The sequence below is a fragment of the Hemitrygon akajei genome, chromosome 20 (assembly GCF_048418815.1).
Source record: "Hemitrygon akajei chromosome 20, sHemAka1.3, whole genome shotgun sequence".
Lineage (NCBI taxonomy): Eukaryota > Metazoa > Chordata > Chondrichthyes > Myliobatiformes > Dasyatidae > Hemitrygon > Hemitrygon akajei.
The window spans coordinates 32,040,317-32,296,545 of NC_133143.1; the positions used below are offsets into that span (position 1 = coordinate 32,040,317).

The 256,229-nt window shown below is 40.4% G+C and overlaps 1 protein-coding gene and 1 long non-coding RNA gene across 4 annotated transcripts; one reads left to right on the forward strand and one right to left on the reverse strand.

The window, feature by feature from the left end:
• Window positions 1-76,626: 76,626 nt before the first annotated feature.
• On the reverse strand, window positions 76,627-85,867 carry LOC140713702 (uncharacterized). 2 transcript variants are annotated; one of them, XR_012095713.1, is made up of 5 exons: window positions 85,754-85,867; window positions 84,859-85,293; window positions 84,027-84,167; window positions 83,138-83,263; window positions 76,627-82,165 (listed from the first exon to the last, which is right to left on the reverse strand). It is a non-coding gene; the product is annotated as an uncharacterized lncRNA (long non-coding RNA). The 2 variants fall into 2 exon arrangements; XR_012095714.1 differs by lacking the exon at window positions 76,627-82,165 and having other exon boundaries at window positions 83,074-83,263.
• LOC140713700 (collagen alpha-6(VI) chain-like) lies at window positions 85,171-230,742 on the forward strand. Of its 2 annotated transcripts, none has more exons than XM_073024098.1 (38): window positions 85,171-85,252; window positions 87,360-87,454; window positions 97,374-97,988; window positions 98,936-99,568; window positions 102,412-102,975; window positions 107,215-107,775; window positions 109,078-109,656; window positions 115,757-116,329; window positions 122,292-122,647; window positions 134,715-134,793; window positions 141,887-142,032; window positions 142,299-142,391; window positions 142,515-142,568; window positions 146,763-146,834; window positions 146,932-146,958; window positions 147,052-147,096; window positions 147,180-147,233; window positions 149,839-149,901; window positions 153,622-153,687; window positions 153,804-153,857; window positions 156,192-156,227; window positions 157,475-157,537; window positions 162,680-162,742; window positions 171,496-171,558; window positions 173,395-173,457; window positions 174,662-174,712; window positions 184,470-184,505; window positions 184,591-184,653; window positions 188,664-188,726; window positions 191,712-191,747; window positions 191,847-191,883; window positions 196,212-196,226; window positions 196,326-196,819; window positions 204,360-204,441; window positions 205,565-206,230; window positions 225,915-226,011; window positions 226,098-226,150; window positions 228,712-230,742. In XM_073024098.1, the coding sequence occupies exons 2-38, from the start codon at window positions 87,364-87,366 to the stop codon at window positions 228,885-228,887; spliced, it is 6,882 nt and encodes a 2,293-aa protein (XP_072880199.1). In that variant the 5' UTR covers window positions 85,171-85,252; window positions 87,360-87,363; the 3' UTR covers window positions 228,888-230,742. The 2 variants fall into 2 exon arrangements, with proteins under 2 accessions (XP_072880199.1, XP_072880200.1); XM_073024099.1 differs by having other exon boundaries at window positions 85,226-85,305.
• Window positions 230,743-256,229: the final 25,487 nt, after the last annotated feature.

The window sequence follows — 256,229 nt, forward strand, 5'->3', positions numbered from 1 at the left end:
GATTTATAAGGGAACTTTGTATCCTTCAACCCTTTTCCATCTGCTTTCCTTGGATTTTGAATGACATAAGTAAACTGGGCAAAAGAAGTACACTGAATATTCATATTCTGGATGGGATTTGGAGGAATGTCACTGGAGAACATAAAAATAAATCCAAATCCTCAAAATTGTGAGCTTCTTGTTTGCCTCCTGAGCAATGCTGAACTGGTACCCCAAATGCAATTTGGAGATTCTTAATCTGCACAACTTGTTCACTGCCATAAAGGTCATTGGCATCTACCTGTACTAGCCCTGGTATTGCTTCCTATAGCACCTGGGTATCCTTTATTTCTGAGAACCTACAGAAAGGAAGGTAAGAAGAAATCCATTATGTTTGCACACATAGTCCTGTCACATTTACCATTAATGACCCAGGTCTATAGAAGGCAAATATAAGATGGAAGATGGCAATTAAAGGCATTCAGTTTCAAATTGAGACTAATGACCTGCAGACATAGCTACCTCTGCTTTCCTAATCCTTAGAGGTTTCTTTGGATAAAATGAATTGGTGACAGGAACGTGCAGTGATGGCTCAAGTGCAGAGGGAGAGACACTAAAGCAGATTGAACAGTTCACTGGATTTTTATAAGAACTGTGCAGAACAAAAGGACAAATAATAAACACTGGGCCGACAGGGCTGTTAACTAAAGCTAGTGCAAACATTGCAGCTTGGAAGCAGTAACCTAATTAATTCTGCTCTCTTACAGTGTCAATCTAAGGTGTAGTCTTCTTTCCCAGAACAAGGACTAAGGCAAGCAGGGAGTTCAGCCATCACTGTGCTTTGGTCAAGACTTAACAAGACTGAATGAAAGGAAGGGAGTTAAATACAACCACAGTGAAACGCTAATTGAAACTAATTGGGGGGGGGGGGTGTGACTGGAGAAAAGGGGGAAGAAGATACTGGCTTGAGCGGGGAAACATGAAACACTGAGTGAACCTTCATTGATGATGATAGTCACAGTTATAGCTGACTTGGTTGATAGTCTTCTCCATTACGAATGGTCCCATGTAGTATGGGCCAACCTGCAGCTCTCGCTTTCAAAGGAAGATGTCAGTTCTTCTCAGGTGGAGAGATGTTGCCTCACCCACTCATGCTCAATGGCTTAGCGATATTAAGTCCTGTTTAAACCATGAAAAGATTCATTATTCACCTCAATTCGGACATAAGGTTTCATAAGGTGTGGACACCTTTTCTTAAATACTTTCATAACTCCTCTTTAGATTAAGTTTATTCTTTTTTGTGTACCATAATCCCTTACTTCCAGCTTTTTTTGATGGGAATTACATTATAGTTTTGGTAGTAGGCATTATATTTTTCATGTGTATATATAAACCCCATTTCCAGAAAAGTTGGGATATTTTCCAAAATGCAATAAAAACAAAAATCTGTGATATGTTAATTCACGTGAACCTTTATTTAACTGACAAAAGTACAAAGAAAAGATTTTCAATAGTTTTACTGACCAACTTATTTGTATTTTGTAAATATACACAAATTTAGAATTTGATGGCTGCAACACACTCAACAAAAGTTGGGACAGAGGCATGTTTACCATTGTGTTACATCACCTTTCCTTTTAATAACACTTTTTAATCGTTTTGGAACTGAGGATACTAATTGTAGTAGATTTGCAATTGGAAATTTTGTCCATTCTTGCTTGATATAAGACTTCAGCTGCTCAACATTCTGTGGTCTCCATTGTCTGATTCTCCTGTTCATGATGCACCATTTATTTTCAATAGGAGATAGATCTGGACTGGCAGCAGGCCAGTCAAGCACACGCACTCTGTGTCTACAAAGCCACGCTGTTGTAGCCCATGCAGAATGTGGTCTGGCATTGTCCTGCTGAAATAAGCATGGACGTCCCGGGAAGAGACGTCACCTTGATGGCAACATATGTCTCTCTAAGATCCTAATATACGCCTGAGAGTCAATGGTACCTTCACATACATACAAATCACCCATGCCGTGGGCACTGATGCACCCCCATACCATCACAGATGCTGGCTTTTGCACCTTTCGTTGATAACAATCAGGATGGTTATTTTCCTCTCTGGCACGGAGAACTCGACGCCTGTTTTTTCCAAAAACTAGGTGAAATGTGGACTCATCTGATCACAGCACACAGTTCCACAGTCTTTCGGTCCATCGGAGATGAGCTTAGGCCCAGAGAACTCGCCGGCGTTTCTGCATAGAGTTGATGTATGGCTTCCTCCTTGTGTAATACAGTTTCAAGTTGCATTTCTGGATGCAGCAACGGACTGTGTTAAGTGACAATGGTTTTCTGAAGTACTCCCGAGCCCAGGTGGCTATAATTGTCACAGTAGCATGATCGTTTCTTAGGCAGTGCCGCCTGAGGGCAAGAAGATCACGTGCTTTCAACAGTGGTTTCCGACCTTGCCCTTTACACACTGAGATGTCTCTGAATTCTCTGAATCTTTTCACAATATTATGTACTGTAGATGTTGAAAGACCTAAATTCTCTGCAATTCTGCATTGAGAAATGTTCCTTTTGAACTGACTAACAATTCTCTCACGAATTTTGGCACAAAGGGGTGAGCCATGAGCCATCCTTGCTTGCAAAGACTGAGCCTTTGATGGACGCTACTTTTATACCCAGTCATGATACCTCACCTGCTACCAACTAGCCTGCTTAATGTGGAGTCTTCCAAACTGGTGTTACTTGAATATTCTGTGCACTTTTCAATCTTATTTTAACTCTGTCCCAACTTTTGTTGAGTGTGTTGCAGCCATCAAATTCTAAATTTGTGTATATTTACAAAATACAATTAAGTTGGTCAGTAAAACTATTGAAAATCTTTTCTTTGTACTTTTGTCAGTTAAATAAAGGTTCACGTGAATTAACATATCACAGATTTTTGTTTTTATTGCATTTTGGAAAATATCTCAACTTTTCTGGAAATGGGGTTTGTAGATATCAACCTCTGTGGGGTTGAACACTCTGATTAATTTTTCTTTTACATATTGTAATGGTTGGCTTGGAGTTTTGTAGTGGGAGGGTGGGGAGGATACTAACTTTATATGATTTTATTTTGGGTGCTTTTGCCTTATTGTTATGAATTATATATTAGACACATTTGTTTTGCACTGTATTAATCTCCATTTTGTTGATGGGTTTTTATTTTGTAGTTGTATTGTAGAAACTCATAAAAAAACTAATTTAAAAAAGGAAGATGTCTAGACATCAGCCAAAGTTTCTGTCCTGGCTTGAAAGGTGAAGCCGATCAGCCTGCCAGGCGTATTGTTTCAGATTGTGCAGCAGAAAAGACCTGGCCCATCTCTATGTGCGCTTGTAGTGTTATGAATGCAGCAGCAATGTATATGACACTGAGACAGGGTTTAAAACAAATCACAAGATTTATTAACCTCTGCTCAAAACTTAGAACAGTAAACAAACAAATAACTTAACCGGAAGTTAACAGTTAGGTGGCACAAACATTCAAACTTAGAAACTGTTCTTAATGAGTTCTCATCCAAGCACAGACTTTAAGTGATAAATTCAAAAGTCCATGTGATTTATACAGTCAGTAAGGAGAGACTTCCCCGAAATAAACGATTCCTTCGAAGTAACGATGATCTGCCGATCCCACGGCCGGGAGATGCCTTCTTCGCAGAAATAACGAGGAAATAAATGGAACTGACCTTTTGACTGGCGGGTGGCCGCTGCACAAACCTGCCTGACATTGCAGGGGTTCAACTCAAATGTGCATGCCACAATCCCTAAACAAAGTCAAAAAAAAGGTCGATAATTTCCAAGATGCTGAATGACATTAACTTTATCCAATCCTTTGAACTCGGATAACTTGGGTAATGCCTTCACTCTCCGATATTGGACTGTAAGAGAAAAATAAACATGCAACAAACAAAACCGGTGGAGCCTCCTCACCTCCGACCGGCAACAACAACGTTGCACAAAAATAAAAATGAGAACTGCATCATAGACTGTGGCTTTGGTTTAAATACTGTTTGGAACATGCCATCACGTGACATAACATCACCCCATGGTCATGAGACAATTACATCACCTCACTCACTAGACTATTACATCATCCCACTGTCCCGTGTTCAAACTGTGGGTATGTAACCGTAGCATTGTACCAACTGTTCAGCAGCAGGAACTCCCATATTGATCTGTTGGTCAGGGAAGAGTGGTAGCTAGAATCCCTTTTGGCATTCATACCAGAGGAGGACTACTGGACGTTATTTAGGACAATCTCTACTCAAACCAGTTGAGAGCTTCAGATTGTGGGGTTGGAAGAGGCAAGGCAGCAAGGGGTTGTCTCAGAGGTTCAAAGGTTCAAAGGTCAAATTTAATGTCAGAGAAATATATACAATATACATTCTGAAATACTTTTTCTTCGCAAACACCCTCGAAAACAGAGAGGTGCCCCAAAGAATGAACGACAGTTAGATGTGAGAACCCCAAAGTCCCCCCAGTTTCCCCCTCCCATGCGTAAATGGCCGCAAGCAATGATCCCCCTCCCCCACCAGCAAAAAAAACCACGCATCAATACCATCACTGAGCCCAAGAGAGTGCTAAGTAATAACAAAGACACAGACTGAAGTTACCTTAGAGGCTACGCACTTCATCTGAAATTCGACAAACCACATGTTCTCTCTCTCCCTGGCAAGGGAGAGGGAGGTGTCCCCCAATTTTACAGCGAGCAGGAGGCTTAACAACAACCCGCTGGTTTATGATGTTAAAAGTGCATTTCATTGTTTCTTTTTGAGCTCTGTGTCCGAAGATCGCGAAGACCTCAGGTCTTCGGGCCCACAGCAAAAGATTTTCTGATCTCCCCAATGACACACGAGTCTCCTGCTGTGACATTGACCCTCAATCCACCCGTCTCCAGAGCCCAGAGATCTTAGGCTTCTGAACATGATCGAGACTCTCAAGCCTGAAGCTTTAAAAAAATCCTTATCAGATAGCAAAGTTAGATTAAAGCACCAAAATCTATTTGTTTGAGGGAGACCAGGAAGGTTTAAAAGCACAGGAGCATGGTCTGAACAGCAATCTCTTTATATTCACAGGATCAAACTAATGGAATCATTTGACTATCAATAAAAAAAAAATCAATCCTGGAATATGTATGGTGAACATGAGAAAAAAATGAGTACTCCCTGTCTTCTGGATATAAAAAACGCCAAATATCAACAATACCACATTTGATTAGGAAAGACTGAATAAATAAAGCTGATTTGTTAAGGGTAGCTGGGTTGGAAGATGACTGATCTAAAACTGGATCTAATCAGCAATTAAAGTCTCCTCACAAAACTAATGAATAAAGACTCAAATCTGGCAAGAATGAAAAAAAACGCTCTAAGAATCCTGGCTCATCTATATTCGGGGCATACAGATTAGCGAATACCATTAATTTATTATCTAATTTTCCTGACACTATAACAAAACGCCCATTAATATCGGACACTACTTTATGTTGACCAAAAGGAACAGTATTATCTATAAAGATTGAAACCCCCCCTAGAGTTAGCTTGAAAAGAGGAATGAAAATGTGGTCCTTTCCATCTGCTAAAAAGGTGTGGATTGTCACATTGTCACATTTATGTACATGACTTTCTTGTAAAAAAATAATTGGGACCTTAAATTTTTTACTATAAGCAAAAATCTTATTCTGTTTCACAAGATGATTTAACCCTTTCACGTAAAGACTAAGTAAATTAATAATTTGATCCATTTTTATTACTAGTTAGAAGAAAGGTTAAGATAATGACCATACTGGAATGTATATTAAAAGCAGACATTGAACCTTGAGATAAGGTAACCAAGCAACAGATTTGGCTGAGAACCCAATACAGCTTCCAGAAAAAGAGCCCTTCCCTCCTCCCTCCTCCCAAAGCCAGAAAGCCAACCAATAGAAAGCCAGCAGCTACTACTAATAAAGTGATTCCCCCCAAAAAATCCTGCTGTTTTAGCCCCAATCTATATCAAGGTTAGTTGCATTTCAACCTAGACAAAACAACAGAGAGAAAAAAACTTAAACCTCATACCAAAAACACACAGAGATTAATTATTGTAATTTCAAAATGATAAAATAATAAATACCCATACTAACCCTTATTAATAGAGAAAATAACTTCAAAAATGTATAATATAAAATATAAAAAAAAATCAGAAATCAAAATACATGAACACTCAAGGTATTAGCTCGTTAAAACCTTATTCTCTTGGTAAAACACCAAAAGGTTCAAAAAAAGAGAGTTAGCTACAAAGGGTTACCAAGAGTAAGAGAGGCAGATATTCATGCAGAAAGATACTCAGCAATTAGTCTTCTGATTCCAAGAATTTTTGAGCATCTTCAACCAAACAGAACCACTTCTTTGAGCTGTCCTTCAGTATAATTCTGAGCCAGGCAGGATAATGAAGAGAAGTCTTGAAATCTTTGTTAAAAAGTTCCAGCATAACCTCTTTAAACTTAGCACACTCATTCATGACCTCAGATGAAAAATCCTCGATGATTCTAATCTTTTGGCCATTATAATCAATCATTCTTCTTCGACGGGATTCACGAATTAAAAGCTCCTTAATTTGAAATTCATTAAAACAGACTATGTCCGATCTGGGCCTTTCTCCAGGAGTGGGCTTAGGATCTATGCACTCAATCAACCATAGGCAAAGACGATAAAATTTCAGGAAATAATTGTGCCAAAAAACTTGCAAAGAATTTCGTAGGCTGATCACCATCAGTTAACTCTTCAAGGCCCAGAATTCGTAGATTGTTCTTTCTGCTTCTGTTTTCTAAGTTGATAATCTCCTGCAGTAATTTTCCATTAGTCTTTGATTGCTTTTTACAAAGCTTTTGTAATTCATCAACTTTTGCATCCAAAATCGTCAGAGTTGCTTAATTATCTTCAATTTGTTTATCAGGTTCAACTAAGGTTTTTGAAAGAGAATCCAATTTTGCATCCTCCTGTTTAATTTCTGATTGGAGCTGCTGGAATTGTTGCTGGAGCTCCTCAGAGGATTCTTTTCTACGTCTTCGAAGGAAATCCATAATAGATTCCAAAGATGCAGAAGGATCCTCTCCTTTTCTAGTACCTTTGGCACTCCTTGTAGTCATAGTGAAGCAATATCAAGTTTCAGAATAAGGTTTCAAAACAGGTTGGAAACAATGAAGTAAATGAAATAGGAACAACTTCAGAAAGCTGCTACTCCATCAGTGACCAGCAGTAAGCTGGGAATAAGTGAGGCTCCTTCAGACAAAATTAAAAATGCCTGGGAACAAGATTTACAGATTTCAATTTCTGAGGAGACTTGGAATAAAATTTTTAAATTGGTTAACATTTCATCGCTATGTGCTCGCCACTCCCTCCTACAATTTAAAGTGGTCTACAGCACATATATATCGAAAGTCAAGCTATCTCGTTTTTATCCGGATATATCTCCCTATTGCGATAGATGTAAAAATGGAGAGGCTTCACTAATCCATATGCTTTGGACATGTCTGAGTCTCGAAAAATACTGGAAGGAAATATTCCAAACTTTTTCTGTACTTTTTAAAGTAAATTTTAAGCCTAACTCTTTGACTGCCTCATTTGGGATTGTTGGAGAAAAAGGCATAACTTTGGAGACATCTGATTTGCATATATTGGCTTTTATTTCTCTTATAGGTAGGAGGGCGGTGTTGCTTAAATGGAAGGATGTTGCTCTGCCTACTCACGCTCAATGGTTACGTGATGTTATGTCATGCTTAAATTTAGAGAAGATCCGTTGTTCAATTTCTGATTCTAACCAAGACTTTCAAACATTGTGGGGACCATTCTTGAACTACTTTCAAAACCTTTGATATGGTGTTAACGTACATTTGTTGGCTAATAACATAAATCAGTATGTAATAAGGATTTTTTTCTGTCTTTCTTTCTTTACCATACAGCTTCAACTTTGGTAGTTTTTTTTATATAATACAATTATTACTATTCAAATTACAATTTAATTAATGTACGTGTTTGATTATGAATATAGGGTACTGTGATTGCAAGTGTGATTTAAATACAATATATTCAGTACTATTCTATTTTTTTTGATTCATAATATATATCCTCATGTACTCTATATTCTTCTATGTGAAAATTAATAGAAATATTGAAAAAAGAGAGTCTCAGGCCAAACCCTTGGCATGTCGAATAGTGGCCAGTCATAGAACCCTGAGAACAGGTCCTATTCCCGCAAAGAACCGGTCAGTGTGTAACTCCGGGTCAGGGTCTTCAAAAGAACCCTGAAATGGAAAAATAACAATATTAAAGGTAGAAATAGAGCTGCTTCCAAAGATGCAAGCAAAGGAGTCGTCGTTAGGTGCCATAATCCCTCCTAAGCTCCTGATTCACTTTGTCAGTCTGGCCATTAGATAGCATGTGGAAACCTGATGAGAGACTGGGTGTGGCTCCCAAAAGCAAACAGAAAGCCTTCCATAAACAGGAACATGAACTGTGGTCCTTGATCAGACATGCTATCCTAAGGGAAGCTGAACAGCCTGAACATGTGCTGAATCAGGAGGATGAAAGTTCCACGAGCCAACGGGAGCTTGAGGAGAGCAATGAAGTTGACAGCTTTAGAAATCCAGTCCACAACTACAAGAATGGTAGTGCTTCCATCTGATGGAGGCAGGCCAATGATAAAATCCACCGAGGGTTGGGACCAGGGATGGAGAGGCACAGACAGCAGACAAATCAGACCAGCAGTTTCTGATGTGACATCTTGTTCTGGGCAAAAGTGAGACAGGCAGAAGCAAAGTCGTGGACATCCTGGGACAAAGCCAGCTACCAAAATAATCTCTTTATAAAGTCTAGTGTCTGTTGAATCCCCGGATGGCCAAACAGATGGGAAGATCCGCCCCACTCTAACACTCTGGAATGCATAGTAGCAGGGACAAACAGCCATTAGGGAGGTCCTCTACCTGGGCTTGGATTTGACTGTTGGGCTGTCCTCAACTCTGCTTCTATTCCCCAAATCACTGGGGCAGCTATGCATGAGCGAGGATGGATGGGTTTTGGAGTGGTGTTGTCCTCAATGATATCAAATTGGTGGGTGAGAGCATCAGCCTTAGTATTCTTGCTGCCAGGACAGTAGGTGAAGGTGAAGTTAAACTAGGAGAAGATGAGAGCTCAACAGACTTGACAGGAGTTGAGTCTCTTGGTGTCACGGATGTAGGAGAGGTCCTTGTGATCTGTCCATATCAGAAAGGGATGCTCTGCCTCCTCCAGCCAATGTCGCCATGCCTCCAGAGCCTTGACAGCCAGAAGCTTTTGGTTCCTGATATCATAGTTACACTTTGCAGGAATCAAACACTGGGAAAGAAAAGCACAAGGGTACAGCTGATTACCTACAGAAGGAACGCTGAGAGAGTCCGTCTCCAACGTCAACATCTGATGCATCAATCTCAACAATAAATAGATAGGAATGGGTCTGGATGTTGCAGCACTGGAGCAGAGGTGAAGGATTGCTTTGCTCCAGAGAATTTTTGGACTGTTCACTTGTCCATAGGATTCCTCCAGTGGTCCTCTTTGTGAGTGAATTTATGGGGACCACGATGGAACAAGTTTCTGATAAAGTGGCGATAAAAGTTTACAAACGGCATGTAGAAACTCGTCTGTTTGGCTGTAGATGGTTTGAGCCACTCTGTGACTGCCTGAACTTCAAATCCATTTAAACAGTGGAAGGTGTGAGGATATGGCCAAAGAATGACACCTGCTTTCTGTGGAACTCACACTTCTCTGGCTTGGCATAAAGGTTGTTCTCAAGGAGCTGTCTCACCCCACCTATTGTTCACAATGCTGACGCTTGACTGCACTGTTAGAACCAGTTCAAACTGAATCATCAAATTCGCTGATGACACAAGAGTGGTCGGCTTGGACAAGAATGACAAGATGGCACACAGCGAGGAGGTAGAGTGGCTGGTAGAATGGTGCAAGAAGAACAACTTGAGTCTCAGTATGGACAAGACCAAAGGGATGAGTGTGGACTTTAGGACGGTGCAGGATGACCACTCCTCATTGCAGATAAATGGCTCATCTCCGGAGAGAGTTAGGAGCACCAAGTGTCTGGGAGTGCGTGCAGTGGATGATCTCACCTGGTCCCTCAACATCACCTCTTTGGTCAAGAAATCACAGCAGCATCTCCGCTTGCTGAGGAGATTGAGTTGGGTGGGTCTCCCCCTCACCCCCCAGTCCTACAAAGTTGTACAGGAGCACCATCAAGAGTGTCCTGACCAGCTGAATCACCATATAGTACAGGAACTGCAAGGCATATGGCCACTAATACCAACAAAGGATTGTGAGGACTGCTGAGAGGAGCATCATGTTCTCTCTTCCATCCATCAGAGATATTTATCATGAACACTGCATATGCAAGGCCCTTAGAGCTGTCCGTGATCCCTCTCCTCTGTCAACCAATCTCTCTGACCCCTATCATCAGGCAGGAGGTACCGTAGCCTTAGGACAAAAACTGTCTGTTAGAATGGGAAACAGTTTCTTCCCCCCAGGCCATAAGACTACTGAACACCCTGCCACTACCCAGGTCTCATCACGCATGTAGCACCAGTAGTGTTCTACTGTTTACTTTTTAACCTGTGTCGCAAATGCACTCTATTATTTGTTAATTTACCAATGGGAACATTACTTTATGTGTTATGTGTGTGAGTTATATGTACTGCGTTGTGCACCTTGGTCCAAATGAATGTTGCTTCATTTGACAATATGCATGGGTATTGTTGACTATGAACTTGAACCTTACCTTGTCTGAGTACCTTCTGGACATGTTGGATATGTTCCTGGTGAGAGTGGCAATACAGCAGATAATAATGTCATTCAAATATACAAAACCAGAATGACTCAGCATGTCCTGGAGCACATCATTGACCAGGGCATGTAAAACATCTGGGGTGTTGGACAGAGAAAATGGCATTATGAGGTACTCATAGTGGCCAGAGGAGCCGTTGAAAGCTGCCTTCCATTTGTCCCCTTCTCAGATGTGAGCCAGGATGTCAGCATTGTGCAAATCTATCTTGGAGAATAGGGGGTACTCCTTGGAGATGTTCAAAGGCAGAGGTGAGCAGGGGAAGAGAGTAGTGGTTCTTCACCATGATGCCATTGAGGGACTGATAGTCGATGCAGGAACAGAGCTTGTCATCCTCGCTCACAAGAAAGAAGCTTGCCCCTGCTAGCGAGGTTGCCAGATGGATGAATCCTCAGCCAATGCCTCCTTGACGTATTGTTCCATCAGGGCAACAGAGGGAAACAAACACATCCAACAGGTCCAGAAAATTCTCAGACAAGTTCAAGTTTGAGTTTATTGTTATTCAATGATACACATGTATACAGCTAAACAAAACAGCACTCCTCAGGGGCCAAGGTGCACAACACAGTACATATAACTCACACACATAACACAAAAGTAATAATATCACTAGTAAATTAACAAATAGTAAGGTGCATTTTTGGCACAAGTTAAAAAGTAAACAGTATAATGCTACTGGTATTTCATGTGTGATGAGACCTGGAGGGATAATACTAGGTAAGAGATCAATGGCATAGTTGTAATGCTGGTATGGCAGCAGGGAGATGTCCTTCTTACTGAGAAGCTCAAGAAGGTCAACCTACTCAGTTGGAACACCAATCAGGTCCACAGGACAGTATACACTGACAGAAGCTTGAGTTGGACCCCTGAAACAGTGGTCATGGAAGAATACATCAAGAGAGCATTGGTCTTAGGATGTATCCATCTGTCAAGAGGTAGTCGGGCATGTTGATCCCCACTCTTGGAGTGCCTTTAGATACCAATTGATCTGCAGGTTGTTTCGAGATAACCAGGGGAGGCGAAGCACTAGCAGCATTTCAGGAAAGTTGACAAGATAGGAGGAGAGTTGCTCCTTATAGTTGCCTTGTAAGGGTTCTGTGGAAAGGTGGATCTTGCTGCTGCCCCAGAGTCAATAAGTGCCTGAAGCTCATGAGTGAGGGTCTAACACGACAAGAAATTGGGAAGCATTTTGCAGTTAGGGGAAAATGCTTGTAGGGAGAATCAACCCATCAGAATTCCCCTTCCTGCTCATGGGTGTTGTCTTTTATTGGGTGCTTGGGACATGATACCTAGAAGTGTCCAGGAGTGCTACAATAGAGGCAGAAGCCTGTTCTCCTGTGCCAATCTCAATCCTCATGAGATAGGTGCATGCACCCCTAGCTACACAGTCCGTGGACTATGTAGTGGGTGATGAGGGAGAAGGTGAAGACAGACAGCAATCTAAAGAGTAGGAAGCTCGGGGCATTGTTTCTCAGTTCCTCGGTTGTCAATTTGACTGGCCGGATTTATCAGGTCATCCAGGTTGTGCTACTCGCCCCACACACTATGATCGTATGCCAGACTCCTGCGCTCAGCCCACGCTGGAAAGCAGTGACAAAGGATCTCTTGTCCCACCTTGTCTCAGCTGCAAGTGAACATGACGACAAACTGCTGGGAAGTCTGTGCTGCAGGGGAACCTTGTGCTCCTAGAGCCCTGAACAGGCTGAGCAGGCGTCCATCTAAGAGATTCAACATTTAAGCCAGTTTACGTGCAACCATCCTGGCTGGGCTTGGAAAGTCACTCATACTGGGTAATAAAACTCCAACAGCTGCTGGGGTCACTGGAGTGCCAGACTGGTGGAGGAATACTCGGTTCTTCTCCGGACACTGTTCTGCTAGTTGGGGCATTAGTAGCGGAAGCAGACGAGACTGTTATGGAGGAGGATGCGGGAGGTGCTAATGCAAGAAGTGGGACTGTCCTGGCTGAAGGCTGCTGAACTGCGGCTGCGAGACCAGTCATGTTTGCCGCCTGTTCTGGCCGATGGCACTGAGCTGATGAACAGCAGCAGTAATGGCTGCCACCTAATTCTGTCTGCCTGTGGTGAACTGACCTAAGAATTAATATTGCTTATCTTAGTATACTAACTCCACCATGGATGGTCCCAAGTTGTGGCGGGGGGTGGTGTTGGGCATAGAGCTAGCAACTCCATCCCGTAGAAAACCAGTGCTACAGAAATGCCAATAGAAGCTTCAAAACCCTAATCCTGAGTGAGGAAGGAATTGGACTCAGAATCAGAACCAGGTTTAATATCTCCTGTGCCAATCTCAATTCCATAGATGCTGCCTGACCTACTGAGTTCCTCCAGCATTTTGTGTGTGTTGCTCGGATTTCCAGCATCTGCAGATTTTCTCTTTTTTGTGATTAAATTATCAGCAGCATATGTTGTGAAATTTGTTAACTTTGTGGCAGTACATGATAATATAGAAAAAAGCTGTGAATTACAATATATATTTGTACGAGGGGTGATTGATAAGTTCGTGGACTAACGTAAAAGGAGTCAATTTTAGAAAACCTAGCACATCTATTTTTCAACATAGTCCCCTCCTACATTTACACACTTAGTCCAGCAGTCATGGAGCATACTGATCTTGGACCTCAAGAAAGAGTCCACTGTTGGGTGATTGATAAGTTTGTGGCCTAAGGTAGAAGGAGATGAGTTATACAGCTCTTGTCACATGCACATGCAGGTCAACTCTTTGAGTGATTATGCAGAAAGTTTGAAGTTAATAACTCATCTCCTTCTACCTTAGGCCACAAACTTATCAATCACCCCAATGAGTTATTGATTGATGAGTATGCTCCACGACCGCTGGACTAAGTTTGTAACTGTAGGGGGGAACTATGTTGAAACATAAATGTCCTAAGTTTTCTAAAATTAACTCCTTCTACCTTAGGCCACGAACTTATCAATCACCCCTCGTATATCAAATAGTTAAATTAAATACATAGTGGAAAGACAGAAATTAAAAAAAGTAGTTTGATGGTGTTCATGGGTTCAATGTCCATTCAGAAATTGGAAGGCAGAGGGGAAGAAGCTGTTCCTGAATTGCTGAGTGTGTGCCTTCAGGCTTCTGCACCTCCTTCCTGATGGTAACAGTGAGAAGACGGTGGTCCTTAATGATTGACGCCGCCTTTTAGAAGCACCACTCCTTGAAGATGTCTTGGATACTACCCATGATGGAGCTGACTAATTTTACAAATCTCTGCAGCTTACTTTTATCCTGTGCAGTAGCCCCCCCTCCCCCAACAAGATGGTGATGCAGCCTGTCAGAATGCTTCCACGGTATATCTGTTGAAATTTTCGAGTGTACCAAATCTTCGAAGATGGGCTACTGCTGGGGCCAACTTGAAAGATTGGCCCAAACAGACAACTCTGGCGAGCTGCTATCAGTGGCCTATGGCATAGCAGGGGAAATGGGCTTAGACGAAGAAGAATCTTAATTTACTTGATGAATGTAAAACAGTATTCTAGCTAATGCTTCAATATTTACCGGTAGGAGGAATTTGATGACAGACTGATATGCTGGAACATGTTGACGTTAAGAAAGAGGATATGTTGGAATGTTTGAAAACATTGTTATATTATGTTGAAGTTGCTTAAGACATTGGTGAGGCCCAATTTGGAATATCGTGTGCAGTGTTGATCACCTACCTACAGGAAAGGTGTAAATAAGGTCCAAAGAGTGTGCAGAAAATTTCCAAGGATGTTGCTGGGACTGGAAAATTTAAGCAGGAGGGAAGATTGTATAGGTTAGGACTTTATACCTTGGAATGTAGAAGATTGAGGGGAGATTTGATAGAGAGATACAATATTATGAAGGGTACAGAAACGGTAAATGCAAGTAGGCGTTTTCCACTGAGGTTGGGTGGAACTACAACAAAGGTCGTGGATTAAGGGTGAAAGATGAAAAGTTAAAGGGGAACATGAGGGTTAACATTTTCACTCAGAGGGTGATGAGAGTGTGAAATGAGCTGTGAATGCAACTAGTGCATGTGAACTCGATTTCAATGTTCAAGAGAAGCTTGAATAGGCACATGGAGGGTTATGGTCCAGAAGCAGGTTAATGGGACTAGGGCAGTTTAGATGGTTTGGCATGGATTAGATGGGCTGAATGGCCCCTTTCTGTGCTGTAATTTTCTATGACTCTATTAAGATATTTAAATCTCTGAGGGTTAAAAAGGATATACAGTATGTACCTTATTTACTACGGGAAGAGAAGAAAGTGATCACTGCACTTTGCATCCTCACCAGCCATAGGAATAGTACCAGATGACTGGTGAGTGGCAAGAATTTTTTCCTTTGATCAAGAAAGGGAGTAGGGATAAACTTAGGAATTATAGACTAATGATTCTTACTTCACGACTGTGCTAATTGTTGGGGAATATTCATAGAGGAAAGATTTACAAACATTTGGAGAAGCATAGGCTGATTATTTTTTGTAATTCAAATTTTTATTATTATTTATTCTTATTTTACAAAGCAGCACAGCATATCATAGAGCCGATACAGCACAGCATATTTATACAGCCATCCCATGACAGGAAAACATATAAAACTAAGAAACTGAAAAAAACTTCTAATTTAAGTTTAAATTAACCTACAACCAAAATTGGTCCCATGCGCCTTGCACTTTCCCCTCACTGTTAATTCTTCCCAACATGTGTTCATATGATGAAATCTTAACCATTTCCTCAGTCCATTCCCTCACAGTGGGACATCTGGGTTTTTTCCAGTTTTGCGTTATAATTCTTGCAGCTGTGATGAGACCCAGCTTTAAAATAGTAAATTTGTCATTGTTTACATTAGATATCATTGTCCTATCACCCAGGAGACAAAGCCGTGGGCACAAAGGGCCCTGTGGGATCCGATCAATTCCCCAACAAATCAAGAACTTTACACCAAACTGGACGAACCATGGAACACTCCCAAATCATGTGAAAATATGTCCCCACCTTATTTTTACATTTCCAGCATAAATGATTATCAACAATCCCCATTTTGTAGAGTCTAGTTGGTGTCCAATAATATCTGTGTACTATCTTATACTGAATAAATTTCCCTCTCACTTCCCTAATATGTCTACCCACATTTGATAAAATGTTTGACCACTCATTATCTTCAATATCGCTTCCAAGATCCTTCTGCCATACTGCTTTGAGATTGTTTCACGGTTCACCCACAGAGTGCTTGAACATTTTATAAAACACTGATGTTTTATGAACTTCCTGTGGTAATGTAAAGTATTCGGTTAAAGGATTACTTTGTGGGCCACCATTCTTGAATATGCTACTAACACAATGTCTTATTTGTAAATACTTCCAGAAATTCCCTTTATCTACAAAGTTATATTTCCTCTGCAAATCCACATACGACATAAAAATCCCATTCTCATAGAGATCACCTACTGTATTTACACCTTTAATCTTCCATTCTTTCCAGAACACCATTCTTTTCCCAATGCATATCACAGGGTTATTCCAGAATGAGAAGTATAACTGATTGAAATGTGACATTTTACAAGCTTTATGAATTGTACTCCACACACTCCTTGAGTGAAATAGTATAGGATTTAGATTAGTCTTGTTTTCCACATGTTGTGAGAGAATGTTAAGGGGAGAATGTGGTGCAGCCAAGCTCCGTTCTATAACTACCCAGTCTAAATCAACATCAACCCTGTCCCAATGTTTAGCTAACTTGGTCATTTCAAAGGATAATTTATATGCCCTGACGTCTGGTAGACTGAGCCCACCCCTGTCCCTGGACATACACATCTTATTCATTTTAATTCTGGGCTTCTTCTTATCCCATAGAAAGTCACTAGTAATTTTGATGTATTGCTTGTAGATCAAATCTGAAATATTTTAAGGAAGCATCATAGAAAGATAGTTAAACTGAGGTGCTATGACCATTTTAACTACATTGACTTTACCCCCAGAGTGACAGTCTCAGTGCCCCCCACTTATTCAGATTATTTCTTATCCTACTCAATAATGGATCATAAGTTAAAGTAATTATTTCATCCAAATTCTGACTGAGTTTGACCCCTAGATACTTCATTCCAACTGACATCCATCTGAAATTAAACTGAGATACTGAATTTGAATAACTCAATTTTGACATTGGCATAGCCTCAGATTTACTGCAGTTGATTTTAAAACCAGACACTTCAGAATATAATTGAATAGTTTTCATTAGTGTGGGTAAGGAGTTAGGAGGGTCACTAATCAGTAATAAAATATCATCAGCATATAGCATCAACTTATGCTCCTTTACGCCTCCCTTCTCCCCTCTAATATTTGGATCTGCTCTAATCATGATTGCCAATGGTTCCAAAAAAATCATAAATAACAGTGGGGTGAGGGGGCAGCCTTGGCATGTATCCTGTGAAATGTTGAAAAATGGGGATATGATACCATTTGTAATAACTGCAGCCTTAGGGTTTTTATACAAAATTCTAATCCATGATTTAAAGATAGAGTCAAACCTAAAGAAGGACAAGGCCGTGGTTAAAAATCTCCACTCAACCCTGTGTTACGTACCCCGTAACTGGGTCACTTACCAGCAAAGATAGAGAGGTCCGTTGAAGTCTGATGGTACTATTTTTAACAGTATTTATTGATAAAAATACACAAAAATAATATCATTGCAAACATACAGATACTATACGTCGTCAATACTAAATCTAAAAGCGCGGGTATAATAATAATCAATGAGAAATAGCTCTATTGTTGTCTAGGGGATAATGTATTGTCCGATGGAAATATAAAAGTCACTCAAGTTCAAGCAGGCTGCAGCCTTTGGTTGGAGAAAGACAGATTTTTAGAACTTGCCCGTTTGTCCTTTTTATGATGTCGATCCTTCAAAATGTTGTTGGGGGTGATCTCTTCTTTAGCTAAGCCGTCTTCCGTGGTAGGGCCCCAATCCCGGCAACGGGAAAGGACACACGTGGGCCCTCCACCGGCTGTCGCTATTAAACGCTGTCACGGGATTTCTAGCGTTTCTCTTGGTGCATCTGAAGGGGTTGTTCCCCAGACCCTCTTTTATCCTTACTCATGGGGTCTCAGATGTCAGTCAGGTTGGGATGATGCCATCCCCCAACCAGCCCACTATTGGTCATTTCCTGAGGGCTTCGATGAATAGCACAGTGCTCAATACACAATTCCGTCTCCAAGAGACAATGGCCGTTTCCCATGGCTTTGTATCGCTGAGGGGCCAGGACATTCCAAACCCCTTGTGGATTCTACGTGTCTTTCTCTCATTTCCTGGGTCTCCTGACCTGAATTAATAGCAATCTTGCGATTCTCAAAAAGGAGGGGGCTACTTTGTACCCTTCGGCCCCTCAGAGTTGGGGCACAGGCGTAACACCTGTCAAAGGCCTTTTTGGTGTCCAGGGAAGTGGCAGTAACTGGGATACTACTTGGGGAGTTCAGCCATATTAAGTGCAGTAATCTCCTTAAATTGTCAGTTGGGAATCTGCCTTTAATGAAGCCAATCTGGGCAGGGTTAATTATAGATGGCAGTACTTTCTCTAATCGCAAAGCCAGTATTTTAGTCAGTATCTAACAGTCCACATTAATTAAGCTTATAGGCCTATAATTGGAAGGGTCGATTGCATCCCTATCTTTTTTTGGGATCAACGATATTAATGCTTCATTAAATGTATTAGGTAAAGATTCCAAATTAAATGCTTCTGAATAGATCTTTGTTAGAATAGGAGCCAATATGTCTAGAAATTTCTTATAATATTCAACTGGGAAGCCATCCATGCATGGTGATTACCCCACTTTCATAGCCACAATAGCCTGTATGACCTCAACCTCAGTAATTGGGGCATCCAAGGACTCAGCTTGTTGTGGGGATAATGTAGGCAATTTTATGTTAGCAGAAAACTGATTCAGCTCCTCCTGGTCATGATTAAACAGTGATGCATATAGATGTTCATAGAACTGTTCAAAGACTTCATTTATTTCTTTAGATGATGCCACTAATTTATCCCCTTTCTTAATTACAGGTATAACACTATTCATATTCTGCTGCTTTAAATATCGTGCCAGCAGCTTACCAGCTTTGTCACCACCTTCACAGAAACTTGTTTTTAATCTAAATAATGCATATTCTGCTTCTTTGTTATATATGTTATTTAGCTGGAATTTCAAATTGCACAGATCTTTGTATAAGTCATCGGTATATTGTCTTGATAAGACCTTTTCCAATGTGGTTATTTCTGCCTCCAGATTTTTTATTTGCTCCATACTTTCTTTCTTCCTTTTAGATGTTTGTGCTATTTATTTTCCTCTTATATCCGCCTTGGATGCCTTCCATACCGAGGGCAGCTTTACTGTGCTCCCTACATTCAATTCAAAAAATGAAGTCAGTTTATCACTGAAATCGTCATCTTTTAAACATAAGCTGATTATTGATAGTTAACATAGCTGTGTGAAGGGAAGGTCATGACTCGTGAGTGACTGAATTTTTTGAGGATCTGCAAAAGCATGTTGATGAACGTACGGTAGAGGATGTGGTGTATATGGATTTCAGTAAGGAGTTTGATTAGATTCCCCATGGTAGGTTTTTTCAGAGCATTAGGAAGCATGGGATCCAGGGAAATTTGGCTATGTGGATTCAGGATTGGTATGCCCATTGAAGGTAGTTGTAGATAGTGTGTATTCTGCCTGGAAGTCGGTGACCAGTGGTGTTCTGCAAGGGTATGTTCTGGGAATCCCTGCTCCTTGTGATTTTCATAAATGACAGTTAAGGAAGAGGAAGGATGGGTTAGTGAATGAAGATTATACGAGGCCTGCTGCAGTTATGGATAGTCTAGAAGGTAGTCGTAGGTTACAAGAGGACATTGACAGCCGGGCTGAGGGGTGGCAGATGGAACTCAAGCCAGAGAAGCGTGAAGTGATTCTCTTTGGAAGGTTGAATTTGAAGGCAGAATACAGGGTTAATGGCAGGATTCTTAATAAGTGTGGAGGATAGAGGGATTTTGGGGTCTCTGTCCATAGATCTCTGCAAGTTGCTATGCAAGTTGATAGGGTGGTTAAGTTGGCAAACAGTGTGTTGGCCTTTATTTGTTGGGGGATTGAGTTCAAGAGCGCTATAAAAACCCTGGTTAGACCACATCTGGAATATTGAGTTCAGTTCTCCTTGCTTCATTTCAGGAAGGACGTAGAAGCTTTGCAGAGGAGATTTATCAAGATTTATCGGGAGATTAGAGAGCATGTTTTATGAGGATAAATTGAGTAAACTCAGGCTTTCCCCTTTCAAGTGAAGGAGGGTTAGAGGTGATAAGATGATAGGATTGATACCCACTCTCAATCTATGTATAAGATGATAGAAACTTTTTCTCCGGACAGAAATGGCTAATACTAGAGGGTGTAATCTTAAAATGATTGGAGGAAAGTATAGGTGGGATATCAGAGGTAAGGTTTTTTTACATAGCATGTAGTGAGGTAGATATATTATGGATATTTAATAAACTGTTTGATAGACATATGGATGATAGAGAAATGGAGGGCTATGTAGGAGGGAAGGGTTAGATTGATTTTAGAGTAGGTTAAGAGGTCGTCACAACATTGTGGGCTGAAGAGTCTGTACAGTTCTGTATGTTCTATTTCTATAATCATGTTTAGGTAGCTTCATGTTGTGACCCTCTAAATAATATTTAGTAAAAGATAAGTATTAACATTGATTGCTTAGTGCCACTCCCCAGTCTTGCTTAGACTTGCTTAAGAATGTTGTATTTTCAGTAATACTAACTCACATAGACTGAAGTATTAACAGATATTTTGGAAATTTTACACTGTTAGAATATATTAATTAAAATAAAGTGAGACATCATACTGTACAGTATCCTCCGTGAGGCATGAATAAATATCAAGTAATCTCTCTAAGCTACGAAGTGTATGCAATGTTTGTGAGACATCAAACAACTAAGGAAGTCTCTGGTTTCATTCCTTAAAGACACAATTTCACTGATGCATTAAAGTTGAGTGTAAATATTTTGATTTTTCTTTTCTTTCACACTAATTGTGTATTGGCCAGAGTGTTCACACACTAGGCCAGAATATAACAAGAGGCGATAACTAACATAAATCTGACACATTTATTAATGAAATATGAACCAACAAAAAGTGGCATTTGTTCATGGAAGGAAAATAAGAAAGCAAGCAAAATCTGATCAACTTCTTTTGTACATATTATTTATATATTTATTGAGTGTTTTTTTAGCATAAAGAATTTTAACACAAAATTGATATTGATTACTAACTTGATAGTAGTTAAGAGAGATATGGATGGTCATGTGGATGACAACAGAACCTCATTATGTTATATAACACCACTCATTGCTTGTAAATGTCACGTTGACAATCAGTGAAGCCCTGTCCTAGGCACACAAACTGTTAAAACTGTCATTTAAATTTATCCTGATTGTGTTTGATATTCACAAACATTATTGCTGACTTGTTAAAATTTTAAAAGTATTATTTAAAATGATTATGAAACTTATCCAATCTGGAACACTAAACTCTTGCAAATATACATAAAATATATGCATGTACACTTAAAACATTTACATTAAATAAAATAAATCAAATGGAATTTCTCCAGGCAGCGAATTCCTTACTGCATCCATCTTCGTAACCCAATGCTCTTGTAGCAGAATCACTAGATTCAGTGGGTCATCACTGTAGCCAAGGTGACTTGCTGCTGCTCTGCAGAGCAGGAGATAGTGTTGTAACTGCTTTGGGAGTAACACAATTGTAGCCTATCTCTTGGTAAATCCATGCAGATCTCCATTGAAGGTAAATCTTGATATAAATGAACCTTATGTGTGTGGTGTCTTGCATAAAACTCCAACAGTTCTTGCCTTTTTAAACTATAACATCTGTTGATTGTACAGTATGTTAGTTATCTTTCAGAGGGGTGAGGACTCATCTTGGATTTTATTAAGGGAAGGAGAACGGGATTTAGTCAATTCCCATAAGTCTAATCATTCCAAATAATTCTATATTACAAAATAATTTCCTTTCCTTTCTTTTGCAAAAATTTGTTTTTATTGCGATTTTACAGTCTGTTATTGATCTGGTAAATGATGGGGTGTGAGCAAGGAATGTTGCTGCTACTATACTGTACTTATTGTGTTCATTTGATATCCAATGGGAATGAATAAAAGCATACAATATTTAGGAGACCTCAAACTGGGTAAGAAATCTATAAGGAAATGTTCCTGTTGGCAATGAAAAACAATAACCATAAAATAATCAGGCAGCAGGCTCTAGAAACTTACAGCACATGGCACACTCCTTACTCCACTGGTCTTGCTGGCTGACCTGCACATTTTTGTTAAAATTTATGGTCTTTTGGCTCATTGGTGTAACCAGAGCAGTGTTTAGTTGTTTTTTTAAATGAAGACTACTTCTGCAGTTAAAGACATGTTTATTCCAGAAAAAAAAATTATCAAATAGTTGGAATTAAGCTAAAATGCAGGTTGATGAATGGTCTCAGCCCAAAATGTCAGCTTTTTATTTCTGTTTGACCTACAGAGTTTCTCCAGTAATTTTTGTATGTTATATTACAGGTACTTAGGTATTGAAACGTCAGATAATTTGAATAGGGGGATTTTAAGATTGTATTAGAATGTAAAAATATACATTGAGATATGAGGATGGAAATTGGGAAGCTAACAAGCATATGTTACAATCAATTTGAGGATTTTATTTCAGATACAATTCTGTTCATAAATTACAACTGTCAACAACAAAATGACACAATTTGAATTATTTTGCAATCCATTCTTTTCTTCCAAATATCAAATATCATATATCATTTTAAAAATATTAAACAGCCAAAAATCTAAAGCTGTTGAATTAAACATTTGGATCCTTTTGTTTTACTGAACAATGTACAAATATAATTTTTGCTTTGACCAAGGTTTTTATGGTATCTTTAGCAGCTGTTCTTTCAGGGTGAACCTGATTTGCATCAATGTTCAGGATCTTTGAATGAAAGAGGAAACCCAAGATGATTTTGGTCCTGATTTCTAAGAAACGGTCTGAGGCATTGGAAAGGATCCTGAGGAGATTTATGAGAATGATCGCAGAAATGAGAAGATTAATGTATGAGCAATATTTGATGGCTCTGGGCTTGTACTGGAGTTCAGAATAATGAAGGTAATCTCAATGAAATATTCTCATCAAATATTGAAGGATATTTAAAGACTGAGATAGAATGAATGTAGAGAGGATGTTTCCTATTGTGAAGAGAGTCTAAGAGTAGAAGGGCATCCCTTTAGAACAGAGAAGAGAAAGGATTTCTTTAGCCAGAGACTGGTGAATCTGTCATTGGCTATATTTAAAATGGAGGTTGATAGGCTCTTGATGAGTAAGAGTGTCAAAAGCATAGGGAGGAAGCAAGCAAATGAGTTGAAATGGAAACTAAATCAGCCACAGTCAAATGGCAGAGCAGAACTTGCTGGGCCAAATGGCCTAATTTTGCTGCTCTTATGATTCTGCTAGTCTTATGATTGATGCAATGTTTTAATTTGTTACCTGTCCAATCATTCATTGAAGTTTGCCACTTCACTTTATGAAATGAAGAATCATAACCGGTATCAGGAATTCGGAGGTCCCCCCCCCCAAAAAAAACGTGATCTGATGTTTCAATAATGGATGCTCCATCTCACACCATGTTGGAATTGCAGGCAAACTTGAAGGACCAAATTACCTAATTTTACTCCTATGTCTTGTAGTCTAAAGTTAGCAAAAGGAAGATCCTGTTTGTCTAACTCTTTTTTCATAGAAGTAATAACAATCTAGGATGCCCATCACAGCACACTCAATGAGCTAAACCTTAATATCAAAATGTATGAAATTTAGGTGATAGAGGAAAATTCTCAACCTTTGGCTCAACCCACCTTTTAACTGTTTCTTTTGGATTAACAGAAGGACATAGACACCCAGCCAAAGTACTCTGAGGAATCGAGTTGGACAGCCAAGTATTTTACTTAGATTGGCAGTCTGTATCCAAAAGCATTACCACCCTAGATCCACACCAAAATCATACCCCTTCACAGCCCCATTTCTATGTCTCCCCGATGCCTTCGATGTTGGCAATGGGAAGTCATCTCTTGCAATTGCATCTCCTGTGGCTCCCAGGTAGTATACTGTGAAAAGGGATGTGGATGTAGCTGTAAATGGGAGAGTGAGCAAGGCATTAGCAATAGAAGTGGTCTGTTTGGAATGTTGAAAGGTAAAAAGATATGAATATTTGTCTGGTCGAAGCTGAAGGTGATAGATATTATGACGGGTAATCTGTTGAATATCGGGCTGGTGATATGGAAGATGATAAATCCTATCCATCTTGGAGCGGAAGAAAAGGGGTGTGGGCAAAAGTACAGGAAATTGAACTGGCAGTTCAGAAATATAGTGAAAGGAAAACCATAGTTACGATAAAAGGAAGATCTCTCTGAAGCACTAGGGTAGAAGCAACAAGAAATTTGGGGAAAAAGGAATGGAAGTAGATTGGGAGGAAATTTAGTTAAGTTAGTTGTGGGAGACCATGGACTTATGAAGATGTTAGTTGTTAACCTATCCCACTTAATCTCCATCCTGTACAATAGGGCCTGAGAGTCCTCAGCTTCTCCCTTATAGTGGACGCAGGCTCATAGGATGCTGTGATCATACACTGTGATGGTTGCACAGTCATAAGGTTGGCCTGCCTTGTTGTTGCCTTTGGATTACTCAGTTGAATGCAGCACGCTGAGTTAGGATGCTGCTGAAAACACGTGTTGTTACAGCTGCTTTAAGTGCAAGTATTAGCTAATTTAGAGCAGGGAATTTTTCAGTTGCTATTTGTTTGGATTAGTTTTCTAGTCACAGCTGAGAAGGTTGAAAGAGTCACTCTTACTGAGGCTTCTCTGTGGGAGGTGTTTAGAGTTGTGTCACAGAGTCAGACAGTACAGAGACAGGCTGCCTACTGTACCTGTGCTGGCTCATTTACAATCCTCTACTAATCCTGTTTAATTCTGCCCATGTCAACTTGCCCAGATTTTAGGGATTCTACCAGTAATGGGGATAAGTTACAGTGGCCCATTACCCTCCCACCTTTGGAATGGAGAAGTAAACCAGGGTACCCAGAGGATTCTTAACAGTCGGTCACAACAGTTAGACTCTGTCTTGTTGGAAATGGTCGTTGTCTGACACTTCTAAGTGGAAATGCAAGCTTTTCACTGTACTCTTGTACAAGTAACAATAAAAAATCAATTGCAACTCTCATCCCATGTCCAACCATTTTGTCTTGTCTTGCTCCATGCAGGCATGGACTGCTTCACATACTAATTTATACATGGAACTGAACATTATGGCATCTTTGGTGAACATCCCCATTTCTGACCTTATGAATGAAAGAAGATGATTGCTAAAGGAGCTAAGGATACTTGGGCCGGGGACACGGCCCTGATGAATTCCTCCCATGTGATGTCCTGGGACTAGGATGATTGTTGTCCAACAACCAATCCATCCCTTTTTTCACTTGCTTATCCATTGACCAGTTTTACTAGGATTCCTTGTGGAAAGTGAAGATTGGCTGCAGATTCTGGAATCTGATTAAGTAGAACTTATCACTTATTTTCTCCCAGTCTATGCCTGTATTATCTCCCACCCCACTCCCCTTCTGGTTTCATCTGCCTATTAACACCTCCTCACCTGGATCCACCTATCACCTGCTAGTTCCTATCTCATCCCTGCCTCCACCTCATTATATTGGCTATCTATCTTCTATACTTTAAGTCCTGATGCAGGGTCTTGACCTAAAAGATCAGCCATTCCTTTGCCTCTACAGATGCTGCCTGAGTCACACCAACAAACTGGTTTTTACTCAAGTTGATGTACGGTCCATTCATTGCTGCATTTCATTCTTATATACTTTTCTATTTTGCATAAAGCTACATTTTCATATATTGCAGGTCATTCATATTTAATGTCAATTTCTTTTTGCTCTTCATGCAGCTGGGAATTCAAGAATAAGTACAGTATTTCTACTATATCTTACACAAGACCTTCAAATTATACAAGATTAATTTTTGAAAAAATATTGGACAATTAGAATTTTTATTTTCAAAGGCCTTATTGAATGATTGCAGCTTGGGAATAGCTCTGTAATGTGTCATAACTTTGAATTACAACACACACATTGGTAGACCTTATGGAGATTTAGGTAAAAATACATTATTGCAGTGCTTCAAAAAGTTCTGAACAATAAATCACAATTAGGTAAACATACTTACTTGACAGCCCCTTAATTATACATAGCTCAGTACTAAATGGAATGCAATGTTTTTTTAATGTTTGCAAAACAGCAATAGAGGAAATGATCACAATCTATATTAGTCACTGATAAAGACAGTTAATTCTATTTGGCGACTTTATCAGTTGGCTGCATAACTTCCAAGGGATTCAACTAAACTGGATTTCATTGACTAAAACATAGGGTTAGAACTCTCGCCTATTTGAGTATTGGCTGTAACTCATGTATTTGCATTGCAGCAGACACGTCCTTTACATAATTCCAATCAAGTCTTTTCTGATTGCAGAGTACATGTGGTCTTCCTGGAGCTCAAGGACTAAAAGGAGAAATGGGATTTTAAACTCTGATGGCTGGTACTGTGACCAAAAGACTTTTGCCTATTAGATTGTACTTTGCTATACAGCATAATATACCTACTAAGAAATTCAAGTGTTAATTTGAAGAATGGTGAAATCAGAGAGGTGGACTTTGTCCATATGGACTTTTGTAAGGCACTTGTCAGAATTCTCCATGCTGGTCCAATTCGGAACATTACAGCGTATAGGATCCAATATGAGCTGGTAAATTTGATCCAAAGTTGTGTTTTATATACACGAGGAGGAAGAATGGTTGACATCTGGAACACACTGCCAGAGGAGGTAGTTGAATCAGGTACCTACCTTTCAACATAAAACATGGAACAGTACAGCACAGTACAAGCCCTTTGCCTCACAATGTCAGTGTCAACTAATTGACACTAAATCTCCCCCAAGGTCAATCTAACCCTTCCCTCCTACACACCACAGAACTCTCCAGTTTTCTTACACTCATTTGCCTATCTAAGAATCTTTTAAACATCCCTCTTGTATTGGCCTTTACCACCACTGCCAGCAGTGTGTTCCAGGTATCTACGACTCTGTAAAAACATCTCCCCTAAAACTTTTCTCCACTCACTTTATAGGGATGTCCATTGGTATTGGCCAATGTCTGCTGTGAGAAATACGTGCTGCCTGTCCACACATCATCTTCTACTCCTCTATCAAGTGTTCTCTCATCTGCCTTTGCTTGAGTGAAAAGCCCAAACTTACTCAACCTTTCCTCAAAAAACATGTTCTCTAATATTATGTATTTATTTTATTTATTATTTGGAGATACAGTATGCTAACAGGCCCTTCCAGCCCAATGACCCCAGGCAGACCAACTGACCAATTAACCTACTAACCCATACATCTTTGGACTGTGGGAGGAAACCAGAGCACTCAAAGGAAACCCATGCAGTCACAGGGAGAACGTACGAACTCCTGACAGACAGCAGCAGGAGTTGAACCTGGGTTGCTGGCGCTGTAAAGTATTATGCTAACCGCTATGCTATTGTATTACCACAATCTAGGCAAGCTACTGGCAAATTCTCCCTGCACCTATTTTCCTATAATGGGGTGACCAGAACTGAACACAATACTCTAAGTGTGGTCTAAGCAGAGTTTTATGGAACTACAACATTATCTCACAGCTCTTGAACTCAAACCCTGACAAATAAAGGTCAGCACATTATATATCTTAGCCACCCTACCAAGTTACACAATAGCTATGAGGGACCTCAAGATTCCTTTGTTTCTCCACACTGCTAAGAAAGTTGCCATTAATTCTGCCTTCAAGTTTGATGTTGCAAAGTGTATAACTTTACATTTCACTGGATTGAACTCCATCTATCACTTCTCTACCCAACTCTGTATCCTGTCTATATCTCGTTGTAACCAATGATAACCTTCTACACTATCCACAATACCTCCAACTTCTGTGTCATCTGCCAACTTACTAACTCATCATGTCACTTCCTCTGCCAAGTCATTTAATAAGAAACACAATGAGCAGGGATTTTAGAAGATCCCATGAGTCAAGCAGAAAGTCATCAGGCATGGGGGAGCCTTGTGAAACACCTTACTAAAATCCATATACTACACATCTGTTAAGTTTTATAACTTCAACAACTAATCAAATAAAAACATGAGAGATGGGAGAATGTGTACACTTTACTTTTTACTTTAGTGAGGTGTACACATATGACATGGTGGCATAATAGTGTGTGCCATTCTTGTATTTTACATATGGCTTGAAATGAATTATGTAAACAATGAAAAATACCTAATCCACTGATATATTTACAATATTACTCTGATATTCTTTCCTGGTGTTCAGGACAGTAATGAAGGTCCTCATTCCCTGGTGGTGTTCGGGCTTTTTTCATCGTGTCAGTAGTTCAGTTTTCACTACCATCAGAAATGGTGGAGACTCAGAAATACCATAGCATTCAGATGTAGAAGGATTCTTCATTGCTGTTTCTGTAACAGTTTTGTTTTGCTAGTCAGGATTGTTAGCCCTGAACTGAACCCACGTACCTGGAGGACTAGTGGACCACTCTTAGTCTGGCCTCTACCCTTTGACCTGTTTGTATGGGTGACCCTACCAAGGGCCAAAGCAAAAAGCCCTGACTCCAGCCAACATAGCTCTCTGGGTCACTGAGGCATGCAAGCCTCCAAACCCTATGACAAGGTTGTGGTCCTCTTGGAGGACTCAGATATAACTGAAATAATAAATACACCATAATCCTCCCTAATTAGCTATAACTACCAACTACTACCACACACCCACACACACACACACACACACACACACACACACACACACACACACACACACACACACACACACACACACACACACACACACACACACACACACACACACACTATACTATATAATACAACTACTATTTATAGACACCTACAGCATAATACATTTTAGGCCTAAAGATTTAATCGTTGTGGAGATTTCTTACTCTTGCGTGATAATGTCTTTCCTGACAAAGAGGGGTGGGGGTCACTCTACTTGGTAGGAGAAACTTGTGATGTGGAACTATCTCAGGTTCTGTAGAGTCCCCTGTGGTGGTTGTAGGAGTTGTTTCTGGGACCGGAGGAGGTGGATCTGACAGCTCCGGACACCTTTTTTCTCCCTACCTCTCTTCACCTGATCGATGTGACATCAGATGCAAACTCCACAGTGTAGGACAGTGGTCCAGTTTTGTCCTTAATCCTTCCAAGTATCCACTGTTGATCACCTCCGTAGCCCCCTGGCAGGACTGTTTGCTCAGGAGTGAGACATTAAACCCACTTGTTTGAGGAGTACTCAATTTGTCTCAGCTGTTCGTCCTGCATACTCCTCCTGAGATAGTGTTTGAGGAGAACCAAGCGTGAGTACAAGGGACAGTCCAGGGACAGCACAGCTGGTGAATTGTTGGTTGTGGAGTGTTCTGCATTGAGATATGCAAGAAGGAAATTGGCGATTTAATGTTAGTGGTGAGTATTCTTCTTTGGGAACCTCCTCTGTTTTTGTGGATGTTTGAGAAGAAAACAAATTTCAGGATGTATATTGTATACATTTTTCCGACATTAAATGTGCCTATTGACATCGCTCACAGTACTTACTTTAGACTCTGGACAAACCTTTCTGCCAAATCATTTGCAGCTGGCTGATACAGTGGAGATGTAATGTCTTGTTCCATACATTTTCAGGAATGACTTAAACTGTTCTGCAACAAACTGTGGTCCATCATCACTGACCAAGAGCCCTGGAACACCAGTCTTTGAGAAGAGGCTTCTCAACACATCAAGGATGTAATGGAGGCTACTGGGAATGCTTCTGGACATTTTGTAGCCACGTCAACTACTAATACGAAATCTGTCTGGCAAAATCCACATGGATCCTCTGCTGGGACAATGCAGGCCATTCCCAGGGAGGGAGGGGCACTGTTCTTGGCATCTTCTGGATGGGTTAGCATCTCAAAGAATGCATAGCAAACTGCTCGATCTGCTGATTTATCCCAGGCCACTGGACAAAGCTTCAAGCCAACACTTTCATTTTGGCCATGCCTAAATGACTAGCATGTGGCTCCTCCAAAACCTTAGCCCTCAGCTTAGATGGTGCAACAATTCCCAGTCCCATGTAAGGCAACACCTGCACCCCCTCTGCACGCCATCAAGAGCAAGTTCATCCCAGCGCTGTAAAAATGGGTTAATTAGAATTTCTGCTGAATATTCCGGCAGACCTATTGTAGACCTAAGACAATGTTGGGGCTTTTCTGTTTTCCCTTTGGGTAAATGGGACAATCCATTAGCATGTCCATGATTAGTTATCCTCTTGAATTTGCTCTTGTAACTGTGTCCTCCAAGAAAGAGTGTCTATCTCTGCATTCATGCTGCTACTGCTCGTGGAACACCCTTCAATGATTTGAAAATGGACACTGGTGGTTGATGATCGGTAATGAGGGTAAACTTACACCCCAATCCAGACTCAAGGCCTCATTCGAGGTCTCTCTGTCAACCTGTGCACAATTTTTCTCTGCAGTGGTAAGCAAATGTGATGCTTAAGCTATGGGATGCTCACTTCCAACACTTATAACATGTAAAATGTCTGCACCTATACCATAAGGCAAGCTTCAATGGACGATATGGATCACAATGTGTGAGTACAGTGTCTGATGTCACCATTTCTTTTACCTTTTGGAAAGCTATTTCACATGTTATCTATTGCCACTTCTTCCGGATCTGTAGTAATGAATTCAAGGGATGATGCATAGTAACAGGAACTTGTTATAATAATTGAGAAATCGTAAAAAGGACCACAACTGTGGCATACAGTATCCTTTGGCCTTGGGACATCCGCTATTGCTTGAATTTTCTCAACACGCTTGTGGAAAGCTTGTGCATCAATGGTGTGACCAAAGCAAGTGATACCTGGTTTAAAGAATTCATTAGAATCGGAGAACCGTTGAAGAGTACAGCACAGAAACAAGCCTTTTGGCCCATCTTTTAGATTGCCTATTCCCATTGGTTTGCACTGGGACCATAGACCTCCATAACCTTACTCTCCATGTACCTATCCAAACTTTGCTTAAACATTGAAATCAAGCTTGCATGCACCCCTTGTGCTGGCAGCTCATTCCACACTCTCACAGCCCTCTGAGTGAGAAGTTTCCCCTCATGTTCCCCTAAAACTTTCCCCTCTCTTCTTAAACCATCTCCTCTGGTTGTGGTCCTCCTCAATCGCAGTAGAAAAAACCTACTTGCATTTACCCTATCTATACCTGTCATAACTCTGAAACCCTCTATCAAATCTCCTCTCAATCTTTGACATTCTAAGAAATAAAGTCCTAACCTATTCAGTCTTTCCTTATCAGTCAGGTCCTCCAGTCCTGGCAACATCCTCGTAAATTTTCTCTGTACTCTGACAACCTTACCTACATCTTACCTCTAGGTAGGTGGCCAAAACTGCACATAGTACTCCGAATTAGGCCTCACCAGTGTCTTATACAACTTCACATTACATCTCATTTCCTGTACTCGGTACTTTGTTTTATGAAGGCCAATGTGTCAAAAGCTTTCTTAATGACCCTGTGACGCCATTTTCAGCAAATTATTCAAGATTCAAGATTCAAATCACATTATGATCAAAAAATATATAAATTATATTCCTTAAAATATGTTCTACTTACAGGCGGCCATCTCAACTCAAAAAACATAGCATGTTGCTCTTCAGTCGTACACACACGTGTGTGTGTGTGTATATATATATATAGTTAGAATGCTAACTTAAAGAGTATATTTCCAATATTATTCAAATATTACTGAAATATTAAATACACAACATTTATTGCTCTACCTCCATTTAGTTATGTCACATCTTGGGTAAAACTCAGTTAGACTCAAGAGGTATAACTTGGCCCTCACAAAGCTATGCTGACTATCCCTAATAAGATAATGCTTCTCCCAATGATTATAAGTCCTGTCCTTAAGAATCCACTCCAATAATTTGTCCACCATTGACATAAGATTCACTAATCTATACACTCTGTGGCAACTTTATTATATACACATATACACCTGCTCATTAATGCAAGTATCTAATTAGCCAATGATCAAGAAGTTTAGTTACAGCAACTCAATGATCAAGAAGTTTAGTTACTCTTCAGACCAAATGTCAAAACGGGGAAGAAGTGTGATCTAAGAGACTGGTTGGTGCCAGATGGGGTGGTTTGAGTATCCCAGAAACTGTTAATCTCCTGGGATTTTCACACACAACAGTCTCTAGAGTTTACAGGGAATGGTGTAAAAAGCAAAAATAACATCCTGTGAGTTGTAGTTCTCTGAGCGAAAATGCCTCGCTAATGAGATTGGCTAATGAGAATGGCCAGTTTCAAGCTAACAGGGAGGTGAAAGTAACTCAAATCATCACACATTACAGCAGTGATGTGCAGGAGAACATCTCTGAATGCACATCAGGTCAAACCTTGAAGTGGATGGGCTACAGCAGCAGAAGACCATGAACAAACACTCAGTGGCCACTTTATTAAGGAATTCCTGTATCTAATAAATTGGCCACTGAGCGTAAATCCCAAGATTATCCCTATTACCTCTCCTGAACAACAGAGAAACATCTGTCATTCTCCTGTGCTCTGGTATCATGCATGTGGTCAGGGAGGGTACAAAGATCATAAATGCTCCAGCACCCTTTTCTCATTTCCCGTAGTAAGCTGAGGTATGTACGTCTGGCCCTGGGAACTTATCTATCTTAATGCTTTTTAGAAGATCCGACTCTATTTTTTGCCTCAACATGCTTCGGCACATTGGCCTTCTGTACACTGACCTCACCTTCTTCAAAGTTCCTTTCTTTGCTGAACACTGAGGGAAATATTCATTAAGAACTTCCATGACCTTTTCTGCCTTTAAACTGATGTTTATCCCTGAGTGCACTCAACCTCACTCTATTCATCCACCTGTTCTTCACATAGAAAGCCCTTTCCTTACTCCTGCTTGCCTTATGGTACTAGCTACTCTGCATTGGCTTCCTGTATCATTAGCAACTGATTTTCATGTTCTTTTACTTGTTTTTAAAGCTCTTAATGGTCTGGGACTGGATACGTTACTGAATTGTTCTTGTTTTATAATCCTGGTTGAGCTCTCATATCTTATTCCACTGGTCTCTTAAATTTAAACAATCTGCCTCAGAAAATAATTGGCAGGTCATCCTCTTTCAACTCCGCTTCTAAACTGTGGAATTCAAAATGTAAGAATATAAGAGATGCAGACTCAATTGACACTTTTAAATGCCAGCTGAAAACCTATTTATTTAACCTTGCTTTTAACAAACATCTTTTTGTCTTTTACTTTCATACTTATCTTTATTTTTAATTTTTAATTTTCATATTTGTACTTTTATCTCATTGTAAGGCATTTTGAACTACTTCATTTGTATGAAAAGTGCTCTCTAATAAAGTTATTATTAATATATCTGCCATGATTGAATGGTGGCACAGACTCGATGGACTAATTCTACTCCTATGTCTTATGGTCTTATGGTATTGTCGCCTTCTCATGTCCTCTTCTAGCTCTCCTAAGTCTATTCTTAAGTTTTTTCCTGGCTACCTTATTCTCAAGAGCCATGCCTGATTTTTGGTTAGCAGCAGAAATTCTTACCCCCCTTTCATTTGCCTCGTGATAGCATGCAACCCACAATCCTAACCAACGTGTCTACAGTAGGGTCAATCGCAATACAGATCTTTGATAAGCATCAGCATCTTAGTACTTCTCGCTGCAAATCTCAATGGAATAGAGCTGATTTACAACAATTCCCAGGGGCTTGGGAAGAGAAGCAAAATAAATGAATGTCTTCTCCATGATACCAATAACAGTCACTGCCTTTCAGGCTGACCCCATCATTACATCAAACTCCAGTTTCATCCTAATCTATATGTAATCTTTGATTTTCCCTGATTCTCCATATTCCTTCTGATGTTACTAAAGTGGTTTATGATCTTCTAGGATCACATCCAATTGCCCACCATATCTACCTCCTTCAACTGCTAGGTGGGGCTTTTTCTGAAGATCATCCTATCCCATAAATAACTATCAATAAGATTGTGTTCCTGAGTAATTCTTTGCCAGTGAGGAATTAAAAATCCACAGCCTTGGGTAAAACCTCTTTTCTCATTCCCTCCCCCTTGTATAGGTTCATACACCTCAGGTGAGTTTGCTGTTAGTCAGCTGTATTGCTGTGTCAGATGGCGGGGAAGCAAAAGAGAAAGCCCAAACCTATCTTGTTTTGATATGCCATCTACACACATCCAGTGAGGCTACCCAGATTGTGTCCAGGCTTGGGAGCCCAAATGGTCTTTTTATCCATCTCCAGAAAATCCCAGGGTAGATATCGGAGCCATTTGTTGCATCTGTTGTCAATTAAATTGGCGCAGATAAAGGTTCAACCAGTGACCCTGCTACACCTTAATACTTAATATCATACAAGTGTATGAATTAGGAGCAGAAGTAGCCCTCAGCCTCTTGAACCTACTCCTGCTTTACAATCTGAGCAACAAAGGGAATGACTGATTAATGTCTGAAAGTGCTGATGATAAAGGAAAGGATACAACAATCTCCTCAGGCTTTCATCACCTGACAGAGATTCCCCTCCCTCTTTTACTCATAGAATGGATACAATGTAGAGAGGCCATTCAGCCCATTGTGTCCACACCAGTTCTCTGCTACAGCAACTGACTGGCACCTTCTCTATAGCTGTACAACTTTTCCTCAGTATGTATTTATCTTCAGGCTGCAGTGGAACCTACCTTCACCACAGCGGCAGGCAAAATATTCCAGATTCTAACCACATGTAACATAAAAATAAATCATCATGTGTTTTAACCCCTCCCAGTGCAGTATATCACTCATTGTTAGGATGGGAGTCAGCAAACATGGTAATCTTCAAAGCTTCACAACCATATTGGATGAGAGTTCAATAGATCTTTTACTTACTGTCATTGTCTGATTGTTTATCATTTACTGCTTCTCTTCATTTACCAAAATGATTCACAATAAGTTACGGTTCAAATTTTGTAAGCATTTTCCAGTATATTTTTATATTTAAATCACCTCCCAACGCACAAGAAACCTAGCTCAGTGAAAATGTACGAAGAAATTCTACTGTTTATATTTGTTAAAGATAATTTTGTGGAAATAACCTCAGTTGAGTCAAACTTTGGAAGTGGAGTACAACACGAAGCATTTGAGTCCTTCTAATGCAGTGAAATTTCTTCATATTTCATTTGAACTTTTGTTCTGGCATAGTTTAGTTTTGACTCATTTCTATTCCCACAATATCCTCCATTGTGCTTCTATCACTGGTTCACACAAGGTTTAAGATTCAGTTCTGGAGACTCTTACTTTCTCAGATTCTGTTCTTCTGAAGAGCAATGAAAGGTAAGCTTTTGAAAACATGGATGGAATCTTTAATCCAGCTTTTTCAGATAACTTCCGATACCCAGGTCCATCTGTGTTTCGACTGCTGCAGAACTTGCTCACCTCTTTAAGTCTTCCAGCTTCTCCCTTTTTGTATATCAGGCAGAAGTAAATCAAGGTCACTGGACTTGTGTTGTCTAGAAGATGTTTCGCCACTCATCCGAGAGGCTTTTTCAGTTCTGATCCATGGTGGGTAGTTCTCCGGCTGATAAACTCTGTGAGTTGTTTAAAGGTATAGCGTCACATGAGGGTAATGAGAAATGCACTGATCTGTATATCAGTGAGACTAAGACAGCTTCACTTTATTTTACTTTACTATACTTTACTTTATTGTCACCAAACAATTGATACTAGAGCGTACAATCATCACAGCGATATTTGTTTCTGCGCTTTGCACTCCCTGAAGTACAAATCAAAGTAACTATAATAAAAATTTAAATTATAAATCATAATTAGAAAATAGAAAAGGGAAAGTAAGGTAGTGCAAGTCAGGTTCAGATAGTTGGAAGGTACGGCCCAGATCCGGGTCAGGATCTGTTCAGCAGTCTTATCACAGTTGGAAAGAAGCTGTTCCCAAATCTGGCCGTACATATCTTCATGCTCCTGAACCTTCTCCCGGAGGGAAGTGGGACAAAAAGTGTGTTGGCTGGGTGGTTCTTGTCCTTGATTATCCTGGCAGCACTGCTCCTACAGCGTGTGGTGTAAAGTGAGTCCAAGGATGGAAGATTGGTTTGTGTGATGTGCTGGGCTATGTTCACGATCTTCTGCAGCTTCTTCCAGTCTTGGACAGGACAACTTCCATACCAGGTTGTGATGCACCCTAGAAGAATGCTTTCTACGGTGCACCTATAAAAATTACTGAGGGTTTTAGGGGACAGGCCAAATTTCTTCAGCTTTCTCAGGAAATAAAGGCACTGGTGGGCCTTCTTGGCAGTGGACTCTGCTTGGTTAGACCAAGTCAGGTCATTTCTGATATTCACCCCGAGGAACTTAAAGCTTTTGACCTGTTCCACCTGCGCACCACCAATGTAGATGGGGTTGTGTGGTCTGCTACTCCTTCTGAAGTCAACAACCAATTCCTTCGTCTTGCTGACATTGAGGGATAGGTTATTGTCTTCGCACCATGCCACCAGGTTCTTAATTTCCTCTCTGTACTCAGACTCATCATTACCCAAGATACAGCCTACAATTGTGGTGTCATCAGCAAACTTATATATTGAATTTGATGGAAACTTGGCTACAGAATCATGGGTGTACAGTGAGTACAGCAGGGGGCTGAGTACACAGCCTTGTGGGGCACCGGTGCTCAGAGTGATTGTAGAGGAGAGCTTGTCCCCTATTTTTACAGCCTGGGTCCTGTCTGTGAGGAAGCTGAAGATCCAGCTGCAGATCTGAGTGCTAAGACCCAGGTTCCGGAGCTTAGGAATCAGTTTATTTGGAATGATGGTATTAAAGGCAGAGCTGTAGTCAATGAAAAGGAGCCTTACATATGTGTCTTTATTCTCCAGGTGTTCTAAGGAGGAATGTAGTGCCAGAGACATGGCATCTGCCGTTGACCTGTTGCTCCGGTAGGCGAATTGCAAAGCGTCGAGGTTGACCGGTAGGTTATGGTTGATGTGTGCCATAACCAATCACTCGAAGCACTTCATAGCAATTGATGTTAGAGCCACAGGTCGGTAGTCATTCAGGCATGCCACCTTGCTTTTCTTCGGCACCGGGATTATCGTTGCCTTCTTAAAACACGAGAGGATCTTAGACTGAAGCAGGGAGCAGTTGAAGATGTCAGCAAACACTCCAGCTAGCTCGCTTGCACAGACCCGGAGAACCCGTCCCAGGGCGCCATCTGGGCCCGTCGCCTTCCTTGGATTTATCTTCAGGAAGGCTCTTCTAACGTCTTCCTCGGTGATGATGAATCTTGATGCCACCAGGTCCGGTTCATCTGGAGGGGGCGGGACGCTCCTCTTCCGTTCGAATCTTGCGTAGAATACGTTAAGTTCGTCAGGAAGAGAAGCACTACAGTTATTGATATTCCCAGCCTTTGCTTGCGCCCAGTGATCTCATTTAGACCCTGCCATAGTCTACTGGCATCCCTGTGGTTAGCCAGGGCTTCCAACTTGTCTTGATATTGCCTCTTGGACCTAAAAGCCACAGCTCTAGCCTTCAAAAGGGACTGGACCTCATAATTCATCCAAGATTTCTGGTTAGGGAATACCCGAATCGTCTTGCGAGACACACAGTGCTCTGTGCATTTCCAGATAAAGTCCATGACAGCTGAGGAATACTAATCGAGGTTAGCTGCCGAGTCCTTGAATACTAACCACTCCACCGATTCAAAGCAGTCACGGAGGACCTCATCCGTTTCCTCTGTCCAACGCGACACCACTTTTGACACTGTGACCTCTCGCTTCAGATTCTGTTTGTAAGCTGGGAGGAGGAGTACGGCCTCGTGGTCCAATTTTTGAAGTGAGGTCGTGGGACGGAACGGTAGGCATCCTTGACTGCTGTGTAGCAGTGGTCAAGTATATTCCACTTTCTAGTGGAGCAGGAGACATGTTGGTATAACTTTGGCAGCGCTTTTCTGAGGTTGGCTTGGTTAAAGTCCCCGGCTGTAATGAGCAAAGCCTCTGGATACCTGGACTCGAGTTCACTGATGTTGGCATACAGTGTATTCACAGCACACTCCATGTCCGTCTGGGGGGGAATGTAGACCACTGTCAGTATTACCAAGGTGAATTTCCATGGCAGATAATAGGGATGACACTTCACCGACAGATGTTCCAGGTCCGGACTGCAGGAGCTTGTCAGTGCCACTGTGTCCAAGCACCACGCAGTGTTGATCAGTAGGCAGACACCACCTCCCTTCGTCTTGCCCGAAGATGCCGTGCGGTCCATCCGATGGATCAAAAATTCCTCTGGTCGGATGGAACAGTCGGGGGTGGCAGGGGAGAGCCAGGTCTCTGTGAAACAGAATACACAGCAGTTCTGCATCTCCCTGCAGTAGGTGAGTCTCCCTTTAAGATCATCTCCACCTTGTTCTCTATGGCTTGCACATTAGCTAGTAGAATGGTGGGCAGAGGGATCCTAAAGCCCCTCCGCTTCAATCTGACCAGCAGCCCAGCTCTTTTCCCAAGCTTCCTCGGTAATTTGTGCATCTTTCCAGATTTCCATCGATGCAGTGTGTTGTTGGCAGCTCTTTGAGGTTAGTGGACTCGTCCCGCGGTGATCGATCGGTAGGTCACGTCGTCGGACGCTCCAGGTCGGGCCGAGTGATGGGGGAGGCTCTGCTGCCACTTCTAACTGTCGAGGGCCTGGGTTGTCCATCGGGTCGGGCCCTGAAGCCGACACTTAATCCCAGAGGGCCAGGCTGCCGACTGAAATAAGACCGTGAACTGTGTCACGGTTGCGGAGGCCTCTGCTCCAACTGAGCCCCGGGCTCGATTTCTGAGGTCGGCGGCAGAGGCCTCACTTCTGGCAACTGTGAATGGCCACCAACGAGGCTCTACGGTGGTCGCTCCAGGGAAGTGTCTGGGGTATCTTGAGGTCTCCAACATCACTGGGTATCTTGAGGTCTCCAACATCACTTCTGTGAGGTCGTCTGTTTCGGAGAGGTGCTGGTTGGAATGGGCCATGTCTCCAGGCACTCCAACACGGTAGCAGACCGCGGGTCTCCGGGAACGTGGTGGATCTCGGACCAGGCCTCGGTGATCGGGTCCAGGTACAGTCTGGAGCTGAAGTAATTCTGGCGCGTCGATGATCTCCAGCTGGGTCAGTAGCTTCACCAGGGTGTTGTTGATCTTGCTAGATGTAGCAAATTGGAGGTTTAGAAGGGTTTCTCGGGTATAAGATAGTGTAGAAGGCAGTTTGCTCGGGAGAGCACGTGCAGAGTCGCCAGTTACTGGTGCCATCTTACTAAACAGATGGCCCAAATGGATGGCCCAGCATAGGAGGGCTAACACCCCAGGTCAAGACTTGGCTATATAACTATACCTAAAGGACAAGGGACACTTCTTTGATGATAATAATGTGCACATATTGGACAGGGAGGGCAGCTGGTTTGGAAGAGGGGTTAAAGAAGCCATCGTTGTCAAACTGGAAAACCCATCCCTGAACAGAGGGGGTGGGGTATGACACCTCTATCAGTTACTTACGATGTAGTCCTAACATCTCCAGCCCAGCATCTCCACAACAGTTCACACCCCTATTCATGCAAAGGTAAGACTCTCATTACCTCTACAACTCTTAACAACCCTCATGTGATTGCTATACCTTTAAACAACTCACAGAGTTTACAGTCTGGGAAACGACCCACCGTGGATCAGAACTGAAGAAACCTCCAGGATGAGTGGAAAAACATCTTCTACACAACAGAGCAAGTTCAGTCGCCTTGATTTACTTCTGCCTGATATACAATGACCTGGATGACTGAAAACCTTCATAGACATATTTTCCCTTACTGGTTTGGTGCGGCTGACTGCACTACAGTTTTGCAACGCTGGAAACTTGCCAGATATCATTCCACACTTTGGGAATCATGTCCCGACTAATCAAACTCACAGTTTTTGTGGATGCACATTCATTATGCAAGGATGAGATTACATGAATTCTCAACATTGACTGTCATCACTCTGCTGTACACACAAATTACTTTGCTGTTTACAGCTTTGCCACTGTTTACGGGAAAATACTTGGAGGACAATTAATTCCACAGGCACCAGCTGGGGTACTTTTAATCTTGTGTCCTGAAATATGAGTTCTCAGTCTATAATCTATACCCTAGTGCAGCTAGGGTTGCTTTTAGCAAAATGGTAGAACTATAAACACCTATACATAGTGAAAGAAAGGACTAAGTGCACATATATTTTGAGCGATCTATTGATGTAAGTGTTACATTAATTTGAAGAAAATGCATTCAAATTTTTCAGTCTTTCTATTCCATTTTGCTTTACTTTCTCTGTAATTTCTTACAGCCTGAACTCCTTGTAAGAACTATAATGCTCCAGTCCTGTCTTTTTTCTTTGATCACCACACTTTAAGTCCTTACTGTCAGTCATTAGTTGCCAGGGCACCAGATTCTGAAACTCTTTCCCTAAACCTTTCCTTTATGATTGACCTTAAAACCTACTGACTAGATTTTTAGCCTTGTGCTCTCATATCTACTTACATGGCTCAGCATGAAATCTTGTTTTATATGTTTCCTTGGAGAGTGCTGTGGGGATTATCTAAACACAAATTGTTATTGTATTTCAATGCAGCACTGTTTTGCTAAAACCTCATCGTCATGTGCCCGTCATTCCCTTCCACAATTTAAAGTGGTTCATAGGGCCCACTTGACTAAAGATAAGCTATCTCATTTTTACTCTGATATATTTCTCTATTGTGATAGATGTAACAATGGAGAAGCTTCACTAATTCATATGTTTTGGACTTGTCCAAGTCTTGAAAAGTATTCAAAGGAAGTATTCCAAACTTTTTCAGTGCTTTTTAAAGTAAAATTTAAACCTAATCCTTTGACTGCCTTATTTGGTATTGTTGGAGGAAATGATATTATTTTGGAGATACATGATTTGCACATTTTGGCTTTTATTTCTCTTATAGCCAGGAGGGCATTGCTGCTTAAGCGGACGGATGCCACTCTGCCTGCTCATACTCATTGGTTACACGATGTTATGTCATGTTTAAATTTAGAGAAGATTCGCTGTTCACTTTCTGAACATAAACAAGATTTTTTAACATTGTGGGGACCTTTTTTGAATTATTTTGTAAAATCTTTGATTTGCTATTAAACACAGATGTTGGCTAATAATATGTTTTACTGTATGATAAGGATTTTTTTCCTTTTTTTTAACCAAACAGCTGTTTTCTTTCTGGTAGTGGGTTTATTTTTTAATAATAAAATTTTCTCTTTTCAGTATTATGTTTAAATTTAATTTATATGGATATGGGGTAATGAGACTATATTTGCGATTCCAATATATTGTAATTGATATATATTATATATTATAGACAATAGACAATAGACAATAGGTGTAGAAGTAGACCATTCAGCCCTTTGAGCCTGCATCGCCATTTTGAGATCATGGCTGATCATCTACTATCAATACCCGGTTTCTGCCTTGTCCCCATATCCCTTGATTCCCCTATCCATAAGATACCTATCTAGCTCCTTCTTGAAAGCATCCAGAGAATTGGCCTCCACTGCCTTCCGAGGCAGTGCATTCCAGACCCCCACAACTCTCTGGGAGAAGATGTTTTTCCTTAACTCTGTCCTAAATGACCTACCACTTACTCTCAAACCATGCCCTCTGGTACTGGACTCTTCCAGCATCTGGAACATATTTCCTGCCTCTATCTTGTCCAATCCCTTAATAATCTTATATGTTGCAATCAGATCCCCTCTCAATTACCTTAATTCCAGCGTGTACAAGCCCAGTCTCTCTAACCTCCCTGCATAAGACAGTCCTGACATCCCAGGAATTAACCTTGTGAATCTACGCTGCACTTCCTCTACAGCCAGGATGTCCTTCCTTAACCCTGGAGACCAAAACTGTACACAATACTCCAGGTGTGGTCTCACCAGGGCCCTGTACAAATGCAAGAGGATTTCCTTGCTCTTGTACTCAATTCCCTTTGTAATAAAGGCCAACATTCCATTAGCCTTCTTCACTGCCTGCTGCACTTGCTCATTCACCTTCAGTGACTGATGAACAAGGACTCCTAGATCTCTTTGCATTTCTCCCTTACCTAACTTTACACCATTCAGATAATAATCTGCCTTCCTGTTCTTACTCCCAAAGTGGATAACCTCACACTTATTCACATTAAACGTCATCTGCCAAGTATCTGCCCACTCACCCAGCCTATCCAAGTCACCCTGAATTCTCCTAACATCCTCATCACATGTCACACTGCCACCCAGCTTAGTATCATCAGCAAACTTGCTGATGTTATTCTCAATGCCTTCATCTAAATCGTTGATGTAAATCGTAAACAGTTGTGGTCCCAATACCGAGCCCTGTGTCACCCCACTAGTCACCACCTGCCATTCCGAGAAACACCCATTCACCGCTACCCTTTGCTTTCTATCTGCCAACCAGTTTTCTATCCATGTCAATGTCTTCCCCCCAATGCCATGAGCTTTGATTTTACCCACCAATCTCCTATGTGGGACCTTATCAAATGCCTTCTGAAAATCGAGGTGCACTACATCCACTGGATCTCCCTAGTCTAACTTCCTGGTTACATCCTCGGAAAACTCCAATAGATTAGTCAAGCATGATTTACCCTTGGTAAATCCATGCTGGCTCGACCCAATCCTATCACTGCTATCTAGATATGCCACTATTTCATCTTTAGTAATGGACTCTAGCATCTTCCCCACTACTGATGTTAGGCTGACAGGTCGATAGTTCTCTGTTTTCTCCCTCCCTCCTTTCTTAAAAAGTGGGATAACATTAGCCATTCTCCAATCCTCAGGAACTGATCCTGAATCTAAGGAACATTGGAAAATAATTACCAATGCATCGCAATTTCCAGGGCCACCTCTTTTAGTACCCTAGGATGCAGACCATCTGGATCTGGGGATTTGTCAGTCTTCAGTCCCATCAATCTACTCAACACCGTTTCCTTCCTAATGTCAATCTGTTTCATTTCCTCTGTTACCCTATGTCCTTGGCCCATCCATACATCTGGGAGATTGCTTGTGTCTTCCTTAGTGAAGACAGATCTAAGTACTTATTAAGTTCTTCTGCCATTTCTCTGTTTCCCATAACAATTTCTCCCAATTCATTCTTCAAGGGCCCACCATTGTTCTTAACTATCTTCTTTCTCTTCACATACCTAAAAAAGCTTTTGCTATCCTCCTTTATATTCCTGGCTAGCTTGCGTTCGTACCTCATTTTTTCTCCCCGTATTGCCTTTTTAGTTAAGTTCTGTTGTTCCTTAAAAATTTTCCAATCATCTGTCCTCCCACTCACCTTAGCTCTGACATTCTTCCTTTTTTTTAATGCTATGCAATCTCTGGCTTCCTTTGTCAACCACTGTGGCCCCTTTCCCCCCTTTGAATTCTTCCTTCTCCGGGGGATGAACTGATTTTGCATCTTCTGCATTATTCCCAAGAATACCTGCCATTGCTGTTCCACTGTCTTTTCTGCTAGGATATCCGTCCAGTTAACTTTGGCCAGCTCCTCCCTCATGGCTCCATAGTCTCCTTTGTTCAACTGCAACACTGACACCTCCGATCTGCCCTTATCCTTCTCAAATTGCAGATAAAAACTTATCATATTATGATCACTACCTCCTAATGGCTCCTTTACTTCAAGATTGCTTATCAAATCCTGTTCATTACATAACACTAAATCCAGAATAGCCTTGTCCCTGGTCGGCTCTCGTACAAGCTGTTCCAAGAATGCATCCCGTAGGCACTCTACAAACTCCCTATCCTGGGGTCCAGCACAAACCTGATTCTCCCAATTCACCTGCATGTTGAAATCCCCCATAACTACTGCGACATTACCTTTGCCACATGCCAATGTTAACTTCCTATTCAACTTGCATGCTACTGTTTGGTGGCCTGTAGACAACACCCATTAGGGTCCTTTTGCCCTTACTGTTCTTCAGTTCTATCCACACAGACTCCACTTCTCCTGATCCTATGTCCACCCCCCCGCCCCCTTGCAAAGGACTGAATCTCATATTCTAATGTACTCTGTACTCCTGGACAGGTACATGGAGCTCAGAAAAATAGAGAGCTATGGGTAACCCCAGGAAATTTCTAAAGTAAGGACATGTTCAGCCAAAGGCCCTGTATTGTGCTGTAGGTTTTCTATGTTTCTATGTTTAACTTGGTGAAAAGTCACAGAGTTACTTGCAGAATGTGTAATCTCCATACATACAGCACTGAAGTTCTAGAGAGACAGCAACTTTCATGGAGTGTGTAAATCTCTGGAAAGCTCAATGAGAGAGGTGTCCATAGAAACGAGACTGTGGCTGATTCCACCATGGCTTCTGAGCCAAGAGGAGCAGATGTGTTGATTAGAAGATATTTCACCACTCATCTGAGAGGCTTCTTCAGTTCTGATCCATGGTGGGTAGTGTTCCAGCTGATAAACTCTGTGAGTTGTTTAAAGGTATAGTGTCACATGAGGGTAATGAGAAATGCACTGATCTGTATATCAGCGAGACTAAAACAGCTTCACAAATGGATGGCCCAGCGTAGGAGGGCTGACACCCCAGGTCAAGATTTGGCTGTATATTTATACCTAAAGGACAAGGGACACTCCTTTGATGATAATAATGTGCACATATTGGACAGGGAGGACAGGTGGTTTGGAAGAGGGGTTAAAGAAGCCATCGTTGTCAAATGGAAAACCCATCCCTGAACAGAGGGGGTGGGGTATGACACCTCTATCAGTTACTTATGATGTAGTCCTAACACCTCCAGCCCGGCATCTCCACAACAGTTCACACCCCTATTCATGCAAAGATAAGACTCTCATTACCTCTACAACTCTTAACAACCCTCATGTGATTGCTATACCTTTAAACAACTCACAGAGTTTACAGTCTGGAAAACGACCCACCGTGGATCAGAACTGAAGAAACCTCCAGGATGAGTGGAAAAACATCTTCTACACAACAGAGCAAGTTCAGTTGCCTTGATTTACTACTGCCTGATATACAATGACCTGGATGACTGAAAACCTTCATAGACATATTTTCCCTTACTGGTTTGGTGTGGCTGACTGCACTACAGTTTTGCAACGCTGGAAACTTGCCAGATATCATTCCACACTTTGGGAGTCATGTCCCGACTAATCAAACTCTCAGTTTTTGTGGATGCACATTCATTATGCAAGGATGAGATTACATGAATTCTCAACACTGACTGTCATCACTCTGCTGTACACACAAATTACTTTGCTGTTTACAGCTTTGCCACTGTTTACGGGAAAATACTTGGAGGACAATTAATTCCACAGGCACCAGCCGGGGTACTTTTAATCTTGTGTCCTGAAAGATGAGCTCTACAAGTTTTCTCAGTCTATAATCTATACCCTAGTGCAGCTACGGTTGCTTTTAGCAAAACTGGTAGAATTATTAACACCTATATATAGTGAAAGAAAAGTGCACATATAATGGGGCTACTCTATACTGCAGAAGTAGTATTTATGGAGTGGGAAATAGAGTCTTAGAGCAATACAGCAGACATATAGGCCTTTGGCCCAATGAGTCCATGCTGACCATGGTTCCCGCCCAGCTAGTCCCAGTTTACTGTATTTGGCTCATATCACCCCAATTGCCCCACCTCACCATGTATCTGTCTGAGCACTTCAGCATGGACTAGATGGGCCAAAGGGCCTGTTACATGTCTGTCTTCAGAAATGTTACTATTGTACCTGTCTCAACCACTTCCACTCCCTGGTTATTCCATATATTCACCAGCTTCTGTGTGGAAAAATTTGTCCTTTGGGTCCCATTTAAATTTTTTCCCTCTCATCCTAAATCTTTCCCATAACCAGCAGGATAGGAAGGCTGTCTTGTGTGTGGCTTCAACCAGATCACTATAGGAGAGATCAGATGTGCGATTTAGAATTGACTCATTTCACCTTTGGGGTGGGCAAAAAATATTGAGCCACCACTAAAGCTTCTTAGGTGGTTGAATGTCATCCAAATAAATCAGAGCAAACTGCAGTTTTACATCATGTTGACTCATTTAATTGTAACTCATTACAACTATAGAAGTATGGAGAGCTCCCTTGTAGAGCAAGGTAGATGTAACATGAACTTTTGTAAATGATTGACAAATTAGACAAATTCATCAAACCCCTGAAGCACCTATTCCTCACCATTCTCCAAACATGATACAACTCTGGATGAAAGCTACAGGTCTAGTCAAATTCATGTGAGTAACGGATTGAGATACAGAGTCTATTGATATACTGGGTTTATATTTTTTTACCCTGTTTGGTTTTATACTATTAAAAAAAGGATAATGTGATAAATATATTTATAATAGTAGGTACAATGGTATCATTTATGACAGTTTAAGAAGTTTGGCATGAGTCCCAAGATCCTAAGAACTTTCTACAGGGGCACAATTGAGAGCATCCTGACTGGCTGCATCATTGCCTGGAACTGTACTTCCTTCAGTCACAGGACTCTACAGAGAGTGGTGCGGACAGCCCAGCACATTTGTGGATGTGAACTTTCCACTATTCAGGACATTAACAGTGACAGGTGTGTAAAAAGTGCCCGAAGAAGTTTTGGGGACCTGAGTCACCCCAACCACAAATTGTTCCAGTTGCTACTATCTGGGAAACGGTACCGCAGCATTAAAGCCAGGACTAGCAGGCTCTGGGACCAGGCCATCAGACTGATTAATTCATGCTGACACAATTGCATTTCTAAACTATATTGACTGTTCTGTTGTACATCTTACTGTACATACTATTTATTACAAGTTACTATAATTTGCAATTTGCACATTCAGACGGAGACGTAACATAAAGATTTTTACTCCTCATTTATGTGAAGGATATCAGAATTAAAGTCAATTCTCTATATATATATCTAATATTGGTTGTATACCCCTTTAAGATTTATACCTTATGTCCAAGTATAACCGGCTGCAGCCAACTTCATATCTGAGCAAGCATTGATTCTCTCGGGAATAAACAAACATTGATCAATATTTTTGATCAATAAAGCACTTTGTCATTTTAACTAATCAGTTATACTCAGTATTTTGAGAGAGATATTGATATAAGTATTACATCAATATGAAGAAAACCCATTCACATTTTTTCTGACTTTCTATTTCATTTTGCTCTACTTTCTCTGTAATTTCTTACAGCCTAAACTCCTTGTAAGAACTGTACTGCTCCAGTCCTGGCTTTTATTTTTGATCACCCCACTTTAAGTCCTTACTATCAGTCATTAGTTGCCAGGGCAACAGATTCTGGAACTCCTTCCCTAAACCTCTCCTTTATGATTGTCCTTAAAACCTACTGACTAGATTTTTAGCCTTGTGCTCTAATATCTACTTACATGGCTCAGCATGAAATCTTGTTTTATATGTTTCCTTGGAGAGTGCCGTAGGAATTATCTAAACACAAATTATTATTCTAATTCAATGTAACACTGTTTTGCTAATACCTCATTGTTATGTGCCCGTCATTCCCTTTTTTGGTGCTTTTTAAAGTAAATTTTAAACCTAATCCTTTGACTGCCTTATTTGGTATTGTTGGAGGAAATGATATTATTTTGGAGATACATGATTTGCACATTTTGGCTTTTATTTCTCTTATAGCCAGGAGGGCATTGTTGCTTAACCGGACAGATGCCACTCTGCCTACTCATACTCATTGGTTACATGATGGTATGTCATGTTTAAATTTAGAGAAGATTAGCTGTTCAATTTCTGAACCTAGACAAGATTTTTTAACATTGTGGGGACCTTTTTTGAATTATTTTCAAAATCTTTGATTTGCTATTAAGCACAGATTTTGGCTAATAATATGTTTTACTATATGATTAGGATCTTTTCCTTTTCTTTTTTTTAACCAAGCAGCTGTTTTCTTTCTGGTAGTGGGTTTATTTTTTTTGCATAATAAAATTTTCTCTTTTCAGTATTATGTTTAAATTTAATTTATATGGATATGGGGTAATGAAACTATATTTGTGATTCCAAAATATTGTAATTGATATATATTTTACATCGTACTGTACTCTGTATTCTTTTATGTAAGAAACCAATAAAAATATTGAAAAAGAAAAAGCACTGTTTTGCTCCATCAATTCCACATCACATTTCATAAACTTCATTCTAATTGGCACCCTTCACTTACCAGTCCATCTGGAATTCTTCAGCAATTCAGTCTGGATCAAACTAATACTCATCTTCCACTCACTCATTCAAGGTGCCAGTCTCCCATCGCAATTGACAAGAGCCCTAATGAAGCACGGGAGCATCAATCATAATCTTAATCTCAATAAATGCATATTTTACATTTCCAGTATTCAAAGGTACATTTATCTTTGTGTTAGGAGAAATTAGTACAAATTACTTCAAAACATCAGAGTTCAGAATCACAGCCATGGATCATTAATGCATGCTTACACACAGCATTGTAATAGAAGGAAGTGATGCTACAGATGTTTGTAATGTGCGTTATACATTCTTCCTAAGTACCTTTGAAAATCAAACTGCTTTCTATCTTTCTAATGGTATGAGAGGAAACTACATGCACATCTGGTAATGCATTACTTTCCTGTTCAGCTCCAAAGGAGCTCATGTTTTGCTTTACAATTACTTTCTTTTGGGTTTGATTGAAGTTGGTACGAAATAGCAGGTATATATAGTAAGATTGACTGAACAGCACATTTTACAAAAAGTATGCCTCTTCGTAAATATTCTTATGCAATTTCTCTGTATGAGAAAGGTAAAAATATTCTTTGTACTTCAGGGGTGAAATCAGCAAAAAAATCAAGTCTCAAAAAAGTAGAAGACCAGAACATTAAAGCACATAAGACGGTAGACTGTTTCCTAACCAGTAGATAGCTTTTTCCAAGTTTTGAACACACAATGTAAGATAGCTTTGTGATTGATGTGTTATCATTATCAGGTAATTACCAGGAAATTACTATCATGGAAATGTTGGGGGACAAAGAGATAGCACAAATGATTATGGTACATAAATATATTTGTCTTTAGTAGAACTTTTAAATGATATATAAAATTCTAAGGTTAGCTTTTTCTGCCTAAGGGGTATATACAGCTGCAGATGTTAAGAAATAGAGTTGAGATAGAGTTATTGAGAATCAGGTTTGGAAACAGGCCATTCTACCCCCAAGATTTCTTCAACCAGAAAGCACCCATTTGAACTAATCCTTCATTACTACCATTTTATTCTCCCCACAATCTTATAAACTCCCTCTTCAAATTTATGTGGCCAATTAACCAACTAAGCTATATCTCTATGGGATGCTGGTGGAAGCTGGAGAACTCTTTCAATCCTGCTATTTCATTTTGCTTTACTTTTGTATCTGTGGTTAAAAAAGCATACGGTGCATTGGCCTTCATCAATTGTGGGATTGAGTTTAAGAGCTGAGAGGTAATGTTGCAGCTATATAGGACCCTGGTCAGACCCCACTTGGAGTACTATGCTCAGTTCTGGTCACCACACTACAGGAAGGATGTGGAAGCCATAGAAAGGGTGCAGAGGAGATTTACAAGGATGTTGCTTGGATTGGGGAGCATGCATTATGAGAATAGGTTGAGTGAACTTGGCCTTTTCTCCTTGGAGCATTGGAGAATGAGAGACGACCTGATAGAGGTGCACAAGATGATGAGAGGCATTAATCGTGTGCATAGTCAGAAGTTTTTTCCCAGGGCTAGAATGGCTAGCACAAGAGGGCACAGTTCTAAAGTGCTTGGAAGTAGGTACAGAGGAGATATCGGGGGTAAGTTTTTTTTTGTAGAGAGCAGTAAATGCGTGGAATGGGCTGCTGGCGATGGTGGTGGAGGTGGATACAATAGGGTCATTTTAGAAACTCCTGGACAGGTACATGGAGCTCAGAAAAATAGAGAGTTATGGATAACCCTAGGTATTTTTTTAAAGTAAGGACATGTTCAGCCAAAGGCCCTGTATTGTGCTGTAGGTTTTCTATGTTTAACTTGGTGAAAAGCCACAGAGTTACTTGCAGAATGTGTAATCTCCATACATACAGCACTGAAGTTCTAGAGAGACAGCAACTTTCATGGAGTGTGTAAATCTCTGGAAAGCTCAATGAGAGAGGCATCCATAGAAACGAGACTGTGGCTGATTCCACCATGGCTTCTGAGCCAAGAAAAGCAGAAGGTTTCCGTCAAACCCATAAGCTTAGCCCTTTGCCCATTCTGTGATCAGTGGATTTGCCCATTCTTGGAAACCCCTATTAACACACAATTCTCTTCCATCCAAATCCTCTATCTGATCTCCAATCTAAAAATCTTTCCCATCCCTCCCCAAACATCTGATATTTGTAGACCGTGTCTCCCACAATCTCCTAATCTTGCTATCTCAATCTTAACTGGAACTAGCTCCCTCCCCAGCTGCTTTCACTCCAGATAAGACAGCTGTCAGTGGATAACCTGCTGAATAAATATGAAAACCCTCTGCGAGTAAATTCCTGTCTGGAAATCCTCCTGCTTATTCTCAAGTCCATATTTTCTATTGCTATCCAGTCAAATCACATAACAACATTGGAGAGCACCATCACATTGACTCTCATGCCATGGACAAGTTAAACAGCCATTAAAATGGAAAACCAATAAAAGGTAAATTTATGTGTTATTTCAATCTTTACAATACTGAACAGCATTTTAATTTGCTAAACTACATACAACACAAATGTATTTCTCTGCACTTTGCTCAGTTAATCATATCTGCATGATGATTCATTCAGAAGTTTTGCTGACTAATGTAATTGAGCTAATGTGATCTGAGTGGTTTTTATAAGTCTGTTTCATTTTTCTGATTCTTTTAATTAATTTATTGAGATACAGTGTGGAACAGTCCATTCTGGCCCTTCAAGCTGCAATGGCCAGCAATCCCCCATTTTACTCCCAGCCTAAGCACGGGACAATTTACAATGACCAATTAACCTACCAACTGGTATATCTTTGGACTGTGCAAGGAAATCCATGTGCTCACAGGGAGAACGTACAAAGTCCTTACGGGCAGTGACAGGAACTAGATGTATATGCACGAAAATATAATGAAGGTGATAGCTACAATTCTGACGTACTATGACTCTTTAATGGTCTTGGCCTGAAGTGTTGATTGTTCACTCTTTTCCTTAGACGTTGCCTGACCTGCTGCGTTCCTCCAGCATTTTGTGTGCGTTGCTCTGGATTTCCAGCATCTGCTATATCTCTTGTGCTTATTGATTATAAATCAATTACGGTAGAACAGATTTGACATGACAGGAATGCAAGGTTCTCTCCTCTAGATGTCGTTCTTGATTGCAAATAAGCCATTTGCTATTTCATTACAGAATATAATTCAATAATATCGGTGCATAATACTTACATCACTTACAACAAACAATTACATGGTTACCTCACAATAAACTATCATGTGGTCTTCTGCAAAGCTATAGGAATATTAGGGACTGAGATAGTTCCCACAGTACTCCGATCATTGTCTCTGCTGCAGCTTCTCTCAAGGTACGGCTTTACTTTCTACGACTTCAGAAATGTTTGCTTTTTCAGGAAGTATTTGGTGGAACCCTCACTTACATTTCCTCCATTTCCTGGACATCTTCTCGCACCTCAACCACCCCAGACAGAACAGAGGTTTTTTTAAACCCACTAATGTTCAAATTCAGCACATCATCCTTTACTATTTCCACTAGCTACTAGGGGGTCCCACCTGTAGGCACATCTACTTCTCTTCCCCTCTTTCTGTTTTTTACAGGGAGCGCTCTCTCTATATCTCACTGGTCTACTCACCCCTCCCCACTCTTCTTTCCTAAGCTCCTGGCTCTTTCCCCTGTAAATACAGGAAGTATAACAACTGTCCTCTACCACCTCACCCACCCATCATCTAGGGCCTAAAAAGACCTTCAGAGATTCACATGCACCTCCCCCAACCTGTTCTATTGCATTGGATGAATTGATATGGCCTCTTCTATATCAGCGAGACAAAGTGTAAATTAGGCAAATGTTCAAATCAATTCAAGTTTAATTGCTATTCAACCATACATGACTACCCATGAATACAGCCAAGTGAGACAGCGTTACTCCGGGATCAAGATGCAATAGACAGTACCAACAGTCATACACAGCACAAAGCACACAGAAGACATATAAGATAGGAAGATACAGCCACTGAATAAATAGTGCCGAAATCTGCAGATGACCACAATAGAGCTTGTCTTCTGCCGAGCAAGCATTGGGAGGCAGCCACGCCACACTGCCCCTGATGGAGCGGACTGACTCTGACACGTCTCTCTCCTGGCAGCTGCAAACAGGCAACACCGCAGCTTGAGAGCTTGAGTCCAACAGAGGGCCACCGAAGTCTACAGTGGACATAAAATGGCTTGTCTTCCGCCAGTGTTTTGTAGAGCACGTGCAATCTCTCTGCCATGGCTCCTCTAGTACTGCTAGTTTCATGTCATGTCATCCCCTTCCCACCCCCACACTGTCACTCTCAGTCTCAGAACCTTCTCCACTGTCACAGTGAGACCAAACATAAACTAGAAAGATAGCCCCTCATCTTCCGTGTGTGTAGCCTATAACAGTGGAGGGTAAGTAGTAGAATACTGAATGGAGTGGAGTTTGGAGTATACATTCATATAGGAAGCAAGGTTGGCCAATGATGTGATTGAGAAACTAAATGAGATCTTTGCAACTTCCGCCATCTCCAAAGGGATCCTACCAACAAACACATCTTTATTTCCCCCACCCCTTGCTTTCTGCAGGAACTGCACCCTCCATGATTCCCTTGTCCATTCATCCCTCCTCACTAATCTCTCTCCCAGCATTCTCGGCAAGCAGCCTTTGTGCTACACCTGCCCATTCACCTCCTCCCTCACCTTCATTCAAGACTACAAACATCCTTCCAGGTGAGGCAACACTTCTGCAAATCTGCTGGGGTCACCTATTGTGTCTGGTGTACCCGATGTGGTCTCCTCTAAATTGGTGAGACCCGTTGTAAGTTAGGGGACTACTTTGCTGTGCACCTCAGCTCCATCTGCCAAAAGAGGAATTTCCCAGTAGGAAAAAAAGTTAATTCCCATTCCCATTCCCATTCTGACATGTCAGTCCATGCCCTCCTCTCATGCCTCAATGAGTCCACCCTCAGGGTGGAGGAGCAATAGCTTGTATTCCATTTGGGGAGCCATCAACCTGATGGCATGAATATCAACTTCTCCTTCTGGCAAAAGAAATACTCCCCTCTCTCCTCTTCTATTCTCCACTCTGGCCTCTTAACTCTTCTCACCAACCTATCACCCCGGTGCCCCCCCTCCTTTCCTTTCTCCTATGGTCCACTCTCTTCTCCTAACAAATTCCTTCCTCTCCTGCCCTTAACCTTTCCTACCCTCCTGGCTTCACCTTCTAACTATCCTGCTTCCCCTCACCCCACCCTTTTATTTTGTCATCTTCCTCCTTCCTTTCCACTCCTGGCCTGGGCTTGAAACGTCAAATGTTTTATTCATTTCCATGGATGCTACCTGACCTGCTGAGTTCCTCCTGCACTTTGTGTGTGTTGATTTAAATAGGATCTTTCCTTTTTTTTGCCAAAACATGGAATATAGGAACCTTCATTAGGCTACAACTTGAATATTGAATATAGCTCTGGTTAGATTAAAGGATAGATATAGAGAGCAGATTTAAGGCTGATTTATACTTCTGCGTATGGGCTACACTGTAGGCCTGATTTATACTTCTGCATGGGCTCTACACCGTAGCGAGCATGCGTTGGTGTGCGCCAAAACGCTAGTTGGCGGTGGGGTTTCTATGCCACTGTGTTGAGTTTCTTTGTGAGAGACATGGACGAGGAAGTGCATTTCAAACATTTTCGCATGTTGTCAGGTAGATTTGATGATTTGGTTCATCTATTTCGCATCGGTGTATAGACATGGCAGAGAAGAAGCAATTGGAAATGCGTATGATGAAATGCGATGTTGCCAAGCAGACCAATCACAGTTGTTGCGGTCTGCATCGCTGCGACTCATGAGTTACTTTTTTGGGGAGGTGCACGTCACCCTACAGCGTAGGGCACAGTGTAGGTACGGCGTAGGGTACATGGTACCTATGGCGTAGATGTGATGCAGAAGTGTAAATCAGGCATTATAAGGACGTTGCTAGAAATGTAAAATTTTAGCTTTGGAGAAAGATCGGATAAACTTGGCATTTTTTCTCTTCGGAACAGTGGAGTCTGAGTAGTAATGTAATTGACATGTATTGACTGGGTCTGAATGAAATAAATAGGAAGGCACTGTTCCCCTCAGCAGGAAATCTAAAAACACCATTTTTAAAGTAATTGGTAGAAGGAGTAGGGGTTTTATAAGAGATGTTTCTTTCACGCAGGGAGTGGTATGTTTCTGGAAAAGTGAGATAGAGTTAGGCACCCTCATCATAACCTAAACAGTGTATATATGATGTGCAAGTGAAGCATTGTGTCCTGCAGGGCTGTAAACTTTGTGTGTAAAGGTGGGACTATGCTGAGCAGCAGATTTCTGATCAACACAGAAACTACAGGCTGAATGGCAACTCTCCACAGCATCACTTTTCTATTATTCCATGTTTGGTCTGCATTTCAAACAGCCGATGCAGATGGGGAGCGGCCGATGCAGATGGGGAGCGGCCGATGCAGATGGGGAGTGGCCGATGCAGATGGGGAGCGGCCGATGCAGATGGGGAGTGGCCGATGCAGATGGAGAGTGGCCGATGCAGATGGGGAGTGGCCGATGTAGATGGAGAGTGGCCGATGCAGATGGGGAGTGGCCGATGCAGATGGAGAGTGGCCGATGCAGATGGGGAGTGGCCGATGCAGATGGAGAGTGGCCGATGCAGATGGGGAGTGGCCGATGCAGATGGGGAGCGGCCGATGCAGATGGAGAGTGGCCGATGCAGATGGGGAGTGGCCGATGCAGATGGAGAGTGGCCAATGCAGATGGGGAGTGGCCGATGCAGATGGAGAGTGGCCGATGCAGATGGGGAGTGGCCGATGCAGATGGAGAGTGGCCGATGCAGATGGGGAGTGCCCGATGCAGATGGGGAGCGGCCGATGTAGATGGAGAGTGGCCGATGCAGATGGAGAGTGGCCAATGCAGATGGGGAGTGGCCGATGCAGATGGAGAGTGGCCGATGCAGATGGGGAGTGGCCGATGCAGATGGAGAGTGGCCGATGCAGATGGAGAGTGGCCGATGCAGATGGGGAGTGGCCGATGCAGATGGGGACCGGCCGATGCAGATGGGGAGTGGCCGATGCAGATGGGGAGTGGCCGATGCAGATGGGGACCGGCCGATGCAGATGGGGAGTGACCGATGCAGATGGGGAGTGGCCGATGCAGATGGGGAGTGGCCGATGCAGATGGGGAGTGGCCGATGCAGATGGAGAGTGGCCGATGCAGATGGGGAGTGGCCGATGCAGATGGGGACCGGCCGATGCAGATGGGGAGTGGCCGATGCAGATGGGGAGTGGCCGATGCAGATGGGGACCGGCCGATGCAGATGGGGAGTGACCGATGCAGATGGGGAGTGGCCGATGCAGATGGGGAGTGACCGATGCAGATGGAGAGTGGCCGATGCAGATGGAGAGTGGCCGATGCAGATGGGGAGCGGCCGATGCAGATGGGGAGCGGCCGATGCAGATGGGGAGTGGCCGATGCAGATGGGGAGCGGCCGATGCAGATGGGGAGTGGCCGATGCAGATGGGGAGTGGCCGATGCAGATGGGGAGTGGCAGATTATTACAAAGGAAGCTGATGTTGGTAAAGCCAGAAACGGCAAGGCGCAGAAGACTGTGGAGCTCATAGTGTCTGGACATTGGAGTGGAAAGAAGGGAAAATGTCCTGCAGGCTTTGCAGAGACTGATGCGCAGAAGAAGGTGGAACTAGACAGCCTTGAAGATAAGTGCTCTAAAGATCTGTGCACACTAAGGTCATAGAATGCCTGTTCTCACCAACTGCGTCAGTAGCATTAGGCACTATTCAGGGCACCACGTTCCTTTACAGATTTCCCAATTATCTTAATTAATTAGGGCCCATATCCAGCTGTCACAAACTCAACTGCCCTCTTGCTCACATTTAACATGGTTGCAATTGACATTTTATGGCTTCAAAACATTGTCAATCATGATGACAAAATTGAACAAACACAAAGCGCACAAAACACAATGACATACTTCCCTCTCTTATGCAGGAAAAGTGGGTGCAGAACTCAATACTTTGAACAAGTATGTGCAGCATGTCTTATCTCCAATAGAAAATATAGTGCTAGTGCCTTTTCTACAATAAAAAATGATCTTGGGCGTTTTGTAAACATGCCATTTCTGAGTAATTTTTCACACTAACTGCACTGAAATTATAGGCTCAGGCCAATTCTGGAGTACAGGCTGCCAGTACTACAGCTGAGCTGTTGTCAGGTCCTGCAGCCTGTGCTGTAGTGGGTCCCACACTCACAGCTATTTCTTCATATCACTTGGAGTGGATTAACTTTATTGAAAAATTGGCTTCTAAAATGTTGTGACCACAGAATGAAGCTGGGAGGTATCATCCACTTGCCATTTCTGGTTGAATGTGGTTGAAAGTACCTCAGTGTTTTCATTTGCGCCAACATTATTGTGCATGTGGATTCTCAAAACTTCATTCCTCGGTAAAGTGATTAATTTACTACCATCAGTCATGACGTGATATTATAGTTCTGCAGATCTTATACTTTTTTCAGTCATATTCTGCTTTTGATATTTAGCAAGCATGCATTCCTGTTTTGCACTTCACTCAGAAGTCACCTCAACATTTTAGCTGCGCGCACACTCTTTCGTTCCGTCCACTTCCTCCTCTTCTTCCATAGGGGATCGCCAAACCATCGCTGGCAAGTGCGATGACACTGGCAAAGATGGCAGCACACAGAACACACACGCTCACATACACTTGATCACCCCCAGATTTTTGCAGAAGATGCATATATCGAAGCGTTTATCAGCATGCCAACTGTGGCTTCTACTGCATGCGTGAGCTGCACAGCACATTCAGGGGCTATATCAACAGGTTTCATCCAGCAGGTTTGCCGTGGTAGTTCAAATAGAATTGGCATTGCCAGCTGCTACAGATGGAAGGCATCTATTTGTCGCCAGGGTACCAGGCACCAGTTCAAGTTTATTTATAAGTTAAAGTTTAAATTTATTTTCATAGACGTATATACCCAGGTTATAAATGCTACGGACTTCAGCATTTTACAGCACCAGCACCATACGTTACAAGGCTTTTATAATTCATTGTTTTTGTTACACACCAGTTGGATGTTAGCAGAGCAGTAACGCATTTTGCTTAAATATGGGCTCGAAATTGCAGCACGTGCAAAGCAATCTGCATACATTTCATTTCATACATTGTCAATGCCTGGCAGTTACTTCAAAGCCACATATTTGTTTATTGGCAAGAAACTGAGCGAATATTGAGTATATATAGTCTGATAAATTCAAAATGAGTTATAGGATACGTGATCTTGCAATTGTTTAAGTATCAATCCACAAAAAATTTGGTGTAACAAAATGATAACCATTAAAAAAAGTTATACTGTGTCAGTTGATCTTAAAGATCTTTCAGTTTGGAGAGAAAAAGTAGGATCCATGGGCGACTTGTTGTGTTCACTAGCACATTTTCTATTTTTTTGTTGGCAAGTAGTGCAAACACTTCCAAAATAATGAATTTGATTAACTAAGATTCTGTTCAAAATCTGGCCTCGCTCCAAATGCTAAAAGGGCAGTGAATATTTTGTTCATATGTGGGAGTCAGTGGACTTTGTGTAGATATTAAATATACTTACAAAGTGAATTTTCAAAGAGCACAAGGGTTGGGTCACTATTCTGGGAGAATCAATTACCAAGTAAGGTTTACAATTCTACAGAACTAGATTTGTTAAGAATGTTGTCCATGGCAAGATTCACTATTTGCTCTTATTTTCCCTTGCACAAAAGCATGTTTTTATAAGACTGAAAACATCCATAAAATATTTGGATGATATTTTAATATCGAGTAAATGTTTCTGTACTAAATCAGAGTCATGTTTGCATGCTTGCAACCAAAATCTATTGAACGGGGTGAAATTAAATTAATGGAAGGGTGTACTTTAGGAAAAGATACAGTATCCCAAAGATTTGGTTTGATGGGGGTAATTTAAATCCGTTTTTAGTTTGCTTTTTCAGCAGAACAGCAATTCTGTTTAGATGAGAGTTTAATCTGTGCAAATTAACTGCTATGGTTCTGAAATGACATGTGACTAATTGCCAAGTATATTTAGCTGGCTGCACAGCACTTTGGTATAACCTGAAACTGTGAAAACTGTTATGTAGCCACAAATATCTATCTTAGTTTTGGTGTTGATGGGACTCCAAATTAATATTTTGTCTGAAAGATGGTAAAGGATAAATGGCTGCACACATCAGAGGAGTTCAGCTCATGGACCACTAAATATTGGTGCTTAGCCTTTTTATTCAGGCTTGTGACCACCTGCACTACAATCCAAAAGCAGATCCCTCATCGACAGCAATCTATCTTTAAAGCAACTCCCTTACCTACAGTAACTGACAGGAAACTGGGGAGCAGGAGGGAGTTGGGGTGGTTAGATAATGTCCATGACCCTATGGTACTATGGAGCAGAAGCAGCTCTCATATTCTTCCTGGCTTTAACTCCAATGTGAAAATGAAAATGGCTCGCTTCCATTTATGGTGGCAGCCATCTATCTTGCAATTTAGAGATCTAGCTGTGAACGGAATCATTTGCACTTTTGACATCAAGTACAATAGTGCACTAAAGAAAATGCTAGAGGAACTCAATAGGTCAAGTAGCACCGATGGAGGAAAATGAACTGCTGATGTTTGGGTTGAGACCCTTCATCTGAACTTCAGTGTTCAGCTCCTGGTGGCTGCTTTTCTGATAGGGCAATTATTTGAACACATCACCATGACAGTGGCTCACAGAGTGCAGGTTTGGTGAGTGAGAGTCATCAGTGAGGAGGATGATTGGTGAACAGCAACATGTGACGTTTTTATCTTTCTTTGTTGTCTTCATTAATTGAAGTAAAAGTAATGGTACTCACAGGTAGCTGACTGGTGAGTATCAAATACCTGTCCATTTTCAAGGAACTTAGATTATAGTAGATAGATTGAAGTTCAAAACATCCCTCATGTAACCAGAGGATGATAACTAAGAGCAGAGTTCCAATGGTATGGCAGAGGAAGTCAAATCTGGGGAATGCTCTTGCTACAACATATGGGAAACTATGTGAACAGGAAATGTGTCCAGCTCATAATTGACAGCATTGTACACTATAGATACTGAGGATATCATGCATAGCATGTTTAGTGAATTCATTATGCCACAGTTAGTGGCTGCACAGTCAGAAAAGCACTGGGTAACCAAGAGTACTAATGGGCTTAGGCTAGGGGTTCCCAAACATTTTTATAGCAAATCCATTAAATAAGGGGTCCATGGATCTCAGGTTGGGATCCCTGGCTTAGGCTATTATTGCCAATGTCCCCTCTGATCATTCTTCTCTCAAAAGAATCTCCCACATTGGATACTCTTGGAGGTGTTGGACTCTCAGGAGAAAGCAGCTCTAGCCAAGTTGTGGCACCAATGTTGGCTCATTTTAAATGTTTCTGTGAGTCAGATGAAGCAGGTTGTATACCTCTTAAAAGTTACATGATGAGTTTACTGTAAGCCTGATTACTTTCTTTATAACTTGTTTCTTGCATGTAGTTTTTATGTATCCAGTCTATCTGCAATTATTTGTAAATATTTAAGAATAATGTCAAATCTACATCACTTCAATAAATAGAATTCATAAAAAATTCAAAAGATCCACCACACCCATATTTTCAGAAATGCTGCAGTCACAGAATAGAAGTCCAACTACATAATCATGAAACCCATATTATTGAAACACCTTCCACACATATTGCTCCACCATTCCATCACGGCTGTTTTATTATCCCTTGTAACCCCATTCTCCTGTCTTTTTCCTGTAACCTTTGACACTGTTAGTCATCAAGAATCTATCAACCTCTGCATTAAATATACGTAAAGACTTGGAGTCCACAGCCATTTGTGGCAATGAATTCCACAAATTCACCACCATCTAGCTAAAGACAACCCTCCTCATCTCTGTTTTTAAGGGATGTTCTTGCATTCTGAAGCTGTGCCCTCTGGTCCTTGCCTTCCCCACCATAGGAAACATTTTCTCTATGTCCACTGTATCCAGGCCTTTCAATATTTGATAGGTTTCAATGCAATTCTCTTTCATTCTTCTAAACCCAGTGAGTACCGACCCAGAACCATAAAACACTATTCAAACTTTAACCCTTTTATTTCCGGGATTTTTCTTGTGAACCTGCTCTGAACATTCTGCAATGTCAATGCATCCTTTCTTGGATAAGTGGCCCTAAACTGCTTGAAATACTCCAAGTGCCATCTGACCAATGCTCTATAAAGTCTCAGAATTACATCTTTGCTTTTATATTCTCAAAATGAATGCTAACATGGCATTTTCTTTCCTTACGACCATCGGCCTAACAGTTAACATTGGGGGAATCCTTAACGAGGACTCCCAAGTCCCTTTGCACTTCTGATTTCTGAATATGCTCCCCATTTGCTCTCTGCTGACTCTCCTTTGTCTGTCCTGCCTGTTATTTCCTCAAAGAATTCCAAGAAATCTGTCAGGCAAAGAGTAAAACGGAGGGTGATAGCTGGTGGAATAGATGTGCTGGACTCAGTAATAAAGAACAATATAACAGCTGTAGAATCAGAATGCTATTGGCCAGCATAATGATTCAGTATTAACAGGGATTAAAAACAGATGGTAGACATCTGAAATACAAAAAGGAATAATACAGGAATATAATACTCGGCCAATTACAGAGCATCTGAGGAAAGAGAAATGGAATTAACATTTCCATTGGTTGTGATCATACCTTGCACAATGGAAGACGGCTGTGTTCAATGGAGAGCAGTCATCCTAATTCTAGATCACCACAGGAAGAGTTCTTCAGGGCAATAACCTAGTAATAACCATCTTCAGCTGCTTCATCAATGGCCTTTGTCATCATAAAATAAAAGAAGGAAATGTTTACTGATAATTGCAAGGTATTTAACTTCATAAAGCATAGAACAGTACAGCACTGGACAGGCCTTTAGGCCCATGATATTGTGCTGATTTTGATGCCAATTTAAATTAATGTCCTTGTCCTATCATGATCCACATTCCTCCATTCCTTTCACATTCATGTGTTTATCTAAAAACCTCTTAAATCCACTAAAATACTTGACTCCACCGCTACTCCACATAAACTATTCCAGGCACTTTCTGTGTAAAAGCTTTCTGTGTTTACAAAAATAAAAGAACAGAACCTGTGTTTACACGGTGGTTAGTGTTTCAGAAATTGCTGATCTCCTGAGATCTTCAGACACACTGGTCTCGAGAGTGTACAGAGGAAAACAAAAGCAAAAAAAAAATCCAGTGAGTGGCTGTTCTGTGAGAAAGGAATGGTCAGACTGGTTTAAGCTGCCTGGAGGATGACAGTAACTCAAGTGACATGTGCTACGACAGCGGCAAGCAGAAGAGCATCTGAATCCACAGCATGCCCAACCATGAAGTGCACGAGCTACAGTAGCAGAAGATCATAAACATGCAGTCAGTGAACATTTGGATAGACATTGATGTAGCAGCTGTATAAATACTTCGGCTTCACGTGCCGAGTGGAGTCTGTGATGAATAGTTCACCTCCTGGCATCCCAGATCCTTCCTGCTATCTGCAAGCTACAAGTCAGGAATGTGCTGGAGTATCTTCCGGTTGCCTGGAGGAACTCAGCACAAATAGTGCCTCGGACACCCAGCACCATACAGGGCCAAACTGCCCATTCATCTCATTCCATCCACAATCAGAAACTTTCAGTCTCAGCTCAGACACGGCACTGCAGTACGTACCATCAATGAAGTGCACTGCTCAGACTGCCCTGAAACACCACTAAAATTCATAACCTTTACTACAAAAGACAATGACAATATGTAGATAGGAGCATAACAGGTTCCCCTTGACCAAACACCGTCCTGACTTTGATAATCAACCCCATTCTTTCATCATCAGTGTATATAAATCCCAGAACTTCTGCCAATTTTTCGGACTACTTTCATCAGAAGGTTTATTATTTGCAGGGTTTTCCACTGTCGTTGGGTGGGATACAACTAGAGGTTGCGGGACGGGGTGAAAGGCAGCAAGTTTAAGGGGAACATCAGGAGAAATTTCTTCCCTTGGAAGGTTGTGAGGATGTGGAACTAGTTGCTGACACAAGTGGTGCATGCGAGCTCATTTTCAATGTTTAAGGGAAGTTTGGATAGGTACATGGATGGTAGGGGTATTCAGGCAATGGTCCTGGTGCATGTTGATGGAAGTAGGCAGCTTAAATGGCTTGGCAAGGACTAGTTGGGCTGAAGGGCCTGGTCTTGTGCTGTACTTTGATTCTAAGGATTGCTCCAGTTTAAGCTTGTAGCTCACTACCAGCATTATTTAAATGTTTGCAATTTCAAGTAAAATTAATGTGTATATGATTTTCCTTTATTAGCTTTAGATCAGAGGTCTGTCTTAATTTGGTATTAGCAGTCTTGTCTTTTATTCATAAGGATGTACCATCAAGACCTTCAATGGAGGAAATAATCCAACTGGATACTTCAGTGAGGAAATGACGATGCAGTGGAACGTTCAAAGTGCTAAAGAAGTGCAATTATTCTCCCGACTGATGAAAAAAAATTCCTGCACCTTTGGAGATAATCTTTGTGTCCTCACCACCCCATAGGATTACTGGCATAGGATTGGAAGTTGGAAAATTTTATTATTTTGTTCAAGAAAGGTATTAGGGATAACCCTGTGAATTACACACCAGTGAGCCTTATGTCAATGCGGTGCAAACTATTGGAAAGCATTCTTAAAGACAGGATTTACAAACTTTTTTTTTTAGTTTTGTTTTTTTTTTTAGCCACAGAAGTCCGATTGAATTCTTGGCGGATGTGGCAAATCTTATCAATGATGGTAGAGCAATTGGTGTGGTGTATGTGGAATTTAGTAAGGCATTTGATACAGTTCCCATGGTGGGCTCAGTGAAAAAGTCAGGAGGAATAGGGTCCATGGAAACGTGGCAGAATCGGTTTTCTCACAGAATGCAGATGGCGGTAGTAGATGGAGCATATTCAGCTTAGAGGTCCGTGACCAATGGCATTTTTGTAAATGACTTGGACGAGAGAGTGGAAGTGTGGGCTAGTAAAATTAGAAGGTTGTTATAGCTTACAGTGGGACTTTGATAGGGTGCAGAGCTGGGCTGAGAAATGGCAGGTGGAGTTCAATCTGTAGAAGAGTGAAGTGATTCACTTTGGAAGGTTGAACCTGAATGCACAACACTGGGTCAATGGCAGGATCCTTAACGGTGTGAAGGAACAAAGAGATCTTGGGGTTCATGTTCACAGATCCCTGAAAGTTGGAGTGCAAGCGGATAGAGCGGTTAAGAAGGCATACAAGTGTGTCGGCCTTCATTAATCAGGGATTGAGCTCAAGATCCATGAGGTGATGTCCCAGCTCTATAAAACTCTGGTTATACCACACTTAGAATACTGTGTTCAGTTCTGTTCATCTCATTATAGGAAAGTTGCATAAGTTTTAGAGACAGCACAGCGATTTACCAGGACAATGCCTGGATTAGAAAGCATGACTTACAAGAATAGGTTAAGCAAATCAGAGTTTTTTTCTCTTTGATGTGAGGGGGGATGAGTGGTGACTTGATAAAGGTGTACAAGATGATAAGTGGCACAGACTGAGTGGACGGCCAGAGTCCTTTTTCGAGGACGGAAATGACTAATGCAAGGGGGCATAACTTTAAGGTGTTGGGAGGAGAGTATGTCAGAGACAGGTTTTTACATAGAAAGTGGTGGGTACCAGCAGTGGTGGTAGAAGCAGGTACTTTAGGCACATGAATGAAAGAAAACTGAGGGCAAAGTGGGAGGGAATGGTTCGATTGATATTGGAGTGCCTTATAGCAGAACATTGTGCTCTGAATGGCCTACACTGTGTTGAATTGCTCGACGTTCTAAGTTGTATTTTGCAGTGTTCCTTAAAGGTGGAATAACGTAATTCAAACAAAAAAGATTTTCTTACCCCTTCATCCCGTAATGTAATTTAATGATAATGGAGAAAATTAGCTTTGATGAGCAAGTCTTTCTACAGTGTCTCTTTAACACTGGCATTATCAGAGTATATAAGGATTCAGCCAGTGAGACCTATACAGCATTAGTACTGCCTTTTAAGGCCTTGTCAAACTGTATACAACATGACATATTGCTGTTGTATGTCATACTGAGTATGAAGCTGGTGAGTGCCAAGTCAGTTATCCAGCCATTATACATAGATTAGTTCTTGTGTTTCACTGCATTTTATAATGGTGACTTTATTTCATCTAACTAATCAGAATCAGAATTGGGCTTATTCTGACTCTCTTGTGTGACAAGGAATTTGTTGTTTTGTACTTCAGAGTATGAATACAATTTGATTACCCTTGTGCATTTTGTTTTGCTTCCAACAGTTTAATAAATGATTTAATCTCTCAGTCAACGAACCTCATAAAACTTCATGCTAAACAGGTTCTTATATTTACTTTTTGTTTTAGTGTAACTCATTACAGTAAATTACTAACAAGCAATTCACCTGGGGAAAAAAAAAATTATAAACTCATTCCAGCATTTAGTCAGATCTCATTTTTTATTGCTTCACCATACTGTAAGGGTGGTTTGGATTTTTAAGTCCTGATGAAAGGTCTTCATACTCTTTCCATAGATGTTTCCTGGGCTGTTGAGTTCCTCCAGTGTTTCGTGTGTGTTGCTTTTATTTTTATCAGCTGTTCTGCAAAGAATGTGCTATATCATTTCACTCTTAAATGGGTGGGAGTAATTTTGTTTATGCTTGTTCAAGAAAGTAATTTATCAGCATTTTATCTTGCAAAAATTCTATTATTTTAACCACTCTATCTTATCAAGGAATTAAATGTGTGCATAGTATCTAGCCTCATAATTCTACCTTTTTACATCCTGGTGAATTTGTGCCATACTCCCAGTAAGACCAATATACACTCAATATCACTTTATTAGATGCACCTGTACACCTACTTATCAATGCAAATATCTAGTCAGCCAATCACGTGCCAGCATTGTAAAAGTATGGAGACATTGTCAAGAAGTTCAGTTGTTACTTAGATCAGACATCAGAATGATGGAGAATTGTGATCTAAGTGACTTCGACTGTGGAATGAATGCTGGTGCCAGACAGAGTGGTTTGAGTGTTTCTGAAACTGCTGATCTCTTGGGATTTTAACCACAACTGTCTCTACAGCAGTGATTCCCAATCTTTTTTTTATACCATAGACCAATACCATTAAGTAAGTGTGTGTAGACCTTAGGTTGGAAACCCCTGCTCCAGAGTTTACAAAGATTGATGTGAGAAACAAGAAAACATCCAGTTCTGTGGGCGATAACATCTTGTTAATGACAGAAGTCAGAGGAGAATGGCCAGACTGGTTCAAGCTGACACAGGAAGGCAACAGTAACTCAAATAACCATGCGTTACACCATTCGTGTGCAGAAGAGCATCTCTGAACAGGCAACATGTTGAACCTTGCAATGGATGGTCTACAGCAGTAGAGACCATGAACACTTTATTAAGTACAAGAGGTATCTAATTAAGTGGCCACCGAGTATGTTTTATTCTGCTCACAGTGCAAAACTGAGCTGTAGATTGTTGGAACAAAACAGAACTTAAAACATTTGTACACATAACATCTGTAAGTGCTATTGACAAATGAACATTCAAAACACTTGGTGCGTACATATTTATTCCAGTAAAGCTGAAGCTTTGTATCTTTTGCAGGCTGATGTTTTAACATGTAAGGCAAACCTCATCAATATTGGCTGTCAGTCCAAAAGCACAAATGCAGACAATTTAAAGGAAGTTTAACTCTGGATGAAATATCTGTTATTTTAGATATATTGAGGCCTGCACCCCTTTGAATGTTTGGATTAGCAATATTTTCTTAATTTTCTGTAGATCATTCCTACATTATATGTACCAAATATGATGAGGGCTAGATAAATTATTTCAAATTCCCTACTTACCTTACTTATTTTAAATATAGTAGCTTTTAAACATTTTCTATGCTTGGCCTGAAATATTAAATTTAATTAGATTTAATTTAAACGGTAACACACTTGCAGGGTTAGAGATTGCTTTTTGAAAATCCTTTATGGTACTCTGAACACTGGCGTGTTGAGTATCCCTGCCTTGTTAAACAAGGTCAATTCAAACCTGTAGTTGAGTTAACCAGTTTCGCATTACAAATAATGACAATCAAACAGCCTGCTGGGTAGTTCTCATGAAGATGACAACATCTCTGTGATTCAATCAATTATTCAATACCACAAAACTGTTTTAATAGCCACAGGCCCTTTGCTGTCCATGTACATACACAAAGTTACCACTTCTACCTGCATTACAGCATATGTAATTGTTTAAGAACAAACTTCTGTTTCATTTTATCGTATCTATATTCTGTGGCTATTCCATAGCAAGCATATCTGTAAGCAACATTTCAGTAAAATGTTTCTTAAACACCTTCATCTACTATATATTATCCTTCTTGCCATGTTCTGAGACATTTCTTATGATGGCATACTGACCAGGGGCAAGTGGATAGGGAGCTATAACTGTATAAAAATACATAAGTCAAGAAAATGCCTATCCATGCTACCTAACCTTTGCAGGAGGAGAGGGTTCATCAATCTCATGGGGTAAAAATTACAGTATCAGTTGTGATTTATAAATTATTTCTCAGCTTAATATCTGGCTCAGTATTTAATACTGTCATGCCTTCAGAACTAATCAGTAAACTCCAAGACCTGGGCCTCAATAACCCCTTGTGCAATTGGATCCTGGATTTCCTCAGCTGTAGACCCCCGCCAGTTCAGATTGGCAAAAGTATCTCCTCCACAATCTCTATCAGCACAGGTGCACCACAGGGTTGTGTGCTTAGTTCCCTGCTCTACTCACTTTGTACCTATGACTGTGTGGCTAAGCACAGCTCCAACACCGTATTCAAGTTTGCTGATGACACCACTGTTGTGGGCTGTATCGAAGGTGGTGATGAATCAGCATATGGGGGGGGGAGATTGAAAAACTGGCTCAACGGTGTCATAACAACAACATTTAATGTCAGCAAAAAACAAGGAACTGGTTGTAGACTTCAGGAGAGGGAAACCTGTAGTCCATGAACCAGTTCTCACTGGAGGATTGGAGGTGGAGAGGATCAGTAACTTTAAAATTCCTGGTGTCACAATCTCAAAGGATCTGTCCTTAATCCATCTTTTAAATGTAATTGCAAAGAAAGAATAACAGCGCCTCTACTTCCTTAGAAGGCTGTGGAGATTTGGAATGACATCAAAAACTGTGACAAACTTCTTTAGATATGTAATGGCAAATGTACTGACTGGCTGCACTGTAGCCTGTTATGGGAATACTACTGGCTCTGAGTGGAAAATCCTACAAAAGGTAGTGGATTTGGCCCAATACATCATGAGTATAGCCCTCCTAGTCCTCTACATGAAATGCTGTCATAGGAAAGCAGCATCTATCGCCAAAGATCCTCACCGCCCAGACCGTGCTCTTTTCTCACTGCTGCCATCAGACAAAAGGCAAAAATGCCTCAGGTCTCGGACCATTGGGTTCAAGAACAGTTATATGCCTCAACCATCAGGCTCTTGAACAAAAGAGTATAATTACACTCATCTATTGAGATGTTCACACAACCAATTATCTCACTTTATTAACTCTTTATCATGCTCTTGTTATTTATTGCTATTTATTTATAATTGCATTTCAAACAGTTTGTTGTCTTCTATGTTCTTGCTCTTTCGTTGATCCTCTTTACAGTTACTGCTCTGTAGATTTGCTGAGTGTGCCCGCAGGAAAATGAATCTAAGGACTGTATGTGGTAACGAGTACGTACTCTGATAATAAATTTTACTCTGAACTTTGAGTGACTTCTCCACGTGCTCAAATAAAGCAGTGAGCAAAGAAATTGAGCCTTGACTGATTTCTGTAAGTGCAAGATTGACTGAAGCCCACACCAAAATTAAACTAGATTCAATGTAGAGTAGAATTTGTCAATGGACTGTGGTTGTTGATATCTAAACAGTTAATTTTCTACCATGTCCACTGCTAAGGGACATGCTGTGTACTGCCCATCTCTTTGGAGCTAAAGAGTTATACTATTCCCTCCTTACAATGCTTGACGTTTCTAAGCTGAATCTCAGTCTGTACCTTAACACCTAAATGAATTTCAGAGAACTTAGTATAAATACATATTTCAAAGCAACACATGATTCATCTGAAAGAAGTTTAATAGCATCCTCTCTTACATCCATGTATTTGTTTCCCTAATTAATTTCCTTTAATATTGCCACACAATGCTTTTGCTGAGGGAAAAAACTGCAAGCCTGGTCTACAGTACATTAGTACCAATTAATTTCAGCAAAGATATCACTTGTCAGGTGTTATGTGTACTTAGCTCTTTAAATTTAGACTAGTCACTGAATATATTTTGTTATAAATTGAAACAATAGAAATGCACTGAAGATATTGTATACCTCTACTCGAGTATAACTTGATCTTGATATGTTTAGCCATCCTTTCTATGCACGAGCATGCTCTGTGGCAGAAGTTTCCTGCAGAACTTCTCTGTCCTTTTTTGACCAAAAGTGTTTTATCATTCTTTCTTTATGTTATTTTGACCACATAGTTGTGGTCCAGTTGACCACAACTATTTTTTCAGTACCTCTGGCAAAATGAATATTTTGATCTATAAATTAATTTGTTTTATATTAATCAAGTTGCAGAAATTGGCACTACATGGATATTATGGTTTGGATGCATATTTGAAAAGGTTGTCATGCTTTGCATTCCTCAACATGAATCACTGGTCTGTGCTTTGTAAAATTTAACGGGTTTCACTGCTCAAGTGGCCCATTGCTGAATCTTGGAATGACAAACGACAGCCCAAAATATAGCAGCCTGATTTATGTTTTAAACCAGGAGATCCACTTAGTTTAAGGGAGCAATGATTGTAATTGTAAGCATTGTAGACATGGTAATATGAAGAGTAGAAACCACGTATGATTTATAACTTGATGCTGAATACTGTGTACATCAGAGTAAAACAAATGAAAGAATTCTGATTCACATTTTCAAGAAAATGAACGTGTATTTCAGATAATTTCTGTACATTTGTACCCACTTAGGCATTTGGAACATGTCTAGAAGAAATATGTTATGAGAAATTGTGGTCAGCAGCTTAAACACCTATTGAAAAATTTTCTCTGTGAAATTGAGAGAAAGAATCCTAATTAGATTGCAAGAGAGGAGTTTCCCAATTATTGTAGTTCCATTTTCAATACTTGTCTGCAGGCTTCTTTGTTTCTTTTTCACTCTTCAGATGCTTTCATTAACCCGTCAACTCAATGACTTCTAGAACTTATCTCCACAGGGAATCTTGGGCTTACACTATCAGTGAACTATTTTTTACACTGGTAAACCAATTAGATGTAGATTGATAAAGTTACCATAATATAATCACCTGGTCTTTCTCATATTTGCCTGAAAACATAAAACAGCATTTCCCATGTAGTGATTAACAGTCTGGAACCAAATAAAGCTTTGCACTTCTAAGTCTGTCAAGTGGTACTTCAGTTAATTAACTCCAGATGTGCTGTTCAAAAGAAAATTGCGCAATGAATTTTAGTTCATTTGCATTCTTAATAGCACGTAATTGATTTATCAATTACAGTGAAATTTGATAGAGATGAACAATATTTTACTTTCATCTGTAGTTTTGTGTAGTTTGTATCAACCTTTCATAGATTACTTATTTGCTCCTGGATGCTTTTTTGATTCTGCAAAAATCTAATTGAGGGAGAACTGGAATTCTGACCTATGGTTTGGAATTGAATTCAGCATTAATATTGCTCAGAAAATATTCCTGTAGTATTACAAGTGTGATCTGCTTTGGAAACGGCTCACTTAAAAGAGGCAGCCTGTAGGCTGGTAATTTTTCATTGAATATTTCAAGCATCAGTTCATACCTAGTTTATAAATAAGAGCTATTGCAGCAGAAGTTTTACTGTGGCCATTTGAGGCCATTATATTAAGATAATGGTGCTGCCATTTATTTGCACAATATTGTGGAAGAAGCTGACATGGATTCATAGAATCAAACAGCACGGAAAAAGGTCCTTCAGTCAATCGTACCCATAGTGCCCATCAAGAACCCATCATACTGACATCATTTTCAGCACTTGCTCCTTCACTTTCTATGTTTCTTTTTCACTCTAATGTTATATAATTACACCTCAGCTACATCTATTAACCCATTGGCTCTATTTCATTTAGACCCCAGTTACGCACTGTTATAGTATTCCCTGTGTTCTATCCACCTTGTCCCTCCATTTCTACACCTTTAAACTGACTCGCTTTCTAGAGTTCTGACCTGAAACATAAACCCAGTTTCTCTTTCTTCAGATGCTGCCTGACCTGCTGATTATTTTCAATGGAAGCATCTTGGTTGCATTTTTACAGCTTTTATTTATAGTTTTCTTGTTCATAATGATCAAATAATTGCTACCTGGAAAATGCAATTCATTTTATAATCCCAGCACCTGGTAAGACTGGAAGCTATGTGTTAGGGCAAAGTACTTGTTATCTCGTTTAGCTCAGCAGACAAACCCAAGAGACTTGTTGTAATCTGCCAGACTTTGAACATCAAACTGCACTATGTTCAAACCAATATAAAGAACATACCCAAATACAGAATAATAATAAAAAGCTTATACCTTTGATAATACCTCACTGCCATTGGACTGAGATTGTATTCTAGTTATAACTATCAAATTACGTGAGTTTCTTTGCTCTTCATGGATTTGCTTCCCTTGACAATCTCAGAAAACACTGTTGTTCCAGTACCTTCTCATGACATAATTGGTGGCCATCAAGTTATACTGCTCTCAGAGCATTCCCATCAGTCCCATTCTCCCTGTCTATCTATTTTAGGTCACATACAAGGCAGCAGCTTCATGATTCTCTTGCTATTCACCTATATTAGATGGGACAAGAAGGCGACTTCTCCCAGCCCATCTGCAAAATAGTTTAAATTCTTCTTTCTAATGCCTTTTCTTTCCTTTTCAAGGAAGCTGTGGTCCTGTTGGAGTCCGTGATCTACAGCTGCATTCAAATGCCGGTTCTACATGGTGCTGGGTTCCTGTTCTTGGAGTTTGCTGATAGGCCGCATTTCATTATCTGTAAGAAGATGGGCGGCTTTGGGATGCAGCCCTGCAGATGACTCGATTCCCTGGTGGTGCTGCAACTGAAGCGTGTATATAGTGAGAGAGATTGCTGCCGATTCTTGAGTCAGTGAACTTGAAATTAAAAAAATGGCACTACAGGCCATTGAAATTGAAATGACATTGAAATTGTGAGCTAATGGTCACTCCTCTTGCTGTGGAGAGATTGATACCTCTCTCGGCCTTGTTGGTTTCAGAGAGAAAGTGAGAGAGTGAGAGAGGTGGGGTGCTGATGTTTTCTTCTGGAATAGAAGGGGGAGGGGGTAGTGGGGAGTGTTGATGCTTTTGCTGCTTGAGCGTGGGTGGGGCTTTGGGGTTTTTATTCTTTTCCTGTCATTTGTTCTTTGGGGGATTTCTTCTGTTTTGTGGATGTCTGCAGAGAATAGGAATTTCAGACTGTATATTTTATACATTCTCTGATAGAAAGTAGAATGGTTAAACCAGTAAACCACAATAGGGGTAATGGATTAGCCACCATCAATTCTTTGGGATGCTGAAGAATCCAAAAGGGGAGAATGCAGTCAGAGGGAAAATGTGCAAACTCTACACAGACAGCACCTAAGATCAGGATCAAACTGACCAGTTGGATTTGTGTGGCCAATGCACTAACTGCAGTACTTCCAGACCCAGCTTCTACTGAAATACCACTAGTATCATTTCCCCTTCTTAGAGAAGCAAAGCAAATCAAATATCTAACTTACAAAGTTAAAAGAAACAGGGATTCAGTCCCTGATGTGCATTCTTGGTATTAAGCAACAGCAATCATGGATTAGACCCAAGTATGGTGTTGGCAAAGAGCGTTCACTCCAAAGTCCAGCGCTGATGCCATTACGCCACCAGCCCGCCGTTTTATACACTCAGTGACCACTTTATTAGACACACCTGTAATCCTGCTCATCTGTGCAAATATCTAATCAACCAACCACGTGGCAGCAACTCAATGCAAGAGATTTGGTCAAGAGGTTCAGTTATTCAAACCAAGCACTAGGATTGGGAAGAAGTGTGATTGTTAAGTACGTGGGTTATGACCAAAGAAACAAAAATGGCTGGAGTCATTTAGCACTTTAGCGCAAAGGTGCTTATTAGATGTGTCAAAAATCAACTAAATTATTAAAATCAGCAAAAGTAATGAATAGAGAATTATCAATATTTACAAAAAGATATCTACCAGAAAATACAGTAATAGTTTTGAACTTATACTTGCCCAGCGTGAATACCTGGCAACCCCAATCTCTCTCTTCTACTGAGATTGGTGAGTAATTAGGCACTAAGGCATACCATGTTTAATTACCCACACAGTTAAATTTAAGACTACATGACTTAGAATATGATACAGCCCACAAAGTAGTTACAATCATACTACAAAATAAACAGATATATCTACCTTAAGTACAGTACACAAGTAACATATACATGTTTACACATCCCTGATACTAAAGAAATGGAATGGTGGGAAAGGCATGGTCCGACCAACCTGAGCACATCAGCTTGATGTAGTATGCATTGTGAGAGTAACCAGGAATGAGACTGAAGTTTGGCCACTCAGTGCAACGATAGCACAATGACAAGGCAATGCCTGTGTGTGTGTGTAACTGTGCGTGTGTAAGGAATGTGTTCACCGAGCGCTGTCTGTCACGTAAGCACCCTCCTCTCCTGGAGGAGCTTTTGGCTCAGGTAAAGGACAAGTCACCCTTCTCCAGGTTCTCCTTGGGCCAGCTCTGTTCCGATGCCTGCTCCTGAGGCCTCCACCTGGACAAGGAACCCTTTGCCACAGTCTGGTCAGGACTCTAAAGAACAGATGAAGAGCACATGTGAGCTTTAAGGGCTTGAAAAGTGTTTTCACACTTACCTGTCCACACCACTGGCTTGCTTACAAGTTTCCTAGTAAGATCAGTCAGAAGTGCAGCCAGAGTGGTGAATTGGGGAATGAACCTGCAATACCACCCTACCAGTTCCAGGATGGTCCAGGACTATCTACTCCTGGAGTAACAGATGGATGTGATTGGCTATTTCGCTTTCTCAGTAAGTCATGTAACAGGCAAATTTTTCCCTAGATTCATACCAACTGGTAGTTTCTCCAGCACCCCAACTTTCACCAAATACTGGTGATCATCCAGCTCAATTGTGTGAACTGCCAGTGACTCAGACTCCCATTCACCATGAACATATTGGCCAGGTGTTTGGTGGCTATAGTCAACACCAAAAGCAGGGGCAAGCGTTCTCTTAATAAATGACAGTGAAGTACCAAAATCTAAAAGTATTTTAATAGGTTTTTCCATTAGCTTTGACTATTATAAATATAGGCTCTTTCTGCTCACGTTCTGCTTGTATCTCATTACCATTCTCACAATCATTACGTCAGTATGATTATCATCACATTCTGCTTCTCTTGGTACTTTGCTCATACATGACAGTTTGGGCTTCTTGAGGGGACACACATTGGGCTTTTGACCTGGCTGCTGACAATGGTAGCAAATAAAATTCTTAGAAGCTACTACCAAATGTTCTTTGCCCTCTTTTCTCTCACTCTCCTATTCCACAGTTACCCTGAGATTCCCTTGGAAGGCTAGAGTCTTTGTTGCTTCAGAATGATGGCTGCGATAGCAACCCTTTGCGGGCAATGAGGTGCTGCAGGGCAAGTCAGGCCGCAGTGAGCCCATCTGCTTGATCATGCTCCTGGACCCATGTTCTGGTGTCTGGAGGAAGCACCCACAGCAGCTACTCCAAAGCAATGGCCTCACCAATCTCCTCCTTGGACTTCTGCTCTTCTCAAATCCATCAGTAGTAGAGACCCCTCAGGCAATGATATGTCTCAATGGGTGACTCCCCTGGTGGTAGAGTACAGGAACAGAAACGTTGGTGATAGGTTTCTGCTGAGATTATCAATTTTAGCCAGCAACCCCTCCTTCAGGTCAGCATAATTGTTGGGCCTCCCTTCATCCATTACAGTGTAGGCCTCGAGAGCTTTCCCTGTCATTAGTGGCATGAGCAGGACGACCCACTCCTCCACATCCAGACCATCCTCTTGAACCTGAGGAAATAGTTTGCAATATCATCACCTTGTTGATAAGAACCCTCTACAGTTCATTTGGAGTTCCTTCCTAAAAGCATCATCTCTCCTCTGTTGGGCAGACAAAAAGTCTCTGAAAAGATTTTCCAGGGAGGGTTCAGAAGTGGTGCCACCTGAAGGCCCTTCTGCTTCTAGCTCGAGTTAAATCCCAAGATGAAATTCTTCCTCCTCTGTAGTCTCCACTGTTTCCCAGGCATCTGCTTCATTTTTAGCCTCAGGGGTTTCCTGACTTGGGATTGCAATCCCACTCTTTTGAGTTAAACGCACCTCTTTGCGACTGGCCAACCACCGCTGCCACCATATGTTAAATACGTGCGTGTGACCAAAGGGAAAAAATGGCTGGAGTCACGAAGTACTTTAGTGCAAGTGTGTTTATTAGATGCATCAAAAATTCTGTGAATCAATGCCTGTGTGCTTGTAAATGCATGTGAACAAGGAGTGTATTCACCAAGCATGTATGCAAGGAGTGCATTCACCGAGCACTCTCTGTCACAGTGATCTAAGTGACTTTGGCTGTGGAATGACTGTTGGTGCCAGATGGGGTGGTTTGAGTATCTCAAAAACTGCTGACCTCCTGGGATTTTCACCCAGAGCAGTCTCTAGAGTTTGCAGAGAATGGCATGATAGACAAACCATCCAGTGAGTGGCAGTTCTGTAGGTGAAATTGCCTTATTAATGAGACAGGTTAGATGAGAATGGTCAGATTGTTTCAAGTTCACAGATAAGCAACAATAACCCAAATAACCATGCATCAGAATACTGGTGTGCAGAAAAGCATTTCTGAATGCACAACACAGCAGACCTTGAAGTGCATGAGCCACAGCAGCAGAAGGCCACAAACATTCACTGTGCCCACTTCATTAGGTACACATAAAATGGCCAATGAGTGTATAGTCGGCATTGATTCTAAGCAGCAGTGAAGGATAGATCTCATGCCTACCGAAATACGAGAATGTTGTCTTTATTTTTAAAAATTCATGAATACTTATAATTTCCATAAAGGATGGACAAGGCTTGTCTGCTATATCTCAAGAGAGTTGAAGGGAGAAATTGAAGATGGTGGAATTTAGTCACTTAACAAGCAGAATGATCTTGAAGGGATAAGTAGGTTCAGGTGAGAATACAGTTGCAAGAGCAGGATAGATGCTTAATTGTTTTCAAATGTTAGACCTTGCAGTAAAAATCAGAGAAAGGATACAAGCAAGTATGGAAACATGGGGAAGGTGTAATCAGGATCAGATTGTGATATGGTGTGGCTATGGGTGTGACCTCCAAGAGGATCACAACCTTGTCATGGCTTGGAGGCTCACATGCCTCAATGACCTGGCAGCCATGTTGGCTGGAGTCAGGGCTTTATGGTTTGGCTTTTGGTAGGGTGACCAATGTTAAATGGATCAAGGTGTGGAGGTCAGACTAAGAGTGGTCCACTGTCGTCCAGGTTTGGAGGTTTAGCTCAGGGGCTAACAACCCTGACTGGTAAAACAAATTTGTTACGGACACATCAATGAAGATTCCTTCTACACCTGTGTGTGACGGTATTCACGAGTTTCCACTCAGGATTTGCATATCTGTCAGTAGTGAAAACCGAGCTACTGACATGATGAAGGAAGCCCTGAACACCGCCAGAGATGGAGGACCTTCATTGCTGCCCTAAACACCTGTGGTGTAATGGGCAGAAAGTGAGAAACACATCCATTATCCAATATCTGATTTCAATATCCAGTATTGAAAGAACTTAAGTGATCTGCCAGATTCTGCAGAGATATGTACACAGTGAGCTCAACAACAGAACAATCTGCTAAAGCCGAGAAGGAAATACATGATTATTAATAAAGCTTTATTTTATAATATACATGATATTCATTGCCCAGGAGCAATGTAAAGAGCAGCTTAATTTTCTCTAAGAATTGAGATATATCACATCTTGCTCTGCGACCAGCAAAAATGAAGGCTTATATCGAAGGTCTTTATGTTTTCCCTTTCATTGTTATCTCTCTCTATTCCATAAATTTTGCATTATCTGGAGAGAGTGTTAAGTAAAGAGTGCAAGACATTCTTTCTGCAGTGCTAAGACATCACCAGAGGAGGGTTTACAATAAATCAATATGGAAAGAAAATCAATTTTCATGAGATACTTAGCTACTTTTTCAAAGCTTGGTCTTCTTTCCTTTGGTGATCTGAAAAGGTACAGGGATTCAGTCCCTGAGGTGCATTTTCACTACCCAGCACTAGTAATTATTGGATTAGACTCAAGCATGGCAATGGGAATATTAATGTGGTGGTCAATATATCTTCACACACTTTGCGAGTTTTCAAGTCATATCCTATATACTTCAACATATTCTGAGTATGTTACCACTCTGGTACCTATCAGTTTTCTGACAGCTACTGAAAATAGTTATATAGCGTAGGATTCTGATCTTATGGTGGTTGCTTAAGCCTACAGGTGGCTGGTAAGGAGAAGGGGAAGAATGGTGATCTTTAACAAGTCTAAATTTTCCATCTCTGATAATACCAACATCTATTCATCCTTCTTGTTCTTCTCCAGTCTCTTTGCACTCTGTTGTCTGAAGGTGAAAGCACTGAATTGTCAGAATGTAAGCTGTGTAAACCTGGAGCTGAAAGGCAGTGAAGGACAGAGCACATGGAACCCAATATACAGTATCGAAAGAGCTTAAATGACCTGTCAGGGATTATAAATATGAACATGGGGGCTGATATATATGAGCATAATATAAAGTTATTTCTTTGGTTGACTACATGGATAATGACCTTGTGAATATTTGTGTGAGTTGGAGGATGCTAGGAGAACATTCAACAAATGTGTTGTTTCTTTGTAACCTGTTCTAAAACAAAGATGACAAATGGTTCATCCACATTGTAGAATATTTGACCTCTTTATGGTACATTCTGAAACTAGGTGGCATCTGACTGCCAAACCTGGCTTTGAATGATCCCAACAAAGTTCTATATGAAGACACAGCAGAACTTTGTATACTATGTGTAAAACCATGAAATGAAATGGATTGCAACACATTGAGTAAGAAAACCTTTAACACTGCAACATCAAAGTTCCTAGGTCATCCAAAAGCTTGGGAATTCTGAGAGAAGAGACTTCTCTATGCTGTGAGTATCTTATAATCATTTTACCACAGGCAGCTGTGGAGGACAAGTCTTTAAGTATATTTAAGGCAGAGGTTGATAGATTATTGATTGATCAGGTCATGAAGGGATATGGGGAGAAGGCGGGAGAAAGCAGGAGATTGGGGCTGAGAAGGAAAACGGATTAGCCATGATGAAATGGTGGAGCAGACTTGATCGGTCAAATGGCCTAACACTGCTCGTATATCATCTGGTCTTAATTAATTGCCAACTCTTGATACTTATGGAAATAACATTTAGAGAGGAGTAACAAGCAATCTGCTGGAGGAAGTCAGTGGGTTGAGCAGCATCTGTGGGATGAGAGGATATGTTGATATTTTGAGTTGAAATCTCGCTTCAGAATTTACTGTTCAGTCTAGAGTCAGGCTTTAGATTCAACATGCTGACAATTACTGTTCTCTAGAAGCTTCTTAACCCACTGAGTTTTTCCAGCAGATTGTTGTTCCAGCATCTGCAGTCTCAGAAGTCTAACATTTAGAAGAGTTAGGTTAAAATAAAACAGGCTACAGAGACACTGTGCACGATGATGAGTAAATCGTTCTGTAAATCATCATAGTAACATTGGAATGGTTGATATTGTACAGCTTGGTGTTGGTTTTAAATGGCATTTGCACTGTGGATCACGTAAATAACTGTGAGGAAAGTGGAATTTATTTAGACAATACAGAGGTTATTGAGTTGAAATTTCTGGCCCTGTGGCTCAGAAGGGTAGGGAAGGGAAGAGGATGGTAGCAGTGATAGGGGACTCTATACTTAGGGGGGCAGACAGGCGATTTTGTGGATGCAAAAAAGAAACATGGATGGTAGTTTGCCTCCCAGCTACCAGGGTCTGGGATATTTCCGATCATGTCCAAGATATCCTGAAGTGGGAAGGAGAACAGCCAGAAGTCATGGTACATATTGGTACCAACGACATAGGTAGGAAAAGGGAGGAGTTCCTGAAAACAGACTACAGGGAGTTAGGAAAGAAGCTGAGAGGCAGGACCACAAGGGTAGTAATCCCATGGTTACTGCCTGTGTCACACGACAGTGATTATAGGAATAGAGTGAGGTGGAGGATAAATGCTTGGCTGAGGGATTGGAGCAGGGGCAGGGATTCAGATATCTGGATCATTGGGGGAAGGCGTGACCTGTACAAAAAGGACGGGTGCACGTGAATCCGAGGGGGACCAATATCCTGGCAGGGAGGTTTGCTAAGGCTATTGGGGAGAGTTTAAACTAGAATTGCTGGGGGGGGGGGATTGGGAACCAAACTGAAGAGGAGGAGGAAGGGGCGGTTGGCTCACAAATAGAGAAAGCTTGTAGGCAGTGTGAGAGGGAGGATAGGAGGTGATAGAGAAGGGATACATTCAGACTGATAGTTTGAGATCTGTCTATTTTAATGCAAGAGGTATCATGAACAAAGCGGATGAGCTTAGAGCGTGGATCAGTACTTGGAGCTATGATGTTGTGGCCATTACAGAGACTTGGATGGCTCAGGGGGCAGGAATATTTACTTAGAGTGCCAGGCTTTAGATGTTTCAGAAAGGTCAGGGAGGGAGGCAAAAGAAGAGGGGCATGACACTGCTTATCAGAGATAGTGTCACGGCTGCAGAAAAGGAGGAAGTCATGGAGGGATTGTCTACTGAGTCTCTGAGGGTGGATGTTAGAAACAGGAAGGGGTCAATAACTCTACTGGGCGTTTTTTATAGACCACCCAATAGTAACAGGGACATCAAGGAGCAGGTAGGGAGACAGATTCTGGAACAGTGCAGTAATAACATGGTTGTCATGATAAGGGATTTTAATTTCCCCAATATTGATTGGCATCTCCCTACAGCAAGGTGCTTAGATGGGGTGGAGTTTGTTAGGTGTGTCCAGGAAGGTTTCTTGACACACTTTCTAGATAAGTCTATAAGAGGAGTGGCTGTACTTGATCTGGTATTGGGAAATGAACCTGGTCAAGTGTCAGATCTCTCAGTGGGAGAGCATTTTGGAGATAGTCATCATAATTCTATCTCCTTTACCATAGCATTGGAGAGGGATAGGGACAGACAAGTTAGGGAAATGTTCAATTGGAGTAAGGGGAAAATATGAGGCTATCAGGCAGGAACTTCGAAGCATAAATTGGAAACAGATATTCTCAGAGAAATGAATGTAAGACATATGGCAAATGTTCAGGGATATTTGCACAGGTACGTTTCAATGAGACAGGTAAAGGATGGTAGGGTACAGGAACCGTGGTGTACAAAGGTAGTTGAAGATCTAGTCAAGAAGAAAATAAAAGCTTATGAAAGGCTCAAAAAACTAGGTAATGAAAAAGATCTAGAAGATTATAAGGCTAGCAGGAAGGTGCTTAAGAATGAAAGTAGGAACCAGAAGAGGCCACGAGAAGGCCTTGGCGAAAGGATTAAGGAAAACCCCAAGGCATTCTACAAGTATGTGAAGAGCAAGAGGATAAGACATCAGAGAATAGGACCAATCAAGTGTGACAGTGGAAAAGAAGTGTATGGAACCGGAGGAAGTAGCAGAGGTACTTAATGAATACTTTGCTTCAGTATTCACTACAGAAAAGGACCTTGGTGATTATAGGGATGACTTACAGCAGACTGAAAAGCTTGAGCATATAGGCATTAAGAAAGAGGACGTAGCTAGCCAGATTATTTAAATTTAATCCATATTTGAATGAAGCCTCGAGTATCTGGATGAATCCAAAGTTGAGTATTGGTAAATCCCCTTTCTTCTGGAGGGAATGGCAAGGGAAAGGGATAATTAAATTGGGAGACTTTTATAATGGTGACAGTTTAAAATCTTTTAATCAATTAACCCAACAGTATGCTATCTCTAGATTACAATTTTGGAGAGAACTTCAGCTGCATTATTTGCTATGTACAACTTTTTGTTCTACACACCAACCCCCTTAAGTTGCTACCATACTGTCTACTGCTCCGTCTGCATATGGTAAAGGTCATAAAGCCTCAAATTATTATTCAGCTTTAACACAAACCTCCGGGGACAAATTTCTGTTGGGTCTTAAAAGAGCAAAGGATAAAAAGATCTGAGTGTGATTTTTGAGACAAAAGAGTGGGACAAAATTTGCAAAAATGTCAAAACAATGTCAAGAGACCTGAAGGTGCGCCTTATTCAGTTTAAGATCCTACACCATTTTTATTGCACTCCATCAAAGTTACATGGACTAGGGTTGAAAAGTACCCCTGAATGCTGGTGCTGAAAGGCAGATAAAGGGGACTAGTACATGCGCTCTGGTCCTGTCCCAGAATTCAGGAATTTTGCATTATGATACATAAGTATATTGGTGAAGTTTCAGATATTCCACTCCCTTTCTGCCCCAGACTTTTTGTCTTGGGAGACACACTTGGGTTACTTGGGGATAAACACTCTCAAATTGGATCCAAACAAGTATAAAGGTGGGAAGACAAATTATACTTAGTGATATCTTACCTCTGGAAGAATTCCATGGTTGACTCAGAATGCAAGAGTCATTTAGCTACTGTCAGTAGGCTTGGACACAATTTGCCCTCTAAAATAGTACATCTTAAATCTTTGTGGTTTCATTTTCTTACAAGATACATCAGGAGTGTGATGGATGGGAGAAGTGATAATATAATGGCAAAGCCCAATACATTTCGGAACTAAGCAGCCTACTTAACCAGCACCTAATCACTGCCCAAAATATTCACTCCCACTGTCAGAATGGGCTGCTGGTGACGGTGGTGGAGGCAGGTACAATGGGGTCTTTTAAGAGACTCCTGGATAGGTACGTGGAGCTTAGAAAAATAGAGGGCTATGGGTAACTCGAGATAATTTCTAAAGTAAATATATGTTCAGCACAGAATTGTGGGTTGAAGGGCCTGTATTGCATTGTAGGTTTTTCAATGTTTCAAGAATTCTGTATGGAATTCTATCTAGAAGCAGCTGTCTGTGGAATTGCTTTTAGTTCTTCTACTTCTCATTTACTACATTAGCAATGTCATCAGACTTTCTTGGAGGCAACTTATGCAATAATTACCATCTGCCCTATTCGGACTAAAAGCACATGCAACACATTGCCAAATTTATGATGCAGTACTTGAAGCATAGTTGGCCACAGCGGCATAGTGGTATCCTCTCTGGACTTTGAGGTGAGTAGTCCCGGGTTCAAATCTGGCTGGCTCCTTGCACACTTTCCACCCATGCTGAGTTGAGCATCGAGCTAGCAAGTCGGCCTTGCAAAAAAAAAAAACAGATAAAACTGCTCAAGAAATAGCAAGACTGGGCATTTTTGTATTATACATTTTGGTTTTCTTGGATTTATTGGATTCAATTTGTATTTTTTTCACAACCTCTTTTTAGAATTTCAATGAAGCATTTTGAAGTCCTCCATACTTAATCATCCCTGATCTGTCACAGTGTTCCAGAGTCTTTCATACTATGTATGGTTTCATATCATTTTATTAGACCAGAAAGATGACTGTGAGGAATCTAAAAGATTAAGAGTTCTGTAGAGAGGGCTCACATTCCAGCTCTCAAGAGGCATACACAATGGGAAGCACAACTCCCAACCCAGTAATAATCTTATGTGTGCATGGCATATCTGCATGCATATTAGAGTTCTTAGCATGTGAGAAATTCAGATTTATTTATCATATTGAAACATGCAGGACAATGAAATGTGTTGTTTGCATTAACAACTAGCACAACCTAAAGATGTGCTGGGAGAAGCCTTCAAAAATTCCCCCCACATTCCAGTGCCAACACAGCATGACCACAGTGCTTAGTAGAGTAACACAGAACTCAACAAGCAACAAAACAACAACAACGAGTCCCTTTCTTCCCTAAGCTTTACCTACTCACTCAGACAGTCTTTCAATCCAGGGACAGGTCTCTGGGCCTTCAATTCACTTATGAACAATAGCCTTCCAGCTTCCCCAGTCTTGGCCATTGGTTCAATCTTCAGTATTGAACCCAGGACTAGCAGATGCTGGAACCACAAACTCCAGACCATGAACTCCGGGCTCGTCGACCTAACTGGGGGCGGGGGGGGGGGGTGGTGGTGGTCAATGGATCTAATTCTCCCTGCTTTATTGGACATCTGATCCCTGGACTTACCAACCTGGGGGGGGGGGGGGGGGGCGTGTCCTGTGAATCTGCTGGTCCACCAGCCCTCGTTCTCGCTAGTCTTCATCCATTGTGCTTACCAGCCCAACATTCGGAAATTGCACCATCTCGGATCGCAAGACTCTGCAGCGGATAGTGAGGACAGCTGAGAAGATCATCAGTGTCTCTCTTCCCGTCATTACAGCCATTTACACCACATGCTGCATCTGCAAAGCAAACAGCATTATGAAGGACCCCACGCACCCCTCATACAAATTCTTCTACCTCCTGCCATCTGGCAAAAGGCACTGAAGCATTTGGGCTCTCACGACCAGACTGTGTAACAGTTTCTTCCCCCAAGCCATCAGACTCCTCAATAGCCAGAGTCTGGACTGACACCAGCTTACTGCCCTCTACTGTGCCTATTGTCTTGTTTATTATTTATTGTAATGCCTGCACTGTTTTGTGCGCTTTATGCAGTCCAGGGTAGGTCTGTCATTGAGTATAGTTTTTTTTTTCTGTGTTGTTTTTATGTAGTTCAGTCTAGTTTTTGTACTGTTCCATGTAGCACCATGGTCCTGAAAAATGTTGTCTCGTTTTTACTGAGTACTGTACTAGCAGTTATGGTTGAAATGACAATAAAATGTGACTTGACTTGATCTATGCATGAACTTCATCATCCTATCTACGTCACTGGCTTTTATAAACAGAGCATGTAGAGGAGGTCCAGACTCCAGAGTGATCTCTCTCTCATCCACATCCCTGACCCTGTTCCCTACCTCCCCTTTCTGGCCCCAAAACCATCCTTATGAACTAAAATGCTAACAAATGAGTCAGACTGCCAGTACTTATCCCTTTTCAATCTTTCTATTCGAAACAATGAGCCTCTTGCCTGAAATACTAACTGCATATTATTCTTCAATAAATGCTGCTCATTCTGCAGAGGGTTTCCAGTATTTTCAGATATTATTTAAGATTCCCAGCACTTACAGTGTTTCGTTCATTTTTTGATGACTTTGCTTTGTTTTTTTTCCACATTTCATTTTTGGGACATTTATAAGTATTCATAGTTCTTGATAGTTAGAAAGCCAGTGAAGCTAGGATAGATTTTTCCAGTTCCCTGTGGATAATCTATGGAGAATCACAGAATGGTTTTAGTCCATATGCATGCTGCCTTTATATCAGATGAAACACCGTGTCTCAGCATTTTGGGTTGTACAGCACTTAGTAATATCTTACCTTTGGAAGAATTCCATGGTCGATTCAAGATGCCAGAGTCATTTAGCTACTGTCAGCAGACTTGGACACAATTTGCCCTCTAAAATAGTACATTTTAAATCTCTGCAGTTTCATCTTCTTACAAGATACATCAGGAGTATGATGGATGGGGGAAGTGATAATATAACGGCAAAGCCCAATACATTTTGGAACTAAGCAGCCTACCTAACCAGCACCCAATCACTGGCTAAAATATTCACTCGCACTGTCAGTTGTACACTGTACGAAGGTGCACTGGACCAAGTTGTCAAGGAAGTTTTTTACAGCACCATCAGACCTTCCATCTATCAACCATGGATTGAGCAAATGCATATGCATCCCTATTACCTCCACATTCCCTATAATGAATAGTTCAATAGTTTAATTTAATATCAGAGAATGTAAACGATATACCGCCTGAAATTCTTGCTCTCCACAGACATCCTCAAAACAAGAAAACCCACAATGAATGAATCATAAGAATCCGAAGTCCCCGTCCCCTCCCAAGCATAAGAAGCAGCAAGCAGTATTAACCCACCCCCACTTAACGTAAAGCATCCATTACCTGCCATGCAAGCAACTGCAAAGCCCCCAAGGTTCACAGATCGGAACTGTCTGTGTGAAGTTCTCTCAAATATTTGAGTCATGGGTCAGGCAAATGCGTACTCTCTCAACCATTCCTTCCTCCGTGGACATTCCGTTCTGATAGGCCAAGGGAGCAGTTCGCAGCTGGACCTCGTCACTTCATTGAAAGTACTCGCGAACTGAACCTCCAAGACTCAGGCAAGGTCGAATAGAATTCGTTAATTGGATGGCCACCTCCTTACATCGGGAAATACCGAGAGGTATTCGGGCGAGGGGGAGGAGCTTGAGAGCACTTTATTAATGTGAGGCAATTGCTTCAAGGTTTAAAGAACCTGCTGCATGCAGTGGACGGCACGACATCCCCTGGTGTGGTAGTGAGTAACCATGACATTTGAAATGGCCGTGCTCCGGGTTTCTGCAGAATAAAGTATGCCGTGATTGAAATGATATTGTACAGTGCAATCTTTACCAGCCGCCTGCGATTTCATTTACTTTATGCCATTAACTGATTTAGTTAATGCTGTTGCGCTCGGCTTTATACTAGTCTTGACTAAAACTGATTAAACGTAAAATTAGCCAAAAGACTTAAAGTCGGAGATCCTTTTTCCACTGTAGTTTAAAGCTTTACCTAGAGGAAAATACGCGGTCTTGTAAGTCATTAGGGCTTATGGCCAAACGTAGGTACTTATTTGGAACGAATACACCCGGCTTTGTAAAACCTTACAGCGATTCATGTTCCAGGGTGTCACTTGCCAACGTAGGTCAAGGATGCGGATTCGTTCTTCCCCACGAAGGAGTTTATTGAATTGTTCCGCTCCTTTCTGTCCGTGCGCCTACGAAGGATACGAGTTGCAATTTACTGTAAATGTACTCACCCAATCGCGGTCCTCAGTGTGATTAATTCTCCTTTCGTTATCAACACAAGGTTACTTCTTATTAGCTGACAGTTCACTGTCCTGTCCACGGAATGCAGCGGAAAGTATTCTCTTCCACGACTGAGGTGTGGAGCACGCAGTTTAGTGCAAGCAGTCCAACGGACGGAAACTAAACCAGTACTTGGTGAAACAGCAAGAACTTGTTTTTCATTTGCTCGTATTATACAGCCAGACTCAGACTGGCTTCACTCAGGCTCATACAAATACATTCTTACCGTTTTAGGCAATAGGTAACCTGAATGCACATTTACCGAATCAAGATGAGAACAGCGATCAAACGGGTGGTGGTGCAAAAAAAAATTATAACATTGACCAGAAATTACACATGTTAGCTACCGATAAAGGGGTCGCATTTTTCGCCGAATATAACTCGAAATCAATTAATGAAGTTCCCTTGAAAGGACACAGACAGGGGAATAACGACAACATAATTAAAATATAATCTGAAAATGTATACAGCTCGATTCTTGTCAAAGCATCTCAACGAAATTTACACCAGTGATTTTTTTTTGGCAGTAATATTGCACCGAGCACAGCGGTTCTATCTCGGGGGGTATCTCGGAGTCCCGCAGCCTCTGGTCCCAATTGTGCGTTTCACTGACGTCCTAAACATAATCAAAAGATAAACTGGTCAATCAGTTGTTTCTGGTATCACCGCTGAAGGAAAACTGGCCCGCCCTCTTTCTGTTAACCTACTGGGATAGTCAATTCCATTCGAATTAACTTCTGACTTAAATGTTGGCGACGTTTCAAACTCCACCAGTTGATGATAAAGCATGTAAAAACATACTTCCTTTGGTGTCCGGGCTCAAATTTGCTCAAGTCGTGGAATGAAGATTGAACCCAGACCTTTTGACTAAGAGGGAACTGCTGTGACTTGTTAGAAAAAATGGAAATCCAAAACGAAGCAACAAGTGTTGGAAAGCTAAAAGCACACAAAATGCTCAAAAGAGAAACGACTTGGGGTCTCAGGAGGAAGAACATTTGTTGCAGCTGAGAACTTTTAGTTTTTAAAATGAATTACTCTCGCCATGGGATTGACTATGCTTTCAAATTGCCCTTATTTCCCCCAGTCATTCTGCCATCACACCTGTTCTGCCTTTCCTCTACAGATTCCAACTAGTTATTGCTTCCTGAATCAATGTCTGTTATTCATATAATTTGATATTTATGTCTTTAAAATCATGTTTCTGTTTCATTGCAGCACTGAAAGAACTCAAATTCTATTAAATATATTGTTGTGTTGCTGTTAAAAATATTGCTGTGCTGATTACATTTCTTCCGGTCTAAACGTTGCCCGCAATGGTCATCTCACCTTCTCTGCCTCTTTGTCGTTCTTTCCTTAAAGAGGCACCCATGACCATGATTTTATTGTTTTAGGAAATCTCTCCTTTTTAAATTCAATTTTAATTTTGTTTACTATGAGACATTCTGGGATGATTCCGTTAAATGAACCCCATAAATATTTATTGTTTCTTTGATGTTAAAGCTTTGTTCCTATGATAAAGCTCAGTGGTAACTGATTTGTATAATATGTCTTTTTCAGGAAAATGCCTTGGATTTCTTTCAGCATGAGGCATTTAGCTATTACAGCATTCCTTCTGATTGTGCAGGTATATGTCACCAACTCGCAGCAGAATGGTATGTATCTAATTGTATATGGTTTTTCAAAACAATTTGTAATTAATTTAAAAAATCCATAAGTAGCCATCACAGATGATTTTGTTACAGTCAGCATGCTTTATATTTCAGAGAGAAAAAAATTAGCCTTACTTATGGGATTAGAGATGTGACGGAGTCAACCTCTTGTTACTGTTTGCTTCTCGAGGAATGCAAATTTTGAGTAACACCCATGTATCTGGAGCTGGTATTGTGGAACTCATTCAAATCTCATGAATTGTGTGTTGCAGTTAACTGTAAACTGTAAAGTGGTAAAGACTGAGTAGCGCGCGCGCACGCGCACACACACACACACACACACACACACACACACACACACACACACACACACACACACACACACACACACACACACACACACACACACACACACACACACACACACACACACACACACACACTTCCCTAAAGCTTTTTAAAATGCTTTCTATGTCATGAATGTTGGGTCAATTTATCACCGCAGCTGCATCTCTCCCTTATGCCTGTACACTTTGTGTACTTTTGTCCTTCAGTCTACTTATAAACACTGGATAACCTATACATTTCTCCTGTCTAAATGTGACTATGTATTAGCTCTTTCCTGTTGAACCTGTCTATAATTTTAAGACATCAATCAATATATCCTCTCATTAGGAAAAATGTTACATTTAGACCTTTAATGGTTTTATAAGTAAAAGAAAACTAATGCAACATTATCTGTAGCTGGGCAAAGTTCTCACTTCAAAATCTTTAATTGGTTGTTATTTTAAAATTATTTATCTTATGAGTGGCAATAAATCATGGGGAAAGGGATCTGGACTTGACCCAGGAGAGAATCCTGAGCTATATCCTTTAGTTTAAACTAACTAAATTTATTCTATAAATGAAGAAAGTATTAAGAAACATTTCCAAGCCTAATGCAAGTATTAGATATGATGTAGCCTCAGGAAAATACAGATGGCTTGAAAAGATTGCATCTTCTTAAAAAAAGAACAAAATAACAAATTCAATATGTCATTTAAGTCGTTGTGATGCAGTTCTTATATTTGTTTCAACTTCCCTTCTCACTTCGGGCTTTTAATTGGAAGGAATATTCTCAGTTTCCCTTACTTTTCAGCTTTCTTCAGAACTGTTGTATATCCTTGTAGTCAAATAAATGCTTTTGTTATGTCTCTATGCTAAACACATGATGTTTTTCATTTATTTTGAGATAGAATTTAGGAAAGTTTTGCTCAAGATGGTGGCCAAACTAATAGAGAGGATTCTCAGGGACAGGATCTAGGAACAGAATTTAGAGACACAGTCTTATTAGGGATAGTCACAATGGCTTTGTGAGTGCAGGTCATGCCTCTCAAGATTCAGTTTTGAAGAAGTGACAAAACAAATTGGTGGAAGTAGAGTGGTGGATGTGATGTTTATGGATTAAGTAAGGCATTTTACAAAGTTCTCCATGGTAGGCTCATTCAACAAGTCATGAGTCATGGGATCCATGTAAACTTAGCTGCTTGTATTTAGAACTGGCTTGCCCACAGAGGCCCAAGGATAGTAACAGATGGAACTTATTCTGCCTGGAGGTCAGTGACTAATAGTGTTCCGCAGGGATGTGTTCTTGGACCACTCCTCTTTGTGAGTTTTGTAAATGACTTGGATGAGGAATTGGAAGGTTAGCTTAGTAAATTTTCATTTGACACAAAAATTTGTGTGTATGGCGGATAATATTAAAGGTTGTTGTAGGTTACGTTGGGATACAGAATGGATGCAGAGCTGGGCAGAGAGCTCTTAGCTGGGAGTTCAATCTCAAGAAGTGTGAAGTGATATACTTTGGAAGATTGAACATGAAGGCTAATAGTGAGATTCTTAATGGTATGGAAGAACAGAGGAATCTTGAGGTCCACGTCCATTGATCTCTCAAAGTTTCAGGTGAGTTGATAAAGTGGTTAAGAAGGTGTATGGTGTGTTGGCTTTCATTAGTTGGGGGATATATTGTAGTTTGAGAACCACGAGGTAATGTTGAAGTTCTTAAAAACTCTGCTCAGCTAACTTTGGAGTATTGTATTTAGTTTTGGTTGTCTAATTATAGGAAGTAGGTGGAAGCTTTAGAGAGGTTGCATAAGGGATTTACAAGGATGCTGCCTGGAATAAAGAGCATGTCTTATCAGAAAAGGTTGAGCAAGCTAGAGATTTTCTCTTTGGATCAAAGGAAGATAAGAGGCATCTTGTTATAGGCATCTAAGTTTATGAAAGGGATAGTTAGAGTGGACAGTCAGCAGTTTTTTCACTGCATGGCAATGCTGAGTGGAGGAAAGTTTAGGGGAGATGTCAGAGGACTGTGTTTTACACAGAATTGCTGGATCTCACTTCCAGGGGTTATGATAGAGGCAGATATATTAGGGACATTCAAAGATACTTAGACAGGCACATGGATGTAAGAAAAATGGAGTGTTATGGGTTGTGTAGGAGAGAAAGGTTAGATTGATTGTGAAGTATGGTTTTATAGGTTGGTGCAACATCATGGGCCTACAGGTCTATAGTGTGCTGCACTGTTCTATGTTCTAAATTTTAGGTTTACCACTGAACAGTGATATGGTAACAAAGTTGAAAATATGTGTTTGAAGAAAGGTAGACTATGCCAGTGTCATAGTTGAACATTTAAGTTCTTTCTATAATTGCTTCAGTGTTTGAATGAACCATATTATAAACCACATGAATGAGTATGGAAATAATTGAAAAATCAATTGGAAAGCCAATTGGGGAAATGGTAATTATACAAGGCAATTCAAAATCAGTGCAAATGCATTAGATCGCAGAAGAGATCTCTTTCTAGTTTTCTCCATTGGAAAAATATACGCCACAACCTTTTGATAGGTTTTTGTTGATCTCTTATAGGATCTGGGCATAGTCCAGATTTAAATGCCATCTTTATTTATCTTTAAGATTTTGGTGTTGAGTTACTGGGATTGCTCCAGTCTATTTGGTGAAGGAATTCTCCTGAGGAGCTGAAAGAAATTCACCACTAATGGTGAAGTACCAGTGATCTATTTACAAGTTAACATGGTGTGCGTCTTGGAGGATAACTTGCAGGTGGTGTTCCATGCATAAACCTACTACTCTCAATTTCCTAGTTGGTAGGTGTGGGTTTTAAAGATGCTTTTGAAGTAATAACTACACTTGAAGTGCGCTTTGTAAATGCCTAATATTGTGGTAATGGAAGGAATGGATATTTGAAAGAGCACTTGATATTATGAGCAAATGATGTTGTTTTCTGCGAAATGATGTTGCGTCTCAGGAATGTAGTTGGACTGCACTTGGCCAGTGGAGTTAAGAATGTTCCATCACAATTGTGCTTACAAGATGTTGGGAAGTCATAATATTAAACATCTGGCATTGGATGCTTAAATTCTAGCTTGTTTTTGGTGCTCCATGTTTATTGGTTGCTCCAGTTAAGCTCATGCTTAATGCTTTCTCTAGAATATTGAAATTTGTGCTTTCAGCTATGGAAATATTGTTAAATATTCGAGTTGGAGACAATGGGGCATTTTTAATGGAGTGTGTAGTAGTTGGATTCATTTCTGTTGAAGGAAAAAGCCAAGGTGCTAGAATTGATGTGAATCATTGCCATTTCACTACCTCCGAGTGGACACATTTCCAGGATTTATGAAGATGCCATTAGGTGGCTGTAAAGTAAACTCAATGCCATCATTTGCAAACAATCATATTGCTCAATCTTACATGGAATGAAGGCCCAATTTTGAAGCACTTTAGGACAAATTTTCCTATGATGTTTCAGGGGTGAATTATTTCTAATTATCAGGAACTATCACAGTCAAAGGAGATACTAATACTCATTGACTTCAATTTTGCGTAGACTCTTTGATACCACATTTGTCAAGGAATATCATTCTGATCTAAAATTCAGCTCTTTAGCCAAATCTGAGATCTGGAGGAATTTATATTTCCTTAAAAAATGAAGTAGCCAATGTATCAATGCACCAACATTCTGAACAATTTTCCACTGTGGATGTGTAAACAGCAAGTCATGCTCAGATAACACATACAAAACAAATTGTTAGAAGAACTCAGCAGGCCAGGCAGCATCTATAGAAAAGAGTAAACAGTCGACGTTTTGGGCCAAGACCCTTCTGCAGGACTGAAGGGTTGACTGCTTACTCTTTTCCATAGGTGCTGCCTGGCCTGCTGAATTCCTCCAGCATTATGTTTGTGTGTGTGTGTTTCTTGGATTTCCAGCATCTGCAGATTTTCTCTGGTAAGTAATGCTCAGATTCTACATACATTATCCAATGACTAGCTTCAAACAGAAGGCATTCACTCTATCTCCTCTTGATAAGCAAAGCATCATTTCCAGATCCTCTACAACCACATTCTGATGGAGCAGAAACTTAGATTTAAACTACCTTTATTTGAAACACGTGTACATTAAAACATACAGTGAAATGTGGTGTTTGCGCCAAATCATTTCAGCAAGGATTTTGCTGGGCAGCCCACAAATGTTGCCACACTTCTAGCTCCAAGATTGCATGCACACAACTCACTAACCCTAACTGCATGTCTTTAGAATGTAGGAGGAAACCAATGTGGTCACGGGCAGAATGTACGAATTTCTTACAGATAGCAGTGCGAATCGAACTCTGATCCTACAGTAGGTGTTGTAAAGCATTGTGCTAACCACCATGCAACTGTGCCTCCCTAGAATAACTGGACTAACTACAGAGTATGTAAGAGGTCAGAAGCTAGTATTCTGTGGCAAATGACCTACCTCCTCACTGAAGGAGGGAGTAAGTCCGAAGTGTGATAGACAATTCCTTCTCTAGCCTTAAAGTTTTTTGCTTATGTTTGTTTTGGGAATGTGGGCATTACCAGAAAGACCAGCATTTATTTCCCAACCCGAAGAACCCCTGAGAAGCTGGTGCTGAGTGCCTTTAACCACTGCAGTCCTACTGGTGATGACAATTCCACAAAACAACAGGGTCTCAGCCTGAAGTATCGACTACTTTTTTCCATAGCTGCTGCCTTGCCTGCTGAGCTCCTCCAGCATTTTGTGTGTGTTGCTTGGATTTTCCGCATCTGCAGATTTTCTCTTGTTTGTGGTACTTTCACAACTCTGTTGGACAGGGCATTCCGGAACCCTGCTCAGTAATAGTGAAGGTTCAGCAATGTATTTCCATATCAGGACAGTGTGCAAACACGTGGGGAAAATGCAGGCGGTAATATTCCTACTTATCCACTGCTCTTCTTTATCTTGAAGATGGAGGTCATGGGTTTGGAATGCTCTGTCAGAATGGCCCAGGTGAATAACTGCAGGTCATTTTACTGATGATGTGCACTCATCCAGTGAGCATTGATGGTGGAGGAGTTTATGGTGGTTGATGGTAGGCTGATTTGTCCTGCAGAGTTTTGAATCTTTTTTTTTGAGAGCCGTCAGAAATGCACTCATCCAGCAGATGGAAGATGTTGCATCACACTACTCCCTAGTGTCACACTCTCAGTTTGAAGGCCTTAGGGGTCAGAACGTAAGTCACTTGCTGCAGAACACCCAGCCTCAAGGTTGTTCTCAAAGCTATGATATTTATGTAGCTGGTGCATGAGGTTGTGGGTAATGGTGATGCTGGTGGGGGCGGGGGGGGGGTTTGGCAGTGTTAATGCCTTTTCACATAGATGGATAGTTAACTTTGCTCTTGTTAGATACAGTCATTATCTGTGTTTGCAATAGTGTGAATATTGCTTGTCGTATACCAGTCCATTCCTGGATGTTGTCTGGGTCTTGCTGCATTCAGGCAGCAGTGCTTCACATGTTGATGAACTGAACAATGTAATCATCCAAGACATCCCACTTTTGACCTAACGATGAATGAAGGGTCAATGATGAAGAAGCTGGAAGTGGGCAATCACTCAAGGGTAATTGTCCAATAACCACAGCCATTTTCCTCTGTGCAAGTGGAGCATTTCCCCTTTGATGTCCAATGCCTTTCATGTCACCCTCTGCCATTTTGTCAAGGGTTTTAACTCTAATTCCACCTTTAGAATTGAGAACTCTGGACTATGTTGGGAGGCCTAGTGGTCCTGGGAAATTCCGGAGCATTGATAAGTCAGCTCTTGGCAGGTATGTGTTATGTAATAGTACTGTTGGTGACAGCTTCTATCACTTTACTCATGATTGAGAGGAGTTACCTGAATTGGATTTGTCCTGTAGTTTTGAGTCAGAACATACTTGGTTAATTTCCTCAAGTTATCAATTAGAGACACTTCACTCCTGATCTTTTCAATGACTTTAAGTTCACCGGCCCTGATCGTCTCATTTTTCACTATCGATGTCCAGCACATATACTCTTCCGTCCCTCATCAGGAGGGTATTAAAGTTCTCTGTTACTTTCTGGACAACAGACCCAACCAGTTCCACTCCACCACCACTCTCCTGTGAACTGGCTCTCACCCTCAACAATTTCTCCTCTGGCTCCTCCCACCTTCTTCAAACCAAAGGGATAGCCATGGGCATTTACATGGGTTCCAGTTATGCCTACCTTTTCATCGGCTATGTGGAAGCGTTCACTGGCATTGCTCCCAACCTCTTCCTAAGTTACAAAGGTGACTGCATTGGTGCTGCTTCCCGCTGAGCTCATCGATTTCATCAACTTTGCCTCCAACTTTCTCCCTGCTCTCAAATTTACTTAATCCATATTTGACACCATCTCCACTTTCTTGATCTCCCTGTCACCATCTCTGGAGACAGTCTATCTATTATAGATCCAATGACATCTAGACTCTACCTCTTCCCACTCTGCACTTGCAAAGAATGCCATTCCCTTCTGTCAGTTCCTCTGTCTTCACGGCATCTGCTCTCAGGATGAGCCATTTCATTGCAGAACAGCTAAGATGTCCTCCTTTTTCAAACAAGGGCTTCCCTTCCTCCACCATCAATTCTGCCCTCACCCTCAGCTCTTCCATTACGCGCACACCTGCCTTCACCCCATCTTCCAGTTACCCTACCAGGGATAGGGTTCCTCTTTCCCTCACCTACTACCCCAATGGCCTCTACGTCCAGCACATAACTCTCCATAACTTATGCCATCTCCAATGGGATACCACCACCAAATACATCTTTCCCTTCCTCCCACTTTCTGCAGGGATTGCTCCCTAAGCGATTCCCTTGTCCACTTGTCCCTCTCCACTGATATCCCTCCTGGCACTTATCCTTGCAAGCAGAACAAGTGCCACACATGCACCTACACCTCCTCCTTCACTACCATTCAAAGCCCTACACAGTCCTTCCAGGTGAGGAGACACTTAATCTGTGAGTCTGTTGGGGTTCCTCTACTGTATCCAGTGCTCCCGGTGTTTCCTGCTATATATCGGAGAAACCCACTTTCATTCCACTCCCTCAAAAAGTGAGATCTCCCACTGGCCACCAATTTCATTGCTACTTCCCATTCCTATTCCAACATGTCAGCGATATCTACTGCTGTAATGAGATCATATTCAGATTGGAGGAACACCAACTTGTATGCCATCAGAGTCGTCTCCAACCCGATGGCATGAACATTGATTTCTTGAACTTCTGGTACTTATGCCCACCCTTCTCCTTCATCATTCCCCATTCCTATTTCCCTCTCTCCTTATCTCCTTACCTGCTCATCACCTCTCTTCCCTTTCTTCCATGGTCTTCTGTCCTCTCCTATCAGATCCCCACTTCTCCAGCCCTTCTTCAGTTTCACCAGTCAAATTTCTAGTTACTTCCTTCAACCTCTGTCCTTTTCCTGGTTTTACCTATCATCTGCCACCTTGTGCTTCTTCCTCCCCTCCCTCATCCTTCTTATTTTGACTTTTCCCCTTCCTTTCCAGTCCTGATGAAGAGAGTCTTTGCCTGAAATGTCGACTGTTTACTCATTTCCATAGATGCTGCCTGACCTTCTGAGCATTTTGTGTGTGTTGCTTTGGATTTCCAGCATCTGCAGATTTTCTCATGTTACTGAATAGATGCCAGTGTTGCAACCAGAATAGATTAACAACAGGCACATCTACAAACTGCTCAGCTGGGAACTTGTATGGTCAGATAGAATTTGCATATCTAGTGCTCTCATTCCTGTTTTAATATCATACATTTACCTTACATTCTATTTATCTGAATTGTCCTGCAATATCCAACCCCCACCACCACCATTACTCCCATTTGTCCAGCCTGTGACTCTCACTTGACTTTATCTCTAAGGACCTGGGGAACTAACTTCCTCCATCAAATAACCATCTACCAAGTTCTGATCTGCCCATCGCAATAATGCAATTACCCATCGATCAAACATGCCAACCCCATGCTGATAACCTGTCTGTCAGCCAGCCCACTCTTCCGCTATTTCCAGTGGCTGATTTTCACTCCAATCACCCCTACTGGGCTCCCACTCCAATGAGCAGTGATTACTGCCCCAATGCCCGATTTCTGGTTGTTAAATCTGATCAATGCATCCAACCCTTTCACCCTTGTAGACTCTGCCATGCTACCACTCATTCCAAACTGTATAGCTCTTCCTTTCCTGATTCCCTTTGAGTTCCACACTGTATTAGCACCCAGCCCGACTGCTACATTTCCTGTATACGTGCAAAATCAGGCATATTGAAATAGGATGCAGCATTACCAAAGTCAATGATCCATTCAATCCAAACAACTGGATTCTTCCTGGCAATGCACTGTGGAAGAAGGAAATAGGGAGGGTATTAACATTTTGGTTAGCCATGGTAAAGCTAACTGCTGTCCAATGCTCATCCATGCTAACTATATCTACGCTTGGAAAAAACAGCTGAAACTCCATCATGAGAGGTTTCTGTAGCAACCACCCTTTAGAGTGAAATTTGCTTTCTGTTTAGTCCAACCTGTGTAGGTCCACTTGACTAAATCACAGTATCATTCTGCAGTAAGGCTGTGTCAGGGAGGAAAAGAATCATGTGATAAATCATCATCGAATTCAATTTTGGACATAATGGACTGAATCATGCTCATTTTGTGTTAGCAGTGTACTTCATCCCAGTCTGTCCCTTTGCTCATTCAAAACTCTGCTGATCTAAGCTTTATTGACCTTCCCAATCTCAGAGGAAGGCAGGAAGGCAATGTTAGGCAGGGATGCTTTATGATCTATTCAAAGAGATTTATGTATTCTAAGAAAAAAATATAGATTTAATAACAAATTGATATGTTAACAATGATTAATAAAATTAGTTTGATTTTTTAGCGTTATTGTACTTTATCTGAAAGTTAAGCAGTTGCCTTTCCTTAAAGCATGAAACAAATGCAGTCACTATTCCTCTGCCAGTCCTCTGACTGAAGAAAGTAAGTGAGATGAGCATTTGCCTTCCATCTTCACCACATCACTGTAATGGGTTTAATGGTGATTGCAGTGGTGGAGCTGAAATCAGATGTGTCAAAATCTGTCCATCAGCACATCTTTCCATTGAAAGGTTATCATCAACATTATTCAGCCAAATGTACTTTTCAGCAAAAAAATGTTAAAAACTTTTTCTTTTCTCTATTAGTTTGAAAAGTTTCTTTGAAATCTCATTTTAAAAGTTGGTTGTGCCTTACTCAGATAACACCATTTATTAATAATATTGATAGCCTGTAAACAATTATCAGTTTTCTACAACACAGTCAAAAATCTGGAGGAACTCAGCTGGTCAGGCAGCATCTATGGAAAAGAATAGATGAAATTTTGGGCTGAGACCCTTTGGCACGACTCGGCCCGAAACATCGACTGTACTCTTCCTAGACGCTGCCTGGCCTGCTGAGTTCCTCCAGTATTTTGTGTGCTTTGCTTGGATTTCCAGCATCTGCAGATTTTCTCTTGCTTGTGAACAATTTTCTACATAAACTTATTGTGTATCTCTTATTTTAAATTGACAGCCAAGGATCGATACTATTCTGATATTGTATTCCTCGTGGATGGATCTCGAAATGTGGGACAAGCCAGATTTCAATCTATCAAGAACTTTATTTTAAGGATTGTTGATCAGCTGAACATTAGACACAATAGATATAGGATTGGACTTGTTCAGTACAGTGGAGATGCACGAACTGAGTTCTTACTGAATACATTTCAGACAAAAGAAGAGGTGACAAAGTACTTACGGAGTAAATACACCTTCAAGGGTGGAGCAGTAGCAAGGATAGGACGCGGCATTGACTTTATGAACAAAAACCTCTTTGTCAATTCTGCTGGGAGCCGAAAAGATAAAGGTGTTCCTCAGATTGCCATAATTATTGCTGCTGCATCATCATATGATGAGGTTGAATCAGCTGCAAAGGCATTGAAAGCCAATGGCGTGATGGCTGTTTCCTTTGGTATAGGAACGACATCTGAAAGAGATCTAAACAAAATGGCCTTTATTCAAGCATACCCATTTGTAATCAAAGCTGTTGACTTTGATAGTCTTCAGCCAGTTGCTAATGAGATGGCCACTGCAATCAAAACAATAACGCGAAAACACTTTCTGCTAGAAGAGCTTGAAAAACCAGCAGGTAATGACTGTTTATTCTTTCAGACATACATTTTTCTTGAAGATATTGGGACCCAAGCGCTTCTACTGAGACTCATCATTAAGAGTACTGCAATCCGAGGAGAAAAAGATCAAGTTAAATTGTCTCTTATTATAAAATAAATCATCTGGAATGTTCCCATTATTACTTTTGAATTTTTATTTTAATTTCAATGAACAATTGCTTCAACCATTAATATTTGTGAAAAACTCAAAGATCAGCTAAACCTCAGCCATTTAATTAGGTAGACTTTTAATGATGTGTTAATTTTAACTTTTTTTCCTACTGGTGGTCCCTGTTACCTAAATTGGGGTCAAGCACACAGCAAAACTGAGTAATGTGTTTAAAGTCTTTGGGTACTGGACAGTTTGAGATACCAGTGCTTGAATAGTTAACACTGAGAGAAGATATATGACTTCGACAGATGTTTAAACTACACCCCGGTATATGCTTGCTTCTGAGTTGCCCAAATAATTTAAAACTATTTTCATGAAATGTCCTTGATAATTAGAAACATTAAAAGTTATGCAAAAATTATCAAAATAAATTATCTTATTAAAATAAAAGAATTAAAAATTCTAAAAGATTTGAAAAAAGCTACACTTTAAGTAATATATTTAAATTTCATTAACTTATAAATTAAAATATTCTGATATCAGAGTCTTACCTTATGTCATGCCAGAACATGGGCGACAACCTTCAACATGTTATCATTTTGAACAAATATTTCTTTGGGTCTCCCACACCAACATCGGACAGGTCAATTTTACCTTCTGATATTTGTGGGCACCTTGAGCAGAAGCTAAAGGTTGTCCCTCAATGTCCCATATAGCACACACTCTCAGTGTTCTTTTATTTATTAAATAAACATCTAGTCTTTTGGCAAATGCCACTAGATGAATTTACAATGTTTTCTTCTTTATTTTCAGTGTGCCGAATTGCTTCAGTTGCTGATATTGTTTTCCTTCTGGAGGAATCGTTCAGAACTGAAGCACCAGACTTCCAGCTCATCCTCGATTTTCTGCAGAATTTCATCTCAGCACTTGATATTGGCTCAGAGAAAGTGAGGGTTGGTTTGATTCGGTATGGAGCAGGTCCGACACCGGAGTTTTTCTTTACTTCATACCAGGACAAGGATGACATTTTAAACCATGTCAATGCGATTAAATTTACACCTTTTAGGGATGGAAAAATAAATGCAGGAGCTGCGCTGAACTATGTAAGAACAAGTTACTTTGAGCCATTGGCTGCTGGCAGCAGGCAAAAGCAAGGAATTCCTCAGGTTGCATTTATGATCACACATGGAAACTTTGACGATGATGTCAAAAAGCCAGCTGCTGCCCTTCGACGTATTGGTGTTGTTGTATACACCTTAGGAATGCCAAACATCCCAAGCAGTGAGCTTACAAACATTGCCTCATATCCTCCAGAAAACTTTGTTTTAAGTATAGAAAGTTTTAGAAATTTAGGAAGTATCGAAAAAATTATCCAAAAGAAAATCTGTGTTGGGATCGTCCATTTCACATCAGTAAGATCAGAACAAACAGATCAAGTACAGCAAAGTGAGTAGTATGTATGCTACTGAATTTTATTTGTGTGGGAATTACATGGAGGGATACCTTGAGTTCCCCAAATTGTTTAGAACTATTTTCATGAAAGCCAATATGTTAATTTCTTGGGGGAAGTGGGGTAAATATGAACATGAATAAGAAATTGGCTTAAGGTCAGATAAGAATTACTAGTTTATTTAGCATAAGGTCCATATCCCTCTACTCTCTGCATATTCATTTACCTATCTAAGAACATCTTAAACACTCTTCATCACTACCCCAATACTGTATTCCAGACGCTCACCATTCTATGTGTAAAAAAAAAGATGTCCTGCACATCTTGTTCTAATGTGCCCCCTCTCATACTAAATGCATGCTGTCTATGATCAGATATTTTGACTCTGAGAAGTGATACTGACTGTCCACTCAAACTATGCCCTTCATAATGTGACAAACTTCTACCCGATCTCCCCTCAGCCTCTGCTTCTCTGGTGGAAACAGCTCCAGTTTATCCACCCTCTCCTTTTAGCACATAAATGTCCATTAATCCAGGCAGTAGCCTGGTAAGCCTCTTCTGTACCTTCTCCAAAGCATCTACATCCTTCCTATAGTGGGGTGACCAGAATTGAATGCAATACTTCAGACGTGACCTATAAAAAATGTTTTATAAAGTTTTAACATAGCTCCCTGACTCCTGAACTCAGTGCCACAACTAATAAAGGTGAGTATCCCATGCGCCTTCTTTGCTACTCCATTCACCTATGCAATCACTTTCAGGGAGCCTTGGACTTGCATCCCAAGATCCCTCCATACATCAGTTCCATTAAGGGGCCTGCCATTAACAGTGTACTGGCGCTTTACATTTGATCTCACAAAGTGCAAAACCTCATACTTGCTTGTATTAAGCTTCTCATCTGCTATTTCTCCAACGATATCTGCAGCTGATCTAAACCCTACCATATCCCTTGGCAATCATCACCAATTTTTGTATCATCTGTGAACTTAATAATCCACCCATCCATATTTTCACATAGGCTACTTCACAAACAGTGCAAATCCCTGTGGAACACCACTAGTTACAGACCTCCAGCTAGAATTAGTCACATCAACCATTACCTTCTGATTTCTATGAATCCTATTGGCCAATTCACTGTGGATCCCATATGTCTTAATCTGATGAGCCTCCCATGAGGGATTTTGTCAAATGCTTTACTAAAACCCAAGAAGACAACATCAACAGTTCTATCTCCATCAATCACCATTGTCACATCTTTGAAAAGTACAACCAAGTTAGAAAGACATAATTTGCCCCACTCAAAGACAAGCTGACTATCCCAAAATGGGCCATGGTTTTCAAATGCTGATAAATCCTATCCCTAAGGATCCTCTGCATTAGTGAAACTCACCCATCTAGAGTTTCCAGTATTATCCCTTTTTCCCTTTCTTGAACACCAGGACAACTTTAGCTACTCATCAGTCCTCTAGGACATTTCTTGTGGCTAGCAAGAGCACAAAGATGTTGTTTGAAGCCCAGCAATCTCACCTCTTGCCTCTCTCAAACTGCTTTGTATCCTGACAGGCACTGGGGACTTATCCACCTTAGTGTCCTTTAAGAGACCCAAAACTACCTCTCTCTTAGTCTCTGCTAAAGTTACTGAGGATCTCACGGATCATTTGGAAGACCGACAGGTTGATTGACAAGAGTTTCAGTGAGGCAGCGACCCCTAAGTTGCCGGATATAGGCGAGGGAATGGGAATAGGCAGTCAGTGCAGGGTACTTATATGGCCAATCCCCTCAATAACAAGTATATCAATGTGGATACAGTTGTGGGGGATGACCTACGAAAGGGAAGCCACAGCAGTCAGGTCTCTGGCACTGAAGGGAGGTCAGGAGAAGAGGTGTATAGAGATGTTAGAGCATTCACTTGTTAGGAACAGACAGGAGATTCTGTGGATGAGAATGAGACTCCCAGACAGTGCCTTACCACTCAGGTGTCAGCATCAGAGACATCTCTATTTTAGTCTATAACATTCTTAAGGGGAAGGGTGAGCAGCCAGAGAACCTGACCTATTTCAGTGCCAATGACTTAGGCAGGAAGCATGATGGGATCCTTCAAGGTGAGTTCAGGGAGTTAAGTGTCAATTGAAAGGACAGAACCTTCAAAGTAGTGACCCCTGGGTTGCTACCTGTGACATACATTAATGCAGCTAGAAAAAGGAAAATAATGAGAGGGATATTGATGAATGTGAGGTCAGTGCAGAACAGGCTAATGTGAGGTTCAGGTTAAGATAGAGGCAATGTTGGAACTTTTAAAAATCACTTGTAAGACAGACACAGAAAGGCTGAGAATGGTGGGATTGATGTACTGAGTTGTGTATATTTCAATGGAAGAAGCATTGTAGGTAAGCAGATGAGCTTAGACCATGGGTAAGCTTGTGAATTATGATATTGTAGCCATTAGTTAGACTTAGTTTCAGTAGGCTCAGGACTGGCAATTCAATGTTCCAGGTTCGTTTGTTTTAGATATGATAATAGATATGATAGAAGAGGAGATGTTCAAGGGGGAGGAGTGGCATTATTCATCAGGACAAGTATTACCTCTTACCCTTTTCTCCTATTACCTCCCAGGTTCATAATTCATTCTGCCTCTCCCACCTACCTGGCTTTATCTATCTCCTTCCTCTCCCCCACCTTTTTCTGACTTCTTCCCCTTTCCAGTACTGATGAAGGGTCCAGGCCCAAAGCATTGACTGTTTATTCATTTTCATAGATGCTGCCTGACCTGCCAAATTCCTCCAACGCTTTGTGTGTGATGCTCGGTTTGTATTTAAATCCGTTTGCTTTGTCATTTCAGGTTGCATTGATACAGAGGAGGCTGATATCTACTTCCTCATGGATGGATCAGGCAAATTATCATCTGAAAATCTCAAAGACATCAAAGATTTCATGATAGAGATTGTACGTGTGTTCAAGATTGGCAAAGACAAAGTTCGGGTTGGTGTTGTCCAATATGGATATAATGCACAGACAGAATTTGACATCACTAAATATACAACTCAAAAGGAAGTAATAGCAGCAATTAACAAAATCAGATTAACTGGAGGGGAGTATTCAATGGGAGGCCAAGCACTGACATATATGAAGGCGCTCTTTTATGAAGCGGATCAAAGTCGTAAAAATCGTGTCCGTCGTTTTCTGCTCACCATCACAGATGGAAAATCACAAGATGAGGTTTCAAGAGCTGCTGCAGAATTAAGACAAAGAGGGGTAGATGTTTATGCTGTCGGTGTAGAACATGCCGAACGGTCTGAACTCCTACAGATCAGTGGAGAAATAGAAAGGGTCTTCTACACAAAAAACTATGATGCCTTGACAGAAATAAAACATGCTGTTTTGCGGGATATGTGTTCAAAAGAAGGTAAATGGTTTTTGTTTGTAGAAATGGTCAAACATAGGAAGCTTAGTGTTTTAGTATCATAAATATCAGGACTTGGCGTTATACTTTGTAACTTCAAAGCATAAAACTAACTGAAATGAAAACAAGGGAATCTGAGAGATACAAGTCTAACTTAGATTTTTATTTCAAGTGAGGTACGTCCATATCACATACTGGCTTGATGACATGTGACATTTACATACTTTTAAAGATATTCCGCAATGCTTTATGTAAACATCAAAGACTGCTTAATCAAACAATATATTTACAATATTATTCAAATATTTCTGAAATATTAAATACTCAATACCTGATGCATTCAGTTTTGTGCTTGTATTGAGACAAAGAAGCAATGGAATTTCAAATCTTAGGCCATTGCCACAGTTTTTGGGAAACAGTAGTGGAAAATTTAAGTGACTAAAATAGTAATCTTGAAATATTGACCAATAACTTTGAGACCTGAGCTCAGATTCCATTAAATTCAATTCAGTTCAAACAATCTGGCTGTTGTGATGTTATTAATGTGGAATTTGGGGAAGTAGTTAATCATAGTAACGATGGTTATTTAAACTACTGGATTGTTATATATATATATATATATGAAATTGTTTCCTTATCCAGTCTGACATAAGTGTAACTCACAGACCAATACCATTTAGATGGCTGCTAAATGGCTGAGCAAGACACCCAGTTGTACCTTCAGCAGTGTATTAAAAAAAGGGTAAACTTAGATCCCTCATCAGGACTGGAAAGGAAGGGGAGAAGTGTCGTGGTTACTTGAAATGACCAGGAGATGCAGAAAATTCTTCGAGAAATTTAAACCTTTATTTGCAAACAAAGGCTGAGGCAATCAATGAACTTGTCACCAAAAGCCCCCCGAGCTCCGGTGTACAGCATTCTTTATAGTAATTTCTTACCTTGATTACATTTTCGGTTTTATTAGCATACCCAATCAATTTTTAATTGCATATCATCTATACATTAACTAATCAATCGCTCTTGCCTAGCTCTCGGTGCGCCACCAGTATTTCTCTCCAGTTCACATTGGGGCCCCATTCCTGGCCAAGGTTATTTTTTCAGACAACCTCCCTCACATTACATTTCTTGCTCGTACCATCCTGTCTGTCACCGTTATCTCGTACTAAACAAAGGCTGAGTGTAATACATGGGGTACATTTCAGCTAATAGTGCTGCTAGCTAAACAGGTGTTCTGTAAATGCCACAGTATGCAGCTAAGAGAGTACAAAGTATCTAGTTAAAACAATACATAGCAAAATGTGTCTAGTAAAATAGTAATATTCAGTACCTGGAAATGATTACATTGTGATTACATAGTACAGTAAATAGCTAGTACATAGTGATTATATTTCAGGTATATATAATGCTTATGTCAGGTATATTTCTCAAAATAATTAATGATTATGTCAGGTATATTTCTCAATAGAAGTCAGAATAAGAAGATGGGAGGAGGGGAGGAAGAAGTACAAAGTGGCAGGTGATAGGTGAAGCTGGGAGAGGAGGAGGGGGTGAAGTAAGAAGCTCATGATTTCACCTATCACCTGCCGCCTTGTACTACTTCCTCCTCTCCCCCAACCTTCTTATTATGACTTCTCCCCTTCCTTTCCAGTCCTGATGAAGGGTCTCACCCTGAAGCATTGACTGTTTACTCTGTCCCAAAGACGGCGTTGCTTGGCCTGCTGAGTAATTCCAGCATTGTGTGTGTGCATTGCTTTGGAGTTTCAGCATCTGGTGCTTTTTTTTTTGTTAATAACTGGGACAGACAACCTGCCATCAACCTAGGCATTGAAAGTGGACAAAGCAAAATTGCTATGATTCTATGAGTTTTCTAATAACATTAATACTGTCGTACAGATTTGTTATTGTCACTTCAATGAATAAACACAGACTGTAGAATGACGTGCCCTAGGATAGCTTTGAAGGAGGATACAACACATGATCACAAGAGACTCTGCAGATGCTGGAAATCCTGAGCAACACACACAAAATGCTGGAGGAACTTAACAAGTCAAGCTGCATCTATGGAGGGGTATAAATGTTTTGGGCTGAGCCCCCTCTTCAGCACAGGGAAGGAAGGTGGAGTTGTTGGGGTAGAAGCCAGAATAAAAAGGTGGGGGAAGGGGAAAGCTGTTAAGTAATAGGTGAACACCAGGTGAGGGGGAAGATGGTGAGTGTGGGATGAAGTAAGATGCTGTGAGGTGATAGGTGAAGAGATAAAGGACTGGAGAGGGCATCTGATAGGAGAGGATAGTGGACCATGGAAGGAGATGGGGTAATGGGCAGGTGAGGAAAAGAGATGGAGTGAGAGGGGAATCAGAATGGAAAATGGAATGAGAGAGAAGGAAGGACTGGGGAGAAAATACTGGCAGTTGGAGAAATCTTTGTTTATGCATCAAGTTGGAGGCTACCCTGACGGAATCTGGGGTGCTATTTCTCCTACCTGAGTTTGGCCTCACCTCGTATTCTATCTGGTTAGTCTCTAACCATACTGTATTCATAACGATTGCTTTAACTTCTGGCAATACTGCCCCCTTTGCCTTTCCCTTCTTCTCTCTTTTTTGCATTCCCTATTCTGATTGCCCTCTCACCCTTTCTCTTCTCCTCCCCATCCTGCATTACCTGCCCATCACCCATTCTGGTTTCCCTCCTCCTTCCCGTTATTCCATGGTCCACTGTCTTCTATTAGATTCTTGCTTCTCCACCCTTTATCACTCCCACTATCACTTCCTAACTTCTCCCATACACCTTCCCCCTCATTTGGACTCACCTATTACCTGCCAGCTTGTACTCTTCCCCATCTCATACAAAATGCTGCAGGAACTCAGCAGGTCAGAGGGCAACTATGGAAATGAATACGACACCATTTTGGGCTGAGACTCTTCTTCAGGACTGGAAAGGTAGCGGGAAGATGGCAGAACATAAAGGTGTGGGGGAGGGGAAGGAGATAGATGAAGACAGATGGGTACAAAAGGTAAATGGCTGGAGAGGAAGGAATCTGATAGGAGAGGAGAATGGAGCAAAGAAGAAAGGAGGAGAGGAACCAGGTGGAGGTGATAGGCAGGTGAGAAGAGGTAAGAGGCAAGAATGGGGAAAAGAAGAGGAGATGAGGAAGAATTTCTTTTAAACCGGAAGGAGAAATTGATACTCATGCCATTAGGTTGGAGGCTACTCAGATGGAACGTGAAGTGTTGCTTCTTCATTCTCATTGTGTCACAAGTGGACTGGCGTATCAGAATAGGAATGAGAATCAGAATTAAGACCACCAGGAAGTTCTGCTTTTGTCTGATGGAGCAAAGGTGTTGACAAAGTGGTGCCCCACTTTATGATGGGTCTCACCTATGTAGAGTTGGTTGCATCGGGAGCACTGGACACAATGGGCAATCCCAGCAGATTTGCAGGTGGAGTGTTGCCTCCCCTGGAAGGACTCTTTGTGGCCCTGAATAGCGATGGTGGAGAAGATGAAAGAGCAGGTGTAGAACTTTGGCTGCTTATAGGGATAAATGCTGGAGGCAGATTGATGGGTAAGGATGAATGGACAAGAGAATCAGACATGTACAATACCTGCAGAAAGAGCAAGATGTGAGGAGGCAAAAATATGTCTGCTGGGAGGATCCTTTTGGGAATGTTGGAAGTTGAGGAGAACGATGAGTTGAGTGCAGAGACTTATGGGTGATAAGTAAGGCCAAGACGAAACCCTATTACTGTTAAGGTAGCACGAAGATAGGGGAAGAACTGCTTTACGGGAAATGGAGGCGATCTAGTTTTGGGCAGCATCAATGATGGAGGAAGGAAAACCCCATTCCTTGAAGAAGAAGGACATCTCTGATGTCCTGAAAAGGAAAGCTATGTCCTGGGAACAGATGCAGTGGTGATGAAGGAAACGAGAAAAGGGAATAGTGTTTTTACAGGAGACAGGGAGGGAAGAGGTATAGTCAAGATAACTGTGGGAAACCTTAGGTTCTTCCCCTTTCCTTTTCTGTACTGATGAAGGGTCTTGGCCCAAAATGTTGACTACTTATTTCCCTTTATAGATGTTGCTTGACCTGCTGAGTCCCTCTAGCATTTTGTGTTTGGATACAACACGATGCCTATAAAAGCTTTTGTTGTTTGTTATCAAAAAAGAAATTGGAAAAACATAACCAACTTAAAAAGTTAGTAATAACTGGCAACTTTGTAAACTTTTTTTGTTTCTTCTTCCAATAGCTTGCAGCAAACTGGAAGTGGCAGATATTATTTTCCTAATCGATGGATCAAGAAGCATATATTTTCTAGATTTCAACAAAATGATTGCTTTTATAGAGACCTTAATCAACAGGACTGAAGTTGGCCAAAACAGAGTCCAAATAGGTGTGATACAGTTCAGTACACAGACAAGGTTGGAATTTCAGCTTAATCAATATCATGATAAAAAAAATCTGTTGAACGCTCTTCGTGCCATTCAGCAGTTGAATGAGGAGACCAGTACAGGCCGTGCACTGAAATTTACAATAAAGTACTTTGAAAGCAGATATGGGGGTCGACCTGGTGAGCGGCAATATCTCATCGTAATTACAGATGGTCAAGCACAGGATGAGGTATACACTCCCGCCAAAGCTGTAAGGGAAAAAGGAATTAATATTTTTGCCATTGGTATTTTTGGTGCTAATAACAGTCAGCTCGTGGATATTGCAGGATCCCAAGATAAAGTTTATCATGCAGAGAACTTTGATGCCTTGAAAGACCTTGATAAGTTGATCTCATTTGAAGTATGCAGTCCATTTGAAGGTAAGTTTTAAATAAAAACTTTGAGGACCAACAGTATTGGTCTACTTGGTAAGGAACTTTTCATATGGAAGCAGTTTTGCACACAGCCATCAAATGCAGGAAAATCATTTTGTGTTCTGTCAGTTGCTTACTTCTGATTACTGAATTTAATCACTATGGGTCATACTCAGAAAATAGGCTTCTTTAAGTTTTCTGTTTAATTTCTCTTTTTCTAAAATTGATGAGTTATGCATGTTTTTTTATGACAATAGTCTATCTGATCCGAACCAAGTCACCTTCAGCAAGTCATTTAACTTTGGAAGCCTCAAGGCCAAAGTTTTTGTTCTCATCTGTGGCTCAACCATTTGTAAATCCTAGTTGTGGAAAGGGAGGCAATCATTACACCCTTCATTTCTTCCTACATGAAATGAACTCAATGTACTCGTGAAGTTACTAGAAATAATCCTCCAGCTTTACTCAACAAAAACTGGATTTCTGTCTTCAAATTTTTGTTTGAGCTACTCCAAATAACTTGCTAATTGGGTGAGGGAGGGATTGGCTTGAATTAGTTTGGAGAAAAGTGGAAGCAATTGTTTTCAAAAAAAGTGTTCCTTTTTTTAGTGCTTTTGGCATGAAACTATAACCCCCACCCCCCTTTTCCACTCCAAATAGTTTGGTTGCTGTTTTAAGTTTTATCATTCCTGTCTCCATCAGAGGAAGAAACAGCTTGTTTCTTACTACCCAAATAAATAAAATACTTTAATCATGTTAGATTATTTGTTTTATACTAAATGTAATTAAAGCCCAATTAAATCAGTCTGTTTCAATTTAACAGTTTTACTTATTCTGGTAAATCCACAAATAAATTCTCAAAGGCTTATAGGTGCCATTTGTACATGTAATTATTAAAGATGAAAGGACTTCAGGGACTTCAGACAAACTCTGAATGAACAAGCCCTATAGAATAAGATAATAAAGAGGAGGGGAAGAACAATACATAAATGCCATGACTCTAGTAACTAAAATAATTAAGAAACAATAAGAAAGGCTTTAAAGTCTACTGTAATTCAATGTATTATACTTTGCTATGAATTAGAAAATCTAATCCTTGACTTCTAGCTTTTGATCATTTGTTCCCTCAGTTCTTACCCATGAAGGATTAATCGCCTTGATAAACACTTAATAACCTGCAGAGTTCAATCTTCACCTGAAGCCATTAACTCATCTTCTCACAGTTGTGCTATTTCTTAATATTTGTTCTTATCTTAGATGAGTGTCATTTTCTTGTTTGTTTCTTATTTACTCTGGATTTTTTTTTGATAGCATGCAAAAGGATAGAAGTTGCAGACATTGTATTTGTACTGGATGGTTCAGACAGCATAACCACACTTCAGCATGAAAATATGATGAACTTTATGATGGCTGTGGTGAACCGTTCTGAAGTTGACAGCAATAATGTTCGATTTGGAGCCGTTGTGTATGGAAACAATCCACAGGCCATATTCCAGCTTGATACCTTCACGAGCAAAGCTGAGATCAGAGATGCAGTTTTGCAGTTTCAGAAAACGACACAGGGATCCAGATACACTGTAAAGGCTCTTCGGCTTGCAAGAGAGCTTCTAACTCCAGAAAAAGGAGGACGAAGCAGAACCAAAGTGCAACAATTTATTATTCTTGTTACTGATGGAGACGTCAGAGATTCAAAAGATATACCTGACATTGCTAATTCCTTGAATGCTGATGGTGTGGGAGTCTATGCCATTGGTATATCTGGTGCCAGCAAAGATGACCTTGTGGCAATTACAAAATCTGAAGAGAAATACTACTATGCTTTGGATTTTGGTGTTTTGAAAGGTTTATCTAGACCAATTTCTCAAGTGCTGTGCAATCAAACCAAACCTGGTGAGTAATCATATGTAATCAGAAATTTTGTAAGTGTTAGGTACAATGAGGAAAAATATTCATGACTTAAGTAGAAGTAAATGAGGTACTTAAGTTATTGTGCACTATTTCATATAACACCATTATATATTAAACCAGAGTGCTAAATAGTGGACATATTTTAATGGGAATTAAATGAAGGACATAATCTCTTCAATTTCTATTTCTGTAATAAATACCACAGGCATTTGTAAGGTAGACATTGTTCTGGTGACTAAAGCATCTGATTAAAGACACACATATACTGATCCCAGTTCACCTGCCTTCTCACCATATCCTTTGATGCCCTGACCAATCAGGAAACTATAAATATACCCACTGACTGGGCCTCCTCTGCAGTCCGTGGCAGGGCATTCTACAGATTCACTACTCTGTAGCTGAAAAATTCCAGTGAGTACAGGAACAAAGCTGTCAAACACTCCTCATAATTTAACCCCTTCATTCCCAAAATCATCTTCATGAACCTCCTCTGGATGCTCTCCAATGACAACATATCCTTTCTGAGATATGAGGCCCAAAACTGTTGACAAAACTTCAAGTGCAGCCTGACTGGTGTCTTATAAAGCCTTAGCATTATCTCCTTGCTTTTATATTCTATTCCGCTTGAAATAAATGCCAACATTGCATTTGCCACCTTTATCACAGACTCATCCTGTGAATTAACCTTCTGGGAGTCTTGCACAAGGACTCCTAGATCTCTTTACACTTCTAATGTTTGAATTTTCTACCCATTTAGATACCAGTCTGCATTATTGTTCCTTTTACCAAAATGCATTATCATACATTTCCTAACACTGTATTTCATCTATCACTTTTTTGCCCATTCTTTCAATTTGTCTAGGTCTTGCTGCAATCATTGCTTCCTCAGCACTACCTACCCTCACCTATCTTTGTATCACCTACAGACATTGCCACAAAGCCATTGAATCCATTATCCAAATCATTGACAAACATTGTGAAAAGTAGCAGCCCCAACACTGACCCCTGAGGAAAACCACAAGTCACTGGCAGCCTCTTTATTCCACTCACCTATGCTGCCTGTCGGCCATTCATCTATCTATACCAGTATCTTTCCTGTAACGTCCTAGCATTTTATCTTGTTAAGCAGCCTCCTGTTTAAGTAATGACTTTTTTTTGAAGTCTAGAACTCAGTCAGCTGTGCAGATAATGGAGATGATGTAACCTCCAGTGTCAGGTACTTCAAGTAAGATGATAGGCATAGCTGAGCATCCACTAATATTCAAGCTGATTAATGCCCTTATATAGGATTTACAGCTGGTTTGTAAGCCCAAAAGATGTACGAGTACTTTTCTGGCTCTCATGATCTCTTTGATTTGCTACCGCCAGAAAAGAGGTACAGGAGCATCAGGACTGGGTAACAGTTTCTTTCCTCAGGCTGTGACACTAATGTATACCTTGCTACCATCGAGATCTCATCACTAGGACAGCGAGCTGTTTACTGTTTGGTTTATTGTTCACTTGTGCTGCAAGCAGTTTGAATTATATTTTATTAACTTATTTGAGGTAATATTTTGTTTGATGCGCTGTGTGTGATATATGTTTTGTGGGTGGACTGTGATGAGGAGGGATATTGTTTCATTTGGTTGTATATATGTACAATCAGATGACAATAAACTTGAACTTGATAGAAATCTTATCAGAGCCCCTGCCATTTAGATCCACCTGCCTTCTAAGCTCTCCAACATACCACACCTTCCTGTACCAGTTTTAGGACTTGGTGCTGGCAGATATTCTACCAAAGCTCACTGCAGAAGTTCTATTGAGGGCTTGCTCGTGGAATGTGTGAAGCCCGTCACTATGGATATTGAATTGGTGCACAAAGGAACAAGGAGCGCCTAGTTTTCTTTCAGCTGAAAAATATTTAGAATATCACAATGAAGGAAAGGCACAGCAGAAAGAAGCAAAGGTAAGTTTAGGTTAAGGTCACATTAAAATAACTGGAAAAAGCTCCTGAACTGCACCCACAAGTTATGCAGGAAGATTTCTATTGGTTATCAATCGAGCATCATCTATAGAAGCCCAACTAAAGCTCTCATTATTTTCTCCTTCATGTAACATTCCATAGAAGTCATTTCATCATTTTCTCAAATTCTTTGTAATTCAAATTTTTATTATTATTTATTCTTATTTTACAAAGCAGCACAGCATATCATAGAGCAGATACAGTACAGCATATTTATACAGCCATCCCAAGACAGGAAAACATATAAAACTTGAACTGCTTTCATATTGTGCTCAATAAAGCACTGAGGCCACAGATTTCAAAAAGCAGCTTCCTTGGGAAATCTGGAAAAAACTTCCTGGTTTAGATAGCACAGCCCTCAATTTCAGAAGCCATTGTCAATGTCTCAGTACTTGGCATGGTGGAACATAAAATCAAGTTTAAATAAGCAGGTAAATGACATTTCTGAGATCATCTGATACATTGAATGCCCATTTCAAATACTTAACAGGAGATTTCAAAGATAAGTGTACATGCTTATTTAACATGGTATTGTTCAATGTTACATAAAATTTATAACTTCTGCAAGCTACCTATTATGAATTGAAATAGATACAAAACAATTGATAGCTGAAAGAAAATGCAGAGGTAAAATTCCTATAATCAAATTTCATCCTGAGATGTTTCTCATGATATTCTTTTGGCATGAATAATTAGCTTTTTTATTCTAGAGCACGTCTGGATCTGGCAAGGCTCGTATCAGCTGGAAAAGTACTCCAACTTACTTAGTTTTTACATTCTTCTGCTTTCTCAAGTTGGTGCTTTGCAGCTGCAGGGACATTATGAACAAAATGTGCTGATCTGTGACTCTAAATGTTGGCCCTAACTGTGTTTGGCACTGACCAAAATACTTAATGGCAATTCCTTTTAAAAATCAAGGCGGATCTTATCACAACACAATGTTTGTCCATCTTGTTGTTTGTGAACTTTTAAGCATTTGAGCATTCAAGCAGATATTTCCATAAGATATAAGAGCAGAATTAGGCCATTTGCCTCATCGAGTCTTCTCCACCATTTCATCATGGCTGATCCATTTCCCTCTTAACCCCATTCTTCTGCTTTCTTCCTTTAACCATTCATGCCCTGACTAATCAAGAACCTAGCAACCTCTGCCTTAAATGCACCCAATGACCTGACCTCCACAGCTACCTGTAGCAACAAATTCTACAGAATCACCATGCTCTGACTTCATTTTATCTTTTCCTGTGAATTTCCCTGGTTTTCTTGCACATGGTCAGGAGTAGCACATTGGTATGAATAGGGGATGCCTATGTAACATAACCCAGAAAATCAGGATGAATAGGTAATTTTTGGATTGGCCATTAGTAATTCGTAGGATGCTTTGGGAATCTGTGTTAATTTCTCAGTTAAGTACAATTAATTTAATGACTTTGATGAGGGTTTGGTTAACAAATTTACTAAAGGTACAAAGGTAGATGATTCAGCAAGTTGTGAAGATGCAAAGCCTGTGAAGGAGAAGAGATGTTAAGTGGGAAGATAGGAAGTTGGAGATGGAATATTGTGGAAACATGCAGCGAATCATTTTGGAAGGAAGAGCAAAATCACAAATATTATTTGAATAGAGCAAGACTACAAAATTTTGTGGCACAAAGGGATCTTGGAATCCTAGTACATTAAATGTGAAGGATTGTTATACAGGGGCAGGAAATTGTGAGAAAGGCCAATATCCTTTATTGTCAGATATTGCAAAGGTATGGAGCATCAGCGATGGTTGAGAACAAGTTAATTGGAAAGGTTCTTGGGATTAACGTGTTGATGTATTGATCAGGTTGGAATTATGTTCACTGGAATTTCAAAGTAGAATGCATAGTGATCTTTCTGAAATTTAAGATTCTAGGGCATATGAAAGAATAGATATTGAGTAGTGCAAGAGTCTCGAATGGAGGGTGTAAATTAAAGGATTACATATTTAATGCAGGTGTGGAGGAATTTCCTCAGAGAGTCAATAGTTTTTGGAATTTTGTATGTCAGAGAACCATGTAGAAGGAATTATTGAATATCTGGCTTACTGAAATGTCAAAGAGTATGGGGTGAGAGCAGGATTATGGTGTAGGGAGCAAGATTGGATTGGCAATGGTCTCACTGAATGGTAGAAAAGTTTCCAGAGGCTGACTGGCCCTTTCTTGGTCTTCTTCCTTGCGTTCCCTTGATCAACATTTCAGGTTTTTTATTATTCTATTTCAATCCTCTGATCTTACTGCTTGTTTTTTTCTGAAGTTCCTAGTCACTCTATTCCAAGCAAGGTGGAAGATTATCTCAAACACTGAATTAAATGTTCCAGACAGTTAGTTCGTGGCTGTTCTTTCTGCATTCCATTTTTTCCAATGCTAAGTTCTGGCTTGTCTAATTACCAGTTAATATTACTTTTGATTCTTTGCTTTACTGCATAATGGGCAATCATCCAGTAGCTTTGAACTGAAGTGCGTGTGAAGGATAAACTGGCTAGAAACAGTAGGGCTAATCTCCCCTGGGGGTGTTGTTCTGTTTTACTGCCCTCACTTTGGCTGAAGACCATGGAAACATGATAAGGTCTTGGTTAAAAACTGTGGAACCACAGTAACAGTCAATTCCCTATACTTTGTACTTAACTTTGGTTTATATATATTAACTGAGAGAATTTTCGAAGATTAATCCAGATTGAGATGAAGGACAGAAAATTTTTGGAGATGTGTAGATATGCTAAAACTGATACTCAGATTGCAATTTTAGCTAAAGCCAGTGGGGTGACTTACATTCAACTTATTAATTGTATATTTCAGTCTGGGATATGGGTGTCACTAGAAGTGCCTATATTTAGTATTAGTAGCATAAATGTATTGTTGCACTATGTTTGGGATCATGTTGAATAAAGGAATGATACAGTATGCATTGGCTGAAATACTCAGTTCTCAGCAATAACTTGAAGCCGTAACAGGTTAATTATTTAAAAACATACACTCGATTGAAGGTTAAGCAGTTTAAAAGCAGTGAGCTGCTGGTGCAGAAGAAATGGTATTTGAATGAACATCTTGAAATACATCAGGTTTCGTACAAGCATCATTGCTTCCTTTGGAGATTGGGAATGGCAGGATAAACAAGGGGAAACGGGCAGACCTGGGTAAGTTCTGAGGGTGAGAGAATGGCTCTTAGTAAATGGCCATACCTGCTCAGAGTGTTTAGCAAATAGTCATGTTGCCTACATTTTCATGATGACCAATGCCTGAAACACCTTTCCTTCCCAATTTACACAAACTAACTGCTTCCCATGGTAGAAATACTTTAGTTCCTACACTCAGTATGGACCTGCATCTGCTTTCACTGGCAGCTCTAATAATCCCTTCAAACATCTATTTGTACAACTGCTCCCTCCCCAAAATTCATATCCACAGGCAATTTTACTGAAAGCATAATGGAACTATATCTTGTTTCTCTCTTCATCACCCATTGAGTTGTCATATGAACATATAGGAGAGATTGTCCTGTGATCTATCAAATTCTCTCCTCTTTGCAGTGTAGTCTGTTAAAGTGAGATAGTACAGCCAAGTCTCATGGATGAGCCCTGAGATTTCTTCATTCTGTGAGGCTGGATTTCTCACTGCTGAGATAAACTGTACTATCAGGGAAAGAGAAACAGTTTCTTAAGTAATGTACACAGAGTAGGATCCTTAGGTTTCAGAAAACCCATGAGTTACCTACTATAAAATGCATGTAGCTTTTGTCCAAAACATGAAAATTAGCTTACTGATGTGAACTTTGTACTTCATCAAGTGCAAAATGATCTCTTTGTAACTTTAATAAGTAAATAAAATGTCTTGACTATCTTTTTGATAGCAGTCTCCTGCAATGCTTATGTTTTATCCAGCTCTAGATAAAACTTTACAGCCCATTTTCTCATTCTCATGAATGACCTACCATCACCATAAACATTGACCTACTTTTCATCTATGGATTTTAATGGGTTTCCGCTGTATTTGTTGCCTTTTAATGGTCATATTATCTTTCTATGCTCTAACTCCTTTCCACTTATGTTTATTGCAGGATGTGAAGTTGAGAAAGCAGACATTGTTTTCCTTTTGGATGGTTCATCGGTCATAAAAGAGAGTGACTTTCAGATGATTAAGACTTCCCTGAAAGAGTTTATTAGCTTGTTTGATGTTGGTGAAGATCATTTTCAGTTTGCTATAGCCCAATATGGCACTAAGCAAAAGGCTGAAATCTACCTGAATGACACTCATTCTCATGATACACTAAGAAGCAGAATTGATGATATGGTCCAGTTGAAGGGAAATACTGACACCGGGGCAGCATTACAATATGTGAGCAGGTTTTTCCAGCCATCAGTGGGAAGTCGAAAGAAAGCGAAGGTGCCCCAGTACCTATTGGTGGTTACAGCCGGGCAATCTAGAGATAGTGTGGTGGCAGCTGCTAATGATCTGAGGAAACAGCAAATCAATATATTTGCACTGGGTATTCAACACGCAAACCCCAACGAGCTTCTGACAATCACTGGAGCAGCAGACAGAAAAATATTTATTAAAGAATTTAAAGATATAAATAAAATTAAAAGAAGAGTCGTTTATAAAATCTGTACTCCTCTTCCTCCCATAAAAGGTAAGTCAATGAATGGTTTCGGGATATACTTGGCTGAGCATGAAAGCTACTGTCTCCACTGAATGTTGAAGTGAAACATGAATCCATTTGCTGATTGTTGAAAATAATTTGGCCCCTCCCCAGCTGTTCCTTTACAACAGAGAAACTTTCTAATTACCTTCCTCTACACCTTTGCCCACCCGACCATTTCCTGGGAATCATAAACACAGGAGAGTCTGCAGTTACTGGAAACCCAGAGCAACACACACAAAATGCTGAAGGAACTCAGCAGGGCAGGCAGAGCACGACTGCCACAATGAGGACACTTTCAGGTTGAAGGAGCAACACCTCATATTCCATCTGGGTAGCCTCCAACCTGATGGCATGAACAGTGATTTCTTTAACTTCCAGTAATTCTTCTCCCTCCCCCTTCTCCTCCTCCTCCTTCTTCTTCTCCTTCTCCTCTTGTTTCTTCTCTTCACCTGCCTATCACCACCCCCCTGGTGTCTCTTCCACCTCATTCCCTTTCTCCTATGGTCCACTCTCCTCTCCTATCCTTCTCCAACTCTTTACCTTTTCCACCTATCACCTCCCTGCTTTTTACTTTGTAACCCACCTGGCCTCGCCTATAAATTCCAGCTTGTACTCCTTCCACTCTCCACATATTCTGGCTTCTCCCCACTTCCTTTACAGCGCTGGTGAAGGGTTTTGGCTCAAAACTTCAAGTGTTTATTCTGCTCATTTCCTGGGATTTATTTTATATTTCAAAACTGTAGTTTATTCATAATAAAAACATACTGTATACAAAGGAAGAAACAAGTCAAATATATTTTACATTCTTTGTTGCTATATTCAATGGTGTTTTTCAAAGATTAGAAAGCAAAACAAGTTCTGCCTTCTTTGAAGAATATTTTCAGTAATTGATTGCAGTCTTTTTAAACAATTCTTTGAATTAAATTGCACACACTTAATGCCATATGCATAGTAATAATTCCATCACTGGTTTGTATAACTAAATTATTTCTGCAAGGCACATGCGCTATCTTAAGTTCGCACTGTTTACCTAGGGTTAGGGAAGTATGCTTTAGAATGTTATAGAGTCACAGAGCACTACAGCACAAAAACGGGCCCTGCACCCCAGTCCGTGCATGCAGCACTGTTACTCTGCCTAGTCCCATCAACCCACACTTGAACCATAACACACCCTTCCATATATCTATTCAAAATTCTCTTACATAAATGTTGCAACCAAGCCCGCAGCTAACACTTCTGCTGGCAGCTTGTCCCATGCTTGCATCACCTTCTGAGTGAAGAAGTGCCCCCTTAAGTTCCCCTTAATTATTTAATTTTTCACCTTAAACCTATGGCCTCTGATTCAAATTCAGGCAAACTCATTGGAAGAAGCCTGCTTGCATTTATCTTATTTGTACTCAATTTTATATACATTATTCAAATATCTCCTCATTCTCCTATTCTTTAGGGAATAAAGTCCTAAAGTATTCAACCTTTCCCTACAAATCAGGTCCTCAAGTTTTCGTAACATCCTTGCAAATTTTCTCTATACTCTTTCAATCTTATTGATTTCTTTCCTGTTTGTAGGTGAATAGAACTGCACAAGATGATCTAAATTTTGCCTCACCAGTGTTTTCTACAGCTTCAACATAACATCCCAACTCCTGTCCTCAATACTTTGATCTATGAAGGCCAATATGCCAAAAGCTCTTAATATAACCCTAACTATGACACCACTTTGAAGGAATTATGGATCTGTATTTCCAGATCCTTCTGTTCTTTAAAGTTCACTGTGCAAGTTCTATCACAGTTTGTCCTCTCACAAGTGCAATGCTTCACACCTGTCTTCATTAAATTACATCTGCCATTTTGCAGCCCAGTTTTCCAGCTGGTCCACTCCCCACTGTAAGCCCGGATAGCCCTCCTCGGTATCCACTACACAGTAATCTTGATGTCATCTGCAAATTTGCTGATCTAGTTTACCACGTTGTCATGCAAATGATTAATATATGTTGCAAACAACAATGAACCTAGCATTGATCCCTGCAGCACACCACTAGTCACAGGCTTCCAGTTAGAGAAGCGACCAATTACTACCACTAAGCCAATGTCAAGCCTAATTTACTACCTAGAACATTACAACGTACTTCACCCCACACTGTTGTTTAAACATTTTAACCTATTCTAAGATTAATTAAATCCTTTCCCCTAAATGCCAAATGGCTGAATTTTCTTAACCATCCTTCTCTACGGGACTTTGTCAAAGACCTTGCTGAAGTCTGTGCAGACAACATCCAACATCTTTACTTCATCAAATGTCCTGTTAACCCCCTTGGAAAGGTCTATAAGATTAGTTAGACACAATCTACAATGTACAAGGCCACTTAGGCCATCCCTATGTAAGAGAAATGGCTTGATTGGGAATCAATCTCAGGTTGCTGGGTCCAGCACTCTACCACTGTATTACAGAGAATTGTGAGAGAAACCAGTTGATGCAGACAGGAGTTGATGTGCAGATTCAAAAGCAAGCTTGACTTTCTTTTAGCCAAGATGGGCAAAACCAGGCAACCAGTCCAAGTGAAAAATGCAGTAATCCAAGGCTTTGATGCACAAATAAGAGCCAGAAATGGCAGGCAGTAAGCAGACATCAAGAAAACACTGAAGGACCCCCACAAAAAAGCATTAAAAACACAAAAAAAATCTGAAACATAAAACAAAATACACAGATATTAATTGGAAACATGTGCAGTCGATGATCAATAACAAGAGAGTCCAATCAGTTCTGAAAAAAAAAACTTTTATTGAACCATGTCTGGCCCTGTTGGCCAACCCCAGAATAGACCAGAGTCCAAACACCCTAAATATTTGTATATCCTGTCTCTTAGAATACTTCCAATCAGTTACCCACTACTGACATCAAGCTCACAGGTTTATAATTTCTCAGTTTATTCTCAGAGCCTTTTTTGAAAAATGGATCAAGATTAGCTGTCACCCAGTCCTCCGGCACTTCCCCCTTGGCTAAGGATATTTTAAGTACCTCTGCCAGGATCCCTACAATTTCTGCACTAGCATCTCACAAGGTTTGAGGGGAAGCTTGTCAGACCATCCTAATTTGCCTGAAGACTGTAAGCACGTCCTCAACTGTAATCCAGTTATGGTCCATGACCTCATTACTCTTCTGTCAGTTACATACACTCTGTTTTGTCACCTATTAAATTCAGATGAAAATATTGCCTTTAAGATCTCCCACATCACTTTTGACTCCATGCATAGACGATCGTGCTGATCTTTTTGTCCTTTACTATCCATTGGCTCTTAATGTATCTGTAGCTGCTCTTGGGATTCTCCTTCACCTAGTCTGCTAAAGCAACCTTTTTTTTAGTCCTCCTGATTTCCCTCAAGTGTTCTCTTAGTTATACTCAAATGCCTCATTTGTTTGTTGCTGTCTGTTCCTGCCATGCACCTCCTTCTTCTTAACCAGTGCCTCAGTATCCCTTGAAATCCAAGGTCCCCTAAGCCTCCTCACCTTGCATTTTATTTGAATGGCAACTCTGTAGAAACTCTGTGTTCCCAATATTTCACTTTTGAAGGCCTCCCACTGAATAAGCATCCCTTTGACAGTAAATACCCTGTCCTAATCCATACCTACCAGATCCTTCCTGAAGTCATCAAAATTGGCATTTCTGCACTTCAGAATATCAAATTGAGGATCAGTCCTATTCTCGTCCATAGTTATCATAAAACTAATGGAACTATGATCACTAGATCCAAAGTGTTCCCCTACACACACTTTGGTCAACCTCCCCTGTCTTGTTCCCTATTAGGAAACCCATTCTCTCTAGTCAGGACTTCTATATATTGAGTAAGGAAACTTTTCAGAAAACATTTTATGAACTCTATCCAATCCAGTCCTTTTACACTATGGGAGTCCCTGTCAATATATGGAAAGCTAAAGCTATCGACGATCACAAACTTACTTTTCTTGTAATTGCTATTTCTCTACATATTTGTGCCTGTAAATCCTGTTGTCTATTGAGAGGTCTATAATATAATTCCATTAACAACGTCATCTTTTTCTTATTCCTCAGTTCCACCTACACAGCCTCCAGTCAGTCCTATTTGATCTCTGCCATGACATTTTCCCTGATGACTAATGCCATTCTTTCCCCTTGAATGCCTCCCTCTCTCTCATGTCTAAACCAACGGAATTTTGGAACAATGAGCTGCAAGTCCTGCCTCTCCTGCAACCAAGTCTCACTCATGGCTGCAATATCATAATTCCACATGTATTTTTTGTGCTCTAAGTTCATCTATCTTACCTACAATGCCCCTCCTCCCCTTCTTACCCCATCCCTAATATATTTATTTTTCCCCACCTCCCTTTTTTTCTTTCTCTGTCTGCCCATCACTCTGCCTGTTCTCCATCTCCCTCTGGTGCTCCCCTCCCCCTTTCTTTTTCCCTAGGCCTCCCATCCCATGATCCTTTCCCTTCTCTAGCTCTGTATCCCTTTTGTCAATCACCTTTCTGGCTCTCAGCTTCACCCAACCCCCTCCGGTCTTCTATCATTTCGCAATTTCCCTTTTCCCTCCTACTTTCAAATCTCTTACTATCTTTCCTTTCAGTTAGTCCTGACGAAGGGTCTTGGCCCGAAACGTCGACAGTGCTTCTCCCTATAGATGCTGCCTGGCCTGCTGCATTCCACCAGCATTTTTGTGTGTGTTGTTTGAATTTCCAACATCTGCAGATTTCCTCGTGATTATCTACAATTCTGGTTGCATTGAAATAGATGCAACTCAGAACATTAGTCCCACCATGCTCAACATTTCAGTTCTTGTCTTTGTATGTATGAACATCTACTTTCCAACAACCCCTGTACCAGCTGCTTTAGCCCTCTAGTTCCCATCCTCCTGCAACTCTAGTTTAAACAAGAGAGCAGCATGAGTAATCTTTCCTGTGAGGATATTGGTCTACTTCCAGTTCATGTGCAAACAACCCTGTGTGTACAGGCCCCACTTTCCCTAGAAGAGAGCCCAATAATTTTGATGAAATACACATGTATTCATACTAGGCAGAGATAGGGTTAGGGCTGAAAGTAATTCTGTTCAGAATCAAATTAGAACAGACTTTTTCCATGTTAGCTTGCACTTAAGTTGCAGGTAGTGATGTTTGCTGATGAATGCATGATGCTGATTCGTCAGATATCAAAACTGTTGATATTTGTACATGGCAGAAGGTGGGCAATACCCAGACTTATGATGATTAGCAAACAAAAAATGTTTAGGCACATGTACAATGAATCAAAACATGAGAAATGAAGCATCACTATGGTGAAAAATAAAATAAACCATGTCATTGGTCAATTACAGGGTTTGCCTTTCTGAATATTCTATATTATGCATACATCATATGCTTTGGGACAATAGAAGTATCATCTGTACAGGGGTTTAAGATGTCTGAAGCTGTTGTCATCTTGGATTGATGGGAGTCCCTGTCAATATATGAAAACTATCGACTATCACAAACTTACTGTTCTTGTAATTGTCTACTAATTCTCTACGCATTTGCTCTCATAAATCCCACTGTCTATTGAGAGGTCTATAATATAATTCCATCAGCAATGTCATCTTTTTCTTATTCCTCAGTTCTACTACACAGCCTCCAGTCAGTCCTATTTGATCTCTGACATTTTCCCTGATGAGTAACACAGATTTTGATTGTTTATCTTTGAAAATTAAAAATAAATCTTGTGCAATTTACCCTCCATTCCTCCCTTTATATTATATAGTCATGAGAATAAAATTTCAGCTGTTTTGTCTGAAAAAGAAACGTGTGCGTGAGATAGGATTCTCTCCTATTCTCATAAGACAACTTTTTTTACTTTTCAAAAGTTATTTATGAAGTTACTTACTTTGAACTTCACTGGACAAAATTTATTGAAATATAACTAAGAATCCATTATTTAATTTATAGATGAACCAGCATGCAAGTTAGACATTGTAGTAGGGTTTGCTTTTGCAAGAAGAACTGGTGTACAGGACATATTCACTGACCAGCAAAGACTACAAGCAAAGGTTGGACAAATACTGAACGACATCACATCTGTGAAAAATATCAGCTGTGTACCTGCTTCTATGTTAAATATCAGAGTGGGCTTTCATATAATAAGCACCACTGGCAGGTCTATCTTTGAAACTGAATTTGAAGAGTTCAACCCATTAATTGTAGTTAAATTGCTGGACGTGCAAACAGATGAGAGAATTGAATTGAGTGCAGAATTACTGAAATCATTTCCAGAAAGATTTCAGGGGTCAACTGCAAATGCAAAGGTAAGAATATTATAGCCATTTATATGCAAATTCCTTTTAAAACTTCTTAATCCTGCCAGTAGCAAATGTGACACAGAGATGCATTGCAAAAGTGCTTTTTTTGGAGAAGACATCTATGTAATTCAAAGCAAAAATGCTCTCCAATTATTAAATTAAATATTACAATGTTCTCTCCACACATTATCTTGTTTACTTAAGCATTTGATATGCCTCATTAGTACATATAAATGCTCTTTAATCTGAGTTCAATGACTTCAAAGATATCAGTTTTGGCAAATCAAGAATTTTGAAACTAGACATAGTTAAGGAGACTTAGGAGAACAATAAAACAAACAATTACAAAAAAAAAATTCAAATCTTGCTGCAATTGTAATCTAAAAGAGGAAAAACTGTCTATAACCTATGTAATTGCCCGTAGCTAGCTGCAGATACATGCTTTTTCCTGTGATGTTACTATTTCATATTATTTAATAATTACATTTTCAAAATTCATGATTTGTAATTAATCTAATTTTCCTATAATTTTTGAATCTACACCAGACAATGTAACCATGTAAAGCCCCATTATTTTTGGTTGAGTTATTATTGTGGGTTGGAGAGATTACGAAGTGGGGATCTCAACACAGTGAGTTTCCTGAGTCTGCTGGGAAGCACACAAATTGTCACTGCCATATGGAGTGTAGGAGCCCCAAAAGGTAGTTACAATCCCTGCTTCATCTGCTGCACTTGAAGGTGGACTTAACTGTGTGTGTGTGTGTGTGTGTGTGTGTGTGTGTGTGTGTGTGTGTGTGTGTGTGTGTGTGTGTGTGTGTGTGTGTGTGTGTGTGTGTGTGTGTGTGTGTGTGTGTGTGTGTGTGTGTGTGTGTGTGTGTCTCCCCCCCCCATGAGCGTTGAGTGATCTTCCTGCAGGTACACTTGACTACACAGGATATTTGCAAGTCTTTGTCCTAATGAAGGCCTTTGCATAGTTTGTGGTTCCACTGACTGTGATCCTGTTCAACTCCATTTTCAATTGTTCACATTGATACCCAACACCTTAATGTCCCTTTTACAGATGTTTTCAAAGCACAAATTTGGGCGCTGAATTGACCTTTTCCCTGAAGTACGTTCTCCATTGAGAATCTCTTTAGGAATTCCCCCATCATTCATCTGATTAATACACCCTATGCATCACTGCCTGTGCTACATGTATAAACTACAAAATTAGGATGTGGGAATTTTGATTGAGTCTATCCATTCAACATAATTTCAGAATGTGTTGAAAGCAGTGCAGATGGTTCCTGTTCTACCCTATTTTTGGAATATTGCATCCAGATCTTACTGCAGCATCTTAGATAGCTGACAACACAGTTTTTGGACACACTGATCTGAAAAAATCATTTGCTATTCAACCACACGGGCTGGAAAGAGCTTTGGGAGCTTTCCCTCTAGGAAGTTAAGGGTCCTTTAACATTGTAAATGTGTTGAACAGATGAGCTACGGAGACTTGTTTGCACTTGTGAAACCTGGGAACTACACATCGAATATTGAATCAAACAGCAAACTGGAGCAATTTATTTACTTGGAGAGTGCTTAGAATTTGGAACTTACTGACACAGGGTGTATTGAAACCAGTTGCCTTTAAAAATTAATTAGACAAGTAATAGAGATGGAAAGGAATAAAAAGAAATATTTTCACATGCTAATCTAAAGTATATAGAATGGAAGGAGACTTATAGAACATAGAACAGCATAGAACTGGACAGACCATTTTGCCAATGATGTTATGCCAAAGTTGTTAAGCCAAACTTCCTCCTGTGTATCATCCAAATTCCTTTCTTCCCATGTGTCTATGTTGGGGCTCATCACCAACAACGATGAGATGGTTTATTGAGAGGAGGTGAGACTTGGTGCCAGGCAAATAATCTATTTCTCGATGTTCACAAGATATCAGCGGCACAGCGGGGAAAACTGTGAGCAGTTATGAACTCCTGAGAGTCCCAGAACACATCCTATAAAATCAGGAAAACCCACAATGCCTCTACTTTCTGAGGAGGCTGAAGAGAAATGGACTCTGCACATCTCTGCTCCATAAGACCATTAAATCATAAGACATAGGAGAAGAATTAGGCCATTTGGCCCATTGAGTCTGCTCCACCATTTAATCATGGCTAATCCTTTTCTTTTCCTCCTTGGCCTCACTCCCCGGCTTTCTCCCCATAACCTTTGATGCCGTGTCCTATCAAGAATCTATCAAGCTCTGCCTTAAATACACCCAATGACCTGGCCTCTACAACTACCTGTGGTAATAAATTCCACTAATTCACCACCCTCTGGCTAAAGAAGTTTCTCCCTATCTCTTTTAAATGGACACTCCTCTATCCTGAGGATGTGCTCTCTTGTCATACGTTCCCCCACCATGGGAAACATCCTTTTCACATCTACTCTGTTTAGGCCTTTCAATATTCAAAAGGTTTCAATGAGGTCCCCCCTCATCTTTTTAAATTCCAGTGAGTACAGACCCAGAGCCATCAAACGTTTCTTTGTATGATAACCTTCTCATTCCCGGAATCATCCTTGTGAACCTCCTCTGAACCCTCTCCAAAGCCAACATATCTTTTCTTAGCCCATAAATGTTCACAATACTCGAGGTAGGGCCTCAGCAGTGTCTTATAAAGCCACAGCATCACATACCTGCTCTTGTATTAAGAAAATAGACTGCACACTTACTTCTACTGAAGTTCATGACTATGCATTTTCCAACACTGAAATTCATTTGCCAATTTCTTGCCTATTCTCCGAATCTGTCTAAGTTCTTCTGTAGCCTGCCAGGTTCCTCAGCACTACCTGCCCCTCCACCAATCTTCATATCAACAAAGCCATCTATTCTATCATCTAAATCATTGATATTCAGCATAAAAAGAAGCAATCCCAACACTGACCCATGCGGAGCACTGCTAGTCACTGGTGGCCAACCAGAAAATGATCCTTTTATTCCTGTCCAGTCCTGTCAAAGAGTTTCAGCCTGAGATATTGACTGTATTCTTTTCCATAGATGCTGCCTGGTCTGCTGAGCTCCTCCGGCATTTTGTGTGTATTGCTACTTTTATTTCTACTTGCTGCCTCCTACCGATCGGCAATACCCTAACCATGCCAGTAACTTACTTATCAAAGGCCTTCTGAAAATCCAAATATACAACATCCATTGCATCCCCTTTATCTATCCTACTTGAAACCTCCTCAACAGGTTTGTCAGGCAAGCTGTTACCTTAAGGAAACCACGCTGACTTTGTCCTGTCTTGTCCTGTATCACCAAATCTCTATAACCACATCCTTAACAATTGACTCCAACATCTTTCCAACCACTGAGGTCAGGCTAATTGTTCAATAATTTCCTTTTTGCTGCTTTTCTCCTTTGTTAAAGAGTTGAGTGACATTTGCAATTTTCCAGTCCTATGGCATCATGCCAGAGTCCAATGATTTTTGAAAGATCATTACTAATGCCTCCACAATCTCTAAAGCTATCTCCTTCAGAACCCTAGGGTACGGTTCATCTGGTCTGGGTGACTTATGTACCCTTAGGTCTTTCAGCTTTTTGAGCACTTTCTCCTTGTAACAGTAACTGCACTCTTTTCTCTTCCCTTGTACCATTCAACATCTGGCACACTTCTAGTGTCTTCCACAGTGAAGATTGATACAAAATACTTAGTTCATCTGCCATCTCCTTGACTTCCATTATTATTTCTCCGACCTAATTTTCTAGTGGTCCTATATCCACTCTTATCTCTCTTTTATTTTCTTACATACTTGAAAAACCTTTTACTATTCACTTTGATATTGTTTGTCAGCTTGCTTTCATATTTAATCTTTTCCCTCCATATGGTTTTCTTAGTTGCTCTCTATAGGTTTTTAAAAGCTTCCCAGTCCCCTGTCTTACCGCAAATCTGCGTGATACTGTATGCCTTCCATTTCGCTTTTACATTAGCTTTGACTTTCTTCGTTAGCCACAGTTGTACTATTTTGCCATTTGAATATTTCTTTGTTTTTGGAATGCATCTATCCTACACCTTCCTCAGTTTTCCCAGAAACTCACACCATTGCTGCTCTACTATTATCCCTGCCAGCCGTTCCTTCTAATTTAATTTGGCCAATTCCTCTCTCATACCATTGTAATTTCCTTTACTCCACTGAAATACTGCTACATCAGATTTCCTCTCTATCAAATTTCAAGTTGAACTGAATCATATTGTGATCACTGCCTCCTAAGTGTTCTTTTACCTTAAGCTCCCTAATCACTGTCACTTCATTTCATAACACCCAATCCAATATAGCTGATCCCCTAGCAGGCTCAATGATGCATGGCTCTAAAAAGCTATCTCTTAGGCATTCAACAAACTCACTCTCTTGAGATCCATTACCAATGTGATTTTCCCAATCGATCTGAATGTTGAAATCTCCCATGACTATCATAACGTTGTCCTTTAGACATGCCTTTTCTATTTCCCAATGTAATCTGTGGTTCACATCCCAGCTACTGTTGGGAGGCCTGTGTATAAATGCCATCACGGTAATTTTACCTTGCACTTTCTTAACTCAACCCACAGGGATTCAATATCTTCTGATCCTATGTCACATCTTTCTACTGATTTGATGTCACTCTTTACCAGCAGAGCCATGTCACCTCCTCTGCCTACCTTCCTATTCTTCCGATACAATGTGTAACCTTGGACGTTCAACTTCCAACTATAACCATCCTTCAGCCACGATTCAGTGATGGCCACAACATCATACCTGACAATTTATAATAGTGCAACAAGATCATCCACCTTATTTCTTATACTCCATGCATTGAGATATAACACTTATAGTACCGTGTTTGCTACCCGTTTTGATTCTACATCTCTAATGTACTGATACTCAACCTGCTGGCTGCAATTTTGTCCTACTATCTGCCTGCCCTTCCTGACAATCTCATTGCATGCTAGCTTTGCTTTTTTACCATCCGTCCTGTCCTGATTCCCTTCAGCCCGATTTCCAACCCCCTGCCAAATTGGTTTAAACCCTTCCAAACAGCTATAACAAACCTGCCTGCGAGAATATTGGACCCCTCAGGTTCAGGTGCAACCTGTCACTTTTGACCAGGTCGTATCTCCACCAGAAGTGATCCCAATGATCCAAGGAGGAAGAGGCGGTTGACTCACAAACGGAGAAAGCTTGGAGACAGTGCGAAAGGGAGGATAGGCAGGTGATAGAGAAGGGAGGCACTCAGTCTGATGGTTTGAGATGTGTTTATTTTAATGCAAGGAGTATTATGAACAAAGCGGATGAGCTTAGAGCGTGGATCAGTACTTGGAGCTGTGATGTTGTGGCCATTACAAAGACATGGATGGCTCAGGGGCAGGAATGGTTACTTAGAGTCCCAGGCTTTAGATGTTTCAGAAAGGACAGGGAGGGAGGGGAAAAAGGTGGGGCATGGCACTGTTGATCGGAGATAGTGTCACAGCTGCAGAAAAGGAGGAAGACATGGAGGGATTGTCCATGGCGTCTCTGTGGGTGGAAGTTAGGAACAGGAAGGGATCAATAACTCTACTGGGTGTTTTTTATAGACCACCCAATAGTAACAGGGACATTGAGGAGCAGATAGGGAGACAGATTCTAGAAAGGTGTTATAATAACAGGATTATCGTGGTAGGAGATTTTAATTTCCCAAACATTGATTGGCATGTCCCTAGAGGGGTTTAGATGGGGTAGAGTTTGTTAGGTGTGTTCAAGAAGGTTTCTTGATACAATATGTAGATAAACCTACAAGAGAAGAGGCTATACTTGATCTGGTATTGGGAAATTAACCTGGACAGGTGTCAGATCTTTCAGTGGGAGAGCGCTTTGGAGATAGTGATCACAATTCTATCTCCTTTACCATAGCATTAGAGAGAGATAGGAACAGACAAGTTAGGAAAGCATTTAATTGGAGTAAGAGGAAATATGAGGCTATCAAGCAGGAAGTTGGAAGCATAAATTGGGAATAGATGTTCTCAGGGAAATGTACGGAAGAAATGTGGCAAATGTTCAGAGGATATTTGGGTGGAGTTCTGCATAGGTATGTTCTCAGGAACCGTGGTGTACAAAGGCTGCTGTAAATCTAGTCAAGAAAAACAGAAGAGCTTGTGACAGGTTCAAAAAACTAGGAAATGATAGTTGATTAGATCTAGAATAGAGATCTAGAAGATTATAAGGCTTCCAGGAAGGAGCTTAGGAATGAAATTGGGAGAGCCAGTTGGGGCCATGAGAAGGCCTTGGTGAGCAGGATTAAGGAAAGCCCCAAAGCATTCTACAAGTATGTGAAGAGCAAGAGGATAAGACGTGAAAGAATAGGACCAATCAAGTGTGACAGTGGAAAAGTGTGTATGGAACCAGAGGAGACAGCAGAGATACTTAATGAGTACTTGGCATCAGTATTCACTATGGAAAAGGATCTTTGCAATTGTAGGGATGACTTACAGTGGACTGAAAAGCTGAGCATATAGATATTAGGAAAGAGGATGTGCTGGAGCTTTTGGAAAGCATCAAGTCACCGGAACCAGACAAGCTGTATTCCAGGCTACTGTGAGCCTCTGGCGATGATCTTTGTATTATCAATGGGGACAAGAGAGGTTCTGGAGGATTGGAGGGTTGTGGATGTTGATTCATTATTCAAGAATAGGAATAGAGATAGCCCCAGAAATGATAGAGCAGTGAGTCTTACTTCAGTGGTTGGTAAGTTGATGGAGAAGATCCTGAGAGGCAGGATTTATGAACATTTAGAGAGGTATAATATGATTAGGAATAGTCAGCATGGCTTTGTCAAAGGCCTTACGAGCCTGATTGAATTTTTAGTGGATGTGACCAAACACATTGATGAAGGTAGACCCGTAGATGTAGTGTATATGGATTTTAGCAAACCATTTGTTAAGGTACCCCATACAAGGCTTATTGAGAAAGTAAGGAGGCATGGGATTCAGGGGACATTGCTTTGTGGATCTAAAACTGGCTTGCCCACAGAAGGCAAACAGTGGTTTTGGACAGGTCATATTTTGCATGGAGGTCGGTCACCAGTGGTGTGCCTCAGGAATCTGTTCTGGAACCCCTATTCTTTGTGATTTTTATAAATGGCTTGGATGAAGAAGTGGAGGGATGGGTTAGTAAATTTGCTGATGACACAAAGGTGGGAGGTGTTGTGGGTAGTGTGGAGGGCTGTCAGAGGTTATAGCGAGACATTGATAAGATGCAAAACTGGGCTGAGAAGTGGCAGATGGAGTTCAACCCAGAAAAGTGTGAGGTGGTTCATTTTGGTAGGTCAAATATGATGACAGGATGTAATATTAATGGTAAGACTCTTGGCAGTGTGGAGGATCAGAGGGATCTTGGGATCCGAGTCCATAGGACACTCAAAGTTGCTGTGTGGTTGACTTTGTGGTTAAGAATGCATACTGTGAATTGGCCTTCATCAATTGTGGGATTGAGTTTAGAAGCTGAGAGGTAATGTTGCAGCTATGTAGGACCCTGGTCAGACCCCACTTGGAGTACTGTGTTTAGTTCCAGTCACCTCACTACAGGAAGGATGTGGAAACCATAGAAAGGGTGCAGAGGAGATTTACAAGGATGTTGCCTGGATTGGGGAGCATGTCTTATGTGAATGCTTGGCCTTTTTTTCCTTGGAGCGACGGAGGATGAGAGGTGACCTGATAGAGGTGTATAAGATGATGAGAGGCATTGATAGTGTGGATAGTCAGAGGCTTTTTCCCAGGGCTGAAATGGCTAGCATGAGAGGACACAGTTTTAAGGTGCTTGGAAGTAGGTACAGAGGAGATGTCAGGGGTAAGTTTTTTACACAGAGTGTGATGATTGCGTGGAATGGACTGCCGGCGACGGTGGTGGAGGCGGATATGATAGGGTCTTCTAAGAGACTCCTGGACAGGTGCTTTGAGCTCAGAAAAATAGAGGGCTATGGGTAAGCTCTAGGTAATTTCTAAGGTAAGGACATGTTTGGCACAGCTTTGTGGGCTGAAGGGCCTGTATTGTGCTGTAGGTTTTTCTATGTTTCTAACCTGAATCCCTGCCCCCTGCACCAGCTTCTCAGCTACGTATTAATATGCCAAATCATCCTAATTCTTCCCTCACTGGCATGCGGCACAGGCAACAATCCAGAAATTACTACCCTGGAGGTCCTGCTTCTCAGCTTTCTGCCTAGCTCTCTAAATTCTCTTTTCAGGACCTCTTCGCTTATTCTTCCTATGTCATTGGTACCAATATGTACCAAGATATCTGGCTGTTCTCCCTCCTTCTCCAAAAGGCTGAGGACACGATCCGAGTTGTCCCTGACCCTGGCACCAGGGAGGCAACATACCATTCAGGTGTCCTCTTCACGACCACAGAATCTCCTGTTTATTCCCTTGACTACTGAGTCCCTTATTACTCCCACTCTGCTCATCTCCTCTTTCCCTTCTGCACTATGGTGTAGTGCCAGTAACCTGGTCTCCGTGGCATTCCCCTGGGAGGTCATCCCCCATAATAGTAACCAAAGTGGCATAATTATTATTGAGAGGAATAGATGCAGGGGTGTTCTGTGTTAACTGCTGACTCACATTTCCATTTCTCCTGATAGTCACCCAGCTACTCGTCTCCTGCAACTTAGGGGTGACTACTTCCCTGTAACTGATCGATTATCTCCTCACTCTCCTGTGCAAGCCAAATGTCATCCAGCTGCTGCTGCAAATCCATAACATGGTCTAGAACGAGCTACAGCTGGATGTATTTCCCTGAGAGACTCTAGATCTCCCAGGACTCCAATATCTGGCAAGAAGTGCACACAACAGCCATTTACTACACTAGGTACAGTAAGAGAGAAAAAAAGGGTACCTTAACAGAAGCTTACCCAGAGTCAACACCCTTTTCAAGCCGAAGCCTAATACTGCTACTCTCACCACTGGCCTGCTCCCAACAATGGCTGCCCTGGCACATGTGCACCTCACTTAAAGTAAACTCCAATTTACAACCCACATCTCTGGATTTCTAAGTCTTCCTTTGAATTAGTTTTGAAGTTAAAACATAACACTAGTAATGAGCTATTTTTAAAATGAACTCAAGATGACTACTGACCTGCTGAAGCACAGTGAGATGTTCAAACTAAAAAAAATTCAATGAAGAGTGGACAAATTTTTTTAAAAAGCAGCACGTGCAGAGACAGTTGAGTTAAAACCAGCATAACACAGTGCAGCACATCTTCTTCAGAAGGGAAGCAATGATTGAGTTTTAATAAAGAAAGGACATAAACCAGAAGAATCTACGGGTTCATAAAGAGTGACTACCAGATGATAATAATCATGAATAAAAGCAGAAATGGCTGGTTACATCAGAAAGATTGATGAAGTTGATTACACAACAGGTTTACTGAGCTAATTCAACAATATTTGAAGCAATTGAAATAGCCAACGAGAAATGAGTATTAATTTTTGGGGTGCATTTGCTCATACGGTTTGCTTCGAAGATTGACTGCTCCAACCAAACCAGCAGAAATGAGTTATGCTGATATTGTCAAAGGAATGGAAGCATATTTGGAATGAAAGCTATTGCTGATTGCTGAATCCTTTAGGTTTCATAAGCATAATCAAAAGGAAGGGGAATCCATTTCAGCATATGTGGCTGAATTGAAAAGATTGTCTAAACATTGTCAGCTCGGTAATGGGCTTAATGATGTACTAAGAGATCATTTTGTTTGTGGAATCTTTCAAGAGAGGATTCAAAAATGGCTCCTAACTAAAGCACAACTTACATTTAAAAGAGCAATTGAAATATTGTTTCAATGGAAACCGCAGACAGAGACACAATTGAGTTTTTAGTCAGGAACAAAAGAGAGCATAAACAAAATTGCAGCATCTAAACAGAAATTGGCCTGGCTGAAGAAAATTGTGTTACCATTATGGCAGGGATTCACAGATACCAGACGAAGGGTCTCGGCCCGAAACATCAACATTGCTTCTCCTTATAGATGCTGCCTGGCCTGGTGTGTTCCACCAGCATTTTGTGTGTGTTGTTTGAATTTCCAGCATCTGCAGATTTCCTTGTGTTTGCTCACATACAAAGAGCATGTTTATCAGACAAAAAAAAGTGGATTGCACAGAGAAGAGAAAAAGGTAAAAAAAAAGTCAAATTACATTTTCAAAAGAGCACTACTCTGAATGCTGTTAATGAAAAATCTGATAATGACGTGCGTGAGACAGGACTCTGCAGCCTTGGGATTTATAGTGTGAAAATTAACAATAGACAAGCAATATAGTTTATGCTGGAAGTGAATGGCAAATTAATTAAAATGGAATCAGACACTACTTCACCTGTTTCAGTCATTCCACAAAATTAGTGTTGAATGGCATTTGAAAGATAAAACAAACTGAAGCTTGCAGATATCCAGCTCAGAACTTTTACCGGAGAAAAGATAACTCCTGTGGGAATAACATCTGTAACAGTGAAATAAAACAAGCCACATTGAGATCATATGCAGAAGAAACAGGAGGACCAGCATCATGGGTATGTAAATGGATGAGACAACTACAATTTGATTGGAGATCCATTCACAGTTTGCTTGCCACGTTCCCTGCAATGGAGCCAACTGAAAGTGAGTTAAGAAAAATACTGGATGATGCCACAATTGTCTTCATGTTATTGCCCAACAGTGGAGAAACAGATGTTGGTGCCAACACTGGTGCCTCTGGATGGAAAACATATTGGACCAAGGAAGGACCATGCGGCTCGAAGGAATCGTGAAAGTGATGAAAATAGTGGTCTGATTACAATAGATTTTGTAGGCAACAGATTTGAAAAATCTTCTGATATATTGATCAAGCGGCTACTTGTGAAATGTGGCTTTGTTTTAAGCTGGAAGAGAATTCAAGGAGCTTCCAAAAAGTTGCAAGCATTCAGCTTTTTTGAGTCTAAAGAACCTGAATCTACTTTGCATACATTAAGCTTGTTGCATGAAATTCAAGTGAGGGATAAGCAGCTGTGCGTGTAAAAGTAGATGCAAAGCCCAAAACCCAGCTGGTTGAGTGGAAGGCCAAAAAGAAAGAGGTCACTGGAGATACAGAAACAAAGGGTTCATCCGGTGACGTTGTGGATGAGGAAACCAAGAGGAGAGACCACAAGTCTCACCCGCCAAGCAGAGTGATCTCCCTCGTGAAAAAAAGATGTTATTTCTTACAGTTGTTCTTACATACATGTATGTGTATATATATATATATATATATATATATATATATATATATATATATATATACAGAAAGGTGCTGGAAAAGGGACAGTCATATCATGAAGGATCACACCCACCCTGTTCCTGGACTGGTTGTCCCATTCTCATCAGGGAGCAGGCTATGTAGCATCCCTGCCAGGACCATCAAACTCAAATACAGATACTTTCCCCAAGAAGTGAGGCTGATCCACTCCTCCACCCCCTAACCCATCTCTCCACATTCCCTACCACCACTACATTATCATTTCCTCTCAGATACCTTATGTATAGACATTCCTGTGCCTAGTGTCATTTTATGTACATAAATCAATCTATACGTATGTATATAGGCTATCTTATTTATTTGTATTTATTGTAGTATTTTATTATTGTGTTCCTTATCTTTTTTTATGCTACCTCAGATCTGGGATAATGATTATTTTGTTTTCCATTACACTTGTGTACTGCAACTAACATAAAACAATCCTGAATGATTTTTTTTTGAACTTGAATTACCTGTAGCCTCTTCAATTTCATGACACTACCTTCTTCCACTATTACACCTGATGATGCAATCCAGGCACCTACCACTTTCTGCATAAAAATCTTGACCCTCACGTTGTCTAATGGGGGTTATAAATTCCTGGCTAGACCAGTCACAGTAATTGGTCTGTCTCTGTGTCCTAAAATCTATGTAAGTGCCTACAGTTTAATATTATTGTGGTTAATGGAAATGAAAATTTAACTAAACTTCTAAAAGAAGAAAGAAAGAAATATTTTATATTTAATTTAGCCGAAACAGCTGTGCATTTAATTATATTCTCTTCATAGGTGGTACTGTTATTCACAGACGGATGGCATGGCACAAGGGAAGAGCTTCATCAATTTCCAAATGTAATGCATGCTCAAGGTAAGTCCATTTTCATTTGGATCTGAAACGTTGACTGTTTTAGACATGTTAAATTAATCCATAAGAGATGAATTTATAGTTTTATTGGTGCACATATTTGATTCCAAAAGACAGCAAGGACATTGTACACCTAAAATTCAGCTGGAGAATTTGGCACATTAGTCGGTATGAACTAGTTGTAGTTCTTGACTTTACTGGTTGGAAATATTTACGTAATATGAACCTAGCATTATGACCTTCATAGTCATTTCGCCAGCTTGTGTTTGAAGCAAGTAAGAGCCAGACCCATGTATGAAGAATTACAATTTTAAAACCAGAATCCAGGGAACATTGAATTAATTTATGAGATGAAGAAATTAATTTTCTTATCCAAATATGACTGGATAAACTGGTGTATGAAAAAAGCTGGAAAACAACTAACTGTAGGATTTTCAGTGAATTGTCCAAGTAATGTTGTTTCTGCCAAATGAGCAACATGTGGTTGAACCTGGCCTTGAAATCTCTAGTTTACAGATATTGGACTGGGTGGAACCTACAGAACCTGGCGGAAGGTGCCCACCTCAAATAATTTCATTAAGTCACCTTGATATTTTGGCACAGTGTAAGTGGACAGTGTCATCTTCAAGCAATTTAGACAGGCTCATTCACCTAGATTAATATTTAAACGCATCTTAACAGTGCTGTGATAGCTGACTCTGTGAGAAATACTGCTCTTGGGAAAAAGGACTAAAAGGAAAAATTCAGCACCTGTTCCCACCCTCTCTAAACCCCACACTGTCCTATAGGGTAAAAAGAGAAAATGTCAGAAATGTTCAGCAGTTCAGGCAAAACATGTGGAGAGAGGAACAGAATCAATGTTTTATGTCTGGGAGAGAAGTCCAGTTGTTTTTTTAAGTTGTACCAAAAGTTGGATCAATAGAACAAAGGGAGTTTCTCTGATTGTGTGAGTCTAGGAATACCTTACTAGTACTGGATCCCAAGGACACATGTCTGTATTTTCTCCTCCTGGATTCAATTTTAATGCATGGAAAAATGGTACTAAATTGGTTTGGGATAATTTGATCTGGTGGTTTAAATTTGGTGGTTTAAATCCACTCTGTTCTTAAAACCCCGTCAGCATTTGTAATCCTCACAAAGAGCTACGCATGACATTTTCAGATCCTCCCTCCCTTCTGTAGGGCAGATGACTCTACTAACTCCACTTTTGCAGATAACCAGGCCAAGCCAGTTCAGTGTGGACAGTGATCTGTAGAAATGAACTTTAATCATGGTACCTAACCCATGCAAGTATTTGACAGTGCCAGAAGTAAGCTCAAATCTGTACAAAACCTTTTCCAAGTAACAACAGTAAATCCTGGGGTTATCACAGAATCATTTTCAGTACTACATGTGGTTTCAAACTTGCTTACTGCTTCAACCTTGAAGAAGAAGTACATGTTAAAATGTACAATTTAGCTGTCAGAGAAATGCAGTCATTTCTTTGCTGTGTGACATAGTGAGGACATCCTTACTGAAGTTTTGGTGAGGTTTTATTCAAAGAGTTTCTCCTTGAGAAATCTGGCAAGATATAGCCTGTAAGTATAGTGACAAGGTTTGGAACAAGCATTGCATTGGTAAGAGCTGTTAGATATTATTTGCCCATATAATGTTCTTGAGATTAATGAGATAGGATGTAACATTACTGGTTATTGTTGAGCAGACAGTGTGAAGAATCATGCAACAATATCTCCTGAGTTACCTAAGTCAGCACTTCCTACTCCCAAGCTCGAGGAGTCTACTCCAAACAGCAGGGAACAACTCTGAAGACCCCTGGTGCTCACAGTATGTTCTTCTCTGCAAAATCCTCCATTAATTCCAAATAGCAGCCCCCTCTCTCTCTCTACTGAAAGGATTTCCTTTCTCTCCTAAATCTAGTTCAAATCAAATGTATCAACATCTTCTAAGCCTTGTCTTTACAATTGCAAGTTCCAGTTGAATCACCTAAGTTTGTGATTCTGGTATGATCTTGGAGAACTGGAAGATTGCAAATGTCACTCCACTCTTTAAGAAGAGAAGAAGGCAAAAGAAATGAAATTATAGGCTAGTCAGCCTAACCTCAGTGGTTGGGAAAGTGTTGGAGTCTATATTAAGGATGTAGTTGCGAGAGACTTAGAGACAAATGATAAAATAAGTCAAATTCAGCATGGTTTCTGTGAAGGGAAATTTTGCCTGACAAATCTGTTAGAGTTCTTTGAGGAAGTAACAAGCAGGGTGGCCAAAGGAGAGGCAGTGGATCTCATTTACTTGGATTTTCAGGAGGCATTTGATAAGGTGCCACACATGACGCTGCTTAACAAGATAAAATCCTATGGCATTACAGGAAAGATACTGGCATGGATAACAGAATGGCTGAAAGTCAGGAGGCAGCAAGTGGGAATAAAAGGGGCCTTTTCTGGTTGGCTGCCGATGACTAATAGTGATCATCAGGGGCCAATATTGGGATTGCTACTTTTCACATTGTTCGTCAATGATTTAGATAATGGAATTGATGGCTTTGTGGCAAAGTTTGTAGACGATATGAAGATAGTTGAAGGATTAGGTAGAACTGAGGAGGCAATGCAATTGCAAAAGGACTTAAATTGGAAGAAAGGACAAAAAGTGGCAGATGGAATACAGTGTTGGGAAATGTATGATAATGATTTTGGTAAAAGGTACAATAGTGCGGACTATTATCAAAATGGGGAGAAAATTCAAACATCAGAGGTGCAGAGGGATTTAGGAGTCCTTGTGCAAGATTCCCAGAAGGTTAATTTATAGGTTGAGTGTGGTAAAGAATGCAAATGCAACATTGGCATTTATTTCAAGGGGAATACAATATAAAAGCAAGGAAATATGCTGAACCTTTATAAGACACTAGTCAGGCTGCACTTGGATTATTGTCAACAGTTTTGGACCCCATATCTCAGAAAGGATGTGTTGTCATTGCAGAGTGTCCAGAGGAGGTTCACGAGGATGATTGAAGGGGTTAACATATGATGATTCTGGGAATAAAGTGGTTAATATATGAGGAACGTTTGGCAGCTTTGGGCCTGCACTCACTGGAATTTAGAAGAATGTGGAGGGGGGATCTCATTGAAACCTACCCAATGTTGAAAGGACTAGATAGGGTGGAACTGGAGATAATGTTTCCTCTGGTGGAGGTATCCAGAACTAGAGGGCACAGCTTCAAATTTGAGGTGCGACCCTTTAGAACAGAGGTAAGGAGGAATGTCTTTTTAGCCAGAGAGTAGTAAATCTGTGGAATGCTTTGCCACAGACTGTGGTGGAGGACAGTGTATATTTAAAACGGAAGTTGATTGTTTCCTGATTGGTCAGGGGATCAAAGGACATGGTGAGAAGACAGGCAAATGGGTTTGAGTGGGAGCCGGGATCAGCCATGATGGAATGGCAGAGTAGACTTGAAGGGCTGAATCTGCTCCCATGTCTTATGGACTTGTTCCAAGATTCCGTATCTGCTTACTGACCTTCTGTTGGGAAAAACTCCTTTCTCCTCTTTCCTCCCATTAAGGCACCCCCTCCCCACCTTCTGAATAGGGAGGCCATTAGTGTCAGTGTTGTGGTCCTTTAAAAAGGCAAATTAATGGTCTAGTCATTGGTGACAATAGAATTGAAATTTATATAATTACATCTGTTTTAAAATGAATAATCGAATTGAACTTTATATAGTTGCAACTGTTTTAAAATGCATTTGTTTATTTATTACAGTAAGACCCAAAAGCATCAAAGCACATATGTTTTAAAGAGTTAATTTTCTTGAAAATACAGATTTGGTAACCTTTCAATTCTGGAGGATTCATGCTACCCACTCAGTAAACTACATATTTTTCATTATTATGGCAGACTGGGGATAATTTAAAAAAACTGTCTACAACTGCATTTCACTTCCACTGTGTCCCAAATAACAAACAGGAGGATATTACTCGAATACATTCCCATCCAGGCAGGAGACAAATATTTTAAATATCTTGCCTTAAAGTTTAACATGCAAAGAAGATAAACTAAAGCAATGAGGCTATAGATAAAATAGTTTTAATATTATCATCTGCATAAAAATCTTCTCCTGTTTGTTTTCATTTATGTGCACTAAATAGAATTAAGAATATCTCATAACTTCACATAGCAGTTTACTATTAAAACTTTTAAAGTAATAAGACTGTTTATATTATGCAGCTGATTTAAAGGAGTAGACCACACACAAAATCTATGAGTCAATCTAGAAAATTTGTCCAGTAATTTAGTTGAATCTATTTATTATAAGTTTGAAAGCATGGACTTTATAAAGACTTACTGTAAGAGTCAGAATGTAAATGTTCTTTGAATTATTCTGAAATAGTGACAGGGTTTTGGTCGAGAGCAAGGCTATGGTGTTTTATTTGCTTCTCTGCAGTCTCAAAAGGGGGGATCAGTCATCTTTCCCATCAACAGAAGGAAGAAAGCTGCTGCCTTCATGAAAGTGTGGCTGGAGGTAGAAGAGGATGTGAGCTGTAGAAACAATGTCCCCAAACTCAAGTGCCAAGGGGCTAGTCATTTTAACTAATCTAAATATATTACGTTAGCCTTTACTTATGATGTGTTTATGTCTGTTTTCTGCCTTTTATCACCCTCTTTTCCTCATTCTGCCTTGCCAAATGCTATGCATCATTTTAGTCTTCGCTTTCTATATATTTCCTCACAGCTGACACTCACTGCTTCTGCATGATATTCACTCACAGAACAGTTCTAGTAGGCAAAGAGATATCAACATTCGAGCAAATTTGATCGCAATTTAACCAGAACTGCAACAGCAGGCTATGAAAGAAACACTTCTGTCCTCCTATCAAGAGGAGACGAAGCACAGATGCCTGGCAACAGAAATAAAAACATCTCTGAAGAAGTGTATTGACTTTATTGGAACATTGAACTTAAAGAGCCTGAGTATATTATCTTCAAGTTATAAACACAAGAGATCCTGCAGATGCTGGAAATCTTGAACAACACACACAAAGTGCTGGAGGAACATAGTGGGTCAGGCAATATCTATGGAAGAGAATAAACAGTCAATGTTTTGAGCCAAGACCCTTAATGAGGACTGGAAAGGAAGGGAACAGAAGCCAGAATAAGAAGGTGAGGGGAGGGGAAGGAATACAAGATGGCAGGTGATAGGTGAAACCATTTAGGTGAGAGTGGGGGGGGGGATGTGCTAGGAAGTGATAGGTGTGATAGGTGGAAGAGTTTTCTGATTGGAGAGAAAAGTGGACCATGTGAAAAAGGGAAGAAGGAAGGACACCAGATGGAGGTGATGGGCAGGTGAGGAGAAGAGAGGGCTGATCAATAGCCTGTTGGTAGTCATATGGAACTTTACATGGTGCTCTTGTTCCCTGTAGGAGGTTCCATTCTGAAGTTATCAAAGAGCTTTGAAGGAAGTATCCCCTCGCCACTCATAATCAAGCTTTAATTCCTCATGCAAAAACATGCTTAGCTTCAGATTCTCACAGGATAATAGTATCATCACAGTTTCTGTGAAATCGTGTGTGTATCTGTATGTAGGTTCACATTAGCTGTGACAAATCCTTGTGATCGATAAAGATTCCTGTTCTGGTGCTGAAATCAATGACACACCATATCAGTGGGAAGATGGCTGAAGGAACTGTCCTCTTGTTCAGCAGCCGTCAGCAAACTCAACACAGGGCTTTCCGGTAATATGGCGGTGCACTCAGGCACGGCCGCCTCTCTTGGTTCAACCAGTGCTGTTATTATCTTTTTCCATACATCCTCTTTTTGATTGCAAGACATTGCAGGATGTTAAGAACATCGAGTACCCCATGAGCAGACTTGGTGTGGACTGTTTTGCCGCCTGCTACAGAAAGGCATTGGAGTCAATGCACAAAGGTGGTGTGCTGTTTAACAGCAAGTGATTGTCTTGGATGTTTTTCTTGTGATCTCAAGACCCTGTTGGACATTGGTAAATGTAGAATACTGCAACTCCGGTTTACTGGTGAGACCGAAGGCAGGGGAGATGCATGGCCTCGGTTGTAGCATGGACTAGGCTGTGTGCCGTGGATAGTCCTGTTCCAGCTACCCAGGAGGGAAGATGCTGGAGGCAGTGTGGTGTGGCATCCATTCTGTTCCTGATATTGGGCCACATAATTTCATCATAATCACATAGAATGCGGTCCCTAGTGATGTAGCAGGGGAAATACCTCCTGAAACACCTAATCCAGTCCTAGCAGTCTGACACCATGATCATCTTGACAAGCCTCGGTCATAGTGCTCCTCAACGGCACTTCTTATAAGGATGCTTGTCATAGACCTTCCATCTCCAGGAGGAAAAATACTCCGTTACAGGGTAGGGGAACAGGGAGTGTGGAGGAAGGAATTCATGGACATACGTGGATGGGACTGAACCCTGTTGTTCACTGCAGATGAACGGTAGAAAGATACATTGTCCCATATGATGGGATAATGTGGGCCATTGATCCTGGCATCCTGTTCCTTCTTGAATGCTGAAAGTAGTCTGTAAAGCCCACCAAGGAACATGATAAGACATGGGGTGATATGGCCCAGTCATTGGGAAATATGCCAGAATACCAACTTAATTGTACATACAGATATTGCAGTTCCTTAGTTCTATCACTGTCTCTATCAAAGGGCACTCTGTACATCTGTTTCCTTTCAATGTGGTGATGGTTCAACACCCTATCAATTGTCAATATACTGACCATATGAATATCCGAGAAGATGGTAGGTCTGCAATTACAGCTGTCTGTATTTCACACAACTGTATGACATTGCTCGCTAGCACAATCTGAGCAACTAGTGTCTCTTGTCCAGCATTGAGCACCTTAGCTCCCCCACCAGCTGGAGGTCTTCTTTCAATTCTTTGCAAACACGAATATATTTCCACTGAGTACTGAATTTAATCTTTATTATTATTTCCATTATGGTCCATTTTTGCACCTATTTTACAAAGTTTCTTAAAACTTTATTCTGCTACCTATCTTTCATTTTATCATCTAAATGGGATTTTCAATGTTACAGTAAAGTGCAGTAAAGAGCTCTTATTTTATAATTACAGGGATCAATGCATTCATTCCTGTGGTTCTGCAAGGTACTGTGAATATTGATGAGGTCTCTCTTCTTGACTTTGGGACCGGATCTGGATACAAACAACAATTGTCAATTGAAATGGAAGATATTGAGGACTCTTTGCTTAAACAAACAGTAAGTGGTCCTGATAAAAACAGGGCAGATTTGCTCATATTTTGTGTCACTTTCTATAGGAAAATAAGACCTGAAGCAACATTGAACCTGTTACTCAATGACGATTTAATAATGTTATTGTTTGAGATTGATCCTAATATTGATTTGTCATATATTTCTCTGGTGAAGAATCAGCTGTTCAGCAATAATTGCATTTAGAAATTAATTTTTCAATGCATTTCCTTTTCATTTTAAAAATTACTAAAGTTGTATTGTTTTGTTTTTAGAGTGCGGTTATAGAAAGAAAATGTTGTAAGGCCCTTTGTACGTGTTTTGGAGAACCCGGAGCAATTGGTTTGCAAGGAAGGAAAGGACAGAAGGTAAGTGAATAATCTATGCTTTTTTTAAACAGATTTTCCTACTATTTGTTCATAAAGTTCAAGTACACAAAGTACAATCCCGTTTCTCTTTCATCCCTTAATAGAATTTTGATGTTATTTTAGGCACATCAGGGTCCAAAGGGATATATGGGCTACCCAGGAGAAGAAGGAGCACCAGTAAGTTGGTAGTTTTAATAGCTATTTCTGAAAGATTGTCATCTGCTTTCCTTTTTTTCTTGGAGTGAAATTAAGCCGCTTTTGTTTCTTTCTGAGCTCTGTGGCATTTCTCAGGCAACACATTAAAGAAATTTTTGGCGTACACATCCATGCACAGTAAAGAAGCCAATGTGGGGACCTTCCAACAATGAATAGTTTAAATACATTGTTCTCCAGAATGTTAGGCCACTTCATACTTCGTTTCCTTCGGGGTTGATTTCAATTTGGGCAGCGGATCAATAGCATCTGCTTGACCGAGGGAGGTAATGGCTGAAACCATTTTGAGGCACCATTCCTATTTCAGGAGAAGGAGGAAGGTCTAGGCATTAACTGAGTGTCTGAGTAAAGTTTGTCAGATCCATGTCAGTTAATATCAGGTACCCTGATGGCTATAAATTCAATGCAAAGCAATTGAAAGGAAAAATAAACTATAGATGATGGAAATCTGAATAAAAACCAGAAAAAGCATCAAATAGTGTGGGAATCAATGTCAGTATTTTAGATCAATGACCATTCATCTGAATATTAAAGTACTTATAATGAAATATCATTATTAAGAAGTTGACTCTGCTTTTCTCTCTGTACCGCTGCCTGACTTAATGAGTATTTCTAGCATCCAAAGACTATGGTCAGTCCAGAGAGACATGGGTGTCAAAACTTCAGATTATTTTCTACTTGCTTTTAAAATCTTAACTTTAAACTTAAGTTTTAAAATCTACTCCACAATACATATTTAGCTCTGCAGCTCCTGACACTGATGAATGTGCAACATATGCTTAAATCAGTTGTGTTTATCCCAAACACTTTTTCCTGAACTATTAACTAAAGTTCAATGTGCACCATGCTTTATTGCCTTTATCTATTATAAGAAACCTTCTACCTCAGTATGTAAGTGGTTAGCATGCCCAGAGTTTAAAGCCTCTAAAAATGACTGACGACTGGCGCCGACAGAGCAGATATCCATTTGATAAAATACAGATTTTGGCAAGTTAAAATTTAATGTATTTTCTTCAAACTGGTTTGCGAAGTTCTGACAAAGTTTGCTTCACTGAAAGGAACTTAACAGACACAAAACTGGTGTTTCACAGAGAGCAAAAATAGGTGAGAGCAAATTTGTTTTCATTAATACAACTTGTTTAATTTCCCATTCATTTGAGGGGATTGAAAATTTCAGTAGATGTGAGCAAGGAGCAGTTTCTTGTTTGCTTTGATTTCAAGACTCAGTGATGAGTTAGTGGAATTGTTCAGTGTCTCGAATCAAATTTTTGTCATGCTTTTAATTTCAGAGTTTGAGCCAATGTTACCAAATGCCGAGATAAACAAAATTGTGTTAAAATAACACTATATTAAAATTAATACTATCAATGTTCTACATAATCAAAAATTATTAATACTAAATCAAAATCTCTTTTGTATTGTTAATTCTGTTTTGTTAAAATATACAGTTATTGCCAATAACATTAAGTGGAACAAATTTGCAGAGCTAATTTTCTTGATAGTATATATCTGGTTATCTGTTAGTTGGGGAGAATTCATACCATTCCCACGTCACTAACTCCAGCTTTTAGTTTTTAAATGGAGATAATTTGAAACATTGGGAGAATGTTAGGAAATGGTGTCTATTTGCATATCGCTCCTGTTGTGTCTCAAGTAACAATAGAAGATATTGCTGTAAAAATATCATAATCCAATCAGGAGAGAAGAGTACTAAATATTTTGAGTAGCAATGTTCAAAGAAATAAATGGGGAAAATTGGATTATAAACAGTTTGGCTCAGTATCACAGACCTAAAATAGTCTGCTACTATTCACTTGCATTGTGTACTGTACCCAAAATTGTATTTGAATTTCCCCAGTTTGATTTAAACAATGTACATAACACAACAATGAATGAAAAAAATATTTGAATTAAAAGCCATTTTACACTGTCAGCTTTCAATTAAGAGTCTATACATAAATCTCTGACTCAGACTGGAAAATCTTCCTCAATAACTAACATGAATCTATTTACAGAAGGCTATAATGGGCTTAATTACATATAAAAAGATTTATTTAGCTCAGAGCCAGATAGTAAACATCGGGCAAATTATTTAGGATTTTGTGTATGAGACAATTGATTCCTTATGTAACCGATGCATAGTAGCTGCTCTCACTTTGGAATTGCAGTTGATGTGGTTAAAAATATGCTAGAAGCAAGCCTTCATAAAACACATGCCCTTTGTGTTGTCACACAATTTTCAGTACAAGCTGTTTAGTAAACTTTTATTATCATCTGTTATTTTACGTGTCTAATGCTGTTGCTGACTCAATGCCCTCCCTGCTGTTAATGATTCAACTCTTAGCTGCTTGCAGACCAAATGTCTGACCATAATTAGAATTTATTTCTTCTTAGCTTTTCCCCGTACCCTCCCATCTTCCAACTTTTACCAACATTTGCATTCTACTTTGTTTGTCTTTCTTTGATCCCTTGGACATCAAACGCAGCTCCAGATGTGAATTCAATAAATGAATTCATGTCATAATGTCAGTCATACAGCACAGAAACAGGTCCTTTGGTCCAATTGCTTCATGCCAACCAAGATTCTAAGCTGATACCATTTGCCCACGTTCAGTCCATATCCCTTTTAAACTCTTCTTATCCATGTATCCATCCAAGTATCTTTTAAATGCTGTTAATGCACCTGCCTCAACCACTTCCTCTGACAACTCAATATGTATAATGATACCAACTGGAAAATGTACTGTATTCAATATTAACTCAGAAACACAATATGAGCAGATGAGGTGGGCTGGGATGCTTTGATACAACATGGCAAATGAAGTAATAAATTCAGCTCGTCTGAAAAGCTGCCTGCTCAGTAATTGCTGACAGTAGCCTTGATGAGAATCTTCATGATGTGAACTCGGTTTCAATGTTAGAAGAGATAATCCAAAGATTTAGAGGATCTCTGTAAGGAAAGAAGAAAAGACAAGGTATGGTAATGAATTCTGAATGCTCAAAGCCCATGCCCTGCTATCCGGATGGTTCTCTTGAGAACTTGCGAGGACTGTGAAGAATTGGAGAGAAATATATTTTCTCCACACTGAGGAGAAGACACCTGTTGCCACCTGAGAAAGGACATGGCAAGAGGTGAGTTAGGAAATTTATAAAGCGGACAGCCGCTGAATTCAGTGAGAAGTGACAAGCCCAGGTCAGGAAAGATGAGTACTCTGAAGGGTTTATTCAGCTTCTGTGCTTCAGTTATGAGGAGACCAAGGTTGAAGTACGTTTGTGAAAAATAATATAAAAAGCTGACAATTTAATATAAATACTTGTGATGCACCATCAATAACTCTTGGAGATGTGAGGCGAGATATAGGCTTTTATTGGCTGGAAGAAAGAACAAGCAGCAAGTAAACACCACACAACATCCTGGAGACTGAGGAAGGGGCTGTACCTCCCATCGCCTTTATACCAGGGTCTGTGGGAGGAGCCACAGGAGCAGTCAGCAGGGGTCTGTGGGAGGAGCCACAGGAGCTGTCAGCGGGGGGGGGGGCGTGTTCAGACAGGTATATTTAGTTCACCACAACTTGCACCTTCACGGAGTAAGGATAATAAATGCATGGTGTGTGGTCAAATGTTCTCCCCAAGCCCAGACTATCCCTTTTCTCTGTTTAGTGTGATTTCTTCTCTTTTGGTGGCTACTATAATAACTGAGTTTTAAGGAATTTATTCCATCATTCAGGACATACTCTCTTCTTACTACTGTCGTTGGGAAGGAAGTACAAGAGCTTTAGGTCCCACACCACCATGTTCAGGAACAGTTATTACCCTTCAACCATCAGGCTTCTGAACTAGTGCAGATAACTTAACTCACCACAACTCTGAATGGATTCCACAATTTATGGAGTTACTTTCAAAAACTCTACAACTCATATTCTCAGTACTATTCATTTAGTTATTTTTATTTATTTTTATCTGCAACATTTGTACATTTGTTGTTTTTCTTTGTGTGGGGGTTTTCATTGATTCTATTGTATTTCTCTGTTCTACTGTGAACGATTGTAAAAAATGAATCACAAGGTACTATATGGTGACATATACGTACTTTGATGAATTTGCTTTGAACTTTGAAGTATCTTGCTCTATTAAGAAAAGGCTGAATATTTTATTTAGGGAGAGAGAGGCCCACAGGGATCTATTGGCGTTCGAGGTTACGATGGATGCCGGGGTGACGGTGGTGAAAGGGTAAGAATGTGCTTATTGTTCACTTTAATGGTAATGTATCAAATATAGATAGGTTCTTAGTCTTACCGTTTCATAACCAATTATGTAACTATTTCAGGGAAAAAGAGGTTATCGAGGACAAAAGGTAAATATGGTACAATAAAATCATTTGATTTGAATATTTATTTTGATACTAAAACTTGCAAGTGTACTAAAATTCTACATTCCATTACAACAGGGGAGCGATGGTGAGCACGGTATTGATGGAATAATTGGAGAGCAGGTATAATTTTTTATAGAATATTTACCCAGAAAGATTACTTACAAATACCTTCTGAATATTCATAAAATGGCATCTTCCAACAGGGACTCCAAGGTCCTCCTGGAACTGCAGGTGAAAAAGGCAACAATGGAAAACTGGTAAAACCATTTAAAAAATTTTGTTAGCAGTTATCATATCCAAGAACTTTGTATTTATTCCTTTCACAGAACTATCCTGTTTCAATAGATACAGAATGATCAGTTGTGTAATTGTTTTGTCTACGTGTCCCAACGATCTGCCAATTCTAACCAACAGTAATAAATGGAAAATTTTCCATGCCCTTTTGATGCAGACTGAAAAGATACATCCTTTCCCCAATTATTGCTCTTCTATACATTGATCCAGTTTTCCTTTTCCAGTGCATTCTAATCTGATTTGAATTTCCAACAGGATTTCTCATTGGAGTATGCAACATCATTCCAAGTTTACCGGAACGTGAAACCAAGAAAAGTAGCTAGTGACAAAATGCATTACCACATTCAGAATAGTGAAGAGAATCTATGAGTGAATAGTCAAGATGAAAAGGATATGGTAGAATGTTGATGGTCAATCTTATCTTGACATGTAAAAGAAAATTAGGGAAACATTGGAGATAAAGTTAGCTCTGCAGCATACCACAGCTTGTCTGAAACCTTAGGAATCTTATGGTGTAGATAAAATATCAGTCAAACATACCCAGAATATCCTGTCAAATGATGAAGAAAAGCCACATTCAATCATTGGAATTGATACTTTGTTACACATACCTCCCTTATTTCTGTCATTGTTAGCTTAGAGATATTTATACTATTCTTGTGTTCTTTAGCTCAATAGATAACATTTATTGGCTGCTGCATGATTGGAAATGGGCTGCAAAATGTGAGGGTGAGCTAGTGCATTAAATTGGGTGAAACATGAAGAGGCCGACAATGGCAGAGCGAAGGAAGAGGGAAGAATGTGTAGGACAAAGAGGTAGCAGGATGATCCGTAGTGGACTTGGCAGACTGGGTGCAGACCCAACAGCATGGAGATCAAGCAAATCTGGAAAGGAATTGGCGGGGTGGAGCAGGAAAGGTCCCGAAGTAGTGAAAGCCTGGTGGACAGTGTAGGGCGAACCGAAGGCGGGAATGGACGGAGTGAAGGGCCATTAACCAAGGAATGCACAATGGTAGAGTGGCCGCTGTGTGGCTGGAAATGGATGGCAAGTGTAAAGAGGGTTGGGTGAAACAGAAGTGATGCAGGTAAATAGGGTCAATATAGGCAGTGCAAAGGTGGTGTAGAAATGGTGTTCTGAGGGACCTGTTTCTGTGTTGTATGATGTTGTGTGGTATGGTGTGTCTCTCTATACTGGGCAGCAAGAGGAAGAGATATGAGCTTCATGGACAAGCGTTGCCTAACTTTAATCTTGAGCTTCTCTTCCATTCTCCCAGTGCAATCCCCAGCCAGCAGATTGAGTCCTGGGGAGCATACCATCAGTAGCAGCCTCATTTTGTCTGAAATCTCACACTAAATCACCAGTCAAATAGTCCTTTTCCTTAAGTTTGAATGATCAATGTAATTAATACCTTGGACTGTTGAATGTTTGACACCAGCCTTTGCCATTGGTTGCACAGGTCCAGCCATGGGATTAAAATTGGGGTTCTGCATCCCGTTTCCTCTCTTTTGATCAACCTAATTTGCTTCCCTGCATTTATCCATTTCTCTTAGAAATTTCTCCTCTTTTGACCTTGTTATATATTGGAGCGTTTGTCATTTTTGAATGACGAATTACCTTATGGGATCCCTGCTGATTTTCTTTCTATTAGTTTGAAAAAAGAATTTTGGACTGTTTCACCAAGTGGATAATATTCCACCCGTGCTGTATTCTCTATGTGACCCAAATGTTTATTAATCACGCAAGTGAAAAAGAAGAATATCTGCCAGTAGTCTGCTCAGTTAGCATTATCTTGTTACAATGTTCCCCTGTAGTTGTGGATAAAGCAGCATTCATAATAAATAAGTTTTAAACTAAAATGCTGAGGGAGTAAGAAAGCATAAGCTGCAATGTTGGAACTTGAGGTGTGCTTTGCCTGAACCTGCAGTAGGTATTCTTGTTAGCAGCTTTATCCTATGTTTTTACAAGTTCTGTATAAAGATAGGAATGTTATTTAAAGTTTTGAAAAAATATAATAATCATTTTCACAAAGAAAAACAGGATTCAAGTTAATATTATGAGTTAAGCTAAAATATGATTTCATGAATGCAATATAATGAAAATTAAACTTTTATTTGCTGGTTTTAATATCTTCACTAATAAGTTGTTTATTTTTGCCACAAATAACTTATTAATTCAATACTGCTAAGACCACCAGTCCAAACTTGAAGAGTTTGCAAGAGATATGTTTACATTATTTCTTTGGCATGAATGTGATGCTCAGATTAAGTGTATTTAACTTGAGTGATCTACTTACCAATTTTTCTCTTCTTGATTGTGTAAGAACACAATCTGTGGGTGCAACCAGAATATCAAACCTAATTGACCAGTATGTCACTTTGACACACTGTGCTTTGGATTTCATGTACATTATAATCGTTGACTGCTTTTAGTAAAATTTTTATGTATCTTGGCAGCATCCTATTCTTAGACTTTTGAAATAGCCTTATTAATTGAATACATTGAATTCACAAGCTGTGATTTGAAGTCATTCATTTCTGAGAACTAATATTGCTTGCCTTAATTTCTAGGGTAGAAAGGGGCAAAAAGGGCTTTCAGGTGATCGTGGAGAAACTGGTTCACGTGGAGACCCTGTAAGTGATCTTAGAAAAGATAACCAAAGACTGCATGTTCATCCAGCCTTGTTTAGACCTGCATGAAGATGCATGTTATCAAAGGGATAAAGTTCTGGAATTTTGTCTGGTTAGAATTTTACTTGTATCAGTAATTTAATGAATTTTTAAAAATTGATAGATGTCAGGAATTATTATTTTATTGAATTACAGCAGAAATCTAGGACATTAAAATGGCATTTTGGGACAGGAGGAGGTAGAAAATTATTTTTGGTATCTGAGCTTTTATTTTGAAATCAGTAAATTGTAAGACTTAGTGATCTGCAAGATGTGACTTCATTGTGATATACACATGCACACGTACACACAAATGCATGCACGAACACAGATCCTCTGCAACTGGATCCTCGACTTCCTTATCGGGAGGCCTGAATCAGTGTGAATCAGTAATAACATCTCCTCACTGATTATCAACATAGGTGACCATCAAGGATGTGTGCTTAGCCCACTGCTCTACTCCCATGACTGTGTGGCTAGGTACAGCACAACTACCATTTATAACTTCACCAATGACAACGCTGTTGTAGGTAGAATCTCAGATGATGATGAGAGTGCATGCAGGAGTGAGATAGATTGGCTGGTTGAGAGGCATAACAACAAAGCCCTCACACTCAATGTCAGCAAGGAATAGATGGTGGACTTCAGGAAAGGGAAGTCAAGAGAACACACAGCAGTCCTCAACGAGGGGCTAGCACTGGAAAGGGAGTGCCTGAGGATCTCAGGGAATCTGCCCTAGGCCCAGTACATTGAGGCAGACAGCAGCACTACTTTGTTAGGAGTTTGTGGAGATTTGGTATGTCACCAAAGACTCTTACAAGTTTCTATAGATGATCATTCTGACTGACTTCGTCACAGGCTGGCATGGAGCGTCCCTGGCATAGGAGCACAAGAGGGTTATATTTTCAGCCAGTTGCAATGTGGGCACAACCCTCTTCACCACTGGGGACATCTTCAAGTGGTGGTGATACATCAAGAAGGCAGCAGCCAACATTAAAGACCTTTACCATCTGGGCGCATGCCCTCCCCTTGTTACTATCATTGGGGAGGAGGTCCACCCATGCTCAATGATTCAGGAGCAGCTTTTCTCCTTTGCCATCAGATTTCTGAACAATCCACGCACTTAGGAACATTGTTCCTTTTTTAACACTATTGATAGATTTTTTTTAATTTATAGATTTTTATGCCTTTGCACTGTAATGCTGTAGCAAAACAATCAATTTCACATCATATGTCAATAGTAATAATTCTGACAACACACACAAACACATTAAAAAACCACACGCATTCATACATTTGCACGTAAACACAATTGACAAGGAAATCTTAATCAAGTAATCCATTCTGAGGACATTTTTTTTGCCCCGTTTATATTGACTAACTCTCCTGCTGCATGGTGTTTGGCACCTTCATGTTTAAAATTGCTCTGCTATTTGATAGAGACATGTGGAATATTGATGTAGCATAATACATCACAGGAACAGAATCCACTTTCTGCTCATTAAATAGAGGGGCTTTGAGTTTCACTTATTCTCACTAGTCAGCTGATATTTCTTAACTGGATCTAAATCCAAAGAGTTTAAGATAGATTGATTCAGAAAACACTGGATAATCAATGGATAAATCTTAAGGTGGCATTTGACACTTGCATTCTATAGATTCCTGGAAAGAACACCACATTCAGAAGCACATAGATTCTTAAGCTAAATGAAATCAAATGGTAAATTGGTTTATTATTATCAGACATACTGAGGGACAGTGAGGAATGAGATTTGCATTCCTTCCCGAAAAAAAAGTGGACACAACTCAGCTCATCACAAAACAAGCCTCCCTTCCAAATTTCAATGTTCTAAGTGCATTTATCATCACAGTATGTATACTGAATATAACCTGGAGGTTTGCTCCCTTATAGGCAGACACAAAACAAAGAAATCCAATAGAATCCATTATATAAAAAAAAGACCATCAAATGTGCAAAAAGGTGCAAACAGTGAAAAGTGAGCAGATAACATTCAGAACTAAAGTTCACGAAAGTGAGTTCACATCGGGGAAGCCAGTCACAGCCGATCCAGAAGATCCATGGACTCTGTCTACACTGCTCATTGTCTTGGTAAAGCAGTCAGCATCATCAAAGATGTTACTCACTCCGGACATTATCTCTTCTCGTTCCTCTCATCAAGCAGTAGATATAAAAGCCTGAAAGGAACTCATCAAGTCAGGCAGCATCTGCAATTCCAGTAAAAAAGCCATATTAAATCTACTGTGATTCAATGCTGTAAAACAATAAAACATGAAAACTTCCAAGGTGAGTGAATACTTTTTATAGGCACTGTATGTAGAAGAATAAGCAATCAATGTTTTGGGCCAAGCCCTTTCATCAGGACTCTAGGTTCATGGACAACTTCTGTCCTGCTGTTATAAAACTATTAAACAGTTTTTTAGTACAATGAGATGGACTCTTGACCCCACAATCTACTTCAATACGTATGACCTTGCACCTTATTGTCTGCCTCGGCTCTTTCTCTGTGATTGTAACATTTTATTCTATATTCTGTTATTATATTCTGCCTTTACTTCCTGAGAAAGCTGAAGAAATTTGGTCTGTCCCCTAAAACCCTCACTGATCAAGTCAAGTCGTCACTTTTATTGTCATTTCGACCATAACTGCTGGTACAGTACATAGTAAAAATGAGACAACATTTTTCAGGACCATGGTGTTACATGACACAGTACAAAAACTAGACTGAACTACGTAAAAAAAAACAACACAGAGAAACAGCAAAAAAAAACCAATTTTTATAGGTGCACAGTAGAAAGCATTCTTCTAGGGTGCATCACAACCTGGTATGGAAGTTGTCCTGTCCAAGACTGGAAGAAGCTGCAGAAGATCGTGAACATAGCCCAGCACATCACACAAACCAATCTTCTGTCCTTGGACTCACTTTACACCGCACGCTGTCGGAGCAGTGTTGCCAGGATAATCAAGGACACAACCCACCCAGCCAACACACTTTTTGTCCCTCTTCCCTCCGGGAGAAGGTTCAGGAGCATGAAGATTCGTATAGCCAGATCTGGGAACAGCTTCTTTCCAACTGTGATAAGACTGCTGAACGGATCCTGACCCGGATCTGGGCCGTACCTTCCAAATATCTGGACCTGACTTGCACTACCTTACTTTCCCTTTTCTATTTTCTAATTATGATTTATAATTTAAATTTTTATTATATTTACTTTGATTTGTACTTCAGGGAGTGCGAAGCGCAGAATCAAATATCGCTGTGATGATTGTACGCTCTAGTGTCAATTGTTTGGTGACAATAAAGTAAAGTATTGTTTTCTCTTATACTACTTCAATGCTGCACCTGAGTACATGCAACAGCATTCTGCAGTCTGTACTACCTGCAGGGAGATCGTGCAGTCTCTGTAATTATATCAATTGTGATTTTAATTGCTTATAGTGGGGAATAGAATATAACGAGGCTCTGGGGCTGGCTCCATCTTCTTTCCAATTAGGTCTCAATTTAGATTATTTTGGATTTAATACATAGTTATTGAAATACATGCCTTAATGGTGCATTGTTAATTGTTGCTCACAAACCCTAAATGAATTGACCAAATCACAGGATTTTACTGTCAACGCTTTGCAAGAGGTTTCATGACTTTTTTTCAATGTTTCTCTCCAAGGGGGACCCCGGTGCTGATGGCAATGTTCAAGGTCCACAGGGTGAAAAGGGAAAACCAGGCCAAATGGTACGTTGTCTTCCTTTATCTTCCTGGTTGAATGTATCTACCTACAATGTGCTGACATTACTTTTTATGAACTGAAAAAAAATGCAGAGGCAATAATAGTGTATCGTCTTTTACAGGGTAATCCAGGAAACACTGGTGTTCCAGGAAAACGCAGTCGTGCAGGAAACCCTGTAAGGAATTTGACAGCTTCATCTGAAAACCTGCAGTACCACAAATATTCATTTCTTTCAAGCTATTCCTTTTGCAATCAAATACATAATTACATATTTGTTGAAAATATAACATACAATTTGAAGTTTAATTATGATTTCACTGTTAGAAATATATTAATTTAAAAGCTATAAGTGGCTTTGAAGTGGTTTCATGCTTCAACTCAGTTAGAAGACATTAAAAATGCAATATACGATTCTTTTTGGTGTGAGTAGATAAAATGATAAGTAATTTAGAGAGCTTTGTGTAGTCCATTCAGTGTATGAACTAACATTGGTTCAAGCACAGCATGCAGGACATGCACACAGACATGGAAAAGGTTAGGGTAGACTGTTCCAGTTGGGGAGACTGAAGTGAATCTCTCACATCAGTCTAAACAGGATACTGAGTTTTATGACAATGTGGTTCAGCCTTAAGTAGAGACTGGGGCGAGGAATGCAAAATGTGCGAGGGCGCAAAGATTATTTGTTTCTATTTTCTCAACAGTTTCCATCTGGAAAAAGAATACATGTTTGAAAGGAGATCTGATGGTTAATTTAATAGAACAGTTAAGGGAGAATGTGGTTGGAGATCAGGAGAGATAAATATCATTAATGCTTAATGCTAGAGGGTATACATTTAACATTAGGGATGGGAGGTTTGAAGGACATTTGTGAAGCAAGTTTTATTTAGAAAGAGTGTGATAGGTGCCTAGGGAGGTGGTGGACATTTAGTAACATTTAAGAGGCATTTATACAGATACATGAACAGGCAGGGAATATAGGGATATGGACCATCTGAAGGCTATTGGGATTAGTCTAAATTGGCATCAAGGTTGGGAGAGATATGAGGACTGAAGGGATTGTTCCTGTGCTGTACTGTTTTACATTCTATGTAATGTCATGGGTAAAGTGAGTAACTTGCAGATGAAGGTAATTAAAGAGAAAACTGAGAAGCCAATCAAAGATGAGAGGGTGTTCTAATATCTCACAATTTGCATTAATTGTTATCACTTGTTCATATTCTATATAAAAATGGAAGTGCAGTGGATCCTAGTTAATTGGGACACATCGGGACCCACATTTGGCCCAATTAAACAGCTGCCCCAATTAGCCGGTTTCATTGAAATAGTTAAAAAAGTACAAAAAGACAAACTGAGTAACAAATTATGTATTTAAGTAAAACCAGAACAAATTAGAACACTACCAATACCACTGCAGCACTGTAAAACTTTAGTTCCAAATACTTATCGACAGAAGAATTCAACTGCATCACGTTCATTTGACAGTAAATAAACAAAATAAGCACAGGTATTTAGTGCAGATAATGGGCAGCCTTTGTACAAAACCCTTCAACGGTTACATCCTCCAAATCTTCATTTTTATTGTAACATTCAAGATGATTATCGATACTTTCAATTTCTTAGCAGTTTCTAACTTGTTTTTTTAAAAACTTTTTTTATTAAGTTTTCAGATGGTTACAGAAAGAAAAAAAGAATACCCTTCCCCCCTCCCCTTAGCCCCTCCCCCCTAACATCCCTGTAGAAAAAAAGAAAGAAAGAAAGAAAGAAAGAGTGCCTGGATATCGGAAGATCCTCACATGCTCCACGGATTTCGTAATAGCTTTAGTATATATATTTATTTCTTTCCCCAAATAACCAATTATTTTATCTTCAGAACATCTATATATTTAATCCTGTCTTTTGTAAATAAGGGCGCCAAATTTTCAAAAATGTTTCATATTTATCTCTTAATTGGAAATCGGATGCATACTTAAGTATAGATTGTTGGAAGAATGAAATTTCCAGCTGTATTCCACTTGAAAGTTTCTAACTTGTTGAAGTAGTGAAATCATTTCATTTACAGTCCTGGCTGCGGTCAGAAAAACAGCCCTGAATTGTCTTACTGCTTACTTCTTGCCAACCACCAGTGATAGAAATCTCTGCGTTTTGAACACAAGTACATGCAGCTGATGCTATTTAAAAACTCTTTACTGGAAACAAGATTTCGACAGCCGTGTAAGTTCACATGATTGACGCTAGTTAGAGACTGTTCTGCAACAGCCTCCTGCCCCAACTAAGCTGCACAGTATCTCAAATAAATGAAGGTAACTCCAGCTACTTTTTCGATCAGTTATTGTTCTTTAAAACCTGGCCCAAATAAGTGGCTGCCCTGATCAACTGATGGCCCAATTAACCAGAATCCACTGTGCTGTATTTTATTTACCTCAATTTTTATCTATTAAGAACAGACCACCTTGTATTTATAATTGAAATAACAAACTAAATAGAACATTATGTTTTCCATCTTGATTAGGGTCCTGATGGAAGTAGAGGACAACCAGGGACACAGGTAAGATCTTTTGTACTGTGTATTTTGACACGTAATGCAGTGGGAAGTTATTGCTGGTAATATAGAGGGGACAAGAGAGGACGTGTCGTTTTATCCAGAGATCTAAGAATTATCGAGACTGTCTTTTTCAAGGATTTTGACATAATAGATTTGCTATTATTATAAACTCACATGTAAGTAAAGAGTACTGTAATTTGATGACTAGATATTCTCTTTTCAACAACAATCTATCAGAACTTTCATAAGCTTGTGTCGTAGTAGGCATGCTGACTGTGTCCACTGTGGAAAGAATGTCATTTGTTACTGACACTGGACAGGGACATTTGGAATAGATCAGTGGAATAATTTGAAATTAATAATTACTGGAAGAAATAGCCATTCTTATTTTAACTCGACTAGTTTCAGATTTCATTATGTTAAACCTCCCATTCTGTTGTTTTATCAGTTTGTGGTGGAAATTGCGGGGGAGGGCGTGGGTGTGAGAGCAAGATTTCTTGAAATAAGTAGTAGCCTTGGTTTCAGGCATCTTGAAATTAAGTATAAAACTAGACACGTGTCTGTTAATTTAAAATAAAAACAGGAAATGCTGGAAATACTCTGCAGTTTAGATGAAATCTGTGTGACGAGAAACACAGTTAAAATTTCAGTCAAAGATCCTGGGAAGGAGAGATGAGATGTTCATTAAGCTAAAGGGAGAGTGCTGTCTCTGATGGGGTAAAACCAGAGTAATCACAGAAGTAAGGGTAAACAAGGCTATTTGGCCAGCGAGCGAGTGGAGAGGTTAAGGAATGACATTAGAGACAGATAATATAGGAATTACGAAATGCAGAGCAGGAAGTCATGTCTGGTAGTTCAGGCTGAGGATGTCCTCCATGTTGAGAGGGAAATAAGAAAAAGGGATGAAAAGTATGCAAGCAAACTGAGCTTGTTAATGATAATGAATGATATGCCAGCAGAAACAGACAGTGGGGATGGCTGACGTGGCAGCAGAATACTCATTGATAATTCCCAGTAGCAATCAGCAATGTAAAATGGGGATATTTATTATGCACTTATTAAGTAAGAAACAGTATTATCATTTCACCTTTTTAAAAAAAAATGTACCTGTTAACTCTTTCTCTTTCCATAAATACTTCTTAACACACTGAGTGTTTCCAGTGTGCCTTTTTAATTAACTCTGTCCATTAGTAAGGCAATTGAATTAGCAGTGTATTCCCAGCTTTAAACAAACACTCCTCTGTGTGCAGGGATCCAAAGGAGCAGTGGGCGACGCAGGACGTAAAGGAGATCCAGGATTCCGAGGCGACCAGGTAGTCAACAGTAACATTAGAATTTAAGGTGGATGTGGGTACAGTTTATACCACAGTTTTATTAACATTTTCTGGACTTACTCAACTGAACTTTCCCAAGAAATGAAAATAAACAAAGCTATGTGGAACTTCATTTTTTTTTTCTGGTTTAACTGCTGCAAGCTTCTGCGTTGTTTCATTCTCACCTACTACCCCATGAGCCTTCGCATACGACACATCATTCTCTGCATGTCCCACCATCTTCAATGGGATCCTACCACCAAACACAATTTTACATTCCCCTACCTCCAACTCTCTGCTTTCTGTAAGGTTCCCCCCCTCCATGACTCCCTTGTCCAGTCATTCCCCCTCCCCCACTAACCACCCTCCTGGCACACACCCCTGCAAGTGACCAGAATGCTACACCTCATCCCTTACCTTCATTCAGGGCCCCAAACAGTCCTTCCAGGTGAGCTAGTGCTTCACCTTTGAATTGTTGGGGGTTATCTACTGTATCTAGTGCAACCGATACCGTCTCCTCTACAGTGTTGAAACGCGACGTAAATTGTGGGACTGTTGTATCAGTCATTTAAGTTCCATCTGCCAACAGTGGAATTTCCTGCTAGCCAACCAATTTAATTCCTATCCCCATTCACATTCTAACTTATCGGTCCATGGCTTCCTCTTTTGCCATGACAAGAGTATTCTCAGGGTAGAGAACCGACACCACATATTCTATCTGGGGAGTCTCTAACCTGATGGCATGAACATTGATTTGTCCTTCCAGTTAAACATTCCCTTGCCTTCCCTCTTCTTCTATTCCCCATTCTTGTCTCTTACCTCTTCTTCTCACCTGCCTATCACCTCCCCCTGACTCCCCTCTTTCTTCCCTTTCTCCTCTTCTATCAGATTCCTTCTTCTCCAGTCCTTTACATTTCCCACACATTTGGCTTCACCTATCATCCTCTAGCTAGTCTTCCTTCCCCTCCTCCCCACCTTTTTATTTTGACATCTTCCCCCTTCTTTTCTGGTTCTGAAGAAGTGTCTCAGCCCAAAACTTCGATTTTTTATTTATTTGCATAGATGCTGCCTGACCTGTTGAGTTTCTCCAGCATTTTGCATGTATTGCTCTGGATTTCCAGTATTTACAGAATCTCTTGTTTGTTGTTTTGTTATGATCTATTTTGGTGCAATGAGTCCCTCTGTAAAATAAAATGTTAATTTATAAGTTAATATGGCTCTCACTTTGAAGGAGTTTTGCCAGTGTTGCTCTAGTTAAATGATAACAAAATCACAATCCTAGTATGTGGCACTCCGTCAAGCTATGACATAGTGCCTTGTTTCTGTACTAGTCTTTGCTTCACTGGCCTGGAATGCACTGCCCTTACATTACAATTGTACCATAGGTGTCCAAGGGTCTAGAATGGTAGGTGGTATGTACTCATGGATCCCATGTCAGTGTAATTACTACGGTGGTAAAGACTCCTCAGTTCACGTCCCTGGCCCATTATTATCTCTTTATATGTGCAGGCAGAGGATAGCACCACAATAGAAGGCCCACTGCTCATTACAATTGTAACCTTTGAACTGTCTTTACTTCCTAAGGGATATGCATGTCTATCACTCAGCCACCACTGCACTTCTTCTCAAATACTTCCCTTCACAAACCATCTGCTCTGACCCCTCCACTCCTGGATTTTGTCCTTACACCATCTTCCATTGTATTACATGTTCTTCCCCACCTCCCTGTCCATTTATTGTCAATACATAACGTTCTTGCTACTTCCTTTATTTGTTACCTTTTCAAGCCAATTACAGTATTCCCCATAGTTTCTCTCCTTTGAACTTTCCATGTTTGACACACTTATCCTCAACCCTCCTGACGAAGTGGCCAAAGCTTAAGAGGGCAGGAACCCTTCCCTCCACCTCTCTGATATTTGTTCTGACCTTCCCCTCCTTTCACTTCTTTATCTGTCACAAACGCTCAAGAATTCCCTTGCTCCAGCACTTTGGATTGTCTGCCTTGTTATCCATTCCCAGTGACTGGCGTTGGCCAAGTTATCATGTGCTCCCTGTCTTGGAAGATTGCTCATTTGGCGCTCACAATTTGTTGATGGAACATAATTGAAAATTGGAACTCAAAGTGACTCGTGCTTCACGCATACAAGAGTGCCTGATGCTTTCCAGTTCTCAGTTTGTCAGCCTAATGAGTTTCGTTCAATAACTCATGTCTCCTTCACCCACTTGCAGCTGTCTCTTGTAGAGCAGATGTTAGGTTACTAGATTAGCATTCAGAATTCTAGGCCATTGATGCCACAGAAAAAATTATTTTAAAATAATTAAACAAATCTGGAATTGAAGCTGGTACCAATAACTATTAAACCACTGGATTGGAATAGCAATCCATCTAGTTGACTAATGTCCTTCAGGGTAGGAAATACCAGTTTGGCCAATATGTGACTCTTAATTCTGTGATGTGGCTTATTCTTATTGCTTTATTATGCAGGACGCTTACAGATGAGTAGTAATTGCTGGCTAGTACAGTCCACATTTCTATGAACAAATAAAAAAATCTTGTCAGCAATTATAGCATATGCATAAAACTTTGCAAGCTGACAGGGCAATTTGAGCAGTTTTATTTGCTATGAAAGGCAACCTTTTTTTTGAACAATGTATAAAGTTATCACAATTCACTGGGAGGTTTTACAGCAAAATTCTGATATTATTTCATCCCCCTCCCCCATGCCACACAGACTAACTAATTTAAAAGGAATATCATACATTGCAATTTTAGTACAGCTGAAGTTTTAAGAACCTTCCGTCTGAAGTGTCTTCAAAAAATTAGCAGAAAATAAACCATCAGCAGAAGCTAAAACAAAACTTCAGACACATTGCAGCAGATATTTATACTTGCTTTCCTCAAGACATAAGAGGAGAACATTTCACCCAGTATGTCTACACCAGCTGTCAGAACAGTCCCATCAATTCCAAAGTCTAAGGTCACCCATTAACATGACACATATCCAAAAACAGCATCCTGATCTTCCTACCACTCACTTACAACAGCCATCAACTAACCTAACATGGTGTCACATCCAGGAAATTTAGGATGCTCATAGCATCATAGCCTTAATCCTTACATACAGTTCATATTCTATACCTTCACAGTACGTTCCGGGTCAATTTCGACCCGGCCCAAGAATCCCCTCATAACAAGTGTCTATACCAAATTTTGAACCACAGATCTACTTAGAATGTATAAATAGCCGACCTGACATTCATAAATGGGTGATTAATCCATAATTAATGTTTCAGAGATGTAAAATTTATTTCGGTAGATATGGATCAAATTTGACCCGGAACAGCCTCAATGTACAAAAATTTGTAGCACCTGTACTAAAGTATAAAATTTGTAAATATTTCCATTTTTGCACATTTTGGGCCACTTTAGGAAAAGTCATCAAATTTCGGCAAAAAAAAATGGCATTTAGGGTGTTTTTACTGCTGTCAAAATTTGACCCGAACAGTATGTAGGGGTTAAGTTAACAGAATCCAGTAGCAGGCTTTGATGAGGTTCGTCCTTCAGGCCAAATAAAAAACATGTATCTTTGAAAAAGCAGCTGATAGTAGTGATAGCTGGCATCAAGCTGGAAAACATTGTGGGTTATGTAGGAGCAAGTAGCTGATATTTAAAAAAAAAGTTGATATTTGATTCAGCTTTGTCATAGGCAAAAATAGCCACTGAAAACATAATGCTTTACTCAATTATAATAAATGCAGACTTCGCCTACAGTAATTCTGCACAAGGGACCTCTTGATTTTACTGTTATTCGCTGTTCTTTGACCTGAGGGAAGCAGCTTCTATATATGTATGTATGTAGGCATTTATTTATTGAGCTACAGTCCAGAATGGGCTCTTCTGACCCTTCTATGCGTGCTGCCCAGCAATCCCTGGTTTACCCCTAGCCTAATCACGGTGCAACTTACAATGCCCAATTAACCTTCTTTTGTGTTCAGTGGATGAGTTAGTTCAGTCAAGACATGGCTATACTAAATTTAGTGTGCACTTCATACTCAATAATTTATCTTTGATTAGAATGGCAAGGACAAATAGTTTCAAATTCATGGTTCAACTCCATATTTCCCTTACAATTCAGAAATAGGATTCTACACTGACTGAAATAAATCACAGGTAGCATATAACAAAATAATAATTATGAAACTTCAGAGCTGTGTAAAATATTGTGTAATTATTTTATCTTAACTTGTCAACTTTTTTAAACCATTTCCTTCCCTACATATAGAAGAAAGTCTTTTTGTATGTTGTACCTGGTCACGTTGCTTTTCATCATTAACTGAAGTCAATATTTAAAAAAATAGACGCAAGAGATTCTGCAGATGCTAGAAATGTTGAGCAACACAAAATATTGGAGGAACACAGCAGATCAGACAGCATCAATGAAAGGGAATAAGCAGTCAACATTTTGGTCCAAGACCCTTCATCAGGACATTTTTAAACAAAAATTAATTGTGTTTAGCAAGAAAATAGACTGATCCAAATTTAGTTAACCAAAAACTCTTTTAGATTATCAATTTATAGTTTGGAACTATGTACAGCATCTAATTTTAATAATATCATCTTGAAAATTGGTCTGTTAGGTACAGTCTTTCAAATATAAATCTTACTGTACATTCTTATCATATCTGCAAACAAATTATTACAAGCAAAGCTATTTCATGATGCAGTCCACAAACGTGAGCAGTCCAATGTTGGTATTTGATATAATATTAAATTTGTTTCAGTATCTCTCTTCTTAATACTTAAGTGGCCATAATATGGACAGAAAAGCCTTGTTAGCCTTGTTATAATAGCCTTGAAAAGCCTTGTTTTTAAGCCTTGTTATAATAACTGACTTTGTGGGGAAAACTTTTTAGAACTTTTATTTGTAAGACATGCAACACTTTGCTGCTTGTCTCCCTCTGTAGTTTTCCAACGAGACAAGAGCTGCAGTTTGCTAGGAAAAACAGAACCTGTTTTTCATCATGTTGATTGAGAACAGACACATTTATTTGCCTTTAGATATAGTTCATTGCTGTTCTGTTCATGTTATCACTGCATTAAACTCACTCACTGTTAATTTTGAGTGTATTTTCTTGTTCCAGGGGCCACCTGGTTCAGCTGGTGTTCCAGGTCAAAAAGGAATACGAGGAGCTCGAGGTCAACAGGTTTGTAATAGAGTTGAATCTCAGCATAATAAATGGCTTTATGTAGTTTTAAGTCAGTTTTGTAAAATAATAGTAAGTTACACCATTATAAATAGTTGTAAGGGCAAATGCAGGATGATCTATAAAGTAGCCGAACATGAGAGCTGTATACAATTTATATTCATATTTGCCTGTTTAAGGGGTGGATTTTGCATTCACTAATTTCATATTATATTGATTGTAAAATTGATAAAATTAATAATATACTAGAAGACACCAATCCAGAATTTCTAAACAGTATATAAGATGTTCATAAATAAGTGCTTCAAACTGATGTGGAGCTGTGTGAGTTCCCACTAGGTGAGATCTGGCTGTGGAAGTAGCTATGTTTTCTAACTCCAGAAACTAATTGAAAGAAAAACACAGATGAACTTGTCTACTTAGTTTTTCTTCAGCGAGTCGCTGTCATATCACGTGGTGGCGTAATTACGTATGCTATTTATGTATTTCTTATATATAACCCATAATGGATTACATAAACAAACAAAGAATGCTTAATCAAGAAATATATTTTCAATATTACTCAAATATTGAATTATTAAATACACTGAACTCCTCCCTACTTTGCTATATATATATATATATATACCCTTGTGGAATAATGTCTTTTCTGACAAGGAAGCTTGCTCTGCTTAGCAGGTGAGACATGCAGCTGTGAAATAATCTTAGTTTCTCTGTGGTAGTTGTAGGAGTTGACTCTGGCACTTCAGGGAGTAGGTATGACAGCATTTTTTTTCCCTCTAATAATTGACTCTCCTCTCCTCTACTGAACAAAGTGTCATCTCCAGGTAACATCAGATGCAATTTCTTTACTGTGGTCCAGTTCTGTCCTTAATTTTTCCAAGTACCCACTTTTAATCATCTCTGTAGTCCCTCACCAAGACTGCTTGTCCAGGAGTGAAACATCAAGCCTCCTTGTTTGAGGAGCCCTCAGACTGACTCGACTGTTTGTACTGAGGTTTGGGTTTGAGCAGACCCAAGCATGAGCGCGAGGAATGACCCAGGAAGAGCATCATTGGTGACTTGTTGGCTCTGGAGTGTGCTTCGTTGTGATATGCAAAGATGAAATTGGTGAGCCTCTGATTCAGTGTGATGTATCCTCCTGACGTTGCTCACGGTACTTTCCTTAGACTCTGAACAAACTGTTCTGCCAGGTCATTTGTAGCTTGGTGGTCTGGTGCAGATGTAATATGACTTATTCCATTCATGTTCAGGGAAGACTGAAACTGTTCTACAACAAGCTGTGGTCCATTGTCACTGACTAAGTGTTTTGGAACACCGGTGTTTGAGAAGAGGCTTCACAACACATCAACAGCAGTGTGTGAGGATGTAGTGGAGGCTATTGGAAACACTTTTGGCCAATTTGTAACTGCATCCACTATTACCAAGAAATTTGTGCCCTATAGATGGAACAGAAAAATCCAAATGAATTCTCTGCCAGGGCATTGCAGGCCATTCCCAGGGACAGAGAGGTGCTGCTCTTGGCATTTTGTGGACATGTCGGCAACCCAAACAGTGCACGGAAAGCTTCTCGATCTGCTGATCTATCCAAGGCCACCAGAGAAAGCTTCAAACCAATGCTTTCATTCTGACCATGCTTTAATGACCAGCATGCAACTCCTCCAACACCTTAGCTCTCAGCTTGGATGGGACAACAACTCTCAGACCCTAAATATGGCAACCCCCATCAAGGGCAAGTTCATCCCTGCACTGGTAGAAATGTGGGAACTGGAATTTCTGCTGCACATTCCAGATATATTGTGTTGCCATGTAGACCTGATATAGTGTGGAGTCTTTTCTGGTTTCCCTGTGGATCATCTCTGCCATAGTAGGGAGACTTTAAATTTGCATTAGGGAGAATTCATCAAGAGGAGTGTCCACTTTTGTAAATTATCCATGATTAATTGTCCTCTTAAATTTGATCTTATAATTGTGTCCTCCAAGTAACAGAGCCCATCTCGACACTTGTGCTGTTGCTGTTAGTAGAACACACTTCTGTGGATTGAAAATGGACACTAGCAGTTGATAATCAGTAATGAGGGTAGACTCTCTTCCATACAAAGGCTATGAAAGTCCTGGTTGAGGTGCTGAGCAAGGTTGAAGTTGTCCAGGATGAGAGCAGAGGACAGGTGAATGTTCAGTACCATCTGCCTGCGTTTGACTAGTCTTTATCTCCCTCTCGCCAGCTGCTGTTGGAGGAAAGTGCAGGAGTTTTGGATTCCACATGACAAGGAATGTCATGGCTGTAGACTCAATTTTGGGGAAGTTGAAATCCATGTTGCGTGTGAATGATTCTGGTTGCTCTTTTTTTTTTGCTGTTATTGAGTGGTCTCATCAGGGCAGTCAGTGAGGACTGGGACACAATGGTGAAGACTGGCTCCTGGAAACACACACACAATGCAGGAGGAACTCAGCAGGCCAGGCAGCATCTATGGAAAAGAGTACAGTCGACGTTTCGGGCGAAACCCCTCTTCTCCATAGATGCTGCCTGGTCTGCTGAGATCCTCCAGCACTTTCTGTGTGTTGCTTGGATGTCCAGTGTCTGCAGATTTTCTCTTGTTTGTGATTGAATACTCCTGGACTCCTGGTTTGACGTTGTTACTCTCTGCATTGTTTGCTTGCGTTTTGCCATTTGTGCAATTGTTCTTATTTTCATCCATTGGGTGTTTGATGTTTTTCTAGAAATGAGTTTCATAGTGTTTCTTTGTTTCATGGCTGCCTGTGGGAGGACGAATCATAGAGTCATGTTCTGTATACATACTTCGATAATAAATGTACTTTGACCTTTGAACCTGACGCCTACAGAAATCCAACAAAGAAATTATACTGGAGAAAAGATAACTCCTGTGGGAATGACATCTGTAACAGTGAAATACTATGACCAACAAGCCACATTGGCTTGTATGTGGCAAAAACATAAAGGCCAGCATTGTGGGGGCATGATTGGCTGAGACAGCTACAACTCGATTGGAGATCCATCCACCAGGGAAACAGTGACATGAGACACTGTGCTCACACATTGTGATTCACATTGTCCAGTGAAGGTTGCATGTGATGCCTCACCTTATGGTATATGTGTAGTCATGTCTCATGCTACGAGTGATGGAAATGAATGGCTCATAGCCTTTGCGTCACAAGACCTGTTGAAGGTGATGGCCCAAAATGTCGACTGTACTCTTTTCCATGGATGCTGCCTGGGCCTGCCGAATTCCTCCAGCATTTTGTGTGTGTTACTTGGACTTCCAGCATCTGCAGATTTTCTCTTGTTTGTTGCATTTTCTGCAAGTTTCATCTTTAAACCTACATTAGTCTGGTGTATGTGTGACCCTGCCACAATGGTAACACAATTTGTTCAGCTAGGCTGGTTTCTGTTTAGACATTGCAATTTTATTCTTGCATTGCTGACAGCTCTCAATCGCATATCTGGCTGCAGTTTCCATTGACACAACGATTTCAGCTTCTCTTTTACATGTGAGCTGTGTTTGAGTGCTTTTTTGTAAGATTCCAGCCCATCACTGAATTGACAATGTTAGGACATCTTCAATTCAGCCACGTAAGCTGAAATTGACTCCCCTTCCTTTTGATTCCGCTTACGAAACCTGAAATGTTCTGCAATCAACAATGGTTTTGGTTGTAAATGTTCCTGCATTATATTCATGATATCAGCATAGCTCAGTTCGGCTGGTTTGGTTGGAGATGTAAAACCTTTAAGCAAACTGTATGCTTTTCCACTTGTTCCACTTGATGGAACCACCATCTCTCAGGATCTGAAGTGGGAGCAGAACATCAGCTCCATCCTGAAGAAGGCCCAGCAGCGGATGTATTTCCTGCGGCTCTTGAGGAAATACGGTCTGCCTCAGGAATGTCTGCTGCAGTTCTACACTGCAGTCATTGAGTCTGTCCTGTGCACCTCCATCATTGTGTGGTTTGGAGCCGCCACCAAGCAGGATAGAACCAGACTACAGCGCACAGTGAGGACTGCCGAGCGCATCATTGGAGCCTCCCTGCCCTCTATTGTGGACTTGTACTCTTCCAGGTTGAAGAAGAGGGCGGGGAATATCATAAAGGACTCCTCCCATCCTGCGCACGGACTGTTTGATCTGCTTCCGTCTGGTAGGCGCTTCAGATCCCTCCAGACTAAGACTAATAGGCACTGGAGAAGTTTTTTCCCTACTGCGGTCACTTTGCTGAACAGTTAACTGTCAGCTAACTATTACTTGGATTGCACTACCTGTATGTATAATCTATATTTTCATTTATATTTATCATTATTATTGTTATGAGCAGAGAGACAACATCTGCCGGAAGTAAATTCCTTGTATGTACATAGGTACTTGGCGATTAAAGTCTGGTTCTGATTCTGATTCTGATTCTGATTGTTGCACTCAGCAATCCTGGCATTTTCTTTTTTTCTATTGGATATTTCATTTTGTTTAAAACACTGCTCAATTTGTTCAGTATACATCATCTAGTTATCGCTATGCTGCTAAAAAAGGTGGTAAAACCAGTGGTATTAGTAAGTAGCAGTACTGTGCTTTCAGCTAGTGGACGAACACTCCATTATCAAGGATGTCCACCACCCAGGATGTGCTCTCTTCCCACTGCTGCCATCAAGAAGAAGGTGCAGGAACCTCACATCACCAGGTTCAGAAACAGTTATTACCCCTCAAACATCAGATTCTTGAACCAGAGGGGATAACTTCATTCAACTCAACTCAAGTAACCTGAGTTTGTTAATATAAAATTTGATCCTGTGAAGAATACTAATAAAAAAAACTACCATAGTCTAAAATTCTGGACCAAATTTACTGAGATCTGTAAAATATTGACATCTGCTGGCTAAGTATAGTATTGGATGTGGCAGAATTCTACTAATTTTATTCTCGGGCACTAATCTATTTAGTCTTTGACTTGGGTTGGCCTCTGTGTTAAAGTGAGTCTAAGGAAGATTTTTTAATACTTTTATTAGTTCTTTTTTCTGTCTAGAAAAATTGTGTGAAGTTTTTACGTTCTCCTGTTGACTGTGGGCACTCCCCCCCCCCCCACCACATTCCAAAGATATACGGATTAGTAGGTGAATTAGCCACAATGGTGTAATTGGGCAGGGCAGGCTGATTGAACATTAGGGCCCGTTATTGTGCTCTATCTCTAAAATAAAAATTAAATTTTAAAAATTGAAATGCTATCCAAAACTTGATCATAAATAACACTGTGAAATAATGCTAAAACAGTGCCGGAATTCAAATTTATTATTTAATTATTTTGGCAAATAGAATGGATTTAGACACCTGTTTTGATTTTTATCAATTGTATTTTCAGATCTGGATAATATCAGGGAAGTTAGTGCAGACAACTTAAAAGTAAAAGATATCATAACTGGCGCAGTCAGTGTCATATTTATTGTGATATACACTGGGGCACAATGAAGTTCCTTATTCATGTAAACAGTGTACATGGTGGTAATAAATACAATCAAGATGTACAGCAATGAGCGCCAGAACCATGGTCTAGTAGGCAGACTGACATAGTGCAAATGGAAATGCTAAAGGGACGGTCATAGAAGCGATCGAGAATGTGCCAGGTCCATTGGGAAGGGGATGTGAATGAATTGATTGGTTCTGAAATCTGGTAAAGAATGTTTTGTAGTTCAAAAATTCAAAGTTCTAGCTTGAACGGCTCTTCTCATGCAGAAAACCATTGCCTGGAAGGAGCAGACCAGGAGACCCAGCTGTCTGAGAACAAAGTGACCACACGTTGCCTTGCTGATGTGAGATCCAACTAGGATCCTGCTTTTCAGGGTGTCAGTTACATATTAAAAGGCTTGCCTGATAGTCAATTTGCACCAAAAGACTAATGTCCCACCTGTGCACACATTATAAATTTCTGAATTGCCAAAGAACATGGTTTTGTTGATCAGTGAGTATGAGGTGTAATTGAGTTTTATAGACAGTTACTAATTAAAATTAAAACCTGCTGAGCCTATTCAGGTTTCACCAAGTGAAAACAAAAAGAAAGTAAATGTTAAAATCTTTAATTATTTCCAGCACCACATTTAGACAAGCTGGACTCACTTAAAATATCCTGTTGCTAAAATTTTGTGTGATTGTTATTGGACTTCTATTAACTAGATTTCACATGTCTGTTGAAAAATGGGATCATGATCATGGCATCTCTGTTCTGAAGGTAGGAGATGATCAGTGGATTTATAAGATTGCATAATAAGATTCCCACCACTCTCTGTAAGGAGTTTGTATGTTCTCCCTTTATGGTGTCGGGTTTCCTCCCACAGTCCAAAGACATAATAGTTGGTAGGTTAATTGGTCATTGTAAATTGTCCCATGGTGAGGCCGGGGGTTGCTGGGTGGTATTGCTCAAAGGGCCGGAACGGTCTGTTCCATGCTCTAGCTCAATAAATAAAATAAATAAATATATGAACCTTCTCTTTAGGTAGTCGCTCTGGATTATGGAAGAGTTGCTTCCATTATGGTTTAGTGAGTTCTGAGGTGGCTGCTTTAATCAGTGTGGGAACTGAAGAAACTAAAACAGATAGGACAGAAGATGGCTGACAGCACAGAAGGGTGAGGAGAGCACGCTTTGTGAGGTGGGTCCACTCCCATCACTTGTGGAGGGCTTTTGTTGCTCCTAATGCATGGAGGTTCTCAATATCATCCTGAATCATGCATCTCCATGTCAAACAGTCATGAAAGTTTGCTAGTAGTCAACTTCTTCAACAAAACCTGCCTGCTAACCTCCTGCAATAGATATCAAAAAAAAAGAGTGGAAATGAGTCATTCACAATCTGGAGGAGCTGCCTAAGAGAAAGAAAAAGATTCAACAATGTAATCCTATGAATCAACTGAACTGCTTCTAACTTCAGGACGGGGATGCTGCGATCATGATCGCATTCATCAGTAGAACTGGTTATTCAGATTGCCTCATGTAAAACCTGGTTAATAAAAGTCAAAGCAGCTATCTCTCAGGAGTATGTTACTAGTGAGTCTGACTTATCTAAACGTGTGCTGAAAAGTGGAAGATTCCAAGTGACTTGCTTTTTGTTTTGACAATTATGACTGAATATGTTTGACAGGTTTTGATTTTTAATCTGTAGAAATACTGGGCACATGAGCATCATGGCCAGCTCAAAGTTTGTGGATGTTGACCCTGCAGAGGATACTCACCTTGATTCACTTCTCCCCTCAGTGAACTTGGAGGATTTTGTGGAGACAATATTGGGGAGACACCAGAATCTTGAGGTCCCTGCTGAAGCTAATCTAGGTCTCAGAAGTATTTAGGAGGGATAAGAGGTAGGAATCACCATAAATCAGGTCAAGGTTCTGATTCACATTTAGAGAGCAATCGCAAAGTACAAGGCTCAAAACCAAGTTCACTGGACCAGTTCCATTAGTTCCTGCTCCTGCAATGGCTATAGTTTTGTTAGTTTACAACAGCCAGATATTTCTTATTCCAAAAGTAAGGTCATACTTCACCAATCTGCACAACCAAGACTTGGACAAGCAAAGGAAGTAATATTGGCGGGAATCTGAACCAACATGGAAAGGTGTATTTCATTGTTTGGAAGTTCATTCGGACAACAGAGAACTGGTTTTGTAAGGGATCTATGCCATGTTGTTAGGACAGTAAATAGACTTTCAAGTGTGGTTTAATTAACAATGAGTGCCTTGGCATGTACTGCTGAGTACTGAGTCAAGGCATCTTTACCAACTTCAGTCAAATGCCATGGATGGAAAGTTCTGCTACATAAAAACTGAGGTTTATAGACTTCAGGGATAATTAGATTACATGATAGATAGTTTACAGCAGCTCATCATTGTAGTAAATTAAGAAATCAGATTAACCTCGATAGGAAAGGACAAGTTGAGATAACCCAGCTTAGATTCAGAAAATTATTTCAACACCAACATTGCAAAATTGCACCTTGAGACATTATTGGAAAAGTATGGTAATACCTTTGCGGACAGCTGTGCTGGCACAATATGGGACAATGTATACATTTGCATCAGAGCAGATACAAAGCCAGTCTATTGTAGGTCCATCCTTTATGCTCTGCAGTGATACCTTGACTTCTGGTACAAGAAACATTTTCAACAAAGATACTCTTGCTGTCTTGTTACTGCAGTAGGTGTGTATAATGAAAGTTCAACACCTAACATAATCCAGCAATGGATGTCATAATAACTGTTTATTCTTGAAAATGACCTAGACCATTAAATGCTTTAGGCTTAATTGTTTTTCTGTGTTGCGTTAACTGATCTCAGAAGTGCTTCAATTTATTCCAAAACTATCAAGTTACAATGTAGCAAATGTCAGCTGAAGTTCAAGTTTCTGATCAATATATTGTATTGAATTTTGTATTGAATTGAAATTGAAATTGGTTGCCATTTGATATTTCTCCTCCTCCATCGTCACCCCAAACTTTACACCATTCTAGATGCTGACGAATGTGGAGAATGTCCTGTTCTGCTCAAAGCTTGCTTCAGAATTATGACTGGAGCTCAACATTACCACAGCCTCACTTAATGTCTAAACCCATCTAACATATTGTTCCTGCTTCAGAATATGTGGGAGAGCTGACCCTGACCTTGACTCCTTAAAACATGCAGATGAATTTTAACTATGTGATTTATATACTGGATTGATTAAATAATTGTGAAATAAGAAGTTATTATAATCAATATTTTTCATTCATATGGCAGGGTCTTCCTGGAAATACAGGAGTTGAGGGAATAACTGGAGACATTGGTCAAAAAGGGAAACATGTAAGTCATATTTTATTATCTACCTTTGATAGGTAGCATAATGCCATTGGAGAGTCAGATTGGAAATGGAGGTTTTAGCTTTGTTTGGTGGTTGGATGAACATCGACAAATTTCCAAGGAGGATGAAAGGTGGAGCTAAAGGCAGGGTTAAATTTTAAAAGTTTATGCATTTTACCGGCAACTAAATTAATTCTGAATTGCAATCTTTAGTAAAGTTGAAAACATTACAATCGGGTTTGCATCAGTATCCAGTGTGGAAAACACTAGCAGGTGTTGGAGGATGGGAGGGAAGAGAAGTGAGTGCTATTACTATTACAAGGGAGAAGGTGCTCAAAAAGCTGAAAGTCACTCAGACCAAATGAACTGCACCCCAGGATTCTGAAAGAGGTAGTGGTAGAGATTGTGGAGACATTAGTAATGATCTTTCAAGAATCATTAGACTCTGGCATGGTGCCAGAGGACTGGAACCAAGATAAAGTGCCGAATTCATAAGAAAAAGAGCAATTATGAAGCAAAATGGAAGCGAATTAGAGGAGAAAATTCTGAAGCTATTGAGAGGCTACCTTGGTCAATTAACTAAAATAAAGCAACATATTTATTTTATTTATTGTTTTACTTAGTAAAAGTAATGGAGTTAGTGTGGGATACTTCAGAGTGATCAAGCATCTTTCAGGAGGCAGAGGGGGAGCAACGAATACCACAGAGTCAACCCACAGGTGTGAAATCTTGTATCCATTCAAAATAATACTAGTTATTTCATTTAGAAAGAAGAGTACTGGGTGAGATGAGTTAAGAAGGAGTACTGGGAATCAAAACCTGCATGTTATCAAATGCCTGCATTTACAATTAGATATCACATCTGCAATGTCGTTACTGAGAGCTGCCAGGATTAATCATAGTTGGACAAAAATGGCTGTCATGATGTTAGAAATATTTGATTCTTGCTGGTTACACTTTCCATACAGTTGTTTTTGTTCATTTGAAGTAGATTACTGATTTGTAACTCTTTTGTATTAGGGCCAGTCTACTCAATAGCACTTTTTTTTTTAACCTTTTAAAGCTTTTTTTGTTGGTTATGTGATAAGATTGCCATTTTTTGTAAGGCTGTGAAAGGTTTTTGTAGGGCATATTATTTGAGTTGGTTTTCTTGGTACAGACTTTCTGCATTGGAAAAACTACCTTTTGGAGGGAAAACAGTTCATGGTGGGATGATCATTCAAATTTATTTGTCATATGTACATACATCAAAACATACAGTAAAATACATAATTTGGGCTAATGATCAACACACCTAAGGCTGTGCTGGGAGCTGTGGACTTGCAGATGCACAGAGATTGGGTCTCTGACCTCTGGACAAGATGTCCCTGGGATTCGACCTTTGGACCTCTACTCCCAGACTCACTGACTTTGGTCTTTGACCTTTGGGTTTTGACCTCCAGACTCACTGACTTCTGGACTTTAACCTTCAGCTTAGCCTTCTGGACCTTGCTGACCTTAGGACTCACTGAGCATGAGGCTTTGATCCAGATGTCTCTGGCCTAGACTCCAAACACAACTCCTGCCCCAGACCTTTAAATCTCCTTATTGCTGTCATGAAACCCTAAACTGACCCCTAAATTCACTGCACTGACGCCAAAAACCATACCTGCAAAGCCAAGACACAACTAAGTCTGAGCCTTGATCTTGGAGGACATCGTGCCATCTTAATTGGGAGCTTTCATTCTTTGAAGCCATATTGAAGGAGTCATTGTAACATGCTTCCCTTTTAATCCCCGTAATATGCATATATTAATACTCTTTATTATTGATGAATTTATATTTCCATTTATTTAACAGGGTCAGTTTGGGAATCCTGGAGAAAAGGGAGTGATGGGAGCAGAAGGACCTCGTGGAATGATGGTACAGCACTTTATTCAACTTTATTACTGATCTTTAGTTATTATACATTCTTTACAAATTCACATAACATGCTATCTATACCATGGATCCTATACTAATTATTAGTAATCCATGATTTGAATTTGGACACAGCACTTTTACTTTCCTATTTTAATACTTCCAGGAGAACACATTTATGAGCAACTGGAAGATTATAATAATAACTTATATATGTGAGGAAGATGTTTTGAGATGCAAATATTTTCAGGTTGATGCTAGACTATAATATTACACTGATTATATTGATTAAATTGTTTCAGTTGACTTTATGATGGGCAATTGTATTTTAGACTTTTAAAATTGGTTTTACTCTGATAGACCTCATTAGATGTTTCATGAGTGAGCTCTACATATTTAACTATTGGTAACTGAATGAACAACCCAATACAAATTATTATGTAATTTATCTGTACCCTTTCAGAATTCATGTAGTAGTCTTTCCCAGCACATCCTCATGTGTATCTTAGCATCATGCTTACAACATTTTCCTGTTGACCTAGAAGTTAGTTTCATTTAGGATATAAAAGTGTCCAATTTGTCTGTACTTAACTAATATCCAGTTTTAGAGATTATCAGGAAAATTCTACAGAGTACATTAATTTAGAATGTTAACTTAACAAGCTGTATATTTTTATATATTATATGGAGTATTTTGTTTGGGATGCAATAATTACTCAGGATGAAATCAATAATCTGCTGATGAGATTGGTAAATATTAGTTCTGTGGTAGACTGTTTTAGCATGAAATACATTGACTGTGAAAACCTCTTGAGAACAGATTATTTTCATGCCCTTTTCCCCATCTCGCTTAACACCATTGAAGTGGTTTTGTTCAAGGTCGATTGCGTCTTCATTCAGAGTTCTAACTTTTTACCTCCCATTGGTTTTTGGGAATCAAAATTAATTCCAGTGTGTTTTTGACTAAAGTGCAGCCTTAAAATTTGGGGAGTGAGAAGTTGTCATTCTGTAGAATTAATGGAATTAATGCTTTGTATTGAGAAACTTCTCATCTGAATTTGTATGTTGGGTGATTTTCCAACAGATAAAGGGCTTATTCTAGGCAAGTTTTGTACTTGACAATATCTTTTTCAAATGTAGTGTGTTGGAAAAAAAGCACTGAATGAATTACACAACTCCATTTCTAAATTTGTTTTTAACCACATAGGGAATGGATGGCAAGCATGGATTTGGTTCCGCTGGACCAAAAGGCAGAAAGGTAATGAAAATCAGTATGTTGCATAATTTCAGCAATTCAATAGCCTCAGTAGAAAAGTGGATCAGAGAGGCAGAACAGTTGTTGCTGTCTGCACCTCTGAGTTTTTTATATAAGTAAAGCTCCCAATTCAAAGCACAGATAATGCCAAATTGTATTGTTTTTTGATTTGAAAACGATTTTTAAGTTTGCCTTATCTTTGTAAAAAACTGTTTTTAATGAAATGTGTATCATTATCCTTTTTGCTTCCTTTTGCATGTCACAATAGCATTTATCTGCCTTCATTTATTGTAGCTCTTCACTCATGACTCTGAGATTTCCACCAGCTGAGTAGGGTGGACAAAACATCAACAGGGATTTCTTAAATTGTGAATAACCTTGGGAATGATTAAAAGAACAGGGAAAATATATGCACTGATCACTTCCATGCAGGAGGACAGTGCAGTCTGTAATACTGTTTGATTTACTTCCATTACATTTCTTGGTGTGTCCTATTAGACAGATGTTATTATAAAAAAAGTATGTGGTTTAAAGTCCAGCTAAACAGGACGTGGAAACATATGGTACATGTTTGCTACTAAAATTTGCTGATGGGTTTCCAGATGTGGTAGAGTCAGTGTTTGTTGGACATGTTGATGTAATATCAACACCAGGACATCTTCCAGTTGCCCCTCCCCAAACCCCACCAATATTAGAAGAGTTTCAGTGTCCTGCCATCATTAGTCATCTTGAGACTTGTTTTGGTATGTAAATCTGTAGCCATCACCATTCATATTTAACCTGCATTATCCAAATCTGGGCTGCATCTCTTAAAGGCATAAACAAGAGAAAATCTGCAGATGCTGGAAATCCAAGCAGCTCACACGGTATTTTTGGAAAAGAGTACAGTCAATGTTTCAGGCCAAGACCCTTCAGCAGGACTCCCTTAAAGACATATTGCCTTGCTTCAACCATCACATTTCATTAGTATGTTCCCGGTTAGATTTAATGTAATTGTTCTGTCCCAGGCTATCTGTTTGCTTCCAACACATCCCAGACCCACTTCCTGTGTTAGTGCTCTGGCATTCACATCCAACAAGTATTAAACAGAATTCTCATGCTCTTGCGTGCTCACCGAGTCAGGCCTAAACAATCCGGCGTCACTGAAGCCAAGCAAATGAGACCAAGGACATTCCTGGTTCTCTTTCACTTCTCTCAAGATAAGCAACGCATCATCAGTAGATGGAAGCAGGAGCTGTATTTCTGCGGGCATCAGGTGTTTTTTCATGAAGATTTTAGTGTGGAGCTGGGGTGAAAATGAGCAGCGTTCCAGGAGGTGAAATCCCTACTTTACAGGAAAGGGGTCCGGCTCGGCCTCTTGTATCCTGCCCGGCTCCAGGTCATCCATGAAGGTAAAAAGCATCATTTCGATACACCAGAGGCGGTTAAAGAGTTTTACCATTCGCGCAGGGGAGAAGAAGAACGAGAAGAGCAATGACTTTTTTTTAGGTTATTCATGCAGCATTGAAGGGACTTCCCACTGAGGTAAACTGTTAATTTTTGCAATTCACTTATTTGTTCAATCTTTCCAGTTTAATTTGTGGAACGCGATCGGGTTGAACTGCTACGCTGCGGAATCTGATTTACAAAAACTTCCAACCAGCAAAATGTAAATATTTGGGGTTTGTATCTCTGGCATTTAGTTTCCTAGGTTTTTTTTTTGTTTTTAATGCTTTGCTTGACCTCAGTTATTTTTAGCCTGTATATATTAAAGGTAGAATAAGTGAGTGTACAAATTTTAAGGAGGAGAGCCACCCTAGATTAGATTGAAAGTTTTGGTTGTATGGGGAACACTTTGGAAGTTTTTTGTTTGGTAATGCCTACGATCATCCTCAGTTGGGGAGGTAGATCTAGGTTTTGGGGTTAATTGTTTTTTCTTGTTTGTGTAAAGGGGTGGGGGGGGAGTGTTTTGGGGGAATCACCATAGCAGCTTGTTCTTTGGTGTGTTACGGATTGGCCGGACTTTCTTTCATTGTGCGTTATTGCGTGCAGCTTGTGCCCTCGCTCTGTTTTGGATTGTGGGCCCTGTGTGTCTTTTAACATGAGTGACGCTGTTGGCGGCCACCCTGTGAGGTTTATTTCTTGGAATGTAAAGGGGCTCACTGGTCCTGTTAAAAGAGCTAAAGTTTTCTCTCATCTGAAACAATTAAAAGCAGATATACTATTTCTACAAGAGACACATTTAAGATTGGAAGACCATAATAGACTCTGTAAAGCATGGATTAGTGAGGTTTTTCATTCCAGATTTAATAGCAGGTCCACGGGGGTAGCAATATTAATCACCAAAAGAATGCAGTTCACACCATCTGATGTAATCAGTGACCCCAATGGTCGCTTTATTATAGTCTCTGGATCTCTTTTTCAGATACCTGCCATTTTGGTAAATGTTTATGCCCCTAATTGGGACGATGTCCACTTTGCAAATAAGGTTTTGTCATTAATACCTAACCTGAATACACACCAGCTAATCTTTTCAGGAGCTTTGAACTGTGCTATTGACCCACTGCTTGATAGCTGTAGCTTAGTGGTCACCAACCTTTTTAAGCCCAAGATCCCCTACCTCGGCCTTAGTGAAAGGCAAGATCGACCTACTAAATTGGTTAGTCACACACATGCGCATTGGGCAGAAAAGACAGGAAGTAAAACCCCGCAATCCAGAAGTAGAGATAATGTATGTACACTGTGTAGTTTCGCTTAGCAGAATCGGGAAGATTAAGCCAAAATCGATTTGTAGAAAAAAAATCGGCACGTACATGCATGCGCACACATGTGCCCGCGCAGGGCTTCATGGTCGTGGTAGTCTTTCTCGGCGTAAACACAAGTGTCCCGCATTTGACTGCTACTTTTGTCCCTTATTTGGGAGTGAGAAATTTGACTCATAACTACAGACAGCCAGTCTGAGAGAGTCTGTGAGGTGTCTGTCAGTAAGAGAGCTCCTGTACTTAGATTTAATAATTTTCATCTGTTGCAGCACAGCCTCCTGACAGACTGAATATTTGAATGGACAGTTTCCTTTGTTAGACTGAATGTTCAATCTGCCACGTGTTTCAGGTGTTTTGTATTGGTAAACTGTTACTGAGACACTAGTGTAAGTTTCAGAGGTACGCAAGCTAATGACACCACTGTTTTTTGTTTCCCAGTTATTTACATTTAGGGAATGTTGGAATTTAAAGGGGGAGAAGTGTTCTAACATGAGCATTATAAAGATAAGTTAATACAAATTAGGATAATGATAATATAGCAATACCCCCTGCTACGGAAGCTGTTTGTGAAGAGAGGTTGCTTCCGGGTTGTGGGGTTTTACTTCCGGTCTTTTCTACCATGGTGCATGGCGGGGGAGCAATGCACATGCGCACTGGGCAGAAAGAATGGAACTAAAACACCGCAATCCGGAAACTATCTCTCAACATTATTTGTGTATTTATTTTTCATTTTTTTTGGGATCTACTGGGAAAGTCTCAAAGAACGACCAGTTGATCGCAATCGACAGGTTGGCGACCACTACTCTAGCTCTAGGGGAACATCTTCTGGTTGGCAAAGGCCTTCTCGATGTTTGTGCAGCAAAATGGTTATATGGATCCTTGGGGATTTTTGAATCCATCAGTTAGGCAATTGTCTTTCTTTTCTCATGTTCACCACTCCTATTCTAGGCTAGACTATTTCTTTATAGATAGCTCCTTGATACCAATGATTAGACAAATCGAGTACACTGCTATAGTTATACCTGATCATTTGCCTGTGAAATTAGACCTATGTTTTCCTTTAAACATTTGAGAATGGCCTCTGTGGAGACTTAACCCCCTTTTGCTTTTCAATGAGTATTTTTGTAGTTATATATCGGCTAACATTGACACATTCTTTGAGTCTAACAAAACTGAGTCGGTATCGTACTCTTTACTTTGGGAAACTTTAAAAGCTTACTTGAAGGGTCAAATAATATCTTATACTTCACATGCCAATAAAGAGCGTAGGAAGGAAATGCAAGTGTTATCGCAATCTATTTTGGACCTGGATAGGCAATATTCTGAGGCACCCACTGTGGAAATACATAAAATCTGGGCTGATTTGCAAGTGAAGTTTAATCTTCTATCTTCAAACCTGTCAGAACAATTAATTCCTAAGACACGTGGCCTCTATTATGAATATGGTGACAAGGTGAGCTGGCTTATGGCTCATCAGTTGAAGCGTCAAGCTGCATCACGACTTATTCCCCAGATAAGAGACACGCACCAAAACTTGACAAGTAATCCAAAAGAGATTAATAACATCTTTGCAACTTTTTATTCCTCTCTGTATACCTCAGAGTTTCCCTCAGATGTAACAAATATGGAAAGTTTTTTAGATAATTTGGAAATACCAACTCTTGAACCAGAGGAGGTGGAGAATTTAGATTGGGCTCTTGGGCAGGAAGAGGTTAATAATGCCATTATGGCTATGCAGACTGGTAAGTCCCCAGGACCTGATGGTTATCCGATAGAATTTTATAAGAAATTTAAGGATAAGCTCATACCTGTCCTTCTAAAAGTGTTTCAGGATCTTTGGAGAACGGTTTCTTACCCCCTCCTCTTTCACAGGCATCTATTTTGCTTCTTCTTTAAAAGCATAAGGACCGAGTCAATGTGGATTATATTGCCCCATCTCACTTTTGAATGTGGATGTGAAAATTTTGGCTAAAGTGCTTGTGTGCCATTTAGAACGCCCCCTTCCCAAGACAATTTCAGATGATCAAACAGGTTTTATTAAAAATTGCCACTTTTTAAAATATCCGTCGACTGGCTGATGTGGTTTATTCACCCAGTGGTTCTCTGAGTCCGGAGGTTGTTACCTCCTTGGACGCGGAGAAGGCGTTCGATAGAGTGGAGTGGGTATACTTGTTTAGTGTTTTGGAGAAACTTTGGCAGAATATTTGTAGCCTGGGTTAAGATATTGTATCGCTCACCTTTAGCGTGTATACAGACAAATTATTCTCGATCTGACTATTTCCCATTAACGCGTGGCACTCGCCAAGGCTGCCCATTGTCCCCTCTTCTTTTTGCAATTGCAATTGAGCCTCTTTCTATTGCACTTAAGTCAACTACATTATTTCAAGGTGTTAGGAGAGTGTGGTGAACTAGATATACCTGTCTGACTGCTCCTGTGGCTCCTCCCACAGACCCTGCTGACTGCTCCTGTGGCTCCTCCCACAGACCCCTGTATAAAGGCGACTGTGGGCTGCTGCTCTCCCTCATTTTCCCCAGGATGTAGTGCTGTTTATTCTTCCAGTCAATAAAAGCCGATATCTCACTTCCTAAGTCTCAGCGTGAGTTATTGATGGTGCATCAGAGAGGGCACATGTAACACCGTGTATCTCTATATGCTGACAACTTCCTACTTTATGTTAGCGATTCTGTAGGGAGCAGTCCTGCTATTATGTCATTATTAGGTCAATTTGGAGCTTTCTCTGGCTATAAACTGAACCTTCAAAAAAGCAAGTGCTTTCCTGTTAATAACTACAGATCCAACAGGAACCTTTGCCTTTTCCTTTATCTCAAGATGATTTTGTATACCTAGGAATACACGTTACTCGCTCTTTTACATCTCTGTTTGAAGCTAACTACAGGCCTCACGGTAGCGAAATGAAGACTGATTTTGAGAGATGGCGCAGTTTACCCCTTACTATAGCTGGGAGAATTCAATCAGTGAAAATGACTATACTTCCCAGATTTCTTTATTTGTTCCAGGGCTTGCTGGTTTTCTTATCTAAGTTATTTTTCAAGTCAGTCGACCAAGCTATAATCTCCTTTATTTGGGAAAATAAGGTCCCAAGGGTTAATAAGCACACTCTCCAAAGAGGTTGTGACATAGGTGGAATGGGCCTTCCTAGTTTTATTCATTATTACTGGGCATCGAACATTCAAAAGGTATTATTTTGGCTTCACCGGCCAGATACAAACTGGTGCCTGCTTGAGACACGGTCTTGCCACTCCTCGTCTCTCCCAGCTTTAGTGTATTCTTCCTTGCCATTGAAATCCTCTCAATTCACATCTAACCCGGTCGTGCTCTCCACCCTCAAAGTTTTTAATCAATTTCGCTGTCACTATAAGTTCACATCAGCTTCAGTTTTGGGTCCCATTTATGAAACTCATCTATTTCTTCCCTCTACACTAGATTTCAGTCTTTAGACAATGGGGTTTGAATGGTCTTATGCGCATTAAGGATTTGTACACTGGTAATATATTTGATAGTTTTAATAACCTGCGCAGTAAATACGGTCTTCCGCATAATCATCTTTTTAAATACCTGCAGATTCGCCACTTTGTTAACGAAAAATTTCCCTCTTTTCCTGATCTACTACCTGCTATGTTGTGGGGAAAACTCACTTTGAGCTTTAGTGATAAAGGGCTGATCTCTGTACTATACTCTCAGCTGATGTCTTTGGGAGTTCAAGACCTAAACAAAACTAAGACTAGGTGGGAGGATGACCTTGGTATGAATCTGGCTGAGGAATATTGGGCAAAAGCATTGAATAGGGTTCATTCCTCGTCATCATGTGCTAGACTGGGGCTCATCCAATTCAAAGTTTTACACAGGGTATATTTAAGTAAAGCCAGGCTTGCTGACATATATCCTGGGACAGACGCTGGCTGTGACAGGTGTTCCTTCTCTCCGGCTGGTTTAGTGCATGCATTCTGGTCTTGCCCTCGGACTGATGGCTATTGGGCATTGGTTTTTAAAATTATCAGTGAGGTTTTGGGGGTGACACTGAGACCTTGCCCGCTTATAGCTGTATTTGGTGTGGCAAATGATGCTTTGGGTTTAAATGCAAACCAGTCGGATATCATTGCATTTGCATTGCTTTTGGCCCGTAGGAGAATCTTGCTGGTCTGGAAATCTGCCACTCCCCCATCTGCTGCTGCTTGGTTAGAGGACGCAATGTTTTTTCTGAAACTAGAAAAGATTAAATTCATTCAGAGGAGGTCTGTGAAAAAGTTCTATTTGAAATGGGGACCTTTCTTGTCATATTTTGTGAGTCCTAAGGAATTACCTATTAGTTGAGGGCATTTGATTGGGAATTTGCCCTCCCCCACTTTTAACACGCATATGGTTTACCTCACAGGGTGGTTGATGATTTGTAATATGAGTGTATTCTGGATCATCTGACATGTTGTGGATGTGCGTGGGCCTTCGTCTTGAAGGAGTGTGGGGGTATGGCTGAGTGTGGGGGAAATGTCCATACTTGTATTTGTGAAGTGTTGTATTGTAAATACATTAGCTGCCATGGTATGTTCGGGGAGGGCGGGTGAGGGGAGGTTTGTTTAGAGGTAAGATATAAAAGCAAGATGGAGGAAAATGTAATGTATTATGTATTCTGTATTGTGTCATTCCTTCAATAAAAATTAAATTTAAAAAAAAACTTAATTCTGCTTCAGTGCATTCTATGCACTTCACATTTTCACCCAATTGACTTTGCTTCACAACCTTAATACATGTTACCTGGAAGTCTTGGCCCAAAATGTCGACTCTTTATTCTTTCCCATAGATGCTGCCTTACAGGTTGAGTTCCTCCAGCATTTTGTATGTGCTATCTGCAGAATCTTTTCTGTGTTCATTCATAAGACGTTAATGCATATTAATGTGCTATAAAAAAGAAAGTCTTTACAAGGTTTTTCCACTCCAGCAACAAAAGGCACATCAAGAACACCGTAAAATGGACTTCAACAGTTAATGTTAATTTAAGCTATTTCTTATTGAAAGAGGTACCCTATTGAGAACATCAAACAAACTTTCAATGGCAGAACACAAACCTTCGATGTACGTAGACTGACTGTCAAAAATCAAATTTTGCTACTGCAATCGGTATCCCAAATCCTACTCCAAGGATGAGGACACCTTGCTGAAAATCTCTTCAGATCATCAATTTCACTCAGCAGAAAGAGAAATTAGGAAGAAATTTGGATGAAAAAAGCTACATATATAAGAAATCTAAATAAATCAAAAAAAAACTTCTGTAAACACTTAGCAAGACAGGCAACATCTGTATAAAGAGAAGCAGTAAATATTTATGATACAAAAAGCTTTTGTCCTGGATCTGAGGCATTAACTGTTTTTCTTTTCATAAAGGCTGCTGGACTTGATGAGTGTTACCAGCATTTTCTGAAATCCTAATGCAGTAGCTTTTCCCCTGGAAGAGAAGCCAGTGCTTGCTCCATATGAAGATTCTGAAAACATAAAAATATAAAGCCAATGGAATTGTTTCACTCATTTACGATCCTGCAGTTGTCAAGTGCTTTCAGTCAGTAATATAGATGCTTGGAGGAATTCCACATTGAAGTCACCAGAGAGTAGGAGTTCCCAATGGTCTAATGTCATCTCAAGCAACTCCCTAATTAACATAATAATAACAAAGTCCAGATGAAGGATCTTGCCCAAAATGTCAGCTCCTTATTCCTCTCCAGAGATGATGCCTGACCTGTTGAATTTTTTTCCACTATTTTTCTGTCTATTATCTTGTTTCCAGCCTCTGCAGAACCCCTTGAGCCTTAAAACTGGATGCCCATTTTTGTTTGTTTAATTGGTCTTTACACAGGATAATCTCTCATATTCAGTGATGCTGTTTGATCACATTTCATACAGACGATGCTGGTATTATACTCTTAAGTTAAAGAAAAATTAACAAGCTATGTTATATGAAACCTCAGTAGCTGGGTTGGGAAGCTGAATAATTTTACTACAGGATTGGATATGCAGGCAACAGAGAAAAACAGTGAACACAGACATCATCATATGATGAAGCATCTTTTGACTTTAGAATGGCTGCTGTAAATTCAAAAGGATAGTGTCATAGAGAATCATATCAAAGAAACAGGTCCTTTGGCCCATCTAGTCCCTGCCAGACAATTATTCTGCCTAGTCCCATCAACCTGCAGTCGAAGGATGTTCTAGCAATTAGCAGCAGGCCTTTGGCCTAATCAAAATCTACTTAATTCAACTTTGATTGACTAAATCTGGCACCAGATATCAAACCATCTCCAATATAAAGAAGAGTGGATTATGAAATATAAAGTGAAAGAAACGTGAACTTGGCCTTTTCTCCTTGGAGCGACAAAGGATGAGAGGTGACCTAATAGAGGTGTAAAAGAGGATGAGAGGCATTGTTTGTGTGGATAGCCAGTTATCAGATTGAAATGTGCACCAAATCAATGATTGGCTATGATTAATGACAAACACAAGTGTTCCTATCAATCTTAATTCTTAGCACAAGAAAGAAGCAGAGTGAAGCTTTCTCTATACTTCAAACTTACTTCTGTGGGCAGCAATAGAATTTGTTGCCCAATTGGAAAGAGGTAAGGTAACGAATATCAGACGAGGAAGATCCCTTATCTCCAACAAATCCCTACCCAGCAACCTCACTTCCTGCCTCAGTTACATGACTTTTTTGGATTTGCTTTTATTGCAGTCAAAAGATCTGGGAGGTCCTGAAATATCTCAGGTGCATGTAAATATTGGGGGAGGGGGGGATGCTGGTGGGTAGACCCTCATTGTGAATTTATGGTGTATTTTTCTGTATTTCGCACATGCAGATTGCTCAGGCTTCTTTTAAAATATACTGAAGAAAATTAGTCTGTTAGGAAATATTTAATTCATGCTTAATATGATTAAGTGTACTAATAGTGTAACTGCCAGTAAAGAATGTGAGTAAAATATGTATTTGGATGAAAAATAATGAAATTAAATTTTATAGGGATCACAAGGAAGCCTTGGAAATCCTGGTCCACAGGTAACTGTCATCATTTTTATTGTGTAACATTTTGTTTTGAAAAGTTTACTACTGTTTGACCAGTGTCTGTCTGTTGTGGAACCAGGGAGCACAGGGAGAACCTGGAACTCCTGGTGAAAATGGACCCAAAGGAACAAGAGGCCGCAGGGTAGGATGCTCATTTAAATTACTCTCATTGTTTCCAGTCTTCCAAAATATAGAATTGTTTCTTGTGCTGAGTATTACTTTCTTTTTCCTGATTTGTTCTTGTAACTATTCTTCACAAGCAAGAGCACATTTTGAAAAATGTCAGATTCTTTTGGTGCTGGAAGCTGTGCTTGCGAGTTCACTGGTGTGATCTCTCACGGCGTCCATCCAAATGAGTAGTATCAGTCACAGTGAGTGTGCAGCAGTGTGAATTCCCTCAGAGAGGAAAAAGTTATGTGTATTTTCCTGAACCATTGCCATAACCATGAGGAAATCCTTTCTATAGCCCACAAAGATTTAGATTATCTTACTGAAATGAAATTCCTTGCTTGCATGAAAGTCACAGACTAGAACAGAGTGACTGAATAATGACTGATAAATAGAATGTCGCAAAGATTGTAGAGCAATCTGAAGTTGTGCAAAAATAAATCCTGAATGATAGAAAACTAAGAGAGGTAAAACTAAGATTCTGAGAAAGAGGCAGCTTCATTGGGAAGGAGATGTGAAAGAGGTGACTCGTTCAGAAGTCTGATAGCAACGTGAAGATCGTGAACATGGAGTAAGTAGGTGCCTTTCCTGTCAATGAAAAGATCTTGGTTCTCTATGGAAGTCATAAGACTTGACGCATAGAAGCAGAATGAGGCTATTCAGCCCATTGAATCTGCTTCGCATTTTTTCATGGCTGATTAATTATTCCCTGCAACACCATTCTCCTTCACTCTCCCCGTAACGTTTGATGCCCTTACTAATCAATAACCTGTCAACCTCCGCTTTAAATATACCCAATGACTTGGCCTCCACAGCCGCCTGTGGTGATGGATTCCACAGATTCACCGACCTCTTCTCTGCTCTAACGGGACTTCCTTGTATTTTTACGCTGCACGCTCTGGTCCTAGAATCCCCCAGTCTAGAAAACATCCCCTTCATGTTTACCCTACCTACGTCTTTCAATATTTGATAGGTTTCAGTGAGATCTCTACTTATTCTTCTAAACTCCAGCGAGTACAAATGCTCCCCATTTGTAAACCTTTTCATTCCTGTGATCATTCTCACAAACCCTCTCTTACCCGCTCCTATGCCAGCACATCCTTTCTTAGATAGGGGGCCGCATTCTGCTCACAATACTCCAAATGTGGTCTGACCTCTGCCTTATAAAGCCTCAGCATTATGTCCTTGCTCTTACGTTCACATGGACGTAGACATTAGCTGTCTGCATTTGTGCAGAGCCAGCAGCATGGAAAACCTCAGTAACCGGAATCCCACCTTGTCATTTCTGAAATCAGTGTGCACAAAATTACTTATTTTTGAATTCAGTGTTTTAGTAACCACTTTAATAAAATACTGAGCAGCTGATTGGAAGCTAAGGCAGAGAGAGGTCTGCTGACATAGCCCGGAAAGATTTCATTGAGAGGAAGTTAGGACTTCATTCTCCATGAGTAGAGCAGTCCAGGGAGAAGGATGTGGCTGAAGGCCTTCCAGGTGAATGCTGCATTTTCTAGTAGAGTCAGCCTTGGAAAATCTAAATTAATAGATATATCTTTCTGGAGGTCTCTACCACATAAAATGAGGATATCAACAACTGATTATTGAAGAAGATATTCTTTGTTAACTTATGCACATGTCAGAGGTACAAGGTACCACGCGGTAGGCTTATTCAGAAAGTCAGAAGGCATGGGATCCAGGGAAGTTTGGCCAGGTGGATTCAGAATTGGCTTGCCTGCACAAAGCAGAGGGTCGTGGTGGAGGGAGTACATTCAGATTGGAGGGTTGTGACTAGTGGTGTCCCACAAGGATCAGTTCTGGGACCTCTACTTTTCGTGATTTTTATTAACGACCTGGATGTGGGGTAGAAGGGTGGGTTGGCAAGTTTGCAGACAACACAAAGGTTGGTGGTGTTGTGGATAGTGTAGAGGATTGTCGAAGATTGCAGAGAGACATTGATAGGATGCAGAGGTGGGCTGAGAAGTAGCAGATGGAGTTCAACCCGAAGAAGTGTAAGGTGGTACACTTTGGAAGGACAAACTCCAAGTCAGAGTACAAAGTAAATGGCAGGTTACTTGGGAGTGTGGAGGAGCAGAGGGATCTGGGGGTACATGTCCACAGATCCCTGAAAGTTGCCTCATGGGTAGATAGGGTAGTTAAGAAAGCTTATGGAGTGTTAGCTTTCTTAAGTCAAGGGATAGAGTTTAAGAGTCACGGGGTAATGACGCAGCTCTATAAAACTCTAGTTAGGCCACACTTGGAGTACTGTGTCCAGTTGTGGTTGCCTCACTATAGGAAGTATGTGGAAGTATTGGAAAGGGTACAGAGGAGATTTACCAGGATGCTGCCTGGTTTAGAGAGTATGCATTATGATCAGAGATTAAGGGAGCTAGGGTTTTACTCTCTAGAGTGAAGGAGGATGAGAGGAGACATGATAGAGGTATACAAGATATTAAGAGGAATAGATAGAGTGGACAGCCAGCGCCTCTTTCCCAGGGCACCAAGAGGACATGGCTTTAAGGTAAGGGGTGGAAAGTTCAAGTGGGATATTTGAAGAAGGTTTTTCACTCAGAGAGTGGTTGGTGCGTGGAATGCACTGCCTGAGCCAGTGGTGGAGGCAGATACACTAGTGAAATTTAAGAGACTACTAGACAGGTATATGGAGGAATTTAAGGGGGGGGGGGGATATATGGGAGGCAGGGTTTAAGGGTCGGCACAACATTGTGGGCCAAAGGGCCTGTACTGTGCTGTATTGTTCTATGTTCAGAATATGTCTGTGGAGTCTGAAGATAGCTTTGAAACTGTCCCCAGTAATGGCAAGGTGTACCTCTGAATAACGAGTTTAATATCGAAGTAGCACAATGTTCTGAAGAAGGGTCTTGGCACAGACTGTTGGCTATTTAATCATTTCCATAGGAAATGCTGAGGAACCTGCTGAGTTCCTCCAGCATTTTGTGAATTTTGCAATGTACATTCTATTCAACCAAGACTGTAGACCTTTGAGGTCCAACGTACTTTGGTGTGGGCAGAAAAATGTAGTGCACCTTTAGTGACAGTATTAGGTGTATGGTGTATGCCTGGTTCTGGGAAAACACAGGAACGTTAATTGGATAATCATCATCTTTATATGCTGTGTCGTGTGACGCGTGTGATCATGGTCTTATCCCTGACCATGATTGTTCTTGGCAAATTCTTCTACAGAAGTGGTTTGCCATTGCCTTCTTCTACACAGTGTCTTTACAAGGCAGATGAACCCAACGGTGATCAATACTCTTCAGAGGTTGTCTGCCTGCCATCAGTGGTCACATAAACAGGACTTCTGATATTCACCAGCTGCTCATATGACCATCCACCAGCTGCTCCCACGGCGTCACATGACCCTGATCAGGGGACTGCAGGCTAGTGGTGGGATGAAGTGCCTCATACGCCCTTTGCTTGAGACGTATCTCCACCCCACCACCCAAATTAATGTGGACAATGTTTGGAAATTCCCAGTAAACTTCTGTGATTTATGAATTTTCACCAGGAAATGATTGTTTGCATAATCTACTTGATGCAAAAGCTAGCTTTGCACCATTAACTTTTTAAAACGGACACCCTGCGATCCAAATTTTAGGCTTAGCTATGTTAGGTAAGTTAATGTGATTTACAAAAGAAAATTTGGATGACTATTTCACTAATATTTTGTAAAGCATGTGTACAGAAAGGATGCTTAAATTGTGTAAAATTGTTCTTAAACAGCAGATCTTGAGAAAGTATAGATGTATTTAATAAACTTCAGTAGATGGGTTTGACAAACCAATCATTGCATTACAGTTATATCCATTCTTGAAACATCTGTATGAATGATATTTCTGAAATATTGATGATTTTGATAATTTTGGTGTAGTAAATAATTTCAGTCATAATTACTATTAAATCAAAATAAATCTTAACTATCACTGTTATTTGTAGATGACATAAAATAATTAATATTCTTATAAAAATTAGGGTATTCCTGGCTTGGCTGGTGATCCTGGTGATGCAGGCATGATTGGGTTTCCAGGAGCAACGGTAAGCTGTTTTGCTGAAAGTGGTAAAAATGGCTAGAATAGTAATCACTGTGCTGATTTTTTGCAAGGCAGTGATTGATCTTCACTGGGGCTGGTATTTTGGTAGCTTTATTTTGATGTCATTTTGCTGCAATCTAGATAGGACCATCTTCAGGTTTGTCATTTGCCTATTACTATGGGTGCTGAAACCAGGATATCATCCAGGGAACAGGTGACATGGCCCACTCTGTGCTGGAAAAAAAGTGGCTGATGCTGCTTAAACTCCATAGACTGAGTGAATATATCTGTGCAACCCTTTATAGTGTTAAAGTCGAGGTGGGCTTCTGACTTTCAATCCCACTCCAGCTGCTGGTTGAGTGGATACATTGCAGTTTAGTGAAGAACCCTTCAGCCTGCCAAGGTTACAGATAAATCCTCTTCACTTGATTATAGATATTTTTTATATCTATTATAACTTACCATGACCTTGTCACCACTGTCTTGTCTTGCTTCGAAATGACAACAGTCAGTGCCTGACCTGATCCCCATGTTTCTACAGGAGATACAGGTCTTGCTTCCACATGAATCTTCCTATTGAAATCTTCCCACAGGCGTCATTAAATATATAAGCATGTTTATCAGAGCTTCCTGTGGTGCACGCTGTGGAACACATCCTTTGCTTTGTAGTACTTTCGCCTGCCGGCTTTGCCCTGTTAATACCCTGTTCCCCTTCACCACCACCATGGGTAGGGTCTAACACTGGAATACTGTCGCAGGAAGGCATCATCCATCATTAAGGAGCTCTATCATCCAGGCCACGCCCTCTTCTCGCTGTTGCATCAGGGACCCACACCACCTGGATTAGCCTCTTGAATCAGGGGGGATAACTTCACTCAGCTTCATTTGCCCCATCACTGAACTGTTCCAGCAACCGATGGGCTCACTTTCAAGGACTCTTCATCTCATGTTCTTGCTACTTAATAGTTATTTATTTATTGCTGTTATTTCTTATTTTCCTTTATTTTAGTATTTGCACAGCTTGTTGTCTTTTGCATTTTAGTTATCTGTCTGTCATTACACTGTGTGCAATCTTTCTTGGGTCCTATTTTGTTTCTTGTATTTAATGTGAATGTTCGCAAGAAGGTGAATCTCAGGGTTGTATATGGTGACAAATACACTTTCTTACTGAACTGATCTATCTTCTCAGACATTTCAATTCAAACAATTTTTTGAAGTTTGTAATTTCAGTTATAATTTTCGTGCAAAATGTAATTTCATTTTCAAGCACTACACCCTCTATTCACTCTTAGAAGGAAATTTCATCTTCCGTGAGTTGCATACACGGTTATATCCCAAATTGCTCCTTAGTGACCTGTTTGGTATCAGTCCTATTCTGTGCATGAACAGAGCTTTCTACACGTCTGCATACTCTCTGTAAGTGGCATATTTTTCCACAGTTGTGGCAGCTTTCCTGTCAGGGATTTGACTGCCTGTTTGTGGCACGAAGCAGTAAGTTGAGGAGTGTGCTCCTGAGGACACTGGAGAAGGTTCACTCTGTATTCTGGCACTCATCTTGGCTCCTGGTGCCCTGTGAACTGAAACCATGGGTCAGAATGGTTTGTTAAATCCTTGGTAAGCACCTTGAGCAAGTTCCAAAGTGAGAGTACTATCAAAGGTTGTCTCAAAAATCAAACCCTTTGCGTGTAATGATTTTTATGGAAAGCTAGCCTTAAAGACCACAGACAATCTGATCCCAGAAGGCAACATGCGTGAATGGAACACAAACATAGGAGCTTTGATGGTCTTCCAATGTAATGATGTAGTTTGCAAGAGTTTTACCTTTCCCTTGGTGTCAACAATAAAACCTGAATTATTCTCTAATGAGGAACAGCTTGGGATAGAAATGCTTCAATAATGTTTCAGCAAGTTCTGTGTCAGCAGAACAATTTCTGTTATACAACTGGGCTTTTGAAAAGTCCAAAATCTATGGGGCCCAAATAAACAAGGAATATTTTTATATCATTATATTATTTGCACCTAACTATTGGTTAAAATGTTTTATTAGTATCAAAGCCTCCTCTGGTTCTGTGAATTGTTGTACCTGCCCAGGTGTTGCCAAGTTTTTTTCTCTGCAGTTTTCTTCAAACAATGAAAATTTAATTGTATTAATGAAGCATTGCACATCACTCATAGGTTCTAAAGCAACCTACAGGAATTTTGCTTTACCCAGTTTAGGTCATTTTTACCTCATTGCCGCTGTTACCTTTGTGTTAGTGATGCAGAGTATGTGTTCATGTGCGTGCAGACAATCTTTATTTTTGCCTACTGGCCCCACCTGCTGGTAATCCAACAGCATAGCAATGCAAGACAAATAACTTACGGCACAGCTCAACGAGAAAGTGTCCTGAATAGTAGTTAGTGATGGGACCAGGCTGAACGCACTCTAATCCAATTTCAGTTCAATGGTCTTGTTATATATTAAAAAAACACTGTTAGGCTTACAGGCAAACAAAAACTATATGGCGGGGAATGCAGAGATAACCAGCAAAATTTATTTAGACATACAGCTTACGGCCCAACGAGATGTACCACCCAGCAACACACCTAATTACCCCCATCCTAATCACAGGACAATTTACCTGACCAATAAGCCTACTAACAGGTATGTCTTTGGGAGCACCCAGCGGAAACGCACACGCTCACGGGAAAGCCATTTGGTACAGAGGCTGCTGAAATTGAACTCCTAACGCCACCACTTTGAGCTATAATAGCATTGTGCTAACGGTTTAATACCTTGAGCGGGGGTGGGGGGTAGGGAATCTTCAAATCAAATCAAATTCAAGTTTAATTATCATCCAACCATATATAGATGCAGCTGAACAAAACAGCATCCCTCTGAGGCCAAGGTACAAAATATGCACACACAGACATGCAAAAAAGAACATTATTTTAAGGAAAATGGGAAAATAGATCAACTATTAAAACTTTTATCTTTCCTTTCCATCAGGGCTCCAAAGGATCCCCTGGTCGCAGATCACAAACGGTATGTCACTGACCGTATGTAGATCGAAATGGAGTCTGATAGAGAGAAGTTTTATCCAGGGGTTGTTTAAAAACTTATACCTTTACAATTTCTTTGCAGTTATGTGACCTTGTGAAATATATACAGGACACGTGTCGTAAGTTGCAGTTTCTTCCTTTCTACTAGTTGTTTAAAGCTGGAATCTCAGAGTAAAGGAGTGGGATTTTAGAAACATTAAAAAGTAAAACCAATTTTTGTTTAGCATACGTTTCAATTTCTTTAAATTCCAGCAGTCTTTTTCAATTATTATTTATAAATCAAGATACTTATTTTAAGATGAAAAAAATTAAAATGACATTCTAAATAAGATGGTGGAATAATTAAAAACACTTTCTCCTAGATTAAATCTAAAACAAATTTATGAGGTATTAGTGATCTCCGCCGCCTTGATTCTCATTCCCAGTCCTGATCTCTGTGGGTCCCCTGCACATATTGAGCTGATTTGATGTAAGTTGTTAATACAATCAGCTGATGTGGAAAGTTTAAAACAGCATACTGATGCAGTGGTCTGAGCTTCATGCTGATAATGAAGACGTTTCACTGATGTACCATCTAAAATAATTCAGGGAGTGACAAAGGAAAACCTAAATGCTGATGCCCAAGCACAATTTCTCCTTCTCCATTAGGACTGTAATCTACCTGCCTGTTATCTGTGGTGCTTGAGCACTCCAAATCAGCCTTCAGCCTTGAGTATCCAGAATGGATCATGTGTTCTTACCAGTGCTAGCTACCCTCCCATAAGTGACTATAGTAAAAGCAAAATGCATGGGGAAATATTTGCAGGTTTTCATATTTGCAGAGAGGGAAGCAGAGTTTACATTTCTGGTCAATGCCTTCTCAATGGAACTGGTTCAAGTTAGAGATAAAACAAACAAATTAACTTGCAGGAGGGATGGCGTGAACACAAGAGAAAGCTTGTGAAGGCCATAGGCAGCCTGGAGGGCAGGAGGGAATGCTTGCTAAAAGTGATGTTGGGTGGAGGGAGCTGAAAGTTGGCTACAAAACAGCAAAGATTATGTCTGGGAAGAGATGAATGAAATCTAAAAATTGCTTGTAGAGAACAACAGGAAAAAAAAGTCATAAGTCATAAACACAGAGCAAACACGAGGAAATCTGCAGATGCTGGAAATTCAAACAACAACACACACAAAATACTGGTGGAACACAGCAGGCCAGGCAGCATCTATAAGGAGAAGCGCTGTCGACGTTTTCGTCAGGACTAACTGAAAGGAAAGATAGTAAGAGATTTAAAAGTAGTGGAGGGAGGGGGAAATGCGAAATGATAGGAGAAGACCGGAGGGAGTGGGATGAAGCTGAGAGCTGGAAAGGTGATTGGCGAAAGTGATACAGAGCTGGAGAAGGGAAAGGATCATGGGACGGGAGGCCTTGAGAGAAAGAAAGGGGGAGGAGGGAGCACCAGAGGGAGATGGAGAACAGGCAAAGTGATGGGCAGAGACAGAGAAAAAAAACAAATAACTAAATATGTCAGGGATGGGGTAAGAAGGGGAGGAGGGGCATTAACAGAAGTTAGAGAAGTCAATGTTCATGCCATCAGGTTGGAGGCTACCCAGCGGTATATAAGGTGTTGTTCCTCCAACCTGAGTGTGGCTTCATCTTGACAGTAGAGGAGACCATGGATAGACATATCAGAATGGGAATGGGATGTGGAATTAAAATGTGTGGCCACTGGGAGATCCTGCTTTTTCTGGTGGACCGAGCCTAGGTGTTCAGCGAAACGGTCTCCCAGTCTGCGTTGGGTCTCACCAATATATAAAAGGCCACACCGGGAGCACCAGACGCAGTATACCACACCAGCCGACTCACAGGTGAAGTGTCACCTCACCTGGTAGGACTGTCTGGGGCCCTGAATGGTGGTGAGGGAGGAAGTGTAAGGGCAGGTGTAGCACTTGTTCCGCTTACAAGGATAAGTGCCAGGAGGGAGATCGGTGGGAAGGGATGGGGGGGACGAGTGGACAAGGGAGTCACGTAGGGAGCGATCCCTGCGAAAAGCAGAAGGGGGGAGGGAAAGATGTGCTTGGTAGTGGGATCCCGTTGGAAGTGGCGGAAATTACTGAGAATTATACGTTGGAACTTATCCGTCCCCCTCTTTTCCTTCGCTACATAGATGACTGCATTGGCGCTGCCTCCTGCACGCATGCTGAGTTCATTGACTTCATTAACTTTGCATCCAACTTTCACCCTGCCCTCGAACTTACCTGGTCCATTTCCGACACCTCCCTCCCCTTTCTTGATCTTTCTGGCTCCATCTCTGGAGACGGCTTATCTACTGATATCTACTATAAGCCTAGACTCTCACAGCTACCTGGACTATTCCTCTTCCCACCCTGTCTCTTGCAAAAATGCTATCCCCTTCTCACAATTCCTCTGTCTCCGCCGCATCTGCTCTCAGGATGAGGCTTTTCATTCCAGGATGAAGGAGATGTCTTCTTTTTTTAAACAAAGGGGCTTCCCTTCTTCCACCATCAACTCTGCTTTCCAACGCATCTCTCCCATTTCCCGCACATCTGCCCTCACCCCATCCACCCGCCACCCCACTCAGGATAGGGTTCCCCTTGTCCTTACCTACCACCCCACCAGCCTCTGGGTCCAACATATAATTCTCCGTAACTTCCGCCACCTCCACCGGGAACCCACTACCAAGCACATCTTTCCCTCCCCCCCTTTCTGCTTTTCACAGGGATCACTCCCTACGCGACTCCCTTGTCCACTCGTCCCCCCCATCCCTTCCCACCGATCTCCCTCCTGGCACTTATCCTTGTAAGCGGAACAAGTGCTACACCTGCCCTTACACTTCCTCCCTCATCACCATTCAGGGCCCCAGACAGTCCTTCCAGGTGAGGCGACACTTCACTTGTGAGTCGGCTGGTATGGTATACTGCGTCCGGTGCTCCCAGTGCAGCCTTTTATATATTGGTGAGACCCGACACAGACTGGGAGACTGTTTCACTGAACACCTACGCTCGGTCCGCCAGAGAAAGCAGGATCTCCCAGTGGCCACACATTTTAATTCCACATCCCATTCCCATTCTAATATGTCTATCCATGGCCTCCTCTACTGTCAAGATGAAGCCACACTCAGGTTGGAGGAACAACACCTTACATTCCGGCTGGGTAGCCTCCAACCTGATGGCATGAACATTAACTTCTCTAACTTCTGTTAATGCCCCTCCTCCCCTTCTTATCCCATCCCTGACATATTTAGTTATTTGTTTTTTTTTCTCTCTCTCTGCCCATCACTCTGCCTGTTCTCCATCTCCCTCTGGTGCTCCCCTCCCCCTTTCTTTCTCCCGAGGCCTCCCGTCCCATGATCCTTTCCCTTCTCCAGATCTGTATCACTTTCGCCAATCACCTTTCCAACTTTTAGCTTCATCCCACCCCCTCCGGTCTTCTCCTGTCATTTCGCATTTCCCCCTCCCCCCACTACTTTCAAATCCCTTACTATCTTTCCTTTCGGTTAGTCCTGACGAAGGGTCTCGGCCCAAAATGTCGACAGTGCTTCTCCCTATAGATGCTGCCTGGCCTGCTGTGTTCCACCAGCATTTTGTGTGTGTCGTTAGTCATAAACACAGGAAGTTTTTAGATGCTGGAATCCAAAGCAACACACACAAAATGCTGGAGGAACTTAGTAGTTCAGGTAGCATCTATGGAAATGAACAGACAGCCAACATTTCAAGCCAAGACCCGTCTTCAGGACTGAGAAGGAAGGGCGAAGATGCTGGAATAAAAAGGTGGGGTGAGGGGAAGGAGGCTGGCTGGAAGATGATAGGTGAAGCCACCAGTAAATGCTTGAAATATAAGACATATTTGGGCAGAATTGCTGATTATCTGAAATTGTGAAATTTGGTTTTGAGTTGGGAAGGCCGTACTGTGTCCAGTCAGAAAATTTGGTGCTGGCTGTGTTGGAACAGTGTAGGAGGTCCAGGGCAGACAGATTGGAGTGGATGGAGACCTGGAGTGACCCCTACTGGATGAATGGAGGAATGGCACCAACGCAATCTGAGTAGGTCTGTTTTACTCTTGAACATGTGTTTAACAAAAGGCACGGGCTATAGTGTTAAGCTGCAAAATGGCAGCCCTGGAAATAAAGTAGTGTTCTCTTATGATCTGTCCATTCCCAACAAACATTAACAGGCCATACTTTTGCAGGTCACGATTTATTATGAGAATAGTATCATAAATGTGCCCGAAGGCTGCTGCTGTCATTTGGGTTCCCAGCTAGCACCTACAATATCTCGATGATGGGCATTATAGACCAAACTTTGTGTCAAGAATGGTTCCCCTATTCTATACCAATTAATAGATACCCAGAGCTTTGAAAAATGGAGAGAAAATTGACACATAGTGGATTGAGTTAATAATGTCTGTTTCATTGTATTAATTTTCCTTCCTCTTTTTTTCCTCCAGCCTGTTGTTCACAAAGTAGGTAACTCTTTTAAAAAAAACTTTCAAAATAACTTTTCTTCACATTTCTTGAATAAATGCCTTCTTAAAATGCAAAATATTGTTGCTTTCTCTCAGGAAGTGGAGCATGCCCGGCCTACCCGACGGAGTTGGCCTTCGCTCTGGACATATCTGCAGATGTCACTCCTCCTCTGTTTGAAAGGATGAAGAAAATTGTGATTAATTTGCTGAATGACATCAATATCGCTGAAAACAACTGTCCGACAGGTGCCCGCGTGGCTGTCCTTACGTACCATAATGAAGCACAGCCTTACATTCGATTTTCAGATTTTGGGAAAAAGCAGCCACTTCTGAAAAAAATCGAAGCCCTAGCTCATGAGCGCTCAAGAAACAGACGGAATATCGCCAGCAGTATGCAGCACATTGTCAGAAATACTTTCAAGCGAGTTCGTAACGGTATGCTAATGAGGAAAATAGCAGTCTTTCTCACAAATGGAGGATCCCAAGACGCTAGAGCTTTGGAAGTGGCTGTCAGAGAATTATCCGCTTCACAGATCATTCCTGTCATCATCTCCTTTAAAAACGTCCCGAATCTAGAACAAGTTTTTAAGGTGAGAGTTAATGCACACTTTCATTTTATACATTCCTTTCAATTTTTGTTCTCTCTAGAGCATGATGTTAACTGCAATTACAAGCAGCATGATGTGAATAATTTTAGATGCCATGATTTGTTTCAGAAAGCTCCTGACATGCTGAGGATTAATTGAGGCTGAGGGAAGATTGATATTAGTACATGACTCTGATGCATATTTGTCCGCACTGGAGGTTGCATTTATGGAAAAGTACATTTTTACACCTTTTAACATTATGTAGTATAAGAACTTTTGCATTGTTAAGTAAACCGCTGTGATATGAATGGCATATCACCACAAAGGATTCACAGTTGTGTTTGCTGGGGAATTATAAAAAAAAAACTCTTAAGTACCATGAAATCTGGAATCTGCTGAGAGCCAGATCAAGGGCATTCAAGTCTGGAGATCAAGAATGCTACAGGAGGTGCAGGTATGATCTCCAGAAAGCCATCTCACGGCAAAAGTTGAGATTCCGGACTGGAATCAATAAGGGATGTTTGACAGCTGTGGCAGGGTTTGAATGCCAAAGTTCAATCTTGTGCCATAGGGGACAGCAGGGCTTTGCTTTGAGATGAGCTCGATGCCTTCTATGCTTGCTTTGATCGCCAAAAAATAGGAAGGAACTATTGTTCACCCCCATCTCTCCCAATGGTGGTTTGGTCTCAGTATTTGAAGATGACGTGTGGGCTGCATTCAACAGTGAGTCCAAGGAAACCATTCAGTCCAGAAAGAGTATCTGGCCAAGTACTGAAAACCTGCGCTGACCAGCTGGCTGGTGTATTTACAGATATCTTCGACCTCTCATTCCGACAATGTGTGGTACCCAACCACTTCAAGCAGGCTTCAATTGTACCATTGCCCAAGAAGAGCAAGGTAACCTGTCTAAATGACTATCGCCCAGTGGCACTTACATCAATAGTGATGAAGAGGTTTGAGAAGTTGGTATTGAAGCATATCAGATCCTGTCTGAGCCTTGACTTTGATCTGCTTCAATCTGCCTACTGAAACAATGGGTCTACAGCAGGTGCTATCTCATACAGCAGGCTCTTCACTCAACTCTGGAACATCTGGACAGCAAAGATGCATACATCAGGATGCTCTTTATCGATTACAACAGGGCATTTATCACCATCATCCTCCCATCAGCACAGGAGCACCACAGCACCACTGCTCTACTTCTGACTGTACAGCTCCATCACTATACATCAGCTTGCTGATGACACCACTGTTGCGGGCTGTATCAAAGGTGGTGATGAATCAGCATACAGGAGGGAGATTGAAAACTTGGCTGAGTGGTCTAATAACAATGTCAATAAGACCAAGGAACTGATAGTAGACCTCAGGAGAGGGAAGCCAGAGGTCCACGAGTCAGTAACATTGAAGGATCAGAGGTGGAGAGGGTTAGTAACTTTAAATTCCTGAATGTCACTATCTCAGAGGACCTGTCCTGGACCAATCATATAAATATTTTTTGTAAAGAGAGCATGATAGTGCTCCTACTTCCTCAGGAGTCTGTGGAGATTCTGCGGAGAAAACCTTAGCGAACTTCTATAGGAGTGTGGTGTTAAGCGTGCTGACTGGCTGCATTACAGCCTGGTATAGGAACACCAATGCCTTTGAGTGGAAAATCCTACAAAAGGTAGTGGATTTGGCCCAGTACATCACGGGTGAAACTCTCCCAACCTTTGAGCAAGTCTACATGAAACGTTGCTGTAGAAAAGCAGCATCCATCATCAAAGATGCTCAGCACCCTGGCCATGCTCTTTTCTTGCTGCTGTCATCAGGTAGAAGGTACAAGAGCCTCAAGAGTCACACCACCAGGTTCAAAAACACTTACTACCCTTCAGCCATCGGGCTCTTGAACCTAAGTGCATAACTACACTCATTCTACTTACACTGTTTACACAACTGATGGTCTCACTTTAAGGACTCTTTTATCTTGCTATGTGATGCACGTTATTTATATCTACATTTGCACAGTTTGTTGTCTATTGCGAGTGCTGGCACGTGGCCTAGTGGATAAGGCATCAGTCTAGTGATCTGAAGGTCACTGGTTCGAGCCTCAGCTGAGGCGGCGTGTTGTGTCCTTGAGTAAGGCACTTAACCACACATTGCTCTGCGATGACACCGGTGCCAAGCTGCTTGGGTCCTAGTGCCCTTCCCTTGGACAACATCGGTGGCGTGGAGAGGGGAAGGCTTGCAGTTTGGGCAACTGCCAGTCTCCCAAACAACCCTGCCCAGGCCTGCGCACTGGAAACCTTCCAAGGCGCAAATCCATGGTCTCACGAGACTAACAGATGCCTATGTCTATTGATCCTGTTTACGGTTACTGATCTATAGATTTGCTAAGTATGCTTGCAGAAAAAGAATCTCAGGATAAAAGAGGATAAAATAGCAAGATAAAAGAGTCCTCAAAGTGAGACCATCGGTTGTGCAAACACTGTAAGTAGAATGAGTGTAGTTGTGCACTTACGTTCAAGAGCCCGATGGATGAAGGGTAGTAACTGTTTTTGAACCTGGTGATGTATGTCGTGACATATCTGTACTCAGATAATATATTTTTCTTTGAACTTGGGTCTTTTGAACTTTGAAAGGGTAGAGATCTCTCTGAACAGTGATGTGGCCTTTTCTGTTCTCCCACATGTAAGATACAGTAACCAATAACATCAGCTGACCAACAGAATCAGTTGCAGCATATCAAGTGAAGAGTGGAAGTAAATGTTGGATGGCATAAACTCTAACCAGCCCTCTGTGCCCCCAGGGCATTTACTTCATCAATGGGGAATACCCCCAGAAATACTGAGTTAGGAGATGGGTAGAACACATAAAATATCTGTATGAATTGGAGGCAATGTCGGAACCCTGCACACAAAGCAAATGTGGTAACAAACTGGTGACAATTCATTTCCATTTTACTATTAGATTTGTATAGAGCAAATCCAGTGGGATACTGGAGATAATGCTCTATTTGTGTTTGAAAATGGAAAAGGGATGGAATAGCTCAGGCACACACTAAAACAAATTTTAGATATCTAATACTTTTGCCTTTTTCACTCCAGTGGAGTTCCTTTATAGATATGGAAGTTGCTGTTGATGTATGGAAGCTCACATTCTTGGTCAGGACTTGATAACTTGTCTGGAACTTGGAAGGAAATGACCTCTTCTTGTTGTTTATTAAACAAAGTTACAGAGCATGAATCTGTTGGCTGCGATTTTGAGATCTTGTGGAATGTCTTCTGATCTATTCCAACTAAACCGGTGTGTTCTTCCAGGCTGATACTGGCTATATTAAAAATATTGTTAATTGTATTAATCACCCTGAATTTGACATGTGAACAATATGTGTCTTAGTGCAGTAAGGTTGGTTTAGCATTCCAGTTCAAACAGTCTGGAACCATTCTTCCAGTTCATCACTGTACGTGAAAGCTGGTACAGAAATCAGTGACAGACTCATTCATCAGGTTGTTGCCTTACATGTGAAATAGGAGAATTGATGGAATGCTGATGTTTGTAGAAGCATCTTGTATTAAGGAAATAAAAGCTCCTGTTTGTTCCAGCAGACTTTGGCTGTTTGAGACAATCCAGCAATCAGGTTCTGCCAATGAAGTTGTTGCATCAATCAATACCAAACAGTGTAATACTAGTCACAAAAGCACAGATCTATTCAGTGCCCAGCATTTGCTGCCTTACTAATGATACCTGCCCCCCAAAAGGATCACAACTTTGACGCAGGGTTTGGAGGCTTGTGTGCCTCATTGAACCGGAGAGCTATGTTGGCTGGAGTCAGGGCTTTGTGCTTCTGGTTCTTGGTAGGGTCACCCATGCCAAACAGGTCAAAGGGTAGAGGCCAGAATGAGTGGTCCTCTGGTCCTCCGGGTTCAGGGGTTCAGCTCAGGCTAACAACCCCGACTAGTCAAACAAAGCTGTTACAAAAACAGCAACGAAAAATCCTAGATCTGAGTGCAGTGGTATTCCTGAGTCTCCACCCGGGGCTTGCATAACTGACAGCATGGAAAACCACGTCACTGACATGATCAAAAAAGCCCCGAACACCATCAGAGGTGGAAGACCTTCATTACTGCCCTAAAAAGCAGCAGCGTAACAGGGTAAATTTACCTATAAAACCCAGTGTTCTGAAGCACATTAACAGCAGAGATCAGGCACCAAAATAAAATGTGGTTGTTCAGGGCACCAACAGCAAACACCAGAGGGCATATGTACAAAATTAAGGGAGGGAAGTTTAGGGGAGTCATCAGGGTTAAGTTTTTTTACACAGGGGGTTGTGAGTGCCTGGTGTTTTCCTCGAGCCCCTGAACCCCTGTATCATTTAACTACTTTATTAAACAAAAATGACTTTGGCTGACTTGTGCTGAATAATCCACCTCAGTACCACCAAGCTCTCCTAGTATGACTTGTATATAGACACAGGGTTCCCTTTATATAATTAAAGAAACTGAGCTTGCATCCGAAGGAAATATTAACTTTAGCTCTATAGCCATGGCCATCACTCAGCTCATAACATACCAGAACTCCATTTACAGCACCTCAGTATAAGTAGTTAGGTTGTGCTTTAGTGTATCACGAGTTTCACAGCACACACTCCGATCATTCTAAGTGTAATTCTAATTATAATTCTGTGATTTGGACTTGGACTTAATATTTTTATGTCCCAGTATAATTTCCTATGCTTAGAAAACTCAGTCAGTGTCAGCTGTTCAACAGCGACACCTGCGTTCACCCAGACACAGTGTGATATTCCCTTGGCTGCTTCTCCTTCAGATGCCAAGATATTGCTTAATCTGTGCCAGCAGCAACAAACCAGCAGGGGGCAGTGTGGCTGCATCGCCTGACCCCAGCAAAGGGAAGGGAATTACATAATTAAACCGCCTGACAAGACCATGGCCAGAGTTGGGGATAGGGCAGAGACACATACAAGAACACAGAAGCAGGAATACGTCACTAGGCTTCTGAAGTCTGCTCTGCCATGCACAAAGACCATGGCTGAACTATGCTGGCCTGGACTCTTCTTCTGTGCCAATAATCCTCACTTTCTTGATCTTTCAAATTTATCTTTAAATATTTAAAAGGTATCTATCAAACTGGCCCCCAGCACTCTCTGGTGGAGAACATCCCAGAGATTCACTACCCATTGAGAAGAGAAATTTCCACACATACCAGTTTTAAATGACTGATACGTAGTCTGGAACAGGAACAGACACTTTGGCCCAGTGTCTGTGATAACCATAATGCCAAATTAAACTAAAACTATATGTCTGTGCATAAACCTTGGCCTTTGTTTTGTACCTATACTCCACTGTTCCTGACTCTCTCACTAGTTAAAACACTTCAATGCCTACCTGTCAAATCCTCTTAGGATCTGATATGTTTGAATAGGGTCACCCTTATTCTTCCAAACTCCAAAGAATGGAGGAATATGGATCATGTGCAGACAAATGTGATTAGCTTACTTTGTTGTCATGGTAAACACAGATACTGTGAGCCAATGGGCCTGTTCCTGTGTTGTACCAGTCTGCATTCTATTTCTAATACGGACCCAAACTATCTTGCTTCATTTTGATGTGACAACCCTTTCATCTCGGGAGTGGAATCTTTTCTGCTCTCCAAGTTCATGTGGTGCAGGACTCTGCAGGAATAGGAACCTTGAAATCTTAGAAGAGCTGCACATTTGCATTGCCTTCTGTTCTTTTGCAAAGGAGAATCGTGTATCACTGAGTAGGTGGGGTGACGTTTCCAAGGTGTGTGCTGGTACAGAGGGCCTAAGTGTACGTCAGCAAAAATCCTTAAAAGTATCAGAATTTACTAAGAGTGTAAAATTCACCATGTGATCTTGGAATTCATAAATAAAAGCAGTACAGTATACCAAAGTAATGGGGCCATGACGAATCTGTAGAAAAGACAAGTTAGCTCAAACCATGAATATCGCATTGAGTTTTGGCATCAGGTTGCAGGAAGGATGTGAAGATCCCAAAGTGGACACAAGAGGGATTTACTGGAATGGTTCTAGGATGAGGGATTTCAATGATAATGCTGGTCTAAAGAAACTTGAATTACATTACTTGAAGCAAATAAGGCTCATCAGAAATTTGATGGATTCTTATTATTAGATTTCTCCAAGATTAGGGAATGCAGATTTAAGGGTTTGGGCAGAAAAGTACCAGGTGCTACTGAGGAATAGCTACAGCAAGTTCGGTTATAATCTGGAATTCTCTGCCTTGTGGAAGGGGAAGTAGTTCCTTCAAGAGGAAATTTAATGTGTCCTTGAGGGAAAATGGCATGCAGGGGAAGGGGTAAGAGTGGGATAGAGGGGCTACTCCCTCAGGATGGGCCTAATGACTTCCTCCTTTGCTGTAACTTCAGTGATCACAAAACAGAAGACATCTGTGACCTCCATTTTACAAAAGTGAACATTTGTGTCTTCCGCCTTGTGTGGAAGTCAGTGGCAATTAAGGTTAACAATCATTGGCCGAATGATCCTGTTCCCACAGTGGCAACACGACATGGCATGTTTCTATTAGGGCAGTCTTATTAAAGTGCGGATTGTTTCACACGGGCCTGGCCTAGTGGAATATCTCTCAGAATATCCTTGGTGCATATGTCTTCCTCTTGAGCACCCAGCAGGTTACCTTACATGGCATAGTCCCTCTAAATCATTCCCATCATACTGCACTGCAAAAATAAAATCCCACACTTTGGAATCATTGGCGGGGCATGGCAAGGAGAAAGTGCATTGAGGTCTAGATTGATACTTGGGATCTTCGAAGCTCCATATGAGACTTGTAGGGACTACCTGCCTCTCTTGCCTTACAAGAAAACTGGCTTGCTTCTGAGTGAGGATTTGACTCCTGATGGTGGTCCTGGCTACATAGCATCCACTCCAGGAACACCAGACTCAAAAACACATCAGCTAAGCAATAAGGCTGATCAACACCCACCCCTCCACCACCCCCACCACCACTACTTTATCATTTCTTCTCAATCACCTTATGTAAAACACTCCTGTGCCTAAGGTCACTGTATGGACATACAATTAATCTATGTATATAAGCGATCTTATGTATTTATATTTATTGCGTTCTTTAAGAATATATTGTGTTTTTATCTAATTGTGTTAACTTTGGTGCTGCATCAGATTCAGAGTAACTATTATCTTGTTCTCCTTTACACATGTATGAGAAATAACAGTAAACAATCTTGAAGATTAAATCACTTGAATCACTCTCTGCTCATTTCTTTGAGTAATTGCAAATTGGTTCCCAATTAAATTATTGCATCTGATGTGCACCTTTAATGAGGTTACTGATTTCTTGCTAAAGGAACCAACCTGGGATGGCATGAAAGGCAAATGGTCCTCCTTATTTAGCTGCCTCTAACCTGCCTGTTTCAGCACAATTGAAATCAAAATTTGTAGTTTTGTTACTTAAGTGAAATATGTTTTAACTAAACTTGCATATTTGTTTCTTCACTTCTAAATTAACTTTCTTTCCATGTTATTTCCAAGGAAGCCGTAGTCGTATTGCCAAGGCAACAGCAAAGGTCCCAAGATCTTTTGCGTCAAGTCTATTTATGCACTTTGTGCTTTGGTATGATTTTAAATTTGTCAAAACCTGGTCTATAACGTGCTAAGATCTTCTTAATTCACAATTCTTTTTACATAAGAAAAATTCATTGTATCCTATTAGCTGTCTCATGTTTTGTCTTCATTTTCTGCTATAAATTCCTTAGTCTACTTATGATGTATAGCCTAACTATATCTAGTATTACAGGCTTACATTATGTCTGCTGGCAGCTTAACCTTTGCATTCAGTCAATTCTTCTTCCCAGGTTATCACACATTTTGCCCTCCATAATGTAAAATTAAAGTACTTATACCATTCATAATGAAATAATCTGCTCTATAACAGATGAAATAATATCTTTGTATACCAATCCAGTAATAGTATTAAAAATCTGCCCTTTTTACTTGCATTTTAAAATGGCTTAATGTTAAACATTCATGCTTTTTAATCAGCTGATCTGTCTTGACCCATCTCTATGTATGCATTCCTTCCTCCCAGTTTTACTTTGAAAAATTTAACCCCTCCACTCTTACTCCAGTTCCAATGAAGTGTTGTTGACAATGTTCCCTCTAATTTGTAATGACTTGAGTGCGCAAAAATCTTGTGCTGTGCGATTTTTTTTGCCCAGTTACAACAAGTTCACACAGAATAATTTCTTCAATAAAAACAGTATAAATAAGTCAGTTCTAAAATTTGCAGACAAATCAACATTGTCAACACCCATCTGCATCACAAACTGGAAAAGGAAATGTGATTGAGTATGATCATGAAATATACTTAACATGCCAATGAGGTAGAGGGTGACAACCTTTCATGACCAGTCTAAATTCATTTGTGCACTAACAGCAAAAGATGTGTGTGCGCACACATGCACACCTTAGAGGGAGCATTGGTAGTTAATCTATAACATTAGCTGGTTTTCTTTCCAAAGATGCTAACTGACTGGCTGAAACATTTATTTTTCAGCTTTTGCTTCTGATTCTAACATCCACAATATTTTATTTATCATTGTTTTAAATAAAGATCTTTGTTTTCTTTCTACTTTCTGCTGTCTTGATTTTGCTGTATAAATAAATAATTTGCTGTAATTCAAAATGTGGATCTAATACTCAAATATTCCCATTAAATATTTTTTCTTCTTTTTCAGATATGTGTAATCCAGATAGACAGTGTGAAGGAACTAGAGTCGTCCGTAATATTCCAGGAAACCTGGAAGTAGCCTTTGTTCTTGATGATTTAGATGCAATGGAATCTACACGTTCAGATACTATTCAGCATTTTCTAAACTCTATGATTAATGAGTTTATAAGTTCTGAAGAACCAAAGGCTTCTAGTATTCACCCTAGAGTGGCTATTGTACAAAATACTCCAAGTTACACACCAATATATGGCAAAGAACCACTTCATCTGGAGTTTGGGATTTTGGATTACACTGCAAAAACACTGAAAAAGCGACACATTGAAGACTCATCTAATCAACTGGAGGACTCCTGTGGCCTTGATAGAACTATTGAATGGAGCCTGAGGAATTTCTTCTCAAACGCTACAAAGCAGATAACTCACAGGGTTATTTTTGTAATACTTTCAGGGGACACAAGTATTGATGAGAAGAGATTGATGGAATTATCACAGGATGCCAAATGTAAAGGACTTGCTGTCTTTGCATTGGTTGTTGGAGAAAGATCCAACATTACAGTCCTGGAGGAGTTTGTCAGTTTCCCTCATGATCTACATTTACTCCATCTGCATCATCTAGCAAATGAAATAGAATATGCACAAAAGTTTTCGGTCGCTTTCCTGAAAAACCTGGAAAGTAAGTGTGTTTGAACCGTGAGGAGCGTTTACGGTAAAACTATAACTTATTACTGTGCACTATTAACCCTCCATACAATAAATGTCAATGTGTATACTTGTACAATACTGTTTGATAACAAAGTTAAAAGAATTGGAGCAATACTCACAAAATGCTGGAGGAACTCAGCAAGTCAGGCAGCATCAATGGAAGGGAATAAACAGTCACTCTTTGGCCTGAGAGCCCTCATCAGGTCTTGGGCCAAGACATCAACGGCTTATTCCCCTTCATCGATGATGCTTGGATTGCTGAGGTTCTCCAACATTCAGTCTGGGTTGCTCAAGACTTCTGGCATCTGCAAAAATTCTTGTGATTATAAGGGTTCTGGAGGATGCCTTACAGACCAGCCTGCCAGAAAATTGCTGGAGTCTATTATTAAGGAAATGGTAACAGGATGCAAAGAACATATTAATATGATTGCAGAGTCAGCAAGCATTTATGAAAGGGAAATTTTATTTGTCATATCTCAGGGAGCTACGAGATAGTAACTAGCTGAAAAGTTTGGGACAAGTAAGTTGTTCCATATTTTAATTTTCAGATGCTTTCAATAAGATGTTACATATGAGGTGCTTAAAATAAAATTAAGCACATGACAGTGGGGATGAAATACAGGTATGAATTGAGAATTGTTTAGTGGACAAAAAGAAGTTGGGATTAATGAGTCATTATCGAATTGTAAAGTGTAACAACTGGAGTGCTACAAGGATGAGTGCTGGGGATCCACAGTTCACTGCCTATGTCAATGACTTAGATCAATGTATCTAACTTCCTGGTTGATATAGAGCTAGATGGCAGCGTAGGATATTAATTGGTGTTAGTTTGTTATTGTCACATATACAGTGAAAATCTTGTTTATACAGATCAATTCATTATTACAGTGCATAAAGACAGTACAAGGTAAACTATAACAGAATGCAGAGTAAAGTGTTACAGCTTTTTAATTTTTTTTATTTATTCATTTACGGGACATGGGCGTCACCAGCTCAGTCAGCATTTATTTCCCATCCCTAATTGCCCTTGAGAAGGTGGTGATGAGCTGCCTTCTTGAACCGCTGCAATCACTGGTAGGTACACCCACAGTGCTGTTAGGGAAGGAATTCCATGATTTTGACCCAGGGACAATGAAGGGATGGCACTATATTTCCAAGTAAGGATGATGAGAGACTTGGAGGGGGATTTCCAAGTGGTGGTGTTCCCAGGTACCTGCTGTTCTCGTCCTTCTAGATGGTAGTGGTCGTGTGTCTGGAATGTGCTGCCATACGAACTTTGGTGTGTTGTTGCAGTGCATCTTGTAGATAGTACACACAGCAGCAACTGTCTGTTGATGGTGGAGGGATTAGATGCTTGTGGAAGGGGTACCAAACAAGTGGGCTGCCTTGAACTGGATGGTGTCAAGCTTCTTGAGTGTTGATGGAGCTGCACTCATCCAGGCGAGGGGCAAGTATTCCATTACACTCCTGACCTGAGCCTTGTAGATGATGAATAGGCTTTGGGGAGTCAGGAGGTGAGTTACATGCCACAGGATTCCTAGCCTTTGACCTGCTCTGGTAGCCATGGTGTTTATATGGCTAGACCAGTTCAGTTTCCCGTCAGTGGTAACCCCCAGGATGTTGATAGTAGGGGATTCAGTTACAGCTTGAAGACATAGAATTTAGATTTAAAAGTGTAGAATGCTTATAATAGAAGTAATGAGTGGATCTGCAGAGAGCAGCTTGCAACAAGTTGCTATGATTTGGCATCATCTTGCAAATAGATTTGATGATGACACAGACAAGTTAACTGTAGCTAAAAAGGAAAGAAGAAATATTATTAATTGGTGAGAGCTAGCTACCTTTGTTCAACAAGGGCAGTAGGGATAAGCCAAATAATTAAAGGCCAATGAATCTAACGCCTATCATAGGGAAGTCAAAGATAATGGTTGATTAGGGAGAGTCAGTACGGCTTTATTGGTGGGAGATTCGATTTCACTATTTGATTAAGCTTTTTGAAGAAGTAACAGAAATTATTGATGAGAACAATGTGGTTGATGCATTTACTTCAGGAAGGCCTTTGACAAGGTCCCTCCTGAAAGGCTGGGAAAGGATATACCCCAAGGTATCCTTAGTAAAATAATAACTTGGATCCAAAGTTGAATTACTAATAGGAGCCTGAGGTTTTATGGAGGATTGCTTTTGTGATGGGAAGCCTGCAACTAGTGGTGTAATGCAGGGTTCACTGGGACGCTTGCTGTTAGAAATCTGTATTAATAATTTGAATATGAGTATAGGAAATATCAATAGTAAGTCTGTAATTGACACAAAATTTAATAATGTTATTGATAGTGAGGAGGAAAGTATTAGGTCACAGAGCAATATTGTTCGGCTGGTAAATTAGGCAGAGCAGTGATAGATGGAGTTTTATCAAATAAGTGTCAGGTTATGTGTATTGGGAAGTCTGGTATGGGTAGAGTAGTGAAGAATGGACGGCTTTTGGTGCATAGATGCCACATCACCTCAGGTAGGTGACGTGATGAAGAAACCATGATTGCTTTCATGAATTATAGAATACAAGAATATAAATGTCTTGTTACAACTTGATGAGACATTGGTGAGGCTGTTGCTGGAGTATTGTGTGCATTTCCAGATACTGCAACTGCACTATGGGAAGGAAATGAGTGCTGAGGAGAGTGTGCAGATAAGGCTTAATGGAATATTACCTAGATAAAAAAGTAAAGTTCTGAAATAACTGAGTTGGGCAGTCAGCATCTGCAAAAAGAGAAACAGTTAACCTTTCATTCAACCTCTCTCCACAGATGTGGCTTGACCTGCCCAGTGCTTCCAGCTTTTCTCTTTTATGTTTTATTTGCTTTATCCCTCCCTATGTCTAATCTTAACCACAGGAAACTGTGAATCCATGAATTCATTTAGCTCATTGTGCCTTACTTCCACCCTTTCCTATTCCACATGGCAAGCATTAGGCTGTTTCAAAGTTCTCAATTAATTTTAGTCTTAAGATGGAAAGAAATTACCTCATTATTAGACAAATTTAAAAGTGCACTAGGGAAAAATTCCAGTAATATTCTCTGCCAGCTGAAAATAATTCCAGAGGATGCCATGACAACAAGTTAGTGTAGATTGAACTTCCTCGTTTTCATCTGTATATTTGAATACTCTACGATTAGTCTTAATGATATAGTGGACCATCAATGTAGAGTGTTGGAAAGCATGCCAGAAATACTCACCTCCTAGTTCATTCAGAAAGTGGTGGAAATGGAAGTTCGTTTTACTTGCTATTAGCAAATGTTCTTACTGTTTCCTTTTGCAGCAAAAATTGCACTTGAATATTCAAAAAGCACCTGTTTGAAATATGGAGGACAGTCTAAATAGTTCAAAAGTAACACAGTTTCAAGTGAAGCCCCGGTCATATGGGCATACACTCAAAGAACTAAAAAAGGCTAGAGATTTTAGTAAAGATCTACCACACTGAGTTCATTTATTACATACAAAACAACTTTAAAAAAAGTAACAAAACCTGAACAGCTGCTTCATGAAAGCTGGCACAGACCCCAAAATATTGGTATCTGTTTCAGGCCTAATCCCCCCCCCTCCCCCACTTTCAGTGGCTGCCGTTCATGATGCCATTTACCTCCCAGAACCTGTGACCATTTTCCTTCTCTGAGCTTCTCTCCCACCTCACTCCAGCCATTCCTCTTGCTACTCATTGCAATACTTCCCCAATTCCCCTTGAAAGTACTACTCCCATTTTCAGCTTGTATCCCACAGTCTTCATCGTTCTTCACATCTTCCAATCCCCCACTTCACTGCAGTTTCTTTCCTCCATTGATTCATTATTGCCGTGCCCTGAGCCACACCTCATGCAGTCATACAGTAACACAGAACTCCAGCATGGAAGCATGCTCCTTGGCCCACCAGTTCCACACTGACCGTTAACTACTTACCTCGCATCAGACCAACTTTTGATTCTCCCCACATTCCTGTCAAAATTCCTCAGATTACTTACCACTAGGGTAATTTACAACAGTCAGTTAACTTACCAACCCTTTGTCTTTGGTACAAGAGAGGAAACAGGGACATCTGAGAAAACCTACACAGGGCAAAGGCAACCTCAGATAGCACCCAAAGGATTGGACCCCGGGTCTCTGGCACTGAGAGGGAGTTACTCACTGTTCCATCCACATTTTCATCCATTCCTCTCCTTATAATACCAGTAGTCCTTTGTCCAAGTCCCTTCACTTCCAACCATTTCCCACACTCTGCCTCTCGTCTCTGTATGTCATGCCATGTATTGAGTTTACACAAAGAAACAGTTTGCATGGATGTAGATCAAAGAGGCGATTTTATCTTCATTTAAAAATACTTAATTTAGTTTTACAGCTAAATTCTCTTACCCTCATTTATCTTCTCTCTCTCTCTCTCCCTGTCTTGTTTTACGGTGGTTGGCTTAATGGTGCATTACCGGCACCTTCTGCTCCGGAGTATGTGATGGACTCACATTCTAAATCCCTTCACCCAATCGCACACATACCCTAACCTACACTTTATCCTCCCCATCCTAGTACCCTATTTCTGTTTATCCATCATATCCTATAAAAAACCCCTGTACCCCTTAAGAATGCTAAAAATACCCTGACCTGTGTCCTCTCACCCATGCCCAGCAACCCTTTTAATGTGAATTCCTGCACCCCCAATTCCCTTAGATTAGTTCTCATCATCTCTCTCTGTATCCCATACTTCCTGCAACTCAGAACTACATGTTCTACTGACTCCTCTTCCTGACATTCCTCACACAGTCCTGTCTTGTGTTTCCCTATCAATTTCAATGTTTGGTTTAGTACACAGTGCCCCAGCCTTAACCTAGTCCACACAATTTCCTCTCTTCTGTATCTACTTCCTACCCTAGTACCTGCAACACTTTTTTGTATTTGATATAAATGCCTCCCTTTCCCCTCCCTGTCCCATCTCTCTTGCCACATTTGGTTAATTTTTTCCCAGGTTACACACTTAACCTCTGCTTTACTGATACTAATGTGCATTTCTATATTTTCTTTCTTTATTGCCCTCTTTGCCAACTCATCCACCCTTTCATTGCCCTTCACCCCTACATGAGCTGGAACCCATAGAAATTTAACCTGACCTCCCTGATTTGCAACTCTTGTGACTGACTGAAGGACTTCATGAAGTACATCTTGCCGGCTGTTTGAGTGAGAAGACCCTAAACTTGTTAGTACTGAAGATGAATCTGAGCATATCAACGCTTTGACTAGTTTAGTTTTCTCCACCCAACACAACGCAACCAACACTGCCATCATCTCCACTGTATACACCGCTAACTTATCAGATGTTCTTCTGCTGATTGCAATTGCTTTTGCTGGTATAGCCACCCCAAACCCTGTCACTCCTGTCTCAGGTTCCTTAGCACCATCTGTATAGACCTGAGTATAATCACTATACATTTCCATCACATAACAGTTAAATGCACTTACCAAATCAGTTTTATACTTTCCTTTCCTTTTTACCTCTAACAAATGCCAGTCTACGTCAGGCCATACAAGCTTCCATGGAGCTACAACCGGATAAACTACTGAAGGACTTATCCTTAGATCAAACACGCCACATGATCTAGCAATATCATTCCCTACTCAACTAAAGTTTTCCCTCTGAAACCTCCCATTTTCCCAGGACTCCTGCAACACTCCTTTAGCAGGGTGAGAATCATTGTGTCCCTGCAAATTAACCCAGTAGTTTGCCATCAATTGCATCCTTCTTAATTCCAAAGGCATTGTTCCCATTTCTACCTGCAGGGCTGATACTGGTGATGTTTTAAAAGCCCCACTGCACACTCTCAAAACCTGAGCCTGAATCACATCCAGTTTCCTTATAAGAGACCTAGCTGCTGATCCATATGCTACACTTCCATAATCCAACACAGATCTTACTAAAGCCACATACATTCTCTTTAATGCTGAACAACTTGCTCCCCATTCCCTACCAGTCAAACAACTCATCACATTTATTACTTTTTTACATTTCTCCTCAACTTTCCTGATATGGTCTGCCCATGTTAATCGTGAATCAAATATAACTCCCAGAAATTTAAATGATCCAACCCTTTCTAATTCAACCCCATACATCCTTAACTTCTTCCCTACTTCAATTCTTTTCCTAGTGAAAAATACAGTTTGAGTTTTTTCCACTGCAAATCTACATCCCCAATCATAACGCCACTCTACCACTTCATCAATTGCTCCTTGTAGTTTCCTGATTATATGCTCTGTGTTCCTGCCTCTTTTCCACAAGGCCCCATCATCCGCGAACAGTGACCTACCTATATCCACTGGTACCTTTGTGAAGACATCATTGATCATAATGATGAAAAGTAACGGGCTAATCACACTACCCTGAGGTGTGCCATTTCCCACTATGTACTGTTTTGATCATTCTGATCCAACCCGAACTTGAATTTTTCTACCAAACAAAAAATCTTTAATCCAATTAAAAACTCTCCCCCCCAACCCTCATCTTGTGCAATTTAATTAATAATCCTTCCTTCCACATCATATCATAGGCTTTTTCAATGTCAAAAAACACTGCAACTACTGATTCTTTATTTGCCTGGGCCTTTCTTTTTTCAGTCTCTAACCTTATCACTGAGTCCATGGAATTCCTTCTCTTCCTAAAACCACTCTGATAACTTGCCAGCATTCCTCTCTTCTCAAGATCATATGATAACCTTTCAGTTATCATCCTTTCCATTACCTTTCATATATTTGATGTTAGTGCTATTGGCCTGTAGCTAGTGGGTTTTGACGGATCCTTGCCGGGTTTCCTTATTGGAATTACTACTGCTTCTTTCCATGCACTTGGTAATCTTCCCTCCTCCCAAACTCTGTTATAAAAATGCAGTAACTTCAAGAGCGCTCCTCCTAGAATTTTTAGCATAACATAGCATATTAGATCTTTCCCTGGGGAGGTTGGTCTCGATCTTTTTATTGCTCTCACCATTTCTGCCAAAGTAAATGGATCATCAATTATATCATCTGTTTCTTCCCTCCTGTTTAACACACCTGGGTATTGACTCATTGTTCTTTCCCTTCTCCTCCCTTCTTCAGAAGAATTTTCTGAACTATCTATCTTTACAAATGACTTGGCCATGATCTCAGCCTTATCCCTGCTGGAGATTGTTGTTTCCTCCTCAGATATCATTACTGGATACTCCCAATCCCTTCTATCTCCCCCCATCCTCTTAATCATCCCCCATACCTCTCCCACAGGCGTTGTTCTTCCTATTTTGTCGCAAAAACTCCTCCAACTTGCCCTTTTAGCTTGACGTATAGTTCTTCTCACCACTGCCTGTGCCTTCTTATATTGAATCAAATGCTGCATATTATGGGTTCTTTTAACTAGCCTGAATGCTCTATTTCTGTTTTTCACAGCCTGTCTACATTCCTCTGTCCACCATGGCACTAGTTCTCTATTCATCCTATTTTTACTCCTGGGTATAGATCCTTCTGCTGCCATAATAATTGCTGAAGTCACCTGACTGTTTAATTCATCTATATCTCCAGAAATGTCAATCTTTGTCAATGCTTCTTCACTTAACTTCTGGAACTTACCCCAATCTGCTTTTCCAAACACCCACTTTGGGACTCCCCCACCTGGTCTTATTTCAACTCTTTCACCCACTGAACATAAAACTGGGTAGTGATCACTGCCTACTGTTGAAGCAGTCCAAACTCCCCAGTTACTGATGCCAGCCAAGACATTAGACACTAACGTAATATCTAATACCGACTCAGTTCCTGTTGTTATGTTTATCCTTGTTCCTCTACCATCATTTATTCATACCAAATCCCTTTCTTCCATCAAATCTTCAATTACCTTTCCATTTGAATCTGTAATCGGATCCCCCCATATTGTGCTGTGAGCATTGAAATCTGCACACCACACTACTTTATGTCTATTTTGTCCTTGTATCCTTAGTAGGCTGTCCAAATCCAACCTTTTACATGGATTGTAGTAGTTAATTATAACCACTCCCTCCCCTCTCTCCCATATTTCCACCACTATGTATTCCTGATCATCTCCTTTTTCCAGTACTCTATACGGTATACCTTGCTTGATTAACATAGCCCAACCCCCTCCTCCCCCTAGATTTCTATCTTTCCTTATCATTGTATACCCATGTACCACAAAGTCTAAAGCCGGTTTCAACCAAGTTTCCTGAATACACACTACATCCGGTTTTACAACCATTTCCTTAATAAAGCCCTTAAATTCCTGGCCATTGGCCAGTAAACTCCTTGCATTCCATTGCAAAAGAATCACCATAAAGAGTATTAACCAACCCATGACACTTCCTGCCTTGACTGATTAGTGAGGTTCTCCCTCACTTCTTTCCATGTCAGTCCTACTAACCCTAAATGGTTTACTGCTGCTTTGACCACCAGCTGAATTTTGTCACTTTTTGACTTTATCTCTGCCGTACTATTAATGACTCTTGCAATGAATGTTACTAGAGCTTTTTTTTCCACATAAATCCTGTCATTTACTCTTCGCTGCATCTCTTGCATCCCTATTGCTCTCTGGTCATTAGGAGCATTATTCTGTTCTCTTGACATTCTTACAGCTTCTCCATAAATGATCTTTCTTTTCACTCTTATTTCTTGAATTTTATTCTCCCGTCTCATAACCTCACACCCACTATACACCACATTATGAGCTCCTCCACAATTACAGCATTTTGGTTGCGCTCCTGTTCCGCACTTTCCATATTCATGATCATCCCCACATCTAGCACATCTCTGCTCTGCCTTTTACAGTTTTTAGCTATGTGTCCAAACCTTTGACAATTATAGCACCTCAATGGCTTTGGCACATATACCCTTACTGGGTAACTCATGAAACCCAGGAACACTTTCCTTGGCACTCTTTCTTCTTCAAATTCAATCAATACTGTTTCACTTTCCTTTTTCATTCCCTCCTTTGTTGTTTTCAGTCTTAGAACATTAATTACTTTCCCCCCTTTGATATTCCTCTTCAACTCCTCCATGTTTATACTCATTGGTACACCCGTGATCACTCCTTTACAACCACCATTTCGTGCTCCCACCCTCCCTGTATTCTCCACCTTGCATTTTCCTATCTCTTTTAGCTTGAGTGCTTTCTCAAGTTGTTCCTCATTCGCACATCTTACCAATAGATTGCCATCATTAAGGACTTTTGCAAATACTATTTCCCCTATCTTATTTGCCAGAGTTGTTGTTAGCACAAACGGGTTAATTTTCTTCATGTGTCCTTGCGCCTTCTCATTAAACCTAATTATGACAACACCTCCTCTCTGAACTTGTTCATCTTCCTCACTTTCAGAACTCTCTCCACTGTCATTTCTTATTCTTTTATTCCCTTTGTCTCGGTTTTCATTCATCCATCCCCTCACTATCTCCTTATTTCCTTTATTTCTCCCTTCACAATAATCCATTTCTCCCCAGCTGCCTACCTCTGATCCCAAATCCCTATCCCGCTCCTTCTCCACTCTCTTTCCCTCAATCCCTCCTCTCGCTTTGTCTGCCATTACCAGACCCAGGCAAACCCCTCCCAGCAATTCCTGCTCCTTCCCCACTCACTTTCCCTCGACAAGTTCCAAACCACATTCACACATGCACCACCACCAAGACCTTCCAATCTGCAAACACCAGCTCAGACTCCCAGGTCCAGCCCCATCCACATTTTCATCCATTTCCTCTCCTTATAATACCAGTAGTCCTTTGTCCAAGTCCCTTCATTTCCAACCATTTCCCACAATCTGCCTCTCGTCTCTGTATGTCATGCCATGTATTGAGTTTACACAAAGAAACAGTTTGTGTGGATGTAGATCAAAGAGGCGATTTTATCTTCATTTAAAAATACTTAATTTAGTTTTACAGCTAAGTTCTCTTACCCTCATTTAACTTGGTAAATATGGAACCTCTAGTCTCCTGGTAACAGGTTAAAACTGATTAATTAATTAACTGTTAATTAATGAATTAACACAAAGATAATGAAAACTGGGGAAAGGTCTGTGGAGTCAGCTGGGAGTGCAACATGTCTTTAGCCCTATGTCATGTGACTTACTTACTTACTGCCCTGTGGCATTAATACCTCTGGCATTTAAGGCAGCAATGAAGGTCCTCCATCTCTGGCAGTGTTTAGGGCTTCCTTCATCGTGTCAGTATCTTCTGTGTCATGTGAGTACAGTGTCCATTGTTGCGTAGACTTGTGCACAAGGATAATGTTGACGGAGCTAAATAGATTGATTAAATTAACGTTTAAGACAGCTGCTGCAATGTGGAGACAATTGGGATTCATGGTGAACATATCTACAGTTTGTATTGTGAAGAAATCCAGTCCAGAGTTAGAGCTGATTCAAAATTTGTCCACTTTAAAACATCAGGGAAGGAGAGGTTTCCTGGATGGTTTGTTCCTGGGATATGCTTTATATTAAATATGGTAGAAATGGTTAGTCAAGAGGGACAGGAGGGCACAAGTAAGCAAGAAAGCAGATATGAGGATCCAGGGGTAATGTTACAAAAGAGAAACACGGATACTGTTCTCTGAAGCTAGGAGCATGACTCTAGATGCCTGTATTACTTCCCTGGTGCCAGGATCTAGAACTTCTATACGAGTTGCAATGTGAGAAAGGAAACATTTGGTTGTTGTGGTCTTTGTGGGAACATAAATGACATAAATAAGTTAAAGGCAGAGGTTCTGCTGAAGGGAGAGGAGCAGGTAGGGGGTCAAATTAAAAAGCACTATTTCAGGATTATTTGGTGAGGTACCTACAAATTGACACAATATAAGTAGCACCAAAGGAATGAATGGATGATTGAGAGACTAGTATAAAGGAAATGGATTTTGATTTATGGGACACAGGCATCTCTAATGGGAAAAGAGGAAGCTGTTCCATTGGCAAGGACTTCACTTGATTTGGACTAACAAATAACAAATTGAATAGCTGGAGCTGTAAAAAAGGCTTCAAACATATGTGCATGTGTACGCATGCACAAGTTAGGTGTATACTGGTGAGGGGAAGTTGATTATATGTGTTTAAGACGAGAAATAAGGGGGTCAAAGTACATGGAGTAAGCATAAGAATGTAGTATTGAGGTCAATCATCAACTGTGATCTTTGGAGAAGCCTAAAAGAGCTATGTACTGCTGCTCAACAGGTAACAATTGGAGCTATTTCCTTGACTGTTAAACAGTAAAAGACTATAAAACCTAGGAGCAGAATTAGGTGCTTCTGCCCATTGAGACTACTGCACGATCCTATCATTGCAATTTATTATCCCTCTCAACCCTCTTATGCCTTCTTCCTGTAACCTTTGACACACATACCCATCAGCCTCTGCTTTAAATACAAAGCTTGGCCTCCACAGCAGTCTGTAGGAATGATTCGCCACCCTCTGGCTAAAGAAATTTCTCCTCATCTCTGTCTAAATGCACATCTTTCTATTCTGAGGCTGTGCCATCTGGTGAAAGACACCCCCACTATAGGAAACATCCTCTCTATTTAGGGCTTTCAATATACAAAAAGTTTCAAAGCGATCCCCTCTCATTCATCAAAGCATCAGTGAGTAAATGCCCAAAGCCATCAAGTGCTCCTGATACATTAACCCTTTCATTCTGGCAATCATTCTTGTCAATCACCTCTGGAACCTCTCCAACGCTAGCCCATCGTTCTTAGATAAGGGACTCAAAACTGCTCACAAAACTTCATGAGTGGTCTGACCAATACTTTATAAAACCTCAGCATTACCTTCTTGCTTTTATATTCTAGTCCTCCCAAAATGAATGCTACTATTTGCCTTCCTCTCTCCTGACTCAACTTTTAAAGAACCCTGCACAGGGACTTAAGTCCCTTTGCATCTCTGATTTCTCACCATTTGCAAAATATTCTACACTTCCTTGAACAAGAGTGCATGACCATACACTTCCCTACTCTATACACCATCTGCCACTTCTTTGTCTATTCTCCTAATCTGTCTAAGTCCTTCCGCAGCCTCCCTGCTCCCTTAACAATACCTGTCCCTACACCTGTCTTTGGATCATCTGCAAACTTGGCCATAAAGCCAAGTCATCCAAATCATTGACATATAATGTGTAAAGAAGTGGCCTGAACACTGACCCCCTGGAGAACACCACATAGTCACCAGCAGACAACCAGAAAAGCCCCCTTTATCTTCAGTCTTTGCTTTCTGCCAGTCAGCTAATCTTCCACCTATGCTAGAATTGTGACTGTAATACCATGGCCTCTGATTTTGTTTAGCAGCCTCGTGTGCAGCACCTTGTCAAAGGTCTTTTAAAAATCCAAGTAAACAACATTCACTGACTCTCCATTGTTTGTTATTTGTTCAAAGGATTCCAACAGATTTGTCAGGCAAGATTTCTTTTTATGGAATGCATGCTGGAGTTGGCCTGTTTTATTATGTGTCTCCAAGTACTCCAAAACCTCATCCTTAACAATAAGACTATAAGAGCATAAGACATAGGAGCAGAAATAGGCTACTTAACCCATTGAGTCTGCTCACAGTTCCATCATGGTTGATTTATTAACCTTCTCAACCCCATTGTCCTGCCTTTTCCCTGTTACTTTTGATGCCCTAACTAATCAGGAACCTATCACCTATGACTCTATCAAGCCCCACTTTAAGTATACTCAATGACTTGGGCTCCTTAGCCATTTGTGGCAATAAGTTCCACAGATTCACGACCTGCTGGGTGAAGAAATTCCTCATCTCCGCTCTAAATGGATATCCCTCTATTCTGAGGCTGTGCCCTCTAGTCCTCGAGTCACCCACTATTGAAAACATCCTCCCCAAAGGGACTCTATCCAGAGCTTTCAATATGCAATGGGAATGGAAAAATCAGGCTGGTGTCAGATTGCAAGAGTGGGAATTTGTTGAGTGCCTATGAGATAGCTTTTTAGAGCAGCTTGTGCTTGAGCCTACTCGGGGAAAGGCCATCATAGATTGGGCGTTGTGTAATAACCCAGATTTTATTAGTCAGCTAACGTAAAGGAGGCAGTGATCATAATATGATTGAATTCATACTGCAGTTTAAAAAGGGAAAACCATAAGTCATATGTATCAGTAACACAATGGAAGAAAGGGAATTTCAGAGGTGTGAGAGAGGAGCTTGCCCAGGTGGATTGGAGGGGGATACTGCTGGGGATGACGGCAGAGCAGAAGTGGCTGAAGTTCCTGGAAATAGTTCACAAGGCGCAGGATAGATATGTCCCACAGAAGAGGTTCTCAAATGGCAGTGGTAGGCAATCGTGGCTAACAAGGGAAGTAAAAGACTGCATTAAAGCCAAGGAAAGGGTATATAAGGTAGCAGAAGTGAGTGGGAAGTTGGATGGTAGGGAAGTTTTTAAAATCCAACGAAAAGCAACTAAAAAAGCTATAAGAAGGGAAAAGATTAAATATGAGGGCAAACTTACTAAAAGATTTTTCAGCTATATAAAGAGTAAATGGGAGGTGAGAGTTTATATTGGACCACTGGAAAATGATGCTGGTGAGGTATAACGGAGGACAAAGAAATGGCAGATGAACTTAATAAGTTCTCTGCTTCAGTATTTACTGTGGAAGACATTGGTTGTATGCCCAGAGGCCAGTGAGGGTCAGAAGGATGAGTGAGTGCCATTGTTATTACAAAAGAAAAAGTGTGAGACAAACTCAAAGGTCTTAAGGTGGATAAGTCACCTGGACCAGATGGACTATATCCCAGTGTCCTGAAAGAGGTTGCTGAAGAGATCTTGAAGGCATTGGTCATGATTTTTCAAGAATCACTTGATTCTGGCATGATCACCAAGGACTGGAAAATTGCAAATGTCACTCCACACTTTAAGAAGGGAGGAAGGCAAAAAAGAGGAAATTATAGGCCAGTTAGCCTAACTTCAATGGTTGGGGAAGTGTTGGAGTCCATTATTAAGAATGAATCTACATGGTACTTGGAGACCAATGATAAAATAAGTCAAAGTCAGCATGGAGTCTGTAAAGAGAAATCTTGTTAGAATTCTTCGAGGAAATAACAAGCAGGTCAGACAAAGGAGAGGCAGTGGATGTCATTTACTTAGATTTTCAGAAGGCATTTTATAAGGTGCCTCACAAGAGGTTGCTTAGCATGTTAAGATCCTATTGCATTACAGGAAAGATACTGGCATGGACAGAGGAATTGCTGACAGGCAGGGGGCAGTGAGTGGGAATAAAGGGGGCCTTTTCTGGTTAGCTGCTAGTGACTACTCAAGGGTCAGTATTGGGACTGCTACTTTACATATTATTTATCAATGACTTAGATAGTGGAATTGATGGCTCTGTGGCAAAGTTTTCAGATGATACGAATATAGGTGGAGGTGTAGGTAATGCTAAGAAGTAATGCAATTGCAGAATGACTTAGACAAATTGGAAGAATGGGCAAAAAAGAGGCAGATGGAATACAGCATAGGGAAATGTATGATAATGCATTTTGATAAAAGGAACAACAGTGCAGACCATTAACTAAATGGGGAGAAAATTCAAACATCAGAGATGCAAAGGGACTTAGGAGTCCCCGTGCAAGACTCCCAGGAGAATAATTCACAGTTTGAATCTGTGGTAAAGAAGGCAAATGCAATGTTGGCATTTATTTCAAGGGAATAGAATATAAAAGCAAGGAGGTAATGTGGAAGCTTTATAAGACATTAATCAAGCTGCACTTGAAGCTTTGTCAACAGTTTTGGGCCTTAGTCTCAAAAAGGATGTGTTGTCAATGGAGAGAGTCCAGAGGAGGTTCACTAGGATGATTCTAGGAATGAAGGGATTAACATCTGAGGAGTGTCTGGCAATTTTGGGGCTGTACTCACTGGAATTTAGAAGCATCCATGGGGATCTCATTGAAACCTACCTAATGTTGAAGGGACTAGATAAGGTGGATTTGGAAAGGATGTTTCCTCTAGTGGGGGTATCCAGAACTAGAGGGAACAGCCTCAAAATTGAAGGGCAACCAAATAGAACAGAAGTAAGAAGGAATATTTTCAGCCAAAGAGTGTTGAATATGTGGAATATGATGGGGAGTGCGGTGGAGGCCAAGTCTGTGGGTATATTTCAAATGCAAGTTGTAGATTCCTGATTGGTTGGGGAATCATGGAATATGGTGAGAGGGCAGGTGTATGGGGCTGAATAGAATCTAGGATCAGTCATGATGAAATGATGGAGTGGACTTGATGGGCTGAATGGCCTAATTCTATTCCTATGTCCTACGGTCTTATCCTTGCTCTTATATTCTAGTCGTCATGAAATGAATGCTAATATTACATTGTGTTTGCCTTTCCTACCATGGACTCAAGCTGTGTGTTAACCTTAAGGGAATCCTGCACAAGGACTCTCAATTCCCTTTGCACACCTTATTTCTGAATTTTCTCCCAATTTACAAAATTGTTTATACTAATCTTCCTTCTGCCCAATTGCATGATGATACAATTCCAAATGCTACATTCCATCTGCCATTTATTTGCTCATTCTCCAATCTGTCCAAGTCCTTCTGCAGACTCCCTGCTTCATCAACAGTACTTGTCCCTTCAATTATCTTCATATCTTCCACAAACTTGGTGACAAAGCCATCAATTCCATCATCCAATTCTCAGCACCAACACTTGTGGAATGCCATGAGTCACCCAGCAGCCAATGAGAAAAGGCCCCTTTTATTTCCACTCTTAGCCTCCTGGATGTCGGCCAATCTTCCACCTGTTCTAGTATCTTTCCTGTCACACCACGGGCTCTTATCTTGTTAAACAGTCTCATGTGTGGCGCCTTGTCAAAGGCTTTATGAAAACCCAAGTAAACAACATGCACTGACCCTCCTTTGTCTTTCTTGTTTGTTAATTCCACAAAGATTTCCACTTAAGCAAACCATGTTGACTTTGGCTTATTTTATCATGTTATTCCAAGTACTCCAAAACTTCATCCTTTGTAAAAGGACTGCAACAGTTTCCCAAACACTGAAGTCAGGCTAACTGGCCTATAATTCCCTTTCTTTTGCCTCCCCCCCCCCCCCCCCGCCTTCTTAAAGAGTGGAGTGAGATTTGCAACTTACCAGTTCTGAAGAACTATTCTGGAATCTAGTGATTCTTTAAAGATCACTACTAATGCCTCCAGAATCTTGTCAACTACTGCTATCAGAAACCTGGGGTGTAATACATCTGGTCCAGGTGACTTATCTATCTTCAGACCTTTCAGATTCCCAAGCACCTCTCCTTAGTAATAGCAACGACATTCATTCTTGCCCCCAACACTCTCAAATTTGTGAGAGATACTATGGAGTGTCTTCCATAGCGAAGACTAATGTAAAATAATTATTAAGTTCATCTGTCATTTCTTTGTCTCCCCCCCCCCCCATAATTTTCCAGTGGTCCAACATCCATTCTTGCCTCTAAAACTTCTAATATATTTGCAAAAACTTTTGGTATTCTCTTTTATGTTGTTCATTAGCTTACCTTCATATTCCATCTTTTCTCTCAATATGATATTTTTGTTGCCTTCTTTTGGTTTTTAAATGCTTACCAATCTGCTAATTTCATGCTGATTTTTGCTATATTATGTCCCCACTCTTTTGCTTTTAAGCTGTCTTTGACTTGCTTTTCAGCCACAGTTGCCTCAGCCTCCATTTAGAATATTTCATCTTTGGAATGTATCTGTCCCGTGGCTTCCAAATATCCCCCAGAAACTTCAGCCATTACTCTTCTGCTGTCATCCTGGCTAGCGCCTCCTTCCAATCAACTTTAGCCAGCTCCTCTCTCATACCTCTGTAATTCCCTTTACTCCACTGTAATTCTGATACTTCTGACTTTATCTTCCTTTCAAACTGTGGGTAAATTCTATCATATTATGATCACTGCCTCCTAAGAGTTCATTTACCTTAAGCTCCCTAATCAAATCTGCTTCATTACAGAGCACCTAATCCAGAAGTACCTTTCCCCTTGGCACAAGTTGCTCTACAAAGCTATCTCATAGCCATTCTACAATTTCCCTCTCTTGGGATCCAGTGGCAACCTGATTTTCCCAATCCACCTGCATTTTGAAATCTCTTATTTCTACCGTAACATTGCCTGATTTACATGGCTTTTTAAAATCTCCATTTGCAATTTGTATCCCACATCCTGTCTACTATTTGGAGGCCTGTATATAACTCCCATCAGGGTCTCTTTAACCTTGCATTTACTTTACTTTACCCACATGGATTCTGCATATTCTGATCCTCTTCCTGAGGGTTTGATTTCATTTTTTACCGACAGAGCCACCCCACCCCCTCTGCCTGTCCCTTTAATACAAGCTGCATCCTCTAACCTCCAATCTCTAACTGCACTACAAGATCATCTACCTTATTCTGCACATTATGTTCATTCAAATATAATACCTTCAGTGCTGAATTCATCACCCAATTAGAATTTGCCCAGTATTACACTTCAACTCATTCCATTGACCTCAATTTTGCTCTGTCATCTGCTTGTCCTTCTTCACAGTCTTACTACACACTGCATCTACTTGTACACCAGCTACCCCATTTCCAGCCCTATCATTCCAGTTCCCATTCTGCTGCAAAATTAATTTAAATCATTCCAAACAGCTTTAGCAAACTATCCAAAAGCATATTGGTAACCCAAGAGTTCAGATGTAACCCATCCAGTTTTGTATAAGTAGTACCTGCCCCAAAATACATCCCAGTGATCTAGAAATCTGAAACCCTGTCCCCTTCTCCAATTCCTCAACCACACATTCCTGTAGGAGTGGTATTGAGAGGAGGGGGCGATTTTGTCAGCATATGTTGACTAGTGGGATTAGACCTCAAATTAGTTGTCAAAACATGGGATAATTGGCATCCAGAAAGGGTACAAGATCAGCAAATAATAAGGAAAAGTCACTGGAATCTCTGAAATGCCAATGTGAATGTTCTGAGATTCTGTATAATGGCTCATAAAACGCAGTTCCCCTATGTGCTGCCAGATGCATAGTTGAACTTTATATTGTCATCTGTTTACCAATATTTTGATTCTTACAACAAATATATCGTGATATCTTGAATGATACCCAGTTCCAAAGTGAAGCTTTATTTCCATGATTGCACTTCTGTGAGTGTTCTGCAAATACTGAAGGTTGTTCTAATGATGTAGAAAACAATATTCATAATGTGATAATGTCATCATTCATTAATAATTTGAAGAATGACTTTGTTGACTTCTTCAAAGTGGTAAATTAGCTCTTCTCAGGCTTCCAACCCTGATGCAGAGTTGTTCATAGAAATGTCAGTTATAATCAATACCTATACCCTGCTGGACGCCTGAGAACAGATTATTCCTCATATACACCAGGAAAGCATTAGATCCTTTTTCTTCTGGTGCTGTGATTTCAACCCACATCACAAAGATGTGTGACCTCTGTAAACTACCCTAGTGTGCAGATGTTAACTGTGGGAATAAAATGGGATTAGTGTAAATGGTCAGCACAGACACATAGGCTGAAGAACCTGAAATAAGACCATGCCTTCTGGTTCTGGACTCGCTGGAAAAGGAAACTTCCTCTCAGCATTTTCCAATTCTGGCTCCCTACGAACCTTATGCTCTCTGAACTCTTATTGCTCCCTTGACAAATTCAAAGTATATGAATCAGCTAAGGCAAATTGATTGCTCTGAATATTTGTTTATCCCTAGAAAATTAATCAATTTTTCTTTGGATCCATTGATGCAATTACGTTTTGGTTTTGCTAATTTTGTTTTTGATTTGATGCCCTTTGTATGTTGTTATACCTCAGAGGCTGACTGTAGGAGTAAAGGCAAATGGGATGAAATATGTCCCTCTGGAAATCCATCCCTAAAAGTATTGAGAAACCTTCTAAACACCACTGACTGCTTAATGTACTCCATTTGTGATTTGCACTGCATTTTGCCAGTAGTATTTGCAGTTCTGTTCTACAGGATATATGGTGCTAATGACAAATTTTGTGGCTATCATCTTAGAAATGGCAGTGAATGTTAATAAGGTGGTTAATAAAAGCATGAACTGTCCTGGAGAATAAAGATAAATATATTTTTTAAATAGTTCTAGACCTTGTAAGTGATTGCTCAGGCCAGGAGTAATCTGGATGGTTCTGACCAACAAGATTTAATAAAGATGGAAAAGGTATAGAAAAAAAATGTAATATTTACTAGGATGTTATGCAAGTTTAGGGATTTCACGAAGCTGTTGTTTTCCTTCTACAGAGATAATTAAAAAATGATGGAAAATGTTTATTGAATGAGAACCTATTGGTGAGAAGGTTAAAATCTGTGGGACATAGATTTAATTTCAAAGGAAAATAAATGAAGTGAAATGTTTTCCCTCAGATAATATTGTGATTGTAATGTTCAAACTGAAAAAGATATTGAATCCAGTATCCATGAAGGGATATAGGCAGCTAGGCTGGATAAACAAAGTGATGTTTACTGAGAAAAGACTGGGATCTTGGACTAACAAGACTCAAACTATTTTTTAAAAAATACCATTTTGAAAATTACATATCACTGCAGTCTTAGAATATTTTATTTGTTGTGGGTACTTTGCTGTCATTCTAATTAAATGGTGTTCTGTATTTATTTAATAGATGGAATTAACAAATATCCACCTCCAGCTCTAAAGATGAAATGCAAAGGAAAAAATTCTCAAAATGCAAAAGGAGAAAGGACACTTCCCGAATCACGGTAGGTTCTCCAACAATTATGGCCAAATTCTGATCACAGAATGGAATTTGCCTTTGATAATTAATTTATAAATTTCTTCAATACAGAATGAAAGCTATGGAAGATTTGGAAGAACAAAAAGATGGTATCGGCAGCTATGGTAGGTACAGATGATATCTTCAAGATATCTTCTTGAAGGACTTTAATTGGGAATGGTTTTAGAAAGTTATTGGACAAAAGGATTGGTTTGAGATTAAGTATGCTGCTCATACCTATTCCTGTAGTCTGATTTCCACTGCGCTGGGTGCAATGATGTAGGCCAATACCAATCATTTATTTCAAAGGGAATATAATATAAAAGCAAGGAGATAATGCTGAGGCTTTATAAGACAATTGTCAAGCCACACTTGGGGTATTGTCAACAGTCTTTGGTCCCATAACTCAGAAAGGATGTGTTGTCATTGGAGAGCATCCAGAAGAGATACAGGAGGATGACTGCAGGAATGAAAGAGTTAATGCATAGGGAGCGTTTGGCTGCTTCGAGCCTGTACTCACTGGAATTCAGAAGAATGTTGGAGGATCTCATCAAAACCTACCGAATGTTGTAAGGACTAGATAGGGTAGATGTGGAGAGGATGGATTTCCAGAACTACAGGTCACAGCCTCAAAGCTGAGGGGCTGCTTTTTAGAATAGAGGTAAGGAGGGATTTTTTTAGCCAGAGAGTAGTGAATCTATGGAATGCTCTGCCACAGACTACAGTGGAGGCCAAGTCCATGGGCATATTTAAGATGGAAGTTGATAGTTTCCTGAATGGCTAGGGTATCAAAGGATATGTCAAGATGGCGGGTGTATGGGGTTGAGTGGGATCTGGGATCAGCCATGATGGAATGGTGGAGCAGGCTTGATGGACTGAATTGCTTAATTCTGCTCCTATGTCTTATGGTCTTAAGTGTCAACAAGGAGCTCAGTGATGTCCATCAGACTTTTGGAGAATGGAGCAGGACATAGGTATAGTATCACCATGACTCGCCTATTGTAAGAGAGAAGGGGGACCATGGCAACTCAAGCCCAAGCATAATTAGTGAGGTCTGGAAGAGTATTCCTTCTCCTCCTGGCCCTGTAAATCATCTTCTCCTACATGACTTATTGAGTGCATCTGCTAATTTGGCCAATCTTGGTTCGAGGCTTCCAGTGATGGTAAAGACCGATATGCATGTCTCAGTGAAGCACCTGATGGATTGGAGAACTCCTTCCAACCTCAAAAAGAGCCAGATTAAATGGAGGCTGGAGGGAACAAACCTGAAATGGGGCAGGAAGGTAAATTTAACTACTTGGTCATTCCATTCATAGAGAAGAATATAATTGCTTCCCAAATGTTGTATAAGTATTTAATAATCTTTGAAAAGAGGGAATGCGCATTACCGTTTCCCCTTTCATGTGAAGAGTGGGACGTAAAAGATTTCCTTCCCTTTTTATTGCCTCTTAAATTGGTCTTTGATTGTCAACCTTGACTGTACTGCACATGTTCTTACTCCTGCTAGCCAATCATACATAATTCCTACTGATGCTGGCCAGCAGCTTGATCTGAAAAATTGAAATAGCGCTCAGGCAACAAGTGCCACTTCTGCTCCCTGCTCCCTTCATCTGCCTTTACTCTTGAGCTAAAGATCTAGTGTTTATTACCTAAATGTTATTCCTTGCGTGAGTTTATATTCATGGTCATAAAAGGAAAATGACAAAGGATTAGCAAAATAAAGGAAATGTCTTAGAAAGGTGTGAGCATTGACATGAGCTTTCAGTTCCTCATTTGGTAAGACTGCATTGGCTAGGGCTAAAGAACTGAAAGAGGTCCTGTTGCTACAAATCCAAGAGGAAGTGAGGGGCAGAAAAACCTTAAAAGGGAAAGAAAAATCTTGTTTTAGATATGTCTGTGTTAGAACGTCAGACTGCGGTTGGTGGGGGAAGGGTGGTTTGGAAAGAAAGTGGCCTTTTCTTTCTACTTGCACAATGTGGGACCTTACTCATTTCCCGGAGCTAAAGACCAATTGCACCAGGCATCTCGGCGAGTGATATAAGGAGAGGAAACCATCTGTAAAATTCCTTGGGGAGCCAGCTCAGCTCCTACCAGCACTTGCTTATAGCCAGCAGGAAATAAATTGCTTTTTGCAGTTGGGAACTGGACCTGAAGATGGGGAGGTGATGGTAGTCCAAGCTAATTGAGCTCCAGCCCTCATTAATCCCATGTCTTTCACTGCCTCTTGTATACTGTTCAATTTTGATCTTCTACAAGTCCTGACCAAAAGATGATATTTAAAAATGCTATATGAAGTATTTGGAGGAAATACAAAACATTTTTACATATCCTATTGTGCTTCTCATATTTTCATTCAAATATTCCTGCTCATTTCATTCAGCTTAGTTAAAAGGTTCTGGTCAATGGATGTAGATCTTTCACAATAAAAAAATCAAACTGTTGGAGGAACTCCAGAAGCATCTGTGGTGGCAGAGGGACAGTCAGTGCTTCAGGTCAAGTCTCTACATCAGGTGCTGACAGAGGATCTCAGCACGAAATGTCAACCACCCCTTTGCCATCACCCATGCTGGTTGACTCACTTGTTCCTCTACAGGTTTGTTCTTCACTCCAGCTTCCAGCACCTGTAGTTTCGTATGGCTCCATCTACAATCCATTCCATAAACTGTTTCATTCTTTTCACTTCCAGATGTTTGTGGCTTGAATCGTGATTCAGGGGATTGCTACAATTATGCCTTAAAATGGTACTTTGACAAAACATCACAGATCTGCAAACGGTTCTGGTATGGTGGTTGTAAAGGAAATGGAAATAGATTTGACACAAGGGAGGAATGTGAAACTTTGTGCTTAAAATCTCCCTTCTAAATGTTGTAGTAGGGTTGATTTTAGATACATACTCAATGGTAACAAGCTTGAAATTCACATGTACCATGCTATTTTCTATATGCATATGTAATATCTTATTCATACTAGAATCTTACTCCTAATCAGAATTACATTCTTCCTAAAAGCGGGGAAGCTTACAATGGATAGGACATCTTTTTTTTTCCAGTGGATTTTCCTTTGCAAATGTAAAAAAAAGATAAATGGCAAAAGGATCATCCAAAAATAAATAAGCAAATAGGTTCCGTGATTTTTTTTGTTTGTTTACAAGCTTGCAATCAAACAGGACAAAATTAAAGCATCCCTTCCTGGTTTCCCAGAAAAGCTCCCAGATGTAGGCAAGGCTTTGCACTCTAGACCAGGAAGTCAAAATCCAGGAGATGACCACCATGCAGAGCATGAGCTAGAATCCTGAAAGCTTTTGATTCTCCAGGACTATGTGTATCTCAGAGTCAGATTTATTGTCACTGGCATACAGTATGTTGTGAAATTTGTTTTGCAGCAGTAATATATTGCAATACATATTAATAAAACTATAAATTGCAATATGTATACAGTATATAAATAAAAATAATTAAGTAGTGGATGCAGAGAGAGGTAAAAATATTGAGGTAGCATTCATGGGTTTATTGTCACCTTAGAAATCTGACGGCAGAGGGGAAGAAGCTGTTGCTGAAATATTAAGTGTATGTTTTCAGGCTCCTGTACCTTCTCCTTGATGATAGCAATGAGAAGAGGACATGATCTGGGTGATGGGGGTACTTAATGATAGATACCTGTGGGTTCCCTCTTCATAACTGCTAGTTTCAAAGACAAAACCTTTGGTAGGCAACAAACCAAGAAACTCAGGAAACTGAAGGGTTCATCTAAATATTATAGATGAGCCTGTTGATATAGTAAAGAAGCAAATAGTTTCTACTGTTTCTAGAGACAAATTCATATTTGGAAGCTACTAGTAAAGTATTGGAACCTAAATGAGAATTATTTGAGAAATCTTCATCTAGTTTAAATGCCTAATATTTTTGACAGTCATTACAATCGATTTCTATTTCAATCTGTTGCCATACATACAGTTAAAATGAAAATCTTCCAGACATTTAATCACTTGTGTAGGTTGTTTTTGATTATATGTTTTAATGTACTAAAGTGCTTAATTTAATATTAAATAGGTTGTGGTTCAAACATTTAGAACTTAGGTCGTTTTTTGTATAAGATTCTGTATGGTGCTGTTTTATGTACAAAATGTATTGGTGAATTAGAAGTACATTTATCAACATTCAATCACATATGGATATAGAAAATACTTGCAAAGGAAATTTTAAACATAAAATCAATACTTCGAATAATTAAAAAATCAGCTAGGGATTCTAATTCAACCAAACAGGATTTAATGTTGAGTTCTGGTGAGTTTTCACATTCAGGTGTTTCTCACAGGAATATACATTTTTAAAACTTGAAAAGCTCAACAAGCCATGTGTATGACACATCAATAATTGTTCCCTTATTGATCAGTACTAGGCAGTAATTATTTTTGGTGCAAATACACATTGTGAAATTATTGCTGTTATCGCTAGAACTGAAGATGATTTTTTTCTGTATATTCCAGGTATATTTGTTACAAGGGAAATAATATTGTTCTTTGCTCAGGGTAGGGAATGTGGTTATTTGTATGTTTCCTTGTTTGTCTTTCCAAAAATCCTGCTACATGTGGTACTATTGTGCCAAAAGAATAACTTGATGGCTTCAGTGAATTGCCTGTTTAATGATGAGAAGTTTATAGTTGTATGATATAATAACAATTACTAGTCCTTCAATAAAAATCATATTATAAAAATAATTCTTGTTTTGTTTGTGTTCAGCAGCACTTACAGATCACATTTATAGATCCACATACTTTGACTTGAGTTTTCAAGATGATACCAGAGTTGACATGGGCTGTGAGAGGTCTCTTAATTAAAGATTAAAGAGTAGATTTATTTGTCACATGTACATCGAAACATACTGTGAAATGTGTCAATTGTGTCACTGGCCAAGACAGCTGGGAGCAACCTGAAAGGGTCTCCATGCTTCTGGCATCAACATAGCCTGTCCACAACTGACTAAGCCTGAACCATCCATCCTTAGGGCGGAAACTGGAGCATCCGGAAACCTTTGCCATCACCCCTTACAGACAGCAGCGAGACTTGAACCCTGACCTTCCAATCACTGGTGTGGTAAAAGCATTATACTAATTATGTGCTAGATTGCACTAAAACTATACTGCCCATGAGAGTAGATTTTGTCTTAAGAAGAGAACTCTTTTGATGGCACTGAAGTCTCTTATCCACCATAAACCACAATTATAAGGCTTAAGTACATCTCTGTTGAGGGCAGTACATATTTAGCTTTTTGGTGTCATCAGTCCTACAAGTGAATTATCTTTCTGGCTCAGGACCAGACACCTGAACCTTATTTTGCCTTACAGTGTACAGATGAGTCATTTTAAACAAGGCAATAGAAAAACTTGCAAAAACAAGGAGCATGGTTGCCATGGTTTTCTTGAAGGCTCTGGTACCTTCCCCCTGGAACTATGTGCAACTCTGACCATTTATACAAACTTAAATGTTGATTATTGTGGGCTTCTGTAATTAATAGACTGGAATAAAATATATAATTTCACCACTCAGTTTAGAGATTTATGCACTCTCTTCGATCCAGCATGGACCATTGGAGGAGCCATTTTTCATTAGGTCGTGAATTTGTCTGCCCTCCTGGTGGATGTAAAATTGCAATTGTTGAAGAAAATTAAGTGTGCTGACTAGAGAGCATTTGTACCCTGCCAACGCCAAGCTTTTCTACTTCTTTATCTCATTGCTATTTATGCCTTTCCATGCAAATGAGACTCTAATACTTCCCACTAAATAAGTATAATTATACTTAAAAAGACCACGTTTAGAATGCTGAGAAGACATTAAAAACTCATTTGTTACCTGTGGTCTCCAAGGTCTGATTCACACTCAGGCAGTCTTCAGAAAGAGGGGAAAACTGATTTCTGGAGAATGGAATGTGTTGTAGGGACTGAAAGCAATTCCCTTCATTTTCTTTATTTTAATAGAAGGAAAATTCCACTAAATCAATAAGGTATGCTGTGCAACTGGAGACAAAATACTAGGCGACATTTCTTTAGTAGCTAAAGGTAGTGAGTTTCATGAATTTAGTTTGTTTCTTTCAGCACTACCTTTCTCCCTCTCCAGTTGCTGCCTGACCTGATCAGTGTTTCTAACACTTTCCATTATAGCTGCCTGTCTTATTATCCCTTTACTTTCATTTTGTTTTGCTGTTTCAACAAGGATCATAGGACATTCTGCTATGTTAAAGGTGGTAAATAAATGCAGGTTGTTCTTGGATCCTGGGTCCACATCCTGGGTCTATACCATGCATACAGTAGATCATTGATTAGTGATTTTAAATCTAAGTTTAGTTCAATTAAGGATAATGAATTTAAAAATGCCCTATTATCATATGTTATTATTTTCAAGTATCCTCTATATATATTCCAATTATCTGATGTTTAATGATATGAATTAATACATGGGTTCATTTCTTCGAACCACTCATCATCAGCACAGTTTTAAAGTTGGAAATGTAACCACAAAATTAGTTCCTACACAGCAGAAGATGCCCGCTCCCTACAGCAGCTGACAAATCCATCCTGCCAATCTTCCATACATTTGTATACAGTTTATACATAAATTGGGGGTTCATAACCTGGGGATGGCCTGCAGTAGTTTTGTTTTAATTGAGTATACAAATACCGGATTATTATTGTCACATGTACTAGGATACAGTGAAAAGATTGTCTTGCACATTGTTTCCACAGATCAAATCATTACATTGTGCATTGGCAATAGACAATAGACAATAGATGCAGGAGTAGGCCATTTGGCCCTTCTAGCCAGCACCGCCATTCACTGTGATCATGGCTGATCATACACTATCAGTACCCCGTTCCTGCCCTCTCCCCATATCCCTTGACCCCGCTATCTATAAGAGCTCTATCTAACTCTCTCTTGAATGCATCCAGAGACTTGGCCTCCTCTGCCTTCTGGGGCAGAACATTCCACATATCCACCACTCTCTGGGTGAAAAAGTTTTTCCGCATCTCTGTTCTAAACGGCCTACCCCTTATTCTTAAACTGTGGCCTCTAGTTCTGGACTCACCCATCAGCGGGAACATGCTTCCTGCCTCCAGTGTGTCCAATCCCTTAATAATCTTATATGTCTCAATCAGATCCCCTCTCATCCTTCTAAATTCCAGTGTATATAAGCCCAGTCGCTCCAATCTTTCAACATATGACAGTCCCGCCATTCCGGGAATTAACCTTGTGAACCTACGCTGCACTCCCCCAATAGCAAGAATATCCTTCCTCAAATTTGGAGACCAAAATTGCACACAATACTCCAGGTAGGGTCTCACCAGGGCCCTGTACAGCTGCAGAAGGACCTCTTTACTCCTATACTCAATTCCTCTTATTATAAAGGCCAGCATGCCATTAGCTTTCTTCACTGCTTGCTGTACCTGCATGTTTGCTTTCATTGACTGATGTACAAGAACACCTAGATCTCGTTGTGCTTCCCCTTTTCCTAACTTGACTCCATTTAGATAGTAATCTGCCTTCCTGTTCTTTCCACCAAAGTGGATAACCTCACATTTATCCACGTTAAACTGCATCTGCCATACATTTGCCCACTCAACCAACCTGTCCATGTCACCCTGCATTCTCATAACATCTTCCTGACATTTCACACTGCCACCCAGCTTTGTGTCATCAGCAAATTTGCTAATGTTACTTTTAATCCCTTCATCTAAATCATTAATGTATATTGTAAACAGCTGCGGTCCCAGCACCGAACCTTGCGGTACCCCACTGGTCACAGCCTGCCATTCCGAAAGGGATCCGTTAATCGCTACTCTTCGTTTCCTGTCAGCCAGCCAATTTTCAATCCATGTCAGTACTCTGCCCCCAATACCATGTGCCCTAATTTTGCCCACTAATCTCCTATGTGGGACTTTATCAAAAGCTTTCTGGAAGTCCAGGTACACTATATCCATTGGCTCTCCCTTGTCCATTTTCATAGTTACATCCTCAAAAAACTCCAGAAGATTAGTCAAGCATGATTTTCCCTTCATAAATCCATGCTGACTCGGACTGATCCTTCTACTGCTATCCAAATGTGTCGTAATTTCATCTTTTATAATTGACTCCAACATCTTTCCCACCACTGACGTCAGGCTAACCGGTCTATAAATCCCTGTTTTCTCTCTCCCTCCTTTCTTGAAAAGTGGGACAACATTAGCCACCTTCCAGTCAGCAGGAACTGTTCCTGAATCTATAGAACATTGGAAAATGATTACCAATGGGTCCATGATTTCTAGAGCCACCTCTTTAAGTACCCTGGGATGCAGACCATCAGGTCCCGGGGACTTATCAGCCTTCAGACTCAACAGTCTATCCAACACCGTTTCTTGCCTAATATAAATTTCCTTTAGTTCATCCTTTACCCTAGTTCTTTTGACCACTATTACATCTGGGAAATTGTTTGTGTCTTCCCTAGTGAAAACAGATCCAAAGTACTTGTTCAACTCATCTGCCATTTCCTTGTTCCCCATAATAAATTCACCCGTTTCTGTCTTCAATGGTCCAATTTTGGTCTTAACTATTTTTTTGCTATTCACATACCTAAAGAAGCTTTTACTATCCTCCTTTATATTCTTGGCTAGTTTACCTTCGTACCTCATTTTTATTGAGCTACAATAAGGAATGACAATGCAGAACGAAGAGAAAAAAACTACTGAAAATGTGCAGTGCAGGTAAAATGACAAAGTGCAATATGATTATGAGGTAGATTGTGAGGTCGAGTCCCATCTTATCGTTCAAGAGGTCTGTTCAAGAGTCTGATAACACTGGGATAGAAACTGTCCTTGAGACTGCTGCTATGTGCTTCTAGGCTTTTGTATCTCCTGCCTGATGAGAGAGAGGAGATGTGTATGGTACATTAAATGAATGAATTTTCTAAAAGCACACATCACAGCAATAATTTTTACACTGCAGATCACCAAAGTCAAGGCAGGCTTTTTAAAATATTAAGGACACCAGGAATCAAAACACAAAAGAATATGACATGTGAATGTGTGTTCTGGAAATTGTTCAGACTACTCAGGAAGATTACAGACAGCAAGTATGAGTGCCGCTGGTGTTAACATCAATTTGTTGGCACTGAGTTTTCATCCAATGCCATCCTGCTTTAGCTGTATTAATAGGCAGCTGAGATCCTTGCCTGGGTTTGGCTGGATTTTAAACTAGTATATCAGTGGTCCTATTCTAGAGAAAGGATCCCATAGCTATCTTCATGATCCAGTGCATCAACTATCCAGTGTAGTCACTCTGTTGCATGAGCTACTCTTACCTAAGAAATGACAGCCCCCAAGGCTCTAAACCTAAAGCAGGAAATTATAGGCCCATGAGTCTGACATCTGTTGTGGGAAAGTTATTCGGAGATATTCTAAGGGACCCAATATACAGGTATTTGGATAGACATGGAGTGATTAAGGATAGTCAGCATGGCTTTGTGCATGGTAGCTCATGTCTAACTAATCTTACAGAGTTTACCAAGGAAGTTATCAGGAAAGTGGATGAAGAGAAGGCAGTGGATGTTTACATAGACTTTAGCAAGTCATTTGACAAGGTCCCACAAGAGAGGTTGGTGAAGAAGGTTCAGTTGCTCACATTCAAGATTCTGTAGTAAATTGGATTAGATGTTGGCTTTGTGGGAGAAGCTAGAGAGTTGTAGTAGATGGTTGCAGTTGCCTCTCTGAATGGAAGCCTGTGACTAGTAGAGTGCCACAGGGATTGGCACTGAGTCTGTTGTTATTTGTCATCTACATCAATGATCTGGATGATAATATGGTTAATTGGATCAGCAAATTTGCGGATGACCCCAAGACTGGAGTGTAGTGGGCAGTACGGAAGACTGTCATGGCTTGCCAAGGGACCTGGATCAGCTGGGAAAAAATGGACTGAATAATGGCAGATGGAAGTTAATGCAGACAAGTGCAAGGTGCTGGATGATGCTGAGGATGTTCTATGTTCCGGATGATGCTGAGGATGTTCTACAAGCCTGTGGTGGCCAGTGCTATCACGTTTGCTGTTGTGTGCTGGGGCAGCAGGCTGAGGGTAGCAGACACCAACAGAATCAACAAATTCATTCGTAAGGCCAGTGATGTTGTGGGGGTGGAACTGGACTCTCTGACGGTGCTGTCTGAAAAGAGGATGCTGTCCAAGTTGCATGCCATCTTGGACAATGTCTCCTATCCACTCCTTAATGTACTGGTTAGGCACAGGAGTACATTCAGCCAGAGACTCATCCCACCGAGATGCAAAACTGAGCGTCATAGGAAGTCATTCCTGCCTGTGGCCATCAAACTTTACAACTCCTCCCTCGGAGTGTCAGACACCCTGAGCCAATAGGCTGGTCCTGGACTAATTTCCACTTGGCATGATTGACTTATCATTATTTAATTATTTATGGTTTTATATTGCTATATTTCTACACTATTCTTGGTTGGTGCGACTGTAACGAAACCCAATTTCCCTCGGGATCAATAAAGTATGTCTGTCTGTCTGTCTGTCTGTGTCGCACTTTGGTAGGTGTTACACAGAGAGCAGCAGGGCACTGAGGAGTGTGGTAGAACAAAGGGATCTGGGAATACAGGTCTATAATTTACTGAAAGTGGTGTCACAGGTAGATAGGGTCATAAAGAAAGCTTTAGGCATATTGGCCTTCATAAATTGAAGTACTGAGGAGATGGGATGTTATGTTAAAGTTGTTTCTGACATTGGTGCGGCCTTATTTGAAGTACTGTGTGCAGTTTTGGTCACCTACCTACAGGAAAGATATAAATAAGTTTGACAGAGTACAGAGAAAATTTACAAGGATTTTGATGGGACTGGAGGAACTGAGTTATAAGGAAAGATTAAATAGATAAGAATTTTATTTCCCTAGAATGTAGAAGATTGTTGGGAGATTTGATAGGTTATGAGGGGTATACACAAGTTAAGTGTAAGCAGGCTTTTTCCACTGAGGTTGGGTGGGACTACACGGGTTAAGAGTGAAAAGTGAAAAGTTTAAGGGGAACATGAGGAGAAACTTCTTCACTCAAGAGGTCTGTGAGAGTGTGGAACAAGCTGCCAGCTCAAGTGAAGCATATGAGCTCGAGTTCAACATTTAAGCGAAGTTTGGGTAGGTACATGAATGGCAGGGGTATGGAGGTCTATGGTCTGGGTGCAGGTCGATGGAAGTAGGCAGCTTAAATGATTTCAGCATGGACTAGATGGGCCGAAGGGCCTGTTACATGTCTATGACTCTAAGTGTGTCCTTCTTTGCCCTACAGAATTAATCTGAGCTGTTGCTACCTCATTCACAAAATAAGCATGAAGTTACCATTTGTTTCATTGGAATCTGTTAGGATTCTCATTTCTTATTTCAAGTGCCTTGATATCTTTGGGATATTCCTCTGCTGACAGGTGATAATTAACATGGAACAGCATATAACATAGAACAGTACAGCACAGGCAAGATCTTTTGGCCTATAATGTTTTCCTGACTTTTTTTTACCAACTCGAAGATCAATCTATCCCTTTCCCTCCCATATAGCCCTCCATTTCTCTATCAGCCATGCGCCTATCTACGAGTTTCTTAATTGTTCCTAATATATCTGCCACTACCATCAGCCCTGGCAGAGTGTTCCCACACACCCACCACTCTCTGTGTAAAACTCTGACATCCCCTCCCCCCCCCCCATATTCTCCTCCAATCACCTTAAAATAATGTTCCCTTGTGGTAGCTATTTCCATACTGGGAAAAGGTCTCTGGCTGTCCACTCGATCTATGCCCCTTATCATCTTGTACACCTGTATCAAGTCACCTCTCATCCTCCTTCACTCCAAAGGGAAAAGTTGGAGCTTACTCGACCATAAGGGCAGAGCTACAATGGTGCTCATCTGTAGAAAGAGTTTAACTTCTACCTTTGCTGTCTCTCTTCTTCCTTTTCAGGGTGGTTAGGGTTCTGCCGGAGTCCCCGATCTGGATGTAAGGCCATCTCTGTAATGTTAACTGCAAAAACTAATGTAATGGCTTCTCTGTAGCAGCAATGTTTGGGTTAAAACTAGAGATAGCGGGTGGCTATCCAATGGGAGAAATGTTATTCTTCCTTGTGTGTCTGGAAGCTGTTGGTTTCGTGGACTTTTGCCAGAAGGCGTGAGGGGAATGAAGCGAGGAGACGTGACTTGAGAGAGTCGGTGGGACGCCCGACCGGGTGGAATCCAGAGGTCGGCGATGCTCGGAGGAGATCGAATGATGGATAGCAGATCTTGCTGAGTGAGCTCCAACAATTTGTGCACTGACTGTTTAACAAGATTGGCGCCTTTTTCTTTCATATTTTGTTTCTCTGCTAACCGCAGTCAAAGTAAGAATTATAAATCTTAATCTTTTAACCACATATTGTGTACTGTTCGTTATTTCTGAGTACTGATTTGAAACAGGGGACACATCGCGCAGCATCCACCAAAACAAAATTATTTAAGTTTAGCCGGGCAGGGGGGGTTATCACCCCTGAGATTAAGCTGCTAGGTGAAGCGAGTGTTACATGGAGTTACAGGTTCTTTGTGGTGGTGGGACTCGGGGGCTCACAATTTGCTGCTTTTCAATATCCCATGGAGATGAGCACAGCTTTGGGGTTCCAAGGCTTCATAGCTCTGGGATGAGCCGACTCTATGCTGGTTTCACTGACTGAAGCATCGCGGGAGAAAACAGAACATTGGGAACAGTGGATTAGCTGTCAGGGGCTCTGTACTCAGTGAATTGTGCTCTCTCTCTCTCTCTCTCTTTCTCTCTCTCACTCACCCATTGGTGGGGGAGAGTTTGTTGCCAATTCTCAAGTCGGAGAATTTGGCAAAGAAAGAGACATGGCAGACTCTATCGCTGCAAATCAGCAAGTTGTTTTGTTTATGTCTCCCCTCTCACCGCGTGACACCTGTCTGCCTCTTTATTAGGGAGAGAGAGCCCGTGATATGTCAGATTTGTCAGGGTGAATGATTAGTTTCTGTTGTGTTGTGGATCCTGGTCTTTCTTGAGGGCTTTGCTGTTGCTTACTCGGTGGGATGAGAGTGCTGATGCTTTTTGCTGAAGTGAGGGAGGGGTGGGTCGTTGCTTTGCTGATGCTTGTGTGTGGGAGGGTGAGTACGGGGCCCTTGAAGTTCTAACGTTTTACAATTATTCATTCTATGGGGCACTCTTCTGCTTTGTGGATGTTTGCGAAGAAAAGGATTTTCAGGATGTATATTGTATACATTATTCTGATATTAAATGGAACTATTGAAACTAAGACATGCTCTCTAATCCAAGCAGCATTCTGGTAAATTTCCTCTGCACTTTCTCTAAAGATTCCACATCCTTCCTATAATGAGGCAACCGGAACTTAATTCAATAGGTTTCAATAAGTACATTTAATGTCAGAGAAATGTATACAATATACATCCTGAAATTCTTTTTCTTTGCAAACATCCACGGAAACTGAGGAGTTATTCAAAGAATGAATGACAGTTAAATGTTAGAACCTCAAAGCCCCCCCAGCTCCCCTCTCCCAAGCACAAGCAGCAGCAGAGCAACAACACCCCCATCAGTAAAAAAGCATGCACACCCTCCACCGAGCACGCAACCGTGCAGTAAAGCATCAATAAAGACACAGACTTGCAGTGCCTCAAAGACTACTCGTTCACCCGGTAATTCGACATACCACAGGCTCTCTCTCTCTCTCCCTAATAAAGGAAAAAGTGGTATCCCTGTTTCACAGTGAAAGGGGAGACATAACAAAACAGCTTGCTGATTTATAGTGTTAAAAGTCTGTTATGTGGCTTTTTCTGAGCTCTGTGCCCAAAGAACCCAGGTCTCTGGGCACACGGCCAGCAGCCAGCTCACTGCTTTCGATCTTCCATGTAGTCCTACGACACATCAGGTGGCAGCACCGGCCTTGAACCAGCCCGCCTCCAGAGCCATGAAAATCCGGCACTCTGAAGGTGCGCTAGTCTTCCAGGCCGCATCCTTGACATATCGAAAAGCGGCCGGCTGTGAGACACCGAGAGTGGGTCCCATTTCCACAAAGAACCAAAGTCAGTGTGTAACTCCAGGTCAGGGTCTTCAAAAGAACCCTGAAAAGGAAAAAAAAAGATACAGGTGTATTAAAGATAGAAATAGAGCTGTTTCCGAAGATGCAAGCAAAGGAGTCGCCTTTTGACACCATCGTCCCAAGCTCCGCTCCTCCTGAACACAATATCCCAAGTGTGGTCTAACCACTGCTATGTACAGTTGCAACATTACCTCACTTGAATTCAACTCAATCTCCCAACTAATGAAGGCCAATGTACACCATACAGTTTCTTAACAACCCTATCAACTTGCACAGCAACTTTGAGGGATCTTTCTGTTCCGCCACTCTGTGAAGAATCTTACTGTCAACCCTGAATTCTGCCTTCAAGTTTGACCTCCCAAAGAATATCACTCACACTATTCTGGGTGGAACACCATCTGCCACCTCTCAGATCAGCTCTGCGGCCTGTCAATGTCCTGTTGCCACCTACGACAACCCTCTACACTATACATAGCTACACCAACCTTCGTGTTATCTACAAACTTACTAACCCACCTATTGTAGTAACTTCCTGCATGATGATTGGTTGTTACGAAGAATTTGGGCTTTTTTCTTAGTCTCAGTCCAGAGTACCAAATGAGTCCACTCAAAAACAATTGTATTATCAGGATTGATCTAGAGTTTTCCCATTTTAATGGAAGCATTTCGATCTGAGTCATTGTCCTGTTTATTACTCTTAGTGATGTTGCTGAGAGTTTCATCATTTTCTGCTTTTGTTTCACACTTGCACTATCAATGCTATTTGGCTTTGGAGTGAGTCTGAATCCTACATTTTTCTAAGTGAGAGCTTTTCCTCCCAGAGAACAATCAAATCAACAGTACTGGAAATCAATTTTCACTTTGTGCTAAGATTTTTCTTTGGAGAGATGGAGGGTGTGAGGTGACTTGATCGGGGTGTACAAAGTGATGAAAGACTGAATATTAAGGTGATTGGTGGAAAGAAAGGGGGGTATCAGAGATAAGTTCTTTACACGAAGAGTGGTGAGTGCATGGAACACCCTGCCAGTGTGCGATGGTAGAGGTAGACACATGCGGATGCGGTGCAAAGCAGGGGGCGAACATAAGTGGAGATGTGGAGAAAGCGAACCAGCTGAACAACTTCTTCAACAGGTTCGACAGCTCAATCTCATCCTCACCGCAGAAATCCACACCAGGCTTACTTCCCTCACAGGAAAATAGACACTCACAGGAGGCCTTGCTCACGCCCAGGATTATGGCTGCACAGGTGGAAGGTCAACTGAGGAAGATCTGTACCAGCAAGGCGGCTGGACCGGATGGAGTTTCCCCACGATTACTGAGGGCCTGTGCGACTGAGCTGGGAGAACCACTACAGCGCATCTTCAACATGAGCCTGGAGCAGAGAAGAGTACCCAGACAGTGGAAGACATCCTGTATTGTCCCGGTACCGAAGAAACCACAACCAAAGGAGTTGAATGACTTCAGACCTGTTGCCTTGACGTCACACGTGATGAAGACCATGGAGCGGGTGATAATACAGAATCTGAGGCCACAAACCAGGCACGCCCAGGATCCTCTTCAGTTTGCGTATAAGGAGAAGGTGGGAGTGGAGGATGCTATCACGTATTTGCTGCACAAATCACTCTCTCACCTAGAGGGGGTCAGTTGTGCTGTGAGGATTACATTCCTTGACTTCTCTAGTGCCTTTAACACCATCCAGCCCAAGATCTTAAGGCACAAACTAATGGAGATGGGAGTAGACTCTCACATGGTGGATTGGATAGTGGACTACTTGACAGATAGACCTCAGTATGTGCGGTTGGGAGACTGTAGGTCTGACATGGTGGTCAGCAGCACAGGGGCGCCGCAGGGAACCGTACTCTCTCTGGTCCTGTTCACCCTGTACACATCAGATTTCCAATATAACTCGGAGTCCTGCCATGTGCAGAAGTTCGCTGATGACACGGCCATAGTGGGGTGTGTCAGGAATGGACAGGAGGAGGAGTATAGGAAACTGATACAGGACTTTGTGATATGGTGCAACTCAAACTACCTGCGTCTCAATATCACCAAGACCAAGGAGATGGTGGTGGACTTTAGGAGATCTAGGCCTCATATGGAGCCAGTGATCATTAATGGAGAATGTGTGGAGCAGGTTAAGATAGATAGATAGATAGATAGATAGATAGCTACTTTATTCATCCCCATGGGGAAATTCAACTTTTTTTCCAATGTCCCATACACTTGTTGTAGCAAAACTAATTACATACAATACTTAACTCAGTAAAAAATATGATATGCATCTAAATCACTATCTCAAAAAGCATTAATAATAGCTTTTAAAAAGTTCGTAAGTCCTGGCGGTTGAATTGTAAAGCCTAATGGCATTGGGGAGTATTGACCTCTTCATCCTGTCTGAGGAGCATTGCATCGATAGTAACCTGTTGCTGAAACTGCTTCTCTGTCTCTGGATGGTGCTATGTAGAGGATGTTCAGAGTTTTCCATAATTGACCGTAGCCTACTCAACGCCCTTCGCTCAGCTACCGATGTTAAACTCTCCAGTACTTTGCCCACGACAGAGCCCGCCTTCCTTACCAGCTTATTAAGACGTGAGGCGTCCCTCTTCTTAATGCTTCCTCCCCAACACGCCACTACAAAGAAGAGGGCGCTCTCCACAACTGACCTATAGAACATCTTCAGCATCTCACTACAGACATTGAATGACGCCAACCTTCTAAGGAAGTACAGTCGACTCTGTGCCTTCCTGCACAAGGCATCTGTGTTGGCAGTCCAGTCTAGCTTCTCGTCTAACTGTACTCCCAGATACTTGTAGGTCTTAACCTGCTCCACACATTCTCCATTAATGATCACTGGCTCCATATGAGGCCTAGATCTCCTAAAGTCCACCACCATCTCCTTGGTCTTGGTGATATTGAGACGCAGGTAGGTCAAGACCTACAAGTAATATAAAGTATCTATCTATCTATCTATAGGGCAATTTAACAAACACTTAGATACACATTTGAATTATATTAAAATGGAGAGCTCTGTAGGACAGTATGTAGATTGATCTTAGAATAGGTTAAAAGGTTGGCACAGTCTTGCGGGACAATATGCTTGTACTGTGCTGCAGTGCTAGAACGTAGAACAGTACAGCAAAAGAACAGGCCATTTGGCCCACAATGTTGTGCTAAACAAGCTAGAAAGCAAATCACTGATTTGCACTGATCACTGCAAAAAACACTGATCCCTCCTACCTACACCATGTCCATATCCCGCCATCGTCCCTACATTTATGTGCCTATCCAAACTTCTCTTAAACGCCTCTGATGTATTTTCCCCTACCACCATACCAGGGCAGCACATTCCAGGCATCAATGACTCTCTGAGCTAAAAACTTACCCCTCACATCCCCCTTGAACCTACCCCCTCTCACTTTCTGGTATTAAACATTACAACCATGGGAAACAGATTCTCTCTATCTATTCTATGTTTTACGTTCTTTGTAGAAAATGTGACTGTGATTAAATGATGGATTTTTATGAATAGTTTTTACATATTTTGTAGAATAACAATACTGGAAGTTTAACATCAATTTTTGCAAAGGTTACATGAATATCTATAAAAATCAGCATCAAGATTTCCCAAAAGTTTCTATCGGATGGTATTGTCTGTGTTGCTGTTTATTGCTGAGCATGTTGTTTCAAAAATACAAGGGGAATGTGTATATACTTTTCCAGCATGAATCACACATGCACGTGCAATAAGTATATTTTTGGAACATACCCTGTCCCCCTCAGCACCCCAAAGCACATAATGCAGACGACCTGTTGTAAACAGAAAAAATTAATGCGTATTATCAGCAGAACAAACTTTCTCTCTCACCATCTTTCAGGGCTTCAAACACTACTTTCAGATGAGGTGAGTCTGTCGGTGTCATCTACTGTGCGTAGCGTTCCCAGTCTGGTCTCCTCTGCATCGGAGATCTAGCGTAGATTGGGGGACCACTTCACCTCTGTTCCGTCTGCCACAAAAGCAGGCTTGCCTGCTGGCCACCCACTTCAATTCTACCTCCTGTTTCCTTTCCAACCTGTCGGTCCATGGCCTCATCTACAGTCATGATGGGTTGGAGGAGCAACACCTCATATTCCACCTGCGTAGCATCCAGTTTCATGGCATGAACATCAATTTCTCTAAAACTCAAAATCGAAAAGGGTGAATACAGGACTAAATGTGTTATATTTGAATGTGTGCAGTATACGGAATAAGGTCAATGAATTTGTAATACAGTTACAGGTTGGCAAGTATGATCACTGAACCATGGCTGAGAAAAGATTATAGCTGGAGGTCAATGTTCAAGGATACACATTGTATTGAAAGAATAAGCAGGAAGGCAGAAGGGGTGGTATGGTTCTGTTCCGGGCGCCACCTGATTAACTAGCTTGTTTATTTCGGCTTTTTTCTTAAAAATGTGCTGGGTGTGCTCTGGCTACAGCTTCACCCCTGCATGCTTCACGGCCCGGAGGTTGGGGACCACTGCCTTAGGAGCAAGTGAGTATAATAAGATCAAATTCAAGCTGAAAATTGAGAAGGAGAAGCTAAAATCAGATGTCAGTGGAGTAAAGGGAATTACAGAGGCACAAAAGAGGGGCAGGCCAAAGTTGATTGGAAGGGGGCACGAGCAGGGATGATGACAAAACAGCAATGGCTGGAGTTTCTAGAAACAAATCAGAAAATGCAGGAAAGATACATTGCAAAGAGGAGGAAGTATGAGGTGGTTCAGAAGTATAAGCGTGAGGTGGTTCATTTTGGTAGGTCAAATATGATGGCAGAATATAGAATTAATGGTAGGAATCTTGGCAGTGTGGAGGATCAGAGGGATCTGGGGGTCCGAGTCCATAGGACACTCAAAGCTGCTGCACAGGTTGACTCTGTGGTTAAGAAAGCATACGGTGCATTGGCCTTCATCAATCGTGGGATTGAGTTTAGGAGCTGAGAGGTAATGTTGCAGCTCTATAGGACCCTGGTCAGGCCCCACTTAGAGTACTGTGCTCAGTTCTGGTTGCCTCTGAAGGATGTGGAAACCATAGAAAGGGTGCAGAGGAAAGTTACAAAGATGTTGCCTAGATTGGGGAGCATGCCTTATGAAAATAGGTTGAGTGAACTTGGCCTTTTTTCCTTGGAGTGATGGAGGATGAGAGGTGACCTGATAGAGGTGTACAAGATGACGAGAGGCATAGATCATATCGACAGTCAGAGGGTTTTTCCCAGGGCTGGCATGGCTGGCATGAGAGGGCACAGTTTTAAGGCGCTTGGAAGTAGGTACAGAGGAGATGTCAGAGGTAAGTTTTTTACACAGAGAGTGGTGAGTGCATGGAATGAGCTGCAGGTGACGGTGGTGGAGATGGATATGATAGGGTCTTTTAAGAGAATCCTGGACAGGTACATGGAGCTCAGAAACATAGAGGGCTATGGGTAACCCTAGGTAACTTCTAAGGTAAGGACATGTTCTGTACAGCTTTGTGGGCTGAAGGGCCTGTATTGTGCTGTAGATTTTCTCTGTTTCTATGTTTCTAAGTATTCTAAAGACAAGGTGACATAACCATGGCTAACAGGGGAAGTCATTGCCAATATGAAAACCAAAGAAAGGCATATAATAGAGCACAAATTAGTGGTAAGTTAAAATATTGGGAAGCTTTTAAATATCAACAGAAGGCAACTAAACAGTCCTTATGAAGGTAACGATGGAATATGAAAGTAAGTTAATCAATTATATAAACGTTTCTTCAGATATGTAAAGTGCAATAGAGAGGCAAGAGTGGATGTCAGACTGTGGAAAAACGATGTTGGAGAGGTAGTAATGGGAGGCAAGAAAATGGCAGAAGAACTGAATAACTATTTTGCATCAGTCTTCACTGTGGAAGATACAGCAATATGGTGGAAATTCCAGGTGTCAGGGGACATGAAGTGTGTGAAATTACCATTACTAGGGAGAAGGTTCTTGGGAAACTGCAAGGTCTGAAGGTAAATAAGTCACCTGGATCAGATGGTGTACATCACAAGGTTCTGAAAGTGGTGGCTGAAGAGATTGTGGAGGCATTAGTGATGAGTTTTTTAAGAATGACTAATGTTACGGATTCAGCAACAATAAATATATGAGTGAGGCAGGGTTTTTATAACAAATAAAACATTTATTAAACACTGAAAAACAAACCCCCAAAAGTAAACAAATCACTAACGTAACCGGAAATCAGCTGCTGTGCGGCAGCTTAAACAGTTCTTAAAGCAATGAAGCTTAAACAGCTTTTAAAGCTGTACTTTAAAGCTGTCGACTGTACTTCCTTAGAAGGTTGGCGTCATTCAATGTCTGCAGTGAGATGCTGAAGATGTTCTATAGGTCAGTTGTTGAGAGCGCCCTCTTCTTTGTGGTGGCATGTTGGGGAGGAAGCATTAAGAAGAAGGACGCCTCACGTCTTAATAAGCTGGTAAGGAAGGCGGGCTCTGTCGTGGGCAAAGTACTGGAGAGTTTAACATCGGTAGCTGAGCGAAGGGCGCTGAGTAGGCTACGGTCAATTATGGAAAACCCTGAACATCCTCTACATAGCACCATCCAGAGACAGAGAAGCAGTTTCAGCGACAGGTTACTGTCGATGCAATGCTCCTCAGACAGGATGAAGAGGTCAATACGCCCCAATGCCATTAGGCTTTACAATTCAACTGCCAGGACTTAAGAACTTTTTTAAAGCTATTATTAATGCTTTTTGAGTTAGTGATTTAGATGCATATCATATTATTACTGAGTTAAGTATTGTATGTAATGAGTTTTTGCTACAACAAGTGTATGGGACATTGGAAAAAAATGTTGAATTTCCCCATGGGGATGAATAAAGTATCTATCTATCTATCTATCTATGTATCTATCTAAAGCGATGTTGCAAAAACAGTTCCTCAAAGTAGTACTGCAAAAGTTCAAAATGCTTGCAGTCCATTAAAGGAGAGACTTTTTAGACAATTTAAATTCTCTTTCACGTCACGTCGCTGCGGTTCCCAGTCGAACTATACTTTTCCCACAAAGAATTTACGAAGATGGAAATGAAACGGCTTAAAGGCACTGACCTTTCCTTTACAAAACTGTTCCCAATCCTTTCTGCTACCATTTGCAGGGATTAACACGGAGACAGCCAACAAATTCCTTCCAAATGAGGATCAAACAAGGTCGAACCTGTTTCACCGTCAAAATCGACTTTCCTTGATCTTTTAACTTCTGAACTCCGATCTTCACTCTCCACTGATTTTTAACTGGCAGTATTATAAAGAAACTGCCGGCAATGACCTTTTAAACTTTAGGCATTAAATAAAGCTCCATCTTTTAACCAAACTGCATCATAATATTGAACCACGCAGTAGCATGAAGTCAAAATGGAAAATCCAGCCACGAACTGCCCCTCCTCACAGGGAGGGGTCCTCCTTTTATACCCTGTAAAAAAAACCCTGTCACATGACCTCTACTGGCGAGAAAATGACGTCACTCCACCATCACAAGACCACTACCTTAAGTCCAGTATAGCTTCAACACCACTGTCACGTGTCACGGGTACGTAACACTAAATTCGGGAATGGTTCTGGAAGACTGGCAAATTGCAACTGTCACTGCACTCTTCAAGAAGGGAGAGAGACAGAAGAAAGGAAACTAGAGGACAGTTAGTCTGTCCTCAGTGGTTGGGAAGATGTTGGAGACAATTATTAAGGATGCGGTCTCAGGGTACTTGGCGGCACATGATAAAATAGGCATTCTCTGCAGGGCTTCCTCAAGGGAAAATCTTGCCTGACAACTCTGTTGGAATTCTTTGAAGAAATAACAAACAGGATAGACAAAGTAGATTCAGTTGAAGTTGCGTATTTGGATTTTCAGAAGACCTTTGACAAGGTACCACACATGAGGCTGCTTAACAATCTATGAGCCCATGGCATTACAGGAAAGATTCTTGCTTAGATGAAGCAGTGGCTGATCAGAAGGAGGCAAAGACTGGGAATAAAGGGAGTCTTTTCTTGTTGGCTGTTGGTGACTCAAGGTGTTCTACAAGGGTCTGTGTTGGGACCGATTCTTTTTATGTCATAAGTCAATGACTTGGATGATGGAGTTAATGCCTTTGATACAGTTTGCAGACAATATAAAGATAGGAGAAAGGGCAGATAGTTTTGAGAAAATAGAGAGGCTACAGAAAGAATTAGATAGATTAGGAGAATAGGCTAAGAAGTGGCAGATGGAATTCAGTGTCGGGAAGTGATTAGTCATGCACTTTGGTAGAAGAAATGAAAGGGTTGACTATTTTCTAAATGGAGAGAAAATACAAAAATCTGAGGCTCAAAGGGATTTAAGAGTCTTTGTGCAGGATTCCCTAACGGTAATTAGTAGATTGAGTTTGTGGTGAGGAAGGCAAATGCAATGTTAGCATTCATTTTAAGAGAACTAAAATATAAAAGCAAGGATGTAATTTTGAGACTTTATAAAGCACTGGTGAGGCCTCACTTGGGGTATTGTGAGCAATTTTGGGCCCCTTGTCTTAGAAAGGATGTGCTGAAACAGGAGAGGGTTCAAAGGACGCTCATGAAAATGGGCATGTGTAAGACCAGAGCCTCAGAATAGAAGGCTGTCTTTTTAGAATGGAGATGTGGAGGAATTTCTTTAGCACGAGAGTGGTGAGTTTGTGGAATTCTTTCCACAGGCAGCTGTGGACACCAAGTCTGCATGTATATTTAAGGCAGAGGTTGTTAGATTCTTGACTGGTTAGAGCATGAGGGTATACGGGGCGGAGGGGTGGGGAGGTAGGAGATTGGAGTTGAGAGGAAAACTGGAGCAGCCATGATGAAATGGCAGAGCTGACCCGATTGGCCAAATGGCCTAATTTTGTTCTTATGTCTTATGGTGTTATGGTCTAATGTACCTCTTTCCCCTTCTGTCTTTTTTTCATTTCCCATTCTGGCTCACATCTTACCCCTTCTCTTCTCCTCACCTGCCCATCTCCTCCTTTTAGTATTCCTCCTCCTTTGCTTTCTCCCATTGTCTACTCTCTTCTCATATCAGACCGCTTCATCTTCAGCCTCATCTACCTATCACCTCCCAGCTTCTCACTTCATCATTTTAATTTTTAGAATCTTTTTATTGATGCATAATCTCCTACAGCTATAGAATGATACAAAACTTCAACAAATTAATATGTATACAATTAATAGAGCTGAAGAAAAAAACTGATTGTAATATATAAAAATGGAAAAAAAATTATACATAGGAAAAAGAAGGAAAAAAGAACCCCATCTAACTAAGAAAAAAACTCCACTAACTACAAAAAGAAGAAAAAAAAATAGGAATTAACCCCTGGAAGCAATACATTTAACCATCATCTAAATATATAAAGAAAAAGAGTCATCAACCGCCAATTCATATATTAAAAAAAACTAATAAAATTGGAAGGAAACCATATAGAATAATTCAAATTAATTGGTAATATTTGGCAAAAGAACCCCATCTTCTCTCAAAGTCAAATCGGGGTTCAAAAGTTCTACTTTTAATTTTTTCCAAACTGAGATATAACATTACTTGAGAAAACCATTCAATTAATGTAGGGGAAGAGATATCTTTCCATTTTAATAGACTAGCCCTTCTTGCCAACAATGTAACAAATGCAATTACACGTTGATCTGAAGATGAAATACCCTGAACATGATGCGGAACTATTCCAAATAGAACAGTCGATCTATTAGGTTGTAAATTAATTTTCAGAGCTTTAGAAATTGTAGAAAATAAAGATTTCTAAAACAATTTTATTGAAGAACTTGACCAGAACATATGTGACAAAGTAGCTACTTCAGTTTTATATCTATCACAGTAATTATCAATACTAGAAAATATTTTAGATAGTCTCTCCTTTGTTAAGTAATAATGATAGACAATTTTAAATTGAATTAAACAGTGGTTGGCACATATAGAACAAGAATTTACGTTTTTCAAAATTCGAACCCAATCTTCATTAACAAAGGTCATATTAAGTTCTCTCTCCCAATCTTGTTAAATTTTTAGTGGTAGGTTCTCTTTTTGTAGCAAAAATAAATTATAAATTCTGCTAATGGATCCTCTCACTAAAAGATTCAACTTCAAAATGGTATACAACAAATCAGATTCATGTAGATAAGGAAACGGAGTTAAATATTGTTGAAACAAATGTCTAACCTGAAAATATTGCAAAAAATCTGTATGAGTGAGAGAGTATTTGTTAATTAACCCTTCAAAAGTCATCAATCGACCATCACATCATGAAACTTTTTTATCTAAGAAAAGTAGTTAGACGCATGTCAGGATAAGGTGATCGAAAATGGTGGAGATGAACAACAATAGAAGTAACTAGCGTATGCTCCAGGATTCCATAATGGGGATAAACAAAGAAAAAAAAAACCCCACCCAAACTGCAAATCCCAGAAACAAGTCGATATCTATCAACGCAAGCCCTAAGAAAAGCACAGACACAAATACAGCTCCGCCTACCTAAGTAATAAAAATAATTTAAAAAGTAGTCTCTGTCTCCCTCTACTTTTCTTTTCTTTTCAAATCTTTTTATTAGTTTTTAAAAAAAAAACAGAAGAAAAATATTGTTACAAGACATTTGAGAGTACATAATAGATTGATAAACATTCAAATATATATTGATCCATACATAGAATCTCTCAAACTCATATAATAATATAAATGATTAAGAGAAACCCCCCCCCAAAAAAAAAAAAACAACAACTAAATAGAAAAAAACTAACCAACATGGGCAATCGCATAATGTTATATACATACAGTAGTGCCTATGACTCCCAACCTCCATCCACACAATTCAGGATAGTGACAATAAGGTTCAGGATCAGACCGTTTAATTCATATGAAAATGCTGAATAAATGGTCTCCAAGTTTCCTCAAATTTAACTGAAGAATCGAAAACCACACTTCTAATTTTTTCTAAACTTAAACAGGAAATAGTTTGGGAAAACCACTGAAATACTGTTGGAGGATTGGCTTCTTTCCAATTCAGTAAAATGGATCTTCTAGCCATTAGTGTAATAAATGCAATCATTCGTTGGAATGAAGCGGATAAACACTTATTATCTATCATTGGTAGGCCAAAAATTGCAGTAAAAGGATGTGGTTGGAGATTAATATTTAAAACTCTTGAAATAATATTAAAAATATCTTTCCAATAGTTTTGTAAGCAAGGACAGGACCAAAACATATGAGTCAACGAAGCTATATCAGAATGACATCTATCACAGGTTGGATTAACATACGAGTAAAATCGAGCAAGTTTATCTTTAGACATATGAGCTCTGTGTACGACCTTAAATTGTATTAGAGTATGTTTAGCACATATAGAGGATGAGTTTACCAATAATAAAATTTTTTCCCATTGCTCAGTAGAAATAGGGCAATGCAGTTCTTCCTGCCATTCCTTCTTAATTTTTTCAGATATATCTGGTTGTAGATTCATAATCATATTATAAATGATAGCAACAAGACCCTTTTGACAAGGATTAAGAGCTAAAATTCTTTCTGTAATGTCCAATGGACATTCTTTCGAAAAAGACTTTAGTTCATTATATAAAAAATTTCTAACTTGTAGATATCTAAAAAAATGGGTTTTAGATAAATTATATTTATTAGATAATTGTTCGAAGGACATAATGTTATCATCCAAAAACAGATCACGAAAACATGTTATACCTTTTGTTTTCCATAAATAAAAGGCTTGATCTATGGAAGATGGTCGAAAAAAGTAATTAGCTGTTATAGGACTTGACAGTATAAACTTATTCAAACCAAAAAATTTACGAAATTGAAACCAGATTCGTAATGTATACTTGACTATAGGATTAGTTATCTGTTTATTCATTTTAAATAACGAAAAGGGAAGTGAAGATCCTAAGATTGAAATCAATGAGAAATCTTGCACAGATTTACATTCCAAATTTACCCATTGTGGGCCAGCAACTGTAGTCGATTCTTGTGTCCAAAATATCAAATACCGTATATTAACTGCCCAATAGTAAAATCTTAAGTTTGGTAGAGCCAAACCGCCCTCCTTCTTAGGCTTCTGTAAATATTTTTTAGCTAACCTAGGATTTTTGTTCTGCCACAAATACGACGATATTTTAGAATCAACTGTATCAAAAAAAGATTTAGGAATAAAAATTGGTAATGCTTGAAATAGGTATAAAAATTTAGGTAGTATCATCATCTTAATGGCATTAATTCTACCTACCAAAGACATAGATAGTGGAGACCACCTATTAGCAAGTTGCTTAATTTGATCTATTAAAGGCAAAAAATTAGTTTTAAATAAATCTTTATGTTTTTTAGTAATTTTAATACCTAAATAAGTAAAATAGTCTGTAACAATTCTATATGGTACCCGATTATAAATTGGAGTATGCATATTTAATGGAAAAAGTTCACTCTTATTAAAATTCAATTTATACCCAGAGAAGTTACTAAATTGAGCAAGCAAAGAAGAAATAGCAGGAATAGATCTTTCAGGATCAGATATATATAATAACAAATCATCTGCATATAATGATACCTTATACATCGTCTCCCCACGGGTAATACCTAAAATATTGGGTGATTCACGAATAGCTATAGCCAAGGGTTCCAAAGCAATGTCAAATAATAAAGGGCTTAAAGGACAACCTTGCCTTGTACCCCGAAATAGCTGAAAAAAAGGGGATCTTTGATTATTAGTGAAAACCGAAGCTAAAGGTTTCTGATATATTAATTTAATCCATGATATAAATTTTGAACTAAAATTAAAATGTTGCAAAGTATTAAATAAATATGACCATTCGACTCTATCAAATGCTTTTTCGGCATCTAAGGAGATGACACATTCTGGGATTTTAGATGAAGAAGTATAAGCAATATTAATTAATTTTCTAATATTAAAAGATGAATAACGATTTTTAATAAATCCAGTCTGATCCTCAGAAATAATCCGAGGCAATATATTTTCTAATCTAATAGCCAAGATTTTACTAAAAATCTTAAAATCCATATTCAGCAAAGATATAGGCCGATAAGATGCACATTCAGTGGGATCTTTATCTTTTTTAAGAATTAAAGAAATAGAAGCTTCATAAAAAGATTGTGGTAGTTTACCTATACTTAATGCATCTTTAAAAATTTTACAAAGCCAAGGAGAAAGTATAGAAGAAAAGGATTTAAAAAATTCTGCAGAAAAACCATCTGGGCCCGAAGCTTTACCCGAGTTCATTAAGAAAATGGCCTTTTCTATTTCAGACTCCGTAATAGGTGTATCCAAAAATACACTATCCTCAGCAGTTACTTTTGGAATATTCAATTTCCTTAAAATTCACTCATTATAGAAGAGTCTTTAGTACATTCTGATTGATATAAAGAATTATAAAAATCTTGAAAGGCTGTATTTATCTCTTTGTGATCAATCGTCAGAGTACCATCTTGTTTACGAATCTTAGTAATTTGTCGCTTATCCGAAACAATTTTCAATTGGTTAGCTAGTAATTTACCAGACTTATCTCCATATGTATAAAATTGAGCTTTCGATTTAATTAACTGACTTTCAATCGAAGAGGTTAATAATAAACTATGCTCCATTTGAAGTTCCACCCTTTCTTTATAAAGTTCTTTACTAGGGGTCAATGCATAAATCTTATCAATTGCCTTAATTTTATCAACTAATGTTGATATTTTAGAATTAGTTTGTTTCCTAACTCCGGCAGAATATGAAATAATCTGTCCACGAATATATGCCTTAAAAGTATCCCAGAGAATTCCACTAGAGATGTCTGCTGTGGAATTTATTGAGAAAAACAAATCAATTTGCTGTGTCTCCCTCTACTGAACATAAGTCTCATTCCAGTCGACATATATCTCAATATAATTAACTTGAAAGGATAGTGTTTTTCTTGTAAAACAAAATGACCTTCAATTTGAAAGTAACCTTCATAATATTAGATAAGGGAAGAAAAACACATCCAAAACAATTCTTGAAGTATTTGCACAAAAGAAAAACAATTGCCATCTTTAAATTGTCCAATCTATCTTTAAAACACAAGGAAATCCAAATAATTACTTAAAAGATCTTCAATAAAGCATACAGAATAAAAAAAAACAATTAATTCATTTAAATGTTGCAAAAAAAGTTCTAGATGGTTCAAACTTAACTACAGTCTATCAACAGTTCTCCCACTATATCTTCTGAGGTTAAAACAATCCAAACCAGTCTTTTTCAAAAGTAAGAATGCATTTTAAGATAAAGATTTTCTGTGACCATCAAATCTTCCAATTTTATCAGTCTTTACACCGCGAGACACTCAAACCATTATAAATCATTCAAACTTCAGGCTTCAGACTCGTTGTCATTGAAATATTTGCACAAAAGGAAAAACAATCACCATCTTTAAATTATCCAGTCTTTCTTTAAAACATAAAATAATCCAAGTAATTACTTAAAAAAAACTTTACAAAAGCATACGGAACAAAAAAAAAACAGTTGGTTCATTTAAATGCTACAAAAAAAGTCTAGATGGTTCAGAATTATCTACAGTCTTTCATCAGTTCTTCCACTATATCTTCAGATGTTAAAACCATCCAAACCAGTCTTTTTCGGAGATAAAAATACATTTTAAGGTAAAAACTTTTATAACCATCAAATCTTCCAATTTCATCTCTTTACACCACGAGACAATCAATCTATTATAAATTGTTCAATCTTCAGGCTTCAGACTCGTCATTAGACTCATCAGACAAAGAGTTAATAAAACGCACTGCTTCGGCTGGATCATCAAAAATACGAGCTCCAGTGGACTCATCCAAAGATTTTAGAGCACCGGTTCTGTGAGCCGATTCAATCTCCGGGAGTTGCGAACAAACCTCCGGGAATAAAGACTGAAACACTTTAGCAAAATAATCCAGAGTGTCGGCAGATTCTGATTTCTCTTTTAATCCAACAATTCATCTCCCCTCCCCCACCCATTCACCTTCCCCTGCTTTCACCTATCACCTGCCATTTGGAACTTTTTCCTCTACCCCTATTCTGGCATCTTCCCTCATCCTGTCCAGTTCTGGTGCACGGTCTCAGTCAGAAACATAGCTGCTTATTCCTCCCCACAGAATCTGCTTGATCTGCTGAGTTCCTCCAGCATTTTGTGTGTATTGCTCTTGATTTCCACTATCTGCTATATCTCTTGTGTTTAAAGCTTTATCTTAATTACAAGCTGACATCAACAGGGGAGTCACTCATCCTGGAATGAATGCTCCCAGTCCAAAGCTTTCATTATTTTCATAGTATTTCTTATCTTGGTTCCTCCGTTATGTCTACCCCACATGCATGGTGTGTACAGACTGAGGTAAGCCTTTCGCAGTGTCAAGCTTCAGTGCCCGTGTGCTGTGTGAGATGTCAAGCTTGACATAATTGACAAGCTTGAGATAATGCATCTGCTACATTATCTATGAACAGTCCTTCTTTACCTTACATGTGTAATAACAAGTTTCTATCCTGATGTTTATAGGATTAAGTTGGTAACCAGGCTTGAGTTTACTATAAACACAAGAAATTCTGCAGATTCTGTAAATCCAAAGCAAAACACATAGCATACTGGAGGAACTCAGCAGGTCAGGCAGCATCTATGGAAATGAATGAACAGTCCTTCTTCAGGACTGGAAAATGTCTTCAAGAAACCAGAATAAAAAAGGTGGTTGGGGGGGTGGGGTAGAGAGGAGGATAGCTAGGAGGTGATAGATGGAGGCCAGGTGGGTAGGAAAGGTAAAGGGCTGGAGAGATAGGGGAAAAGGAAGGACGAGGGAAACCAGGGGGAGGCGATGTGCAGGTGAGAGGAGGTAAGAGGTCAGCGTGGAGAATAGAACAACGGAGTGGGAGGGAAAATCTTTTTTACTGGAAGGGGAAATCGATATTCATGCTATTATGTTGGAGGCTAGAAATACTACAGTTCACTTGCAAAAGGTTTACCTCACCCTGTGTATATTCTGCAGTTTGTGATTCAGACTGGCTCCTGTTCCAGACTTGTTCTATCTGGTACAAACCCCATAGAT

Excerpts from the sequence above, each read along its gene's own strand:
- LOC140713700 (XM_073024098.1), top strand. The coding sequence starts at position 87,364 with ATGCCTTGGATTTCTTTCAGCATGAGGCATTTAGCTATTACAGCATTC. Across the intron at positions 147,234-149,838 it reads AAGGCAACAATGGAAAACTG|GGTAGAAAGGGGCAAAAAGG; the intron begins GTAAAACCATTT and ends CTTAATTTCTAG. Across the intron at positions 184,654-188,663 it reads AAGGAACAAGAGGCCGCAGG|GGTATTCCTGGCTTGGCTGG; the intron begins GTAGGATGCTCA and ends TATAAAAATTAG.